General features: G+C 51.0%; 3 protein-coding genes and 1 long non-coding RNA gene across 4 annotated transcripts; all 4 read left to right on the top strand.

Annotated features, from left to right (window-relative positions):
• Window positions 1-80,700: 80,700 nt before the first annotated feature.
• Window positions 80,701-101,698, top strand: LOC122945297. Its single transcript, XM_044304334.1, has 4 exons — window positions 80,701-81,062; window positions 91,329-91,455; window positions 92,021-92,094; window positions 101,020-101,698. The coding sequence occupies exons 1-4, from the start codon at window positions 80,738-80,740 to the stop codon at window positions 101,448-101,450; spliced, it is 957 nt and encodes a 318-aa protein (XP_044160269.1). The 5' UTR covers window positions 80,701-80,737; the 3' UTR covers window positions 101,451-101,698.
• Window positions 101,699-134,193: 32,495 nt separating this feature from the next.
• LOC122944372 (ATP-binding cassette sub-family B member 10, mitochondrial-like) lies at window positions 134,194-136,975 on the top strand. The gene is made up of 4 exons (XM_044302567.1): window positions 134,194-134,383; window positions 134,815-134,858; window positions 135,063-135,097; window positions 136,538-136,975. The coding sequence occupies exons 2-4, from the start codon at window positions 134,853-134,855 to the stop codon at window positions 136,794-136,796; spliced, it is 300 nt and encodes a 99-aa protein (XP_044158502.1). The 5' UTR covers window positions 134,194-134,383; window positions 134,815-134,852; the 3' UTR covers window positions 136,797-136,975.
• Window positions 136,976-138,188: 1,213 nt separating this feature from the next.
• Window positions 138,189-140,571, top strand: LOC122944373. The gene is made up of 3 exons (XR_006391008.1): window positions 138,189-138,565; window positions 139,106-139,179; window positions 140,483-140,571. It is a non-coding gene; the product is annotated as an uncharacterized LOC122944373 (long non-coding RNA).
• A 3,551-nt stretch (window positions 140,572-144,122) lies between these two features.
• Window positions 144,123-261,612, top strand: LOC122944370 (eukaryotic translation initiation factor 3 subunit A-like). Its single transcript, XM_044302566.1, has 5 exons — window positions 144,123-144,186; window positions 172,893-173,315; window positions 202,944-203,070; window positions 206,191-206,264; window positions 260,864-261,612. Exons 2-5 carry the CDS (start codon window positions 172,991-172,993, stop codon window positions 261,319-261,321), a joined length of 984 nt encoding a protein of 327 aa, XP_044158501.1. The 5' UTR covers window positions 144,123-144,186; window positions 172,893-172,990; the 3' UTR covers window positions 261,322-261,612.
• The last annotated feature ends 6,171 nt before the right edge of the window (window positions 261,613-267,783 follow it).

Here is a 267,783-nt window from a genome sequence, read left to right as displayed (position 1 = left end):
AACCACTGATTCTTCAGACCACCAGTCAATCATTTAATAGTTCATTGTCCTGTGGAAATGCAGCATTCCCTTACGTCCTACCAGCAGCACAGATGGGGTTAACTGCCCCCCCGTGGACTGGTAGGACCGGCGGAATGTTTAATGAGCCCAAAGAATAAACCAATAAAAGAACTCCAGCTCCCTTAAAGGGAGGGGTTCATCCCCCAGCCCACCGTGTTTTTTTCTGTCCTTTGGACAGGTGGACTGGCGAGTTTTACTCTCTCCTTGTTGAGAATTGGGGACGTTTTTTTTTTTACTCTTAGAGCCATGAGTGTCCCCCTTTTTTTCCAGTTGTTAGTGCGCTTATATTTGCGCCTCATTTTCTGCAAGTGGATTAGTCTACTTGCCTCGGTCTCCCCCTGTGAGTCGGCAGCGCTCCGCTGCATGGCTGGTATGGGCGCCGCCATGACCGGAAGTGACGCGGGCCTAGCCGCGGCGTCACTTCCGGTCCCTCGGCCGGCCGTTCGATCCTGACTGCAGAAATTCAGGATAAAGAGTACCGGCCGGTTTTTTTTCTTTCTCTAGGGGGGATGGAGGTGTGGTGGGGATCACCACTTATTCATTAACCTTCTCTTTTAGGGAAGGCTACAGCTGATGAATGGCAGTATCGTTAGGGGGAGGATTATTTTAACAAAGACCACTCCCCTGGGCGGAGCTATTCTATTTAAGCTCCCTGCTTCCATTCAGTCGGTCTCTGGCTGCGCTGCTCTTACAAGCAAGCTCCAGAGTCTCCTGCATTTCTGTGATATTTCTCTATCCAGACGGGATTTTTTTGCCTTTCAGAGCTTATTACTGACTCCTCTGGTTCGTGCTCCTAAAAATCATGGAGGGTTTTTCCCTTATTTCTTTTAGGATGTTTTGATGTTTTAATTGTTTTCCCTTTCTATTTTCAGCTATGGCCTCTCCCCAAGAGCCCAATCAGCTACGGAAAACAGCTACCAAGAGGAAACACCTGGCTTGCTATGACTGCAATACGCCTCTTGATGAGAGCTGCCCTTTCTCCAGGTGTGACAGTTGTCGTTCCACCACTGCTACTGAGCCTTCGATGCAGGACATGTACCAGTGGGCCAAGACTTATGTTGACGATTCCATTCAAGGGGTCGTACGTCTCCTTAATGAGAGGCTACCTGTTCCCTCCCAAGCTCCTATGGAGGTGAGCGGGGGCCCCGATAGGCCTTACCCCTTTCTGTGGGGTCATCTTCTTCTGAGGAAGAAGAATCGACTTCTGGCTTTTTTCCACCGGAAAAGACTCAGAAGCTTCTGAGGTCCATCAGGTCGGGGGACCATGATGTTGACGTAGGGGAGTCTTCCGATCCCGCCTACCGGACCCAGCGGGTCTTTAGGGCAGATGAGACCCTTCTCTCTGTGATGCGCACAGAGTGGAAAAAGCCGGAAAAAGGCCCAGTCCTTACCAGGAAATTCAAACAAATGTTCCCAATGGCTAAACCCTTAGTGGAATCGTGGGGTTCCATTCCTAAGGTGGACATGGCAATTGCCAAGTTGTCCAGGCGCACTCTGGTTCCTGCAGACGATGGGTCTAGCCTGCAGGACCCTCTAGATAGAAGGACAGAGTGCACCCTTAGACGAGGTTACTCGGCTGCCGCCGCTTCCGCCTCGACTTCCATTGCTGCCACAGAGGTCTCGTCCTTCCTCAGAGCCAGGTTGAATCAGATCCAGACGGATGTCGACCAGAGTGTCTCTCGCGATGATATCCTCGCTGCCTTCAAGTCCGTCAATTTGGCCATGGACTTCCTATGTGACACAGCCCAACTTCAGTTAAAGTTGGCAGCCAAAACAATGGCTTTAGTATCTGCCGCTAGGAGACCTCTGTGGCTGAAACCTTGGAACGCAGATAATGCGTCCAAGTATAACCTCTGTGGGCTCCCCTTTGAACCTGGCCGTCTATTCGGATCTGAATTAGACACCATTATGGAGGGTCTTTCAGATAAAAAGGGGAAGAGTCTCCCCCAACAATCCTTTCGAGGCAGGGGTAGACAAGCCCGCGGGGGCCGGCCAGGACAGCAGGTTGGACGCAGAGATTGGGGGGGGCCGCCTAGAAAATTTTCTAGGCGCTCCCGTAAACCCACCAGGGAGGCAAAACAAACCTCCTGACTATGGGCCTCTCTGAGGCTCTTGGATAAGCCCTGCTATCCCTGTCGTTACACTTCTGGTTTTTCCCGTACCCCTTCTCCACCTCCCTCTAAGGGGGCGTCTTTTATCCAGACTCTTATGGGCCCAAGAAATCCCGCATCCTTGGGTCCAAAATATCGTTGCCATAGGCAATCTAATAGACCTTGTTTTTCTCCCCCCAGGAAGACTCATTGCTACTCGCAGTTTTTTGCCGGCCAGGCAAAGAATCTTGGAGGTCTATGTTCAAGACTACCTTTCCAAGGGAACCCTGGAGGAGGTACCGGCAGGGGAGAAGGGTCTAGGGATTTATTCTCCAGTATACCTGGTTCCCAAGAAGACGGGAGATCTTCGGACGATCATAGATTGAATACTTCTCAATCCCTTTTTAAGGAGGACCAGATTCCACACGGAAACTATAAGGTCGGTCAGCCACCTCCTCAGCTCTGGGGAGGTGATGGCCATTCTGGACCTCAAGGCTGGGAAATTTTTCAGGATCACGGTCCAGATACTAGGAGTAGGCAGACATCTCCAGTTTGCCGCCCCTCCCTTCGGAATCTCGTCTGCCCCCCTGACCTTCACCAAGGTCATAGTATCGGTAGTGGCAGCATTGAGACTCCAAGATCTGACCATTGTCCCTTACTTGGACATCTGGCCTCTACTTTCCCATCTTCTTCATGTCGCATTTTTTCTTCTGCTCCACCTAGGTTGGATTGTCAACTGGCTGAAGTCGAACGTGAGCCCTTCGACTTCTATCCGTCATCTAGGATTCTTAGTCGACTCTCTGGAGATGTCCCTCCAGTTGACACCAGAAAGAAGAATGCGGATACAGGACCTAGCAAGGTTCCCTTATGTACCACAACGAGTCTCCATATGGACCCTCATGAAGATGGTGGGGCTCGTGTCAGCGACTGTGGATGCAGTCCCTTGAGCTTTATAGCACCTCCGGCCCCTTTAGTCGGAGGTCTTAAACAAACGGAACGGCAGCCCCCTGGGGCTAGATTCCCTGTGCCCCCTATTCAACCAGTCCCAACTTTCCCCCACAGGGTGGTTTTATCTACCACAGGGGAAGTCTATGACCCAACCAGCTTGGCTCATATTGACCATGGACGCGTCCCTAGTAGGCTGGGACGCTCATATAGACGGGTCCCCAGTTCGGGGATCCTGGTCTCCCCAGGAGTGGCATCTTTTTTCAAATCTCCACGAGATGTGTGCTATCCGGCTAGCCCTCCTTCACTTCGCCCCTCAGATTCGGGGCAAAGCAGTGAAAGTCCCGTCAGACAACAGGACTGTCGTGCTTTATATAGACAAGCAGGGAGGCACAAGATTCTTACCCCTTCCGTCTGTGATCGGGGTAATTCTGCGGTGGCCAGAGCTGAACTTATCCCATCTATCCGCCACTCACATCTGAGGCTCCTTCAACGTCATCACGCACCGCCTAAATTGCGGCCTATCGACCATGGAATGGTCACTACATCCGGAGATCTTCAAATAGTTAGTCCTCAGATGGGGGATGCCATAGGAGTATCTCATGGCAACCGAGTTCAACGCCAAGGTACAGAGGTTTTGTTCCCTAGACAGGGAGGACAACCCCCTGGCGATAGGCGCTCTGACAACACCGTGGAGGTTCAGGCTGGCGTACATCTTCCCTCCCCTTTCCATGATTCCGAGGGTATTGATGAAAATCCGTCAGGATCAGGCCTCGGTAATAGCCATCATACCATTTTGGCCCAAGAGATCCTGGTTTTCCCAGCTCATTCAGATGAGTCGGGGACAATATTGGAGACTCCCCCCGGAGCAGACCCTGGTGTCATGGGACACGCATCTCTGCCCAGATCTGCACAGACTCAACCTGACAGCCTGGAGGTTGATCAGTCCCTTCCCAGAGTGGATGGGCTCTCTGAGTCGGTCCTGAGAACTTTATCGCATTCCAGAGCAGAGTCTACTAAAAAGGCCTACTCCCGGATCATGAGGATCTTCACCTCTTGGTGTAGCTCCAACCAGGTGGCGTTTGCAGATCCGCCCCTCGCAGCGATCTTACAGTTCCTTCAGGATGGGATGGACAGAGGTCTCGTCCCATCTACCCTAAAGGTCCAAGTGTTTGCCATCTCGGCCTGTCTTAACAGACCATATTCTCGGGACCCTCTCATCAAGCGCTTCCTTAAAGGAGCGGAAAGATTGAAGCCTACAATACTGAAACCCGTCCCTCAATGGGATTTGTCAGTTGTTCTCAGGGGGCTAGCATCCCCCCCCTTTGAACCCTTGGAGGAGGCAAGTTTTAAATTTTTAACACTTAAGATGGTCTTTCTTCTGGCCATAACTTCGGCCAAAAGAATTTCGGAGCTACAAGCTTTCTCCGCGTTATACCCATATACCATGTTTCTACAGGATAGGGTCCTTTTAAAATTTCTACCTTACTTTAGACCTAAGGTTTCAACCTTTCAGAATATTAATCAGGTAGTCTCTCTACCTGTATTACTCTCTGCCTCCTCCTCTGATGTCCCAGTGCGACATCCACTGGATATATCTAGATGCCTTCAGATCTATGTGGATAGATCCAAAGAATTCAGGTTGGATGAAAATCTCTTTATCCTGTTTGCCGGTAAGTCTAAAGGCCGTAAGGCGTCTAAAACGACTATTAGTCGCTGGGTCAAGGAAGCTATCAGGGAAGCTTTCACCTCTCAATCCTTAGATCCTCCGGAGTTTGTGAGGGCCCATTCTACAAGGGCCGTAGCTACCTCTGTTGCGGAGAGAAGTCTTCTCCCCCTAGAGTTGATCTGTAAGGCAGCTTCCTGGAGCTCTGAATCAACCTTCATCTCCCATTATAGGATTGATGCTAGGGTATCAGAGTTTTCGGCCTTTGGGCAGACAGTTCTTGCTTCTGCCGAGCATGAGGACCCTCCCTAGGGGATTCTTCTTGCTATCTCCCCATCTGTGCTGCTGGTAGGACGTAAGGGAATCGTTAATTTCTAACGATAATTTGTTTTCCCTTAGTTCTAACAGCAGCACACAAATTTCCCGCCCTAAAGCATTTTTTTCTTGTGATATACACGGTGGGCTGGGGGATGAACCCCTCCCTTTAAGGGAGCTGGAGTTCTTTTATTGGTTTATTCTTTGGGCTCATTAAACATTCCGCCGGTCCTACCAGTCCACGGGGGGGCAGTTAACCCCATCTGTGCTGCTGTTAGGACTAAGGGAAAACAAATTATCGTTAGAAATTAACGATTAGCAAATGATGGGTGTGGTATTCCAGGAAAGTTATTACTTCTCAGCCACACAGTGCTCATAAAATTTTATTTCACCCCCCCCCTCCTTTTTATAAAGTGATAAGTGAAATAAAAAGTCAAGGAAGTCAGAATTACAGAAACCTTGCAGACATGGGTCAGACGCAGTCAAGAGATTTCATCCATGACTTCAGCCTGGACGAAGCCCCTCAAAGAATCTATGGCTATGTCTGGCAGCTTCTGAGGCAGTTCATGCGTCATGGTGGTAATGAGGACTACTCCCGGATTCTCCTGCAGCTCTTTGGTTTCACTGGTCATGGGAAATCCTCCTTCATCAACTCCTGTAAGTACGTCATCAACAAGGGGAGAACAGTTTATAGAATATGCTAAAGCTGGAGAAAGAGAAGACGGAGGAGCCATGACTATGATAAGGAAAGCCTACGACCTGACCCAGGTCATCACCATTGTGGACAACAGAGGGTTCTCCACCATGAACAGCTTTGAGAGAGCTGAAATTTATGCCCAACTGGGTGAGTGAGAACTTCAGGTGTTGCCCTGCGTGAAAATACTCCAGCTACTGATATTATTGTGTAAGGGTGGACTAGATTGTAAGCTCCTGGGAATGAGGATGATGAAAGAACTCTGTTGTGTGAGATAGGGTGAGGTAACCTTCTGAATACAGGCATGGTGGGGGTAATACATTGTGTTGCTAGACTTTGTATTTTCCTAGGGACAGGGATGATGGGGGTTATACTGTGGTCCCTGCTGACAATGAGATATAGTAGTAGATTTCTGACGGCCCTGCTTCGGTGTCTCCAGAGCTGGGGCTTCTCTGAAATGTCCTGTGTCTGGTTATTTCCAGGAAACTTCATCCCCATCGGTGAGAAGGTGAAGTGGATGGATAACTACACAGATATGATGAGGAGGCTGCAAGATGCTGAACTGAACCCCAACTACTCTGACTTTATCGTCCCCGTCTTCATATATGGGTGATCAGGGGTGCGCACAGATCTCATGGGGCCCCATAGAAAAACACATTGTATTTACACTAGAGACCTGACAAATGTCGCTCATACAGTGCATACACCACTAGGGGGAGCTCCATGCATAGGAATTTATACAGTTACCATTGACTGCATAGGAAGCTGTGATAATTGCACTGAGCTCCCCTTAGAAGCGGCTGTATGGTCATGCCATGTTTTCATATTGGGAAGAGGAGTTCAGCTCCGGATACCCCTCCCTCCAGACCCAGCAGCAGTCATGTGGCCTGCCTTCATTGAAGGTATGCTACTGTGTATGATGGGGCCACCAAATTGTTGAGGGTATCTTAAAATGAGGGCCAGAAGACATGGAATAGGTACCTTTTCTGCACACATCAGGGTCCTGGGGAGGCTGGTGTCCCCCAGATGTGGAGCCCCCACCTGATATGGAGCCCCCACCTGATATGGAGCCCCCACCTGATATGGAGCCAGCCTGACTGTTGGCTAGATCTAACAGCCCTGCAGAGCGGACCCCCGGGCATCGTGCAGAGCATTAGAGATGAGGTCCAGTAATTACAATCTCTTCTCTCTTCAGCGTCTCGCATACATTCTCAATAGAAGCAATGGACGAAATAAAACTATTTATGAAGAACTGTGTGAAGATGACAGGTAACATCACCAAAAAACGGGTTTAGTGGGTGAGGGGCATCTGTGGCCCCTCTAAATACTGAGGCAGCTGAAGGTACCCTCAATGACCGTGGGTAGACTGGCCATAGTGGGCCCATGCCCAGGGGGGCTGCCCAAGCCCTTCACATGGCTCATTTATTAATGCTAGAAACATCAGGTCCTTATGCACCTGATCGGCAGACACAGGTCCCCCCAACTGTAGCTCCATCCTCAGTGAGACAGTGGAATACTGCAGCGGGGGCAGCGCTGCTTTGTGCTGCACTGTGGTATTTCTGGTGGGGGGGGGGGGTATTTTGGGCTGCACTAGTGTATTGCTGACCACGCCTACTTCTGTTGCCCCACCTTCTGTCAATTAGGAGCCGCCTACAGCATGGAGCCACTTTTAGATTTTATTCCAGGGCCACTTTAAATTCCCAATCTGCCCCTGTTCAATGGCCGCGTCCACAAGGTGCAGTTATCAGGCATCTTTTTGTAGTGCAAACCAGGGGCAGATACAGAAACATAGGGCACCCAACGTATAACCACAGATCATGAAACTGCGCTGTGTGAACCTGCTCCAGTGCTCGGTCATCTAGAAATGAATGTCGTGAAAAGCCCTGCAACTCTCTAATACGCCTTGAAATTAAATTCCTCGTTGTCATTGATGCCCATCATCCATGATCTACAGCCATAAAGGGAATCTGTCAGCTCCCCCCCCCCCAAGTAGCGCAAGCAGTCTATAGTGTGACGCTCAGTCTGAGGAAGTATTTTGTATCTTCATACTTACCTGCATTCTGGGGCTGTGCTCTCACAAACCAGCAGTAAAACGCATCAAGGGGACTCCACTCCATTATGTGCAGAGCTTGGGAGTCCCCGCAATACATTTTACTGCTGGTTTGTGGCAGCATGTCGTAGAAGATAAAAATACATAATCGGACTCGGCGGGGGGTCGGAGCTGACAGATCCCATTTAAAGGAGATCGTAAAGATAATAGATGTGAGGTCAACATGAAGAACTGTCCCATGAATTATAACCACAGCTGTACATCGGACCAGAGGACGCTGTATACATGAGACTGAAGAATAAAGGGGAGGATTCTTTACAGTAAGAGTACATAGAAACATATAGAAACATAGAAACATATAGAAACATAGAATGTGTCGGCAGATAAGAACCATTTGGCCCATCTAGTCTGCCCAATATATCTGAATACTATGGATAGCCCCGGCCCTATCTTATATGAAGGATAGCCTTATGCCTATCCCATGCATGCTTAACCTCCTCCACTGTATTTGCAGCTACCACTTCTGCAGGAAGGCTATTCCATGCATCCACTACCCTCTCAGTAAAGTAATACTTCCTTATATTACTTTTAAACCTTTGCCCCGCTAATGTAACACTATGTCCTCTTGTGGTAGTTTTTCTTCTTTTAAATCTTCTCTCCTCCTTTACCGAGTTGATTCCCTTTATGTATTTAGCAGTTTCTATCATATCCCCTCGGTCTCTTCTTTCTTCCAAGCTATACATATTAAGGTCCTTTAACCTTTCCTGGTAAGTTTTATCCTGCAATCCATGTACTAGTTTAGTAGCTCTTCTCTGAACTCTCTCTAGAGTATCTATATCCTTCTGGAGATATGGCCTCCAGTACTGCGCACAATACTCCAAGTGAGGTCTCACCAGTGTTCTGTACAGCGGCATAAGCACTTCACTCTTTCTACTGCTTATACCTCTCCCTATACACCCCAGCATTCTGCTGGCATTTCGTGCTGCTTTATTACATTGTCTTCCCACCTTTAAGTCTTCTGAAATAATTACTCCTAAATCCCTTTCCTCAGATACTGAGGTCAGGACTGTGTCAAATATTCTATATTCTGCCCTTGGGTTTTTACGCCCCAGGTGCATTATCTTGCACTTATCCACATTAAATTTCAGTTGCCAGAGTTCTGACCATTCCTCTAGTTTTCCTAAATCCTTTTCCATTTGGCGTTTCCCTCCAGGAACATCAACCCTGTTACATATCTTTGTGTCATCAGCAAAAAGACAAACCTTACCATCGAGGCCTTTTGCAATATCACTTATGAAGATATTAAACAAAATTGGTCCCAGTACAGATCCCTGTGGAATCCCACTGGTAACATGACCTTGTTTTGAATGTTCTCCATTGACTACAACCCTCTGTTGTCTGTCACTCAGCCACGGCCTAATCCACTCAACAATATGGGAGTCCATGCTCAATGACTGCAGTTTATTGATAAGTCTTCTATGTGGGACAGTGTCAAAAGCCTTACTAAAATCTAGAGTAGTCCGACTACTACATGGCTGAGACTTCTATCCCATGAGTAATGGCGAGCAATGAGAGGTCTAATCATTAGAGAGCAGTATTTGCTGGATCTCCTATGGAGGAGCTCTCTTTTGTGTAAACTATGGGGTTGTCAGGGTTGAGCTTGAATGTTTTTCTCAGAAGTACTTTGTCTCTTACAGGAGTCGTCCCCATCATTGTCCTCCCCAAAAAGACAGGTGGAGATTTCATTGAGACTGAAAAAGTATTCAGACTCATGGGAGCCGAAACTGTTATAGCGATAGAGAACTACACCGAGGAAGACAACGTGAAGACTCGGAAGAGGACCAAAGATATCCGGAAGGTTATTGAAAGTGCGTTAATGGATGTGAAATTCCAACTGAGACAAGAAAGAAACCCTCGGGAAGATTGGGTGAGACGGAAGACCTTCCTGCTGGATTATATACACAAGGCTGATCTGGCAAAGAAAGAAAATGAAAGGATAAAAGAGGAACTAGAGAAGACAAAGTAAAAGAAGAAAGGAAGAGAAGGAGATGGGAAGAGAGGAGGAGGAGGAGGGAATGGGAGGAAGGAAGGGAGGAGGGGGAGGAGGGAATGGGAGGAAGGAAGAGAGAAGGAGGAGGAGGAGGGAATGGGAGGAAGGAAGAGAGGAGGGGGAGGAGGGAATGGGAGGAAGGAAGAGAGAAGGAGGAGGAGGAGGGAATGGGAGGAAGGAAGAGAGGTGGAGGAGGAGGGAATGGGAGGAAGGAAGGGAGGAGGGGGAGGAGGGAATGGGAGGAAGGAAGAGAGAAGGAGGAGGAGGAGGGAATGGGAGGAAGGAAGAGAGGAGGAGGAGGAGGGAATGGGAGGAAGGAAGGGAGGAGGAGGAGGGAATGGGAGGAAGGAAGGAAAAGAGGAGAGGGAAGGAAGGAATGGGGGGGGAAGGAAGAGAGAAGGAGGAGGGAATGGGAGGAAGAAAGGAGGAGACCGGAAGAGAGGAGGAGGAGGAGGGAATGGGAGGAAGGAAGGGAGGAGGAGGAGGAGGGAATGGGAGGAAGGAAGGGAGGAGGAGGGGGAGGAAGGAAGGGAGGAGGAGGAGGGAATGGGAGGAAGGAAGAGAGGAGGAGGAGGGAATGGGAGGAAGGAAGAGAGGAGGAGGGAATGGGAGGAAGGAAGAGAGGAGGAGGAGGGAATGGGAGGAAGGAAGGGAGGAGGAGGAGGGAATGGGAGGAAGGAAGAGAGAAGGAGGAGGGAATGGGAGGAAGGAAGAGAGGAGGAGGAGGAGGAAATGGGAGGAAGGAAGGAAGGGAGGAGGAGGAGGACATGGGAGGAAGGAAGGGAGGAGGAGGAGGAGGGAATGGGAGGAAGGAAGGGAGGAGGAGGAGGAGGGAATGGGAGGAAGGAAGGGAGGAGGAGGAGGAGGGAATGGGAGGAAGGAAGGGAGGAGGAGGAGGAGGGAATGGGAGGAAGGAAGAGAGGAGGAGGAGGGAATGGGAGGAAGGAAGAGAGGAGGAGGGAATGGGAGGAAAGGAAGAGAGGAGGAGGAGGAGGAGGAGGGAATGGGAGGAAGGAAGAGAGAAGGAGGAGGGAATGGGAGGAAGGAAGAGAGGAGGAGGAGGAGGAGGAAATGGGAGGAAGGAAGGGAGGGAGGAGGAAATGGGAGGAAGGAAGGGAGGAGGAGGAGGGAATGGGAGGAAGGAAGGGAGGAGGAGGAGGGAATGGGAGGAAGGAAGAGAGAAGGAGGAGGAGGAGGGAATGGGAGGAAGGAAGAGAGAAGGAGGAGGAGGAGGGAATGGGAGGAAGGAAGAGAGGAGGAGGAGGAGGGAATGGGAGGAAGGAAGGGAGGAGGAGGAGGGAATGGGAGGAAGGAAGGAAAAGAGGAGAGGGAAGGAAGGAATGGGGGGGAAGGAAGAGAGAAGGAGGAGGGAATGGGAGGAAGAAAGGAGGAGACCGGAAGAGAGGAGGAGGAGGAGGGAATGGGAGGAAGGAAGGGAGGAGGAGGAGGAGGGAATGGGAGGAAGGAAGGGAGGAGGAGGGGGAGGAGGAGGGGGAGGAAGGAAGGGAGGAGGAGGAGGGAATGGGAGGAAGGAAGAGAGGAGGAGGAGGGAATGGGAGGAAGGAAGAGAGGAGGAGGAGGGAGGAGGAGGGAATGGGAGGAAGGAAGAGAGGAGGAGGGAATGGGAGGAAGGAAGAGAGGAGGAGGGAATGGGAGGAAGGAAGGGAGGAGGAGGAGGAGGAGGGAATGGGAGGAAGGAAGAGAGAAGGAGGAGGGAATGGGAGGAAGGAAGAGAGAAGGAGGAGGGAATGGGAGGAAGGAAGAGAGGAGGAGGAGGAGGAGGAAATGGGAGGAAGGAAGGAAGGGAGGAGGAGGAGGAAATGGAAGGAAGGAAGGGAGGAGGAGGAGGAAATGGGAGGAAGGAAGGGAGGAGGAGGAGGAAATGGGAGGAAGGAAGGGAGGAGGAGGAGGAGGGAATGGGAGGAAGGAAGGGAGGAGGAGGAGGAGGGAATGGGAGGAAGGAAGGGAGGAGGAGGGAATGGGAGGAAGGAAGAGAGGAGGAGGAGGGAATGGGAGGAAGGAAGAGAGGAGGAGGAGGAGGAGGAGGGAATGGGAGGAAGGAAGAGAGAAGGAGGAGGGAATGGGAGGAAGGAAGAGAGGAGGAGGAGGAGGAAATGGGAGGAAGGAAGGGAGGGAGGAGGAAATGGGAGGAAGGAAGGGAGGAGGAGGAGGAAATGGGAGGAAGGAAGGGAGGAGGAGGAGGAATGGGAGGAAGGAAGGGAGGAGGAGGAGGGAATGGGAGGAAGGAAGGGAGGAGGAGGAGGGAATGGGAGGAAGGAAGAGAGGAGGAGGAGGAGGAGGGAATGGGAGGAAGGAAGGAAAAGAGGAGAGGGAAGGAAGGGAGGAGGAGGGAATGGGAGGAAGAAAGGAGAAGACCGGAAGAAAAGAAAGGCAGGAAGGGAGAGGAGGAGGTGGAAGGAAGACAGGATGAGAAGGGGAAAAAGTGAGGATTAAGAATTTGTTTCTTATTAAGTTACTGAAATAAAAAATAATAATACTCGTCTGCAGCCACATTGGCCTCTTTCCATGAAGATTATCCAACTACAATAGAAGGACAGATGTGGGGACATCATATTCCTCAGAGTTGTTAGCAGAATGAAGATGAAGTTTACCCTCTTGTGACACCAAGTAAGAGTAGAAATTCCTTCTGCCATTTTACATTACAAGCTGATAAAAGTTAAGAGGCTCAAATACCTCGGGTATTTCAGGGGATTCACCCACCAGATCAGAGTAAGCATCTTCTCAAATCACCCCACCAGCCAAAATATGGCAACCAAAGTGGGCAGTGCTAAAACCCCTCTTTATGCCCCCATACCTCTGTACACAGGAGGAGCAGACCCCTCTCTATGCCCCCATATCTATACACAGGAGGAGCAGACCCCTCTCTATGCCCCCATATCTGTACACAGGGGGAGCAGACCCCTCTCTATGCCCCCATATCTGTACACAGGAGGAGCAGACCCCTCTCTATGCCCCCATATCTGTACACAGGAGGAGCAGACCCCTCTCTATGCCCCCATACCTCTGTACACAGGAGGAGCAGACCCCTCTCTATTCCCCCATATCTGTACACAGGAGGAGCAGACCCCTCTCTATGCCCCCATATCTGTACACAGGAGGAGCAGGCCCCTATACCTCTGTACTCAGGAGGAGCAGACCCCTCTCTATGCCCCCATATCTATACACAGGAGGAGCAGACCCCTCTCTATGCCCCCATATCTGTACACAGGGGGAGCAGACCCCTCTCTATGCCCCCATATCTGTACACAGGAGGAGCAGACCCCTCTCTATGCCCCCCATATCTGTACACAGGAGGAGCAGACCCCTCTCTAAGCCCCCATATCTGTACACTGGAGGAGCAGACCCCTCTCTAAGCCCCCATATCTGTACACTGGAGGAGCAGACCCCTCTCTATGCCCCTATGTCTGTACACTGGAAGAGCAGACCCCTCTCTATGCCCCCATACCTCTGTACACAGGAGGAGCAGACCCCTCTCTATGCCCCCCATATCTGTACACAGGAGGAGCAGACCCCTCTCTATGCCCCCATATCTGTACACAGGGGGAGCAGACCCCTCTCTATGCCCCCATATCTGTACACAGGAGGAGCAGACCCCTCTCTATGCCCCCCATATCTGTACACAGGAGGAGCAGACCCCTCTCTATGCCCCCATATCTGTACACAGGAGGAGCAGACCCCTCTATATGCCCCTATATCTGTACACAGGAGGAGCAGACCCCTCTCTAAGCCCCCATATCTGTACACTGGAGGAGCAGACCCCTCTCTAAGCCCCCATATCTGTACACTGGAGGAGCAGACCCCTCTCTATGCCCCTATGTCTGTACACTGGAAGAGCAGACCCCTCTCTAAGCCCCCCATATCTGTACACAGGAGGAGCAGACCCCTCTCTATGCCCCTATGTCTGTACACAGGAGGAGCAGACCCCTCTCTATGCCCCCATATCTGTACACAGGAGGAGCAGACCCCTCTCTAAGCCCCCATATCTGTACACAGGAGGAGCAGACCCCTCTCTAAGCCCCCATACCTCTGTACACAGGAGGAGCAGACCCCTCTCTATGCCCCCATATCTGTACACAGGAGGAGCAGACCCCTCTCTATGCCCCCATATCTGTACACAGGAGGAGCAGACCCCTCTCTATGCCCCCATATCTGTACACAGGAGGAGCAGACCCCACTCTATGCCCCTATGTCTGTACACTAGAAGAGCAGACCCCTCTCTATGCCCCCATATCTGTACACAGAAGGAGCAGACCCCTCTCTAAGCCCCCCATATCTGTACACAGGAGGAGCAGATCCCTCTCTATGCCCCCATATCTATACACAGGAGGAGCAGACCCCTCTCTATGCCCTCATATCTGTACACAGGAGGAGCAGACCCCACTCTATGCCCCTATGTCTGTACACAGGAGAAGCAGACCCCTCTCTATGCCCCTATGTCTGTACACAGGAGGAGCAGACCCCTCTCTATGCCCCCCATATCTGTACACAGGAGGAGCAGACCCCTCTCTATGCCCCCATATTTGTACACAGGAGGAGCAGACCCCTCTCTATGCCCTATGTCTGTACACAGGGGGAGCAGACCCCTCTCTATGCCCCCATATCTGTACACAGGAGGAGCAGACCCCTCTCTATGCCCCCATATCTGTACACAGGAGGAGCAGACCCCTCTCTATGCCCCCATACCTCTGTACACAGGAGGAGCAGACCCCTCTCTATTCCCCCATATCTGTACACAGGAGGAGCAGACCCCTCTCTATGCCCCCATATCTGTACACAGGAGGAGCAGGCCCCTATACCTCTGTACACAGGAGGAGCAGACCCCTCTCTATGCCCCCATATCTATACACAGGAGGAGCAGACCCCTCTCTATGCCCCCATATCTGTACACAGGGGGAGCAGACCCCTCTCTATGCCCCCATATCTGTACACAGGAGGAGCAGACCCCTCTCTATGCCCCCCATATCTGTACACAGGAGGAGCAGACCCCTCTCTAAGCCCCCATATCTGTACACTGGAGGAGCAGACCCCTCTCTAAGCCCCCATATCTGTACACTGGAGGAGCAGACCCCTCTCTATGCCCCTATGTCTGTACACTGGAAGAGCAGACCCCTCTCTATGCCCCCATACCTCTGTACACAGGAGGAGCAGACCCCTCTCTATGCCCCCATATCTGTACACAGGAGGAGCAGACCCCTCTCTATGCCCCCATATCTGTACACAGGGGGAGCAGACCCCTCTCTATGCCCCCATATCTGTACACAGGAGGAGCAGACCCCTCTCTATGCCCCCCATATCTGTACACAGGAGGAGCAGACCCCTCTCTATGCCCCCATATCTGTACACAGGAGGAGCAGACCCCTCTATATGCCCCTATATCTGTACACAGGAGGAGCAGACCCCTCTCTATGCCCCCCATATCTGTACACAGGAGGAGCAGACCCCTCTCTAAGCCCCCATATCTGTACACTGGAGGAGCAGACCCCTCTCTAAGCCCCCATATCTGTACACTGGAGGAGCAGACCCCTCTCTATGCCCCTATGTCTGTACACTGGAAGAGCAGACCCCTCTCTAAGCCCCCATATCTGTACACAGGAGGAGCAGACCCCTCTCTATGCCCCTATGTCTGTACACAGGAGGAGCAGACCCCTCTCTATGCCCCCATATCTGTACACAGGAGGAGCAGACCCCTCTCTAAGCCCCCATATCTGTACACAGGAGGAGCAGACCCCTCTCTAAGCCCCCATACCTCTGTACACAGGAGGAGCAGACCCCTCTCTATGCCCCCATATCTGTACACAGGAGGAGCAGACCCCTCTCTATGCCCCCATATCTGTACACAGGAGGAGCAGACCCCTCTCTATGCCCCCATATCTGTACATAGGAGGAGCAGACCCCTCTCTATGCCCCCATATCTGTACACAGGAGGAGCAGACCCCTCTCTATGCCCCCATATCTATACACAGGAGGAGCAGACCCCTCTCTATGCCCCCATATCTGTACACAGGAGGAGCAGACCCCACTCTATGCCCCTATGTCTGTACACTAGAAGAGCAGACCCCTCTCTATGCCCCCATATCTGTACACAGAAGGAGCAGACCCCTCTCTAAGCCCCCCATATCTGTACACAGGAGGAGCAGATCCCTCTCTATGCCCCCATATCTATACACAGGAGGAGCAGACCCCTCTCTATGCCCTCATATCTGTACACAGGAGGAGCAGACCCCACTCTATGCCCCTATGTCTGTACACAGGAGAAGCAGACCCCTCTCTATGCCCCTATGTCTGTACACAGGAGGAGCAGACCCCTCTCTATGCCCCCCATATCTGTACACAGGAGGAGCAGACCCCTCTCTATGCCCCCATATTTGTACACAGGAGGAGCAGACCCCTCTCTATGCCCTATGTCTGTACACAGGAGGAGCAGACCCCTCTCTATGCCCCCATGTCTGTACACAGGAGGAGCAGACCCCTCTCTATGCCCCCATATCTGTACACAGGGGGAGCAGACCCTTCTCTATGCCCCCATATCTGTACACAGGAGGAGCAGACCCCTCTCTATGCCCCCATATCTGTACACAGGAGGAGCAGACCCCTCTCTATGCCCCCATATCTGTACACAGGGGGAGCAGACCCTTCTCTATGCCCCCATATCTGTACACAGGAGGAGCAGACCCCTCTCTATGCCCCCATATCTGTACACAGGAGGAGCAGACCCCTCTCTATGCCCCCATATCTGTACACAGGAGGAGCAGACCCCTCTCTATGCCCCCATATCTGTACACAGGAGGAGCAGACCCCTCTCTATGCCCCCATATCTGTACACAGGAGGAGCAGACCCCTCTCTATGCCCCCATGTCTGTACACAGGAGGAGCAGACCCCTCTCTATGCCCCCATATCTGTACACAGGAGGAGCAGACCCCTCTCTATGCCCCCATATCTATACACAGGAGGAGCAGACCCCTCTCTATGCCCCCATATCTGTACACAGGAGGAGCAGACCCCTCTCTATGCCCCCATATCTGTACACAGGGGGAGCAGACCCTTCTCTATGCCCCCATATCTGTACACTGGAAGAGCAGACTCCTCTCTATGCCCCCATATCTGTACACTAGAAGAGCAGACCCCTCTCTATGCCCCCATATCTGTACACAGGAGGAGCAGACCCCTCTCTATGCCCCCATATCTGTACACAGAAGGAGCAGACCCCTCTCTATGACCCCATATCTGTACACAGGAGGAGCAGACCCCTCTCTATGCCCCCATATCTGTACACAGGAGGAGCAGACCCCTCTCTATGCCCCCATATCTGTACACAGAAGGAGCAGACCCCTCTCTATGACCCCATATCTGTACACAGGAGGAGCAGACCCCTCTCTATGCCCCCATATCTGTACACAGGAGGAGCAGACCCCTCTCTATGCCCCCATATCTGTACACAGGAGGATCAGACCCCTCTATATGACCCCATATCTGTACACAGGAGGAGCAGACCCCTCTCTATACCCCCATATCTCTGTATACAGGGGGAGCAGACCCCTCTCTATGCCCCTATACCTCTGTACACAGGAGGAGCAGACCCCTCTCTAAGCTCCCATACCTCTGTAAACAGGAGGAGCAGACCCCTCTCTATTCCCCCATATTGGCAAGTGCCCGACGGATTGGGGAGGGTGCTTAGGGACTGGTGGTCCCCCTTCCCAAGCCCCATGGTCATGTGGGTCATCTGGCCCCTATAATGGCGCTGGTCAGCAAGGTGTTAATGTTAAAAATGTTCCTTGTTAATGGTGTTATGCTCTAGGGGTGGGGACGGGCTGTTAACCCCTCCCTCTCAGGAGGTTATATAGTTCTTCCCGCAGCCTCAGTGCTTATGTGAGTTATTTCCTGTAATAGGCGTTTGGAGTAGCCAGGTTTGGTAGGTACTGACTGGCTCTGTCCTCTCCAAGATGACCGCAAGGGACGCTTCCCTTAGGAATGCCCTTCTGGCAAGATACTCTGAGGGGGGCGAGGGCTGGCTGTATTAGTTTTTGAGCAGCCTCAGATCCCCTCAGCCCGCCTTCTCTGCTCCTGATGTTTTGAGCAAGACGTTGCTGCCGCAGCCTACGGCCAGCTCTGTTGCTTCAAAAGGGGGCCGGCGGTCCGCACGGCGTACCCGCTTTCCCATCCGTTAAGGTCACAGCCCGCCGGCAATGCCCACTGTTCGTTTCCGGGCCGGCCGCACTCACCTCAGCTCCCCAGTCGGCGCATGCGCCGCTTCGTTTGGCTGGCATGTTCGGGATGCGCTTGTGTGCGCTTTAGCCCCGCTCCTTCAGCCTTCATCTTCTCCCGGCGCTCCGGAACTAGGCAGCGCATGGCAGGCGAGTTTTGTTAATGAAATGGGTGCGTGTAAGCCGTGTACCGGGGTGGGCTCCCCAGAATACAGCGAAGTCACAGACAAGGAAAGCGACACTGACACCAGCTTAATATGCAAGAACACAAAACTTTACTTAAACAAGTAATAACATAAGCATCACCAAAGCAATACAAACATGCATAGAAACGCTATATCCCGGACCCACAGTCAATGTCCCTGCCTACTGGACAGGCCTAGCTGATGGCGGACACAGCAGAGCCTGCAAGTCGTGCTGTGCCGCTACAGAGGACACCCCTAGCCGGTGGCAAACGCAGCAGAGCCTGCAAGTCAATAACTGCGCTGCAGTCCAGTACAGTACAGCCTAGCAAAACAATATCAATCCTAACTGACTGACTAATGCTAGGCCTAGGCTAGTCTCTGTAATTTCAGGCGCCACACAATATATTGCAATCAGTAACCAGGTGTACTGACCTGTGTCCGTTCTGGGCCCGAGGATACAGCCTACCAGAGATGGCCACCAACTTCTCAGCAACCGTGCGGCCTTGCTTGATTATGAGGCCTTCTGTCCATACGCTGAACTGGTCTTCCTAGGACAACCTCTGCAGCCAGCCAGTAGTGCAGGGGCAACATGTGAGGTGTACGGTGGACAGATGAGGGGCCAAATAATAACACACAGTTCATCAGTTTGGTCACGGTTAGCAGAAAGCCCCCCTGGGCTGGAGCATAGTGTTGAGGTGGACAGCACGAAATCCTCTGGGGCACGCTCTGTGGTAGGGAAGCATCAGCCAAGATGGTGGTTGAGGTGCCCTTGATGTTAGGGGTGCTTAGGGTGCTTGTTGCGGCTGAGTCCCTTGATGTTATTTGTCGTGACGCCAGTACCGTTAATGGTGGTGCAACCAATAGTAGTAATAATGAGGTAGACAGTGGTAAGATGCAACTCACAACTTTTACTGAGGTTGACTTTGGCTGCAGCAGTACAGAATACAGTCTCTTGTTGGTATTAGAGTTAATCTGTAGATCCACTGTTTCTAGGCTTTCTTAGGCTGGATTTAAGCTTAGCCGGAATTTTCTGTGTCAGTGTAATTTGGTGAGGTTGCAGGAGGCTATTGTATCCTTCACCTAAATATCCAAAGGTCCTGGATGCCGGACTTATGGCTTTTATCCTTTGGTTGTTTGAGTCTTTTCTTTTGTCCCTTTCTGGGCTAGACTTTAACTTAGCAGAAGTGCTAGATCTGCACTCTCTCCAAACTCAGCAGAGTAACTTGAGATCAATGGATGACCCTGTCTGATCTCCACACACTGACTCTCTCTTCCTCCCCACTAACTAGACCTGAACTAGGTATTTATAGAACCTAAGTTTTATCCCCATCTAGTAGTGGGATGTATAAATTACACCTAATCTGCCTGGTAGCAGGGATTTTGCAGATAAGTTAGTACAATGTCACATAATACAGCATAATACAACTTTTAGGGTAAAAAGTCCTTTTAAGCAGTGTCCACACACACGTAGTGGGACGCTACACCTCTCTTTCAAAAGAGCTGGATACAGAAAGGGTATTACAGCTACTTTCCTTCTTCTGAGTGTCCATTAACTGCCTGACATCTGCAAGCCAGGATGGAATCGGATTTAGTCCCTCACAGCACAATCCTTCCACCATGCCAGATCAACACACTTCCTGGTTCACTCACAGGCAGCAGCATAAGTCATCATCTGTTTTGCATATTCAAATCTCAGAGTGTGCTGGCTGTAGCTGCAGAACAGTGGCCTCTAGTGCCCAAAATGCCAAATGACAGTTTAAATACAGACATTATGCAGAAATAGATGTTTTACAATCTCACATGCGCATGGCAGTTCAGCGGCCCATGATTTCCCCCCAACCCCCCCCCATTCCCAGCCCACAGCGCCGGCAGTTGTTTTAGGCGATAGCCAAAAGGGCTAAATGTTGCCCCCATTTCTATAGATGGTGGCCAAGGCCAGGTTGGAACAGCTGGTATACAGCTGGAGTCCCCTATTGTAGTAACCCCCCCCCCCCCCCCCCCGCCATCTCCCCCGCTTCCATTGCTAGGTCGCACAGGCGCAGGGAGATTTATGTGTCTTCTACCTCCTCCTGGGAAAGCAGGAGGTGCTATCGTCGTAATTCCCGCAGGCGCCGTTCCCGTCACCATTCCAGAGTTTCCGGGAGAAGTAGGTGTTCCAGGTCCTCTGTATGGTGCTCTCCGTCACCTTCGGCTTGATCAAGAGGCGCATCTGAGGAGTCTGGCTGGACGTTATGTTCAAAGCGCAAGAGGCAGGTATTGATATTTGGTCATTGATATCGGTGGACCAGCATACAATAGACAAGGAGAGGCGTTTTTCTGATAAGCCATTTGAACGTAAACCAAGGGTCGCCAAGACCATGAATAACTGGTTACAAGCTTTCTTGGTCTTAGGTTGTATCATGGGTCAGCGCCACCCTAACCGTTGCTCGGAATTGTTCATCTATCTGGACACGATTTATAGTGCTTACGGAGCCCATGGCAGTAGCGCTTGGTGGAGATATGATGAGGAATTCCGTCGGTGCTTAGCGTTACACCCTGAAATGGGTTTGGGGTTAAGGCCACTGATGTTTGACCACTTCTCCAAATTTGCAGTAGTCTCCCCGACTCGGGATCAGACGGCTGAGTCCGCAGCACGCGCTATCTGTCAGGATTTCATCCGGGTCTACGGGTGTCCAAAGCGTATCCACTCAGATCAAGGGGCGTGGTTTCAAGGGAAAGCAATGGAGGAGCTACACCGACTGTACGGTATTGAAAAATCCAGGATGACCCCCTATCATCCCCAAGGGAATGGGGCCTGTGAGCGCTTCAACCGGACACTGCTACAAATGCTGAGAACGCTAGAGGAAGACAAGAGGGCACACTGGCCTGATTACCTGCCAAACTAGTCTGGGCCTACAATAATCGGGTCCATACCACCACTGGTTATACCCCGTATATGTTTCTATTTAGGAGAGCTGGTAGAGAAATCGTTGAATTGAACCTGGAACAGCCAGAAGACCTAATGGAGCGATCAACCACCTCATGGGTGAAAGAACACCGTCAGCGACTCCAGACCACCAGCGGTTACAGTAGAGAACTCATACGGTCCGTTCTCCAGTCCAGAAGGTGCCACTGAAGCCTGGAGACCAGGTCCTGATACGAAAGAAATGCCCCAGAGGCAAATTGAGTGAGCGTTGGGAAGTACAGCCATACAAAGTGTACCCTAATGGTCTGGGTTACGAAGTGCAAGTTGAAAATGAGGAGTTTGCATCACGGACTTTACATAGGAATATGCTGCGGCCATGCCAGTCCGCAGATCCTGCACCTATTCAGAGGACACCTTCTCCTCCTGCCCCATACCCAGAATGTGTTAACTCAGATGGAAACGAATGTGAAGACTAGTGGACCGTTTTTTTTCCATGGACTATCTAGTGAGGTCGAGGACTGCCACCTTTAAGTGGGAAGGCATGTAAGAGGCAGCCCTGAATCAACCAGCAGCATTTCCAGCACTTATATCTATGCAGACTGTCATGTTTCCCTCCGGCCACCAGAGGCCACTGTGACTGAACAGGAACCTAAGTTGTGCTGGCCAGAGGCTAAGAAAGAGATAAGAAGTTTTTCCCGGGCTGTTCCAGAAGTTGCTGGGACCTTGCTGAGATAACAGGGAGAGATGGACTGCTGAGAGATAACAGTAAAAGACTGGAGCAGCAGGAGGCTATATTAGCTGAGTTTTCCCTGACAGCTGTAGAGCTGCACACAGAGGACTGCACCATGTGTTACAGAGGAGTGGGACCGTGTGTAGAGACCAGTACAAGCCGGATCCTTCCTGCCAGAGCTGAAACTAGGTGGAGATCTGCATCTGTTGTGACCAGAGAGAGAAAGACAGAAAAGCAAGCGACCGGACCTGGAGCCAGACTGCATATAATTGTACCCAGGAGAATCTGCAGAACTGTGAGTGGCACCGATGCTTTCCTGTGATAGGTTATAGAGTCAGGGACTTAGTCAGTGCGCTGTAGAAGCGTCCCCTGGGTAGCAGGGCTAGATAGGAAATTGGTAGTGAGAGTAGCCTACAAGCTGACTGCTTACTGTTTAGCTTATTCTGTGTATATGCAAAACTCCATTGCCATTGTTGATGATTTACACTCACCTAAAGAATTATTAGGAACGCCATACTAATACGGTGTTGGACCCCCTTTTGCCTTCAGAACTGCCCTTATTCTACGTGGCATTGATTCCACAAGGTGCTGATAGCATCTTTAGAAATGTTGGCCCATATTGATAGGATAGCATCTTGCAGTTGATGGAGATTTGAGGGATGGACATCCAGGGCACGAAGCTCCCGTTCCACCACATCCCAAAGATGCTCTATTAGTGACTGTGGGCGCCATTTTAGTACAGTGAACTCATTGTCATGTTCAAGAAACCAATTTGAAATGATTCGAGCTCTGTGACATGGTGCATTATCCTGCTGGAAGTAGCCATCAGAGGATGGGTACATGGTGGTCATGAAGGGATGGACATGGTCAGAAACAATGCTCAGGTAGCCCGTGGCATTTAAAACGATGGCCAATTGGCACTAAGGGGCCTAAAGTGTGCCCAGAAAACATCCCCCACACCATTACACCACCACCACCAGCCTGCACAGTGGTAACAAGGCACGATGGATACATGTTCTCATTCTGTTTACGCCAAATTCGGACTCTACCATTTGAATGTCTCAACAGAAATCGAGACTAATCAGACCAGGCAACATTTTTCCAGTCTTCAACAGTCCAATTTTGGTGAGCTCGTGCAAATTGTAGCCTCTTTTTCCTATTTGTAGTGGAGATGAGTGGTACCCGGTGAGGTCTTCTGCTGTTGCAGCCCACCTTTCTTTCCCATTCTGACATTCAGTTTGGAGTTCAGGAGATTGTCTTGACCAGGACCACAACCCTACATGCATCGAAGCAACTGCCATGTGATTGGTTGACTAGATAATCGCAGTAATGAGAAATAGAACAGGTGTTCCTAATAATTCTTTAGGTGAGTGTATGTTCACCTGTTAATACCATTCCTGTCTTTGACCCATTGTGCCTCTGGTGCGGTGCTACTGTATTGTTACTCAGGTTTTCCGGCAGTTTCATTTTGCTCCTTAATAAAGCTGGCTTTTGCTTCAGTCTCCTTGTCCGCTGTACTGTACTTGAATCCTGCTTTGCGGTCTCTCCCTCCTCTGACCGCTACAAAGTCATCATCTTAATGGTTGCACTCAGAATTTCTTCTTACTTTTGTGACATGATGACTATTACTAGCAGCTATAAGAGACCTCGATGGGGCCCTTTTTGGCTCCAAATTTAGTTTTATATTTTCATAAATGCATTTGAATAAAATGATGTGATTGATCAGCACTCGACTATGATATTTCAGTGACTTGTGAACAACATATTTACAATGTGGAATGAAGATGGAACGTGGCTCCAGGAATGTGTGCTGTATCTGACTGCCGAGAATTATAACCCTTTACCCCACCTTTAAATGCTTGCAGCTAATGAATAAACACAAGGACACCTTCTTTGTTGGGTGAGAGTCGGTCACAGCTTTATTCATGATTTACTCCAACCACCAACTTTGCAATATCAAAAATTATGGAACAAAACTTGGAGTATCAAGAAGCAGTATGCCCCACGGAATCCCCCGTGGGCAAGTCCGCCTTCTTTTCCATCTTGATTAACTCATCGACCTCCACTGAGGAGCCCGTGTACGCCTACACTGCGCTCCAACCCCCACCCAACAAAAACAAAGCCTGCTCCACACTGGGTGCTGCAATCCTGACAAGAAGATGTCTAACCCAATGTCGGTAAGGTGAACCCCATCAGGCCGCATAAGCCGCATAATGTCACCTTCCAGTTGGCGGTGACTCACTACCACCCCTGCCCGTGAATGAACAAATCGGGCAATCCGGGCATTGACCGTTCTGGCCCTCTCTATGGCCTGGGAATTCTGAGCACCTTGCCACGTGACCCTGGGAATGATCTGAGACCAGACTATCACAACCTCACGAAAGAAGAAAGGAAGGCGTTCCAAGTCTGCTCTAATCAGGGTAATCAGCTCTGCGATTTTTAACAGGCAGAAGTCATTACGTGCGTGAATGACCATAAACACCAGCAAGCGAACTGATCTGATGAGGTCTACTGAACGGCTTCTGGAAGGACCTCGCCACATAACCTAAATACTGTGAAAGCCGAGACTGCGGCCACCCGGACGGTATTCTGCCCGCTGGCTGGCTAAAAACATGTAGGAATGTCCAATGAAGTAGATGGTGGGCTGCATCGCATCTGAAAATAGAAATTAAACCAATAAATGTGGACGGACATAGGAAGCAAAACACACAGACCTCCATCTGCCAATCCATTGGACATCGGACTCCGGCAAGCCCGCCCTGGCCACCTCTTAGCTGCGCCAATGCGGAAAGAATGGGTACCAAAATCCGCAACAGGAAGGTTTAATGCAGGGGTGGCCAACCTTACAGACACAAAGACCCCCCCGCCAAAAAGTATGACTACTAGGAGCCACAAGCTCTACATTTACACACAAGTCACCATATTTTTCGCCCTACAAGATGCACCTAGGTTTTATCAAAGAAAAATAAGAGAAAAGAAATATATTTTTCATCTGATCTGAGGTCTGATAAAAAAAAATAATCTTATTTTTCATTATCAGAGAAAAAAAGGAAAAAAATATATTTTTCATCAGACCTCAGATCAGACTCCTAAATCAGATCCCCAATCCTCATCTGACCTAAAATAAGATCCCCAAACCTCATCAGACCTCCAAATCAGACCCCCAATGCTCGGATCAGACAACACAAATCAGACTCCCACTGTCAGATCTCCCCCCTTCTCAGATTTGCCACCCAATGTTCAGATTTGACCCCCCAAGCTCAGATCTGACCCCCATTGCTCAGATCAGATCCCCATTGATTAGACCAGGACCCCCCCATGTTCAGATCAGAACCTCCCATGCCTAGATCAGACACCCATGCCCAGTTCTTTGATTTAAAAAAATCTCTTCCCTCTCCTGATCAGGCACTGGGCTCCTGCTTGGGCACCTGCTACTTTGCAGGTCTGACACCCTCTCCACTGTGACCCGATGAGCACAACGTCAGGTCATAGTGCGTGTCCCCCGGTACTACGTTCTCACACTGTGTGCATCAGGATGTACTGGAGAGTGAGCTGGAGCTGCCAAGCAGCAACAGTGCCCGGTCAGGAAAAGAGATGAGCATGGGGTGGAGAGTGAGCCGCCCTGACTGCTTCTCAGCTCCACAGCTAGAGCCGCATGCGGCTCAAGAGCCACAGCTTGGCCACCCCTGGTCTAATGCAAAAAGGCAACTGAAAACGCGTGAGAGGGCTACAGTCAGCATGTAGGAGAACAGGAGAGACCTGAGAGCGTGTATTCAATAACTGCGACACCACCGCATGAGGGCATACAGGGTCATCTACCTTATGAAGGGGGAGCGCAAAGACATCTGTTTTGGAGCGACAAATGAAAACCCAGATTGAGGAGTCACTGAGGAGAACGTCGCCACCACATAAACCGCCCAACCGGGAATGCGATTGAGACACCAGCTCCCTAATCCTAAGGGTGGAAAAAAATGCCAAACAAAAGGCTGCCTTAAACAGCATGACTTCATAGGGTGAGGAGCAAACCACGGGCAGGACATTGCATAAGAGCATTAATAGAGAATATGATACGGGGCGCCTGCGCTCGCGGCGACGTGTTCTTTTCCCCAGCCCTTAATGTTTGGTAACATCATCTGGCCAACCGCCCAACTTAAAGTAAAAACTAACTCCAGACAGGCAACGCTGCGCAACCACAGCAGAAACCCTTTGCTCTCTTAGGCTTAATAAGTATGAAATTATCACTTCCAAGCAAGCAGACAAAAAGTCCGCAACCGCTACATCCCCTACCTGCGCCCACCATTCAGCCCAGCACTTAGCATGTCCGGACCAAGTTGCTGGCATCACCGACGCCCTCACCAGAGACATCATGCGCTGCTCGGCTAATCCCATAGCTGCTTCGGCACGGTAGGCCTTCCATGGTAGCACCCGGTAAGCTGTTTCTGAATTCCTGCCAATGAAAACAGGAAAGATTATCAGCCGCCGAGTTATGGACGCCCGGTACATGGCGAGCGTGGAACCAAATGCTGAGTTCTAAACAGCAGAGAACTAAATGTCGGAGCAGTGCTAGTACAGGGGGAGACGAAGAGGTCAACTTATTAATACAGAAAAACACTGCCATGTTGTCCGTCCAGAAGCATACTCGTTGATTTTTAAATTTGTAACGCCATAAATTAGTGGCGACAATAATGGGAAAAAGGGGAATGGCCTGGCAGGCATGGTGTGAGGATGCATTGAAGAAGGCTCTCCATACATCCTGACAATAATCCTGCTCATTCCCATCTCCATCTTACCTGCTACATCCCTGGAAGAGACCTCCTGAAAAGCCTGTGGCGTTTGAGCTGATCGGTGGTGAGGAGGGAACGCGAGGTCCACACCAAATGCACTGCATCTGAGGACACTTTGCCTGCCATTGCAGAAGAAGAGGAGAGAGTGAGACAAGCCGAGGAGGACCAGCGTGGAGGGGTGAGAGGCCACAGTATTCCTACTGTAATAAAAGTAATTGGGACATTACAGAACTGCCGATCCTGCTGTTTGGGGAGAGAGATAGGGTGGAGCAGAGGCTGAGACAGCGGACAGCTCAGCGGCCATCTTATCAGCAGGGTCACCACATCACTCAGAGCTTTGAGCTGCATTAACCTCTATAGTGCGGAGAAACCTGCTGTGCTGAGCCAAATAGTTACTGGGAGATAAAGCTGACAGACATAGGCTATATATGAATGGTGTTCAGTTACTAGTGTCCTTCTGCAAGATTCTTTACTTCACACACGCAGCTGTATACGGGGCGAAAAACAACTACGGCGCCTTCCCATGCTTCTGGCAAACCTCTGATAGACAACATGGGTCAGAGGAGGAGAACACAGCTACAAATCAACCTGATGATATGCCTCAAACTGATAGAATGCCAGGCCGCCCTAACTGCAAAAATAGATCACCTACAAAGTGATGTCAACCTTTTGCGTCATGATATTGAGAAAATGAGAAACCGTACTGCTGAGGTGGAACGCAGGGTTGGAGAAATGGAAGCCACAGTACATGGCACCTCTGAACTGACAAACTCGCTTCAGCAACAAGTAAAAACTCTTCAAGCCAGAGCAGAGGATGCCGAAAACCGCAATAGGCGTAATAATATCCGCATCCTTGGCCTCCCAGAGAGGGCTGAGGGGACACGTAAGATGGAGAAACAGCCACTGATTCTTGAATGCTATTTCTGAAACTGTCATTTGGCATTCCGGGCACTAGAGGCCACTGTTTTGCAGCTACAGTCAGCAGACTCTGGGATTTGAATATGCATGATGACTCATGCTGCTGTGTGCCAGTGAGAGAGGAAATGGTGACCTGAGGAGACATGTTTGTGCAGAGGCTGAAGACAGGATCCAGTGCCATCCTCAGGTCTGTGGGACTTGGAGCGGTCAAAGTCAGAAGTGACTGATGCCTGTCAGCAATGCAGATGTTGTCAAGGAAGAGAGGATCAGTTCCCGGAAGGTCAGTTGGACCGTGGAACGTGGTTACAGACCCTTTGAAGCCTCATGGTGGATGGAAGGACTTGCGAGTTGTTGTAAGTCCCCATCGGATAAAGACCAGGCCAGGGTCAGCGATCCAGAAGGATTCCCAAAGAGAGAGAGGACCGGGTCCCAGAAGGATGTAAGAGCCGTGGAACGGTTGGAGCTACCAGGAGAGGTGGAGTTGCTCAGCTTGGAGAAGAAGCAGTCCGCCATTTTGTGAGCTGCATGAGAGAACCGTGTGGATCCGGATTCTGTTTGCAGGAATGAGTATCGGCGTCAGGAAGCTGATCGGAACAGAGGGTCAGAGTTACAGGCTTTGCAGGGTCACATGTTGTGGCAGGGACTTGCTGTTGGTCTAGAGCAACCAGTGAATACAGGACATACCCAGGCTAGTGACTCAGTGGTACGGTTATTGACTTGTAGGCTCTGCTGTGTTTTCCACCGGTTAGGCGTGTCCTCTGTATCGGCACAGCTCTGCTGTGTGCATCAACGGGCTAGGCCTGTCCCTCGGACAGGGACGGTGACTATGGGCCTGGGGTATTACTTATTCTGTTTATACTTGTGTTATTACTATTTCCAAAGTAAAGTTTCTGTTCTTGCATAAAAGGCTGGTGTCAGTGTTGCTTTTCTTGTCTGTGACTTTGCTGTATCCTGGGGAGCCCACCCCGGTACACGGCTTGCAAACAGAGCCTGAGATATTTGCTGAGAACTTGATAAAGTTGTTGCTGTCGCCATTGCAGCTCTCTCAATGCTTTGTAATCGAGCGGGTGCATAGAATCCCTACTAGACCTCTGCCCCCTGGAACCCCACCTAGACCCTTTATAATAAAGGTCCTCAATTATAGAGCCCGGGACAATATCCTTACCGCAGCCAGAAAGAAGGGAACCATCTCCTATGAGGACAGCAAAATATCCTTTTATCCTGACTTCACTGCTGAGGTGCAAAAGAAAAGAAGACAATTCAAGCAAGTCTGGGTCAGACTGAGGGATCTTGGCATAACATACAGTACAGACCAAAAGTTTGGACACACCTTCTCATTCAAAGAGTTTTCTTTATTTTCATGACTATGAAAATTGTAGATTCACACTGAAGGCATCAAAACTATGAATTATCACATGTGGAATTATATACATAACAAAAAAGTGTGAAACAACTGAAAATATGTCATATTCTAGGTTCTTCAGAGTAGCCACCTTTTGCTTTGATTACTGCTTTGCACACTCTGATAGTCCTACTGAATAGACTGTTAGAATTTGTATTATGGCAAGAAAAAAGCAGCAAGTAAAGAAAAACAAGTGGCCATCATTACTTTAAGAAATGAAGGTCAGTCAGTCCGAAAAATTGGGAAAACTTTGAAAGTGTCCCCAAATGCAGTCACAAAAACCATCAAGCGCTACAAAGAAACTGGCTCACATGCGGACCGCCCCAGGAAAGGAAGACCAAGAGTCACCTCTGCTGCGGAGGAGAAGTTAATCCGAGTCACCAGCCTCAGAAATCGCAGGTTAACAGCAGCTCAGATTAGAGACCAGGTCAATGCCACCCAGAGTTCTAGCAGCAGACACATCTCTAGAACAACTGCTAAGAGGAGACTGTGTGAATCAGGCCTTCATGGTAGAAGATCTGCTAGGAAACCACTGCTAAGGACAGGCAACAAGCAGAAGAGACTTGTTTGGGCTAAAGAACACAAGGAATGGACATTAGACCAGTGGAAATCTGTGCTTTGGTCTGATGAGTCCAAATTTGAGATCTTTGGTTTCAACCACCGTGTCTTTGTGCGACGCAGAAAAGGTGAACGGATGGACTCTACATGCCTGGTTCCCACCGTGAAGCATGGAGGAGGAGGTGTGATGGTGTGGGGGGGGGCTTTGCTGGTGACACTGTTGGGGATTTATTCAGAATTGAAGGCATACTGAACCAGCATGGCTACCACAGCATCTTGCAGCGGCATGCTATTCCATCCGGTTTGCGTTTAGTTGGACCATCATTTATTTTTCAACAGGACAATGACCCCAAACACACCTCCAGGCTGTGTAAGGGCTATTTGACCATGAAGGAGAGTGATGGGGTGCTGCGCCAGATGACCTGGCCTCCACAGTCACCGGACATGAACCCAATCGAGATGGTTTGGGGTGACCTGGACCGCAGAGTGAAGGCAAAAGGGCCAACAAGTGCTAAGCATCTCTGGGAACTCCTTCAAGACTGTTGGAAGACCATTTCAGGTGACTACCTCTTGAAGCTCATCAAGAGAATGCCAAGAGTGTGCAAAACAGTAATCAAAGCAAAAGGTGGCTACTTTGAAGGACCTAGAATATGACATATTTTCAGTTGTTTCACACTTTTTTGTTATGTATATAATTCCACATGTGATAATTCATAGTTTTGATGCCTTCAGTGTGAATCTACAATTTCCATAGTCATGAAAATAAAGAAAACTCTTTGAATGAGAAGGTGTGTCCAAACTTTTGGTCTGTACTGTATGCAATGTTATATCCAACGAGAGTGCGAGTCCAGGTGGATGGAACCACGCGTTTCTTTCAAACACCAGAGGAAGCGTCAGACTGGCTGGTCAATCGTTATCCTGAGGGAAATGATTCATCAGCATAGTTATACAGAGAATACCTCATCTACAAATGTGCATAAAGTCTGATGCTAAATTGACGCAGGTTATTGGGAATGTGGTGATCTGGTTGGGAGAGAGACATACCTCGAGATGGGAACAAGTATAAGGTTTAATGGAGATTTCCTTTTACTCCTTATCCTCGTTCATACCAGTTTGAATAAGTTAGGTTATATAGGGACAAAGTTGGGGTGAATACTTTTGAATGAGGGGCTTTTCTTAATAGTTTTCTCCTTCTCAAACTAGTGGTTGAGGGCCTTACCTCAGTGGGGAGGAAGAAACCGCTGTTGAGGAGAGAACTTGTTCAGAGTCAGGTTTCCGTTCGTACTCTACTTTTGTTTGGGATCTGAGGCTCGGACAGGTTGGGGATGTGTGGGCAGGGTGTGGGATGGGGAAGTGATAAGATAGGTCTGAAATGGTATGAATAGATGTGTGAATGGTTCCGTGGCGCCGTTGGACTCTACATCAAAAGATATATATGTCAGTCTTCATTATGGCAACACTTAAGATAATCTCATGGAACGTGAGGGGCTTGAACTGTAAAATCAAAATAGCTTTGGTTTTTAATTATCTTAAACCCTATAATCCTGATATGATTATTTTACAGGAAAATCATGTGTGGAACCGTAAGGTAATGGCTCTCCGTCGAATTTGGGTGGGACAAACCTATCACGCGACATACACGAATAACGCAAGGGCAGTGTCCATTCTTGTCAGCAAGAAATCTCCACTGCAGCTACAGGCGGTTCTGACCGACTCCCATGGTAGATATGTAATCTTAAATTGCTTGATCCGGGGGAGCCCACTGTAGCGGGAGTATACATCCCACCTCCTTACTGCAGGGCCCTTCTAGATGAGATTATGACTAAGATATCACAACTACCGCAATCCCTTTTTATAATACTAGGAGATTTTAATGCAGTATTAAATAATCAGCTGGATAGACTCAAACCCCCAATTAGACATAACCCATCTTTGAGTGATTGGGCAATAGCACATAATTTAGAGGAGTTGTGGAGGTGGAAATATCCTACTGTCGGGCAGTTTTCCTGTCACTCAGTATCTAATAATACCATGTCACGTATAGACTTAGCATTTGGTAGCCCGGACTCATTACTTATGGTGAGGGATGCGAGCTATTTACCAACGGGCATCTCAGACCATGCACCGATGCAGGTGATCCTCTCTCAGCCATTAGAGGGCCCAGCTAAAATTTGGAGACTTAATCCTATGTGGTTACAGGTGTTACCAGTAGAAGTTGGCTGTAGACAGGAGCTAGAGGAATATTGGAAGGAGAATGAGGGATCGTCTAATCCACTCACTGAATGGGAGGCATGTAAAGCGGTGATGAGGGGAGTCTGTATCTCAGCCAATGCCACCCATAGAGCCGAACTGAGGATTACAAGAAATAGACTAGAGGCTGATCTGATGGAGCCAGAAAAGGCTTATTTTGTAGACTCAAATGAGGATTCCAATAAAAAAGTAAACTCTCTGTGTAGGAAATTAGTCCCCTCTAGCGCTGCAAATCCTAGGACAATGTGGGTAAACAGTCCGCTACATATATTGGTAAGAAAAAAGGATTGCGCTGCAGGAGAAGATTCTTTTATGTGTTCTTCTTTTCTCTTTCTTATATTCGTAAAAACTTCAGTTAAACGGACCTCATTCAATCAATAATTCTCAACAGTGGCATGGAAACCTGAAATGCAGTAACAAAACGCACTTGGTGTAGTATGCTCTGAACACCGGGTGAATGCGATATACTCACAAGATTCCACTTGTAACGCGCATAGAATGAGACCTTGTATAGCTCTATATCACCCGTCCCATGTTTCCTGCGCCCTCCTTCCTTTTGAGATCAATGGAAATGTGAGACAGGTGATATCTTAAAGTGACACTCTGCCAGTGGGATCGTGATTTGGATAAAGATCTACTGAATCGACGGCTCCTGGTTTATGCCTTTTCTACAACTAGAGCTATACAAGGTCTTATTCTATGCACGTTACAAGTGGAATCTTGTGAGTATATCGCATTCACCCGATGCGACAGGTGCTCAGAGCATGCTACACCAAGTGCGTTTTGTTACTGCATTTCAGGTTTCCATGCCACTGTTGAGAATTATTGATCAAATGAGGATTGTCAGGAGAAATGGCTAACCCTTCAGAGAAATTATAGGCTACATCTCACTGAATATACCCAGAGGCGCCTTCTGGCACAACGGCAGAATATCTTTTCGGATGTAGACAAAAATGGGAAAGCCCTAGCCTATTTGGCAAGGACAGAAACTCCCCAAACGATAGTGGCAGCAATTAAACTAGATTCTGGGGTGCAGGTGTCTAAGCCGGGGGAGGTCTGTGCCCAATTTGCATCTTATTACACTAAACTCTACGCATCAAGACATGCCCCCATGACTGACAGTTTGAGGACATACCTAGATCAGATTAAATTCACAAGACTATCTAGGGAAGATAGAGAGATACTAGATTCCCCAATATCGCCTGCAGAGATTCAGATAGCAATAGGAGATATGGCCCTACATAAGACCCCAGGTCCGGACGGCTTTCCTGCCGAGTGTTACAAACTATACGCCGAGAATATAGGTGCACAATTAAGTAGGCTGTTTACATATGACCTGCAGAATTCAGAATTATCCCCTTATTTTTCTGAAGCTACAATAGTGGTGATTCACAAGGCGGGGAAGCCACCGGGTCAATGTAGTTCATACCGGCCCATCTCACTTATAAATTTAGATGATAAAATCTTGGCCAAGGTGTTGGTCATGCGATTGACGAGGGTTATCCTATCTATCACGGGGACAGACCAATCTGGCTTTATGCTGGGGAAATCTATGGATATTAATCTTAGACGCCTTTACACCAATTTACAGATTGAGCATGACAATATAGGCAATAGAGCCATAGCCTCGTTAGATAATGAATAGGCCTTTGACTCAGTAGAATGGACCTTTCTCTGGGAAATCTTGGAAAGATTTGGGTTCCCAGGGAACTTTGTGCCATGATTAAGACTCCTGTATCGGAAACCCACAGTTTGTGTCAGAGTTAATGGATATTTGTCAGAACCGTTCCCCATGCATAGAGGCACACAACAGGGATGTCCTTTATCCCTTTTGATATTTGCATTGTAGTCTGTCATGTCTCTTAAATAGTTGTAGTCGTATAGAGGGCTGGAACATCGCGGGGATAACTGAGAAGTTATCCTTATACATGGATGATATGCTGGTATATTTGGAAGACACAAGTGGGTCGCTGGAGGCGCTTCTGGAAGTAGTGAATGAATATGGTGGATTTTCTGGTCTGAGTATTAACTAGGCTAAATCAGTGCTGTATCTAGTAGACGGAGGGGAGGGTACTCCGGTCTCTTCCAGATCCAAGTTGTTCGTGGTGGATCAATTTAAATATCTGTGAAGTATCATACATAAGGATATACAGCAATTTATCCCAATTAATATTTCACAGACCATGGAATACATCAACTGAAAACTGAAGGCATGGGAAACCCTCCCTCTGTCACTGGTGGGACGTATCAACATTTTAAAAATGATATTCTACCCAAATTACTATATGTATATAGCGCAGCGCCAGTTGTCCTACAGAAACCTCATTTTGTGGCAATTGACAAACTACTAACTCCATTCCTCTGGACTAACACAAAACCTAGATTAGCTAGGGAAACTCTAAAAGCGCCATGGCTTGGCTCTACCAGACATGTATAGATATTACTGTGCTGTCCAGTTGACGTATGCAAGCTGGTGGGGAAGGGCGGATGCTAACAATCCGGCAGTGGTGCTGGAAGCGGCACTCCTTGGATCATATGAGGATCTGACACATTTTCTGTACAGAATGGGTAAATATCCAGTTGAACACCTCACCTCCAACATGACTGCCGTAATAAAAATATGGAAAGAACATGTGTGGGTTTGGGGTAATAGGGGAGGTGGAGAGGGATGGTCCCCTGTGTTGCCATTGTGGAGGAATGTAAAATTACCGGAACTAGATTCACTTCCCGATTCTGAGTTTTGGCCAAAACATAGAATTTAATTTTTGACTCCGTTGTTCTCTGAATGAGCTTTTAAAACCTTTGCTGAGTTAAAAGAGGAGTTCGGCCTACCAAGGAATAGCCTGTTTACATATTTACAATTGAGACATGCCTGTGCAGAGCAATTTGGTAGTGGTAGGATCTAGATAGAATATGGAGAGATTGAAAAAAATGCTAGACACACAAATCTATGTAAACCAGTATCGTCCTTTTACTCAGTACTCATGTCCCAATTGGCCTCTCCGCTGACAAAAGCATTGGCAAAGTGGCAGAAGGATATCCCTAGACTAGAAGACAGGCATGAAAGAGAGCTCAAGTATAACAGGAGGAGTACAGTCATAAGTGCTAGGGATCAGTGATACAGGTGAAGTCTATTTGGCTCCAGTCAGGCTGGAACGAAAGCTTCAACTTAATAGTTCTGTATGTTCTAGGTGTAATAGAGCGACTGGCACTCTAATGCACATGATCTGGGAATGTCCCAAAATTGCGGAATTCTGGTTAGCAATTCATGAGTTTTTGAACTTGAAACTGGGATTGCCGGCGGTATGCTCCCCTGAAGATAGCTTGTTAGGACTTGTGGATGATCTGTTGCAAACCAAATACTCTAAAAAACTATATCGACTTCTAATGTTCTATGCTAGGAAGTCTATCCTATTAAATTGGAAGCCCCCCCCCCAATCCAACATTGGATGCAACTTATAGATGAAGCCTTACCAATGTATAAAATGACATATTTGGCTAGAAATAATCCGGAGAGATTTGACAAAATATGGGGACTGTGGTTGACAGAACGTCGGTGGTCTAAAGGAATGCGGGAGCCCGGCGGCGCTGTGGGGGGGTGTATGAGAGAGTGAATGATATTAAAATGTATAAGAGAGTTATTATGAAGCGAAAAGGCAGCCCTGAAGGAATCGCACTGCCAGACCTTTATGACATCTGTTTAATGTGCCAAACCGTTGCCAACATGTTTCACTGAATTGTGTGAATCTGGTTCTTTGAACTGTTCTAAATGTTTATTTCTTAAAATGACAAAAACAAAACGAAAAAAAATAAAATGGAAAAAAAGCTCAAGTAAGGTAATATTGGAGCAGAGGCCGGCCTCACACGACTTTTCTGGCCATGGGGAAGCACACCACTCACAGCCAAATATAGCACCAAAACCAGTAGATCCCACTGCATCAGTGAATAGGGACAACTCTTCTGTCGATATTTCGGGTCCCTGGCAACAAGTGTGGAATGCATGAAATCACTCCACACTTGTAAGTCTAGCTTAAGCTGCTTAGTCAAACGGATGTGATGTTCCGGTTTTGAAACGCTGCAGGTTGACAGGGACATGCGACGAGAAAAAACGCCTCCCATGGGCATGATTCTGCAAGCAAATACCAGGAGGCCAAGTAGGGCCTCTATTTGCCGTAACGTGACCGATTTGACGGAACGGAAACCATCAATCAAACCTAACAATTTGTCTAATTTAGTCTGGGGAAGATGAAAAACCATCAGGACAGTATCAATTTTGATACCTAAAAATGTGATAGTCGTCGAGGGGCCCAATATTTTGTCTTCTGACAGGGGAACACCGAAACGGGACGTGAAAAAACTGACTGTATTGAGAAGGAATTGACATTGATGGGAATCACCCGGAGCCACGAAGAGGAAATCATCCAATTAATGGATGATGGGAAAAATTGCAGGAGATGGAACAGCCTATCGGCAGGCACGTGTCATAATAATACCAGTCATCCACCCTACAACCCAGTAGGTGGTAACAATCTGGGTGCACCGGAAGCGAGCGAAAATGTCCGCTTCGAAGTCCGACTTGGCTAGCAAAGCACCTGGGCTTGTTGTCCTGACCAGAACCACTGCCCTGTCGAAAGGCACATAGGACACAGAGGTGTCATACTTGGAAATACCATCATTAACAGATGTGCCTTTGGGAAAGGACAAGTGGTGGATCAGACGATACTTGCCCGGTTCACTTTTGGGAACGAGACCTAGTGGGGAAATACGGATGTTAGCAAAGGGAGGGGATGAAAATGGTCCCACTATCCTACATAATGCAACCTCTTTAGAAAATTTTTCCCGCAACAGGCTGGGTTTGTCCTTAGCAGACTTTAAATTGCTATAAAACGTAGGTGAAGGAGAAAAATTGAAGGGTATAAAAAAAAACTAAAGTAAACCCGAAACTAATCTGGGCATCAGCTACTTTATTGGGGTACAGGTCTAGCCACAGGGACATCGCGGACACGTTCACTGGAGTCTTTCCCAGCAGCGGAGTTTGGATATTTGTGCAAGAGGGGGTTACTGGGCAATGGACAGCAGCGTGAGATCCTCCGCAAAAGGAACACTCATGCTTGTACTTGCACAAGGTGAAAAATTTGCAATGTCTTTCGTTGAAAAGCCAGCATGCTCCAGGTCTGCATAGGGCCACTGGCCCCTGCATGTTTGCTGATGAGCCAGCGGCCGCAGAAGGAAAGGGGTATGCTTTCTGTGCCATCATGAAGCAGAGCCATAGGTCAGTAGTAGAGTTGAGCGAACACCTGGATGTTCGGGTTCGAGAAGTTCGGCCGAACTTCCCGGAAATGTTCGGGTTCGGGATCCGAACCCGATCCGAACCTCGTCCCGAACCCGAACCCCATTGAAGTCAATGGGGACCAGAACTTTTCGGCACTAAAACGGCTGTAAAACAGCCCAGGAAAGGGCTAGAGGGCTGCAAAAGGCAGCAACATGTAGGTAAATCCCCTGCAAACAAATGTGGATAGGGAAATGAATTAAAATAAAAATTAAATAAATAAAAATTAACCAAAATCAATTGGAGAGAGGTCCCATAGCAGAGAATCTGGCTTCACGTCACCCACCACTGGAACAGTCCATTCTCAGATATTTAGGCCCCGGCACCCAGGCAGAGGAGAGAGGTCCCGTAACAGACAATCTGGCTTCATGTCAGCAGAGAATTAGTCTGCATGTCATAGCAGAGAATCAGGCTTCATGTCACCCACCACTGCAACAGTCCATTTTCATAAATTTAGGCCCAGCACCCAGGCAGAGGAGAGAGGTCCCGTAACAGAGAATCTGGCTTCATGTCAGCAGAGAATCAGTCTGCATGTCATAGCAGAGAATCAGGCTTCACGTCAGCCACCACTGCAACAGTCCATTGGCATATATTTAGGCCCAGCACCCAGGCAGAGGAGAGAGGTCCCGTAACAGACAATCTGGCTTCATGTCAGCAGAGAATCAGTCTTCATATCATAGCAGAGAATCAGGCTTCACGTCAGCCACCACTGTAACAGTCCATTGTCATAAATTTAGGCCCAGCACCCAGGCAGAGGAGAGAGGTCCCGTAACAGAGGATCTGGCTTCATGTCAGCAGAGAATCAGTCTGCATGTCATAGCAGAGAATCAGGCTTCACGTCACCCAACACTGCAACAGTCCATTGTCATATATTTAGGCCCCGGCACCCAGGCAGAGGAGAGAGGTCCCGTAACAGAGGATCTGGCTTCATGTCAGCAGAGAATCAGTCTTCATGTCATAGCAGAGAATCAGGCTTCACGTCACCCAACATTGGAACAGTCCATTGGCATATATTTAGGCCCCGGCACCCAGACAGAGGAGAGGTTCATTCAACTTTGGGTAGCCTCGCAATATAATGGTAAAATGAAAATAAAAATAGGATTGAATGAGGAAGTGCCCTGGAGTCCAATAATATATGGTTAAGGGGAGGTAGTTAATGTCTAATCTGGACAAGGGACGGACAGGTCCTGTGGGATCCATGCCTGGTTCATTTTTATGAACGTCAGCTTGTCCACATTGGCTGTAGACAGGCGGCTGCGTTTGTCTGTAATGACGCCCCCTGCCGTGCTGAATACACGTTCAGACAAAACGCTGGCCGCCGGGCAGGCCAGCACCTCCAAGGCATAAAAGGCTAGCTCTGGCCACGTGGACAATTTAGAGACCCAGAAGTTGAATGGGGCCGAACCATCAGTCAGTACGTGGAGGGGTGTGCACACGTACTGTTCCACCATGTTAGTGAAATGTTGCCTCCTGCTAACACGTTGCGTATCAGGTGGTGGTGCAGTTAGCTGTGGCGTGTTGACAAAAGTTTTCCACATCTCTGCCATGCTAACCCTGCCCTCAGAGGAGCTGGCCGTGACACAGCTGCCTTGGCGACCTCTTGCTCCTCCTCTGCCTTGGCCTTGGGCTTCCACTTGTTCCCCTGTGACATTTGGGAATGCTCTCAGTAGCGCGTCTACCAACGTGCGCTTGTACTCGCGCATCTTCCTATCACGCTCCAGTGCAGGAAGTAAGGTGGGCACATTGTCTTTGTAGCGTGGATCCAGCAGGGTGGCAACCCAGTAGTCCGCACAGGTTAAAATGTGGGCAACTCTGCTGTCGTTGCGCGGGCACTGCAGCATGTAGTCGCTCATGTGTGCCAGGCTGCCCAGGGGTAAGGACAAGCTGTCCTCTGTGGGAGGCGTATCGTCATTGTCCTGCCTTTCCCCCCAGCCACGCACCAGTGATGGACCCGAGCTGCGTTGGGTGCCACCCCGCTGTGACCATGCTTCATCCTCATCCTCCTCCACCTCCTCCTCATCCTCGTCCTCCTCGTCCTCCAGTAGTGGGCCCTGGCTGGCCACATTTGTACCTGGCCTCTGCTGTTGCCAAAAACCTCCCTCTGAGTCACTTCGAAGAGACTGGCCTGAAAGTGCTAAAAATGACCCCTCTTCCTCCTCCTCCTCCTCCTCCTCCTCCTCCTGGGCCACCTCCTCTTCCATCATCGCCCTAAGTGTTTTCTCAAGGAGACATAGAAGTGGTATTGTAACGCTGATAACGGCGTCATCGCCACTGGCCATGTTGGTGGAGTACTCGAAACAGCGCAACAGGGCACACAGGTCTCGCATGGAGGCCCAGTCATTGGTGGTGAAGTGGTGCTGTTCTGTAGTGCGACTGACCCGTGATTGCTGCAGCTGAAACTCCACTATAGCCTGCTGCTGCTCGCACAGTCTGTCCAGCATGTGCAAGGTGGAGTTCCACCTGGTGGGCACGTCGCATATGAGGCGGTGAGCGGGAAGGCTGAAGTTATGCTGTAGCGCAGACAGGCGAGCAGCAGCAGGATGTGAACGCCGGAAGCGCGAACAGACGGCCCGCACTTTATGCAGCAGCTCTGACATGTCGGGGTAGTTGTGAATGAACTTCTGCACCACCAAATTCAGCACATGCGCCAAGCAAGGGATGTGCGTCAAATTGGCTAGTCCCAGAGCTGCAACGAGATTTCGCCCATTATCACACACCACCAGGCCGGGCTTGAGGCTCACCGGCAGCAACCACTCGTCGGTCTGTTGTTCTATACCCCGCCACAACTCCTGTGCGGTGTGGGGCCTGTCCCCCAAACATATGAGTTTCAGAATGGCCTGCTGACGTTTACCCCGGGCTGTGCTGAAGTTGGTGGTGAAGGTGTGTGGCTGACTGGATGAGCAGGTGGAAGAAGAGGAGGAGGAAGCCGAGAAGGAGGAGGTGGCAAAAGGAGGCAAAGAATGTTGCCCTGCGATCCTTGGCGGCGGAAGGACGTGCGCCAAACAGCTCTCCGCCTGGGGCCCAGCGGCCACTACATTTACCCAGTGTGCAGTTAGGGAGATATAGCGTCCCTGGCCGTGCTTACTGGTCCACGTATCTGTGGTTAGGTGGACCTTGCCACAGATGGCGTTGCGCAGTGCACACTTGATTTTATCGGATACTTGGTTGTGCAGGGAAGGCACGGCTCTCTTGGAGAAGTAGTGGCGGCTGGGAACAACATACTGTGGGACAGCAAGCGACATGAGCTGTTTGAAGCTGTCTGTGTCCACCAGCCTAAATGACAGCATTTCATGGGCCAGTAGTTTAGAAATGCTGGCATTCAGGGCCAGGGATCGAGGGTGGCTAGGTGGGAATTTACGCTTTCTCTCAAATGTTTGTGAGATGGAGAGCTGAACGCTGCCGTGTGACATGGTTGAGATGCTTGGTGACGGAGGTGGTGGTGGTGTTGGTGGTACATCCCCTGTTTGCTGGTCGGCAGGTGCCAACGTTCCTCCAGAGGCGGAGGAAGAGGCCGAGGCGGCAGCAGCAGAAGAGGCCGAGGCGGCAGCAGCAGAAGAGGCCGAGGCGGCAGCAGCAGCAGAAGAGGCCGAGGCGGCAGCAGCAGCAGAAGAGGTAGCAGGGGGAGCCTGAGTGACTTCCTTGGTTTTAAGGTGTTTACTCCACTGCAGTTCATGCTTTGCATGCAGGTGCCTGGTCATGCAGGTTGTGCTCAGGTTCAGAACGTTAATGCCTTGCTTCAGGCTCTGATGGCACAGCGTGCAAACCACTCGGGTCTTGTTGTCAGCACATTGTTTGAAGAAGTGCCATGCCAGGGAACTCCTTGAAGCTGCCTTTGGGGTGCTCGGTCCCAGATGGCGGCGGTCAGTAGCAGGCGGAGTCTCTTGACGGCGGGTGTTCTGCTTTTGCCCACTGCTCCCTCTTTTGCTACGCTGTTGGCTCGGTCTCACCACTGCCTCTTCCTCCGAACTGTGAAAGTCAGTGGCACGACCTTCATTCCATGTGGGGTCTAGGACCTCATCGTCCCCTGCATCGTCTTCCACCCAGTCTTGATCCCTGACCTCCTGTTCAGTCTGCACACTGCAGAAAGACGCAGCAGTTGGCACCTGTGTTTCGTCATCATCAGAGACATGCTGAGGTGGTATTCCCATGTCCTCATCATCAGGAAACATAAGTGGTTGTGCGTCAGTGCATTCTATGTCTTTCACCGCTGGGGAAGGGCTGGGTGGATGCCCTTGGGAAACCCTGCCAGCGGAGTCTTCAAACAGCATAAGAGACTGCTGCATAACTTGAGGCTGAGACAGTTTCCCTGGTATGCATGGGGGTGATGTGACAGACTGATGGGGTTGGTTTTCAGGCGCCATCTGTGCGCTTTCTGCAGAAGACTGGGTGGGAGATAATGTGAACGTGCTGGATCCACTGTCGGCCACCCAATTGACTAATGCCTGTACCTGCTCAGGCCTTACCATCCTTAGAACGGCATTGGGCCCCACCAAATATCGCTGTAAATTATGGCGGCTACTGGGACCTGAGGTAGTTGGTACACTAGGACGTGTGGCTGTGGCAGAACGGCCACATCCTCTCCCAGCACCAGAGGGTCCACTAACACCACCACGACCATGTCCACGTCCGCGTCCCTTACTAGATGTTTTCCTCATTGTTATCGTTCACCACAACAACAAAAATATTATTTGGCCCAATGTATTGTATTCAAATTCAGCGGGATATAAATTTGAGGCCTAGTATTTAGGCGCTGGGTGACCGGTATGGATTTACTGACAGAATTAGACTTGGAAATGCACAGTAGCGTGTGTGTGAAGTTATTCTGAATGACCCTATGTGCACCTTGAATATTATATACCCTTTTAGGGATAGATTTCAAATAGCTCTGATATAGCAGAAACCACTAAATTATGAAATTGCTAAATTGGGAATTGTATTTCAACCCAGAACAAAAAATGTGCTTTGACGGACACTAAATAACTTGCGCAGCCACAACAGGACAGCGGTAACGACAGATTTAGCGGGATATAAATTTGAGGCCTAGTATTTAGGCGCTGGGTGACCGGTATGGATTTACTGACAGAATTAGACTGGGATATGGCCAAAAAATAACCACACTATTGCTGGTTAAATGCACTTGGTGTCACAGCTTGACCAACCACACTACTGAGGGTTAAATGCACTTGGTGTCACAGCTTGACCAACCACACTACTGAGGGTTAAATGCACTTGGTGACGGGCGCCGCTTGCCCCTGATGTAGTATATATATGGCCAAAAAATTAACAGACAATTGCTGGTTAAATGCACTTGGTGTGACAGCTTCACCCTGATGTAGGCTTTAGCCAAAAAACAACCACACCATTGAGGGTTAAATGCACTTGGTCGCAGCTTGGATGCACTTGGTCGCAGCACCGCACAAGACACAAAATGGCCGCCGATCACCCCAGAAAAATGTGACTGACAAACGGTCTGGGCAGCCTAAAAACAGTGAGCAATTGAGTATCAGCAGCTCAATGATCCACAGCTGCAGATCGATCAATAATCAAGTCCTTTGGAGGAGTTAATCACTGCCTAATCTCGCCCTACTGTCGCAGCCGCAACCTCTCCCTACGCTAATCAGAGCAGAGTGACGGGCGGCGCTATGTGACTCCAGCTTAAATAGAGGCGGGGTCACATGGTGCTCTGGCCAATCACAGCCATGCCAATAGTAGGCATGGCTGTGACGGCCTCTTGGGGCAAGTAGTATGACGCTTGTTGATTGGCTGCTTTGCAGCCTTTCAAAAAGCACCAAGAAAGCGTCACAAAAGCGCCAAGAAAGCGACGAACACCGAACCCGAACCCGGACTTTTACGAAAATGTCCGGGTTCGGGTCCGTGTCACGGACACCCCAAAATTCGGTACGAACCCGAACTATACAGTTCGAGTTCGCTCATCCCTAGTCAGTAGCTTTAACCCCCCCCAACCTATTTCCGGATGTAGAGATCAATGTCGACGGAACTCTTCGTCATAACGCCACCATGCCGCCCCACCATGAAACTTATATGCGCAATATATGGAATCCATATATACGAAGAGCTCTGCCGACCGTTCAGGGTGGCAAAGAGCAATTGTGTAACCTAACACGGAAAAGGCTTGTAACCAATTCCCTATTGTATGGGCGACCTTAGGTCTACGGTCCACGAATCTATTGGAATTAGGTCTTCACTCTTTATCTACTGTGTGCTGGTCAACTGAAACCAAAGACCAGATATCTACATACTGGTTTGCCCATGGATCCGCAGGAGCTCAACTCCGACAACGAAGGCACCAGCCACCTAGAAGATCTTGAACGGGTAGATCTACCGCTCCGTCTGGAAGATCTGGCACCATAGCAGGAGCTGCGGCTGTGATGCGATTCCCACATGCGCCTTTCTCAGCGGTCGGGAACATCATCAGGTGACTGGGATCTGGTATTGGAGAGGCGGGTAGGAGGCGGGTAGGAGCCTGAACCAAGGGGGGCGCTGAGAGCCTGACCTGCTATAGTGGGCGGGGGGGTGTCAAATGTATCCTGCAACTCCATGGTGGGTGGGTGGGGGGGGGATAAGGGGGTAGGTACAGGCAGGGGTAAATCATTGTGGGGGGCAGAAGGCAGACCCTGTACTGTAGGGGGGATCGGAAGTGGAGCCTCCTCAAAATAGGAGTGCTCACTGACAGCATTGCCCATATTAGCTGCAGGGAGCAAGTGGGAGACAGTGCCGGCAGAGCGCTGCTTGAGAGCGCCAGCGCCAGATGCAGGAGTGGGGGCGTGGCTACATGAGCAAATTATTGGTGACCCTTCAGGGCCCTATCCACTATTCTTCCCCTGTAATACCCCCGTCCTTTTTCCTTTACCTTCCCCCTTACCAATAAGACACAGAGACTTGAGTCGGATTTAAATCGGCCACAGCAGCCGTTATTTATTAAACAAAAAATACAAATAAGTTAACAATGAATTACCCCAGACGAGGGAGGTCCTAGAAGCCCCAACAACCTGTATACATCCAGAACAACCACCAACTGGACAATCCACCTTGCATCCAGCCGAAAACACCCAGCTCGGAGCCACCAACTGATGGATGTCCTCACCGATTTAACTGAGTGCCCAATCCTGAGAGTCCAGCCCCACCATTGAGGCCCTCTCATTCTCAAGCACCAACCCATTCCACCAGCTCCGAGGACCTCCCCCGCCAACAACGCGCAACTTGACCATTCCAACCTCATGATTGCGCATTCCTCCACGTCTCCAGAGCCCTCTCGATTCCACCCTGTGTACCCAGGGACCACAGATCAATCCCAACCGCATTAAGGTGAACGCCATCTGCTCTCCAAAACCCCCCAAGACCCGACTCAAGATCCACACGCCTAACCGCCACCGCCCCACTCTTAGCCACAAACCGCCCAATCGCCCTGTTTACCTTAATGTGAGCCCTGTTCACCGCTTTAACAGACCGCGCCTCCCGCCACGTTTTTCTAGGCAAAATATCCGACCACACTGTTATCATTTTAGGGAACATTGACCAAAGCCGTAAGAGATCAAACTTGATATCCCTGATCAATTCTCTTGCCAGTCTAACCCACAAATCATTGCCCCCAACATGGAGCACTAAAATCTCTGGGGCTCTGTCTAACCTCACAAAACGATGAACCTTCCTCAGCACACTGCCCCACAACATATCTCTAGAGCCTAGCCACTTCACCACCGCGACATCCCTGCCAAACCCTAATTGACGTCCGTTCTCCCGAACATCCGCCCTCAACGCCCCCAGAAAACGAACGAGTGTCCAATAATCATAACTAGTGCCGGACTGGAGCCTGCAATACAAATGCAAACAAAAGAAACACATTACTATCCCGGTCACCAACACTCCTCACAAACCACCCAAACTCACATATGACCGGAACCTGATAGATTCCAAACGCCCTATCCTTTTAATAACTTCGTCACTTAACCCCAACCTAGCCGCCTCAGTTGCTGCCCCAATCCTGAAGGAGTGACCTGTGAAATCTGCTGGGTCCACCCCCGCCCCTACCAGACACCTTTTAAACACTGCCACAAATTGAAATCTGGAAAGAAATGATCCATTGCCGTGCCTAAGCAGCGGGGCATCATCAAAAAACACCCCTTCCTTATACACCCGCAAACATCTAACTGGGCACAACAAGCACTCCTGGACTGAAAAAAGAGTAACATACCGCCCCTTACCCTCCACATCTGTTTTTGACGACCGCAGCCGTACCACCACCCTGTCCTGGAGCAAATCAACATCCTCCCCACACAAACCCCCCGTGACCCTGACGCTCCTAGACACCAATTCCCCCAAACGGAAAGCCCCCAAAAAAGCTAAAGAAAAAGCCAGCCGAAACAAGCTAACCTCCACCGCGGAATTACAAACCAACTCGACCTGTCCACCAATCCTCAACAGCAAAGAGAACGACACCGGCCTTCTCCGATCCTCCGTCCGCCGCCCCCTCCTCCAACCCTTCAATACCGGCCTCACCAAAAAGTTCTTCGTAACATCAGCAATGCCCCGCAACTTGAAACCAAATGCCAGACCCGCAACACACTTATTCAACTGAGCCACCAACCAACCCTGCTCCTTTCCATGCCCCAGGAACAACAATAAAGGTATCTCCCCCTCATCTACCCCCATCCCCAAAACTGAACACCACTGCTCCCACTCTCTCCAAGCCTTCCCATATGCAGCCCAAGAACCCTCGCTCAATGACACCCGCAACAATCCCGCTACAGTACCTCCAAAAGTCCCCACAGCGACCCCGGGCACTCCAGGCCTTCCGCTTCCGCCTCCGGAGCCAACTGCCGAAATTGCTCCAAGTGCAAATGAGAAAGAGCATGCGCAATGTTGTTAGAAGCCCCGGGCACATGAACTGCTACCACCCATGCATTACACGACAAACAAAGCAACACAAGATGCTGCAACAAGCGAACCACGGGTGAAGACGAAGCCGTCAAACCATTGATAGCCTGTACCACCCCCATGTTATCGCAATGAAACCTCACCTTCTTGTCCCTAAATCTATCCGCCCACAACACCACTGCAAGAACTATGGGAAAAAGCTCAAGGAGACACAAATTCCTGACCCACCCCCGCTCAACCCAAGACTCCGGCCAACGAGCCGCACACCACTGGCCATGACAATAAGCCCCAAACCCCACCCCGCCAGCCGCATCCGTAAATAATTCAAAGTCAAAACTATCCACCACCTCGCCCATCATTAACGACATACCATTAAAATCCCTAAAAAAAATGGACCAAACCTCCAAATCCCTTATTAACTCCCGCCCAACCTAATAAAATGATGCAGTGCGACCACCCTGCCGTAGCTGACGACAAAACACTCGGCCCATAGGCATGATCCTACACGCAAAGTTCAATTTTCCCAACAGAGACTGCAGGTCCCGCAAACGAACCTTCGCCGACTGTCTCACCCTCTCGACTCCCGCCCGCAAATCCACCCCTTTCTCCTCCGGAAGCCGACATTCCATCCTTACCGTATCAATTACAATGCCCAAAAACCGTAATTCCGTCACTGGGCCGACAGTATTCTCCACAGCTAACGGCACCCCAAACTTCGCAAGACAAGTGATGTATAAGCCGAAACTTGTTCGGCTCTTTTTTGGGCACCAGCCCCAGCGGCGACACCCTCAAGCCAGCTAACGGCACTCCCTCAGACGGCCCATCCATTCTGCCCAAGGCAACCTCCTTTGCCAACTTTTCGGAGACCACCTCCGGAAACTCCAAAGCCGATCGCAAATTTCTTTGCGGTACGACCACAGGCAATGGGTTCGACGGAATACGGAACCCCTCCGAAAAACCATGTTAACAATTCCGCCGCCTCGCGCTTGGGATACCTACTTAGGTACCACTCCATCCCTTCCACCCGAACTGGCGTCCGACCCTTTTGTAGCCGAGTCTGACCCCCTGTGTTTACCGCCCCTGAAGCATCGGTTATCCCCGTGGGTACCCCCGCAAGTTGTGCACTCATGCTTGAACTTGCATTTTGCTCCAAACCTGCAGTTCCCCTCATTAAAGAGGAAACACAAACCCCTTGCTGACGCCGCAGACACCGTAGACTGACCCGGCGCCCCTCCCGCCTCCCCCCGAAAGGACTGTGTAGCGGAGAGCTGATATTCCACAGCTAATCTCCACTTAAGATCCCAGTCAGGCTCAGGAACAAGTATCATAAATCCATAGAGTAGTAATTCCAGCAGGCAAAATAGTCCAATAATATCCCAACAGCAATCCCAATGACTGGACGACACACAGCATCAGGAGCAGAACTCACTTTATTTAGTACTGATGTCCGGATCATGAACGAATCGTTCTTTTGAACCGATTCAGTTCACTGATCCGGAAGAGTCGGTTCCTCTGACTGAGCCGATCCGAATGAAACGGCTCAGTCAGATCAGCATAGAGGCAGCAGCAGGCAGTGAAATAGGAGCCGGCAGTGGACGCTAGCCCCGCCCCTCCCCGCCCTCCAACCAATCAGAGGCCGCAGCACAGGGGGAGTCGCAGGGACTCAGAGAATCGGCTGAATCTATTAGTTAAAAGAATCGAATGAGTCAGAGACTCATTTGATTCTTTTGAGTTAAAAGAACCGTGAGTCACCGAGTCCCTGCCAGGCTCCCTGCTCTGCGGCTCTCTGTAAGTCCGTAAGTCAGTCAGTCCGTCAGTCCGGGCGGGGGGGGGGGGGGGGGGCCAGGCATTAATCTAGCATGTAGCAGAGCTGTGTGTGTACAGGGTGCATGCAGCAGTGTAGCATCATGCTACATGCACCCTGTACACACACAGCTCTGCTACATGCTGTAGCAGAGCAGGAAGTCTGGTAGGGACTCGGTGACACGATTCTTTTAACACTCTCAGACAATTATCACAGTCTGCTCCACTGCAGCAGAGCTGTGTTTGCCAGGAGCCAGTCCCTCCTGACCTTCGGTTCACTTGAGAGCCGACTCAGCAAGTGAACCGAAGATTCGATGAGCTGAGCATGCGCGCATTAATCTTCAGTTCACTTGCCTCTGCCGGCTCATGAAGTGAACCGAAGATCCGATTCATGAATCGGTTCATTTGAATGAGCTGATTCAAATGAACCGATTCAGCTCAAAGATCCACTTCCCATCACTATTATTTGGACATAGCACACACTTTAAACCCCCAACAGCCTTATTTACATACAATAAGGCACATAGATGACCATGGTACAAGGAAGGGTGGGGACAGACAATAGCAAGGGCTGATGGGAGATGGAGGAGGGACAGAACAGCTAGATTACTGGTCTCCCAGTGTCCTTGAGACAACACCTTGCTGGGGAAACAATGGGGCAGGAAAAAAAGGGGGAGGGGAGGAGGCACAGAAAAGCAATGCATCCAACACAGTAAACATCACAGTTTACAATACATAGCCATACAATCAACCGAATGTCATCCTACATGATCCAAACAGGCCAGGCTCAATACAATCCGCTACAGACTGCCCCAGCCGCCCCGGTGCAGTCACCCGCAACCATAAACTGATATCTTTATGGTCCCACCGAATATCAGGCCGCACCGCCTTCCTCTGCCTGAATTGCTCGTCATACCTGAGCCACCCAGTACCACCATATACCCGGTACGCCTCCCCAATCGCATCCAGATAGCAAAACAAGGCCGAGCAACATTCAGGCGACTTTTCCCCAATGGCCCTTGCCAAGATCGCAAGCGCTTGCAACCAATTGGCAAACGTACGCGGTATGAGTCTATGCCGGCGCTTCTCCTTGTCCTCCTTTTTTCCCTCACCCCCTAGTTTCCTATCCAGATTAAACCTCTCCAGGGGCAGAAGCAAAAAAATTTCAACATACTGCCCCCGCCATATCCGCTCCCGAACATCCTGTTTTAAGTGCGCCCCCAACGGCCCCTCAAAACACACATACATCTCACCCTTCGCCGCGTTGCTAACCTTAGGCCTCTCTTCCTCGCCCCCCGCCTGCGTCTAAACCGACACCGATCCCACCCCCCGAGACTGCCCGTCCCCAGGCGCCCCCCCTAAACCCCCACCGACCCCCCATGCCGGTAACGGAGATAAACCTGCCACCCCCAAACCTGAAACCCAACCCGCCAAACTCATCAAAAACTGCCCCAAACCCCCCACTATTTCCCCGTGACCTCCCCCAGCCCCCATACCCCCCGGGCTACTAATCAAATTCTGCAAAACACCCCACATGTTCTCACCTGGCTGCCTGGGCGCTGTGAACCCATCAGCCGCTGATCCTGACTCCAGACGAATTGACCTCACCGCCGACTCCACAGATGTTCCCGCTATGCTGGATACGCACGATGTCTGCACCCCAGCAGGGGCCATGCTGGGTGCGCTCTGAAACTCTTCTTCCATCACAGACTCTTCCTGCAGCCCCAGGCCAGAAGACACCTGCCCGTCATCCCTTGGAGCCCTGCGCCCTCTAGTGGCCACTACTGGAACAGGCTCCGTCCTCCTGCTACACACTGTCCCACGACGAGCGGACGTTCCTGCCACTAGGGGGAGCAAGGAACCCGCCGACCCAGCTCCGGATCCCACGCTGGCTGCAGGTGAAGGCAGGGAAGATGCGGCCCTGCCTCCTTCTGGGCTCCGCTGCGCTCTCGGATTCCTCCCACGTCTAGAGGCTGGGGACAAGATGCTCCCTACCATCCCCTGCATGTGGAGGGTCCCTAGAGGGGCTCCTGTGCTTAGCCCTGGGGGTATCACTGGGGCCAAGGCACGTCGGCGGCCGGACCCGCCGCGGCCGTTGTGCAGATGGCGACGGGCCAGCTATACCCGCCGCCTCCCCCTGAAGTACACCAGCCAGCTGCTCCCTCAGCCACACTGGTCCACGGGCCTCCCCTGCCGCCCGCAACCGCTCCACCATCTCCTCAACTGCCTGCATGGTAGGTGCGCTTTCTCCACTCGCTTTTTTCACTAACTCTAAAATGGCCCCCCGGCTACACCCCCTTAAATAATCTACCCCCTAACTCCACCTTCACCATCCCGCCCCTCCGCTCCCCGCCACACATTAACCCTACCTCTACCTGGCCCCTGGCACCAAATTCCTCATGAAGGCCTACCCTTATGGTAAACCTATAGTCCGGCCTTACTGGACACGCGGCCGGAAGCGCTGAGGCTTGCCTGGCCGGCGAGCTGGTTAATGCGCTCCCCCCGCCTGCTTCTCCTGTCTGTGGAACGAATAGGTAAGAGAGGAGGGGAAGGGCTAAGGCGAGCGAGTGGGCGGATCTTACGGGCAGTCCGCCGGCCACCTGCTCATACATCAGACTGAGCAGAGGGCGCAGCGGGAGGAAGTGAGGGGGGGCAGGGGCTTAGAATCGCGCCAGCAGGCGAGATAGAAAAGCCGGCCCTTCTCTTGTTCAGTGGCCATCCTGCTTAAGGTGCCGGAGACAAAAGAAGCCGGGCACACGCCTACTACAGCCTTTAAAGCCATGGCCCTAACCGCTACCCCCTGGCCAATCAGACCCGAGGGGAGGGAGGAGACACCATGATAGCCGGCTGCAGCCCCATAAACATGAAACTAGATAAAAAAACACCCTCGCGGGCTGAACCATTAACACCTAGCTGCCAGCCCAGTTTTATTAACCCTTCTCTTGCCCTTACCCTCTATGCAGTCAAGGACGCCTTCATATATATTCTTCGGCGTCCAGTAGAATAGCGGCCATAGAACCATCAAATCTTCATTGAATTGTGATAAGGATACTACAAAAAAAATACAGCCCTCATGTAGAACCATTGGTGAATGAAAAAACAGAAAAATCTTGCATCCTCAAGGCTTGAGATCATTGTGTCCTAAATGGGTTAAAAATTTTAATATATGAGCATGGCCAAACAGTGGTCACCTTTCTGTATAGAGATGGCCTTGCGGTTCGCCCGGCGGTCGTTTTGCGGGGGGAACTTGCGCATTCGCGATTTGCTGAACATGTGAACATATGGCGATCTCCGCCAGTGCCATATTCTTTTGCATTGCGCCGAACTTTGACCCATGACACATCCATCAGGTGGTACAGGACAGCCAATCGAGACGTTTCAGCACATGGACACCCCCTACCCTATAAATAAACCCGGATCTGGCCGCCATTTTACATTCAGTGTTTAGCCAGTGTAGGGAGAGGTTGCTGTGTGGAGCAGGGACAGGCTGTTAGGGACACCAAACGCTGGCTAATAGGGCCACAAAAGTCCTTGTAAGGACTGGTATAGATGTGCTATCGATAGGTGTGATACACTGCGGGGTGCGATATACTTATAATATACTTTCTAACATAGAGAACATATTATAGTGAATTTGTATTGTGCAGAAGTTGAGTGCGGTTCTGCTGCGATACTGCAGCTACACAGAGGGGCAAACACTATTGGAATAACTAATAGCAGCGGGTGTGATATACCTGTTGCCCACAAAACAACTGATTGAGGGGTTCTACAGGTCCTTCTCCAAAAATTAGCATATTGTGATAAAGTTCATTATTTTCTGTAATGTGCTGATAAACATTAGACTTTCATATATTTTAGATTCATTACACACAACTGAAGTAGTTCAAGCCTTTTATTGTTTTAATATTGATGATTTTGGCCACAGCTCATGAAAACCCAAATTTCCTATCTCAAAAAATTAGCATATTTCATCCGACCAATAAAAGAAAAGTGTTTTTAATACAAAAAAAGTCAACCTTCAAATAATTATGTTCAGTTCTGCCCTCAATACTTGGTCGGGAATCCTTTTGCAGAAATGACTGCTTCAATGCGGCGTGGCATGGAGGCAATCAGCCTGTGGCCCTGCTGAGGTGTTATGGAGGCCCAGGATGCTTCACTGCGGCGTGGCATGGAGGCAATCAGCCTGTGGCACTGCTGAGGTGTTATGGAGGCCCAGGATGCTTCAATGCGGCGTGGCATGGAGGCAATCAGCCTGTGGCACTGCTGAGGTGTTATGGAGGCCCAGGATGCTTAGATAGCGGCGTGGCATGGAGACAATCAGCCTGTGGCACTGCTGAGGTGTTATGGAGGCCCAGGAGGCTTCACTGCGGCGTGGCATGGAGGCAATCAGTCTGTGGCACTGCTGAGGTGTTATGGAGGCCCAGGATGCTTCAATGCGGCGTGGCATGGAGGCAATCAGCCTGTGGCACTGCTGAGGTGTTATGGAGGCCCAGGAGGCTTCACTGCGGCGTGGCATGGAGGCAATCAGCCTGTGGCACTGCTGAGGTGTTATGGAGGCCCAGGATGCTTCACTGCGGCGTGGCATGGAGTCAATCAGCCTGTGGCACTGCTGAGGTGTTATGGAGGCCCAGGATGCTTCACTGTGGCGTGGCATGGAGGCAATCAGCCTGTGGCACTGCTGAGGTGTTATGGAGGCCCAGGAGGCTTCACTGCGGCGTGGCATGGAGGCAATCAGCCTGTGGCACTGCTGAGGTGTTATGGAGGCCCAGGATGCTTCGATAGCGGCCTTAAGCTCATCCAGAGTGTTGGATCTTGCGTCTCTCAACTTTCTCTATCCAATATCCCACAGATTCTCTATGGGGTTCAGGTCAGGAGAGTCGGCAGGCCAGTTGAGCCCAGTAATACCATGGTCAGTAAACCAGTTACCAGTGGTGTTGGCGCTGTGAGCAGGTGCCAGGTCGTGCTGAAAAATGACATCTTCATCTCCATAAAGCTTTTCAGCAGATGGAAGCATGAAGTGCTCCACAATCTCCTGATAGCGGCTGCATTGCCCCTGCCCTTGATAAAACACAGTGGACCAACACCAGCAGCTGACATGGCCCCCAGACCATCACTGACTGTGGGGACTTGACACTGGACTTCAGGCATTTTGGCATTTCCCTCTCCCCAGTCTTCCTCCAGACTCTGGCACCGTGATTTCCGAATGACATGCAACAGTCCAGTGCTGCTTCTCTGTAGCCCAGGTCAGGCGCTTCTGCCGCTGTTTCTGGGGAATGCGGCACCTGTAGCCCATTTCCTGCACACGCCTGTACACGGGGGCTCTGGATGTTTCTACTCCAGACTCAGTCCACTGCTTCCGCAGGTCCCCCAAGGTCTGGAATCGGTCCTTCTCCATAATCTTCCTCAGGGTCCGGTCACCTCTTCTCGTTGTGCAGCGTTTTCTGCCACACTTTTTCCTTCCCACCGAGGGGCCTTGATACAGCGCTCTGGGAACAGCCTATTCGTTCAGAAATTTCTTTCTGTGTCTTACCCTCTTGCTTGAGGGGTCAATGATGGCCTTCTGGACAGCAGTCAGGTCGGCAGTCTTACCCATGATTGCGGTTTTGAGTAATGAACCCGGCTGGGAGTTTTTAAAAGCCTCAGGAATATTTTGCAGGTGTTTAGAGGTAATTAGTTGATTCAGATGATTAGGTTAATAGCTCGTTTAGAGAACCTTTTCATGATATGCTAATTTTTTTAGATAGGAATTTGGGGTTTTCATGAGCTGTAGCCAAAATCATCAATATTAAAACAATAAACGGCTTGAACTACTTCAGTTGGTGTGTAATGAATCTAAAATATATGAAAGTCTAATGTTTATCAGTACATTACAGAAAATAATGAACTTTATCACAATATGCTAATTTTTTTAGAAGGACCTGTATATACCTTCTTCCACAAATGCTGCTCTTCTCTAGGGACTTTGTCACAGGGTCATTGTGAAAATGACGGGCAGAGGAAGATGCAGGCCGTTCCTCAGGGGTGGTAGGGGTCGGGAAGTTTCTAGTGAATTTTACCAATAAGGCGAACATTAAAAAACATCAAATAACACTGACTTAAACAATGTTGCGCAGCATCCACAGCTCAGTCGTCACCACTATGAAGAGTGTTCTATGAAAGCAGCAGTTGTCTAGGAATAGAAATAACCTTGTGCTTTGTTACCAGAAAGGCTTTGTCCTCGGGCTGTGCCTGGTATTTCAGCTTAGCTCACTTCTGTACAACGCAGCTGTGTGAGGGCTCGATTTTTGTGTGACGCCTTGTGGTTTTTATTTTGGGGAACATAGCCCTTTTTGATAGCTTTTTTAATTCCCTTTTTTTGGTGGCGAAAAAACAAAAAGCAGCAATTCTGGCTATTTCTGGAAGCCATTGTTCACTGTGGCAGTGACGCAGCCAGCTGCTCCGATATGAATGCTTGCCGTTGGCCAGGCTAAAAATGCTGCAGCGTGCATTTTTTATCCGGATGAACGTCAACATTTCTGCCAGAACTTACTGTGAGTGTATATGCCCCCGGCTCGCACTGGCTAGCATTAGGCTACCTGCATACAATGTGGGTAGCATTCGGTTTTTCTCCATGGATTGTTGTGTGGAAAAAACGCAGCTTAAGGGCTTAGTCACACGAACGTGTGCAGGCTGCAAACAGCGGGTCCACAGTATACGGGCCCCCACAGATTGGGCACCGCATCACGAATGAAAGGCGTAGTGCAGAACGGAGGCACGGAACCCCACAGAAGCCTGTGCTTCCGCACCACAAAAAAAGACAGAACATGAGGTGTCGATGGATCAGCGGAAACCGCACACAAACTGCGGTCCGAATGAATGGACCATTGTGCAGGCGGTGTGCCCGGGGCCCCTGCTGTGCTGTCCTCCAGGCCTGCAATGCCTGTGTAGTGTAGCTGACATTGTGCAGGCGGTGTGCCCGGGGCCCCTGCTGTGCTGTCCTCCAGGCCTGCAATGTCTGTGTAGTGTAGCTGACATTGTGCAGGCGGTGTGCCCGGGGCCCCTGCTGTGTTGTCCTCCAGGCCTGCAATGTCTGTGTAGTGTAGCTGACATTGTGCAGGCGGTGTGCCCGGGGGCCCCTGCTGTGCTGTCCTCCAGGCCTGCAATGTCTGTGTAGTGTAGCTGACACTGTGCAGGCGGTGTGCCCGGGGCCCTACTGTGCTGTCCTCCTAGGCCTGCAATGCTGTGTAGTGTAGCTGACATTGTGCAGGCGGTGTGCCCGGGGCCCCTGCTGTGCTGTCCTCCAGGCCTGCAATGTCTGTGTAGTGTAGCTGACACTGTGCAGGCGGTGTGCCCGGGGGCCCTGCTGTGCTGTCCTCCAGGCCTGCAATGTCTGTGTAGTGTAGCTGACACTGTGCAGGCGGTGTGCCCGGGGCCCTGCTGTGCTGTCCTCCAGGCCTGCAATGTCTGTGTAGTGTAGCTGACACTGTGCAGGCGGTGTGCCCGGGGGCCCCTGCTGTGCTGTCCTCCAGGCCTGCAATGTCTGTGTAGTGTAGCTGACATTTGTGCAGGCGGTGTGCCCGGGGCCCCTGCTGTGCTGTCCTCCAGGCCTGCAATGTCTGTGTAGTGTAGCTGACACTGTGCAGGCGGTGTGCCCGGGGGCCCCTGCTGTGCTGTCCTCCAGGCCTGCAATGTCTGTGTAGTGTAGCTGACACTGTGCAGGCGGTGTGCTCGGGGCCCCTGCTGTGCTGTCCTCCAGGCCTGCAATGTCTGTGTAGTGTAGCTGACACTGTGCAGGCGGTGTGCACGGGGCCCCTGCTGTGCTGTCCTCCAGGCCTGCAATGTCTGTGTAGTGTAGCTGACACTGTGCAGGCGGTGTGCCCGGGGCCCTGCTGTGCTGTCCTCCAGGCCTGCAATGTCTGTGTAGTGTAGCTGACATTGTGCAGGCGGTGTGCCCGGGGCCCCTGCTGTGCTGTCCTCCAGGCCTGCAATGTCTGTGTAGTGTAGCTGACACTGTGCAGGCGGTGTGCCCGGGGCCCCTGCTGTGCTGTCCTCCAGGCCGGCAATGTCTGTGTAGTGTAGCTGACACTGTGCAGGCGGTGTGCCCGGGGCCCCTGCTCTGCTGTCCTCCAGGCCTGCAATGTCTGTGTAGTGTAGCTGACACTGTTCAGGCGGTGTGCCACGGGGCCCCTGCTGTGCTGTCCTCCAGGCCTGCAATGTCTGTGTAGTGTAGCTGACACTGTGCAGGCGGTGTGCCCGGGGCCCCTGCTGTGCTGTCCTCCAGGCCTGCAATGTCTGTGTAGTGTAGATGACATTGTGCAGGCGGTGTGCCCTGGGCCCCTGCTGTGCTGTCCTCCAGGCCTGCAATGTCTGTGTAGTGTAGCTTACACTGTGCAGGCAGTGTGCCCGGGGCCCCTGCTGTGCAGTCCTCCAGGCCTGCAATGTCTGTGTAGTGTAGCTGACATTGTGCAGGCGGTGTGCCCGGGGCCCCTGCTGTGCTGTCCTCCAGGCCTGCAATGTCTGTGTAGTGTAGCTGACACTGTGCAGGCGGTGTGCCCGGGGCCCCTGCTGTGCTGTCCTCCAGGCCTGCAATGTCTGTGTAGTGTAGCTGACACTGTGCAGGCGGTGTGCCCGGGGCCCCTGCTGTGCTGTCCTCCAGGCCTGCAATGTCTGTGTAGTGTAGCTGACATTGTGCAGGCGGTGTGCCCTGGGCCCCTGCTGTGCTGTCCTCCAGGCCTGCAATGTCTGTGTAGTGTAGCTGACACTGTGCAGGCGGTGTGCCCGGGGCCCCTGCTGTGCTGTCCTCCAGGCCTGCAATGTCTGTGTAGTGTAGCTGACACTGTGCAGGCGGTGTGCCCTGGGCCCCTGCTGTGCTGTCCTCCAGGCCTGCAATGTCTGTGCAGTGTAGCTGACACTGTGCAGGCGGTGTGCCCGGGGCCCCTGCTGTGCTGTCCTCCAGGCCTGCAAAGTCTGTGTAGTGTAGCTGACATTGTGCAGGCGGTGTGCCCGGGGCCCCTGCTGTGCTGTCCTCCAGGCCTGCAATGTCTGTGTAGTGTAGCTGACACTGTGCAGGCGGTGTGCCCGGGGCCCCTGCTGTGCTGTCCTCCAGGCCTGCAATGTCTGTGAAGGGTAGCTGACACTGTGCAGGCGGTGTGCCCGGGGCCCCTGCTGTGCTGTCCTCCAGGCCTGTAATGTCTGTGTAGTGTAGCTGACATTGTGCAGACGGTGTGCCCGGGGCCCCTGCTGTGCAGTCCTCCAGGCCTGCAATGTCTGTGTAGTGTAGCTGACATTGTGCAGGCGGTGTGCCCTGGGCCCCTGCTGTGCTGTCCTCCAGGCCTGCAATGTCTGTGTAGTGTAGCTGACACTGTGCAGGCGGTGTGCCCGGGGCCCCTGCTGTGCTGTCCTCCAGGCCTGCAATGTCTGTGTAGTGTAGCTGACATTGTGCAGGCGGTGTGCCCTGGGCCCCTGCTGTGCTGTCCTCCAGGCCTGCAATGTCTATGTAGTGTAACTGACACTGTGCAGGCGGTGTGCCCGGGGCCCCTGCTGTGCTGTCCTCCAGGCCTGCAAAGTCTGTGTAGTGTAGCTGACAATGTGCAGGCGGTGTGCCCGGGGCCCCTGCTGTGCTGTCCTCCAGGCCTGCAATGTCTGTGTAGTGTAACTGACATTGTGCAGGCGGTGTGCCCGGGGCCCCTGCTGTGCTGTCCTCCAGGCCTGCAATGTCTGTGAAGGGTAGCTGACACTGTGCAGGCGGTGTGCCCGGGGCCCCTGCTGTGCTGTGCTCCAGGCCTGTAATGTCTGTGTAGTGTAGCTGACATTGTACAGGTGGTGTGCCCGGGGCCCCTGCTGTGCTGTCCTCCAGGCCTGCAATGCCTGTGTAGTGTAGCTGACACTGTGCAGGCGGTGTGCCCGGGGCCCTGCTGTGCTGTCTGTAGTGTAGCTGACACTGTGCAGGCGCTGTGCCCGGGGCCCCTGCTGTGCTGTCCTCCAGGCCTGCAATGTCTGTGTAGTGTAGCTGACATTGTGCAGGCGGTGTGCCCGGGGGCCCTGCTGTGCTGTCCTCCAGGCCTGCAATGCTTGTGTAGTGTAGCTGACATTGTGCAGGCGGTGTGCCCGGGGGCCCTGCTGTGCTGTCCTCCAGGCCTGCAATGCTTGTGTAGTGTAGCTGACATTGTGCAGGCGGTGTGCCCGGGGCCCTGCTGTGCTGTCCTCCAGGCCTGCAATGTCTGTGTAGTGTAGCTGACACTGTGCAGGCGGTGTGCCCGGGGCCCCTGCTGTGCTGTCCTCCAGGCCTGCAATGTCTGTGTAGTGTAGCTGACACTGTGCAGGCGGTGTGCCCGGGGCCCCTGCTGTGCTGTCCTCCAGGCCTGCAATGCTTGTGTAGTGTAGCTGACACTGTGCAGGCGGTGTGCCCGGGGGCCCTGCTGTGCTGTTCTCCAGGCCTGCAATGTCTGTGTAGTGTAGCTGACACTGTGCAGGCGGTGTGCCCGGGGCCCCTGCTGTGCTGTCCTCCAGGCCTGCAATGTCTGTGTAGTGTAGCTGACACTGTGCAGGCGGTGTGCCCGGGGCCCCTGCTGTGCTGTCCTTCAGGCCTGCAATGTCTGTGTAGTGTAGCTGACACTGTGCAGGCGGTGTGCCCGGGGCCCCTGCTGTGCTGTCCTCCAGGCCTGCAATGTCTGTGTAGTGTAGCTGACACTGTGCAGGTGGTGTGCCCGGGGCCTTTGCTGTGCTGTCCTCCAGGCCTGCAATGTCTGTGTAGTGTAGCTGACACTGTGCAGGCGGTGTACCCGGGGCCCCTGCTGTGCTGTCCTCCAGGCCTGCAATGCCTGTGTAGTGTAGCTGACACTGTGCAGGCGGTGTGCCCGGGGGCCCTGCTGTGCTGTCCTCCAGGCCTGCAATGTCTGTGTAGTGTAGCTGACACTGTGCAGGCGGTGTGCCCGGGGCCCTGCTGTGCTGTCCTCCAGGCCTGCAATGTCTGTGTAGTGTAGCTGACACTGTGCAGGCGGTGTGCCCGGGGCCCTGCTGTGCTGTCCTCCAGGCCTGCAATGTCTGTGTAGTGTAGCTGACACTGTGCAGGCGGTGTGCCCGGGGCCCTGCTGTGCTGTCCTCCAGGCCTGCAATGTCTGTGTAGTGTAGCTGACATTGTGCAGGCGGTGTGCCCGGGGCCCTGCTGTGCTGTCCTCCAGGCCTGCAATGTCTGTGTAGTGTAGCTGACACTGTGCAGGCGGTGTGCCCGGGGCCCCTGCTGTGCTGTCCTCCAGGCCTGCAATGTCTGTGTAGTGTAGCTGACAATGTGCAGGCGGTGTGCCCGGGGCCCCTGCTGTGCTGTCCTCCAGGCCTGCAATGTCTGTGTAGTGTAGCTGACACTTGTGCAGGCGGTGTGCCCGGGGGCCCTGCTGTGCTGTCCTCCAGGCCTGCAATGTCTGTGTAGTGTAGCTGACATTGTGCAGGCGGTGTGCCCGGGGGCCCTGCTGTGCTGTCCTCCAGGCCTGCAATGTCTGTGTAGTGTAGCTGACACTGTGCAGGCGGTGTGCCCGGGGCCCCTGCTGTGCTGTCCTCCAGGCCTGCAATGTCTGTGTAGTGTAGCTGACACTGTGCAGGCGGTGTGCCCGGGGCCCCTGCTGTGCTGTCCTTCCAGGCCTGCAATGTCTGTGTAGTGTAGCTGACACTGTGCAGGCGGTGTGCCCGGGGCCCCTGCTGTGCTGTCCTCCAGGCCTGCAATGTCTGTGTAGTGTAGCTGACACTGTGCAGGCTGGTGTGCCCGGGGCCCTTGCTGTGCTGTCCTCCAGGCCTGCAATGTCTGTGTAGTGTAGCTGACACTGTGCAGGCGGTGTACCCGGGGCCCCTGCTGTGCTGTCCTCCAGGCCTGCAATGTCCTGTGTAGTGTAGCTGACACTGTGCAGGCGGTGTGCCCAGGGGCCCTGCTGTGCTGTCCTCCAGGCCTGCAATGTCTGTGTAGTGTAGCTGACACTGTGCAGGCGGTGTGCCCGGGGCCCTGCTGTGCTGTCCTCCAGGCCTGCAATGTCTGTGTAGTGTAGCTGACACTGTGCAGGCGGTGTGCCCGGGGGCCCTGCTGTGCTGTCCTCCAGGCCTGCAATGTCTGTGTAGTGTAGCTGACACTGTGCAGGCGGTGTGCCCGGGGCCCGGCTGTGCTGTCCTCCAGGCCTGCAATGTCTGTGTAGTGTAGCTGACATTGTGCAGGCGGTGTGCCCGGGGGCCCTGCTGTGCTGTCCTCCAGGCCTGCAATGTCTGTGTAGTGTAGCTGACACTGTGCAGGCGGTGTGCCCGGGGCCCCTGCTGTGCTGTCCTCCAGGCCTGCAATGTCTGTGTAGTGTAGCTGACATTGTGCAGGCGGTGTGCCCGGGGCCCCTGCTGTGCTGTCCTCCAGGCCTGCAATGTCTGTGTAGTGTAGCTGACACTGTGCAGGCGGTGTGCCCGGGGCCCCTGCTGTGCTGTCCTCCAGGCCTGCAATGTCTGTGTAGTGTAGCTGACACTGTGCAGGCGGTGTGCCCGGGGCCCTGCTGTGCTGTCCTCCAGGCCTGCAATGCCTGTGTAGTGTAGCTGACACTGTGCAGGCGGTGTGCCCGGGGCCCTGCTGTGCTGTCCTCCAGGCCTGCAATGTCTGTGTAGTGTAGCTGACACTGTGCAGGCGGTGTGCCCGGGGCCCTGCTGTGCTGTCCTCCAGGCCTGCAATGTCTGTGTAGTGTAGCTGACACTGTGCAGGCGGTGTGCCCGGGGCCCCTGCTGTGCTGTCCTCCAGGCCTGCAATGTCTGTGTAGTGTAGCTGACATTGTGCAGGCGGTGTGCCCGGGGCCCCTGCTGTGCTGTCCTCCAGGCCTGCAATGTCTGTGTAGTGTAGCTGACATTGTGCAGGCGGTGTGCCCGGGGGCCCTGCTGTGCTGTCCTCCAGGCCTGCAATGTCTGTGTAGTGTAGCTGACATTGTACAGGCGGTGTGCCCGGGGGCCCTGCTGTGCTGTCCTCCAGGCCTGCAATGTCTGTGTAGTGTAGCTGACATTGTACAGGCAGTGTGCCCGGGGGCCCTGCTGTGCTGTCCTCCAGGCCTGCAATGTCTGTGTAGTGTAGCTGACACTGAGCAGGCGGTGTGCCCGGGGCCCCTGCTGTGCTGTCCTCCAGGCCTGCAATGTCTGTGTAGTGTAGCTGACATTATACAGGCGGTGTGCCCGGGGCCCCTGCTGTGCTGTCCTCCAGGCCTGCAATGTCTGTGTAGTGTAGATGACATTGTGCAGGCGGTGTGCCCGGGGGCCCTGCTGTGCTGTCCTCCAGGCCTGCAATGTCTGTGTAGTGTAGCTGACATTGTGCAGGCGGTGTGCCCGGGGGCCCTGCTGTGCTGTCCTCCAGGCCTGCAATGTCTGTGTAGTGTAGCTGACACTGTGCAGGCGGTGCGCCCGGGGCCCCTGCTGTGCTGTCCTCCAGGCCTGCAATGTCTGTGTAGTGTAGCTGACATTGTGCAGGCGGTGCGCCCGGGGCCCCTGCTGTGCTGTCCTCCAGGCTTGCAATGCCTGTGTAGTGTAGCTGACACTGTGCAGGCGGTGTACCCGGGGGCCCTGCTGTGCTGTCCTCCAGGCCTGCAATGTCTGTGTAGTGTAGCTGACACTGTGCAGGCGTTGTGCCCGGGGCCCCTGCTGTGCTGTCCTCCAGGCCTGCAATGTCTGTGTAGTGTAGCTGACACTGTGCAGGCGGTGTGCCCGGGGGCCCTGCTGTGCTGTCCTCCAGGCCTGCAATGTCTGTGTAGTGTAGCTGACACTGTGCAGGCGGTGTGCCCGGGGCCCCTGCTGTGCTGTCCTCCAGGCCTGCAATGTCTGTGTAGTGTAGCTGACATTGTGAAGGCGGTGTGCCCGGGGGCCCTGCTGTGCTGTCCTCCAGGCCTGCAACGTCTGTGTAGTGTAGATGACATTGTGCAGGCGGTGTGCCCGGGGGCCCTGCTGTGCTGTCCTCCAGGCCTGCAACGTCTGTGTAGTGTAGCTGACATTGTGCAGGCGGAGTGCCCGGGGACCCTGCTGTGCTGTCCTCCAGGCCTGCAATGTCTGTGTAGTGTAGCTGACATTGTGCAGGCGGTGTGCCCGGGGGCCCTGCTGTGCTGTCCTCCAGGCCTGCAATGTCTGTGTAGTGTAGCTGACATTGTGCAGGCGGTGTGCCCGGGGCCCCTGCTGTGCTGTCCTCCAGGCCTGCAATGTCTGTGTAGTGTAGCTGACATTATGCAGGCGGTGTGCCCGGGGGCCCTGCTGTGCTGTCCTCCAGGCCTGCAATGTCTGTGTAGTGTAGCTGACACTGTGCAGGCGGTGTGCCCGGGGGCCCTGCTGTGCTGTCCTCCAGGCCTGCAATGTCTGTGTAGTGTAGCTGACATTATGCAGGCGGTGTGCCCGGGGGCCCTGCTGTGCTGTCCTCCAGGCCTGCAATGTCTGTGTAGTGTAGCTGACACTGTGCAGGCGGTGTGCCCGGGGCCCCTGCTGTGCTGTCCTCCAGGCCTGCAATGTCTGTGTAGTGTAGCTGACACTGTGCAGGCGGTGTGCCCGGGGGCCCTGCTGTGCTGTCCTCCAGGCCTGCAATGTCTGTGTAGTGTAGCTGACACTGTGCAGGCGGTGTGCCCGGGGGCCCTGCTGTGCTGTCCTCCAGGCCTGCAATGTCTGTGTAGTGTAGCTGACACTGCAGGCGGTGTGCCTGGGGCCCCTGCTGTGCTGTCCTCCAGGCCTGCAATGTCTGTGTAGTGTAGCTGACACTGTGCAGGCGGTGTGCCCGGGGCCCCTGCTGTGCTGTCCTCCAGGCCTGCAATGCCTGTTTAGTGTAGCTGACATTGTGCAGGCGGTGTGCCCGGGGCCCCTGCTTTGCTGTCCTCCAGGCCTGCAATGTCTGTGTAGTGTAGCTGACATTGTGCAGGCGGTTTGCCCGGGGGCCCTGCTGTGCTGTCCTCCAGGCCTGCAATGTCTGTGTAGTGTAGCTGACATTGTGCAGGCGGTGTGCCCGGGGCCCTGCTGTGCTGTCCTCCAGGCCTGCAATGTCTGTGTAGTGTAGCTGACACTGTGCAGGCGGTGTGCCCGGGGCCCCTGCTGTGCTGTCCTCCAGGCCTGCAATGTCTGTGTAGTGTAGCTGACACTGTGCAGGCGGTGTGCCCGGGGTCCCTGCTGTGCTGTCCTCCAGGCCTGCAATGCCTGTGTAGTGTAGCTGACATTGTGCAGGCGGTGTGTCCGGGGCCCATGCTTTGCTGTCCTCCAGGCCTGCAATGTCTGTGTAGTGTAGCTGACATTGTGCAGGCGGTTTGCCCGGGGCCCCTGCTGTGCTGTCCTCCAGGCCTGCAATGCCTGTGTAGTGTAGCTGACATTGTGCGGGCGGTGTGCCCGGGGCCCCTGCTGTGCTGTCCTCCAGGCCTGCAATGTCTGTGTAGTGTAGCTGACATTGTGCAGGCGGTGTGCCCGGGGCCCTGCTGTGCTGTCCTCCAGGCCTGCAATGTCTGTGTAGTGTAGCTGACACTGTGCAGGTGGTGTGCCCGGGGCCCCTGCTGTGCTGTCCTCCAGGCCTGCAATGTCTGTGTAGTGTAGCTGACACTGTGCAGGCGGTGTGCCCGGGGCCCCTGCTGTGCTGTCCTCCAGGCCTGCAATGTCTGTGTAGTGTAGCTGACACTGTGCAGGCGGTGTGCCCGGGGCCCCTGCTGTGCTGTCCTCCAGGCCTGCAATGTCTGTGTAGTGTAGCTGACATTGTGCAGGCGGTGTGCCCGGGGCCCCTGCTGTGCTGTCCTCCAGGCCTGCAATGTCTGTGTAGTGTAGCTGACATTGTGCAGGCGGTTTGCCCGGGGCCCTGCTGTGCTGTCCTCCAGGCCTGCAATGTCTGTGTAGTGTGGCTGACACTGTGCAGGCGGTGTGCCCGGGGCCCCTGCTGTGCTGTCCTCCAGGCCTGCAATGTCTGTGTAGTGTAGCTGACATTGTGCAGGCGGTGTGCCCGGGGCCCTACTGTGCTGTCCTCCAGGCCTGCAATGTCTGTGTAGTGTAGCTGACACTGTGCAGGTGATGTGCCCGGGGCCCCTGCTGTGCTGTCCTCTAGGCCTGCAATGTCTGTGTCGTGTAGCTGACATTGTGCAGGCGGTGTGCCCGGGGCCCCTGCTGTGCTGTACTCCAGGCCTGCAATGTCTGTGTAGTGTAGCTGACATTGTGCAGGCGGTTTGCCCGGGGCCCTGCTGTGCTGTCCTCCAGGCCTGCAATGTCTGTGTAGTGTAGCTGACATTGTGCAGGCGGTGTGCCCGGGGCCCTGCTGTGCTGTCCTCCAGGCCTGCAATGTCTGTGTAGTGTAGCTGACACTGTGCAGGTGGTGTGCCCGGGGCCCCTGCTGTGCTGTCCTCCAGGCCTGCAATGTCTGTGTAGTGTAGCTGACACTGTGCAGGCGGTGTGCCCGGGGCCCCTGCTGTGCTGTCCTCCAGGCCTGCAATGTCTGTGTAGTGTAGGCTGACACTGTGCAGGCGGTGTGCCCGGGGCCCCTGCTGTGCTGTCCTCCAGGCCTGCAATGTCTGTGTAGTGTAGCTGACACTGTGCAGGCGGTGTGCCCGGGGCCCCTGCTGTGCTGTCCTCCAGGCCTGCAATGTCTGTGTAGTGTAGCTGACATTGTGCAGGCGGTGTGCCCGGGGCCCCTGCTGTGCTGTCCTCCAGGCCTACAATGTCTGTGTAGTGTAGCTGACACTGTGCAGGCGGTGTGCCCGGGGGCCCTGCTGTGCTGTCTTCCAGGCCTGCAATGTCTGTGTAGTGTAGCTGACATTGTGCAGGCGGTGTGCCCGGGGCCCCTGCTGTGCTGTCCTCCAGGCCTGCAATGTCTGTGTAGTGTAGATGACACTGTGCAGGCGGTGTGCCCGGGGGCCCTGCTGTGCTGTCCTCCAGGCCTGAAATGTCTGTGTAGTGTAGCTGACATTGTGCAGGCGGTGTGCCCGGGGCCCTGCTGTGCTGTCCTCCAGGCCTGCAATGTCTGTGTAGTGTAGCTGACACTGTGAAGGTGATGTGCCCGGGGCCCCTGCTGTGCTGTCCTCTAGGCCTGCAATGTCTGTGTCGTGTAGCTGACACTGTGCAGGCGGTGTGCCCGAAGCCCCTGCTGTGCTGTCCTCCAGGCCTGCAATGTCTGTGTAGTGTAGCTGACATTGTGCAGGCGGTGTGCCCGGGGCCCTGCTGTGCTGTCCTCCAGGCCTGCAATGTCTGTGTAGTGTAGCTGACACTGTGCAGGCGGTGTGCCCGGGGCCCCTGCTGTGCTGTCCTCCAGGCCTGCAATGTCTGTGTAGTGTAGCTGACATTATGCAGGCGGTGTGCCTGGGGCCCTGCTGTGCTGTCCTCCAGGCCTGCAATGTCTGTGTAGTGTAGCTGACATTATGCAGGCGGTGTGCCCGGGGCCCCTGCTGTGCTGTCCTCCAGGCCTGCAATGTCTGTGTAGTGTAGCTGACATTGTGCAGGCGGTGTGCCCGGGGCCCTGCTGTGCTGTCCTCCAGGCCTGCAATGTCTGTGTAGTGTAGCTGACATTGTGCAGGCGGTGTGCCCGGGGCCCTGCTGTGCTGTCCTCCAGGCCTGCAATGTCTGTGTAGTGTAGCTGACACTGTGCAGGCGGTGTGCCCGGGGCCCCTGCTGTGCTGTCCTCTAGGCCTGCAATGTCTGTGTAGTGTAGCTGACACTTGTGCAGGCGGTGTGCCCGGGGCCCCTGCTGTGCTGTCCTCTAGGCCTGCAATGTCTGTGTAGTGTAGCTGACACTTGTGCAGGCGGTGTGCCCGGGGCCCCTGCTGTGCTGTCCTCCAGGCCTGCAATGTCTGTGTAGTGTAGCTGACACTGTGCAGGCGGTGTGCCCGGGGCCCCTACTGTGCTGTCCTCCAGGCCTGCAATGTCTGTGTAGTGTAGCTGACACTGTGCAGGCGGTGTGCCCGGGGCCCCTGCTGTGCTGTCCTCTAGGCCTGCAATGTCTGTGTAGTGTAGCTGACATTGTGCAGCGGCCCCAGTGTTGGACCCAGGCTGCCCATGGGGGAGCGGCAGCGATGTGACAGATCTGCAGCGTTCCCATCCACAGTAATAGTCCAGACTTTCCAGTCAGTGGAGCTCTGACGCTGCGCACACCACACCGCCTGAACCCCCCTCCGCACATACAGCCGGGGCAGCCTGCAGCCAGGAATTAGCGCCGTCCGAGTGGAGCTCATAAGCACTTTTAGCTAATTACATTGTGTGTCAGGACGGATCCGTTTGGCTCAGTTTCATCAGATGGACACCAAAACGCTGCGGGCAGTCTCCAGAGCGGAACGGAGGCAAACTGATGCATTCTGAGCGGATGCTTTTTCATTCAGAATGCATTAGGGCAAAACTGATCTGTTTTGGACCGCTGAGCCCTGAACGGAAAGCCAAAACGCCAGTGTGAAAGTAGCCTAACCCTGCCAGCCTGTAAATAGATGCCGACGGCGCCCCCCTCTTCTTGCTGGAGACACGCGCCCCGTGCGGTCGCACCCCTCGCCGGCTGTAGAAACGGCCCTGGTGGTAGGGGTTGGGCAGGTGCTCCAGGCCGGAGCCTAATGTACCTCCAGCCACATAATCACAAGATATTTTCTGTCCAGTAAGGCCGGACTATAGGTTTACCATAAGGGTAGGCCTTCATGACGAATTTGGTGCCAGGGGCCTGGTAGAGGTAGGGTCAATGTGTGGCGGGAAGCGTAGGGGCGGGATAGTGAAGGTGGAGTTAGTGGGGAGATTATTTAAGGGGCTGTAGCCGGGGGGCCATTTTAGAGTTAGTGAAAAAAGCGAGTGGAGAAAGCGCATTTACCATGCAGGCAGTTGAAGAGATGCTGGAGCCGTTGCGGGCGGCAGGGGAGGCCCGTGGACCGGAGTGGTTGAAGGAGCAGCTGGCTGGTGTATTTCAAGGGGAGGCGGCGGGTATAGCTGGCCCGTCGCCATCTGCATAACGGCCGCGGCGGGTCCGGCCGCCGGCGTGCCTTAGCCCTAGTGAGACCCCCAGGGCTCGGCGCAGGCGCAGGAGCCCCTCTAGGGACCCTCCACATGCAGGGGATGGTAGGGAGCATCTTGTCCCCAGCCTCTAAAAGTGGGAGGAATCCGAGAGCGCAGCGGAGCCCAGAAGGAGGCAGGGCAGCATCTTCCCTGCCTTCACCTGCAGCCAGCGTGGGATCCGGAGCTGGGTCGGCGGGTTCCTTGCTCCCCCTGGTGGCAGGAACGTCCGCTCGTCGTGGGACAGTGTGTAGCAGGAGGACGAAGCCTGTTCCAGTAGTGGCCACTAGAGGGCGCAGGGCTCCAAGGGATGACGGGCAGGTGTCTTCTGGCCTGGGGCTGCAGGAAGAGTCTGTGAGGGAGGAAGAGTTCAGAGCGCACCCAGAATGGCCCCTGCTGGGGTGCAGACATCGTGCGGATCCAGCACAGCGGGAACATCTGTGGAGTCGTCGGTGAGGTCCGTTCGTCTGGAGTCAGGATCAGCGGCTGATGGGTTCACAGCGCCCAGGCAGCCAGGTGAGAACATGTGGGGTGTTTTGCAGAATTTGATTAGTAGCCCAGGGGGTATGAGGGCTGGGGGAGGTCACGGGGAAATAGTGGGGGGTTTGGGGCAGTTTTTAACGAGTTTGGCGGGTTGGGTTTCAGGTTTGGGAGTGGCAGGTTCGTCTCAGTTATCGGCATGGGGGGTCGGTGGGGGTTTAGGGGGGGCGCCTGGGGACGTGCAGTCTCGGGGGGTGGGATCGGTGTCGGTTCAGACCAGGCGGTGGCGAGGAAGAGAGGCCTAAGGTTAGCGACGCGGCGAAGGGTGAGATGTATGTGTGTTTTGAGGGGCCGTTGGGGGCGCACTTGAAACAGGATGTTTGTGAGCGGATATGGCGGGGGCAGTATGTTGAAATTTTTTCGCTTCTGCCCCTGGAGCGGTTTAATCTGGATAGGGAACGAGGGGGTGAGGGAAAAAAGGAGGACGATGAGAAGCGCCGGCATAGACTCATACCGCGTACGTTTGCCAATTGGTTGCAAGCGTTTGCGATCTTGGCAAGTGTAACAGAACTATGCCGCAGGTCTGGACTATTAATATGACCGAACGCAGTTGGAATATGCTGGGTGGGTTTTTCTATTGTCCCATTGTGCCATTGTGTGTATAAATGGTGATGTCTGTCCTGTTGTCTCCACATGTGTATTGGCGATCTCCCTTTGTCCTGAGAGATAATTGGATTGCTTCTCGGTTGTCTCTAGGGCAGAGAGGAGGAAACCATGATGCATTGTGGGGATGTGTTGTATCTGTCCTGTGTCGCAGTCTCCCTTCCGGGCCCCTAGGGGCGTGAACAATTGGTTCCTGTGTATGTGTTGTAATATACTGATTGGTTGTATTTCAAAACCCTGTGGGCAGTACTATGTTTTCTTGTTTTTGAATAAAAGAGGCTGTACGTAAAGTACAGTCAGTTCTGCTTGACCCTTTAAACGGAGCCTCGTCTCATTCTTGGAAAGGGAAATCTATGGGATCGTTACGCCGCTCTTTTTACCGCTGAACCTGACTCTACCTCTGGAACTCGTGGATGGGATTATACCAGCCGTACTTGTACCCAGCAGCTTGCCAGGAAAGAGGACGTCCCCAACGGCTGATACCCTCTCATTCAAAGGGTAGCCGTTACATTGGTGGCAGCAGTGGAATTGGTCCTTTTATCCAACGAGCAAGTGCTGCATGGAGTCTCAGTACGCCCGGCTGAAAAGGCCCACACTAAAAGATTTATTGGAGAGTCGTGGTAGGAGTGCCAGTAACAGACCACGGAGGGAGCTGATCGCTGACCTGCTGGAGCTGGACGAAATGGATACATCCATGGAAGGAACGGAGCCCCTGGCACCTGTCAGCGAGGAAGATGCAATTACGGGTATTGTACAGCGGAGATTATCCTTGTATTCAGAAACGTCCGCGGAACTAATAAACCAACTGTTCAAGGAAGCAAGGGAAGAGATACAGACTAAGAGGAGACAAGAACTGGAACTGGTAAGAGCTAGACAGCCCATTACACATGCAGTTCCTACTCCCACACCCCCTGCTACAGGAAAGAAAATACCGTTCGCTGCATTTAAAGCTTTTGTAGAAAGTGAGGAGGAAATCGATGGATATTTGGCGGACTTTGAGAGGCAGTGCTCACTACACCAGGTACCGCCAGACCAATGGGTCCCTATTTTGTCTGGGAAATTGTCGGGCAAAGCCAATGAAGCCTTTCGGGCTCTTACTCCAGAGGATGTTTTACAATATCAGCAAGTTAAAAAGGCGCTGCTCACCCGATATGCCGTAACCCCAGAAGCCTACCGCCGTCGCTTCCGGGAGTCCAAAAAGAAGGCTGGGGACTCCCACATGGAATGGGCAAACAGGATACAAAGAGTGGCGTCACATTGGGTGCGAGGGTGCAACGCCAACACCGGAGAGGAGGTGTTACAGTTGTTCCTGATGGAACATTTCTTCCAAGATCTGGCTGCGGAAATACAGGACTGGGTGAGAGATCGCCGCCCTGCCGACTTAACTGAGGCAGTGCGACTAGCCGATGAATATGCGGAAACAAGGAAGGTGAGCCAAGCTACCACACGACCAGCACCTAGAACAGAGGCACGCACCCCAACCTACGCTGCACGCACAGAATTTTGAGCTCCAGTACCCCCAGGGCCTCCACGTCCCCAGGGGTCTAACAACCAGCCCCGGGAACCTTACAAAGTGACATGTCATCGCTGCGGCAACCCAGGGCATATTGCCCGTTATTGCCCTTTGGGATCAGCCAATAATAACTGGAGGCCCCCAAATCCCTAACACAGAGACCCCGCCATCACTCCCCTCGGCTGCTCACTGCCTGGAAATTGAAGGGAGCCCTGAGGAGTGTCTGGGAATCTTGTATGAGGCCAACCCCATAAAAGCTGCCTCCCCAGATAACCGCCAGCATCACCGCCAGGAGGTGCGAGTGAATGGACAGATAGCACAAGGCCTAAGGGACACGGGTGCTACCATCACTTTGGTACAGAAACATCTGGTAAAACCCGAACATGTATCTAATTGTACCGTTGCTGTTTGTGTCGCAGGGGGGGGCTGTTTTTCGCTTACCCACCGCCCGGATACACTTGGACTGGGGAGTCGGGTCGGGAAAGACCACAGTTGGCATCATGGACAATTTACCTGCTGAGGTCGAGCTGGGCAACGACATTGGCCCTCTAGCCTCAGCCTTTTTACCCACGACTGCTGCTGCTTGTCCCGTGACCACCCGCTCACAGATCCGTACCGAGGATGATTCGACAACAGGTCGGGAGACCCAGGTAAGCCACCAGCAGGCACTTAGTACTAACACCCCAGAGTGTCACGAAAGGTGTACAGGAAACAAGACAATGCAAAATGAATATATGACTCACTGGATCCAAAACTAAGGAACAAAAAGGGAGACCCCTGCGAACATCCCAATGGTAGATGATCGCATATCCTCGTACCTCGACTGTATAACACCTGAATACCCTATAATAGTGAGGGGACACGACCACCGGTTCCCTACACTAGACACGGAGGGAATCAGGGTCACCTGAGATCCAGCAAACAGAAAATCACAAATGAATGTACAACACTTATCTTGTAGAAGACTGGGAAATAGGATCAGCATGCACACACACTCCAGGAAGTTGTATAAACCGCACACTAATGCATTATGGGTAGGAATTTAAAGGGATGCAATCAGTCCAACTACAAGACAGCTGAGAGAGGCTAACGAGATGAGGAACTGAAAACCAAAACAAAGGAAGCTCAAGGAGGAGGTTCTGAAAGGCATCTGTCAGAGCTTCTCAGATGTCTGGTGGTGACACAGAGGGGCCCATAGCTTGGGACACCCCAGAAGAGTTTGGGAGGGAAACCAGACAGGACCCCACCCTCCAAAGGTACCGAGAATTAGCCGACAGTAGAGGGGATGAGCGGGAACGTTTTATATGGGAGGGCGACAGGTTATATAGACTAACCGAAGGCAGAAAGAGAGGCTGTGTCCCTTCGCAGAAGCGCCAACTAGTAGTACCCAGAAAGTACCGGTTGGAGCTTCTCCGAATTGGCCACGACATTCCATTGGCAGGGCATCTAGGGGGTAACCGCACCACCTACCGGATCACCCAGACCTTCTTCTGGCTGGGGATCTCGAGGGATGTGCGACGTTACTGCAGCACTTGTGACGTATGCCAATGGGTAGTGCAACACGCCAGACCTGCAGGGTATAGCGAAGTGAGGTCACGGTTATGGGCACACGAGGGTTACTCACTGTATTGGAGAACCCTGGGCAGGCGCGTGGCAGTGAAGGAGAGGTAGACACTGTTCCTCTGGAGCACACTCTGTATGTAGGGACCAGGCCTGATGGTGGATGAGGTGCCCTGGATGTTACTGGTATTTTGTGTGCCTGGGGCAAGGTCCCTTTAAGGTTCGTGACGCCAGTGCCTTTGACAGTGGCACACCGGTTTAGAGTTGGAATAAGTGAGGTACACAGGTGGTATAGTGAACCAAACGTTGCTTTACTTAACAGTCCAACTTTGTACATACAGATGGTAACACAGTCCTTCAAATCACAGTTTCACAAGCAGGCTTACTCCACAAGATGGCAGGTATTGATTATGCAAGATACTCAGAGGGTAAATCCACAATGCACTCAGAATCAGGTTGTACCTTTCCTCAGAAATAGCGTACACTGTCCTTTCTAGAACTCCTGTCTGGCTTTCTATCCCAAGGCCCGGATGCCTAAATGGTGGCTTAAATCCTTGGTAACACTATATCTTCCTCTGGTATTAGATCCTTGCTTTACTTTCTAAAGCATCTGCCCATCAGGGCTACTTATCTTTGCCTGTGATATCCTGGCTTGTCTGGTGAAGGACTGTGGGTTTCTCCCAGGAGGTGCTGTCCTGCTACTGGGGTATCTCAACTGAGCCAAGCTTAGCCTCAGGAGCTTCAGGCTGACGAGGTAACTCCTCTAGTCCCCTGGGATGAACTAACCCTCTCCTGTCTGGGCCTTCCTATATTTAACTAGGGCTCTCTAGCGCCCTCTAACGTCTGGGAGGCTAAACTACACCCTGACAGGCCTGACACCCAGATAACACAGGGAAAAACATGCACATGACATTCAATGCAATGAAACACATTAACCTGTGTAGTGCCCACCTTTACCTAGTGGGACACTACAGTAGGAAAGAGAGGGGGATCATCCTAAAGCCCGACTGTCACCTATGCCGACCTAGGGCGTAAGTTTACCATGCATAATAGCAGCATCACTGCATACAGTATTTTGCATCATTTTACAAGTTTCAGCAAAATGTGGCAGTATAAAGCATGGTGCACCGAAAATTAACCATGTTCTTTTTCCACCTTTTTTTTCTCAATCATTTAGCCTCAGCATCTAGCATTCAGTATATTATATCATACCTCTATAATATCATGATTCATAGCACGTAGCACTGCTAAACATGGTGCCCTGTGAAGCAATTATTGTTATCTGTTCATCCACTTGTTTCATTATCAGTTCGGCACTGTTGTGTCCATTGTTTACAATGTTGTTATGGCAACCTGACGTCATATCCGGCTCTATCGCAGGCTATTTAAATTGTTTGATACTTGTACACACTATGTTTGACAAAGGCTTCTAATAGCCGAAACGCGTCACATTTACCACTTGTATGTGACCATTAAACCCATTTGATATCACAACTATAGCGAGTGCTGGTCCTTACTATACAATTATCTGTGGATCTTCTTCCCGGGACGCGCGCACCGCACCGCTGCAAGCAGAAGTGCCGCTCGTATCTTCTTTTGGATTTGTCACCTATGCCCGTGATCGACGAACCATTTAGCAGGGTGGCAGTCGACCTAGTGGGTCCCCTACCTAACCCCAGCCCCTCGGGCAAAAAGTACATTCTGACCGTAGTGGACTATGCTACCCGCTACCCAGAAGCCAGTGCCCTAGTCGGGATATTCACCAGGGTGGGATTTCCTCGGGAAATCCTATCTGACTGAGGAACCCAGTTCACCGCAGACCTAACTCAACATCTATGGAAAGTCTGCGGTGTCAAAACCCTGCTTAGTTCACCGTACCACCCTCAAACTAACGGTCTCTGTGAACGCTTTAATGGTACTCTAAAGCAATTGCTGCGGACCTTTACGGCGGAATACAGAGACTGGGAGCGATTCTTGCCACATCTCTTGTTCGCATATCGAGAGGTGCCGCAGGAATCCACAGGGTTCTCCCCCTTCGAGTTGCTCTATGGACGGCGGGTACGAGGCCTCCTCGACCTCGTCCGGGAGCACTGGGAGGGAGAGATAGAACATGAGGGGGTCCCTATCGTACCTTATGTGCTGGAGATGCGGGACCGCATTGGGCACCTAGCCAGGATGGCCCGAGAACACCTCCAGACGGCCCAGGACCGTCAGAAACACTGGTACGATCGGGACGCTAGACTGAGAATGTTCCAGGTAGGGCAGAAAGTCCTAGTACTTAGACCAGTTAAAGGGAACAAATTACAGACCTCCTGGCAAGGCCCTTACAAGGTAGTGGCCCAGGTCTGTGACACCACCTATGTGATTGCCAGTAGCAAGGACGAAAGGATACAGAAGTCCTTTCATCTAAACTTACCAAGAAAGACCCGAAGATATAGCGGCCATATGTATCCCGGCCACTGAAGACCCAGACAGCATCCCCATCCCAGATCTGTTAGCCGAATCCGAGCCTAAAACTCTGCTTAATACAGTGCAGCTAGGGGAGCGATTAACTTCCACAGAAAGGGAGCAACTGCAACAATTACTAGCTGAGAAAGGATTGACGTTTTCCCAGGAGCCCGGTTACACACCATTAGCGACACATTATGTCGAAACCCCGGAACAAAACCCGCTCCGACAGACTCCCTACAGAATCCCCGAAGCCGTAAAAGAAGAGATGAGAAAGGAGATTCAGGAGATGTTAAAACTAGGAGTTATCGAGCCATCCGACAGCCCCTGGGCATCCCCAGTCGTTCTAGTCCCCAAAAAGGACGGAACGACTCGGTTCTGTGTCGATTATGGACACCTCAATGACCGAACCGTGACAGACGCATACCCCATGCCCCGAGTGGACGAACTATTAGATCGTATTGCCAGGGGACGCTATCTGACCACCATCGATCTGTGCAAAGGGTACTGGCAGATTCCCCTGGCCAAGGACGCTATCCCTAAGTCGGCGTTTGTCACCCCGTTTAGCTTGTACCAGTTTAAGGTCATGCCCTTCGGGATGAAAAACGCCCCAGCGCTTAGTGGATCGCCTCCTTGATGGCTTCCAGGATTTCGCTTGCGCATACCTGGATGACATTGCGATCTATAGTGAGACATGGGGGGAGCACCTGAGACACATAGAGGCTGTGCTGGATCAGATTAGGGCCGCCGGCCTAACCCTGAGACCAGAGAAATGTAATTTCGGTATGGCTGAGGTCCAGTACCTAGGACACAGAGTGGGGTGTGGGAAACAACGACCAGAACCCGCTAAGGTAGAGGCCGTAGCCAATTGGCCCACCCCCCACACTAAGACTCAAGTGTTAGCATTCTTAGGGACAGCGGGGTACTACAGGAAATTTGTCCCTGCCTACAGTGCCATCGCCAAACCCCTGACCGATTTAACAAAGAAGAATTTACCTAGGGTAGTCCTGTGGTCTCCCGCCTGTGAAGCAGCGTTCCAAACCCTGAAGCAAGTCTTGATCAACGCACCTGTTTTGTCTGCCCCCGTCCCTAACAAAAGATTTGTCGTCCACACAGATGCTTCCATGTATGGACTGGGGGCAGTACTAAGCCAGGTCGGAGAAGATGGGGGGAACACCCTGTCGCATACCTGATTAGAAAGCTATTACCCAGGGAAGTGAGCTATGCGGCAGTGGAAAAAGAGTGCCTATCCCTGGTGTGGGCTGTAAAGAAGCTCACACCGTACCTTTACGGTCAGGAATTCACCCTGATCACAGACCACAACCCCCTGGTATGGCTGAACCGAGTGGCTGGGGACAACGGACGATTGCTGAGATGGAGCTTGGCCCTACAACCGTATAACTTTTCCATTCAATATCGTCCTGGCCGGTTCAATGGGAACGCAGACGGACTGTCCAGACAAACGGAACTTTTACCTTAACAGCCGACCGGACAGCCCCAAGTTGACCCGAAAAGGATCAATCCGGGTCTGCCGGAGTGTTCCACAAAATGGGAGCAGTGCAACAGAACTATGCCGCAGGTCTGGACTATTAATATGACCGAACGCAGTTGGAATATGCTGGGTGTGGTTCTATTGTCCCATTGTTCTATTGTGTGTTTAAATGGTGATGTCTGTCCTGTTGTCTCCACATGTGTATTGGCGATTTCCCTTTGTCCTGAGAGATAATTGGATTACTTCTCGGTTGTCTCTAGGGCAGAGAGGAGGAAACCATGATGCATTGTGGGGATGTGTTGTATCTGTCCTGTGTCGCAGTCTCCCTTCCGGGCCCCTAGGGGCGTGAACGATTGGTTGCTGTGTATGTGTTGTAATATACTGATTGGTTGTATTTCAAAACCCTGTGGGCAGTACTATGTTTTCTTGTTTTTGAATAATAGAGGCTGTACGTAAAGTACAGTCAGTTCTGCTTGACCCTTTAAACGGAGCCTCGTCTCGTTCTTGGAAAGGGAAATCTATGGGATTGTTACGCCACTCTTTTTACCGATGAACCTGACTCTACCTCTGGAACTCGTGGATGGGATTATACCAGCCGTACTTGTACCCAGCAGCTTGCCAGGAAAGAGGACGTCCCCAACGGCTGATACCCTCTCATTCAAAGGGTAGCCGTTACAGCAAGTGTCATTGGGGAAAAGTCGCCTGAGTGTTGCTCGGCCTTGTTTTGCTATCTGGATGCGATTGGGGAGGCATACAGGGTATATGGCTAAGGTACGACAAGCAATTCAGACAGAGGAAGGCAGTTAGGCCTAATATTCGGTGGGACCATAAAGATATAAGTTTATGGTTGCGGGTGACTGCACCGGGGCAGCAGGGGCAGTCCTTTCGGGGGGATGCGGGAGGGGCACCAGGTCAGTCTACGGTGTCTGCGGCGTCAGCAAGGGGTTTGTGTTTCCTCTTTAATGAGGGGAGCTGCAGGTTTGGCGCAAAATGCAAGTTCAAGCATGAGTGCACAACTTGCGGGGGTACCCACGGGGCTAACCGGTGCTTTAGGGGCGGAAAACACAGGGGGTCAGACTCCAGTTCGGGTGGAAGGGATGGAGTGGTACCTAAATAGGTATCCCAAGCGCGAAGCGGCAGAATTGTTAATACGGGGGTTTTCGGAGGGGTTCCGTATTCCGTCAAACCCATTGCCTGTGGTCGTACCGCAAAGAAATTTGCGATCGGCTTTGGAGTTTCTGGAGGTGGTCTCCGAAAAGTTGCCAAAAGAGGTTGCCTTGGGCAGGATGGATGGGCCGTTTAAGGGAGTGCCGTTAGCTGGCTTGAGGGTGTCACTGCTGGGCCTGGCACCCAAAAAAGAGCCGAACAAGTTTAGGCTTATACACCACTTGTCTTTCCCGAAGGGAGCGTCGGTCAATGATGGTATCGATCCTGACATTTGTTCGGTGGTCTATACGTCATTTCATACGGCTGTGGCATGGGTTAAGAAGCTGGGGCCTAGGACCTTGTTGGCTAAGGCAGACATTGAGGCAGCTTTTCGGTTACTCCCGGTCCACCCGGATAGTTTACATTTGTTGGGTTGCTTTTGGGATGGGGGGTATTTTGTGGACAGATTTCTGCCTATGGGTTGTTCCGTCTCATGTGCGTACTTTGAGGCATTTAGTTCATTCTTGGAATGGGTGGTGGTGGATGTGGCCTGGTGTTCATCCATTATCCATTACTTGGATGATTTTTTGTGTTTGGGACCGGCGGGCTTGCGGGTTTGTTCTCTTTTGTTGGCTATGTTGCAGTCGGTTTTTGCGAAGTTTGGGGTGCCGTTAGCTGTGGAGAAGACTGTCGGCCCGGCGACGGAATTACGTTTTTTGGGCATTGTAATTGATACGGTAAGGATGGAATGTCGTCTTCCGGAGAATAAAGTGGTGGATTTGCAAGCGGGAGTCGAGAGGGTGAGACAGTCGGCGAAATTTCGTTTGCCGGATCTGCAGTCTCTCTTAGGAAAATTGAACTTTGCGTGTCACACCGCATCATTTTATTAGGTTGGGGCGGGAGTTAATAAGGGATTTGGAGGTTTGGTCTGTTTTTTTTAGGGATTATAATCGTAGATCGTTAATGATGGGCGAGGTGGTGGATAGTTTTGACTTTGAATTGTTTACGGATGCGGCTGGCGGGGTGGGCGTTTGGGGCTTATTGTCATGGCCAGTGGTGTGCGGCTTGTTGGCCGGAGTCTTGGGTTGAGCGGGGGTGGGTCAGGAATTTGTGTCTCCTTGAGCTTTTTCCCATAGTTCTTGCAGTGGTGTTGTGGGTGGATAGATTTAGAGAAAGGAAGGTGAGGTTTCATTGCGATAACATGGGGGTGGTACAGGCCATCAATGGTTTGACGGCTTCGTCTTCACCCGTGGTTCGCTTGTTGCAGCATCTTGTGTTGCTTTGTTTATCGTGTAATGCATGGGTGGTAGCAGTTCATGTGCCCGGGGCTTCTATCAACATTGCGGATGCTCTTTCTTGTTTGCAGTGGGAGCGATTTTGGCATTTGGCTCCGGAGGCGGAAGCGGAAGGCCTGGAGTGCCCGGGGTCGCTGTGGGGACTATTGGATGTACTGTAGCGGGATTATTGCGGGCGCCGTTGAGCGAGGGTTCTTGGGCTGCATATGGGAAGGCTTGGAGAGAGTGGGAGCAGTGGTGTTCAGTTTTGGGGATGGGGTTAGATGAGGGGGAGATACCTTTATTGTTGTTCCTGGGGCAGGGTAAGGAGCAGGTTTGGTCGGTGGCGCAGTTGAACAAGTGTGTAGCTGGTCTGGCATTTGGTTTGAAGTTACGGGGCATGGCTGATGTTACAAAGACCTTTTTGGTGAGGCAGGTATAGAAGGGTTAAAGGAGGGGGCAGCAGACGGAGGATCGGAGAAGGCCGGTGTCGTTCTCTTTGCTGTTGAGGATTGGTGGACAGGTCGAGTTGGTTTGTAATTCCGCGGTGGAGGTTAGCTTGTTTCGGCTGGCTTTTTCTTTAGCCTTTTTTGGGGCTTTCCGTTTGGGGGAATTGGTGTCTAGGAGCGTCAGGGTCGCGGGGGTTTGTGTGGGGAGGATGTTGATTTGCTCCAGGACAGGGGGTGGTCCGGCTGCGGTCGTCCAAAACGGATATGGAAGGTAAGGGGCGGTATGTTACTCTTTTTTTCAGTCCCGGAGTGCTTGTTGTGCCCAGTTAGATGTTTGCGGGTGTATAAGGAAGGGGTGCTTTTTGATGATGGCCCGCTGCTTAGGCACGGCAATGGATCATTTCTTTTCAGATTTCAATTTGTGGCGGTGTTTAAAAAGTGTCTGGTAGGGGCGGAGGTGGACCCAGCAGATTTCACGGGTCACTCCTTCAGGATTGGGGCAGCAACTGAGGCGGCTAGGTTGGGGTTAAGTGACAAAGTTATTAAAAGGATAGGGCGTTGGGAATCTATCAGTTTCCGGTCATATGTGCGTTTGGGTGGTTTGTGAGGAGTGTTGGTGACCGGGATAGTAATGTGTTTCTTTGTTTGCATTTGTATTGCAGGCTCCAGTCCGGCACTAGTTTGGATTATTGGACACTTGTTCGTTTTCTGGGGGGCGTTGAGGGCGGATGTTCGGGAGAACGAACATCAATTGGGGTTTGGCTGGGATGTCGCGGTTGTGAAGTGGCTAGGCTCTAGAGGTATGTTGTGGGGCAGTGTGCTGAGGAAGGTTCATCGTTTTGTTAGGTTAGACAGAGATCCAGAAATTTTAGTGCTCCATGTTGGGGGCAATGATTTGTGGGTTAGACTGGCAAGAGAATTGATCAGGGATATCAAGTTTGATCTCTTACGGCTTTGGTCATTGTTCCCTAAAATGATAACTGTGTGGTCGGATATTGTGCCTAGGAAAACGTGGCGGGAGGCGCGGTCTGTTGAAGGGGTGAACAGGGCTCGCATTAAGGTAAACAGGGCGATTGGACGGTTTGTGGCTAAGAGTGGGGTGGTGGCAGTTAGGCGTGTGGATCTTGAGTCGGGCCATGGGGGGTTTTGGAGAGCGGATGGCGTTCACCTGAAAGGGTTTCTACCACTTGGTTTGCACACATTTAGCTTTTAGACACTAGCAATCCGCTAGTGTCTGCTGTACAATACAATCTTAGTCTGATCTTATTCTGTTCGGCCGTTTTGCTAAAAAAAGCACTTTTATATATATGCTAATGAGCCTCTAGGTGCTATGGGGGGCGTCTTTTCAGCACCTAGAGGCTCCTTCTACCTTCATAAAATGCCACCCAGCGCGTCCCTCCAGCCCGCGCATCTCCGAATGAATGTGATCCTCCCTCGGCTTTAGCCGTCTGAAATCTCGCGCCTGCGCCATCCGTCTCGGCATTCGGCGCAGGCGCAGTGAATGTCTGACCGCTCAGACATTCACTGCGCCTGCGACGAATGCCTCCGAATGCCGAGACGAACGGCGCAGGCGCGAGATTTCAGACGGCTAAAGCAGAGGGAGGATCGCATTCATTCGGAGATGGGCGGGCTGGAGGGAAGTGCTGGGCGGCATTTTATGAAGGTAGAAGGAGCCTCTAGGTGCTGAAAAGACGCCCCCCATAGCACCTAGAGGCTCATTAGCATATATATAAAAGTGCTTTTTTTTTTTAGCAAAATGGCCGAACAGAATAAGATCAGACTAAGATTGTATTGTACAGCAGACACTAGCGGATCGCTAGTGTCTGAAAGCTAAATGTGTGCAAACGAAGTGGTAGAAACCCTTTAATGCGGTTGGGATTGATCTGTGGTCCCTGGGTACACAGGGTGGAATCGAGAGGGCTCTGGAGATGTGGAGGAAAGCGCAATCATGAGGTTGGAATGGTCAAGTTGCGCGTTGTTGGCGGGGGAGGTCCTCGGAGCTGGTGGAATGGGTTGGTGCTTGAGAATGAGAGGGCCTCAATGGTGGGGCTGGACTCTCAGGATTGGGCACTCGGTTAATCGGTGAGGGCATCCATCAGTTGGTGGCTCCGAGCTGGGTGTTTACGGCTGGAGGCAAGGTGGATTGTCCAGTTGGTGGTTGTTCTGGATGTATACATGTTGGGGCTTCTAGGACCTCCCTCGTCTGGGGTAATTCATTGTTAACTTATTTGTATTTTTTGTTTAATAAATAACGGCTGCTGTGGCCGATTTAAATCCGACTCAAGTCTCTGTGTCTTATTGGTAAGGGGGAAGATAAAGGAAAAAGGACGGGAGTATTACAGGGGAAGAATAGTGGATAGGGCCCTGAAGGGTCACCAATAATTTCGCTCAGGTGAATGCCTAATGTCTGGGGCCTGTACTCCCGTGGCCTAAAATAAAATGTTTCTAGGCCCCGTCAGGGCACATTTTTGAGAGTTTCCCTTTAAGACACATAAAAATGGCCCCTGATTAAAATACATATTTTTTGTGGGAATCTTTGCCAATTATCTCCCTCTGGTCACTGTCCATGTTGTGGGACGACTTGTGCACTCATAGTTTGTATTTGGTGGCTGCAAATATGAGCTGAAGGATTTTCAGGTTCACCTGCCATTAAAGTCAATGGGGCCCGCCGCAAACGCGCAGTTTGTAAACATTTGATTGCGAGCACGCGGTTCAAGAACATGTGCTGGCCAATGTTCACCCATCACTAATTCTGTATTATCACTCATGCAGAAAAGCCACCTTCTGCTGTCCTGTCACTCCCTGCTTCTATTTCTCAGAAATCATAGCTTAGTTTCCTGTAATTCATCTGCGAAAGTGAAAGCGTGCTGAGGTATAAATTCCAGACCCCCATAGTTCTCAGATACAGAGAAGAAGGAACCTTAGAGATGACTCCTGCCCAGCTCAAAGAACGTGTCCTCAGCTTCAGGCTGGATGATGGACCTCGTGGTAATCAGGGCTACTCCCGGGTTCTCCTGCAGCTCTTCGGTTACCTGGGTCATGGCAAGTCCTCCTTCATCAACTCCTGTAAGTACGTGCTGGAAGACAGTGAGACATACACACCATACGCTGTTGCTGGAGAAAGATCAGACGGAGGAGCCATGACAATGGAGAGAAAATCCTACGAGCTGACCGAGAACATCACCATAGTGGACAACAGAGGGTATGGCATGAATAACAGCCTTGAGAAAGCAGAGATCTACGGCCAACTGGGTGAGTGAAAGTCTCAAATACTAGACTTATAATGGGGTTGGATTAGGGATGTATTGGGGTAAATATCCTGGAATTGTTTTATCCTTTTTATATATGATATTTTCTAAATAAATTTAAGTAAATACTGGATTTGCAGGGTTGAGCCTTTCAACATGTTATTCCTGCCACACCCCGTTCTATGGGGTCACCTATGACAGTGAATGGTCAGTAACAGTGGCCACCATCGTAATCAGTGGAAAAGACAACAAACTCCCCCAATCAGTCATGGTCGACAGCAGGAAGCGGCCATTTATCTATCTGCACTGCGGTGCGGCAGTCAGAATATGGCCGCACTGATACTGTACTGATTAATGAGCAGAACATGACTCAGGACTAGAAGAATACTCGATGGCGTCACGAGGGGCAGGGTGGGAGGTGAGCGGCGCACATATCCTGAATGCATCGCCAGTGTTTCCCTATGTGAAACCAAGTATGAAATGATCTTCTAACACTGTGACATAACCTTGATTTCTCCCCATATTGTGTGTGTGACTTTGTGTCTCTGAGAAGCCTTACCCAACAAGTCTCCGAACTGAGGGCTGCGTTAAGTGCAGCTCTGTGCTCCGGAGCAGGGCAGACGGGGATCATTCCATTGTATATTATGCACTCATTTACACACATTACTTTCAAGGAGGAATAGATTGTGGCCTAGCACCTACAGTATCACCAGCTGAGGGAACTACAGATGTAGCAATCTTCATCTCGAAGTTCAGAGCTTTTCTATGTGTAGATGGAGCATACCCTAGAGCAGTGATGGCGAACCTTTTAGAGTGCCCAAAGTGCAACCCAAAATCCACCTATTTATCGCATGGACCGGACTCTCGGCGGATCCCCTGCATTTGTGCCAACACTGCAATTTAACTCGAATACTACAGTCCAATATAGTATATTTTCTATGTACTTTATAATTTAGCTATAATAGCCGCTTACATTTAGTGCGCCGCCTGTGCTGTTCATAGTGCGCCCCCTGCGCTGATGAATGGCAGGAAAAGTCTAAGGCATATTGGTACATCATAGACTTTTTCCAGGGCGTGCCTGCCCACAGATAGGATTTTGAGTGCCACCTCTGGCACCCGTGCCATAGGTTCGCCACCACTGCCCTAGAGTCATTACTCTCACTATACCTACTGCATGGTCCAGTCCTGCCTCCATGTAACCAGCTGGACATTGTAGAAAAACGTAAACACCAGGAGGGACAAATAACCAGAAGAAGATTACAGCATTTAATGTCATTGTCCCTTTTTATCTTTGTTATTTTCTGTGTATTAATATAAATATAGACCTTCTAGTACATGTGCACAATTCTATATGTTTCCTATATCAGTGCAGCCAGAATGGTATAGATCACAGAGCAGTCCTGTATAAAGTACAGGCCGGACCTAGGGCTGCAAGACTGGGGGGAGGCCTGGCATGACAGAGGCCTGGAGGGAGGAGAGCTGTTAGGGAGGGGTTAATTGGTAGGTTTTTAGGTGGGCGTTGCATTAGGGGAGGGGGTAAGGTGTTAAAATGGGTGGGAGGAGCAGGAAGAGGGGACATTTTGCATGGAACAACTCAATCTGCAGCAGCCCGCATAGTCTGAGCTGCTGCCTTACTTCTTTAGTGTTTTTGTTGGGTACCTGCGACGATGTCTGCTATTGACGTGCTGCTGGCGCAACTCCGGGCGGCAGCGGAGAGTAGGGGTCAGGAGTGGCTGCGGGCTTCTTTTGCGGGCCTGTTGCCGGGTCGGGGGATCCGGCCTCTGGCGCGCCTTAGTCCGGAGGAGACCCCGAGGGTCCGGTGCCGGGTTAGGAGCCCCTCCGGCACGCACCGCAGGTAAAAGCACCAGTGTCAGGCGGTCGCATGCTGGGAGGAATCCTTAATGACGGCGGGACCCTGGGTGGGGGTGGCAAGAGGTTCCCTCATCCGATTCAGCTGGCGGGGATGCAGGACCAGGTTCGGCAGGTGGGTCAGGTCGGACTCACCTTGCCCGGTAAGGGAGAGATGCCCATTCTTCTACGTGTCAGCGGGGTCAAGATGGTGGCCCTGTGCTTCCTTCCCTGATCGGGCAGCGTGTGGCTGGCTCAGAGACGGCTCCAGCTTGCATAACTGCGGCCTCTAGTGGCGGAGCTGCAGAAGCGCAGGCTCCTGGGCTATCTTCAGTGATCGTGTAAGATGGTGAAACAGCCACTAATTCTTGAATGCTGTTTCTGAAAACTGTCAATTGGCATTCCAGGGCACTAGAGGCCACTGTTTTGCAGCTACAGCCAGCAGACTCTGGGATTTGAATATGCAGAACAGATGATGACTCATGCTGTTGTGTGTGCAAGAGAGAGAGGAAATGGTGACCTGAGGAGACATGTTTGTGCAGAGGCTGAAGACAGGATCCAGTGCCATCCTCAGGTCTGTGGGACTTGGAGCGGTCAAAGTGACTGTCAGAAGTGACTGATGCCTGTCAGCAATGCAGATGTTGTCAAGGAAGAAAGGATCGGTTTCCAGAAGGTCAGTTGGACCGTGGAACGTGGTTACAGACCCTGTGAGGCCTCATGGTGGATGGAAGGACCTGCGAGTTGGTGTAAGTCCCCATCGGATAAGGACCAGGCCAGGGTCAGCGATCCAGAAGGCTTCCCAGAGAGATAGAGGACTGGGTCCCGGAAGGCCGGAAGAGCCATGGAACGGTTGGAGCTACCAGGAGAGGTGGAGTTGCTCAGCTTGGAGAAGAAGTAGTCCGCCATTTTGTGAGCTGCATGAGAGAACCGTGTGGATCCGGATTCTGTTCGCAGGAATGAGTATCGGCGTCAGGAAGCTGATCGGAACAGAGGGTCAGAGTTAAAGGTTCTGCAGGGCATGTTGTGGCAGGGACTTGCTGTCTGTTTGGGAGCAACCAGTAAACACAGGACATACCCAGGTCAGTGACTCAGCGACACGGTTATCGACTTGTAGGCTCTGCCGTGTGCGCCAGCGGTCAGGTCCGTTACCCTGCGGCACAGTATCGACTTGCGGGCTCTGCTGTTTACGCCACCTTGAGTACAGGTTGTTGGGCTGGTACCGTGACTCTGAGCCTGGGGTATAGGGTATTTTGGACACTCCATTGTTGCTACACTACAATGCCACTCCAGCGTCCAGGCTGGGAGTATTCAGGGTACGTGAACAGTGTCAGTTGGGGGCAAGATAAGGGAATGTAAGGGAATGTGACGTTTTGTTGTTCCGTAGCTGGGCTGGGGGATTTATTACTGGGTTTGTGGGAGCTAGTACAAGGACTGGCGGGACCTGGGATGGGGTCACCGCTGGCGGCTTGGGGCTTGCAGGGGTCAGGAGTACCGGGTATTGCAGAACGGACAGGAGTTAATAGGGCTAGGGAAGCAGGGGCCAGCGGGGCGTTGGCGGCATCGTTACAGGAGTCGAATTATACGGATGGGGTTAGGGAGAATGAGGGTAGTAAGGATAAGGACGGGGGGAGCCGCGTTTAGACGACGCTGCGCGAGGGGAGGTTTATGTTTGCTTTGAGGGGCCTCTGGGGGCGCACTTGAGGATGGAGGTAAAAGAAAAAATTTGGAAAGGGGAATATGTGGACATTTTCTCATTGCTCCCCCTTGAGAGGTTTAATTTGGATAGGGAAAGGAAGAATGATAAAAAGAAAGAAGATGAGGATAGGCAGCGGTATTGTGTGATTCCTCTGACTTTTTCCAACTGGATGCAGGCGTTTGTGATCCTGGGGAGAAGGCGCCGGAGAATTGTTCTGCCCTTTTCTGTTATCTGGACGCGATAGGGGAGGCATATAGGGTATATGGGGGGTTCAGGTATGATGAGCAATTTCGGCAACGAAAAGCGGCTCGGCCTTGCATCCGGTGGGATCATAAAGATATAGGTTTGTGGATGCGGGTGATGGCCCCAGTTAGGGCAGGGCAGTCCTTTCCAGGGGGCGCCGGGGGTTCTGGGCAATCAGAGCGCTCGGCGGCCTTACAAAAGGGGTTATGTTTCCAGTTTAATGAGGGTGGATGCAGGTATGGGGATAAGTGTAAATTTAAGCACGAGTGTTCCTCATGTGGGGGGAATCATGGAGCGCAGCGGTGTTTTAAAGGTCGTAGAGGAAAAGGGGGAAGCGAGGGGTATGGAAAAGGGGCGGACGGCAATTCGGGTAACAGAGATGGTACCCTTTCTAAATAAGTACCCTAATGTGGAGGCGGTGGCGGTTTTGTTTGGAGGTTATAGGGAGGGTTTTCGGATTCCATTCGTTGGGGGTGATTTTTGGCAAGGGAGAAAAAGTTTGGGGTCGGCGATGGAGCGTCCAGGGGTGGTGACCGAGAAATTGCGAAAAGAGGTGGAGTAAGGTCGCATGGCAGGGCCCTTTCGGGACCTGCCGATGCAGGATTTGTGGGTGTCACCATTGGGGGTTGTGCCAAAGATGGAGCCTAACAAATTTCGCCTTATCCACCACCTTTCTTTTCTAAAAGGGGGTTTGGTTAACGACGGGATTGCGCCAGAGTTGTGTTCAGTGGTGTATACCTCGTTCGATGAGGCGGTTCGTTGGGTTCGGTCTTATGGGCAGGGAGCGTTGTTGGCTAAGGTGGATATTGAGGCTGCCTTTCGTCTGTTACCAATACACCTGGATTGTCAGAACTTGCTGGGTTGTTTTTGGGACTTTTTTTTTGTTGATCAGTGTTTGCCTATGGGTTGTTCGATGTCGTGCGCTTATTTTGAGACATTCAGCACCTTTTTAGAATGGGTAGTGCGTGAGTGGTCGGGTTGGGGTTCTATTATCCACTATTTGGATGACTTTTTGTTTATTGGGCTGCAAGGTTCGAATGGATGCTCCGTGATGTTGCCATGTCGGAACTTTTTGGGGTTCCCTTGGCGCGGGAAAAAATGGAAGTTTTTGGGGTATCATCAACTCTGTGACGATGGAGTGCAGATTGCCTGAGGACAAGTTAGATGATCTTCGACGTGAGGTGTCAGTTGTGTGTAGGCGTCAAAAGATGTGGCTACGTGAGTTGCAGTCTTTGTTGGGGAAGCTAAATTTTGCGTGTCGTATTATGCCAATGGGGCAGATTTTTTGTAGGAAATTGGCTAGGTCGACTGCGGGGGTTTGCGCTCCTCATCATTTTGTGCGGCTTAATCTGGAGCTGCGGGATGATTTAAAGGCGTAGGCTTCCTTTTTGGAAAGATATAATGGGCGGTCTTTATGGATGGCGGATGGGGTGTTGGCGGCAGAGCTGGACTTGTTTAGTGATGCAGCGGGTGGGCACGGTTTTGGGGCGGGGTCAGTGGTGTGTAGGCGAGTGGCCGCTGAGATGGAAGGAAGAAGGCTCGGTAAAGAATTTAGTGTTGCTAGAGCTTTTTCCCATTGTGGTGGCGGTGTCCATTTGGGGGGAATTTTTCCGAAATAGGAAGTTGCGGTTCTATTGTGACAACTTAGGGGTGGTGGAGGCTATTAATCGTATTTCGGCTTCATCTCCGCCGGTTGTGTGCTTGCTTCAGCATTTGGTTTTGGGTTGTCTATCACTGAATGCTTGGATAGTAGCGACTCATGTGCCTGTGGTAAATAACTCAATTGCAGATGCCTTGTCTCGTTTTCAGTCGGATCGGTTTCTGGTGTTGGCACCGGAGGCGGAAGAGCAAGGAGCGATCTTAGGAGTTGTGGAATCTGCCATTTAGTCGGTTGGAGAGTTGGTGAGGGGATCCTTGTCGGGGGAGACCTGGGCGGCATATGATAAGGCATGGGGGTGTTGGGAGGAATGGTGTCAGCATTTTCAGGGGCACGGTCTGGAAGATGGGGTTCTGTTGTTGCTTGTCGGACATTGAAGAGAGGAGCAGTTGGGTCAGGTTTGTGTGTTGGTTGGGGAGGTATGGTTGTTTCAGTTAGCTTTTTCTTTGGCCTTTTTTGGGGCATTGCGGATTGGGGAATTGGTCAGTCCGAGTAAGAGCCGTGGGGGTGGGCTTCAGAGAGAGGATGTGGAGTTATTTGCTGACAGGGTGGAATTTTGTATTTGGGGGAACATGGTTGAGGGTGATGGGCCACTGTTGGTGCATGAGTATGGGTATTTTCTTTCACGTTTCCAGTTTTTAGCTGTGTTACGGGCTTGTTTGGCCAGGTTGGATAGGGACCCCTCGCTGTTTGGGGGTCACTTTTTCCGGATTGGCACGGCCACGGAGGGGGTTGGGGGATGACGCTATTCACCGCATTGGGCGGTGGGAGTCTATCCGGTTCCGGTCCTATGTTAGGCCAGCGTTATTATAAGAGGGGGAATGGTGTTTGTCTGGGTTGGGGGGCATGTGAAGAACGTTTTTGTTGATATGTTGTATTTTGTGTTTCCTGCAGGTGGTTCGGCTTTCCTGGTGTGGATCATGGGGCACTCGTACGTGTTCTGGGGAGCGTTGCGGGCAGCAGTTAGGCCGGATGGAAGGCAACTGGGTTTTCCAAGAGAGGAGGCAGTGATTCGCTGGTTGGGGATGAGAGGAATGCTGTGGAGTCGTGTTCTTCTAGAATTCCATAGATTTGCAAAGTTAGATGTTGCCCCGGGGGTATTGGTGTTACATGTGGGGGGGAATGATTTGGGAATGCGTCCTTTTAGGGAGCTCACCAAAGACATTAAATTTGATTTATTATGTTTGTGGGCTCAGTTTCCAGGTTTGGTGACAGTCTGGTCGGATATGGTGCCACGGAAGCAGTGGAGGAACGCTAGGTCGGTGGAGAAAGTCAATAAAGCCAGGATGAAATTTAATAGGGCGGTAGGGCGTTTTGTGGTGAGGAATGGCGGTTTTGCGGTGCGTCATAGGGATTTGGAAGCTGCTGTGGGGGAGTTTTGGAGGGGGGATGGAGTACACCTGAATGGGGTGGGGATTGATTTATGGTGTTCGGGTTTGCAGGATGGGATTGAGTTGGCTTTGCGGGTGTGGCGGGACGCAAGGAGGTGAGGTGTCACCACCTTGTGTCGTGGGCGGTGGTGGGTCCTTGGAGTTGGTGGTTATGGTGGATCTGGTGTGGTGGGGAGGGAGCCAAGTGGGCTCTGGACTCCCCAGGTACTGGAATTTGGGGCGTGATATGGCGGGTATCTGCCTACGTTTGTCGCCCATGGTTACCGGTTTCTGCCTCTGAGCTGGTGCTTATCGGCTAGAGGAAATTTTATTCAATTAAGGGGCAGGGCAGATACCCGTCGGGTTTACAGGGCTCCAAGGACCCCCCCCCGTGTTTCAGGTTCTTCTTGGGCAGGCCTTCATGTGGGAAGGCCTTTTGGGAGGGTTGGTTAATTATATTATTTATTTTATGTTTTGTTATTTAATAAATGGCTGCTGTGGCCAATTAAATCCACCTGTGGTGTGGCCTCTTTATTTGGTTGGGAATTGGGGGACATAGGGGGGAACGACTCGACAGTACGCTTGTCAAGTACAGGCCGGACCTAGGGCTGCAAGACTGGTGGGAGGTCTGGCATGACAGAGGCCTGGAGGGAGGAGAGCTGTTAGGGAGATAAGGGGTTAATTGGTAGGTTTTTAGGTGGGCGTTGCATTAGGGGAGGGGGTAAGTTGTTAAAAGGGGTGGGAGGAGCGGGAAGAGGGGCCATTTTGCAGGGAACAACTGAATCTGCAGCAGCCCCCACTCACCCACCCTTTGGGCTGCATTTTCCAGCAGTGGTTGAGTTTCCTGGAGTGACGGCGGTTCTTGGTTAAGGACAGAGTGGTTATGGGTGGATTTTTTGGTTTGGTCAAGCAGGGACTGTTTTCTAATGTCATAGCGGCCGGGGCGGTGGTGGGTCCTTGGAGTTGGTGGTTATGGTGGATCTGGTGTAGTGGGGAGGGAGCAAATTGGGCTCTGGACTCCCCAGGTACTGGAATTTGGGGAGTGATATGGCGGGTACCTGCCTATGTTTGTCGCCCATGGTTACCGTTTTCTGCCTCTGAGCTGGCGTTTATCGGCTAGAGGTAATTTAATTCAATTAAGGGGCGGGGCAGATACCCGTCGGGTTTACAGGGCTTCAAGGACCCTCCCCGTGTTTCAGGCTCTCCTTGGGCGGGCCTTCATGTGGGAAGGCCTTTTGGGATGGTTGGTTATTTATATTATTTATTGTATGTTTTGTTATTTAATAAATGGCTTCTGTGGCCAAGAAAATCCACCTGTGGTTTGGCGTCTATATTTGGTTGGGAATTGGGGGACATAGGGGGGAACGACTCGACAGTATGCTTGTCATGCATCCATGGACCATCCAAACAGGGCCAAACAGAACTTCTGCCGTGTTATATACATCACCTAGAGACAGGCAGCCATGTTATATACATCACCTATAGACAGCCAGCCATGTTATATACATCACCTATAGACAGGCAGCCATGTTATATACAACACCTATAGACAGGCAGCCATGTTATATACATCACCTATAGACAGGCAGCCATGTTATATACATCACCTATAGACAGGCAGCCATGTTATATACATCACCTATAGACAGGCAGCCATGTTATGTACATCACCTATAGACAGGCAGCCATGTTATACACATCACCTAGAGACAGGCAGCCATGTTATATACATCACCTAGAGACAGGCAGCCATGTTATATACATCACATACAGACAGCCATGTTATATACATCACCTAGAGACAGGCAGCCATGTTATGTACATCACCTAGAGACAGGCAGCCATGTTATACACATCACATACAGACAGCCATGTTATACACATCACCTAGAGACAGGCATCCATGTTATACACATCACATACAGACAGCCATGTTATACACATCACCTAGAGACAGGCATCCATGTTATACACATCACATACAGACAGACATGTTATACACATCACCTAGAGACAGGCAGCCATGTTATATACATCACCTATAGACAGGCATCCATGTTATACACATCACCTATAGACAGGCATCCATGTTATACACATCACCTAGAGACAAGCAGCCATGTTATACACATCACCTAGAGACAGGCAGCCATGTTATATACATCACCTATAGACAGGCATCCATGTTATACACATCACCTAGAGACAGGCAGCCATGTTATGTACATCACCTAGAGACAGGCAGCCATGTTATATACATCACCTATAGACAGGCAGAATGTTATGTACATCACCTATAGACAAGCAGCCATGTTATATACATCACCTATAGACAGGCAGCCATGTTATGTACATCACATACAGACAGACAGCCATGTTATATACATCACCTAGAGCAGTGATGGTGAGCCATTTACAGACCGAGTGCCCAAACTGCAACCCAAAACCCACTTATTTATTGCAAAGTGCCAAAAGGCAATTTAACCTAAATACCAATTTAGTATATCTTCCACATACTTTATAATTTAGCTATAATAGCCTACATTCAGTGTTCTGCCTGTGCTGTTCATAGTGCGCCCTGCGCTGATGAATGGCAGGAAAAGTCTAAGGCGTATCGGTACACCATAGACTTTTTCCAGGGTGCGGGTGCCCACAGAGAGGGTTCTGAGTGCCGCCTCTGGCACCCGTGCCATAGGTTCACCACCACTGACCTAGAGACAGGCAGCCATGTTATGTACATCACCTGGATATGGACATCTAGGCACATAAATATGAACAGAGAAAAGTACAGTCGAAATATCATTATTCCACAATCATCTGTATTGATTTATCACATATAGGTGTCCCGTGTGTTGGGTCATATCACCTTCCTGCTAACTGAATTCTGGGGGAGTGTCAGATTACATGCGCAGCATACCCCGCTGTCATCTTCTCTCCACCATTCATTTGTAAACCCACTTTAGGCCTCTCTGCTCTGAACCCTCCTCAGAAGAATTATCCAGCTGATGTTTAATGCAGGACCCGGAGGACCAGCTCCTTGGGCCTAGTAAGTCCCTCTCCTGCCTCCACCACAGCTGTTAGACAGAGCTGAGAGAGGCAGGGGTTAAATGTGCCCCGTACTGGAGGCAATGTGATAGTGGTCCTGCTCCTGCCATCTGACGGGGGAACTCTACTGCTCTGGACCCAGTCACAGTTACAACCCCTGTGGCCACGATTGTCACGCCCATGACACAAACATATTTAACATCACAGAAGAATAAGGAGTTAATGAATGTACATTATACAAAGATACCAGAAATGAGAAGCTCGGGAAAGTAGACAAGCTGGCCAATATAAAACTCCCCTCACACCACATCAGAGGACTATATTCCTCTAATGCATCTTACTCCAGGAGAGCAAACTTGTCTCCTCATGGTGACCCTCATCAATACATAATGTAAATGTGATTATCTCCAGGAAACTTTATCCCCATCGGTGAGAAGGTGGAGTGGATGGAGAACTACACAGATATGATGAACCGGCTGCAAGATGCTGATCTGAACCCCAACTACAACGACTTCATCGTCCCCATCCTAGTACACAGGTGAGGGGCTGCAGATAATTTCTCTAGTTATGTAAGTACCAATGTTATCACAGAACAAACCTGACAAGACCCGTAGGCTCATTCCCATCCTAGCTTAGATCCATGTGGACATGTCCCACCAACTGCTGGTCAATGCTGAGGCCATAACAAGGGCAGAAATCAAGAGAGAGGCAGATTATAGGACTGCCCGGCAGCTGACAGAATCCCTCATAATGGCGTCTACTGCAACGAGGCTGTCCCAGAAATGTGATAATACAGGCAGAGAAGCTACAGCTAAAAACCAACAAAGAAACATCAGATATAGAGAACATCAGACATCTTCTGCCAGGATTTATGTCCTTCATCTTCATGAACACCATCATCACCACAACCTTCATCATGACCATCAACATCACTATCACCAGCATAATCATCATCTCAACTCTCACCATCATGGTGGTTACCATCATCATACAGTAGCTCCATCTTCACATTCACCACCATCATGGTCACTATCATCATTAGCACACTGATCATCATTCACACCACTGTCACCACCATCATCATCTATCTTTTATTTCTACAGCGCTGCATTTAATTTTTCTGACAGTGAAAGAAATGACGTGCAAACATTTATGGACAACTGTGTGAAGATGACAGGTACGTGGTGTGCTGTGTGTGGAGGACTCTCGCGTAGAGCTCCTAGAACTTGCTTCCCTCTTGCTCTGAGGCTGCTATCCTCCTCCTAATCTGATCCAGTGCAGGAATGACTAATATGAAGATGTCAGTGCTATTTTATTTCCCAGTAAAGCATTGGGTGGCAGACTGCAGCTGCATCCCCCTCTTGCCCCGTCTTCCATGTCCTCTATTAATGTAGATGTATTTCCTGGTGACTTATGAGGTTCATGAACATGGCCAGAGAGGCGGCAGAGTCCTCTCACTCTGGTGACCTCAGAGTCCCTGTGTTATCAGATTCCTCTGGGGCTTCATGTACGGCAGCCTGATAAACTGTGCAATCCATTAAGGACAATGTTCTAGAAGGTTTCTACTTAAAATTAGGGATGAGCGAACTCGAACTGTATAGTTCGGGTTCGTACCGAATTTTGGGGTGTCCGTGACACGGACCCGAACCCGGACATTTTCGTAAAAGTCCGGGTTCGGGTTCGGTGTTCGTCGCTTTCTTCGCGCTTTTGTGACGCTTTCTTGGCGCTTTTTGAAAGGCTGCAAAGCAGCCAATCAACAAGCGTCATACTACTTGCCCCAAGAGGCCATCACAGCCATGCCTACTATTGGCATGGCTGTGATTGGCCAGAGCACCATGTGACCCAGCCTCTATTTAAGCTGGAGTCACATAGCGCCGCCCGTCACTCTGCTCTGATTAGCGTAGGGAGAGGTTGCGGCTGCGACAGTAGGGCGAGATTAGGCAGATTAACTCCTCCAAAGGACTTGATTAACTGATCGATCTGCAGCTGTGGATCATTGAGCTGCTGATCCTCAATTGCTCACTGTTTTTAGGCTGCACAGACCGTTTGTCAGTCTCATTTTTCTGGGGTGATCGGCGGCCATTTTGTGTCTTGTGGTGCGCCAGCACAAGCTGCGACCAAGTGCATTTAACCCTCAATGGTGTGGTTGTTTTTTGGCTAAAGCCTACATCAGGGTGAAGCTGTCACACCAAGTGCATTTAACCAGCAATAGTCTGTTCATTTTTTGGCCATATACAAAATCAGGGGCAAGCTGCGCCTGTCACCAAGTGCATTTAACCCTCAATGGTGTGGTTGTTTTTTGGCTAAAGCCTACATCAGGGTGAAGCTGTCACACCAAGTGCATTTAACCAGCAATAGTCTGTTTATTTTTTGGCCATATCCCAGTCTAATTCTGTCACTAAATCCATACCGGTCACCCAGCGCCTAAATACTAGGCCTCAAATTTATATCCAGCTAAATCTGTCCCTAGTGCTGTAGCTGGGCGAGTTATTTAGTGTCCGTTCAAGCACATTTCTTGTTCTGGGTTGAAATACAATTCCCAATTTAGCAATTTCATAATTTAGTGGTTTCTGCTATATCAGAGCTATTTGAAATCTATCCCAAAAAGGGTATATAATATTGAAGGTGCACATTGGGTCATTCAGAATAACTTCACACACACGCTACTGTGTATTTCCAAGTCTAATTCTGTCACTAAACCCATACCTGTCACCCAGCGCCTAAATACTAGGCCTCAAATTTAAATCCCTCTAAATCTCTCGTTACCCACCGCTGTACTGTTGTTGCTGGGCAAGATATTTAGTGTCCGTCAAAGCACATTTTTTGTTCTGGGTTGAAGTACAATTCCCAATTTAGCAATTTCATAATTTAGTGGTTTCTGCTATATCAGAGCTATTTGAAATCTATCCCTAAAAGGGTATATAATATTGAAGGTGCACATAGGGTCATTCAGAATAACTTCACACACACCCGCTACTGTGCATTTCCAAGTCTAATTCTGTCACTAAATCCATACCGGTGACCCAGCGCCTAAATACTAGGCCTCAAATTTAAATCCCTCTAAATCTCTCGTTACCCACCGCTGTACTGTTGTTGCTGGGCAAGATATTTAGTGTCCGTCAAAGCACATTTTTTGTTCTGGGTTGAAGTACAATTCCCAATTTAGCAATTTCATAATTTAGTGGTTTCTGCTATATCAGAGCTATTTGAAATCTATCCATAAAAGGGTATATAATATTGAAGGTGCACATAGGGTCATTCAGAATAACTTCACACACACGCTACTGTGTATTTCCAAGTCTAATTCTGTCACTAAATCCATACCGGTGACCCAGCGCCTAAATACTAGGCCTCAAATTTAAATCCCTCTAAATCTCTCGTTACCCACCGCTGTACTGTTGTTGCTGGGCAAGATATTTAGTGTCCGTCAAAGCACATTTTTTGTTCTGGGTTGAAGTACAATTCTCAATTTAGCAATTTCATAATTTAGTGGTTTCTGCTATATCAGAGCTATTTGAAATCTATCCCTAAAAGGGTATATAATATTGAAGGTGCACATAGGGTCATTCAGAATAACTTCACACACACGCTTCTGTGTATTTCCAAGTCTAATTCTGTCACTAAATCCATACCGGTGACCCAGCGCCTAAATACTAGGCCTCAAATTTAATTCCCTCTAAATCTCTCGTTACCCACCGCTGTACTGTTGTTGCTGGGCAAGATATTTAGTGTCCGTCAAAGCACATTTTTTGTTCTGGGTTGAAGTACAATTCCCAATTTAGCAATTTCATAATTTAGTGGTTTCTGCTATATCAGAGCTATTTGAAATCTATCCATAAAAGGGTATATAATATTCAAGGTGCACATTGGGTCATTCAGAATAACTTCACACACCCGCTACTGTGTATTTCCAAGTCTAATTCTGTCACTAAATCCATACCGGTGACCCAGCGCCTAAATACTAGGCCTCAAATTTAAATCCCTCTAAATCTCTCGTTACCGTTGTCCTGTTGTAGCTGGGAAAGTTATTTAGTGCCCGTCAAAGCACATTTTTTGTTCTGGGTTGAAGTACAATTCCCAATTTAGCAATTTCATAATTTAGTGGTTCCTGCTATATCAGAGCTATTTGAAATCTATCCCAAAAAGGGTATATAATATTCAAGGTGCACATTGGGTCATTCAGAATAACTTCACACACACCCGCTACTGTGTATTTCCAAGTCTAATTCTGTCACTAAATCCATACCGGTGACCCAGCGCCTAAATACTAGGCCTCAAATTTATATCCCGCTGAATTTGAATACAATACATTGGGCCAAATAATATATTTGTTGTTGTGGTGAACCATAACAATGAGAAAAACATCTAGTAAGGGACGCGGACGTGGACATGGTCGTGGTGGTGTTAGTGGACCCTCTGGTGCTGGGAGAGGACGTGGCCGTTCTGCCACATCCACACGTCCTAGTGTACCAACTACCTCAGGTCCCAGTAGCCGCCAGAATTTACAGCGATATTTGGTGGGGCCCAATGCCGTTCTAAGGATGGTAAGGCCTGAGCAGGTACAGGCATTAGTCAATTGGGTGGCCGACAGTGGATCCAGCACGTTCACATTATCTCCCACCCAGTCTTCTGCAGAAAGCGCACAGATGGCGCCTGAAAACCAAGCCCATCAGTCTGTCACATCACCCCCATGCATACCAGGGAAACTGTCTCAGCCTCAAGTTATGCAGCAGTCTCTTATGCTGTTTGAAGACTCCGCTGGCAGGGTTTCCCAAGGGCATCCACCTAGCCCTTCCCCAGCGGTGAAAGACATAGAATGCACTGACGCACAACCACTTATGTTTCCTGATGATGAGGACATGGGAATACCACCTCAGCATGTCTCTGATGATGACGAAACACAGGTGCCAACTGCTGCGTCTTTCTGCAGTGTGCAGACTGAACAGGAGGTCAGGGATCAAGACTGGGTGGAAGACGATGCAGGGGACGATGAGGTCCTAGACCCCACATGGAATGAAGGTCGTGCCACTGACTTTCACAGTTCGGAGGAAGAGGCAGTGGTGAGACCGAGCCAACAGCGTAGCAAAAGAGGGAGCAGTGGGCAAAAGCAGAACACCCGCCGCCAAGAGACTCCGCCTGCTACTGACCGCCGCCATCTGGGACCGAGCACCCCAAAGGCAGCTTCAAGGAGTTCCCTGGCATGGCACTTCTTCAAACAATGTGCTGACGACAAGACCCGAGTGGTTTGCACGCTGTGCCATCAGAGCCTGAAGCGAGGCATTAACGTTCTGAACCTGAGCACAACCTGCATGACCAGGCACCTGCATGCAAAGCATGAACTGCAGTGGAGTAAACACCTTAAAACCAAGGAAGTCACTCAGGCTCCCCCTGCTACCTCTTCTGCTGCTGCCGCCTCAGCCTCTTCCTCCGCCTCTGGAGGAACGTTGGCACCTGCCGCCCAGCAAACAGGGGATGTACCACCAACACCACCACCACCACCTCCGTCACCAAGCGTCTCAACCATGTCACACGCCAGCGTTCAGCTCTCCATCTCACAAACATTTGATAGAAAGCGTAAATTCCCACCTAGCCACCCTCGATCCCTGGCCCTGAATGCCAGCATTTCTAAACTACTGGCCTATGAAATGCTGTCATTTAGGCTGGTGGACACAGACAGCTTCAAACAGCTCATGTCGCTTGCTGTCCCACAGTATGTTGTTCCCAGCCGGCACTACTTCTCCAAGAGAGCCGTGCCTTCCCTGCACAACCAAGTATCCGATAAAATCAAGTGTGCACTGCGCAACGCCATCTGTAGCAAGGTCCACCTAACCACAGATACGTGGACCAGTAAGCACGGCCAGGGACGCTATATCTCCCTAACTGCACACTGGGTAAATGTAGTGGCAGCTGGGCCCCAGGCGGAGAGCTGTTTGGCGCACGTCCTGCCGCCGCCAAGGATCGCAGGGCAACATTCTTTGCCTCCTGTTGCCACCTCCTCCTTCTCGGCTTCCTCCTCCTCTTCTTCCACCTGCTCATCCAGTCAGCCACACACCTTCACCACCAACTTCAGCACAGCCCGGGGTAAACGTCAGCAGGCCATTCTGAAACTCATATGTTTGGGGGACAGGCCCCACACCGCACAGGAGTTGTGGCGGGGTATAGAACAGCAGACCGACGAGTGGTTGCTGCCGGTGAGCCTCAAGCCCGGCCTGGTGGTGTGTGATAATGGGCGAAATCTCGTTGCAGCTCTGGGACTAGCCGGTTTGACGCACATCCCTTGCTTGGCGCATGTGCTGAATTTGGTGGTGCAGAAGTTCATTCACAACTACCCCGACATGTCAGAGCTGCTGCATAAAGTGCGGGCCGTCTGTTCGCGCTTCCGGCGTTCACATCCTGCCGCTGCTCGCCTGTCTGCGCTACAGCGTAACTTCGGCCTTCCCGCTCACCGCCTCATATGCGACGTGCCCACCAGGTGGAACTCCACCTTGCACATGCTGGACAGACTGTGCGAGCAGCAGCAGGCCATAGTGGAGTTTCAGCTGCAGCACGCACGGGTCAGTCGCACTACAGAACAGCACCACTTCACCACCAATGACTGGGCCTCCATGCGAGACCTGTGTGCCCTGTTGCGCTGTTTCGAGTACTCCACCAACATGGCCAGTGGCGATGACACCGTTATCAGCGTTACAATACCACTTCTATGTCTCCTTGAGAAAACACTTAGGGCGATGATGGAACAGGAGGTGGCCCAGGAGGAGGAGGAGGAGGATGAGGAAGAGGGGTCATTTTTAGCACTTTCAGGCCAGTCTCTTCGAAGTGACTCAGAGGGAGGTTTTTTGCAACAGCAGAGGCCAGGTACAAATGTGGCCAGCCAGGGCCCACTACTGGAGGACGAGGAGGACGAGGATGAGGAGGAGGTGGAGGAGGATGAGGATGAAGCATGGTCACAGCGGGGTGGCACCCAACGCAGCTCGGGTCCATCACTGGTGCGTGGCTGGGGGGAAAGGCAGGACGATGACGATACGCCTCCCACAGAGGACAGCTTGTCCTTACCCCTGGGCAGCCTGGCACACATGAGCGACTACATGCTGCAGTGCCTGCGCAACGACAGCAGAGTTGCCCACATTTTAACCTGTGCGGACTACTGGGTTGCCACCCTGCTGGATCCACGCTACAAAGACAATGTGCCCACCTTACTTCCTGCACTGGAGCGTGATAGGAAGATGCGCGAGTACAAGCGCACGTTGGTAGACGCGCTACTGAGAGCATTCCCAAATGTCACAGGGGAACAAGTGGAAGCCCAAGGCCAAGGCAGAGGAGGAGCAAGAGGTCGCCAAGGCAGCTGTGTCAATGCCAGCTCCTCTGAGGGCAGGGTTAGCATGGCAGAGATGTGGAAAACTTTTGTCAACACGCCACAGCTAACTGCACCACCACCTGATACGCAACGTGTTAGCAGGAGGCAACATTTCACTAACATGGTGGAACAGTACGTGTGCACACCCCTCCACGTACTGACTGATGGTTCGGCCCCATTCAACTTCTGGGTCTCTAAATTGTCCACGTGGCCAGAGCTAGCCTTTTATGCCTTGGAGGTGCTGGCCTGCCCGGCAGCCAGCGTTTTGTCTGAACGTGTATTCAGCACGGCAGGGGGCGTCATTACAGACAAACGCAGCCGCCTGTCTACAGCCAATGTGGACAAGCTGACGTTCATAAAAATGAACCAGGCATGGATCCCACAGGACCTGTCCGTCCCTTGTCCAGATTAGACATTAACTACCTCCCCATAACCATATATTATTGGACTCCAGGGCACTTCCTCATTCAATCCTATTTTTATTTTCATTTTACCATTATATTGCGATGCTACCCAAAGTTGAATGAACCTCTCCTCTGCCTGTGTGCTAGGCCTAAATATATGCCAATGGACTGTTGCAGTGGTGGCTGACATGAAGCCTGATTCTCTGCTATGATATGCAGACTAATTCTCTGCTGACATGAAGACAGATTCTCTGTTACGGGACCTCTCTCCTCTGCCTGGGTGCTGGGCCTAAATTTATGACAATGGACTGTTGCAGTGGTGGCTGACGTGAAGCCTGATTCTCTGCTATGACATGCAGACTAATTCTCTGCTGACATGAAGCCAGATTGTCTGTTACGGGAGCTCTCTCCTCTGCCTGGGTGCTAGGCCTAAATATATGCCAATGGACTGTTGCAGTGGTGGGTGACGTGAAGCCTGATTCTCTGCTATGATATGAAGACTGATTCTCTGCTGACATGAAGCCAGATTGTCTGTTACGGGACCTTTCTCCTCTGCCTGGGTTCTGGGCCTAAATTTATGAAAATTGACTCTTACAGTGGTGGGTGACGTGAAGCCTGATTCTCTGCTATGATATGAAGACTGATTCTCTGCTGACATGAAGCCAGATTGTCTGTTACGGGACCTCTCTCCTCTGCCTGGGTGCTGGGCCTAAATATATGCCAATGGACTGTTGCAGTGGTGGCTGACGTGAAGCCTCATTCTCTGCTATGACATGCAGACTAATTCTCTGCTGACATGAAGACAGATTCTCTGTTACGGGACCTCTCTCCTCTGCCTGGGTGCTGGGCCTAAATTTATGACAATGGACTGTTGCAGTGGTGGCTGACGTGAAGCCTCATTCTCTGCTATGACATGCAGACTAATTCTCTGCTGACATGAAGACAGATTCTCTGTTACGGGACCTCCCTCCTCTGCCTGGGTGCTGGGCCTAAATATATGCCAATGGACTGTTGCAGTGGTGGCTGACGTGAAGCCTCATTCTCTGCTATGACATGCAGACTGATTCTCTGCTGACATGAAGACAGATTCTCTGTTACGGGACCTCTCTCCTCTGCCTGGGTGCCGGGGCCTAAATATCTGAGAATGGACTGTTCCAGTGGTGGGTGACGGGAAGCCAGATTCTCTGCTATGGAACCTCTCTCCAATTGATTTTGGTTAATTTTTATTTATTTAATTTTTATTTTAATTCATTTCCCTATCCACATTTGTTTGCAGGGGATTTACCTACATGTTGCTGCCTTTTGCAGCCCTCTAGCTCTTTCCTGGGCTGTTTTACAGCCTTTTTAGTGCCGAAAAGTTCGGGTCCCCATTGACTTCAATGGGGTTCGGGTTCGGGACGAAGTTCGGATCGGGTTCGGATCCCGAACCCGAACATTTCCGGGATGTTCGGCCGAACTTCTCGAACCCGAACATCCAGGTGTTCGCTCAACTCTATTTAAAATCCCTGGGAGAAGACCGGGCTGCCCCTGACCCAATAACGTGCAACCCAATAATGTAGTACAGAGGCCCCATAGATCTTCAATGGCTCTCCTTCTAACAGGGTATTGGATGCTGGATCTGAATTGCTATATCAGGTTACAGTTACCACCTTGCGATTGATATTTATGTCTTCTTCATGTGACTGATTGCAGGTAGAAGGGTCCCTGGAAACACGGTTGGTTCTGGGTTGAGTTTAGGGTCACTCCTGGGCTGATTTAAGTTAAGGCCGGAGAACAATGATGAATTTATTTTGAATTTCAAAAAAGCTCTGAGGACAATTCGCCTCGACTGAGATTATTACACCAAACAATTACTGGGTTATTACAGTGCAGAGTAACGTTACACCGAGCATCTCTGTAGTAATACTAATAAGTCAACACTTTACGACAGATGACATGAATGTCTCCCCCACATCTGAAAGAACATGGAAAAAATCCAGAATTCAGATAAAAATGGGCAGCAGGAAACTAAGATACCGATAACAAAGAAACACATATGTGGAGCACAAGGTCCAACACCTACTACAATCTACGGGGCAACTGATAACATTTCCAGAAACCGTTATCAGGAAAGAGGTCCACCTGACCGGAGACCTGACCGCGGCTAATAAAACCCCATTTATCTTGTAGGAAGCTTCTAAAATAAATCCAGTAAATATACAGTATATACAGTATAGAGGTCTGAGTAACCAGACAGGGCGGCCGTATCGGGGAGAGTCTTCAGTTGTGGAATCTGTGGCACTGGTTATGGTAGTTGTCAGGTTGTCACACACACAACACCTGGTCACCTCTGTGTCTCTTGCAGGACTCGTCCCCATCGTTGTCATCACTAAAAAAAGGAGCGGAGATTTCATTGAACTTGACAAGAAGTTCAGGAGGATGGGAGCCGAGCAGATTATAGCGATAGAGAACTACACCGAGAAAGACCATATCAGAACCCTGGGAAGAACCAACGACATCCTGACCATCCTTCACAAAGCCCTGGACGGAGTCAGATACCGTCTGGGACAAGGAAGAGACGCCCGGAAAGAATGGGTGGAAAGGAAGAGGTTCCTGCTGGAGTTCATACATAAAGCTGACCTGGAGAAGAGAAGAGAGGATGAAAAGAGAAGAGAGGAAGAAAAGAGAAGAGAGGAAGAAAAGAGAAGAGAGGAAGAACTGAAAAACTCTTGGTTGCCATGGAACTGGTTCAAATATCTATGGCATAAGTGGAGCGCACAGGGCCCGACACCTTAGAAGCAGCGCTATCTTCATACGACTACATGAATGGCGGCTGCAGTAGGCGTCACCTCCACGTCATTTTCTTCTGCTTCTGGTGAATTGTAGATTGGATGTTGGGGGTTGTAGTTACCCGCCACCACTGCTATATCTATATATATAATAGTAGAGAAGCCACCGACTCCCTGACTGGCGGCTCCTGTCTCCACTGATCTGTTCTATTCTGTATCACTGAGATCTCTGATTAAAAGGCTTCTGACAACTGACAACATTGTGAGCACTGGATTCAGTCTGACTAATTATAACCTTATAACAGATAATTAAAATACACTGGTGAAGAGTGTACTGATGCTGGAGGATGGCGGCATACACTGGGGGTGAGTGTACTGATGCTGGAGGATGGCGGCATACACTGGTGGTGAGTGTACTGATGCTGGAGGATGGCGGCATACACTGGGGGTGAGTGTACTGATGCTGGAGGATGGCGGCATACACTGGTGGTGAGTGTACTGATGCTGGAGGATGGCGGCATACACTGGTGGTGAGTGTACTGATGCTGGGGGATGGCGGCATACACTGGTGATGAGTGTACTGATGCTGGAGGATGGCGGCATACACTGGTGGTGAGTGTACTGATGCTGGAGGATGGCGGCATACACTAGTGGTGAGTGTACTGATGCTGGAGGATGGCGGCATACACTGGGGGTGAGTGTACTGATGCTGGAGGATGGCGGCATACACTGGTGGTGAGTGTACTGATGCTGGAGGATGGCGGCATACACTGGTGGTGAGTGTACTGATGCTGGAGGATAGAGGCATACACTGGTGGTGAGTGTACTGATGCTGGAGGATGGCGGCATACACTGGAGGTGAGTGTACTGATGCTAGAGGATGGCGGCATACACTGGTGGTGAGTGTACTGATGCTGGAGGATGGCGGCATACACTGGTGGAGAGTGTACTGATGCTGGAAGATGGAGGCATACACTGGTGGTGAGTGTACTGATGCTGGAGGATGGAGGCATACACTGGTGGAGAGTGTACTGATGCTGGAGGATGGCGGCATACACTGGTGGTGAGTGTACTGATGCTGGAGGATGGCGGCATACACTGGGGGTGAGTGTACTGATGCTGGAGGATGGCGGCATACACTGGTGGTGAGTGTACTGATGCTGGAGGATGGCGGCATACACTGGTGGTGAGTGTACTGATGCTGGAGGATGGCGGCATACACTGGAGGTGAGTGTACTGATACTGGAGGATGGCGGCATACACTGGTGGTGAGTGTACTGATGCTGGAGGATGGCGGCATACACTGGTGGTGAGTACTGATGCTGGAGGATGGCGGCATACACTGGTGCTGAGTGTACTGATGCTGGAGGATGGCGGCATACACTGGTGGTGAGTGTACTGATACTGGAGGATGGCGGCATACACTGGTGCTGAGTGTACTGATGCTGGAGGATGGCGGCATACACTGGTGGTGAGTGTACTGATGCTGGAGGATGGCGGCATACACTGGTGGTGAGTGTACTGATGCAGGAGGATGGCCGCATACACTGGTGGTGAGTGTACTGATGCTGGAGGATGGCGGCATACACTGGTGGTGAGTGTACTGATGCTGGAGGATGGCGGCATACACTGGGGGTGAGTGTACTGATGCTGGAGGATGGCGGCATACACTGGTGGTGAGCGTACTGATGCAGGTGGATGGCGGCATACACTGGTGGTCAGTGTACTGATGCTGGAGGATGGCGGCATACACTGGTGGTGAGTGTACTGATGCTGGAGGATGGCGGCATACACTGGTGGTGAGTGTACTGATGCTGGAGGATGGCGGCATACACTGGTGGTGAGTGTACTGATGCTGGAGGATGGCGGCATACACTGGTGGTGAGTGTACTGATGCTGGAGGATGGCGGCATACACTGGTGGTGAGTGTACTGATGCTGGAGGATGGCGGCATACACTGGTGGTGAGTGTACTGATGCTGGAGGATGGCGGCATACACTGGTGGTGAGTGTACTGATGCTGGAGGATGGCGGCATACACTGGTGGTGAGTGTACTGATGCTGGAGGATGGCGGCATACACTGGTGGTGAGTGTACTGATGCTGGAGGATGGCGGCATACACTGGTGGTGAGTGTACTGATGCTGGAGGATGGCGGCATACACTGGTGGTGAGTGTACTGATGCTGGAGGATGGCGGCATACACTGGTGGTGAGTGTACTGATGCTGGAGGATGGCGGCATACACTGGTGGTGAGTGTACTGATGCTGGAGGATGGCGGCATACACTGGTGGTGAGTGTACTGATGCTGGAGGATGGCGGCATACACTGGTGGTGAGTGTACTGATGCTGGAGGATGGCGGCATACACTGGTGGTGAGTGTACTGATGCTGGAGGATGGCGGCATACACTGGTGGTGAGTGTACTGATGCTGGAGGATGGCGGCATACACTGGTGGTGAGTGTACTGATGCTGGAGGATGGCGGCATACACTGGTGGTGAGTGTACTGATGCTGGAGGATGGCGGCATACACTGGTGGTGAGTGTACTGATGCTGGAGGATGGCGGCATACACTGGTGGTGAGTGTACTGATGCTGGAGGATGGCGGCATACACTGGTGGTGAGTGTACTGATGCTGGAGGATGGCGGCATACACTGGTGGTGAGTGTACTGATGCTGGAGGATGGCGGCATACACTGGTGGTGAGTGTACTGATGCTGGAGGATGGCGGCATACACTGGTGGTGAGTGTACTGATGCTGGAGGATGGCGGCATACACTGGTGGTGAGTGTACTGATGCTGGAGGATGGCGGCATACACTGGTGGTGAGTGTACTGATGCTGGAGGATGGCGGCATACACTGGTGGTGAGTGTACTGATGCTGGAGGATGGCGGCATACACTGGTGGTGAGTGTACTGATGCTGGAGGATGGCGGCATACACTGGTGGTGAGTGTACTGATGCTGGAGGATGGCGGCATACACTGGTGGTGAGTGTACTGATGCTGGAGGATGGCGGCATACACTGGTGGTGAGTGTACTGATGCTGGAGGATGGCGGCATACACTGGTGGTGAGTGTACTGATGCTGGAGGATGGCGGCATACACTGGTGGTGAGTGTACTGATGCTGGATGGATGGCGGCATACACTGGTGGTGAGTGTACTGATGCTGGTGGATGGCGGCATACACTGGTGGTGAGTGTACTGATGCTGGAGGATGGCGGCATACACTGGTGGTGAGTGTACTGATGCTGGAGGATGGCGGCATACACTGGTGGTGAGTGTACTGATGCTGGAGGATGGCGGCATACACTGGTGGTGAGTGTACTGATGCTGGAGGATGGCGGCATACACTGGTGGTGAGTGTACTGATGCTGGAGGATGGCGGCATACACTGGTGGTGAGTGTACTGATGCTGGAGGATGGCGGCATACACTGGTGGTGAGTGTACTGATGCTGGAGGATGGCGGCATACACTGGTGGTGAGTGTACTGATGCTGGAGGATGGCGGCATACACTGGTGGTGAGTGTACTGATGCTGGAGGATGGCGGCATACACTGGTGGTGAGTGTACTGATGCTGGAGGATGGCGGCATACACTGGTGGTGAGTGTACTGATGCTGGAGGATGGCGGCATACACTGGTGGTGAGTGTACTGATGCTGGAGGATGGCGGCATACACTGGTGGTGAGTGTACTGATGCTGGAGGATGGCGGCATACACTGGTGGTGAGTGTACTGATGCTGGAGGATGGCGGCATACACTGGTGGTGAGTGTACTGATGCTGGAGGATGGCGGCATACACTGGTGGTGAGTGTACTGATGCTGGAGGATGGCGGCATACACTGGTGGTGAGTGTACTGATGCTGGAGGATGGCGGCATACACTGGTGGTGAGTGTACTGATGCTGGAGGATGGCGGCATACACTGGTGGTGAGTGTACTGATGCTGGAGGATGGCGGCATACACTGGTGGTGAGTGTACTGATGCTGGAGGATGGCGGCATACACTGGTGGTGAGTGTACTGATGCTGGAGGATGGCGGCATACACTGGTGGTGAGTGTACTGATGCTGGAGGATGGCGGCATACACTGGTGGTGAGTGTACTGATGCTGGAGGATGGCGGCATACACTGGTGGTGAGTGTACTGATGCTGGAGGATGGCGGCATACACTGGTGGTGAGTGTACTGATGCTGGAGGATGGCGGCATACACTGGTGGTGAGTGTACTGATGCTGGAGGATGGCGGCATACACTGGTGGTGAGTGTACTGATGCTGGAGGATGGCGGCATACACTGGTGGTGAGTGTACTGATGCTGGAGGATGGCGGCATACACTGGTGGTGAGTGTACTAATGCTGGAGGATGGCGGCATACACTGGTGGTGAGTGTACTGATGCAGGTGGATGGCGGCATACACTGGTGGTGAGTGTACTGATGCTGGAGGATGGCGGCTGTAACAGATCTCCTGACACCCCGACTGTGTACCTCCGTTAATGGATGCTCCCAGTGCCTCCCAAGGACTCCAAGCACTCCGGTCTACACCAATACCTCCACAGGAACCTGGAACAGCTCTTACAAGAGCTAGAAGTAATAGCCAGGGGAGTATACTTGTATAGCAATCCCCACACACATGAGATGAGGCTCTATGTTGAGTGTAAAACAACCAATCAACACATACAATATAAGTACAGCAACCAATCGTTCACGCCCCTAGGCGACCAGAAGGGAGACTGCAACACAGAACAGATACAACACATCCCCACAATGCATCATGGTTTCCTCCTTTCTGCCCTAGAGACAACCAAAGGCAATCCAATTATCTCTCAGGACAAAGGGAGATCGCCAATACACATGTGGAGACAACAGGACGGACATCACCATTAAACACACAATGTCACACCCCCACAGCAAACACAGACATTTAACATATCCCCAGATAGCTCAAGTCTGAGTGCATATCATTAGGCGAATGGCACTCAGAATACACGAATACAATTAAACTAGCCATCTGGGTGCCTCACATAACAAAATACAATTCCAAAGACAGATTTAAGCTGTGCAGCCGGCCTGTCTTCTTTAAAGTTACTATGGGCCATAATCCTGAGGCAAGAGGCTTTTAAACAGCCCCCTCCAAAACCCAGTGGCGAGGTTGGTTTCGCCACAGCGGCATACACTGGTGGTGAGTGTACTGATGCTGGAGGATGGCGGCATACACTGGTGGTGAGTGTACTGATACTGGAGGATGGCGGCATACACTGGTGGTGAGTGTACTCTTCTGGCGCTAGAAGCCGGAACCGATCCCACTGTGAACGAGAAAGAGAACACAACACAACCTCCATGACATGATGGGAAACAACTCTAACAATGCAATATTCTTCACCCAACCCCGTACCACTCCACCACTCCGGCCACCCGCCTGCACACCATTGCCACTGACATTACGCGCCAAAACCTACTCCCCCGGAACGCGTCCGTATACAACTCAAAATCCACAGTATCACAAACCCCCATAACCAATGTCCGCCCATTATATTGACCCAAAAACTCCGCCCAAACCCTCAAATCTCCCTTTTAACTCCTTCCGCAACCTAATGAAATGGTAAGGCGCAGACACTCCAGATGTAGCGGCGGCCAACCTTCTACAGAAAATCCTACCCATCGGCATAATCTGACATGCAAAATTAAGCTTCCCTAACAACGACTGTAGATCCCTCAACCTAATCTTATCCCGCCTTATGGCCCTATCAATTTCCTGCCGCAAATTCAGTAACTTGTCCTCCGGAAGCCTACACTCCATCCTCTCCGTGTCTATCACGATCCCCAGGAAACATAATTCCGTCACCGGACCTACCGTCTTCTCCCTCGCTAACGGCACCCCAAAACACGCAAAAACCGACTGCACCGTGTGCAACAACAAAGAACAGACCCGAGAATTCACCGGCCCCAGACACAAAAAATCATCTAAGTAATGAATAACCGAAGAACAACCCGAAACCTCCCTCACTACCCACTCCAAAAAAGAGCTAAAAGTCTCAAAGTACGCACACGAGAGAGAACACCCCATTGGTAAACACCTATCCACAAAATACTCCCCCTCCCAACAACAACCCAACAAACCCATGCTCTCCACATGAACCGGAAGCAGCCGAAAAGCCGCCTCAACATCAACTTTTGCCAACAACGCCCCCCGCCCACACCGTCGCACCCAGCGCACAGCCGCATCAAATGACGTATACACCACCGAACAAAGTTCGGGATATTTACCATCATTGACCGACGCCCCTTTTGGGTAAGACAAATGATGAATGAGCCGAAACTTGTTCGGCTCTTTCTTTGGCACCACCCCCAGCGGAGACACTTTAAGGTCCGGAAGCGGTGGCACCCTGAATGGGCCCGCCATCCGCCCCAATTCTACCTCCTTCATTAACTTTTCAGTCACCACCACCGCATGATCAAGCGCAGACCTAAGATTTTTATGAACCATAGGCCCCGCCGTTACCACTGAACGAATGCGAAAACCAAACCGAAAACCATCCCCCAACAACCTGGCCGCCACCCTGTCCGGGTACCTATCTAGAAACTCCTGCATCTCTTCCACCCGCACCGGTGTCCGACCCTTTTCCAACGCCATCACCGCCCCTCTGTCTTCCCCCCTTAAAGCACCGGCTAGCTCCATGGGACCCCCCACACACTGTACATTCGTGCTTGAATTTGCACTTAGCACCGAATCTGCAGCTTCCCTCATTAAAGAGGAAACACAACCCCTTTGCCGATGCTGCCAGCCAATGCTCCCGGAGACGACCCCCTGGGCTCACCCCGAAAGGACTGCCCCGCCCTAGGCGGTGCCATCACCTTCAACCACAACCCAATGTCCTTGTGGTCTTCCAGCCATTGGGCTTCAAGCAACAGAGGCGGATGGCCGGCAGATACTCAAAGCTACACCATTCTCTACAGGTGATTGCAACCAAATTAAAAGTAGTTCTGCAAATGAAAGCAAAAACACCATAGCATCCGGTTACAGTGGAAAACAATGTATTAACTGGAGTTTGTAAACCCAAAACACAACCCAAAAGGTAGAAATTTAAAAATACACAAATTAGAAAAAAAAAAAATGGAGCATAAAGGACTATCTTCAACAACCCAACAGTAATGCCATACACACACAGACTAGATGAAACCGCAGGTATAATCCATATATAGCTGATAGTCCTGAATACAAATGAAGCACTGGCTACAAAAAATGTAAAGAATACGTTAGCAAAGCCCACTAGCAAATTTTTGTACGTGGGTAATTTTTCTTCTCATTGCAGTATATTTAATTGGAGTCATGTTTGGAAGTAGTTAAAGGGGTTGTCTCTCTCAGCAAGTGGCATTTTTCACGTAGAGAAAGTTAATACAAGGCACTTAATATATTATTATCCATATTGCCTCCTTTGCTTTATTCATTTTTCCCATACTTATGAGTCCCACCGGCAATCCATCAGTGGTGGCCGTGCTTGAGCAATATCGGAAAACACATAGACCTCCCCAGTGTCCAGGACCGTGGGACATAGGCTAGGGATTTTTCCTATAGTGTGTAGGCGCAGGCCGCAGCCACTGACTTTTATTGATCAAGGTGGTTGACTCGTAACAATGGAAATGAGCAGTCAATACTGTGATGGGAAAAAATGTATCCAGCCAGTATGGGAAGCAATATGGACAATCCCAAGACATTAGCTAGTGGCTTGTATTGACTCTCTCTGCATAATAAATGATATTTGCTGAAGTGAGACAACCCCCTTAACATTAAAGGTCGGTTGAATCTCACATATTAAGATCTCTGTGCATTAAAGGCTACTGTACAAGACGACTTGTGTTATACAAGACTGTAGAGCTGACACCGATAAAACTGTCTAATAAATAGAGGACATATCAGTCACACTCACCTATGGGCGCCCCGCCACACCCGAAGGGCCGTCTCCGGACCCTCCTGAATCCCTAAGACCCACATATCAATTCCCACCTCGTTCAGGTGAACACCATCAGACCTAAGGAACTGAGGCGATGCCGCCTCCAGCTCCCGATGCCTCACCACAATTCCACCATGGCGTCTCACAAAACGCCCAACCTCCCTATTAAGCTTAGCCCGGTCCCTGTTAATACGGTCCACCGACCTCGCAAAACGCCACACCCTCCGAGCCACCACCTCGAACCAATCCACTAATATACCCGGGACATCAGACCATAAACGCAGCAGGTCCAATTTGATATCCCAAATTACCTCCCTAGTACTATGAACACCCAGATCATTTCCTCCAACATGCAATACAACAATATCAGATGACCTATCCAAAGAGACTGAAGAATGAAATTCCGGAAGCACCCTACCCCACAAAAGACCCTGTATGCCAATCCAGCGCACTTGCATGTCAGCTGGGTCGAACCCCAATTGCCGTCTGTTCCTCCTCACGTCCAAGCCGACCCTGTGAACACATAAAATCAAAACCTAACAAAATTCTGTAAAAACAACAAAACTTTTACCCCCGGCACTCACAACATATGGGGACGAACATAAGATCGATAACATCTAGATTCCCACCGACCAATCCGCTTAATGGCCTCCTCCCCCAGGCCCCCCCTGGCCGCCTCCGTTGCCGCCCCAATCCTAAAGGAATGAGACGCAAATTCCTGTGCCGGATAACCTGCTGCAACCAAACACTTCCGAAAAACCGCAACAAATTGATACCGCGACAATGCCGACCCATCCACATGCATCAACAACGAACCCACCACATCCAGCCTAACCGCCAACAACTCCTCTACACACCTCACCGGACACAAAACCGACCCAAGCAACGGGCGCAGTATAATAACCACCCCTTTGCCCTCCTGATCCGTTTTAGACCTGCGCAAGACACAACGTAAACCTTCCCCAGAAAAACACACATCCTGCCTCAACAAACCGCCCCCACACAACCGACTTCCCGACACCAGTTCAGACACCCTGAAGGCCCCAAAAAAAGCCAGGGAAAAAGCAGCCCTAAACAAACAAACCTCATAAGGCGTCAAACACACCACACCAACCGTCTCCCACAACGACTGCAACACTGCCCACGAAACCGGCCTACGAGTGTCTAGACGAGCCGCACTCAGCCTATAACCCTTCAAAGCCTGCCGTACCAGAAAACATTTAGACACATCCACAAGACCCCGCAACTGTAACCAAAAGATAACAGCCGCCACCCTCTTGGAAACCACCGAAACAGACACCCCCGAACTATAAGACAAACCGATAAAATATACTAACAACATCTGAAAATCCTCCACTACCTCACAACCCCCCACCTGATCCAGCAACTGCTCCCACTGGGACCACACCGAAGAATACGCCAACCACGTACTCCTACTCACGGACTGGCGAATCAACTCAGAGGAGACCCCAAGGCCACGTTCCAGAGCCACTGAGGACATGGTAGACCCAACTCGTCCGCATCCGGCACCAGCCCGCGAAAACGATCCCACTAAAAACGAGAGAGTGAATCAGCAATGTCGTTATCAACTCCCGGGACATGCACAGCCACAAAACAAGCATTCAACCGCAAACCGCTAAGAACTAAATGGCGAAGTAAGCGCAACACCGGGGGCGAATTAGCAGACTGACTGTTAATTGCCTGAACCACCCCCATGTTGTCACAGCAAAATCTCACTCTTTTATTCCTGAGCACATCCCCCCACAACTCAACAAACAAAACAATCGGAAACAATTCCAACAAAACCAAATTCCTCAAAAAACCCGCATCCACCCAAACATCCGGCCAGGCACCTGGGCTCCACTGCCCCCCACAAAAGGCCCCGCAACCACAAGACCCCGACGCATCCGTAAACAGCTCCAAATCAACACTGGCAACAGGCGCCCCCATCCACACTGAACGCCCATTAAATTCCCCACACAAGCAAGTCATCCCGAACCTCAGACGATAATCTCAAAAAATGGAAAGGCCTCTGCACCCCTGCTGTCGCCATGGCCAAGCGCCTGCAGAAAACCCGGCCCATAATTCAACTTCCCTAGAACAGACTGCACACGCCGCAACTGCACCTTTTTCGCCTTCCTCAAGAAATTAATCTCATCGCGCAAATCCGCCACCTTCTCATCCGGAAACCGACACTCCATGGCCACACTATCAATCACTATACCCAAAAATTTCACAGAAGTCGCTGGACCTTCTGTTTTTTTCCGGCGCCAACGGGACACCCAAACAACCAGCTATGCTCTCCATCGTGTGCAATAATACCGAACAAACTCACGACCCAGCAGGTCCCATAAACAAAAAATCGTCAAGATAATGTAAAACGGTAGTCCAACCCGCCTCCTGCTTCACCACCCACTCCAAGAAAGAAGCAAACTTTTCAAACAAAGAACATAAAATTGCACAACCCATCGGCAAACAACAATCTACATAAAACTGCCCCCCTCCCACTTAAACCCCAACAAATGACAACTATCCGGATGAATGGGTAATGACCTCCTTGCCAATCTTCTCCGCTACCACGTCTGGCCTACGCAAAGCCGACGCCAAGTTACGGGGAGCCACCACCGGACCAACCGAAAAACACAGGATCCTAAAACCATCCCTGAAACCAACTAAGAATCCCTTCCACCTTCACCGGTGTCACCCCTCCTCTGCGCCCCATCTGCTCCTTTACCTCGCCCACGCTTGAAGCACCTTGACAGACTGTGAGCCCCACCACATTCGCAACATTCATGCTTGAACCGGCAGTGAGCAAGGTATCTGCAATAACCCTCATTGAACTGCCAGCAGCAACCCTTTTTTTGCCCGCTACCAGGCTCGGACGCCGAGGAAGCCCCGGCCGCCCCACGAAAGGACTGATGACCAACCTTTGGAGCGGCCATAAGCCGCATCCAAAGACCAATATCTTTATGATCCCAACGAATACTCGCCCGGACCGCCTTTCGCTGACTAAATTGTTCGTCATACCTTAGCCATGCCACACCCCCATAAGTCCTGTATGCCTCACCAATGGCATCCATATAACAGAAAAGAGCGAAACAGTGTTCCAGCATTTTTTCACCCACAACACTCGCCAGAATGGCAAATGCCTGCAGCCAATTCAAATAGGTCCGCGGTATCAACCTATAACGACGCTTCTCCTCTTCCTCTTTCTTGGTCTCATCTGGCTTAACCCTATCCAAATTAAACTTTTCCAACTGGAGCAACGAGAATATCTCCACGTACTCGTCCCTCCAAATCTTTTCTTTAACCTCTGCCTTTAAATGAGCCCCCAGCGGCCCCTCAAAGCAGACGTAAACCTATCCCTTAGCCGCGTCCGCCAACCGCACTTCGCCCCCAACCTTACCTTTTCCACCCACACCGACCGACACTTCCCCAGCCACCGGAACCACCACATCCGCCCCAGCGCTACTCGAGCCGGCCCCGCCAGCCTGACCCCCCACACCGCCTGACGCTACCGGAGCCCATACCACCGTCGGCGACTCCCGAACACCCGACCCCAATCTAGACAAAAGCGAAACCATCCCGCCAGCAACTCCTGTGCCAACCCCGCAGACCCCTGGCCTTGCAAAACACCACCCCCCACCACTTGCTCAACAGCAGCTCGTTGCTGACCCGAAGGTCCCTCACCTGACCGGCCCTGAGGTATCCGCCCAGCAGCCGTGGTCCGCCCAGATGCTCCTTCCAATGATGGTCCGCTCAGTGATGCCACTGCCGGACTGGCACCATCCTCGTCCAGTCGCCTGTCGTCCTCTTCCCAGTCGTCTTGACTGACTTTGCCGTCCTCCACATCCGCCAGCCGTCCAGGCCCACCGCTAGGTGGCCACCGCCCATCGTTGCCCCTGGCAACTGACACCATCCGGCTCCTTCCAGGCTCAACGGCTGGAGAACCGGCAGCCGCCATACAAATAGGCTCCCCCCTGCAGTTGTCCTGCGCTGCAGCGCCTCCGGATCCAGCCCCCACAGCCACAACAGCCTCCTGCGCCGACCCGCCTGCAGTACCAGGAACAGCCACCGGTGTTGCTGCTGTGCGCCGCCCGCTCCCATGCCGTCTTGCTGAAGAACACCCCCGGCCCTGTGACAGGGGCCGCGGCGCTACCCGCTCCACCGCTGAAGCCAGTCCACGAACCAGGCCCCCACCACCAGCCTGTGGGGCCGTACGCGCATCCACCATCCTCGGCTGACTCTCCGCCCACTCCACAGGTAAGGGACGTCTTTCGGCTCGCTCCCCCTCTGACAAGGCCTCCAGGGGAGGCGCCGCTCCGCCATAGCTCCCCCCACGGCGTGAATAAGACAAGGCAATGAGGGATACCCGGTCCTCTCCCGCTGGTGCCCGGCGCCAACCAGGATTCCTCCCGCTGCGGCGGCAGGGCGCAGGACTCACCGCCCTCACCGCCTGCACCGGAGGGTCCCTGCTGGGGCTCCTTAAGCGCTGCTGCACCCGTAGGTTGGCCTCAGGGCTCAGTCTCTCAGGGGGAGCAGACCTCCTAGCCCTGGGCCTCACAACAGGGGCAGCACGTGTTGGAACCGGACCCGCCAAAACAGCCTGCAGACTCTGCTGCAACCAGTCAGCACCATGCCTCTCAGCCACCGCCATCACTGTCCCTAATAAATCCTCCAAGGACGCCATTTCACTCACAGTGCTTGACCAGACACGAGGGAAAACTTTCTCCTTCTTCCCCACGAGCACCGTCTGCCAAAACTCCGCCCGTACTCCACCTCATATACTGCCCGGGAATACATGCCCCCAACATTAACCTTAACCCTCAACTGCCTTAACTTCCCCCCAAGTCACACAGCACTATGCTAAGGCTGCGCCTAGCTCTGTTGCTCCCCGTCTTGTAAGCCTCCAACACGGAAGAAAAAGACTGACTGTTCACAGTGTTCATCCAGAGCCGGTACTCTGATAATACTACACTTTCATCTGTAGAGAGATTGCTATTGGACCGTGCATACATATTGGATAGCTGCAGGAAAGCCTCTTCACTCTGGTCTTCTTTACAAGCCATTAAACATGAAAACTTGTTGAATATATCAGAATGCTTGGTAAATCTTAATTTAATGTGTGATCTCATACTTGCCAAGAAGGGAAGAAAATTGGATCTTCTGTAATACTCTTCAGGGTTTTCAGCAGGAATGTGACCTTTTATGGGAAGAACATCTTGGAATTTTTATTTCTCCGCCGAGCTCAGACACCTTCTTAGAAACTTGTCTTAAATAGCTTTACATTCACTATCTGCAGAAAGACTGTCGTCTGGAAGAACTTGTAGAACACTCTCCACATAGTTTAGAGCCTTCTGTAAACTCATATTTGCACTCTGTAGATACTCACTTAAATTTTTTGTTCCCCCAAAAAGATGATTTACAACATGAATTGTAATGAGGAAGCTTGGGCTGCATACTTTAGTATGTAGAATGTCCGCTTTAGACGAGGCATCTTTATCAGACCACAACGAGATTTCTTCAAGAGATGGTGTAACCGCATCCATCAACTCAACAAGAACATTTACAGAGTCGCGTCTTCCTGCCCATCTGGTGGCGCACATCTGCAGTAGCCTTGTGTGTTTTTGCTTTCAGAGCAATGCACTTCAATGTTGTTTACCATAACGTGATGTCCTTTCGGGGTGTTTAAAAAATCATGCAGCTTTCCAACCACTGATAGACAATCTCTCACTTCTGGTACATCACGGGAGTCAGAAATTGCCAGATTGAGACCGTGAGAACCACAGTGGATGCTGGTGATTAATATATGCCTGTGCACCTTGGAATTTTCCTGCCATGCTGCTAGCGCCATCATGTCCTTGACCTCGAAGGTATTTTATCTCAATGCCACATTCAGAAAGGCTATGTAGAACGGTTTCTGCCAAGTGTCTTCCACTTGTATTTACAACAGGAACAACTTGAAGGAACTCTTCTACAACGTCACTGCCAAAGAGAACTGCTCTGTCCCACTGATGTTTCATCTGCCAGAAGCCAAAAACATTTTGCTGCATTTACCCTGTCTACTATTTTTTTTAAAGCACTGTAATTGCAAGCAGACAACATTTCATTTTTCCACATGACATCAGATGCTCAGTTAGAGCCGAATCACCTGCCCGGTTACGGAAGCGTAGTGATGCCCTAAAATTTCCCTCATTCTGAGGGGGAGTTTCACTTCGCTCGAATGATCCAAAATCCCTATGACCACGTAAAGCCAATCCTTGACGACCACAAAAGATAATGGTCTCTATAATTGGCATAATTCTTTCTATATTTTTCTTAGCTTGTTCCTTCAGGGACCTGTCAAGCTGGACACTGACTGGATCACCTTTACCCCGACGTAAGAGCCTTAAATGGCTGTAAGAGGATATTGCATCGAGATTATATTTGGTACCTTCATGTTTTCTGAAAGCCTCTATAGCAGGCATCTCAAACTCCGGCCCTCCAGCTGTTGCAAAACTACAACTCCCAGCATGCCCGGACAGCCTAAAGGTATCAGCCTACAGCAGGGCATTGTGGGAGTTGTAGTTTTACAACAGCTGGAGGGCCGCAGTTTGAGATGCCTGCTCTATAGCATGTTTCCAGTTCTTTACCCAATCTTCCAGTAGATATTGCATTGTGTAGACCGACTTCCTCTGGAGCAAACCTCACACAGTATTTGCAGAAGGCACCATTCTCCACTTCAGAGTAAGCCAGCACATTCCCACTTATGGCACCAAGAATGCTGAAACCGGAGCTTCTTTCCTGAATTTTTAGATGGAAAATTATATGTTAACTCAGGAATCCATATTTCATTTAGAAAGTCTAGTTTTTTATCAGCGGTGAGTCGGTTTAGAGTGTCACAATGGCCAATATCCTTCACATTTGATATGACAGCCACGCTAGTGATAGGGATCACCTCTTCCACCTCTGACTCCTGTGAAAGGCTACAAGATTTTGACTCACCAATTACCTCGTCTTGATCTGTCTCAGAAACATATCCTTCGCCACTGAAGTCTGTGTTATTAGTTGTCTTGCTGTTACTATCCTCCGAATAGCAATGGAGCGAGGCGCAGACATAGCGGAGTGCGCTTTGACTTGGGTGGAAGTCTTCAGGCTAGGAAAGGGTTAAGGTTGGAAGCTGGTTGAAGGGGAGGAGAGAGGTTTTCGCGGGCAGTATATAGGCTGTGGGGGAGTGGTTTGGGTAAGCAGGGTCAGTGCAAGGCAGAGTGTTTGAGCAGCAGGATGTCGTCTCTGGAGGATCTGTTGGCTGCGGTCAGGGCTGCAGTGCAAGAACATGGTGCGGAGCGCCTGCATGAGACCATTCAGGCGGCTCTTGCCCCTTCTACTGTGGCGGTGGCGTCGGAGCGGCCTTCCAGGGCTAGGAGGTCGGTTCCCCCGGAGCGGCTGAGCCCGGAATCTACCCCACGTGTGCGCCGGCGTCTCCGGAGTCCCCCTGTGAACCCTCCGCTGCAGCCTGCGGTGTCTGTTCCCAGCAGTGCTCCCAGGCGCAGCGGGAGGACTGCTTCTGTGCGTGGTGGAGCGGCGGGAGAGGGACGGGTTAACCCTGGTCCCGTCTCCCAGGCGACGAGAGGCAGGGAGCGCGGGCGAGCGGGCGTCTCAACGGAGGCGGTCCGGAGTGGTGAGCGTACCCGGGCGGCTTTACCTGTGGTCCGGAGGGATAGTGCGGTCGGGCGGTCTGGTGGCCTGGGCCTTCCTGGAAGCGGGTCTGCGAGGTCTTCTGCGCCGCGGCCGGCGGCTTCCGGTCGGCGGCTGGAGCGCGGGAGGACTGACATGCGCAGAAGAGGGGAGCGCATTGTGAGAGCGTCGCGGCCCCTGGCGGTGGGTCGGCGACATGGCAGTTTGGCTGTGGATAGGGAGGTTTCCTGGTCCCCTGATCGGTCGTTTCAGGATGCGGCTTCCAGCAGTCCGGCTGGAGTGCAGGTGCTGAGGGGGAGGATGGAGGATGGAAACGTGCGGCCATGTGTTGCGGCCGGTCCGGCGTGTGAATTCCAGGACGACGGTCTCTTGCAGGAGCAGGGAGATGAGGATATGTCGCCATTGGAGGACGGAGAGGTGGAGCCGGGTGAAGATTTGGCGGCAGGCGCCGTGGAGGTCCCTCAGAGGGAGTTGGCGGTGCCGTGCTGTTCATCTACGCCGCTGAGGACGTCTGTGATGGGTTCTGCGGCTGCCGGTGAGGATGTCCGGGGACGGCCAGGTGAGAGACCGGCGGGTCAAAGTCATGTTGGGGGGGATGTGGGTTCTGTTGGTGTTACTGTGGGGGGGTCTGATGCTTTAGTGCGGGAGGTACTGTCGGGGGGGGTGTCTTTATTATCTCGGTTGGGTTCCGGGCCTGCGGGGTCTCCGGTACCTGTGTGGGCTCCGGTGCAGGCTGTTGAGCGGGAGCAGAGTGCGGCGCTGGTGCCTGTTGGGGCAGGTGGTGGTATTGGAGGGGGTGCTCCGGCATCTGGGTCGGGAGCGGTGGAAAAGGATGTGGGTGATGGTGTTCGCTTGGCGGATGCGGCGAAGGGGGAGATTTATGTATGTTTCGAGGGGCCGCTGGGGTCTCACTTGAAGCAGGAGATTAAGGATAAGATATGGCGGGATGAGTATGTGGAGATTTTTGCGTTGCTTCCTTTGGAGAAATTTAATTTGGATAGGGGGAGGCCGGATGAGAGCAAGAAGGAGGAGGAAGAGAGGAGGCGGTACAGGCTGATTCCGCGTACTTTTCAGAATTGGCTTCAGGCCTTTGCGATTTTGGCTAGTGTGGTTGGGGAGAAGGCGCCTGAGCAATGCTCGGCTCTCTTCTGTTACATGGATGCTATAGGTGAGGCACATCGGACTTATGGGGGTGTGTCATGGCTTAGGTATGACGAGCAGTTCCGGCAGCGGAAGGCGGTCAGGCCTAGCATTCGTTGGGACCATAAGGATATTGGTCTGTGGATGCGATTGATGGCGGCACCGAAAGGGGGTCCTCAGCCCTTTCGTGGTGGGGCCGGGGGTGGCTCGGCCTCGGAGTCTTCTGGGGGTAGCAGGAGGGGTTGTTGTTGGCAGTACAATGAGGGGCATTGCCGGTTCTTGTCCGACTGCCGGTACAAACATGAGTGTTCCGGGTGTGGCGGTGCCCACAGCTTGTCCCGATGCTTTAAGCGGGGTAAGGGTAAGGGATCCGAGGTTGTGCAGAAGAGGGGTGACGCCGGTGAAGGTGGACGAGATGGAGCCGTATTTAAGGATGTATCCAAATAGGGAGGCGGCTCAGTTGCTGTTGAAAGGTTTTACTGATGGTTTTGTTATTCCATGCGGTTTGGCTGGTGTCAGTCGGGCTTTGCGGAATCTGTCTTCGGCATTGCGCTATCCGGCGGTGGTGAGGGACAAGATTGCCGGGGAGATTGCTGCTGGCAGGGTTGTTGGACCCTTTGCTGAGTGTCCGTTGCCGGATTTGTGGGTTTCTCCTTTGGGTTTGGTGCCTAAGAAGGAGCCGAATAAGTTTCGGCTAATTCATCATTTGTCCTATCCGCTTGGGGCTTCGGTGAATGATGGTATAGCGGATGAGTTGTGCTCAGTGTCGTACACTTCTTTTGATGAAGCAGTGCGGTGGGTTCGACGTTTCGGGCAGGGCGCTCTGCTAGCGAAGACGGACATTGAGGCCGCCTTTCGGTTGTTGCCTATCCACCCTGATAGCTTGCATTTATTGGGTTTTCAGTGGGATGGCTGTTATTACGTTGATTGTTGTTTGCCGATGGGTTGTGCGATTTCGTGCTCCTTGTTTGAGGCGTTTAGTTCATTTTTGGAATGGGTGGTGAAGAGGGAAGCGGGTTGGAGTTCGGTTTTGCACTACTTAGATGATTTTCTGTTTTTGGGTCCAGCTGGATCGAGGGTGTGTTCGGTTTTGTTACATACTATGGAGAGGGTGGCGGCTCGTTTTGGTATTCCGTTGGCGGCGGATAAGACGGAGGGCCCTTCCACGGTTATAAAGTTTCTGGGGATTGAGATTGACAGTGTGGCCATGGAGTGCCGGTTGCCTGTTGATAAGGTGTCGGATCTGTTGAATGAGGTGCAGTTCTTGCGGAGGGCTAAGAAGGTACAGCTCAAGCGGGTTCAGTCGGTTCTAGGTAAATTGAACTTCGCTTGTCGGATCTTGCCGATGGGGCGGGTGTTTTGTCGTCGCTTGGCCCTGGCGACTGCGGGCGTTGCGGCACCTTTTCACTATTTGCGTTTGCCTGCTGCGGTGAAGGAGGATTTGGTGGTGTGGGAGAATTTTTTGTCAGAATATAATGGCCGGTCTGTGTGGATGGGTGAGGTGGTTGATAGTGCTGTTCTGGAATTGTTTTCTGATGCGTCGGGTTCCTTTGGCTATGGTGTTTTTTGTGCGGGTCAGTGGAGTGCGGGTGCTTGGCCGGTGGAATGGAGGCAGGCCGGTTTCCTTACTAATTTGGTATTGCTGGAACTTTTTCCGATTGTTTTGGCTGCTGAGTTGTGGGGGGACTTGCTTAGGAATAGGCGGGTTCGCTTCTATTGTGATAACATGGGTGTGGTTCAGGCGATTAACAGCCAGACGGCGAATTCGCCCCCGGTTTTGAACTTGCTGCGGCACTTGGTTTTACGTGGTTTGCAGTTGAATGCATGTTTTGTTGCGGTGCATGTGCCGGGAGTGGATAACTCACTTGCTGATTCCCTTTCTCGCTTTCAGTGGGATCGTTTCCGCGGCCTGGCGCCGGGTGCCGAGGTCAGAGGGTTGCCCTGTCCCCAGTGGCTCTGGAGCGTGGCCTTGGGGTGTCGGCAGGCCTGATTAGGCAGTCTCTGAGCAGAGGTACGTGGTTGGCTTATTCTTCGGTTTGGGCGTTGTGGGAGGACTTGATTGGACTGTCGGGTGGTTGTAGTTCTTTTGATGATTTTAGGTTGTTGTTGATATTTTGGGTGGGTCGGTCTTATGCGGAAGGTTTGTCGTTTTCGGTGGTGTCTAAGAGGGTAGCGGCTGTTGCTTTCTGGTTGCGCCTGAGGGGCTTGGCTGATGTGTCTAAGTGTTTCATGGTGCGGCAGGCCTTGAAGGGTTACCGTCGTAGTGTAGTGAGGAGGGATACTAGAAGGCCTGTTTCTTTTGGGATATTACAGATGCTGTGGAAGGCAGCGGGGTTGGTTTGTAAATCTGTGTATGAAGTGTGTCTATTTAGGGCGGCGTTTGTATTGGCCTTTTTTGGGGCTTTTTCGGATCTCTGAGCTGGTGGCGGCAAGTCGCACGGGTGGGGGCGGTTTGTTGTGGGAGGACGTTGTGCTGGTGGATGGTGCTGTGAGATGTTTGCTGCGCAGGTCAAAAACAGATCAGGTTGGTAAGGGTGTGGTGGTATGGCTTAGGCCGCTTGCTGAGTCGGTCGTGTGCCCAGTGCGTTGTGTCAGGGAATTTCTGGCATGGCGGCCGGGCGGCGCGGGTGTGCTGCTGGTTCATGTGGACGGTTCGTGTTTATCTCGGTTCCAGTTTGTGGCTGTTTTTAGGAAGTGTTTGTCGGCTGCGGGTTTTCCGGCGAAGGAGTTTGCATCGCACTCTTTTCGGATTGGGGCTGCGACTGAGGCTTCCAGGTGGGGGCTTGGAGAGGAGGTCATAAAACGTATTGGGCGGTGGGAGTCTGATTGTTTTCGATCATATGTTAGGCCTCATCTCTTGTAGTTTGTGGGAATGTATTGTTTTTTCGTGATTGATGTGCGGGGATTGGCATGAGCAGTGATGGTTGTTTATTTGATTTTGTTTGTTTTACAGGGGCGGCGCCTTGTCTTGCGTGGATTTTTGGGCATTCATATGTCTACTGGGGGGCTTTGCGAGCGGATGTGCGGCGGAACGGCCGTCAATTGGGTTTTCCGATGGAGGAGCTGCAAGTCCGGTGGATTGGTGTGCGGGGGCTTCTCTGGGGGCGGGTCCTGCCGGAAATACATACGAATGTCTTGTTGGATCGCTCGCCAGACATTTTGGTTCTGCATGCGGGGGGCAATGATTTGGGGGTACGTCGGTCGCGAGATGTGATTCGGGACATTAAGTTGGACGTATTGCGTTTGGTGTCGGATTTCCCGGGCTTGCTGTTGGTTTGGTCGGAGGTGGTTGCGAGGAGCAGTTGGCGTCTTGCGAGGTCGGTGGAACGAATCAACAAGGCCCGGGCAAAGTTAAATAAGGAGGTGGGGCGTTTTGTACGCAGACAAGGTGGTGTGGTCGTTCGTCATCGGGAATTGGAGGCGGCGTCGCCTCAATTCTTGAGATCTGATGGCGTGCATTTGAATGATGTAGGTATTGATATGTGGGCTTTAGGTATCCAGGAGGGGCTGGAGACGGCTCTTCGTGTGTGGCAGGACGCCCACAGGTGAGGTGTCACCAGTGGTCTTCTGGTGGCTGATGGATATGAGATCCTGGGGGAGCAATACAATGGTTTAAGAGATGCAGGACATGTTGGAGCCTGTATCTCATGTGGTTTGTGAATGCCGAGGATGGGGCTCCTGTTTGGGCTAAAAGGTCTACAGGAGGAGATACTTGGATACTTCAAGGATTTGGTGCCCTTGGGTCGGTGAGTGCGGCCAAGGGTAATCTTGAAGTATAAGGAGAGATGGTTACGGAAGATACCGCTTGTTTGGGTTGCCCTCCAGGATCATTGTTACGGCACTGTGGTTCATGATGTTGAAGGATGTATTTAAAGTGATTACTGTTATTATGTTATTTGTATGTACAATAAAGTTGGCCTAAGGGTCATTTTACCAAGCAAGAAGGTGTCAGAGTGGTTATTGGTAAGGAAGGGGTTTAGTGTATAGCCTGAGGAGAAATCTTCCATCCTTGAAGTCATGCACTTTTTGGTGCAATAACTTTAAAGCTTGTAATTGTTCTCTTACTCATCCTAAAAGTGCGCCGGCCTGCTCTGAAGGAATGGGGTTGCCTGTGTAACATACAGAAAAATAGTATTTTAGATATTTTTTTTATGAATTTGACAAATACACTATAAGGCTAGGGTCACACCGGTGGTATTCACAGCGGAAATCTCTTACGTTTTCCCCTGGCATCTATTCAGTGCTGCGATAATCGCAGATATCAAGCTTTGCATTGCAACCACAGAAAGCAACAAGCCTTTCTTCAACAACTAGTGACAGTTTTAAGAATAAAAATCTTCGGCACAAGTAACGTGTGATATTTATATGTGGGGTATATTAGCATAACCTTCTCCTGTATATTGCAGTAGGTCACTGGCTAACCAGACTGCAAACCCACCCATCTGGCCCTGACCTTACATTACTGCCTAGGACTCTCCTGTCACAGCTTCTCACTTAAGGGGAACTGTATAGCTGAGAAAGACGTTCTGATGTCGGGGTCAAGGTGATTCAGCTCCGTCGGGAATCTTCCCAAAAATACGTTTAATATCTGTGGAAAGGCATATAGCCCAAGCTGTAAAAGGCTATCCTAGTGCCCGACCTAGGCATTGAGAGGGGGGGTTATAGGGGTTGTATACAACCCCTTTAATGTCACCATAAAGGGGCACTTTGTCCTATAGATGCCACAGTTACAATGTGAATGTCCCTCAGAGGATTTTTATGATATAATGTGGGACATTTTACATATACAAAGGTATAAAGGGGCACTCCAGGTACTTCTGGTGCTGCTTATCTTAGTGAAAAGAATACCCATATAGATCGCTATGGACACAAGATGGTAGGTGGTCACAAAACTCCCATGGCCTGTACCCAGCTTACCTCACTTTGTATTGATAAAGCCCTTAAACAGGTTCTGTCCCCAAGAATAAAACTTTACAAAAACAGTACACAAAGAGATGTCCCAAGTTACTGACTACATGGCCTAGACCAGTGACGGCGAACCATTTACAGACCGAGCGCCTAAACTATAACCCAAAATCCACTTATTTATCGCAAAGTGCCAACACGGCAATTTACCCTGAATACTACAGTCCAGTATATTATATCTTCCATGTACTTTATCGTGTAGCTGTAATAGCCGCCTACATTCAGTGCGCTGCCTGCGCCGTTCATAGTGCGCCTGCGCTGATGAATGACAGGAAAAGTCTAGGACTAGGGATGAGCGAACCCAAGCTGTATAGTTTTTTTCGTAAAAGTCCGGGTTCGGTGTTCGTCGCTTTCTTGGCGCTTTTGTGACGCTTTCTTGGCGCTTTTTGAAAGGCTGCAAAGCAGCCAATCAACAAGCGTCATACTACTTGCCCCAAGAGGCCGTCACAGCCATGCCTACTATTGGCATGGCTGTGATTGGCCAGAGCACCATGTGACCCAGCCTCTATTTAAGCTGGAGTCACATAGCGCCGCCCGTCACTCTGCTCTGATCAGTGTAGGGAGAGGTTGCGGCTGCGACAGTAGGGCGAGATTAGGCAGATTAACTCCTCCAAAGGACTCCATCCAGTGATCGATCTGCAGCTGTGGATGATTGAACTGCTGCTATTCAATTGCTCACTGTTTTTAGGCTGCCCAGAGCGTTTGTCAGTCACTTTTTTCTGGTGTGATCGGCGGCCATTTTGTGTCTTGTGGTGCGCCAGCAGAAGCTGCCACCAAGTACATTTAACCCTCAATGGTGTGGTTGTTTTTTGGCCATATACTACATCAGGGGCTTGGCTGTGCTTGCTATTTTATTGAGGGGTGAAATACAATTGCCAAAATAGCAGTACCCTAAATCTGGTGTTTCAGCTGTGGCTAGCCAATTGTAATACTGTCTGCTGTCTGGCAAAGGATAGATTTTTGTTCTGGGTTGAAATACAATTCCCAACTTAGCAATTCCCTAAATCAGTGGTTTCTGCTGTATCAGGTCTACTTTAAATCTATCCCTAAAAGGGTATATTAGATTCAAGGTGCGGATAGGGTCATTCTGAATAACGTCACACACGCTACTGTGCATATCCCAGTCTAATTCTGTCAGTAAACCTATACCTGTCACCCAGCGCCTAAATACTAGGCCTCAAATTTATAGTCAGCTGAAATCGGTGGTTACTGCTGTGCCTGTATTAGTGTAATACGGTACCTAAATAGATGCCAGATAGTGTTAGGTGTCTGTAAAAAAAGGCCTGAATTTGAATACAATACATTGGGCCAAATAATATTTTTGTTGTTGTGGTGAACGATAACAATGAGGAAAACATCTAGTAAGGGACGCGGACGTGGACATGGTCGTGGTGGTGTTAGTGGACCCTCTGGTGCTGGGAGAGGACGTGGCCGTTCTGCCACATCCACACGTCCTAGTGTACCAACTACCTCAGGTCCCAGTAGCCGCCAGAATTTACAGCGATATATGGTGGGGCCCAATGCCGTTCTAAGGATGGTAAGGCCTGAGCAGGTACAGGCGCTAGTCAATTGGGTGGCCGACAGTGGATCCAGCACGTTCACATTATCTCCCACCCAGTCTTCTGCAGAAAGCGCACAGATGGCGCCTGAAAACCAACCCCATCAGTCTGTCACATCACCCCCATGCATACCAGGGAAACTGTCTCAGCCTCAAGTTTTGCAGCAGTCTCTTATGCTGTTTGAAGACTCCGCTGGCAGGGTTTCCCAAGGGCATCCACCTAGCCCTTCCCCAGCGGTGGAAGACATAGACTGCACTGACGCACAACCACTTATGTTTCCTGATGATGAGGACATGGGAATACCACCTCAGCATGTCTCTGATGATGACGAAACACAGGTGCCAACTGCTGCGTCTTTCTGCAGTGTGCAGACTGAACAGGAGGTCAGGGATCAAGACTGGGTGGAAGACGATGCAGGGGACGATGAGGTCCTAGACCCCACATGGAATGAAGGTCGCTGCCACTGACTTTCACAGTTCGGAGGAAGAGGCAGTGGTGAGACCGAGCCAACAGCGTAGCAAAAGAGGGAGCAGTGGGCAAAAGCAGAACACCCGCCGCCAAGAGACTCCGCCTGCTACTGACCGCCGCCATCTGGGGCCGAGCACCCCAAAGGCAGCTTCAAGGAGTTCCCTGGCATGGCACTTCTTCAAACAATGTGCTGACGACAAGACCCGAGTGGTTTGCACGCTGTGCCATCAGAGCCTGAAGCGAGGCATTAACGTTCTGAACCTGAGCACAACCTGCATGACCAGGCACCTGCATGCAAAGCATGAACTGCAGTGGAGTAAACACCTTAAAACCAAGGAAGTCGCTCAGGCTCCCCCTGCTACCTCTTCTGCTGCTGCCGCCTCGGCCTCTTCTGCTGCTGCCGCCTCGGCCTCTTCTGCTGCTGCCGCCTCGGTCTCTTCTGCTGCTGCCTCCTCGGCCTCTTCTGCTGCTGCCGCCTCGGCCTCTTCTGCTGCTGCCGCCTCGGCCTCTTCCTCCGCCTCTGGAGGAACTTTGGCACCTGCCGCCCAGCAAACAGGGGATGTACCACCAACACCACCACCACCACCTCCGTCACCAAGCATCTCAACCATGTCACACGCCAGCGTTCAGCTCTCCATCTCACAAACATTTGAGAGAAAGCGTAAATTCCCACCTAGCCACCCTCGATCCCTGGCCCTGAATGCCAACATTTCTAAACTACTGGCCTATGAAATGCTGTCATTCAGGCTGGTGGACACAGACAGCTTCAAACAGCTCATGTCGCTTGCTGTCCCACAGTATGTTGTTCCCAGCCGCCACTACTTCTCCAAGAGAGCCGTGCCTTCCCTGCACAACCAAGTATCCGATAAAATCAAGTGTGCACTGCGCAACGCCATCTGTGGCAAGGTCCACCTAACCACAGATACGTGGACCAGTAAGCACGGCCAGGGACGCTATATCTCCCTAACTGCACACTGGGTAAATGTAGTGGCAGCTGGGCCCCAGGCGGAGAGCTGTTTGGCGCACGTCCTTCCGCCGCCAAGGATCGCAGGGCAACATTCTTTGCCTCCTGTTGCCACCTCCTCCTTCTCGGCTTCCTCCTCCTCTTCTTCCACCTGCTCATCCAGTCAGCCACACACCTTCACCACCAACTTCAGCACAGCCCGGGGTAAACGTCAGCAGGCCATTCTGAAACTCATATGTTTGGGGGACAGGCCCCACACCGCACAGGAGTTGTGGCGGGGTATAGAACAACAGACCGACGAGTGGTTGCTGCCGGTGAGCCTCAAGCCCGGCCTGGTGGTGTGTGATAATGGGCGAAATCTCGTTGCAGCTCTGGGACTAGCCAGTTTGACGCACATCCCTTGCCTGGCGCATGTGCTGAATTTGGTGGTGCAGAAGTTCATTCACAACTACCCCGACATGTCAGAGCTGCTGCATAAAGTGCGGGCCGTCTGTTCGCGCTTCCGGCGTTCACATCCTGCCGCTGCTCGTCTGTCTGCGCTACAGCGTAACTTCGGCCTTCCCGCTCACCGCCTCATATGCTGGACAGACTGTGCGAACAGCAGCAGGCCATAGTGGCGTTTCAGCTGCAGCACGCACGGGTCAGTCGCACTGCGGAACAGCACCACTTCACCACCAATGACTGGGCCTCCATGCGAGACCTGTGTGCCCTGTTGCGCTGTTTCGAGTACTCCACCAACATGGCCAGTGGCGATGACGCCGCTATCAGCGTTACAATACCACTTCTATGTCTCCTTGAGAAAACACTTAGGGCGATGATGGAAGAGGAGGTGGCCCAGGAGGAGGAGGAGGAGGAGGAGGAAGAGGGGTCATTTTTAGCACTTTCAGGCCAGTCTCTTCGAAGTGACTCAGAGGGAGGTTTTTTTGCAACAGCAGAGGCCAGGTACAAATGTGGCCAGCCAGGGCCCACTACTGGAGGACGAGGAGGACGAGGATGAAGAGGAGGTGGAGGAGGATGAGGATGAAGCATGGTCACAGCGGGGTGGCACCCAACTCAGCTCGGGCCCATCACTGGTGCGTGGCTGGGGGGAAACGCAGGACGATGACGATACGCCTCCCACAGAGGACAGCTTGTCCTTACCCCTGGGCAGCCTAGCACACATGAGCGACTACATGCTGCAGTGCCGGCGCAACGACAGCAGAGTTGCCCACATTTTAACGTGTGCGGACTACTGGGTTGCCACCCTGCTGGATCCACGCTACAAAGACAATGTGCCCACCTTACTTCCTGCACTGGAGCGTGATAGGAAGATGCGCGAGTACAAGCGCACGTTGGTAGACGCGCTACTGAGAGCATTCCCAAATGTCACAGGGGAACAAGTGGAAGCCCAAGGCCAAGGCAGAGGAGGAGCAAGAGGTCGCCAAGGCAGCTGTGTCACGGCCAGCTCCTCTGAGGGCAGGGTTAGCATGGCAGAGATGTGGAAAAGTTTTGTCAACACGCCACAGCTAACTGCACCACCACCTGATACGCAACGTGTTAGCAGGAGGCAACATTTCACTAACATGGTGGAACAGTACGTGTGCACACCCCTCCACGTACTGACTGATGGTTCGGCCCCATTCAACATCTGGGTCTCTAAATTGTCCACGTGGCCAGAGCTAGCCTTTTATGCCTTGGAGGTGCTGGCCTGCCCGGCGGCCAGCGTTTTGTCTGAACGTGTATTCAGCACGGCAGGGGGCGTCATTACAGACAAACGCAGCCGCCTGTCTACAGCCAATGTGGACAAGCTGACGTTCATAAAAATGAACCAGGCATGGATCCCACAGGACCTGTCCATCCCTTGTCCAGATTAGACATTAACTACCTCCCCTTAACCATATATTATTGGACTCCAGGGCACTTCCTCATTCAATCCTATTTTTATTTTACCATTATATTGCAGGGCAACCCAAAGTTGAATGAACCTCTTCTCTGCCTGGGTGCCGGGGCCTAAATATCTGACAGTGGCCTGTTCCAATGTTGGGTGACGTGAAGCCTGATTCTCTGCTATGACATGCAGACTAATTCTCTGCTGACATGAAGCCAGATCCTCTGTTACGGGACCTCTCTCCTCTGTCTGGGTGCCGGGGCCTAAATATCTGACAATGGACTGTTGCAGTGGTGGCTGACGTGAAGCCTGATTCTCTGCTATGACATGCAGACTGATTCTCTGCTGACATGAAGCCAGATTGTCTGTTACGGGACCTCTCTGCTCTGCCTGTGTGCTAGGCCTAAATATATGCCAATGGACTGTTGCAGTGGTGGGTGACGTGAAGCCTCATTCTCTGCTATGACATGCAGACTAATTCTCTGCTGACATGAAGCCAGATTCTCTGTTACGGGACCTCTCTCCTCTGCCTGGGTGCTGGGCCTAAATATATGCCAATGGACTGTTCCAGTGGTGGGTGACGTGAAGCCTGATTCTCTGCTATGGGACCTCTCTCCAATTGATATTGGTTAATTTTTTTTATTTTATTTTTTTAAATTCATTTCCCTATCCACATTTGTTTGCAGGGGATTTAACTACATTTTGCTGCCTTTTGCAGCCCTCTAGCCCTTTCCTGGCCTGTTTTACAGCCTTTTTAGTGCCGAAAAGTCCGGGTCCCCATTGACTTCAATGGGGTTCGGGTTCGGGACGAAGTTCGGGTCGGGTTCGGATCCCGAACCCGAACATTTCCGGGAAGTTCGGCCGAACTTCTCGAACCCGAACATCCAGGTGTTCGCTCAACTCTAGTCACTGATTTTTTATTTTTTTTATTTTTTTAGTGGGGACACCTTACAGGTAGGTGTCCAGCTCCTCATCACTACTGGAGCTGCTGAAATGCATCATAGGATGTTCCTGGCTCTGGTGGTAGCACAGGGTGGCACTTGTAGTGGTGCGCCAGCGCCCTCTAGTGCTAGCTACAGGAACTGGCTGTACAGACAGCCAGGAGAGTGCTGCAGTGGCTTGCTGCAACCCGGAATCCACAGCCGGTGCAGGAAGGGGCAGAACTTCTGGCTGCATGGGTGCAGGGAGAGCTGGAACAGCTTGCTGGGGCTGCTTCCAGGGCAGCATGTAGGGCGGCATGAAGCATGGCTGCACCTTTGGATTAAAGGTTAATACGCTATTGTTAATCTGTCCCACTCTCAGGGTTGGCGGTGGCGACAGGTCTGGGATGAGTGGCGTAGGTGCAGGCGGTGACCTTTCCCTAAATTGTAGACAGCCATCCTGGGTTTCTTGGAGACATCTGGTCCTGCCCACAGAGCCTGGATCCTCCTGCCAGGTCTCTGGGGTGACGGCAGGGGAGAGTGGCTTCTGCAGTAGGGTGACTCCAGCTGCAAAGAGTCCTTGCAGGGACCGCATGAGGGTGAATTCCACCTGGTCCCCCACATATAAATTATGCCTTTCTTGGGGCAGATAGTGTCGCTTTACTGAGCGGCGTCCCACAAACACTTCAGTGCCAGAGTAGCTGTCCTGTAAGAATCCCACACCCCTCTCCACAGAGAACCACAGAACAATTCCAGTCCTCCTAGTCAGCTTGGGGTCTGCTGGCTGGGGGTTGTCAATCACCTGTTTGACCCACTCTTCAACAGCTGACTTGTACTCCCATGCAGTCTGGGAGAACGCTGTAATTTCGTGGGGCACTTCGGGATTAAGGCTGCGGAGCTTGGCATAGCTGGGCGGCGGAGTGGAATCACTGGCCGCCTCTGCCACACCAGGATGCACAGACAGTGGTGCAGGCTGGGGTCCGGCAACATTGGCTGGGGTCGCGGGACGCGGTGCAGGCCTGGGCCTGACGGCAGGTATGGGGGTTTCGGGACGTGGCGGAAGGACGGACTCGGACCGGGCCTGGGCCTCAGGGAGCAGGGTAGCTCCTACCTGGTGTCGCGGCCGGTTCCGGTGTCCTCTGGGTGCCATCTGGAGAGGTCATCTTCCTCTGTGCTGCAGACTGGTTGCTGACTGGAGTGGTGACGTCCTCCGCGGGGGCAGGCACGAAGTCCACTTCCATTTTCATAGGCGCGTCGCCTTCCGCTGGAGCATTTGATAGGGCGGAGGGATCCACGGCCTCCGGGAACTCGATTAGATCGGAGTTCTTGACAGCAGGAGGCGGGACTTCAGCAGCGGCCTCCTCTGGAATGCTGGGCAAGGTGAGCGGTACATCTGTCTTGGCCAGGGAGGAATCCACAGCCTCCGACATGGTAGCGAATACCGAGGGCCCACTCTTGCGCACGATCTGGGAGACATGGATCTCCAGTGGACGCTCCTCATAAACGGCTTCTCCACAGATAGCCATCTGGTTCCACCGAGGTTGGGGAAACGCCATCTTGGTGACTTCTTCCTTCTGGCAAAAAGCAGGTTCTAAGGGCGCAGCCCAGGGGGTGGAGACTTCATCACTTCGGTCCACAATAGAAAGTTCATGGTGGGCCGCCTCGATTTTTCCCGCTCCTGAAGGGGCGTATTCGACATCTTCGTGCCTTTCTGTATTGGGTGTTACTAGATTTTCCTGCTTTTGGGGGGCGTATTCCTCATTTTCGCGCTCTTGGGAGGGCGTTTCTTTGTTCCTTTGTTCTTTGGCATGAAGACGCAGCGCCATTTTAAAACTAATATGGCGAATTTCCAAACTATCGAATTAACTCTTGCATACTGTAGCGCACGTTTAGCGCTTTCTGGGGCACAACAATACAAGTAAGAAAGTCAGTCTTTCCAGCGATTTTTGCACAATCTTCAGCCCTTGCGATTATATTGTGAAACATGCGATTTTATATCCGATTTTTCTCACAATTAAATTTGATTCTGTTGTTAGGGATGGACACGCAATTCAATCCGATCCTGTTCGTGACGCCACTTTAATGCAATGAGCAGGACACTGGGTCAATGGGGTTGCTATGAGGTGGGTCAGTATATATATGTAATAGTTTGTGACGTCAATTGCAGCTTGTGCAGGTCCCTTTAAGATGTTATAGCACATATATACCAGGTGAGGAATGCCAGAGGAGGATAATGTCTCTATGTAGTGTCAACGGTGTCTCCTACCTTAGTACGGCTGGACTCCTGAATCCTGGCTCACTTGCAATCAAATTTGAGTGTGGTTAATAGGAGTTATTGAGGAATAATTGAGATCCAAACAGGTGATAAAGTCCAACTTGAGTTTACTTGGTGATATGCAGCTTTGATCCATACAGGTACAGCAATAGTCTAGAATCCCAGCAGGTTTTGGCAATATGTGGCAGGAATTTATCTATTCTGCTTCTGGTACATACGCCTAGTAGATCTGGCAGGTATCTGTCTTCTGCTCTGTCTGGAGTCTGCTTGGTTTGGGCCTGACTAGCTGAGGAGGTATCTATCTTCTCCTGGTCTTGGGATCTGTACTCACAGCTTGGCTCAAAGGGTATGCTTCTTCCTGGAGGCTGTAGATGGCTGCTTCTCTGGTCGTCCAGCTGAGGTAGATGACTCAGGCTGCGAAGATGGTCCTGAACCTCAGCCGAGGTTGGATCCAGAGTTGGGATCCCTGTAACTGGGAGCTCCTACCAACACAACCTACCCCAACAGGGGGTGGCTGGTGCACTCTGACTACACTTCCTTTCCTCCCCATGAGGTAGGAGGTGGGAACATTCCACTCCTCCTCAGAAAGGGGGGAGCTAACCTGGAATGGATTATTCCAGGCTAGATATGCTAACTATGACCTGTTACATACTGCTGCCACCTACTGGTGTACATGAAAATCACAGCAATGATCTAAAACAGGCACAGAAAATGCATATAATACAAATGTAATGCCAGGTTACACAGGATGATAACATATTTACATTTAACATTATGTAGCAGGGTGACAGTAGTTTTGGTGACATACTTCAGGATGTTACAGAAGGATAAGTTACTAAACTTTGAGACTGAGTAGTGACGGAAGAAGACTAGATCAAGTATATTGCCCTGTTCATGTGTGGCAGAGGAAGCAAGTTGTGATAGGCCAAGAGGGTAGGTTAAAGAAAGAAAGTGAGCGGCTGATGGGGAGGTAGGATCATCAATGGGGATATTAAAATCGGCCATAATAAGAGTTGATGATTCAGAAGAGAGGAAGTGAGGAAGCCAAGCTGCAAAGTGATCGTGAAATTGGTGGGGGGAGCCTGGGGGACAATAGACAACTGCAACTCTCAGGGGGAATGAATGGAAGAGTCTAATGGTGTGAACCTCAAAAGAGGAGAATGTGAGAGGGTACAGGGGGAATGACCTGAAATGTGCACTGTGGAGAAAGTAGTATGCCTACTCCTCCACCATGCCTGTCTTCAGGTCTGGGGGTATGGGAGAAGTGAACTCCGCCAGAAGATTGGGCAGCAGGGGAAGCAGTGTCAGAGGGTTGAAGCCAGGTTTCTGTAAGGGCTAGCAAGTTCAGAGAGCATGAGAGGAAGAGATCATGGATTGTGAGGAGTTTATTACGGACCGACTGTGCGTTCCAGAGTGCGCAGTTAAGAGACTGGAGAGGATGTGCAGTGAACATTAATCAGATTGTTGGGGTTTCTGTGTGTGGCAGAGGAGAAGTTAGCAACAGAGGGAGGGCCAGGATTTGGTGAAATATCCCCTGCAGCTAGTAGCAGGAGAACAGAAAGAGACAGCAAGTGGGTGAGAGATTTATATTGGTGTTTTTTATGCTGCACTGTAGACGAAGATGGGTCAGTGTAATGTATGAGGGTGTAAGTGTATGGGAACTGAAAAAGGGTGAGGGAAGGACGAAGGGACTGATGTGGAGAGAAGGGACAGAGTGGGAAGGTGTGGTTGAATGTGAAAGTAGATCGCCATAGTGATGAGAACAGCAGCCAGAGCCTGAGTGAGACGAGATCGTAGCATACCTGTGCTGGAGTAGTACACACAGCATCTCCGTCTCCTGCCCTGTCCAACTGCCATGATTAACTGCCAAGCGCTTAGGCAGAAAGGTGCTTTGGCAGAGATAGGGCTTTTGGCTCGTGCTGACCCCTGAGAGTGCTTCCTCTTAGACTGGGTCTATATTTATAGGACGTGTGATCATCATCACAGAACTAGGGGAATTTAGCTAATCAATTAATCACTGAAGTAAGGCACATGAGAAGAGATTCTATATGTAGATAAACAATCAAAGCTAAGGATCTGGATGGGCCATAAAATCACTGCAGATCACAAGCAGAACAACAGTCACATAAATCACAGGTCAATTGGAAGAGCATCTCTAGGACTAATCACAAGGATATCACCCTTGGCCTCTCTGGTGGCCGGGACCATGGCTGGTGCTTTTTCCTATATTGTACAGGCACGACCACCACTGATGGATTGCAGGGTGGTCTGTAACCATGGAAACAAAGTGTATGATGTGGTGGAAAAATGAATACAGCCAGCAAAGGAAGCAATATGGATAATCACAATACATTAGTAAGTGGCTTGTATGAACTTCCTCTACATGATAAATGCCACTTACTGAAGTGAGACAAACCCCTTTTAAAGGTTTCCATTTTGCATTCCATCTACAAATTTTGTTATAAATCCATAACGTAATTCCTTCACCACCCGAACACCAAACCTGAACCTGTAAAGTTCGGGTTCGCTCATCCCTACACACAACGAAAGCTGAATTACCTTGCACCCTCTGTAAATGATATTTACCATGGTGGTCAAGAAGCAAATTATGGTTATAGGGAGTGGCACTATGTCTATGGTTCCACTGGTGAAGCAGGATAAACTCTCTGCACTCCAGCATTAGAATGTCCACCATCTACCCTGAGCCCTTTAGGAACCTCTTGCCCGGCAGACTCCACTATAGCCCCCACAATCAAATCAACCCTCAAAATTCCCACAAATGCAGCAGCCGCATCTTTAGCTCCGTGCCCTGATGAGTATGTGGACTTGGGTCTTGTTGATGGACAAGCTGGATATATCCTCCTGTCATCTGCTCTATGATCATCACTATGTGAGTCTTTCCCCAGTTGTTAATAATGTTATGGGAGATCGTGCAGAGTATTTTTATCATTTCTGCATTTTTCTTTGTTGCAGGAACCAGTCTTGTTTTCCTGCTCAATATCTGAGAATATTGCCTACGGGGCAGAGGACCCTTCTTCAGTCACACAAGAGCAGATCCATAGAGTGGCAGACATAGCCAATGCTTTGGGGTTCATTGAAAATTTTCCAAAAGGATTTAACACTGTGGTCGGGGAGAAAGGCGTCCTTCTGTCAGGTATGGCCGCCTCAACGTCTGCTAAGAACCAACCACTATGGATCTGACATAAGGGGAAGATGGGTAACTAGTTCAGTGAGGGCATCACATCCTGGTCCAGAAGGTGCCCCAATTGTTGAAAGTATTTTGTGGCCATTTTTCACACACATGGTCCTTCTGATGGTCTACTGGGCCAAGTATGACCCCTTCATCTACCGGATCCATTCTGTAGGTGCACAGGGAAAACTTCAGCAAGAAAAAGCATAAAAAACTTTGCAAAATGAAAACTTCTGCTAGGAGATTTTGTGATGGTTATGGAGAGCCTTTATCTGCTTCAGTCTCCTCAGTCAACATTTCTTTTATCTGAAAATCTGAGCAAAAAGTTCAGTGAATTGTTATTTTTTTTCACATCATCCATTGAAATACTCGTCCACCGTTTTGTATATTTTCAGGTGGCCAGAAACAAAGAATTGCGATTGCCAGAGCATTAATGAAGGTAGGTACATGATGGTCACTGGACAGGATCACAATCTGGTTAGACGTGGATGATGATGAGGATTGTAGTGATAAGTGATTTGTATTTATCAGATGTGATTACGTTGCATATAACGTGTTTTTACAAAGCACGGACCAAGAGTAATCTCTTGTCTATAGGTAATCTTGCGTGTACAGGTGATCTAATTTTTTTCTTCTTTTGTAGAATCCAAGGATTCTTCTTCTGGATGAAGCCACCAGGTAAGGAGTCAGTCATCGCTAGAATCATGCAGGAGCTGGCCTCGCCCCTTGTTCCATTCCTATGGGTATTCTAACTACTAAGGGTTAACATTGCAGACAGACCGTGTCATGTCCAGACCTCGCTGGGATCTCTGGACTGTCTTCTCTCGGCTGAGATCCCATCCTGGTATTAGAATAGGTTACTGGAGAATGAAGCCGAAACCGACCCGGAAATAAGACGGAAAATCGAAAATAGTCAATGACTGGGTCCTGCAGCTTCACCTCCTCTCACCTTTTGAGTGTCTCCCCCCCCCCCCCCCCAGTGCAGCGCTCGGCCTCTCCTTTCAGATGGGGGACACAGAGCCCCTGATCTCGCATTTGGTGGAGGTCCCAGTACTGGATCCCTCAGTGATCAGGACACTTCCTGTGTATTGTAGGGGCCTCCTTGTTGATGACCCGGCATGTTTGGGCCGGTGGTTTAAATTAGGCTTGAGCGAGTCGATTGGTTCAAACACTTTGGTTTTAATGCTGTCTGAGACCTGTCTCCGTACAGCACTAAAATGTATGGCCTCCGTGGAGGCAACATTAGTTTCACCCGAAGTCGTGCGAGACTTCAGTGAATTTATTCTGTAGTCATTTCTGCATCTTTAAGTCCGAAGTCGGGTTTGGTACCGGCTGCTACTTCGGATTCCTAATTTTGAATGTTTTTAAAGGTGCAGAAATGAATACTGAATTAATTCACCGAAGTCTCGCGCGGCTTCAGGTAAAACAAGCCAATACATTATAGTGCTGTACGGAGAGAGGTCTCAGACATCAAGTGTTTGACCGAATCAACTTTGGATGGATGGTCCAAATTCGCTAACCACTAGTCTTGGTAGGCACCACAACATTATCTTTCCATCTCTTTCTCGTGACACGTCGGGCAGTTTTTAATCTTTTACAGACTTTTTTCCCCCTTTTTACAATTCATACAATAGTACAAGGAGAATAACATCCCCTCCCCCAATGAGGTGGCCATGTGCCTCCTTCTGGTGGTCACAAGGTCTTCCCGCCATGCAGTCTGATCTCCTTAAGCATGTAATGATTTCGTTTTTTATCATCCACAGTCTTAACCGTATGAGGCTTATTTTTAAGGATCAGCTGCATTTTTCTACAGCTGGCCATAGTGGGGTGAACATTATCTGTATTAACCCTTTGCTGGGGGCAAAACAACAATTCTGCTTCTTTTACAATTTAAAATCCACACCATTCACTGCGCGTCTTTATGATGTTATTTATTCCTCGGGCCGGAAACGGCAGCATAAAAATGCAACTAAGGAAGCGCTGATCGATCAGCTATATTGCCGATCCATGCTGGTTATGAGCTGGCGGTCTGAGGTCTTTTCACACTGTTAAACCAGGCAGGGTGTTCTGTGTTCTTGCTTTTTCCTTGCATCTCTTTTTGCTTGTGTTTCCGACCAGTGCGCTGGATGCAGAAAATGAATACCTCGTTCAGGAAGCTCTGGATCGCCTGATGGAGGGGCGGACGGTTCTCATTATCGCCCACCGTTTGTCAACAATCCAAAATGCAGACGCGGTGGCCGTACTGGACCAGGGCCGAGTGGTGGAGTGCGGGAAACACGAACAGCTTCTGCAGAACAGGAACGGACTGTTCACTAAACTGATGGAGAAACAGTCCAACCCCCTGCGCAGTAGAGATGCCGCGATGAGCACCCCCTGATGAGCACCCTGTCATGAGCTCCCCCGATGAGCACCCTGTGAAGTGTGCCCCGTGACAAACGCACCATGCTGTATTTTATTATAATTTTTATTTATACATGAGATGTATTTTTCAGGAGTTTTTGGAATCAGTTTTCATAATTTTTACTTTTTTAGCATTTTTTTTTTTTTTAGCACTGGTGATGTGTGACCTCCCGGGTGCTCTCCGGGCCCTCCCTTGCTGCTGCTTTGGATGTTCCAGCCATTATTGTGGATAAATGTATCTCCGCACATGGTAACGAGATAAGTAATATGTTATTACATAAAACAGAAAAATAAAAAGCTATTTTTGAGAACATCTCCTGGGTTGTAGCTTCTGATTTGGTGGCATGTGTAATGGCGTCCTGAAGCCTCAAGTAACATTCACCTAGCTGGGACCATTAATGGTGGATAGCTGTCCAGCAATATTTCTGTTGTCATCAGAAGATGGTTCATAACAATATCTAATGAGACAAATATCATCTCATGTGTTGTCTGCTGGGCTGTAGTCGTGCCGCGACCATCCTACAAATCCAGCTGTGACACTGACAGATGCAGGGGTCCCTCAGATTCCAGTGTCCTCGGGATGCAGCGTGCTCTTTCGGGTGACATTTTGGAGCTTGATGACAATGTTGTTACCTTTTATAAATACCATCCTACAACCAGTTTATATTGTACCTTGTGCAACCTACTGATTCTTCAGACCACCAGTCAATCATTTAATAGTTCATTGTCCTGTGGAAATGCAGCATTAGCAAATGATGGGTGTGGTATTCCAGGAAAGTTATTACTTCTCAGCCACACAGGGCTCATAAAATTTTATTTCACCCCCCCCCCCTTCCTTTTTATAAAGTGATAAGTGAAATAAAAAGTCAAGCAAGTCAGAATTACAGAAACCTTTGCAGACATGGGTCAGACGCAGTCAAGAGATTTCATCCATGACTTCAGCCTGGACGAAGCCCCTCAAAGAATCTATGGCTATGTCTGGCAGCTTCTGAGGCAGTTCATGCGTCATGGTGGTAATGAGGACTACTCCCGGATTCTCCTGCAGCTCTTTGGTTTCACTGGTCATGGGAAATCCTCCTTCATCAACTCCTGTAAGTACGTCATCAACGAGGGAGAACAGTTTATAGAATATGCTAAAGCTGGAGAAAGAGAAGACGGAGGAGCCATGACTATGATGAGGAAAGCCTACGACCTGACCCAGGTCATCACCATTGTGGACAACAGAGGGTTCTCCACCTTGAACAGCTTTGAGAGAGCTGAAATTTATGCCCAACTGGGTGAGTGAGAACTTCAGGTGTTGCCCTGCGTGAAAATACTCCAGCTACTGATATTATTGAGTAAGGGTGGACTAGATTGTAAGCTCCTGGGAATGAGGATGAGGAAAGAACTCTCTTGTGTGAGATAAGGTGAGGTAACCTCCTGAATACAGGCATGGTGGGGGTAATACATTGTGTTGCTGGACTTTGTATTTTCCTAGGGACAGGGATGATGGGGGTTATACTGTGGTCCCTGCTGACAATGAGATATAGTAGTAGATTTCTGACGGCCCTGCTTCGGTGTCTCCAGAGCTGGGGCTTCTCTGAAATGTCCTGTCTCTGGTTATTTCCAGGAAACTTCATCCCCATCGGTGAGAAGGTGAAGTGGATGGATAACTACACAGATATGATGAGGAGGCTGCAAGATGCTGAACTGAACCCCAACTACTCTGACTTTATCGTCCCCGTCTTCATATATGGGTGATCAGGGGTGCGCATAGATCTCATGGGGCCCCATAGAAAAACTCATTGTATTTACACTAGAGACCTGACAAATGTCGCTCATACAGTGCATACACCACTAGGGGGAGCTCCATGCATAGGAATTTATACAGTTACCATTGACTGCATAGGAAGCTGTGATAATTGCACTGAGCTCCCCTTAGAAGCGGCTGTATGGTCATGCCATGTTTTCATATTGGGAAGAGGAGTTCAGCTCTGGATACCCCTCCCTCCAGACCCAGCAGCAGTCATGTGGTCTGCCTTCATTGAAGGTATGCTACTGTGTATGATGGGGCCACCAAATTGTTGAGGGTATCTTAAAATGAGGTGCAGAAGACATGGAATAGGTACCTTTTCTGCACACATCAGGGTCCTGGGGAGGCTGGTGTCCCCCAGATGTGGAGCCCCCACCTGATAGGGAGCCAGCCTGACTGTTGGCTAGATGTAACAGCCCTGCAGAGCGGACCCCCGGGCATCGTGCAGAGCATTAGAGATGAGGTCCAGTAATTACAATCTCTTCTCTCTTCAGCGTCTCGCATACATTCTCAATAGAAGCAATGGACGAAATAAAACTATTTATGAAGAACTGTGTGAAGATGACAGGTAACATCACCAAAAAATGGGTTTAGTGGGTGAGGGGCATCTGTGGCCCCTCTAAATACTGAGGCACCTGAAGGTACCCTCAATGACTGTGGGTAGACTGGCCATAGTGGGCCCATGCCCAGGGGGGCTGCCCAAGCCCTTCACATGGCTCATTAATTAATGCTAGAAACATCAGGTCCTTATGCACCTGACCGGCAGACACAGGTCCCCCCAACTGTAGCTCCATCCTCAGTGAGACAGTGGAATACTGCAGCGGGGGCAGCGCTGCTTTGTGCTGCACTGTGGTATTTCTGGTGGGGGGGTGTTTTGGGCCGCACTAGTGTATTGCTGACAACGCCTTCTGTCAATTAGGAGCCACCTACAGCATGGAGCCACTTTTAGATTTTATTCCAGGGCCACTTTAAATTCCCAATCCGCCCCTGTTCAATGGCCGCGTCCACAAGGTGCAGTTATCAGGCATCTTTTTGTAGTGCAAACCAGGGACAGATACAGAAACATAGGGCACCCAACGTATAACCACAGATCATGAAACTGCGCTGTGTGAACCTGCTCCAGTGCTCGGTCATCTAGAAATGAAGGTCGTGAAAAGCCCTGCAACTCTCTAATACGCCTTGAAATTAAATTCCTCGTTGTCATTGATGCCCATCATCCGGGATCTACACCCTAAAGGGAATCTGTCAGCCCCCCAAAGTAGGGCAAGCAGTCTATAGTGTGACGCTCAGTCTGAGGAAGTATTTTGTATCTTCATACTTACCTGCATTCTGGGGCTGTGCTCTCACAAACCAGCAGTAAAGCGCATTGAGGGGACTCCACTCCATTATGTGCAGAGCTTGGGAGTCCCCGCAATACACTTTACTGCTGGTTTGTGGCAGCATGTCATAGAAGATAAAAATACATAATCGGACTCGGCGTCATTGACGCTGTACACCACGTGCTCTAGTTTGGGGGGGGTGGGGGGGGTCGGAGCTGACAGATCCCATTTAAAGGAGATCGTAAAGATGATAGATGTGAGGTCAACATGAAGAGATGTCCCATGAATTATTACCAGAGCTGTACATCGGACCAGAGATCGCTGTATACATGAGACTGAAGAATAAAGGGGAGGATTCTTTACAGTAAGAGTAGTCAGACGACTACATGACTGAGACTTCTATCCCATGAGTAATGACCAGCGATGAGAGGTCTAATCATTAGGGAGCAGTATTTGCTGGATCTCCTATGGAGGAGCTCTCTGCTGTGTAAACTGTGGGGTTGTGAGGGTTGAGCTTGAATGTTTTTCTCAGAAGTACTTTGTCTCTTACAGGAGTCGTCCCCATCATTGTCCTCACCAAAAAGACAGGTGGAGATTTCATTGAGACTGAAAAAGTATTCAGACTCATGGGAGCCTAAACTGTTATAGGGATAGAGAACTACACGGAGGAAGACAACGTGAAGACTCGGAAGAGGACCAAAGATATCCGGAAGGTTATTGAAAGTGCGTTAATGGATGTGAAATTCCGACTGAGACAAGAAAGAAACCCTCGGGAAGATTGGGTGAGATGGAAGACCTTCCTGCTGGATTATATACACAAGGCTGATCTGGAAAAGAAAGAAAATGAAAGGATAAAAGAGGAACTAGAGAAGACAAAGTGAAAGAAGAAAGGAAGAGGAGGAGACAGGAAGAGAGGAGGAGGAGGAGGGAATGGGAGGAAGGAAGGGAGGACGAGGAGGGAATGGGAGGAAGGAAGAGAGGAGGAGGAGGGAATGGGAGGAAGGAAGAGAGGAGGAGGAGGGAATGGGAGGAAGGAAGAGAGGAGGAGGAGGAGGGAATGGGAGGAAGGAAGAGAGGAGGAGGAGGAGGGAATGGGAGGAAGGAAGGGAGGAGGAGGAGGAGGAGGGAATGGGAGGAAGGAAGGGAGGAGGAGGAGGAGGAGGAGGAGGAGGAGGGAATGGGAGGAAGGAAGGGGGGAGGAGGAGGAGGAGGAGGGAATTGGAGGAAGGAAGAGAGGAGGAGGGGGGAATGGAAGAGAGGAAGAGAGGAGGAGGAGGAGGAGGAAATGGGAGGAAGGAAAAGAGGAGAGGGAAGGACGGAATAGAGGAGAGGGAAGGAAGGAATGGGGGGAAGGAAGAGAGAAGGAGGAGGGAATAGGAGGAAGAAAGGAGGAGACCGGAAGAAAAGAAGGGCAGGAAGGGAGAGGAGGAGGTGGAAGGAAGACAGGATGAGAAGGGGAAAAAGTGAGGATTAAGAATTTGTTTTTTATTAAGTTACTGAAATAAAAGATAATAATACTCGTCTGCAGCCACATTGGCCTCTTTCCATGAAGATTATCCAACTACAATAGAAGGACAGATGTGGGGACATCATATTCCTCAGAGTTGTTAGCAGAATGAAGATGAAGTTTACCCTCTTGTGACACCAAGTAAGAGTAGAAATTCCTTCTGCCATTTTACATTACAAGCTGATAAAAGTTAAGAGGCTCAAATACCTTGGGAATTTCAGGGGATTCACCCACCACATCAGAGTAAGCATCTTCTCAAATCACCCCACCAGCCAAAATATGGCAACCAAAGTGGGCAGTGCTAAAACCCCTCTCTATGCCCCCATATCTGTACACAGGAGGAGCAGACCCCTCTCTATGCCCCTATGTCTGTACACAGGAGGAGCAGACCCCTCTCTATGCCCCTATGTCTGTACACAGGAGGAGCAGACCCCTCTCTATGCCCCCATATCTGTACACAGGAGGAGCAGACCCCTCTCTATGCCCCTATATCTGTACACAGGAGGAGCAGACCCCTCTCTATGCCCCTATGTCTGTACACAGGAGGAGCAGACCCCTCTCTATTCCCCCATATCTGTACACAGGAGGAGCAGACCCCTCTCTATGCCCACCAATGCGGAAAGAATGGGTACCAAAATCCGCAACAGGAAGGTCTAATGCAGGGGTGGCAAACCTTACAGACACAAAGACCCCCCCCCCAAAAAAAGTATGACTACCAGGAGCCACAAGCTATACATTTACACACAAGTCACCATATTTTTCGCCCTACAAGATGCTCCTAGGTTTTATCAAAGAAAAATAAGAGAAAATAAATATATTTTTCATCTGATCTGAGGTCTGATAAATAAAAATAATCTTATTTTTCATTATCAGAGAAAAAAAGGAAAAAAATATATTTTTCATCAGACCTACGATCAGACTCCTAAATCAGATCCCCAATCCTCATCTGACCTAAAATTAGATCCCCAAACCTCATCAGACCTCCAAATCAGACCAGACAACACAAATCAGACTCCCACTGTCAGATCTCCCCCCTTCTCAGATCTGCCACCCCATGTTCAGATTTGACCCCCCAAGCTCAGATCTGATCCCCCATGCTCAGATCTGACCCCCATTGCTCAGATCAGATCCCCATTGATTAGACCAGGACCCCCCATGTTCAGATCAGAACCTCCCATGTCTAGATCAGACACCCATGCTCAGTTCTTTGATTTTAAAAAATCTCTTCCCTCTCCTGATCAGGCACTGGGCTCCTGCTTGGGCACCTGCTACTTTGCAGGTCTGACACCCTCTCCACTGTGACCCGATGAGCACAACGTCAGGTCATAGTGCATGAGCATGGGGTGGAGAGTGAGCCGGCCTGACTGCTTCCCAGCTCCACAGCTAGAGCCGCATGCGGCTCAAGAGCCACAGGTTGGCCACCCCTGGTCTAATGCAAAAAGGCAATGGTGAAAAATGGATTTAAACTGAAAACGCGTGAGAGGGCTACAGTCAGCATGTAGGAGAACAGGAGAGACCTGAGAGCGTGTATTCAATAACTGCGACACCACCGCATGAGGGCATACAGGGTCATCTACCTTATGAAGGGGGAGCACAAAGACATCTGTTTTGGAGCGACAAATGAAAACCCAGATTGAGGAGTCACTGAGGAGAACGTCGCCACCACATAAACCGCCCAACCGGGAATGCGATTGGGACACCAGCTCCCTAATCCTAAGGGCGGCAAAAAATGACAAACAAAAGGCTGCCTTAAACAGCATGACTTCATAGGGTGAGGAGCAAACCACGGGCAGGACATTGCATAAGAGCATTAATAGAGAATATGATACGGGGCGCCTGCGCTCGCGGCGGACCTGTTCTTTTCCCCAGCCCTTAATGGCTTGGTCAATTAGAAAATGTTTGGTAACCTCATCTGGCCAACTGCCCAACTTAAAGTAAAAACTAACTCCAGGACAGGCAACGCTGCGCAACCACAGCAGAAACCCTTTGCTCTCTTAGGCTTAATAAGTATGAAATTATCACTTCCAAGCAAGCAGACAAAAAGTCTGCAACCGCTACATCCCCTACCTGCACCCAGCATTCAGCCCAGGCCTTAGCATGTCCGGACCAAGTTGCTGGTGTCACCGACGCCCTCACCAGAGACATCATGCGCTGCTCGGCTAATCCCATAGCTGCTTCGGCACGGTAGGCCTTCCATGGTAGCACCCGGTAAGCTGTCTCTGAATTCCTGCCAATGAAAACAGGAAAGATTATCAGCCGCCGAGTTATGGACGCCCGGTACATGGCGAGCGTGGAACCAAATGCTGAGTTCTAAACAGCAGAGAACTAAATGTCGGAGCAGTGCTAGTACAGGGGGAGACGAAGAGGTCAACTTATTAATACAGAAAAACACTGCCATGTTGTCCGTCCAGAAGCATACTCGTTGATTTTTAAATTTGTAACGCCATAAATTAGTGGCGACAATAATGGGAAAAAGGGAGTGGCCTGCAGGCATGGTGTGAGGATGCATTGAAGAAGGCTCTCCATACATTCTGACAATAATCCTGCTCATTCCCATCTCCATCTTACCTGCTATGTGTGCTACATCCCTGGAAGAGACCTCCTGAAAAGCCTGTGGCATTTGAGCTGATCGGTGGTGAGGAGGCAACGCGAGATCCACACCAAATGCACTGCATCTGAGGACACTGTGCCTGCCATTGCAGAAGAAGAGGAGAGAGCGAGACAAGAAGAGGAGGACCAGCGTGGAGGGGTGAGAGGCCACAGTATTCCTACTGTAATAAAAGTAATTGGGACATTACAGAACTGCCGTTCCTGCTGTTTGGGGAGAGAGATAATCACTCTCTGGAGATGGGGTGGAGCAGAGGCTGAGACAGCGGACAGCTCAGCGGCCATCTTATCAGCAGGGTCACCACATCACTCAGAGCTTTGAGCTGCATTAACCCCTATAGTGCGGAGAAACCTGCTGTGCTGAGCCAAATAGTTACTGGGAGATAAAGCTGACAGACACAGGCTATATATGAATGGTGTTCAGTTACTAGTGTCCTTCTGCAAGATTCTTTACCTCACACACGCAGCTGTATACGGGGCAAAAAACAACTACGGCGCCTTCCCATGCTTCTGGCAAACTTCTGATAGACAACATGGGTCAGAGGAGGAGAACACAGCTACAAATCAACCTGATGATATGCCTCAAACTGATAGAATGCCAGGCCGCCCTAACTGCAAAAATAGATCACCTACAAAGTGATGTCAACCTTTTATACCTGATATTGAGAAAATGAGAAACCGTACTGCTGAGGTGGAACGCAGGGTTGGAGAAATGGAAGCCACAGTACATGGCACCTCTGAACTGACAAACTCACTTCAGCAACAAGTAAAAACTCTTCAAGCCAGAGCAGAGGATGCCGAAAACTGCAATAGGCGTAATAATATCCGCATCGTTGGCCTCCTAGAGAGGGCTGAGGGGACACGTAAGATGGAGAAACAGCCACTGATTCTTGAATGCTATTTCTGAAACTGTCATTTGGCATTCCGGGCACTAGAGGCCACTGTTTTGCAGCTACAGCCAGCAGACTCTGGGATTTTAGTATGCGTGATGACTCATGCTGCTAGTGTGCCAGTGAGAGAGGAAATGGTGACCTGAGGAGACATGTTTGTGCAGAGGCTGAAGACAGGATCCAGTGCCATCCTCAGGTCTGTGGGACTTGGAGCGGTCAAAGTCAGAAGTGACTGATGCCTGTCAGCAATGCAGATGTTGTCAAGGAAGAGAGGATCAGTTCCCGGAAGGTCAGTTGGACCGTGGAACGTGGTTACAGACCCTTTGAGGCCTCATGGTGGATGGAAGGACTTGCGAGTCCCCATCGGATAAAGACCAGGCCAGGGTCAGGGATCCAGAAGGATTCCCAAAGAGAGAGAGGACCGGGTCCCAGAAGGCTGTAACAGCCGTGGAACGGTTGGAGCTACCAGGAGGGGTGGAGTTGCTCAGCTTGGAGAAGAAGCAGTCCACCATTTTGTGAGCTGCATGAGAGAACCGCGTGGATCCGGATTCTGTTCGCAGGAATGAGTATCAGCGTAAGGAAGCTGATCGGAACAGAGGGTCAGAGTTACAGGCTCTGCAGGGTCACATGTTGTGGCAGGGACTTGCTGTTAGTCTAGAGCAGGGGTGCACAACCTGCGGCCCTGGGGCCACATGCGGCCCTTGATACTATTCTGTGCGGCCCCCAACCATCTGGTAACTGACATGTATGCCTATGTCTTGTGGCTGCTCACATGTATTTTTCATGTATTTCTGCCATTAGATGGAAGTCCTGGAAGTGTAACTAGAGATTAATAGTATATAATGTGTGTTCAATATTCCATAAGTACAATATTTCAGTTGTTAATACACCTTCAAATTTTAATTTCGACCCTCCTAATTGGTTCAGTCTGGCAATGTGGCCCCCAACCAGGAAACGTTGTGCACCCCTAGTCTAGGACAACCAGTGAATACAGGACATACCCAGGTCAGTGACTCTGCGGCACGGTTATTGACTTGTAGGCTCTGCTGTAAGCTTTGCTGTGCCTGCCACCGGTTAGGTGTGTCCTCTGTAGCGGCACAGCTCTGCTGTGTGCATCAACGGGCTAGGCCTGTCCCTTGGACAGGGACGGTGACTATGGGCTTATTCTGTTTATACTTGTGTTATTACTATTTCCAAAGTAATGTTTCTGTCCTTGCATAAAAGACTGGTGTCAGTGTTGCTCTTCTTGTCTGTGACTTTGCTGTATCCTGGGGAGCCTACCCCAGTACACGGCTTACAAACAGCCTGAGATCTTTGCTGAGAACTTGATAAAGTTGTTGCTGTCGCCATTGCAGCTCTCTCAATGCTTTGTAATCGAGTGGGCGCATAGAATCCCTACTAGGCCTCTGCCCCCTGGAACCCCGCCTAGACCCTTTATAATGAAGGTACCGCAGCCAGAAAGAAGGGAACCATTTCCTATGAGGACAGCAAAATATCCTTTTATCCTGACTTCACTGCTGAGGTGCAAAAGAAAAGAAGACAATTCAAGCAAGTCTGGGTCAGACTGAGGGAACATGGCATAACATACAGTACAGAACAAAAGTTTGGACACACCTTCTCATTCAAAGAGTTTTCTTTATTTTCATGACTATGAAAATTGTAGATTCACACTGAAGGCATCAAAACTACGAATTAACACTTGTGGAATTATATACATAACAAAAAAGTGTGAAACAACTGAAAATATGTCATATTCTAGGTTCTTCACAGTAGCCACCTTTTGCTTTGATTACTGCTTTGCACACTCTTGGCATTCTCTTGATGAGCTTCCAGAGGTAGTCACCTGAAATGGTCTTCACTTCACAGATGTGCCCTGTCAGGTGTAATAAGTGGGATTTCTTGCCTTATAAATGGGGTTGGGACCATCAGTTGCGTTGTGGAGAAGTCAGGTGGATACACAGCTGATAGTCCTACTGAATAGACTGTTAGAATTTGTATTATGGCAAGAAAAAAGCAGCTAAGTAAAAAAAAACGAGTGGCCATCATTACTGTAAGAAATGAAGGTCAGTCAGTCCTAAAAATTGGGAAAACTTTGAAAGTGTCCCCAAGTACAGTCGCAAAAACTATCAAGCGCTACAAAGAAACTGGCTCACATGCGGACCGCCCCAGGAAAGGAAGACCAAGAGTCACCTCTGCTGCGGAGGAGAAGTTCATCCGAGTCACCAGCCTCAGAAATCGCAGGTTAACAGCAGCTCAGATTAGAGACCAGGTCAATGCCACCCAGAGTTCTAGCAGCAGACACATCTCTAGAACAACTGTTAGGAGGAGACTGTGTGAATCAGGCCTTCATGGTAGAAGATCTGCTAGGAAACCACTGCTAAGGACAGGCAACAAGCAGAAGAGACTTGTTTGGGCTAAAGAACACAAGGAATGGACATTAGACCAGTGGAAATCTGTGCTTTGGTCTGATGAGTCTAAATTTGAGATCTTTGGTTCCAATCACCGTGTCTTTGTGCGACGCAGAAAAGGTGAATGGATGGACTCTACATGCCTGGTTCCCACCGTGAAGCATGGAGGAGGAGGTGTGATGGTGTGGGGGTGCTTTGCTGGTGACACTGTTGGGGATTTATTCAAAATTGAAGGCCTACTGAACCAGCATGGCTACCACAGCATCTTGCAGCGGCATGCTATTCCATCCGGTTTGCGTTTAGTTGGACCATCATTTATTTTTCAACAGGACAATGACCCCAAACACACCTCCAGGCTGTGTAAGGGCTATTTGACCATGAAGGAGAGTGATGGGGTGCTGCGCCAGATAACCTGGCCTCCACAGTCACCGGACCTGAACCCAATCGAGATGGTTTGGGGTGAGCTGGACCGCAGAGTGAAGGCAAAAGGGCCAACAAGTGCTGAGCATCTCTGGGAACTCCTTCAAGACTGTTGGAAGACCATTTCAGGTGACTACCTCTTAAAGCTCATCAAGAGAATGCCAAGAGTGTGCAAAGCAGTAATCAAAGCAAAAGGTGGCTACTGTGAAGAACCTAGAATATGACATATTTTCAGTTGTTTCACACTTGTTTGTTATGTATATAATTCCACATGTGATAATTCATAGTTTTGATGCCTTCAGTGGGAATCTACAATTGTCATAGTCATGAAAGTAAAGAAAACTCTTTGAATGAGAAGGTGTCCAAACTTTTGGTCTATACTGTATGCAATGTTATATCCAAGGAGCCAGAGGAAGCGTCAGACTGGCTGGTCAATTGTTATCCTGAGGGAAATGATTCATCAGCATAGTTATACAGAGAATACTCTATCTACAAATGTGCATAAAGTCTGACGCTAAATTGACGCAGGTTATTGGGAATGTGGTGATCTGGTTGGGAGAGAGACATACCTCGAGATGGGAACAAGTATAAGGTTTAATGGAGATTTTCTTTTACTCCTTATCCTCAATCATACCAGTTTGAATAAGTTAGGTTATATAGGGACGAAGTTGGGGTGAATACTTTTCAGTGAGGGGCTTTTCTTAATAGTTTTCTCCTTCTCAAACTAGTGGTTGAGTGCCTTACCTCAGTGGGGAGGAAGAAACTGCTGTTGATGAGAGAACTTGTTCAGAGTCAGGTTTTCGTTCGTACTCTATTTTTGTTTGGGATCTGAGGTTCGGACAGGTTGGGGATGTGTGGGCAGGGTGTGGGATGGGGAAGTGATAAGATAGGTCTGAAATGGTATGAACGGATGTGTGAATGGTTCCGTGGCGCCGTTGGACTCTACATCAAAAGATATATATGTCAGTCTTCATTATGGCAACACTTAAGATAATCTCATGGAACGTGAGGGGCTTGAACTGTAAAATCAAAAGAGCTTTGGTTTTTAATTATCTTAAACCCTATAATCCTGATATAATTATTTTACAGGAAACTCATGTGTGGGACTGTAAGGTAATGACTCTCTGTTGACCTTGGGTGGGACAAACCTATCACGCGACATACACGAATAATGCAATGGGCAGTGTCCATTCTTGTCAGCGAGAAATCTCCACTGCAGCTACAGGCAGGTTCTGACCGACTCCCATGGTAGATATGTAATCTTAAATTGCTTGATCAGGTGGAGCCCACCTGACTGGTAGTAGGGACTATACATCCCACCTCCTTACTGCAGGGCCCTTCTAGATGAGATTACTGACTAAGATATCACAACTACCGCAATCCCCTTACTAGGAGATTTTAATGCAGTATTAAATAATCAGCTGGATAAACTCAAACCCCCAATTAGACATAACCCATCTTTGAGTGATTGGGCAATAGCACATAATTTAGGGGAGTTGTGGAGGTGGAAATATCCTACTGTCGGGCAGTTTTCCTGTCACTCAGTATCTAATAATACCATGTCACGTATAGACTTAGCATTTGGTAGCCCGGACTCATTACTTATGGTGAGGGATGCAAGCTATTTACCAACGGGCATCTCAGACCATGCACCGATGCAGGTGATCCTCTCTCAGCCATTAGAGGGCCCAGCTAAAATTTGGAGACTTAATCCTATGTGGTTACAGGTGTTACCAGTAGAAGTTGGCTGTAGACAGGAGCTAGAGGAATATTGGAAGGTGAATGAGGGATCGTCCATCGTAATCCACTCACTGAATGGGAGGCATGTAAAGCGGTGATGAGGGGAGTCTGTATCTCAGCCAATGCCACCCATAGAGCCGAACTGAGGATTACAAGAAATAGACTAGAGGCTGATCTGATGGAGCCAGAAAAGGCTTATATTGTAGACTCAAATGAGGATTGTCAGGAGAAATGGCTAACCCTTCAGATTAAAGGTTACATCTCACTGAATATACCCAGAGGTGCCTTCTGGCACAACGGCAGAATATCTTTTCAGATGGAGACAAAAATGGGAAAGCTCTAGCCTATTTGGCGAGGACAGAAAGTCCCCAAACGATAGTGGCAGCAATTAAACTAGATTCTGGGGTGGAGGTGTCTAAGCCGGAGGAGGTCTGTGCCCAATTTGCATCTTATTACACTAAACTCTATGCATCAAGACATGCCCCCATGACTGACAGTTTGAGGACATTCCTAGATCAGATTAAATTCACAAGACTATCTAGGGAAGATAGAGAGATACTAGATTCCCCAATATCGGCTACAGAGATTCAGATCGCAATAGGAGGTATGGCCCTACAGGAGGTATGGCCCTTGACTCAGTAGAATCTACCTTTCTTTGGGAAATCTTGGAAAGACTTGGGTTCCCAGGGAACTTTGTGCAGTGGTTAAGACTCCTGTATCTGAAACCCAGAGCTCGTCTCAGAGTTAATGGATATTTGTCAGAACCGTTCCCCATACATAGCGGTACACGACAGGGATGTCCTTTATCCCCCTTGATATTTGCATTGGTGATGGACCCTTTGTCGTGTCTCTTAAATAGTTGTAGTTGTATAGAGGGCTCGAACATCGCGGGGATGACTGAGAAGTTATCCTTATATGCAGATGATATGCTGGTGTATTTGGGAGACACAAGTGGGTCGCTGGAGGCGCTTCTGGAAGTAGTGAATTAATATGGTGGATTTTCTGGTCTGAGTGTTAACTAGGCTAAATCAGTGCTCTATCTAGTAGACGGAGGGGGGTGGGGAGGGGGGGGACACCAGTCTCTTCCAGATCCAAGTTGTTGGTGGTGGATCAATTTAAATATCTGGGAATTATCATACATAAAGATATGCAGCAATTTATCCCACTTAATATTTCATCGACCATGGAATACATCAACCAAAAACTGAAGGCATGGGAAACCCTTCCTTTGGCACTGGTGGGACGTATCAACATTTTTTAAATAATAATTCTACCCAAATTACTATATGTAGATAGAGCAGCGCCAGTTGTCCTACAGAAACCTCATTTTGTGGCAATTGACAAACTACTAACTCCATTCCTCTGGACTAACACGAAACCTAGATTGGCTAGGGAAACTCTAAGAGCTCCATACACTCGGGGTGGCTTGGCTCTACCGGACATGTATAGATATTACTGTGCTGTCCAGTTGACGTATGCAAGCTGGTGGGGAAGGGCGGATGCTAACAATCCGGCAGTGGTGCTAGAAGCGGCACTCCTTGGATCATATGAGGCTCTGACAAATTTTCTGTACAGAATGGGTAAATATCCAGTTGAACACCTCACCTCTAACATGACTGCCGTAATAAAAATATGGAAAGAACATGTGTGGGTTTGGGGTAATAGGGGAGGTGGAGAGGGATGGTCCCCTGTGTTGCCATTGTGGAGGAATGTAAAATTACCGGAACTAGATTCACTTCCCGATTCTGAGTTTTGGCCAAACATAGAATTACATTTTTGACTCAGTTGTTCTCCGAAGGAGCTTTTAAAACCTTTGCTGAGTTAAAAGAGGAGTTCGGCCTACCAAGGAATAGCCTGTTTAGACATTTTCAATTGAGACATGCCTGTGCAGAGCAATTTGGTAGTGGTAGGATCAAGATAGAATATGGAGAGATTGAAAATAATTGCTAGACACACAAATCTATGTAAACCAGTATCGTCCTTCTACTCAGTACTCATGTCCCAATTGGCCTCTCCGCTGACAAAAGCATTGGCAAAGTGGCAGAAGGCTATCCCTAGATTAGAAGACAGGCATGAAAGAGAGCCCAAGTATAACTGGAGGAGTACAGTCATAAGTGCTAGGGATCAGTTGATACAGGTGAAATGGTTGCACAGAGTCTATTTGACTCCAGTCAGGCTGGAACGAACGCGTCAACTTAATAGTTCAATAAGAGAGCGACTGGCACTCTAATGCACATGATCTGGGAATGTCCCAAAATTGCGGAATTCTGGTTAGCAAGTGTGGCCGTTATAACGATGCAAGAAATCACTCCACACTTGTAAGTCTAGCTTACGCTGCTTAGTCAGACAGATGTGATGTTCCGGTTTTGAAATGCCGCATATTGACAGGGACATGCAACGAGAAAAAACGCGTCCCATGGGAATAATTCTGCAAGAAAATACCAGGAGGCCAAGTAGGGCCTCTATTTGCCGTAACGTGACCGATTTGACAGAACTGAAACCGTCAATCAAACCTAACAAGTTGTCTAATTTAGTCTGGGGAAGACGGACAACCATCAGGACAGTATCAATTTTGACACCTAAAAATGTGATAGTCGTCGAGGGGCCCAAACTTTTGTCTTCTGACAGGGGAACACGGAAACGGGACATGAAAAAACGGACTGTATTGAGAAGGAATTGACATTGATGGGAATCACCCGGAGCCACGAAGAGGAAATCATCCAATTAATGGATGATGGAATGGGGACCTGTCTCATAACGAATAACCCATTCTAGAAAAGTGCTAAAGAGTTCGAAAAAATTGCAGGAGATGGAGCAGCCCATCAGCAGGCACATGTCATAATAATACCAGTCGTCCACCCTACAACCCAGTAGGTGGTAACAATCTGGGTGCACCGGAAGCGAGCGAAAATGTCCGCTTCAAAGTCCGACTTAGCTAGCAAAGCACCTGGGCCTGTTGTCCTGACCAGAACCACTGCCCTGTCGAAAGGCACATAGGACACAGAGGCGTCATACTTGGAAATACCATCATTAACAGATGTGCCTTTGGGAAAGGACAAGTGGTGGATCAGACGATACTTGCCCGGTTCACTTTTGGGAATGGGGAAATACGGATGTTAGCAAAGGGACGGGATAAAAATAGTTCCACTATCCTACCTAATGCAACCTCTTTAGAAATTTTTTCTATTGTCCTCCTTTGTCTTCATATAAAACAAAATCTTTCACTGGGCACCCCGGAAGGGTAAACTGTAGAAGAAAGGTCCCACCTTTTTGCCTATTTCCTTGGCCTTGATAACTGAGAGAGGTCTGTCCTACTCTGGGCCGTGGAGCTCCAGAGTGCTGAGAGGAGGGGGGTCCTCTCCATCCCTCTGCTCCTCACTACTCCTTCTACTGCATCTCACCAACTCTCAACTCCCTAACTAGGCCTGAACTGTGCTATACATACTGTGGTGCTACCCCCATCTAGTGGTGGAATGTGTGTAAGTGCACCTGACAGCCTGGTAACAGGGATTCTACACAAGAATGAAATACAGCACGATACAACATATGACATAATAAGCTTTTGCAGTGCCCACGTACACTAGTGGGCCGCTGCATATTATACTGCCCATGGCAGCCTTCCGACTCTGCATATATTATGCAAAGGTTGCCATACACATTATATAAATATTTATATCCGCTATGCAGCATAAATATACACATATAATCAGAGTATGCATGCTGCAGAGCTGATGTGTATATATGTAAAATATGTGTACGGCAGCCTTTGTATTATACATAGAAAGTTGGAAGGTTGCCTTGGGCATTATCAAAAAAATTATATATATATACAGTATATATTACACACAGTATAAGCCTTCCATACACACTATATATATCATTAAAGCACACAGCAGCTCTCACCTTCCCCTTCACAAGCCGAGCACGGATGACGCACCTGGATGCGTAGCAGGAGATCAAGAAAAATAGGAAAATCCAGGCTCAGAGATGGGGGAAAAAATTGTAGCTTTATTGCGGCATAAAATCTTCGACAAACAGGAACAGTTCAGTTACGCGTTTCAGACCATAAATAAATAGCGGTCCTTCCTCATGACACATGGAACTTCTAATGAATCAGCACCTTATAAGCTGCTCACGCCGCCGGCCATAGCAGTCAATCGGTCACGTGATCGTGAGGAGCAGCACACATGGCGCCATCACATATGTCTAATCAACTTGAGAACAATCTACAAAAGTAAAGTCACAAATGCTGACAGACAAACCTCTACAGGTGTACAGTCAGCACAGAGAAATATAAAACAACGGCAAATCTATACGTGCACTATATAAAGGTAGAGACCTTGAGGTTGTCTTGAACCCAGCGGGAAGATCCCGTTTGCCTCCCGATTCAGTCATTTCCTCCTATGATCCCCCCTCTAGTGGGAAGGAAAACTCTCTCTATTCCTTCAGCCACTAGATTGGAAGTATCGCCTCCATGTAAAGTCACAAAGTGTGTACTGACAGCAGACACGTTGCGGTTTTTGTAGTATGGAACATCTGAAATGTGCTTGCGAATTCGAGTTTTGATTTCATTTGTGGCACACCCCCACTGGCGTAGCTATAGGGGTCGCAGCGGTCGCAATTGCAACCGGGCCCCTAAGTGTAATGCTGGGGCTCCGATCGGTTACCATGGCAGCCAGGACGCTACTGAAGTCCTGGCTGCCATGGTCAGTTAGTCAGCAGCATACTTACATGCGATGTGGCCACCGGGCACTCCTTCTTGTAACTCGTCTCAGGTCTGTGCGGCGCATTGCTATAAGCATAACTGATCGGAGCCCCAGCATTACACTGCCCACGCAATGATTTTAATACTGGGAATGGGGGGGGGGGGGGGCGCACTGTTAGCTGAGGTCTGATTAACATTGGGAGTCTGATTGGTGGTCTGACCTGAGATATAATAAAAAAAAAAAATTTCCAGAGCAGCTTGGAGAAAAAAGGCCTCACAGTCTCCCACACTCCATCTGCCCAGCAAAGCCACCCAGCACCCCTGAGGCTAAGCCAGACAGCACCCCTGAGGCCAAGCCAGACAGCACCCCTGAGGCCAAGCCTGCCAGCACGCCTGAGGCCAAGCCTGCCAGCACCTGTGAGGCCAAGCCTGCCAGCACGCCTGAGGCCAAGCCTGCCAGCACGCCTGAGGCCAAGCCTGCCAGCACCCCTGAGGCCAAGCCTGCCAGCACCTGTGAGGCCAAGCCTGCCAGCACGCCTGAGTCTTCAGAACTGTAAGTAAATTATATATAAGGGGAGCTTATAATATGAAAGAGACAAATTATGTCTGAACAGACATATAGCGCAAATTCCATTTTTTGTTTATTTTTTATGTTGCACTGAATTTTCTGCAAAAAATACATATATATTTATTTTTTGGGTGGGGGTTCAGGGTGGCAGTGGATCTTGGGTGAGTTCCCACACTTTTTTTCCCAGGACTTAACCCCTGGAGTGGTCCCGCAGTCTGGGTGGCAGTTCTGACTAGTCCTACTTTAATACACAGACATTTAGATTCATACATTTCCTACACTGGCACAAATGCGTTGCCAGTGACCAACTGTCTATGCTCAGTCCTACACGTAACCCTCGCAAGTGCATGAGGAGCTGCGGATGTGGCGGCGAGGTCCGAGAGGTAATGTGGGGGTGGGAGATCCAGGAGGGGGGCCCCATAAAATTTTTTGCTATGGGGCCCAGTCATTTGTAGCTACGCCTCTGTACACCCCACATATTGCAGTTGACAATGTTTGCATGTTATCAAATAAACTGCGAACTTTGTATTGCAATTTAGACCCTTCTGGTGGTCTGGTGCAGCGGTATGGCCGCTACATGGATGACCTGCTGATTGTATGGTCTGGTGCAGTGGTATGGCCGCTACATGGATGACCTGCTGATTGTATGGTCTGGTGCAGTGGTATGGCCGCTACGTGGATGACCTGCTGATTGTATGGTCTGGTGCAGTGGTATGGCCGCTACGTGGATGACCTGCTGATTGTATGGTCTGGTGCAGCGGTATGGCCGCTACATCGATGACCTGCTGATTGTATGGTCTGGTGCAGCGGTATGGCCGCTACATGGATGACCTGCTGATTGTATGGTCTGGTGCAGTGGTATGGTCACTACATGGATGACCTGCTGATTGTATGGTCTGGTGCAGTGGTATGGCCGCTACATGGATGACCTGCTGATTGTATGGTCTGGTGCAGTGGTATGGCCGCTACATGGATGACCTGCTGATTGTATGGTCTGGTGCAGCGGTATGGCCGCTACATGGATGACCTGCTGATTGTATGGTCTGGTGCAGCGGTATGGCCGCTACATGGATGACCTGCTGATTGTATGGTCTGGTGCAGTGGTATGGTCACTACATGGATGACCTGCTGATTGTATGGTCTGGTGCAGTGGTATGGCCGCTACATGGATGACCTGCTGATTGTATGGTCTGGTGCAGTGGTATGGCCGCTACATGGATGACCTGCTGATTGTATGGTCTGGTGCAGTGGTATGGCCGCTACGTGGATGACCTGCTGATTGTATGGTCTGGTGCAGTGGTATGGTCGCTACATCGATGACCTGCTGATTGTATGGTCTGGTGCAGCGGTATGGTCGCTACATCGATGACCTGCTGATTGTATGGTCTGGTGCAGCGGTATGGCCGCTACATGGATGACCTGCTGATTGTATGGTCTGGTGAGGTGGCGGCCATACCACTGCTCCTTGACTACATCAGTTCATGTGTGGAGTCCATTTCCTTCAGCCTCCAACATCATAGTTCACGTATATGTTTCCTAGATCTGTGTTTGGAGGGGACTGCACCACTTCCCAAGTTATCACCACCACATATAGAAAGGAACTAGCAGGTAACAGGATCTTGCACGCCTCCTCGTGTCACCCACCTCATACAATACGTAACATCCCTAAGGGTGAATTAATTGGAGCCGCCGCAACTGTTCAAACACTTATTTGTTCGCACAAGAAGCGACAAACATTACAGACGGTGACTGGCAGGGCCGACTCTCATACATGTGTTGCCTCCTCTGTCGCTGAAGTTCCAGCCATGGATAGGGTTTCCCTGGGTTTCCCGTAAGAAAAATCACTGCCCCAGGCGGATGCCACATCCAAACGCAGACGCGGTCTCGCCTCCTTTGTGACACAATACAGCTTGGAATATGATCGCATATGTAAAATCATCAAGAAATATCGTTCACTGTTATCATGCGATACTCAGCGGATGGATATTGTCACGGAGGGAGTGAAATGTGTAGCGAGAAGGGCCCCAACTTTGGGAAATTTTCTGAGTCCCAGTTTGTTCTCTGAAAAAATCCTGCAGAGATCAACCTGGCTCAACAACAAGGGCAGGCTACAAGATGTGGCCGCGCTAAGTGCATTTGTTGCGATCACACCCGACCCACTGAGAATTTCAGATCTGCTGATAATAACAAGGAATTCACTGAACAGTCTTATCTGAATTACAATACAAAGTTCACCGTTTATGTGATAACATGTGAACTTTGTCCATTGCAATATGTGGGGTGCGCCACAAGTGAAATCAAAACTCGAATTCGCAAGCAGATTTCAGATGTTCCATACTACAAAAACCGCCACGTGTCTGCTGTCAGTACACACTTTGTGACTTTACATGGAGGCGATACTTCCAATCTAGTGGCTGAAGGAATAGAGAGAGTTTTCCTTCCCACTAGAGGGGGGAACATAGGAGGAAATGACTGAATCGGGAGGCATCCGGGATCTTCCCGCTGGGGTCAAGACAACCTCAAGGTCTCAACAAAAGGCAGGATTTAACTCTACACTATTAGGGGAGTTATTCCTGTGCCTCGGTGCTTTTTCATCTACCTTTATATAGTGTACGTATAGTTTTGCCGTTGTTTTTATATTTCTCTGTGTTGACCGTACACCTGTAGAGGTTTGTCTGTCAGCATTTGTGACTTTACTTTTGTAGATTGTTCTCAAGTTGATTAGACATATGTGATGGCGCCATGTGTGCTGCTCCTCACGATCACGTGACCGATTGACTGCATGGCCGGCGGCGTGAGCAGCTCATAAGGTGCCGATTCATTAGAAGTTCCATATGTCATGAGGAAGGACCGCTATTTATTTATCGTCTGAAACGCGTAACCGAACTGTTCCACCTGGTGGGCACGTCGCATATGAGGCGGTGAGCGGGAAGGCCGAAGTTACGCTGCAGCGCTGACAGGCGAGCAGCAGCAGGGTGAGAACGCCGAAAAGCACGCACAGACGGCCCGCACTTTATGCAGCAGCTCTGACATAGTGTGGTAATTGTGAATGAACTTCTGCACCACCAAATTCAGCACATGCGCCAGGCAAGGGATGTGCGTCAAACCGGCTAGTCCCAGAGCTGCAACGAGATTTCGCCCATTATCTCACACCACCAGGCCGGGCTTGAGGCTCACCGGCAGCAACCACTCGTCGGTCTGTTGTTCAAGGCCCGTCCACAGCTCCTGCGCGGTGTGGGGTTTGTCCCCCAAACAGATAAGTTTTAAAACAGCCTGCTGTTGTTTACCCCGGGCTGTGCTGAAGTTGGTGGAGAAGGTGTTACGCTGACCGGATGAGGAGCTGGTAGAGGATGAGGAAGCGGAATAGTAGGAAGAGGAAGCAACAGGAGGCAAACTAAGGTGCCCTGCAATTCTCGATAGTGGAAGGACATGCGCCAAACTGCTATCCACCTCAGGCCCAGCCACCACTGCATTTACCCAGTGTGCTGTTATGGAGATATAACGTCTCTGACCGTGCTTACTGGTCCACGTATCCGTAGTCAGGTGCACCTTGCCACAGATGGCGTTGCACAGTGCATATCTGATTTTGTCCCCTACTTGGTTGTGCAGGGAAGGGATGGCTCGCCTGGAAAAGTAGTGGCGGCTTGGCACGACGTACTGTGGGACAGCCACCGCCATAAGGCCTTTAAAACTATCCGTCTTCACCAGACGGAATGACAGCATTTCAAAGGCCAGTAATTTAGAAATGCTGGCATTCAGGGCTAGGGATCGTGGGTGGGTAGGGGGGTACTTCCTCTCCCTCTCCCTCTCCAGTGTTTGGGAGATGGAGAGCTGAACGCTTCCTTGGGACATTGTGGAGATGCTTGGTGACCCAGGTGTTGGTGTTGCTGGCAGATCCTCTGTTTGATGGGTGGCAGGTGGCACTGTCACTCCAGAGGGGGATGAAGAGGCCGAGACTGCAGCAGATAAGGAAGCAGGAGAAGCCAGAGACCTTTCTTGGTTTTTGAGGTGTCTACTCCACTGCAGCTTGTGCTTTGCATGCAGGTGCCTGGTCATGCAGGTTATGCTCAGGTTGAGAACGTTTATGCCTCGCTTCAGGCTCTGATTGCACAGTGTGCAAACCACTCGTGTCTTGTCGTCAGCACTTTGTCTGAAGAACTGCCACGCCAGGGAACTCCTTGGAGCTGGCTTTGGTGTGCTCGGTCCCTTGCTGCGGTATTCAGTAGAGGACGGAAGCTCCGCTTTTGCACCCTGCTCCCTCTTCTGCTGTGCTGGTGGCTCTGTGCGACCACCGCCTCTTCCTCCGAACTACATAGGTCACTCGCATGACCTTGATTCCATGTGGGGTCAAAGACCTCATCGTCCTCCACATCATCTTCCACCCAGTCTTCACCCCTGCCCTCCTTGTCAGTCTGCACACTTTAGAAAGCCCCAGCTGTTGGCACCTGTGTTTCGTCATCATCCGAGACGTGCTGCGATGGTCCTCCCATGTCCTCATCCTGAAAGATAAGTGGTTGGGCATCGGTGCACTCAATCTCTTCCACTTCTGGGGCAGGGCTAGGTGGATGGCCCTGGTAAACCCTGCTAGCAGAGTCATCAAAAAGCAGAAGAGACTGCTGCATGACTTGGGGCTCAGACTGCTTGGCTGATTTGCAAGGGGGTGAGGTGAAAGACTGATGGACATCGGCTGCATGGTGCCAACTGTGGTCTTTCAGCAGGAGACTGGGTGGGAGACAATGTGAAGGAACTGGAGCCACTGTCAGCAACCCAATCTACTATCGCCTGTACTTGTTCAGGCCTCACCATTCGTAGAGCCGCATTAGGCCCGACCAAATACCGCTGCAGGTTCTGTCGCCTACTCGCACCTGAGGAAGGGGTGTCACCTGTGCGCGTAGCTGGTCCAGATCGACCACGTCCTCTCCCTGCAACAGGAGCTCCACCAGCAGCACCACGACCTGGGCCACGTCCCTTATTTGACGCTCTCCTCATATTTTTTTTTGGAGGGGGGAAGCTGGCACTATGGGGGCATCTGACAATTCTTACAGACCCATTTTTTTTGGGAGTGGCACTCTGGGGGCATTTCTTACTGGCACATTATTGGGGGGCACCATGGGAGAGAGGAGCACTATGGGGGCATCTGGGGCTCTAAAGGGGCTTTGTTTATTGACACATTATGGGGGGCACTATAGGGGAGAACGACACTATGGGGCATCTGGTGGCACTATAGGGGCATTATTTGGGGGCACTATGGGTAAGTGGGGGTTCTAAAGGGGCCTTTTTTCTTATTGGCACATTATGGGGGCATTATGGCATCTGGTGGCACTAAGGGAGCATTTTTTACTGGCACATTATGGGAGACACTATAGGGGAGAGGGGCACTATGGGGGAGTGGAGCACTATTGGGGCATATGGTGGCACTTAGAAGGGGCATTTTTTACTGGCACATTATGGGGGGGGGGCATTTATTTTCATAATCAATAAAATGACAGCATGAACATGACACCAACAGTGGTGTGAATCGGTACAAGATACATCCTTATGAGAATACATCCTTTTAAAGACATAATAGTGATGAACAGCAGCAAGATATTTATATATGATAAACAAAAGTACATTTTGAGTATGCCAGGTCCCACGGGGAACAGAAGGGAGACAATATAGTGGTCATGACCTTCATATCAAGCCTACGCATCATTAACAGAAGCTTACGAGATATCAGAGAATCGCTAGTATGCCTCTCAGCATATTCATCTGAGCCATTTGTAAGCGATAGTTGACCTCTACTCTGGCCAGTAGTGGGGTATAGGGAGTGAGAGTCATGGAGGACCAGCTGAGGGCAATTAGAAATTGTTATTAGGTCTTGAGGAACCTGTAATTTGTCCACGGTGCCCAACGTTTAATAAAGGCCGGATTGGTTCTAGATTCCCATGAGGCAAGTTCCTCAAACCGGTATAGCTGAGCTACCTTGAGCCTCCACTGCTCAACCGAGGGAAGGTGGGTCTGTAGCCAAAATTTAGGAATCAGAAGACGCGCTGCAATCAGAAGTTGCTTAAAAAGAAAAGATGGAGGTGGGACTATACCCTCGTCAAAGTAGGAAAGCAAACCTCCGTAGGGGGACACTTTAACAGAGGAAGAACAGATTTGATTACAGAGCCTAATAATGTCCTCCCACCACTTACTGATAGGGGGGCATTGCCACCAGATATGGAGGAAAGTACCTTTATTAATTAATTATTTCACAACTGGCTTCAAAAATGTCAGTTTGGACCCATTCAGATGACAATATCCGATTTGCGCACATTCCGCCCCATGTTAGAAACGCCTATTCTTGTCCACAAAACGGACAAGAATGGGGCATGTTCGATGTTTTTTGCAGGACGCATAGCGGACATACGTATGTGGACAGCACACTGTGCACTCCATTAAAATGAATAGGTCCGTATCTAATCTGCAAATGATGTGGACCAAATACACAGTCCTGTGAATGGAGTCTTATACATTGTGTGGTTTTCGTATAACACCATCTTTTTTCACTTTAATAAAAATGTTATTTTATTCTTACTTTTACCCCCTTCCCATCTATCTGTCTGATGGCGATGCAAGCTGATGGCCCTAGCCTGTCCGTGTCATGAAAAGAGAGGCCTTGCAGGTGGTGTGCCCGGGGCCCCTGCTGTGCTGTCCTCCAGGCCTGCAATGTCTGTGTAGTGTAGCTGACATTGTGCAGGCGGTGTGCCCGGGGCCCCTGCTGTGCTGTCCTCCAGGCCTGCAATGTCTGTGTAGTGTAGCTGACACTGTGCAGGCAGTGTGCCCGGGGCCCCTGCTGTGCTGTCCTCCAGGCCTGCAATGTCTGTGTAGTGTAGCTGACACTGTGCAGGCGGTGTGCCCGGGGCCCCTGCTGTGCTGTCCTCCAGGCCTGCAATGTCTGTGTAGTGTAGCTGACACTGTGCAGTCGGTGTGCCCGGGGCCCCTGCTGTGCTGTCCTCCAGGCCTGCAATGTCTGTGTAGTGTAGCTGACACTGTGCAGTCGGTGTGCCCGGGGCCCCTGCTGTGCAGTCCTCAAGGCCTGCAATGTCTGTGTAGTGTAGCTGACATTGTGCAGGCGGTGTGCCCGGGGCCCCTGCTGTGCTGTCCTCCAGGCCTGCAATGTCTGTGTAGTGTAGCTGACACTGTGCAGGCGGTGTGCCCGGGGCCCCTGCTGTGCTGTCCTCCAGGCCTGCAATGTCTGTGTAGTGTAGCTGACACTGTGCAGGCGGTGTGCCCGGGGCCCCTGCTGTGCTGTCCTCCAGGCCTGCAATGTCTGTGTAGTGTAGCTGACATTGTGCAGGCGGTGTGCCCGGGGACCCCTGCTGTGCTGTCCTCCAGGCCTGCAATGTCTGTGTAGTGTAGCTGACACTGTGCAGGCGGTGTGCCCGGGGCCCCTGCTGTGCTGTCCTCCAGGCCTGCAATGTCTGTGTTGTGTAGCTGACATTGTGCAGACGGTGTGCCCGGGGCCCCTGCTGTGCTGTCCTCCAGGCCTGCAATGTCTGTGTAGTGTAGCTGACATTGTGCAGGCGGTGTGCCCGGGGCCCCTGCTGTGCTGTCCTCCAGGCCTGCAATGTCTGTGTAGTGTAGCTGACACTGTGCAGGCGGTGTGCCCGGGGCCCCTGCTGTGCTGTCCTCCAGGCCTGCAATGTCTGTGTAGTGTAGCTGACATTGTGCAGGCGGTGTGCCCGGGGCCCCTGCTGTGCTGTCCTCCAGGCCTGCAATGTCTGTGTAGTGTAGCTGACATTGTGCAGGCGGTGTGCCCGGGGCCCCTGCTGTGCTGTCCTCCAGGCCTGCAATGTCTGTGTAGTGTAGCTGACACTGTGCAGTGCGTGTGCCCGGGGCCCCTGCTGTGCTGTCCTCCAGGCCTGCAATGTCTGTGTAGTGTAGCTGACACTGTGCAGGCGGTGTGCCCGGGGCCCCTGCTGTGCTGTCCTCCAGGCCTGCAATGTCTGTGTAGTGTAGCTGACACTGTGCAGGCGGTGTGCCCGGGGCCCCTGCTGTGCTGTCCTCCAGGCCTGCAATGTCTGTGTAGTGTAGCTGACACTGTGCAGGTCGGTGTGCCCGGGGCCCCTGCTGTGCTGTCCTCCAGGCCTGCAATGTCTGTGTAGTGTAGCTGACACTGTGCAGGCGGTGTGCCCGGGGCCCCTGCTGTGCTGTCCTCCAGGCCTGCAATGTCTGTGTAGTGTAGCTGACACTGTGCAGGCGGTGTGCCCGGGGCCCCTGCTGTGCTGTCCTCCAGGCCTGCAATGTCTGTGTAGTGTAGCTGACACTGTGCAGGCGGTGTGCCCGGGGCCCCTGCTGTGCTGTCCTCCAGGCCTGCAATGTCTGTGTAGTGTAGCTGACACTGTGCAGGCGGTGTGCCCGGGGCCCCTGCTGTGCTGTCCTCCAGGCCTGCAATGTCTGTGTAGTGTAGCTGACACTGTGCAGGCGGTGTGCCCGGGGCCCCTGCTGTGCTGTCCTCCAGGCCTGCAATGTCTGTGTAGTGTAGCTGACACTGTGCAGGCGGTGTGCCCGGGGCCCCTGCTGTGCTGTCCTCCAGGCCTGCAATGTCTGTGTAGTGTAGCTGACACTGTGCAGGCGGTGTGCCCGGGGCCCCTGCTGTGCTGTCCTCCAGGCCTGCAATGTCTGTGTAGTGTAGCTGACACTGTGCAGGCGGTGTGCCCGGGGCCCCTGCTGTGCTGTCCTCCAGGCCTGCAATGTCTGTGTAGTGTAGCTGACACTGTGCAGGCGGTGTGCCCGGGGCCCCTGCTGTGCTGTCCTCCAGGCCTGCAATGTCTGTGTAGTGTAGCTGACACTGTGCAGGCGGTGTGCCCGGGGCCCCTGCTGTGCTGTCCTCCAGGCCTGCAATGTCTGTGTAGTGTAGCTGACACTGTGCAGGCGGTGTGCCCGGGGCCCCTGCTGTGCTGTCCTCCAGGCCTGCAATGTCTGTGTAGTGTAGCTGACACTGTGCAGGCGGTGTGCCCGGGGCCCCTGCTGTGCTGTCCTCCAGGCCTGCAATGTCTGTGTAGTGTAGCTGACACTGTGCAGGCGGTGTGCCCGGGGCCCCTGCTGTGCTGTCCTCCAGGCCTGCAATGTCTGTGTAGTGTAGCTGACACTGTGCAGGCGGTGTGCCCGGGGCCCCTGCTGTGCTGTCCTCCAGGCCTGCAATGTCTGTGTAGTGTAGCTGACACTGTGCAGGCGGTGTGCCCGGGGCCCCTGCTGTGCTGTCCTCCAGGCCTGCAATGTCTGTGTAGTGTAGCTGACACTGTGCAGGCGGTGTGCCCGGGGCCCCTGCTGTGCTGTCCTCCAGGCCTGCAATGTCTGTGTAGTGTAGCTGACACTGTGCAGGCGGTGTGCCCGGGGCCCCTGCTGTGCTGTCCTCCAGGCCTGCAATGTCTGTGTAGTGTAGCTGACACTGTGCAGGCGGTGTGCCCGGGGCCCCTGCTGTGCTGTCCTCCAGGCCTGCAATGTCTGTGTAGTGTAGCTGACACTGTGCAGGCGGTGTGCCCGGGGCCCCTGCTGTGCTGTCCTCCAGGCCTGCAATGTCTGTGTAGTGTAGCTGACACTGTGCAGGCGGTGTGCCCGGGGCCCCTGCTGTGCTGTCCTCCAGGCCTGCAATGTCTGTGTAGTGTAGCTGACACTGTGCAGGCGGTGTGCCCGGGGCCCCTGCTGTGCTGTCCTCCAGGCCTGCAATGTCTGTGTAGTGTAGCTGACACTTGTGCAGGCGGTGTGCCCGGGGCCCCTGCTGTGCTGTCCTCCAGGCCTGCAATGTCTGTGTAGTGTAGCTGACACTGTGCAGGCGGTGTGCCCGGGGCCCCTGCTGTGCTGTCCTCCAGGCCTGCAATGTCTGTGTAGTGTAGCTGACACTGTGCAGGCGGTGTGCCCGGGGCCCCTGCTGTGCTGTCCTCCAGGCCTGCAATGTCTGTGTAGTGTAGCTGACACTGTGCAGGCGGTGTGCCCGGGGCCCCTGCTGTGCTGTCCTCCAGGCCTGCAATGTCTGTGTAGTGTAGCTGACACTGTGCAGGCGGTGTGCCCGGGGCCCCTGCTGTGCTGTCCTCCAGGCCTGCAATGTCTGTGTAGTGTAGCTGACACTGTGCAGGCGGTGTGCCCGGGGCCCCTGCTGTGCTGTCCTCCAGGCCTGCAATGTCTGTGTAGTGTAGCTGACACTGTGCAGGCGGTGTGCCCGGGGCCCCTGCTGTGCTGTCCTCCAGGCCTGCAATGTCTGTGTAGTGTAGCTGACACTGTGCAGGCGGTGTGCCCGGGGCCCTACTGTGCTGTCCTCCAGGCCTGCAATGTCTGTGTTGTGTAGCTGACACTGTGCAGGCGGTGTGCCCGGGGCCCTGCTGTGCTGTCCTCCAGGCCTGCAATGTCTGTGTAGTGTAGCTGACACTTGTGCAGGCGGTGTGCCCGGGGCCCCTGCTGTGCTGTCCTCCAGGCCTGCAATGTCTGTGTAGTGTAGCTGACACTGTGCAGGCGGTGTGCCCGGGGCCCCTGCTGTGCTGTCCTCCAGGCCTGCAATGTCTGTGTAGTGTAGCTGACACTGTGCAGGCGGTGTGCCCGGGGCCCTACTGTGCTGTCCTCCAGGCCTGCAATGTCTGTGTTAGTGTAGCTGACACTGTGCAGGCGGTGTGCCCGGGGCCCCTGCTGTGCTGTCCTCCAGGCCTGCAATGTCTGTGTAGTGTAGCTGACACTGTGCAGGCGGTGTGCCCGGGGCCCCTGCTGTGCTGTCCTCCAGGCCTGCAATGTCTGTGTAGTGTAGCTGACACTGTGCAGGCGGTGTGCCCGGGGCCCCTGCTGTGCTGTCCTCCAGGCCTGCAATGTCTGTGTAGTGTAGCTGACACTGTGCAGGCGGTGTGCCCGGGGCCCTGCTGTGCTGTCCTCCAGGCCTGCAATGTCTGTGTAGTGTAGCTGACACTGTGCAGGCGGTGTGCCGGGGCCCTGCTGTGCTGTCCTCCAGGCCTGCAATGTCTGTGTAGTGTAGCTGACACTTGTGCAGGCGGTGTGCCCGGGGCCCCTGCTGTGCTGTCCTCCAGGCCTGCAATGTCTGTGTAGTGTAGCTGACATGTGCAGGCGGTGTGCCCGGGGCCCTGCTGTGCTGTCCTCCAGGCCTGCAATGTCTGTGTAGTGTAGCTGACATTGTGCAGGCGGTGTGCCCGGGGCCCTGCTGTGCTGTCCTCCAGGCCTGCAATGTCTGTGTAGTGTAGCTGACACTTGTGCAGGCGGTGTGCCCGGGGCCCCTGCTGTGCTGTCCTCCAGGCCTGCAATGTCTGTGTAGTGTAGCTGACACTGTGCAGGCGGTGTGCCCGGGGCCCCTGCTGTGCTGTCCTCCAGGCCTGCAATGTCTGTGTAGTGTAGCTGACACTGTGCAGGCGGTGTGCCCGGGGCCCCTGCTGTGCTGTCCTCCAGGCCTGCAATGTCTGTGTAGTGTAGCTGACATTGTGCAGGCGGTGTGCCCGGGGCCCCTGCTGTGCTGTCCTCCAGGCCTGCAATGTCTGTGTAGTGTAGCTGACACTGTGCAGGCGGTGTGCCCGGGGCCCTGCTGTGCTGTCCTCCAGGCCTGCAATGTCTGTGTAGTGTAGCTGACACTGTGCAGGCGGTGTGCCCGGGGCCCCTGCTGTGCTGTCCTCCAGGCCTGCAATGTCTGTGTAGTGTAGCTGACATTGTGCAGGCGGTGTGCCCGGGGCCCTGCTGTGCTGTCCTCCAGGCCTGCAATGTCTGTGTAGTGTAGCTGACACTGTGCAGGCGGTGTGCCCGGGGCCCCTGCTGTGCTGTCCTCCAGGCCTGCAATGTCTGTGTAGTGTAGCTGACACTGTGCAGGCGGTGTGCCCGGGGCCCCTGCTGTGCTGTCCTCCAGGCCTGCAATGTCTGTGTAGTGTAGCTGACACTGTGCAGGCGGTGTGCCCGGGGCCCCTGCTGTGCTGTCCTCCAGGCCTGCAATGTCTGTGTAGTGTAGCTGACACTGTGCAGGCGGTGTGCCCGGGGCCCTGCTGTGCTGTCCTCCAGGCCTGCAATGTCTGTGTAGTGTAGCTGACACTGTGCAGGCGGTGTGCCCGGGGCCCTGCTGTGCTGTCCTCCAGGCCTGCAATGTCTGTGTAGTGTAGCTGACACTGTGCAGGCGGTGTGCCCGGGGCCCTGCTGTGCTGTCCTCCAGGCCTGCAATGTCTGTGTAGTGTAGCTGACACTGTGCAGGCGGTGTGCCCTGGGCCCCTGCTGTGCTGTCCTCCAGGCCTGCAATGTCTGTGTAGTGTAGCTGACACTGTGCAGGCGGTGTGCCCGGGGCCCCTGCTGTGCTGTCCTCCAGGCCTGCAATGTCTGTGTAGTGTAGCTGACACTGTGCAGTCGGTGTGCCCGGGGCCCCTGCTGTGCAGTCCTCAAGGCCTGCAATGCCTGTGTAGTGTAGCTGACATTGTGCAGGCGGTGTGCCCGGGGCCCCTGCTGTGCTGTCCTCCGGGCCTGCAATGTCTGTGTAGTGTAGCTGACACTGTGCAGGCGGTGTGCCCGGGGCCCCTGCTGTGCTGTCCTCCAGGCCTGCAATGTCTGTGTAGTGTAGCTGACACTGTGCAGGCGGTGTGCCCGGGGCCCCTGCTGTGCTGTCCTCCGGGCCTGCAATGTCTGTGTAGTGTAGCTGACACTGTGCAGGCGGTGTGCCCGGGGCCCTACTGTGCTGTCCTCCAGGCCTGCAATGTCTGTGTTGTGTAGCTGACACTGTGCAGGCGGTGTGCCCGGGGCCCCTGCTGTGCTGTCCTCCAGGCCTGCAATGTCTGTGTAGTGTAGATGACACTGTGCAGGCGGTGTGCCCGGGGCCCCTGCTGTGCTGTCCTCCAGGCCTGCAATGTCTGTGTTGTGTAGCTGACACTGTGCAGGCGGTGTGCTCGGGGCCCCTGCTGTGCTGTCCTCCAGGCCTGCAATGTCTGTGTAGTGTAGCTGACACTGTGCAGGTGGTGTGCCCGGGGTCCCTGCTGTGCTGTCCTCCAGGCCTGCAATGTCTGTGTAGTGTAGCTGACACTGTGCAGGCGGTGTGCCCGGGACCCCTGCTGTGCTGTCCTCCAGGCCTGCAATGTCTGTGTAGTGTAGCTGACACTGTGCAGGCGGTGTGCCCGGGGCCCTACTGTGCTGTCCTCCAGGCCTGCAATGTCTGTGTTGTGTAGCTGACACTGTGCAGGCGGTGTGCCCGGGGCCCCTGCTGTGCTGTCCTCCAGGCCTGCAATGTCTGTGTAGTGTAGGTGACACTGTGCAGGCGGTGTGCCCGGGGCCCCTGCTGTGCTGTCCTCCAGGCCTGCAATGTCTGTGTAGTGTAGGTGACACTGTGCAGACGGTGTGCCCGGGGCCCCTGCTGTGCTGTCCTCCAGGCCTGCAATGTCTGTGTAGTGTAGCTGACATTGTGCAGGCGGTGTGCCCGGTTCCCCTGCTGTGCTGTCCTCCAGGCCTGCAATGTCTGTGCAGTGTAGCTGACACTGAGCAGGCGGTGTGCCCGGGGCCCCTGCTGTGCTGTCCTCCAGGCCTGCAATGTCTGTGTAGTGCAGCTGACACTGTGCAGGCGGTGTGCCCGGGGCCCCTACTGTGCTGTCCTCCAGGCCTGCAATGTCTGTGTTGTGTAGCTGACACTGTGCAGGCGGTGTGCTCGAGGCCCCTGCTGTGCTGTCCTCCAGGCCTGCAATGTCTGTGTAGTGTAGGTGACACTGTGCAGGTGGTGTGCCCGGGGCCCCTGCTGTGCTGTCCTCCAGGCCTGCAATGTCTGTGTGGTGTAGCTGACACTGTGCAGGCGGTGTGCCCGGGGCCCCTACTGTGCTGTCCTCCAGGCCTGCAATGTCTGTGTTGTGTAGCTGACACTGTGCAGGCGGTGTGCTCGAGGCCCCTGCTGTGCTGTCCTCCAGGCCTGCAATGTCTGTGTAGTGTAGGTGACACTGTGCAGGTGGTGTGCCCGGGGCCCCTGCTGTGCTGTCCTCCAGGCCTGCAATGTCTGTGTTGTGTAGCTGACACTGTGCAGGCGGTGTGCTCGGGGCCCCTGATGTGCTGTCCTCCAGGCCTGCAATGTCTGTGTTGTGTAGCTAACATTGTGCAGACGGTGTGCCCGGGGCCCCTGCTGTGCTGTCCTCCAGGCCTGCAATGTCTGTGTAGTGTAGCTGACATTGTGCAGGCGGTGTGCCCGGGGCCCTGCTGTGCTGTCCTCCAGGCCTGCAATGTCTGTGTTGTGTAGTTGACACTGTGCAGGCGGTGTGCCCGGGGCCCCTGCTGTGCTGTCCTCCAGGCCTGCAATGTCTGTGTAGTGTAGCTGACATTGTGCAGGCGGTGTGCCCGGGGGCCCCTGCTGTGCTGTCCTCCAGGCCTGCAATGTCTGTGTAGTGTAGCTGACACTGTGCAGGCGGTGTGCCCGGGGTCCCTGCTGTGCTGTCCTCCAGGCCTGCAATGTCTGTGTTGTGTAGCTGACATTGTGCAGGCGGTGTGCCCCGGGGCCCCTGCTGTGCTGTCCTCCAGGTCTGCAATGTCTGTGTAGTGTAGCTGACACTGTGCAGGCTGTGTGCCCGGGGCCCCTGCTGTGCTGTCCTCCAGGCCTGCAATGTCTGTGTTGTGTAGCTGACATTGTGCAGGCGGTGTGCCCGGGGCCCCTGCTGTGCTGTCCTCCAGGCCTGCAATGTCTGTTTAGTGTAGCTGACATTGTGCAGGCGGTGTGCCCGGGGCCCCTGCTGTGCTGTCCTCCAGGCCTGCAATGTCTGTGTAGTGTAGCTGACACTGTGCAGGCGGTGTGCTCGGGGCCCCTGCTGTGCTGTCCTCCAGGCCTGCAATGTCTGTGTAGTGTAGCTGACACTGTGCAGGCGGTGTGCCCGGGGCCCCTGCTGTGCTGTCCTCCAGGCCTGCAATGTCTGTGTAGTGTAGCTGACACTGTGCAGGCAGCCCGGGGGGGGGGGGGGGGGGGGGGGGGGCGGCAGTGATGTGACAGATCTGCAGCGGCCCCATCCACAGTAATAGTCCAGACCGTGCAGTCAGTGGAGCGCAGCAGCAGGGATGTCAGGCAGTGAGGCCCTGACGCTGCGCACACCACACCGCCTGAACCCCCCTCCGCACATACAGCCGGGGCAGCCTGCAGCCAGGAATTAGCGCCGTTCGAGTCGAGCGCAGCAGCACTTTTAGCTAATTACATTGTGTGTCAGGACGGATCCGTTTGGCTCAGTTTCATCAGACGGACACCAAACCGCTGCGTCCGCCTCCGGAGCGGAATGGAGACGGATCGGAGGCAAACTGACGCATTCTGAGCGGATCCTTCTCCATTCAGAATGCATTAGGGCAAAACTGATCTGTATTGGACCCCTGAACGGATCTCAGGAACAGAAAGCCAAAACGCCAGTGTGAGAGTAGCCTAACCCTGCCAGCCTGTAAATAGATGCCGACGGCGCCCCCCTCTTCTTGCTGGAGACTCGCGCCCCGTGCGGTCGCACCCCTCGCCGGCTGTAGAAACGGCCCTGGTGGTAGGGGTTGGGCAGGTGCACCAGGCCGGAGCCTAATATACCTCCAGCCACATAACCACAAGATATTTTCTGTCCGGTGAATGCCTAATGTCTGGGGCCTGTGCTCCCGGGGCCTAAAATAAAACACTTCTAGGCTCCAGCAGGCACATTTCAGAGAATTTCCCTTTAAGAAAAATGGCCCCTGATTAAAATATAATTTTTGCCAATGAGCCCCCTCTGGTCACAGTCCATGTTGTGGGACTATTTGGGTACTTCCAGTAAGTGTTTGCTGGCTGCAACTATGACCTGAAGGTTTTTCAGGTTCGCCTGCCATTAAAGGGCTTCTGTCACCCCACTAAACCTTTTGTTTTTTTCCTTACTTATGATCCCTACACTGCGATTTATGGCTACATGATCTAATTAATCATTTTGGTCCAGTAGATTTTGTTTAAAACGTGCTTTTAAAATATGCAAATTACCTTGCTACCAGCAAGTAGGGCGGCCGCATCCTCCGATCCTAAAGACGCCCCCTCCGCGTGTTGATTGACAGGGCCAGGGAACGGGATCGTTCTCTGCTGGCCCTGCCTGTTTGCATTCAAAATCTGGCGCCTGCGCCGCGGCCGTACCTGTCTTCAATCGGCGCAGGCGCACTGAGAGGCGGACGCTCGCTAGGGCGCTCCATCCTCAATGCGCCTGCGCCGATGTCACATCTACACCTGGCGCAGGCGCATTGAGGATGGAGTGGCCGAGCGAGCGTCCGCCTCTCAGTGCGCCTGCGCCGATTGAAGACAGGTATGGCCGCGGCGCAGGCGCCAGATTTTGAATGCAAACAGGCAGGGCCAGCAGAGAACGATCCCGTTCCCTGGCCCTGTCAATCAACACGCGGAGGGGGCGTCTTTAGGATCGGAGGATGCGGCCGCCCTACTTGCTGGTAGCAAGGTAATTTGCATATTTTAAAAGCACGTTTTAAACAAAATCTACTGGACCAAAATTATTAATTAGATCATGTAGCCATAAATCGCAGTGTAGGGATCATAAGTAAACAAGAAAAAAAAAAAAAGTTTTGTGGGGTGACAGAAGCCCTTTAACCGCCTCCGGACCGCTTAACGCAGGATCGCGGTCCGGAGGCGGCAGCTCTGCGCAGAGTCACGCATATACACGTCATCTCGCGAGACGCGAGATGACGCGATTAGCCGGCCCGCGGGGGGGTCGGGTCACCAGCCTGCCAGCCAATGATCGCGGCTGGCAAGCTGGCGATTTTTAAAATCACAAATCACAAGCCATCTAACACCTTATATTAGTAAATATGATCTGTTATATGGCTTCCTGCTCCTCTGCTGGTCCTTCTCATCGGTTGGTCTCAGCAGAGGAGCACAGTTCACAGTGAGTACACCAAACACTACACTTAGCCCCAGATCACCCCCAGCACCCCAATTAACCCTTTGATCACCCCTTTGATCGCCCCTGTCAATCACTAGTGAAAGTGAAAAAAGTGATCAGTGTAAACTGTCACTTTTTTTTTTCACTGTTATTGACCGTTAGGTTTCAGTATAGTTTAGGTCCCTTGGTTAGGTAGTTAGCAATCAGTTAGCGCCCAGCCCACCGCACCGCAGTCTGTTATTCGCTGATTAGCGTATCGCTAATCAGCATTTGTACTTTTATAGTATCTGTAAGTGATCAGAACTGATCACGGTCAGATCTATAATTGTATTAGTGTCACCTTAGTTCGCCTTCCACCCAAAACGCAGTGTTTGCCCGATCAGGCCTGATCGGTCGCCCACACGTGCGTTCGCCCACACCCGCCCCACCGCAGTGACAAAAAATATATATTTTTTGATCGCTGCACATTCACTTTACACGCACTGTGGCGATAAAAAAATCAGTTTTGATATTTTTTATCAACCGCAGCGGCCTCCGGTACTTCGCTAGCCTCCCCTTTGTAAGACAGGCTTGCTTTTTTTCTTGGGTAGTCTCAGGGAATACCCCGAAATTTAGTTGACCACATGTCTAACAGGGGGTATTCCTCTGAAGAGGCCTCCAGGCTTCTGACCCAGTCGGATGAGGAGTGGGAACCCTCATCTGATGAATCTAGCGGGTCAGAATATGAACCTGTAGAAAGCAGTGGCTCTCTGACCCAAAGTTCGGACGAGGAGGTTGAGGTCCCTGATAGCACCAGGCGTACCCAGCCCCGTGTCGCTAGACCGCAGGTTGCGCAGGATCCGCTTCAAGAGCAGCAGAGTGGGGCTGGTGCTGTCGGATTACGTGGTGAGGCATACACCAGCAGCGCAGCCCTCCCTGGACCTAGTACCAGCACTGCCGTACAACATGGTGACGTGGCGAGCACCAGAAGGGCAGTTGAAGCTGGTACGGTGGCACGTGCATTAGTTACCCCGTCGCAGCCACCGCATAGACAGGCCCGTAGACCCCCTGTGACAAAAAATAAAAAATTCTAGGAACTCGCCATGCCCCTCACGGAATACCTTGGGGTGTCTTCTTTCCAAAATGTGTTTCAGCTAGGGGGGCTGAAGTGGTTAAAGTCAATGGGGCCCGCCGCGAACGCGCGGTTCGTGAACTGTCCCGGCAGATGTTGGTCCATCACTAATTCTGTATTATCACGCATGCAGGAAAGCAACCTTCTGCTGTCCTTTCACTTTCTGTTTCTATTTCTCAGAAATCATAGCTGTAATTCACCTCGAAAGTGAAAGCGTGCTGAGGTATAAATTCCAGACACCCATAGTTCTCAGATACAGAGAAGAAGGAACGTTAGAGATGGATCCTGTCCAGCTCAAAGAAGCTATCCTCAGCTACAGCCTGGATAATGGGCCTCATGGTAATCAGGGCTACTCCCGGGTTCTCCTGCAGCTCTTTGGTTTCACCGGTCACGGGAAGTCCTCCTTCATCAACTCCTGTAAGTACGTGCTGGATGACAGTGATACATACACAAAATACGCTGTGGCTGGAGAAAGATCAGACGGAGGAGCCATGACAATGGAGAGAAAATCCTACGAGCTGACCGAGAACATCTCCATAGTGGACAACAGAGGGTATTCCAGGAATAACAGCCTTGAGAGAGCAGAGATCTACGCCCAACTGGGTGAGTGAAAGTCTCAAATACTAGACTTATAATGGGGTTGGATTAGGGACGTATTGGGGTAAATATCCTGGAATTGTTTTATCCTTTTTATATATGATATTTTCTAAATAAAGTTAAGTAAATACTTGATTTGTAGGGTTGAGCCTTTCAACATGTTATTCCTGCCACACCCCGTTCTATGGGGTCACCTATGACAGTGAATGGTCAGTAACAGTGGCCACCATCGTAATCAGTGGAAAAGACTTGACAACGAACTCCCCCAATCAGTCATGGCCGACAGCAGGAAGCGACCATTTATGTACGGATGTAGAAGGGTTAACACACATGCTTTATGAGACATGTTAACTTAACTAAATGCAACTAAATGCATTAAGCAATTGCTTTTCAATGGCTTTTGTTTCAAGATAACGCGATAAGTTAAGAAATTTGAGTTAAGAGTTTGTGTTCCCCCTGCTACATCTGTATCTGCACTGCACTGCGGCGGTCAGAACTGCCACTGATGTGATATGGCCGGGTGGGAGGTGGCTTCACGAGGGGCAGGGTGGGAGGTGAGCGGTGCACATGACGGTGGTATTGGTTATTTGCCGTCCGACCCCTAACAACCTCCCTTTTTCCCCCCAATCCCTGTAAGCTACCTCCACCCATATCTCATCTCCAACCTGCCCCAAAATGACACACAGACACCGGGCTTGGAATAAATCAGCCACAGCAGCCGTCTTTTATTAACATATAAACAGAACATATATTAAATAACAATTCCCCCCCCCCCGAGGGGAGGTCCTTAAAGCCCCCAAACAACTGCAAATGCTCCACTGGGTGAGCCATCTTGCCTCCAGCCGTTGCCCCCCAGCTCAGAATTTTTTTTTAGACATTTATATTCCAGACTTCTTCTCACGCTTTAGGGCCCCTAAAATGCCAGGGCAGTATAAATACCCCACATGTGACCCCATTTTGCAAAGAAGACACCCCAAGGTATTTTGTGAGGGGCATGGCGAGTTCATGTAAAATTTTATTTTTTATCACAAGTTAGTGGACTATGAGACTTTGTAAGAGAAAGAAAAAAAAACATTTTCCGCTAACGTGTGCCAAAAAAAAATATATTCTAGGAACTCGCCATGCCCCTCACGGAGTACCTTGGGGTGTCTTATTTCCAAAATGGGGTCACTTGTGGGGTATTTATACTGCCCTGGCATTTTAGGGGCCCTAAAGCGTGAGAAGAAATCTGGAATCCAAATGTCTAAAAATGCCCTCCTAAAATGAATTTGGGTCCCATGGCGCACCTAGGCTGCAAAAAAGTGTCACACATGTGGTATTGCCGTACTCAGGAGAAGTAGGGCAATGTGTTTTGGGGTGTATTTTTACATATACCTATGCTAGGTGAGAAAAATATCCCTGTAAAAGACAACTTTTCCCATTTTTTTATACAAAGTTGTCATTTTACAGAGATATTTCTCTCACCCAGCATGGGTATATGTAAAAATACACCCCAAAACACATTGCCCTACTTCTCCTGAGTACGGTGATGCCACATGTGTGACACTTTTTTGCAGCCTAGGTGCGTAAAGGGGCCGAAAGTCCAACAAGTACCTTTAGGCTTTACAGGGTTGCTCACAATTTAGCTCCGCCCAAAATGCCAGAACAGTAAACACACCCCACAAATGAGCCCATTTTGGAAAGTAGACACCCCAAGGTAATCGCTGAGGGGCATATTGAGTCCAGGAAAGATTTTACTTTTTGTCACAAGTTAGCGGAAAGGGAGACTTTGTAAGAAAAAACTAAAAAAAATCAATTTCCGCTAACTTGTGCCCAAAAAAAAAACTTCTATGAACTCGCCATGAACTTCACGGAATACCTTGGGGTGTCTTCTTTACAAAATGGTGTCAAATGTGGGGTATTTATACTGCCCTGGCATTTTAGGGGCCCTAAAACGTGACAAGAAGTCTGGAATCCAAATGCCAAAAAATGCCCTCCTAAAAGGTACTCATTGGAATTTGGGCCCCTTTGCGCACCTAGGCTGCAAAAAAGTGTCACACATGTGGTATCGCCGTACTCAGGATAAGTAGGGCAATGTGTTTTGGGGTGTATTTTCACATATACCCATGCTGGGTGAGAGAAATATCTCTGTCCAATGACAACTTTGTATAAAAAAATGGGAAAAGTTGTCTTTTACAGAGATATTTATCTCACACAGTATGGGTATATGTAAAAATACACATGCACTTTTTTGCAGCCTAGGTGCGCAAAGGGGCCCAAATTCCAATGAGTATCTTTACGATTTCACAGGGCATTTTTTACGCATTTGGATTCCAAACTACTTCTCACGCTTTAGGTCCCCTAAAATGCCAGGGCAGTATAAATACCCCATAAGTGACCCCATTTTGGAAAGAAGACACCCCAAGGTATTCCGTGAGGGGTATGCTGAGTTCATTTAAAATTTCATTTTTTGTCACAAGTTTCTTTGTAAGAAAAAAATAAAAATAATAAAATAATTTTCCGCTAACTTGTGACAAAAAATAAAAACTTCCATGAACTCACTATGCCCATCAGCGAATACCTTAGAGTGTGTATACTTTCCGAAATGGGGTAATTTGTGGGGTGTTTCTACTGTCTGGGCATTGTAGAACCTCAGGAAACATGACAGCTGCTCAGAAAGTCAAAAGTGCGTAAATTCACATTTTTGCACCATAGTTTGTAAACGCTATAACTTTTACCCAAACCAATAAATATACACTATTGCATTTTTTTTTTAATCAAAGACATGTAGAACAATAAATTTAGAGAAAAATTTATATAGAAATATATTTTTATTTGAAAAATTTTACAACAGAAAGTGAAAAATGTCATTTTTTTGCAAAAAGTTTGGTCAATTTCGATTAATATATAAAAAAAAAAATGTCAGCAGCAATGGCATACCACCAAATGAAAGCTTTATTAGTGAGAAGAAAAGGAGGTAAAATTCATTTGGGTGGTAAGTTGCATGACCAAGCAATAAACCGTGAAAGTAGTGTAGTGCAGAAGTGTAAAAAGTGGTCTGGTCATTAATGGGGTTTAAGCTAGGGGAGCTGAGCTGGTTAAATAACAATCCCCCCCCCACCGAGTGGAGGTCCTTGAAGCCCCCAAACAACTGCAAATACCCCACTGGGTGAGCCATCTTGCCTCCAGCCGTTGCCCACCAGCTCAGAAGCACCACTGAATGGCCACTTTTAAATCCGTCACCACTGGGAGTCCAGCCCCAACCATGGAGCCCTCCCAGCATCCTCCTCTGTGAATATGACCAACTTCAAGGACCTCCCCCCGCCACCGACGCGAAGACTTAACCGCCTTAAGTCTGTGAGTTCCTCCACAAGCGCAAGGTCACCTCAATCCCCTCCTGGATTGCTAAGCTCCACATGTCCAGACTAACTGCATTTAAGTGCACACCGTCAGCCCGCCAAATCCCCCACACACCCTTCTCAAGCTCCATGTGCCTCACTGCCATCGCCCCATTCCTGGCCGTGAACCGATCCATTGCCCGATTCACCTTAACTCGGGCCCTGTTCACACCGTCCACTGAAACACCAACCTAGGAACTATATCAGACCAGACCGTCACCATCCGCTGGAACAACGCCCTTATCCTCAGCAAATCGAATTTAATGCCCTGCAACAACTCGCGGAACGGCCGCGCCGCCAGGTCATTACCGCCCACATGCAGAACCAACACCTCGGGCGCCCTATCCTGCCTCACAAACCTGTGAATCTCCGGCAACGCCCCCGCCCAAACCATACCTCTCCGCCCTAGCCATCTCACCACCGCCACGGACCTCGAGAACCCCAACTGCTGACCATCCGGCCGAACCGCTGCCCGGGCAGCCCCCCAAAAGACATGAATGACAAGGATCCAAACTAGGGCCGGCACCGCATCTGCAAAGAAAAACAAACCAAGAACAACCAGTAATGACATTGCATACAAAAAACTGTCCTCTTACCAGCCCCCCGGCCGTTCCCCTAAAAACTGTGCAAGCAAATGTACAATCTAAACGTATAGATTCCCACCGCCCAATTCTTTTTATAATCGTCGCCCAACCCCCACCTCGCCGCTTCCGTTGCCGCCCCGATTCTAAAAGAATGACTCGAGTACACGTCAGGCCCCAAACCCAACCGAACCAGACATTTAGTAGTCACGTAAACTCAGCACCGGGCACATAGCGCAATCCGGGACACCAAACAACACTACTCTCCGCCCACGTCCTTCCGCATCTGTCTTAGAACAGCGAATAACGAATTCCAGCCTGTCAACGGGACCCCAAAAACCTCAAACAACGACTCTAATGTATGTAACAACAACGCGCGCACCCTAGAACCCGACGGACCAATACACAGGAAATCGTCCAGGTAATGAATGATGGACTCACAACCCGACGAATCTGCCACCGCCTATTCTAAAAATGAGCTAAACGCCTCAAAGTACGCGCAGGACAGGGAACAGCCCATAGGCAGACACCTATCCACAAAAAACTCCCCCCCCCAAAAAAACACCCCAACAAGTGCAAACAATCCGGGTGTACTGGCAGCAACCTAAACGCAGCCTTGTTGTCAGTCTTCGCTAACAGCGCCCCCCTCCCAAACTTCTTAACCCACTGCACTGCCGCGTCAAATGAGGTATAAGCCACCGAACATAAGGCGGGGTCTATACCGTCATTGACCGACGAGCCCTTCGGAAAAGACAGATTATGAATAAGCCGAAACGTATTCCTCTCCTTCTTCGGAACCACCCCCAATGGTGACACCCGTAAATTCGGCAATGGTGGGTCCAAAAATGGGCCCGCCATCCTGCCTAGACTGACCTCCTTGCTAAGTTTCTCAGCCACCACCTCCGGATGCTCCAACGCCGACCTCAAATTTTTCTTAACCAACACCGCTTCACACTGAACAAACAGGATCCTAAACCCAACCGAAAACCCTTCCCTCAATAAAGCTGCCGCTTCCCTATCCGGATACCTGTCTAGAAACGTGCCCATCCTTCCCAGACGTACCGGTGTCTCCCCCTTTGCTATTGAAATTCCCCCCTCTGTCTGTTGCCCCTAAAGCACCGCGAGATCCTCCGCACACCAAGCACTCGTGCTTAAATTTACACTTTGCTCCGAATTTACAGGTTCCATCATTAAATGTGAAACAAAGCCCCTTTGCTGAGGCTGACGCAACATTGGCCTCCTGCATCCCCCCGAAAGGACTAGCCTTGCCTCAGCGGCGCGGTAACCTTCAACCACAAGGCTATATCCTTGTGATCCCACTTTATTTCGGGACGCACCGCCTTCCGCTGCCTGAACTGTTCGTCATACTGCAGCCACGCTATCCCCCCATACACCCTGTACGCCTCACCAACAGCATCCAAATAACAAAACAACGCCGAACAGCACCCCGGTGCCTTCTCCCCAATCACGCTCGCTAATATCGCGAACGCCTGCAGCCAATTCGCAAACGTCCGCGGTATCAGGCGGTACCTTCGCTTCTCTTCCTCCTCCTTCATACCCTCATCCCGTCTCACCATATCCAGGTTAAATTAATCTAAAGGGAGCAAAGAAAAAATCTCAACATACTCTCCCCTCCAAACCTTTTCCCTCACCTCCTGCTTCAAATGCGCCCCCAATGGGCCCTCAAAGCAAACAAATACCTCCCCTCTCGCCCTATCGTCCATCCAAACCATCTCCTCCTCAGCCGCGCCCTCCGCCTGCGTCTGCACCGATGCCACCGCAGACCCTACACCCGAACTGACCCCCCCAACCACACTCGTTCCCCCAGAGAGACACCCCACGCCGGTAATGGAGACGCAGCCCCCATACCCCACCCCGTAAGCAAACCCGCCAACCCCCCTAACAATTGCCCCAAACCCCTGCTAAGATCTACTGGGGACCCCCCCAATACCCCCAGCCCCCCCAACAATCTGCGCTAACGTTCCCCAAGAGGCCTCATCTGGCTGCCTGGGTGCTGTGTCCCCACCAGCCGCAGATCCGGACTCCAGCAGATCGATCCTCCGCGTCGCCGCCTCTTCTTCCAGTCCCCTAGCCAGGCCCAGGCTAGAGACGTTAGGACGTCCATCTTCCCAGGCTGTAACAGAGTGGGCGGAGCTTCCTCTTCCTTGCACCACGACCACTGAAGACAGGGGCCTGCTGCCGGACACCGTTGAGACTGCAGCAGCCCCGCTCCTCTCGACGTCCTGCACACGCTGGGGGGTCTCAGCCTCCGATCCTGGGCTGGAGACCCCCGCACCTGGTCCCTCTCCCACGCCGTGCGTCACAGAAGACAGAGGTGACCGGGCCCGGCCACCTCGCAGGCTCCGCCTACTAGTCGGATTCCTCCCACGCAGAAGCGGTCCCCGCCGACCCCCGGAGTGGAGGGTCCCTTGAGGGGCTCCGTTTGTGGCGCTGAGCCTTGGTGGGGGGCTGAGATGACTGAGAAGCCTGCGGGCTGTAGCCGGAGCCTCCGCCGCCCCTTGGAGTATCTGCCGCACATGTTCTTGGATCCAGTCGGCGCCGCAGACCTGCGTTGCTGCCCTCAACCGTGTGATATTCTCCTCCAGCTGTTCCATGACCAGCTCTCTTCAACAGGTACCAGTTCTTTTCAAGATCGCACAAAATAGCCCCCGTTCTCCTCTCAACCCAAATTCCTTCTCCCACCCCCTCTAAACTCCTCCTAACCCACTACCTGGGGTCTCCCTAAACCAAATCCCCGTCATGTTGTCCTCCAAATAAGGCTACGCCCCTCAGTCCGGCCATAACTTATCCTGAATGCATCTCCAGTGTTTCCTATGTGAAACCAAGTATGAAATGACCTTCTAACACTGTGACATAACCTCGATTTCTCCCCATATTGTGTGTGACTTACCCTACAAGTCTCAGAACTGAGGGCTGCGTTAAGTGCAGCTCTGTGCTCTGGAGCAGGGCAGACAGGGATCTTTCCATTGTATATTATGCACTCATTTACACACATTACTTTCAAGGAGGAATAGATTGTGGCTTAGCACCTACAGTATCACCAGCTGAGGGAACTACAGATGCAGCAATCTTCATCTCAAAGTTCAGAGCTTTTCTATGTGTAGCTGGAGCACGCCCTAGAGCAGGCATCCACAAACTGCGGCCCTCCAGCTGTTGCAAAACTACAACTCCCAGCATGCCCTAACAGCCTACAGGTATCAGCCTACAGCAGGGCATTGTGGGAGTCGTAGTTTTACCACAGGGAGGGCTGCAGTTTGAGGATGCCTGCCCTAGAGTCATTACTCTCACTATACTACTGTATGGTCCAGTCCTGCCTCCATGTAACCAGCTGGACATTGTAGGAAAACGTAAACACCAGGAGGGACAAATAACCAGAAGAAGATTACAGCATTTAATCTCATTGTCCCTTTTTATCTTTGTTATTTTCTGTGTATTAATATAAATATAGACCTTCTAGTACATGTGCACAATTCTATATGTTTCCTATAACAGTGCAGCCAGAATGGTATAGATCACAGAGCAGTCCTGTATAATGCATCCATGGACCATCCAAACATAACATCTGCTGTGTTATATACATCACCTAGAGACAGGCAGCCATGTTATACACATCACCTAGAGACAGGCAGCCATGTTATATACATCACCTAGAGACAGGCATGTTATATACATCACCTAGAGACAGGCAGCCATGTTGTATACATCACCTAGAGACAGGCAGCCACATTATATACATCACCTAGAGACAGGCAGCCATGTTATATACATCACCTAGAGACAGCCAGCCATGTTATACACATCACATACAGACAGACACATTATATACATCACCTAGAGACAGCCATGTTGTATACATCACCTAGGGACAGACAGCCACATTATATACATCACCTAGAGACAGGCAGCCACATTATATACATCACCTAGGGACAGACAGCCACATTATATACATCACCTAGAGACAGGCAGCCACATTATATACATCACCTAGGGACAGGCAGCCATGTTATACACATCACCTAGAGACAGGCAGCCATGTTATATACATCACCTAGAGACAGGCAGCCATGGTATATACATCACCTAGAGACAGGCAGCCACATTATATACATCACCTAGAGACAGGCAGCCACATTATATACATCACCTAGAGACAGGCAGCCATGTTATATACATCACCTAGGGACAGGCATGTTATATACATCACCTAGAGACAGGCATGTTATATACATCACCTAGAGACAGGCAGCCATGTTGTATACATCACCTAGAGACAGGCAGCCATGTTATATACATCACCTAGAGACAGGCATGTTATATACATCACCTAGAGACAGGCAGCCATGTTGTATACATCACCTAGAGACAGGCAGCCATGTTGTATACATCACCTAGAGACAGGCAGCCATGTTATATACATCACCTAGAGACAGGCATGTTGTATACATCACCTAGAGACAGGCAGCCATGTTGTATACATCACCTAGAGACAGGCAGCCATGTTTGTATACATCACCTAGAGACAGGCAGCCATGTTGTATACATCACCTAGAGACAGGCAGCCATGTTATATACATCACCTAGAGACAGGCAGCCATGTTATATACATCACCCAGAGACAAGCAGCCATGTTATATACATCACCTAGAGACAGGCAGCCATGTTATATACATCACCTAGAGACAAGCAGCCATGTTATATACATCACCTAAAGACAGCCAGCCATGTTATACACATCACATACAGACAGCCATGTTATATACATCACCTAGAGACAGCCAGCCATGTTATACACATCACCTAGAGACAGGCAGCCATGTTATATACATCACCTAGAGACAAGCAGCCATGTTATATACATCACCTAGAGACAAGCAGCCATGTTATATACATCACCTAAAGACAGCCAGCCATGTTATACACATCACATACAGACAGCCATGTTATATACATCACCTAGAGACAGCCAGCCATGTTATACACATCACCTAGAGACAGGCAGCCATGTTATACACATCACATACAGACAGCCATGTTATATACATCACCTAGAGACAGGCAGTAATGTTATATACATTACCTAGAGACAGGCACCCATGTTATATACATCACCTAGAGACAGGCACCCATGTTATATACATCACCTAGAGACAGGCACCCATGTTATACACATCACCTAGAGACAGCCAGCCATGTTATACACATCACCTAGAGACAGGCAGCCATGTTATACACATCACCTAGAGACAGGCAGCCATGTTATATACATCACCTAGAGACAGGCAGCCATGTTATATACATCACCTAGAGACAGGCAGCCATGTTATGTACATCACCTGGATATGGACATCTAGGCACATAAAGGCACAGGCAGAAAATGGCTGCAAAAGCGCCCTGAGGTGATTCAGTTCGCATGTTAGTGCTATGCAAGTTATTCATTCATAAATATGAACAGAGAAAAGTGCAGTTGAAATATCATTATTCCACAATCATCTGTATAGATTTATCACATATAGGTGTCCAGTGTGTTGGGTCATATCACCTTCCTGCTAACTGAATTGTGGGGAAGTGTCAGATTACTGACGCCATTTAGATTCCATTTGTCCATGAATGCCTTACACCAGACCGATCCATGTGCAGCATACCCCGCTGTCATCTTCTCTCCACCATTCATTTGTAAACCCACTTTAGGCCTCTCTGCTCTGAACCCTCCTAAGAAGAATTATCCAGCTGATGTTTAATGCAGGACCCGGAGGACAAGCTCCTTAGGCCTAGTAAGTCCCTCTCCTGCCTCCACCACAGCTGTTAGACAGAGCTGAGAGAGGCAGGGGTTAAATGTGCCCCGTACTGGAGGCAATGTGATAGTGGTCCTGCTCCTGCCATCTGACGGGGGAACTCTACGGCTCTGGACAATGGTATTAGGCACTTGTTCGGGTTTTCTCCTTTTTTTAACTATACGACAACCCCCTTTTTTACCACTACCGACTTTCCCAATCCCATACCAATAACCACAGACCACAGTTGGGATTATAATCGGCCACAGCAGCTGTTTATTTAAATAAGCCCCAAATAACCAGAGAACTGAAACCAAAGCGGCGACTCCATCTTACCCCCAGCCATTCAACCCAGCTCGGAGGCACCAACTGATGGCCGCCTTTAATTCCTCAATTCCAGATCCTCCATGAGAGTCCAGCCCCTCCCGCGGGGTCCTCCCATCATCAAGTACCACAATATTTTTCAACTTCGAGGACCTCCCCGCCTCCATGAACGCGCAGCTTGACCTACTTAAAGGGATTCTGTCAGCACATTTACCCCTTTTTAACAGTTCCCATAGCGCTGTAGCCGCAACACAGATGATTAAAATGGTACCTTTATTTGCCTTTGTGGACTTGTAAAACTGCCAAAATGAACTTTGATGCATATGTAAATGAGGGCTCATAAGTGCCCAGGGCGGCGTCCACCTCGTTGGTGCCCAGGCAGCTCTGCCTCTTCGGCTCTTATCCCCGCCCAGCCTCTTCCACTGCAAATCCCATTGCTGGCACGGCATCGCAGTAGCTTATGCGCATGCGCCGTCTGACGGCGCGAAAACTGCAGAAAGGATGCGGTCCATTGGCGCAGAAGAAGAGGAGGAAAGCCGAGTGAGCAGCTGTCACTGCAGACACAGAGAGCCAAGAGAGGTAAATTTATCTGTTTGATCCGTTAGCCGGCGCATAAGCTACTGCGATGCCGTGCCAGTTTTACAAGTCCACAAAAGCATATAAAGGTACAGTTTTAATCATCTGTGTTGCGTCTACAGCGCTCTGGGAACTGTTAAAAAGGGGTAAATGTGCTGACAGACTCCCTTTAAGCCTGCGCATCCCTCCACATCCGTAAAGCTGTCCTAATCCCCCCTGAATCCCCAAGGACCATAAGTTGACCCTGGAGAGCCCATGACCGTATAGGGAGGGGGATGAGGGACTGATGGTTTCCCCCACCCCCCCTTTTTGTTCCCCCCCCCCTTTTTCTCTTATGGGGTAGTTGAGGGCCCCCCCCCTCCCTTTTTTCCGGGTTTCCGTGTTGCAGGAGGGGTTAATGTGGCAGCAGGTAGAAAGTGGGAGCGGAAGGGTTAATTGTGCAGGCAATGGGAGACAGAAGAGAGGCAGTGGAGGGAGGGCTGAGGGACAGGAAGGGGAGGGGGGAGGAGTGGATATAACCCCCTTTCTTCCCTCAGTACTTCCTCTTGACGGCGTGGGAAGTGCTGGTCCCGCCCGCCCTCCTTTTGTACAACGGAATTGTGGTTGTTGGACTTTGTTGTTCATGTTCTCTTTATTTTATTGAGGTTCGAGGACTTCAGGCGGTTTTGAAGTCCCAGCTGGCGGCAAGGTTATAACAAAACGGATCGGAACAAGTGATATTGGGCGTACGTGCACTCTGGGAGCAGAGGTTGGCACACCGCAGCGGAGAAATGATTGGTGGGGGAGGATGGTATGACGATTATTCCCGTGTAATCTGTAGCTGTGGCCGATCATCACCCAGTAAAGAGTTGATTAAGTTAAAGCTGGTCCGTGTGGTTATTTGACGAGTTGATGAGCAGAGGGCCTGAGGGTCTGGTTCTCCCCCCTTTCCTTCCCCAGTCCTGGGTTTCCCCCGGGTACCAGCAGTCCCACAGCATTGAAGTGTACACCGTCCGACCTCCAAAAATTCCCGAACCCTTTCTCCAACTCCTCATGTCGAACCGCAATCTCCCCGGTTTTTTGCCATAAACCTACCGACAGCCCTATTCACTTTTATACGGGCCCTGTTAATTCCATCAACCGACCTAGTCCTCCTCCAGGACTGCCTCAGAACAATGTCCGACCACACTGTGACCAGACCTGGAAATAAGGCCCAAAGCCTGAGCAGGTTAAACTTCACATCCCTGATGAGCTGTCTGAAGGGCCGACTACCCAAATCGTTCCCCCCGACATGTAAAACTAAAATGTCAGGGGGACGATCCAGGCGAACAAAACGGTGAACTTCTCGCATCACCCCTCCCCACAACATACCTCTAACCCCTATCCACCGGACAGCCACCACCTCAGCCCCAAAACCAAGCTATCGCCCGTTTTTTCTGACCTCAGCCCTAAGCGCCCCCCAAAAAACATAGGAGTGCCTCAAAATCCACACCAGGGCTGCTGATGAGCCTGAAAATGAGACGATAGAGGTATTAAAACTGCAACATCATTAGCAACATGTTAATCACAAAACCCTAGCCTAATATACGACCGGAACCGCGCCGACTCCCACCTCCCAATCCTCTTTATGACATCCTCGCTTAAACCCAACCTGGCCGCCTCTGTCGCTGCTCCTATCCGAAAGGATTGGCTCGAATACCCCTTCTCAACTATACCCAGGGCCTGCAAGCATTTTTTAAACACCGCCAAAAACTGGAACCGGGATAGGAATGACCCGTCCTCATGCCGTAGAAAAGGAGAAGTGATGCCCCCTCCCGCCCTATTGTACCCTACCACATCTGAATACAAATCCACATCTTCACCCTAATCTCACCAGCTCTAGACACACTGCCCTAACCTAAAAGCCCCAAAGAACGCTAATGCAAACGCCGCCCTGAACAAACCCACTTCCCACACTGAACTACATATGAAACCCACCTTCTCACCCAAACCCAGAAGCAATCGAAAAGACACTGGCCTCCTCTGATCCTCAACCTTTTTTCCCCTGCGCCATCCCTTTAAAACCTGTCGAACTAGAGACGTCTTAATAATATCGACGGAACCGCGTAACCTGAAACCAAACGCCAAACTAGCCATGAAACGGTTCAACCGCGAAACTGACCACCCTTCCTCCTTCATATGCCCTAGCAACAGCAATAACACCATCTCACCATCATCAACTTCCATGCCAAGCCGACTACCCCACTGCTCCCATCGCTCCCACGCCTTAATATATGCAGACAAAGTACCCGGGCTCAACAAATCCCTCAAAAGCCCCATTAGCGCTCCTCTAGGATCCCCCAAAGCCAATCCGGACACTCCAGACCCTTGTCCTCCGCTTCCGGTGCCAGAAGCCGGAATCGCTCCAACTGTGAATGAGAAAGAGCATCCGCCACAGAATTCTACACACCGGCCACATGTACCGCAGCTACCCAAGCATTAATCGACAAGCAGCGCAAAACCAAAAATTGCACCACTGGTGGGGAAGATGCTGATAAACTATTGATAGCCTGTACTACCCCTAGATTATCACAGTAGATCCGCACCTTCCTATTCCCAAATCTATCCCCCCACAACACCACTGCCACGACAATGGGAAACAATTCCAAAAGAACCAAATTCCTAACGCACCCTTGCATCACCCAGGATTCTGGCCACCGCTCCAGAACACCACTGTCCCTGACAGAAAGCACCAAAACCAACCCCCCAGCCGCGTCCGTGTATAAATCAAAATCCGCATTGTCTCGTGAATCCCCCATCACCACCGACCTACTGTTATAACGCTCTAAAAACTCCTCCCACACCCTCAGATCCCCTTTTAACTCTTTCCCCAAGCATATAAAATGGTGAGGCGCCGTCACCCCCGCCGTAGCCGCCTGGAAAAAATTTGCCCCATCGGCAGTATCCAGTGGCGTTGCTAGGGCTGGTGTCACCTGGTGCGGTAGAGAATGGTGTCACCACCCCCTCCACCCCCGAAGCAATCATTTTTTTTGCCATATATGGGGGCTATGGAGGTGCTACTGCCGTAGGGGGCATCCGTTAGCTCAGCAGACCCCCCCTAGCAGTCAGAGCCTGGTCTCTCGAGGGGCACTTCCAGATTATTTTCTGTCCGCCGCCACAAAACAATGGTGATTATAGAACACACTAAACAGTGTAGAGGTATACTGTATATTGTGTGGCACAGTGTAGAGGTATACTGTATATTGTGGGGCACAGCGTAGAGGTATACTGTATATTGGGGGGCACAGTGTAGCGGTTATACTGTATATTGTGGGGCACAGTGTAGAGGTATACTGTATATGTGGGGCACAGTGTGAGGTATACTGTATATTGTGGGGCACAGTGTAGAGGTATACTGTATATTGTGGGCACAGTGTAGAGGTATACTGTATATTGTGTGGCACAGTGTAGAGGTATACTGTATATTGTGTGGCACAGTGTAGATACTGTTATTGTGTGGCACAGTGTAGAGGTATACTGTATATTGTGCACAGTGTAGAGGTATACTGTATATTGTGGCACAGTGTAGAGGTATACTGTATATTGTGGGCACAGTGTAGAGGTATACTGTATATTGTGGGGCACAGTGTAGAGGTATACTGTATATTGTGTGGCACAGTGTAGAGTATACTGTATATTGTGGCACAGTGTAGAGGTATACTGTATATTGTGTGGCACAGTGTAGAGGTATACTGTATATTGTGGGGCACAGTGTAGAGGTATACTGTATATTGTGGGCACAGTGTAGAGGTATACTGTATATGTGGGCACAGTGTAGAGCGGTATACTGTATATTGTGGGCACAGTGTAGAGGTATACTGTATATTGTGTGGCACAGTGTAGGTATACTGTATATGTGTGGCACAGTGTAGAGGTATACTGTATATTGTGGCACAGTGTAGCGGTATACTGTATATTGTGGGCACAGTGTAGAGGTATACTGTATATTGTGTGGCACAGTGTAGAGGTATACTGTATATTGTGTGGCACAGTGTAGAGGTATACTGTATATTGTGGGCACAGTGTAGAGGTATACTGTATATTGTGTGGCACAGTGTAGAGGTATACTGTATATTGTGGCACAGTGTAGATACTGTATATTGTGGGCACAGTGTAGAGGTATACTGTATATTGTGGCACAGTGTAGAGGTATACTGTATTGTGTGGCACAGTGTAGAGGTATACTGTATATTGTGGCACAGTGTAGAGGTATACTGTATATTGTGTGGCACAGTGTAGAGGTATACTGTATATTGTGGGGCACAGTGTAGAGGTATACTGTATATTGTGGGGCACAGTGTAGAGGTATACTGTATATTGTGGGGCACAGTGTAAGAGGTATACTGTATATTGTGGGGCACAGTGTAGCGGTATACGTATGTGTGGACAGTGTAGGTATACTGTATATTGTGTGGCACAGTGTAGAGGTTATACTGTATATTGTGTGGCACAGTGTAGAGGTATACTGTATATTGTGTGGCACAGTGTAGAGGTATACTGTATATTGTGTGGCACAGTGTAGAGGTATAATGTATATTGTGTGGCCACAGTGTAGAGGTATACTGTATATTGTGTGCACAGTGTAGAGGTATACTGTATATTGTGTGGCACAGTGTAGAGGTATACTGTATATTTGGGGTGGCACAGTGTAGAGGTATAATGTATATTGTGTGGCACAGTGTAGAGGTATAATGTATATTGTGTGGACAGTGTAGAGGTATAATGTATATTGTGTGGCACAGTGTAGAGGTATACTGTATATTGTGTGGCACAGTGTAGAGTATACTGTATATTGTGGGGCACAGTGTAGAGGTATACTGTATATTGTGGCACAGTGTAGCGGTATACTGTATATTGTGTGGCACAGTGTAGAGGTATACTGTATATTGTGTGGCACAGTGTAGAGGTATACTGTATATTGTGGGGCACAGTGTAGAGGTATACTGTATATTGTGTGGCACAGTGTAGAGGTATACTGTATATTGTGGGCAACAGTGTAGAGGTATACTGTATATTGTGTGGCACAGTGTAGAGGTATACTGTATATTGTGGGGCACAGTGTAGAGGTATACTGTATATTGTGTGGCACAGTGTAGAGGTATACTGTATATTGTGGGGCACAGTGTAGTATACTGTATATGTGTGGCACAGTGTAGAGGTATACTGTATATTGTGTGGCACAGTGTAGAGGTATACTGTATATTGTGGGGCACAGTGTAGAGGTATACTGTATATTGTGTGGCACAGTGTAGAGGTATACTGTATATTGTGGGCACAGTGTAGAGGTATACTGTATATTGTGTGGCACAGTGTAGAGGTATACTGTATATTGTGGGGCACAGTGTAGAGGTATACTGTATATTGTGGGGCACAGTGTAGAGGTATACTGTATATTGTGGGGCACAGTGTAGAGGTATACTGTATATTGTGTGGCACAGTGTAGAGGTATACTGTATATTGTGTGGCACAGGTGTAGAGGTATACTGTATATTGTGGGCACAGTGTAGAGGTATACTGTATATTGTTTGTGGGCACAGTGTAGAGGTATACTGTATATTGTGGTGGCACAGTGTAGAGGTATACTGATATTGTGTGGGCACAGTGTAGAGGTATACTGTATATTGTGTGGACACAGTGTAGAGTATACTGTATATTGTGGGGCACAGGTAGAGGTATACTGTATATTGTGTGGCACAGTGTAGAGGTATACCTGTGATATTGTGGGGCACAGTGTAGAGGTATACTGTATATTGTGGTGGCACAGTGTAGAGGTATACTGTATATTGTGTGGCACAGTGTAGAGGATACTGTATATTGTGGGGCACAGTGTAGAGGTATGGGCACAGGTAGAGTACTATATATTGTGTGGCACAGTGTAGAGGTTCGTATATTGTGTGGCACAGTTGTAGCTGTATACTGTATAATTGTGTGGCACAGTGTAGAGGTATACAGTATATTGTGGGGCACAGTGTAGCGGTATACTGTATATTGTGGGGCACAGTTGTAGAGGTATACTGTATATTGTGGGGCACAGTGTAGAGGTATACTGTATATTGTGTGGGCACAGTGTAGAGGTATACTGTATATTGTGGGGCACAGTGTAGCGGTATACTGTATATGTGGGGCACAGTGTAGAGGTATACTGTATATTGTGGGGCCCAGTGTAGAGGTATACTGTATATTGTGTGGGGCACAGTGTAGAGGTATACTGTATATTGTGTGGCACAGTGTAGAGGTATACTGTATATTGTGGGGCACAGTGTAGAGGTATACTGTATATTGTGTGGCACAGTGTAGAGGTATACTGTATATTGTGTGGGCACAGTGTAGAGGTATACTGTATATTGTGTGGCACAGTGTAGAGGTATAATGTATATTGTGTGGCACAGTGTAGCGGTATACTGTATATTGTGTGGCACAGTGTAGAGGTATACTGTATATTGTGTGGCACAGTGTAGCGGTATACTGTATATTGTGTGGCACAGTGTAGAGGTATACTGTATATTGTGGGGCACAGTGTAGCGGTATACTGTATATTGTGGGGCACAGTGTAGAGGTATACTGTATATTGTGGGGCACAGTGTAGAGGTATACTGTATATTGTGTGGGCACAGTGTAGAGGTATACTGTATATTGTGGGGCACAGTGTAGAGGTATACTGTATATTGTGGGGCACAGTGTAGAGGTATACTGTATATTGTGGGGCACAGTGTAGAGGTATACTGTATATTGTGGGGCACAGTGTAGAGGTATACTGTATATTGTGTGGCACAGTGTAGAGGTATACTGTATATTGTGGGGCACAGTGTAGAGGTATACTGTATAGTGTGGGGCACAGTGTAGAGGTATACTGTATAGTGTGTGGCACAGGGTAGAGGTATACTGTAATTGTGGTGCACAGTGTAGAGGTATACCTGTATATTGTGTGGCACAGTGTAGGAGGTATACTGTATATAGTGGGGGCACAGTGTAGAGGATACCTGTATAGTGTGTGGGGACACAGTGTAGAGGTATACTGTATATTGTGTGGCACAGTGTAGAGGTATACTGTATATTGTGGGGCACAGTGTAGCGGTATACTATATATGTGGGGCACAGTGTAGAGGTATACTGTATATTGTGGGGCACAGTGTAGAGGTATACTGTATATTGTGTGGCACAGTGTAGAGGTATACTGTATATTGTGTGGCACAGTGTAGCGGTATACTGTATATTGTGGGGTCTACAGTGTAGCGGTATACTACGTATATTGTGGGGCACAGTGTAGAGGTTACTGTATATTGTGTGGCACAGTGTAGAGGTATACTGTATATTGTGGGGAACAGTGTAGAGGTATACTGTATATTGTGTGGCACAGTGTAGAGGTATACTGTATATTGTGTGGGTCACAGTGTAGAGGTATACTGTATATTGTGGGGGGCACAGGGTGGTAGCGGTATACTGTATATTGTGGGGCACAGTATAGAGGTATACTGATATATAAGTTGGCAACAGTGTAGACGGTATACTGTATATTGTGTGGCACAGTGTAGAGGTATACTGTATATTGTGGGGCACAGTGTAGCGGTATACTGTATATTGTGGGGCACAGTGTAGCGGTATACTGTATATTGTGGGGCACAGTGTAGAGGTATACTGTATATTGTGGGGCACAGTGTAGAGGTATACTGTATAAAGTGTGGCACAGTGTAGAGGTATACTGTATATTGTGTGGCACAGTTGTAGGGTATACTGTATATTGTGTGGCACAGTGTAGAGGTATACTGTATATTGTGGGGCACAGTGTAGCGGTTATACTGTATATTGTGGGGCACAGTGTAGAGGTATACTGTATATTGTGGGGCACAGTGTAGAGGTATACTGTATATTGTGGGGCACAGTGTAGAGGGTATACTGTATAGTGTGGGGCACAGTGTAGAGGTATACTGTATATTGTGTGGCACAGTGTAGAGGTATACTGTATATTGTGGCACAGTGTAGCGGTATACTGTATATTGTGGGCACAGTGTAGAGGATACTGTATATTGTGGGCACAGTGTAGAGGTATACTGTATATTGTGTGGCACAGTGTAGAGGTATACTGTATATTGTGTGGCACAGTGTAGAGGTATACTGTATATGTGTGGCACAGTGTAGAGGTATACTGTATATGTGTGGCACAGTGTAGAGGTATACTGTATATTGTGGGCACAGTGTAGAGGTATACTGTATATTGTGTGGCACAGTGTAGAGGTATACTGTATATTGTGTGGCACAGTGTAGGTATACTGTATATTGTGGGCACAGTGTAGGTATACTGTATATTGTGGGCACAGTGTAGAGGTATACTGTATATTGTGTGGCACAGTGTAGAGGTATACTGTATATTGTGTGGTGCACAGTGTAGAGGTATACTGTATATTGTGGGCACAGTGTAGAGGTATACTGTATATTGTGGCACAGTGTAGAGGTATACTGTATATTGTGTGGCACAGTGTAGCGGTATACTGTATATTGCTGTGGCACAGTGTAGAGGTATACTGTATATTGTGTGGCACAGTGTAGAGGTATACTGTATATTGTGGGGCACAGTGTAGCGGTATACTGTATATTGTGGGCACAGTGTAGAGGTATACTGTATATTGTGGGGCACAGTGTAGAGGTATACTGTATATTGTGGGGCACAGTGTAGCGGTATACTGTATATTGTGTGGCACAGTGTAGAGGTATACTGTATATTGTGTGGCACAGTGTAGCAGTATACTGTATATTGTGTGGCACAGTGTAGCGGTATACTGTATATTGTGTGGCACAGTGTAGAGGTATACTGTATATTGTGTGGCACAGTGTAGCGGTATACTGTATATTGTGTGGCACAGTGTAGAGGTATACTGTATATAGTGTGGCACAGTGTAGAGGTATACTGTATATTGTGGGGCACAGTGTAGAGGTATACTGTATATTGTGTGGCACAGTGTAGCGGTATACTGTATATTGTGTGGCACAGTGTAGAGGTATACTGTATATAGTGTGGCACAGTGTAGAGGTATACTGTATATTGTGGGGCACAGTGTAGAGGTATACTGTATATTGCGGGGCACAGTGTAGCGGTATACTGTATATTGCAGGGCACAGTGTAGCGGTATACTGTATATTGTCTGGCACAGTGTAGCGGTATACTGTATATTGTGTGGCACAGTGTAGAGGTATACTGTATATTGTGGGGCACAGTGTAGCGGTATACTGTATATTGTGGGGCACAGTGTAGAGGTATACTGTATATTGTGGGGCACAGTGTAGCGGTATACTGTATATTGTGGGGCACAGTGTAGAGGTATACTGTATATTGTGTGGCACAGTGTAGCGGTATACTATATATTGTGTGGCACAGTGTAGAGGTATACTGTATATTGTGGGGCACAGTGTATCCTATATGTGTTTAACAAACATATTTCACATGAACACTTACAGTCACTTGGCCCTTGGGGATCTCGGACGCCACTTCCACACTTTGGCCGGGGACTCGGCGGAGCTGATGTTGTTTTTTATCCTAATGAGAAAGATTTCATAATAAGGATTTGGAGAAGGGGCAGAGGGATAGCGGAGCAGGGAGAGGCCGGTGCTCCCACTAGGGGGTCATACCATGGGGGAGTAATAAAGCCCACAATAATGCCCCCCCCCCAGTAGAAATTATTCTCCTTATAATGTGACAGAGCAAAAAATACCCCCTTGTAATGCCCCCAGTTGAGCTAATGTCCCCATAGTGCCCCCATAATGTGCTAGTATAAAATACCCCTATATAGTGCCCCCAGTAAATTCCCCCATAGTGCTCCTCTCCCCCCTTCCTGCTAGTGCCCTCCATAATGTACCAGTATAAAATGCCCCATATATAGTGCCCCAGTAGATGTCCTCAGTGTTCGGCCTCTGATAGGCTGCCGGCCTAGTGTCCCCCATAATGCCCCCCAATAATGTGCCAGTAAGCGTCCCCATAGATGCCTCCCTATCATGTGCCAGTATCAAGTGCCTCTCTCCTCCCCCCCACATGTACCAGTATCATAGTGCCATCTCCCCCCCCCCCATGTGCCAGTATCAAGTGCCTCTCTCCTTCCCACCCACCTTGTACCAGTATCATAGTGCCAAACCCCCCATGTGCCAGTATAAAGTGCCTCTCTCCTCCCTAAAAAAGTTCCAGTATCAAGTGCCTCCCTCCCCCCCTTGTGCCAGTATCATAGTGCCATCTCCCCCCCCAATGTGCCAGTATTAAGTGCCTCTCTCCCCCCATGTGCCAGTATCATAGTGCCATCTCTCCCCCAAAAGTGCCAGTATTAAGTGCCTCTCTCCTTCCCACCCCCCCCCCAATGTGCCAGTATCAAGTGCCTCTCTCCTCCCTCCCCATGTCCCAGTATTATAGTGCCATCTCCCCCCCCCCCCCAATGTGCCAGTATCAAGTGCCTCTCTCCTTCCCACCCCCCTTGTGCCAGTATCATAGTGCCAAACCCCCCATGTGCCAGTATCAAGTGCCTCTCTCCCCCCATGTGCCAGTATCATAGTGCCATCTCCCCCCCAATGTGCCAGTATTAAGTGCCTCTCTCCTTCCCCCATGTGCCAGGATCATAGTGCCATCTCCCCCCCCCAAAAAAAAGTGCCAGTATCAAGTGCCTCTCTCCTTCCCACCCCCCAATGTGCCAGTATCATAGTGACACCCCCTCAATGTGCCAGTATCAAGTGCCTCTCTCCTTCCCACCCCCCAATGTGCCAGTATCATAGTGACACCCCCCCAATGTGCCAGTATCAAGTGCCTCTCTCCTCCCCCATGTGCCAGTATCAAGTGCCTCTCTCCTCCCTCCCCATGTCCCAGTATCATAGTGCCACCCCCCCCAAAGGTGCCAGTATCAAGTGCCTCTCTCCTCCCTCCCCATGTCCCAGTATCATAGTGCCATCTCCCACCCCAAAGGTGCCAGTATCAAGTGCATCTCTCCTCCCCCATGTGCCAATATCAAGAGTCTCTCTCCTTCCCCCCATGTGCCAGTATCATAGTGACAACCCCCCCCCATGTGCCAGTATCAGGTGCCTCTCTCCTTCCCCCCCATGTGCCAGTATCATAGTGCTAACCTCCCCTGCATGTGTCAGTATCATAGTGCCAATCCCCCCATGTGCCAGTATCAGGTGCCTCTCTCCTTCCCCCCATGTGCCAGTATCATAATGCCAACCTCCCCCCCATGTGCCAGTATCAGGTGCCAACCCCCCTCCCCGCATGTGCCAGTATCAAGTGCCTCTCGCTCCCCCATGGCAATAACAGTCGTGTATTAAAAAAAACACTTATACTTACCGCCATGTCAGCGATGCGATGCAGCCTCTTCCTGTGTCCCGCCCTGCATGTCCATATTTGGAGTCAGTGCTTGTGTATTCTAATTTAGCCTGTATTTCAGAAAAGTTTCTGCTGGGATTTGAACCCACGACTTTCTGTATCAGAGGTAAAGCACTTACCCACACAGCCATAAGAGCTGCAGTGCCACTGACTGAAAAAATATGATACTTCTACTGTTATAGCTGGCTAAGTGTACATTTATACACATGACAGCTGCCCTAACACACCCAGCACTGCTATATCTCTATATGACAGCTGTCCCAGCACACTCAGCTCTGCTATATCTCTATATATGATAGCTGCCCCAGCACACCCAGCTCTGCTACATCTAATACAAATGACAGTTGCACCAGCACACTCAGCTCTACTATATCTCTATATGGGGCAGCTATCATATATAGAAATATAGCAGAGCTGAGTGTGCTGGGACAGCTGTCATATAGAGATATAGCAGTGCTGGGTGTGTTAGGGCAGCTGTCATGTGTATAGATGTACACTTAGCCAGCTATAACAGTAGAAGTCTCATATTTTTTCAGTCAGTGGCACTGCAGCTCTTATGGCTGTGTGGGTAAGTGCTTTGCCTCTGATACCGAACCATACCTGTTACACCATACCTGTTACATCCAGTGACATCTCCTGTGATGTAGACTTTCCTCAGCGTCTTCATTCAGAGATAAGACCGCCATGACACTTTCTTTCAGCCGCTTCTCGTCTCTGCAGAGTTAAACAGAATTTTTTTTAGGTTCCTCACTTTACTATCATCCTCTCCTTCCGGGGGTCTCAACAACTCCTCCTGCTGCTGCCCCCCAATACTGTGCTAGAGCCAGACAGATAGTCCCCCATTCCCCATAATATTATTCCCCCTGTATATTATAATGGCCCCTCTTTATTATTAATATATTATTAATGTAAATTGCCCTCTGAGTTCGAATCCCAGACACATCTCTCCCTCTCCTGAGGGCGGCAATACAGATGACTATGCCTGGGATTCGTAAATGAGAAGTGTGCAAGTTGTGACACAGGCAAGTGTGCTGTTGGCCGGTCCTGCTGGTGTCACCTCATGCGGTCCGCACCCCCTTGCAGCACCACTGGCAGTATCCTGCAGGCAAAGTTCAGCAAGGACTGCAGATCCCTCAACATAATCTTTTCCCTTCTTTTTGCCGACTAACCTCCCCTCTTAAATTCTCAAGCTTGTCCTCCGGTAGCCTACATTCCATTATGACCGTGTCAATGACAATGCCTAAAAATCACAACACAAAAGACGACCGCAACGTCTGCAACAACAAAGAACAAACGCAAGAACCGGACGGCCGGAGGCATAAAAAATCATCCAAATAATGGATGACCGATGAACAACCAGACACCTCAACCACGACCCATTCTAAAAAGGAACTAAACGTCTCGAAGTACGCACAAGAAACCAAACAACCCATGGGCAGACATCTGTCCACAAAATAACCCCTGTACCAAAAACAACCTAGCAAATGCATGCTATCTGCATGACCCGGTAACAAATGAAACGCTGCCTCGATGTCAATTTTTGCCAACAACGTTCCCTGGACCAAACACCAAACCCAACGGACAGCCGCATCAAATGACAAACACCATTGAACATAAATCAGGATCTATACCATTATTGACCGACGCACCCTTCGGAACCTTCTTCGGCACCACCCCCAGCGGAGAAACCCTGAAGTCAGCCAACGGTGGCCCACTGAACGGGCCGGCCATCTGCCCCAACTCCACCTCCCTCCTCAACTTCTCCGAAACTACCCCCGGGTGATCAAGTGAGGACCTCAGGTTCTTGTGAACCAGCGGCCCCGCCGGTGTAACAGATGGGATACAGAAACCAAACTGAAAACCATTTTTCAACAAAAACGCTGCTTCCCAATTTGGGTACCTATCTAGAAACTCCCGCATCTTTTCCACCCACACTAGTGTCCGCAGTGGCGTAGCATGGTTTGCCACCACCCGGGGCAAGGAATAAATTGCGCCCCCCCCAGCCTGTGGGCACGCCCTTTTAACAGATAATGTAGTGGATCACCTGCAGTCCTATGTAACACCACAGATAACAGTGTTAACTCTCTGAGTACAGATAATGTAGTAGATGTCACCTGCAGTCCTATGTAACACCACAGATAACAGTGTTAACTCTCTGAGTACAGATAATGTAGTAGATGGGTGTGAGCCCCCAGAATTCAGAACACACACAGTGTGACTTGTAGTCTGGGGCCAGGATGCAGCAGGGTCGGCCATATTCTCAATCTCCTCCCCCAACCCTACCATAAAACAGATATGTCGATGGACATTATTATTACAGTAGAATACCGCACATACCTGTTACATCCAGTGACGTCTCCTGTGATGTAGACTTTCCTCAGCGTCTTCATTCAGGATAAGACCGCCATGACACCTTCTTTCAGCCGCTTCTCGTCTCGGCAGAGTTTCACAGAATTTTTTTTAGGTTCCTCACTTTACTATCATCCTCTCCTTCCTGGTGTCTCAACACTGTCATCCTGCTGCCCCCCAATACTGTGCTAGAGCCAGACAGATAGTCCCCCGTTCCCCATAATATTATTCCCCCTGTATATTATAATGGCCCCTCTTTATTATTCATATATTATTAAAGTAAGCTGCCCTCTGAGGTTCTCAGTGAGGCCTGGCTGGGGCATGGGGCCTAATGAGGAGTAACAATGTATTAATACAAAGGATTATTACTGTGGGGGCCTAAGTGGAATCTGCTGCACAATAGGCCTATGGGAAAGAATATTACTAGTACTACTCCCTGTGCATATTCCACCTAGGCCCCCACAGTAATAATCCTCCATTATTAATACTGGTCCAGTATGACTCCTCCTGAGGCTCATCCTGAGACACATTTTCCCCACAAAAATTACCTCTCTGGGCAGCGAGCAATCGTTAACCTGAAGAAACAACTACTGCTGCCCTGACCCCCTGACTGGTCTGAGTGGTGCAGCAGATGAGGCACTGTTTAGTTGTGCCTCAGCTCAGTATCTAAGGCTACTTTCACACTAGCGGCAGGACGGATCCGACAGGCTGTTCACTCTGTCGGATCCATCCTGCTGCTATTTTGCCGGACTGCCGCTCCATCCCCATTGACTATAATGGGGACGGGGGCGGAGCTCCGGCGCAGCACTAAAAAGTCGGACATGCAGTACTTTCAGTCCGGCGGCCTTTCGCCGTGTTGTGCTGGAGCTCCGCCCCGGTCCCCATTATAGTCAAAGGGGACGGAGCTGCGGTCCGGGAAATAGCGGCAGGACAGATCCGACAGGGTGAACAACCTGTCGGATCCGTCCTGCCGCTAGTGTGAAAGTAGCCTCACCAATTAATTGTGCACGACAAGCATGGTAGTATGAAAATAAGTACCTCCTTTATTAATACATATAATAACATAGACATAGGCGATAAAATACACAGGACAAAAATAGGGACCCAATATTCAAAGGAAATATTGATAAGACTGCTATCCTCCTACAAGCATGTTCAAGCAAGTACTTATACCACCCCATAAGCGACAGCTTCACAGTGCTAGGGTATAACATCAGCAGCATGCTATATGAAGCGCCAAGTGCATATCCAACATGTGGAGGCAAGAGGATAAAAGCAGGTTGTAGTGAACTAACCGACGCACGTTTCGCCTTAGCTTCCTCAAGGGGATAAGCAGTGTCAAAGTAGCCTTAGGGTCCATTCACACGTCCGCAATTTCGTTCAGCATTTTGCGGGAATGGAATTGCGGACCCTTTAATTTCTATGGGGCAGCACAATGTGCTGCCCAGATACGGAGTTGCGGACCCACACTTCCGGGTCCGCAATTCCGTTCCCGATAAAAAAAGAACATGTCCTATTCCGCAATTACAGACAAGAACAGGCATTTTCTATTAGTGCCGACAATGTGCGGTCCGCAAAATGCGGAACGCACATTGCCACAGTCCATGTTTTGCGGATCCTCGGATCCGTGGATCCGCAAAACACGTTGCAGATGTGTGAATGGACCCTTAGGCTGAGCCTCAGAGGGACTTAAACTTGGTCCGTGACTGTCTGGACTCTGCAGAGATACTTGTCTGGACCTGAGACTGAGAGGAGGGCAGACCTGGCTGCAGCCCTGAAGCTCCCAGGGACCCAGATCAAAACCTGGTTCCAAAGTGCAGTACGCAGACCTGCAGGGTATTGCGATGTGAGGTCACGGTTAATGGGCAAACGAGGGTTACTCACAATTTGTAGGGAGACCCTGGGCAGGCGTACAGCAGTGATGGAGAGGCTGGCACAGGGGTCCTCTGGGGCACTCTCTGTATTCAGGGACCAGGCCTGATGGTGGATGAGGTGCCCTGGATGTTACAGATGTTTAATGTGCCTGGGGCAAGGTCCCTTTAAGATTCGTGACACCAGTGCCTGTAACGGTGGCACACCGATTTATAGTAGTAATAAGTGAGGAACACGATGTTGTGGTGAACCAAACTTTCTTTACTGAAAACAGTTAACTTTATACAATCTTTTGCAAGTTCCAGGTGATGCATCAGTAATAAGCAGGCTTTCACATCAATGGCAGGTACAATGTTCTTTGCAAGATACTCAGAGGGTAAAAACAACACTTACAGACCAGGCTGCACTCTTCCTCAGAAATCCTGTGCACTATTCCTCAGAACTCCTGGCTGTCTGTATCCCAAGGCCCGTATGCCCTAATGCTGGCTTTTATCCTTGGTAGCAATCTTCCTCAGGTATATATCCTTGCTTTGAGTTAATAATCCTTCTGCCCTTCAGCTTACTTGTCTGGCTGGAATACTGGCTCTGCTCTGGTTAGTAGAACTTGGTTTCTACCAGGAGGCAAACCCTTCTCCTTGGGTAAATCTTCTGAGCTAACTCTGGCTCAAGAACTTCAGGCAGGCTAGACTGCTCTTACTAGCCTCCTGGACTACACTACCCTTCCCTGTCTGGGCCTAACTATATATACTAGGGGTTCCCTAGCTCCCTCTACTGGCTAGGAGGAGGAACTACACCCTAACAGGCCTGATACTCAGATAACACAGGGAAATAAACATAAAACATCATATCACTACAATAGTCATATTAACCCTTGTGTAGTGCCCACATTTACCTAGTGGGACACTACAAAAGCAGGATATAAAAGACCAAGCAGCAGGCATTGAAGTGCCATAAGAGCCAGTCCAAGCAGGACCGTGGCAGTCAGGCGGTGCTGGTGAAGGATGACCTGAGACAGTACTGCCTCTGGGATGCCATCTGCCCATCTCTGCTGTCCACCCATATACCAGGGTAGGCCTGGTATATGGACAGCAGAGATTGGCAGAAACTGCAGATGGCATCCCCGAGAGGCATACTGTCTCTCTCAGTAAGCGTCCCTGGGCTGGTCATCCTTCACCAGCACCCTGACTGCCATGATGCCATCTACTTGGCAGCCTTGGCCTGGCTCTCATGGCACTGGCACAGTGGCACTTCACTAGTTCACTCATATATTACCCCTAACGCCTACCCTCAGCCCATGCCAACATACACACTGTGACTGACCTAATTCACTCAGGGTGGGACTGGGAATGACTACTGTGTCACTTACTCGGTCAGGGTCGCTTTCAGGCTGCCTGTCTGGATAAACTCTCTGACCGTTACAAGTACTGAAGCAGGGACAGTGCGGCAGCCATCTTCTGCTTCTATCTTCTTGCTCTGGCTCTGCACTGTCTTTCCTGCCTGGAAGGTGGGCGGGGCCTATCAGTGTCATCGTACTGCGCCCCGCCTCCTCGCTCTGCAGCGCTGTGTGAAGAAAAAAAACACAGCATCAGCGATTTAAGATTTTGGTGTTGCAGTGGACAGCGCCCCCCCCTGCAGTGTGGCGCCCGGGGAAACGCTCCCCCGCCCCCCCCACGCTACGCCCCTGGGCGTCCGGCCCTTTTCCAACGGAATCTCCCCCTCTTTGCCTACCGCCCTTAAAACACCTGTTGGCCCCGTGTAATCCCCCACACAAAGTGCATTCATGTTTGAACTTGCACTTACCCCCGAATGTACAGTTTCCTTAATTGAAAAGGAAACATTATCCTTTTGCCGAGGCCGCCCCGATAGCCCCTGAAGGAACCCCCCCGGACTTTCCTCAAAAGAGCTGCACTAGCCGGGTCGGAGTCGTAACTTTTAACCACAGGCCAATATCCTTGTGATCCCACCGGCCTCACCGCCTTACGCTGACGAAACTGTACACTTCTCCACGCGCCCTTATCATCCAATCTAGGCCTATCCTCCCCCCCCTGCTTGAGTCTCCACAGAAACCGACGATACCGCACCCCCTACAGGCCCAACCACCATAACTGGCCCCTGAACGCTCCCCCCAGGCTGGTAACGGAGACTCTCCACTCGCCTCCAAGCTAGTCAACCAACCCGCCACTCCCCCCCAAAACTGACCTAACCCCTGATTCTCATTGAGCATACCACCCCCCAGGGGAGCTAAGCTGAGATAATATGGGACCCCATGGAATCTCACCAGGCACCACGGGCACAGTGACTCCCGCTGCCGCAGGTCCTGCATCCTAAAGATCCCTGGATGCCGATGTCCAGCTCCTGGATGTAGAAGGCCTCTCCTCTCGGATGGAGCTCCCTGATGTGGCAGGCATCTCTTCTTGGACAGCCAGGGATGCAGTCTGGACTACACTGGACACCCTTGCGACTTGAGAACACATGGCTCCTGCCACGTGGTGACGGCTACCTCCTCACTCTGCGCTGTTGAGGGCCTGCACAGGCTTTCTCTTCCCCTCTGTGCAGCCTGACCGACCTGTTGAGCACGCCAATACTGGTCCCAATCCAGTTGAAAGGGGTGTCCCACTCTGCTCGGGGTCCCGCCGCATCTCTGGATTCCTACGGCGGCGAGAGCGCATACCGACAGGCTGTGCGGCGCTCCCCGCCACGGAGGGTCCCTTGAGGCGCCGAACCCTGGGGGTGCTCTTGGCCGGGTAGCCCGCACATTAGGGGGAGACTTAGCTGCTGCGGGTTCCTCCATGAATTCCCCCACTTGCTCACGCAGCCAGCCCCACACACCTCAGCCTCCCGGCATAGTCGCACCAACAGCTCCTCCACTAACAGATCCAAGGCAGACATCTCTCACGCAGGTGCTCGTTTTCTGCCTGAACCCCAAAATGGCGATTTCCCCACACCTCCTCACCAATTTAAAACCTTACCCCACCCACCTCCGTTACTATAGCTACCACTCCTCCCACGAACCACTGCCTTCTTTATAATTAACCCTATCTAACCTCCTCCCTCACTGCTTAACCATCGTCATGATGGCCTACCCCTAACGCTGTGCTCCTGGTCCGGCCCCACTGGACCCAGTCACAGTTACAACCCCTGTGGCCACGATTGTCACGCTCATGACACAAACATATTTAACGTCACATAAGAATAAGGAGTGAATGAATGTACATTATACAAAGAGACCAGAAATGAGAAGCTCTGGAAAGTAAACAAGCTGGCCAATATAAAACGTCTCCCCTCACACCACATCAGAGGACTATTTCCTCAAATGCATCTTACTCCAGGAGAGCACAACTTGTCCACTCATGGTGACCCTCATTAATACATAATGTAAATGTTATTATCTCCAGGAAACTTCATCCCCATCGGTGAGAAGGTGGAGTGGATGGATAACTACACAGATATGATGAACCGGCTGCAAGATGCTGAACTGAACCCCAACTACTCCGACTTCATCGTCCCCATCCTAGTACACAGGTGAGGGGCTGCAGATATTTCTCTAGTTATGTAAGTACCAATGTTATCACAGAACAAACCTGACAAGACCGTAGGCTCATTCCCATCCTAGCTTAGATCCATGTGGACATGTCAGACCAACTGCTGGTCAATGCTGAGGCCATAATGAGGGTGCAGCAGGTAGAGCCGGCACTGGCAAGGGGTCCCTTAAGGTGTTATAATAAAGTTTGTTTTGACGCCAGTTGCATTTCAGCAACAAAGGCACAAGGCCCCCTTTTGTGTAGATGGTGGCTGGTGATGGGTACCCAGGATAGGAATACCAGAGTGGTGTAGGGTGTCCTAATGTCCCTTAGTGGTGTTGCACTTTTCACGGTGCTCCCACCTGTACACACCGGAAGCCCAAGCGTGGCAGTCTGCTGCAGAAAAATGGGTAGTTGAATGGTAAGATGATGAAATAAATTGAGTCCAGACCTTGTGATGAACTTGATAACAGCTTTACTTGAATAAACTTTCATCAGAGAACAATCTTCCAACTTTATCTTAGTCACCAGCAAGCGTTGGCATAAATTCTGGCAGGCAAACACACTCAGCCCTGCTACATCTGTTGCTCTCTAGCCCTGCTGTGCTGTTAGGATTATATAGGAAGTTTTCCTTTGCTGTATGCTGTAACTTAACTTTGTCATCTGGTCCGTCTCTGTCTTGCTTTATCCAGAGGAGCTTTCTCTCCCTGGCTCCTGAGGCTTGTAGCTTGGGCCTCCAGGTCCAACAGAGCTGATGGTTCTCTGCTGACTAAGGCAGGGCTCGCCCAACCGGGACGAGCTCGCTGCTCCACAACCTCCCTGGGACAGGGGGTAGGCCAGACTCTGACCTTCACTAACTAAACTCCTCCCTAGAGGGAGAGAAGAGGATGGAAAGAAGGTTCCATCCGCTGTCCCTGTAGCTCTGCCATTGTTGCCACCAGACACATTACATTTAACATAACAGTTGCACAGAAAAGAATATGCACATTTTGCAGGATATGGAAATTAATATAGATACCACCCCTCGTGCCCAATTGACATCAACTATGTCGAGCTCACGAGACACAGTATAGTCCCTCGTTACCAAGACGTGATGTTACGCCTTCCTGGAGGAGCAGGTAAGGTCAGCTTGGTACAGTTTACACAGACACCACCTGTCCATGCGGGCACAGAGAGGCAACAAGCTGAGAGCCTTTTTACTGCCGGAGTGCAAACAGCGCATTCTCAGCCCGGGTATCTGCCACCAGCTTCTCGTTTGATATAAGCCCGGTCCGCTAAAAGGACTATATAGGGTGAGAAACCAACCCGCGGTAACTTATAACTAGGCCAAAACACGGACATGGGGATTCGTGATCGAGATGTAAGACAGCGCACAAGATTAAATTATAGATTTATTCGCCTTAAGCAAAAATTTATCAGAGCTCTGAATCAATTCAGGCTATGCAAACACTCCAAAGTAGCAAACAGACAGTGGCCCCTACACAGGGGAAGGGGGAGTAAACTTATTTAAAATATAACTTTTAATATGGTCTAGAATATGCATAATAATAAGACTCACTACACAGTATAGACATACATACACAACTTAATGGTACCTTGCTGGTATAGACAAAAAAACAGCTCCGTCCGTGAAAGACGTGAACAGTCTCACCAGACCCTTTGTAGATGATGGGGTAGGTCCTTGGTGACAGGAGCCAGGAGACACTGGGTGTATGCCGTGCGGGAGCTAGTGCATCTGCTGTATAGCAGTGTAGATGGAGCAGTAGGACTGGTCCTGTATAACCCTATTAAGGTGAAGGGGGCTATTATGCTTTTACCTATTTACATGGAGCACTCGCCCTGGAAAGGGCGACCCCGTCCGGTAGCCAGTCCCTATCTTGGACCTGAACCCTAGAACTACAAACAAATTGCCAGTGCAGAAAATGATAAAATTGCTTCCAATGGTCTCCCGACGTGGCACGTTTCTGTCCGTGACTCTTCAGGGGAAGGACTGCAGGAAGATGACAAATAGATAGAAACAGGTGTCTGACCTGAGGCTAAGGAAACACTGGGGAAAGGAACAAGCAGTGAAGGCTTGTACTCTGCTATCCCAGGGTGGTGGGGTGCAGTATTGCACAGGAGGGGTAGTCCTGTGCTGGACGGTCCGGGGGATATAATGATCCCTATCAGATGAGACCCTTCTGGTTGGGGGAAGCAACGAAATAAATCTCCTTAAGGGCACACTGGATATAACACTATACACACAGAGAATATATACAGTGGTCTGAGGTTACAAATACAGGTACCCACAGGATTACACAGAGTACAAGTCAGTTACCGGGTAGATGAATGCTCCTATATGTAATGTCGGTGCCAACATGTCTGTGGGAAAGTGATGGATCTGGTCCAGGGCTGAGACCTCCTGCCGGGAGTTTTCCTCCTACATCCTCCTGGTGCTGGTCAGCTGGAAGAGGTGTGACTTTATCCACCTGGGGCCTCCTCGAAGCCTGGACCCCTGGGGGGGTTTCTCCCTTGCTATCTGACAGCAGATGGCTGGGGGGTGAGAACATATTTTGAATGTACACTGACTGTGTACATGCAAAAGGTGAATCAAATGAAAATCAGGGCTGCCAGTAATGATAATCCATATTCCTCACAATGACATTATATTAACCATAGAAGATAGTGAAGAGGTGTGAAAGGTGGTAATGCACCTCTGGGGCATTATAAGGGCAGAAACCAAGAGAGAGGAAGATTATAGGACTGCCCGGCAGCTGACAGAATCCCTCATAACGATGCCTACTGCAACGAGGCTGTACCAGAAATGTGATAATACAGGCAGAGAAGATACAGCTAGAAACCAACAGAGAAACCTCAGATATAGAGAACATCAGACATCTTCTGCCAGGATTTATGTCCTTCATCTTCATGAACACAGTCATCACCACAACCTTCATCATGACCATCAACATCACTATCACCAGCATAATCATCATCTCAACCCTCACCATCATGGTGGTTACCATCATACAGTAGCTCCATCTTCACATTCACCACCACCATGGTCACTATCATCATTAGCACACTGATCATCATTCACACCACTGTCACCACCATCATCATCTATCTTTTATTTCTACAGCGCTTCATCTATGTTTACTGACAGTGAAAGAAAAGAAGTGCAAACATTTATGAAAAACTGTGTGCAGATGACAGGTACGTGGTGTGCTGTGTGTGGAGGACTCTCACGTAGAGCTCCTAGAACTTGCTTCTCTCTTACTCTGAGGCTGCTATCCTCCTCCTGACCTGATCCAGTGCAGGAATGACTAATATGAAGATGTCAGTGCTATTTTATTTCCCAGTAAAGCATTGGGTGGCAGACTGCAGCTGCATCCCCCTCTTGCCCCGTCTTCCATGTCCTGTATTAATGTAGATGTATTTCCTTGTGACTTATGAGGTTCATGAACATGGCCAGAGAGGCGGCAGAGTCCTCTCACTCTGGTGACCTCGGAGTCCCTGTGTTATCAGATTCCTCTGGGGCTTCATGTCTGGCAGACTGATAAACTGTGCAATCCATTAAAGACAATGTTCTAGAACAGGCATGCTCAACCTGCGGCCCTCCATCTGTTGTAAAACTACAACTCCCACAATGCCCTGCTGTAGGCTGTTTGGACATGCTGGGAGTTGTAGTTTTGCAACAGCTGGAGGACCGCAGGTTGAGCATGCTGTTCTAGAAGGTTTCCATTTAAAAGCCCCGGGAGAAGACCATGCTGCCCCTGACCCAATAATGTAATACAGAGGCCCCATAGATGTTATTACAATGGCTCTCCTTCTAATAGGGTATTGGATGCTGGATAGTGTTGGGTGAGCATCTTCAGCCAAACATCCCTTTCTGAAAGGTTTGTGCTGGGATTTGAACTCCCAACACCTGGTACATTAGAGACAAGGACCTTATCCACCCAGCTATAAAGCTGAATGTGAAACTGTGTCAGAAAAACCTCATAGTAGTTTCTGATGTAGTGAGTATTCCTATTCAGCAGAAAATTATTTTACATTTCTGTGCAGGTTAACATGTACCTCTATAGTGTAGTGGCTAACATCCTTGCCTCTAATGTACAAGGTTGGGAGTTCAAATCTTGGCAGAACCATTTATAATATACATACAGTACAGACCAAAAGTTTGGACGCACCTCATTCAAAGAGTTTTCTTTATTTTCATGACTATGGAAATTGTAGATTCACACTGAAGGCATCAAAACTATGAATTATCACATGTGGAATTATATACATAACAAAAAGTGTGAAAGAACTGAAAATATGTCATATTCTAGGTTCTTCAAAGTAGCCACCTTTTGCTTTGATTACTGCTTTGCACACTCTTGGCATTCTCTTGATGAGCTCCAAGAGGTAGTCACCTGAAATGGTCTTCCAACAGTCTTGAAGGATTTCCCAGAGATGCTTAGCACTTGTTGGCCCTTTTGCCTTCACTCTGGGGTCCAGCTCACCCCAAACCATCTCGATTGGGTTCAGGTCCGGTGACTGTGGAGGCCAGGTCATCTGGCGCAGCACCCAATCAATCTCCTTCATGGTCAAATAGCCCTTACACAGCCTGGAGGTGCGTTTGGGGTCATTGTCCTGTTGAAAAATAAATGATGGTCCAACTAAACGCAAACCGGATGGAATAGCATGCCGCTGCAAGATGCTGTGGTAGCCATGCTGGTTCAGTACGCCTTCAATTTTGAATAAATCCCCAACAGTGTCACCAGCAAAGCCCCCCCACACCATCACACCTCCTCCTCCATGCTTCACGGTGGGAACCAGGCATGTAGAGTCCATCCGTTCACCTTTTCTGCGTCGCACAAAGACACGGTGGTTGGAGCCAAAGATCTCAAATTTGGACTCATTAGACCAAAGCACAGATTTCCACTGGTCTAATGTCCATTCCTTGTGTTCTTTAGCCCAAACAAGTCTCTTCTGCTTGTTGCCTGTCCTTAGCAGTGGTTTCCTAGCAGATCTTCTACCATGAAGGCCTGATTCACACAGTCTCCTCTTAACAGTTGTTCTAGAGATGTGTCTGCTGCTAGAACTCTGTGTGGCATTGACCTGGTCTCTGATCTGAACTGCTGTTAACCTGCGATTTCTGAGGCTGGTGACTCGGATGAACTTATCCTCCGCAGCAGAGGTGACTCTTGGTCTTACTTTCCTGGGGCGGTCCGCATGTGAGCCAGTTTCTTTGTAGCGCTTGATGGTTTTTGTGACTGCACTTGGGGACACTTTCAAAGTTTTCCCAATTTTTCAGACTGACTGACCTTCATTTCTTAAAGTAATGATGGCCACTCGTTTTTCTTTACTTAGTTGCTTTTTTCTTGCCATAATACAAATTCTAACGGTCTATTCAGTAGGACTATCAGCTGTGTATCCACCTGACTTCTCCACAACGCAACTGATGGTCCCAACCCCATTTATAAGGCAAGAAATCCCACTTATTAAACCTGACAGGGCACACCTGTGAAGTGAAGACCATTTCAGGTGACTACCTCTTGAAGCTCATCAAGAGAATGCCAAGAGTGTGCAAAGCAGTAATCAAAGCAGAAGGAGGCTACTGAAGAACCTAGAATATGACATATTTTCAGTTGTTTCACAATTTTTGTTATGTATATAATTCCACATGTGATAATTCATAGTTTTGATTCCTTCAGTGTGAATCTACAATTTTCATAGTCATGAAAATAAAGAAAACTCTTTGAATGAGAAGGTGTGTCCAAACTTTTGGTCTGTACTGTATATATATATATAATTTTATTTTTATTTATATTTTTTAGTAATTCCACATTTATTTTGTGCCATAAATTTTTTACAATTACTAAAAAAATATCAAATAGATAAATGTAATCTCTATTTCCGAAATGTTTCTGCCAGGATTCAAACTCCCAACCTTGTACATTAGAGGCAAGGATGTTAACCACTACACTATAGATCTATATGTTAACAGGCACAGAAATATAAAAAAAAAAATCTTCTGCTGAATAGGAATAGTCACTAAATCAGAAACTACTATGAGGTTTTTCGGACACAGTTTAGCATTCAGATTTATAGCTGAGTGGGTAAGGTCCTTTCTTCTGATGTACAAGGGTTTGTGAGTTCAAATCCTGGCAGAAGATTTTCAGAAATTAGATTTAAATACACTGGGGTGTCCCCAAGCACTGACTCCATATATAGATATATATGGAGTCAGAGCAGGGACTCCTAAGCTAAATTAGAGTCCTGACACCCTCCCCTCTTCAGAGCAGGGGGTGCCTGGGGTTCTCCCATTGACATCTATTGTGCTCGAGTGTTCTACACTAATGCTGGATCTGAATTGCTATATCAGGTTACAGTTACCTCCTCGCGATTGATATTTGTGTCTTCTTCATGTGACTGTTTGGAGGTAGAAGGGGCCCTGGAAACATGGTTGGTTCTGGGTTGAGCTCAGGGTCACTCCTGGGCTGATTTAAGTTAAGGCTGGAGAACAATGATAAATTCATTTTGAATTTTAAAAAAGTTTTGAGGACAATTCGCCTCGACTGAGATTATTACACCAAACAATTACTGGGTTATTACAGTGCAGAGTAACGTTACACCGAGCATCTCTGTAGTAATACTAATAAGTCAACACTTTACGACAGATGACATGTGTAAAGGGGGGAATATTAATGACCAATATTTATGCAAATATCAATAATTATATTCATAAATAGGAGGAGCTGTCTACCGATGACTCCACCCATTTATACCTTTATAATAATAATACACTATTCCTTTGCGTCACACTACCCGCTAAACTAGCTGCAAGCGCCTAACTGAGCTAGCTACCGCCAATAATCACACGTTGCACAGTAGGTATAATACAAATAATACAAGATATTTATCACCTACAGTACACAATACAGCACTAAATACACTGTTCAATCCCAAGTTCCACCCACAAACTAACTAATACACATACACACAATAGCAGCCCACCCTACCTGGCTCTAAAACTATGCCTAAGGGAATGAAGGGTTAATGGTGGCACTGCAAGGGTAAATGCAGGCCACAGCCACAGGGTTACAGAGGTACAGCAGGGGTAAAAGGGGTAAAGGGGAGCAGGGATGCTCCTACAAAGATAGGACAGGGGATTGGTGGTTCAGGGGGGATGTGGGATAGTGGGTGGAGAATATGGGCAGGTAGTGGGTTGAGGTAGGGGAGAATATGGGCAGGTAGAGGTTAATAGAGTGGGTTTGAGGTAGGGGAGCGTGGGTGATAAGGGTTCGTTGGTGGGATAGTGGTATGGCAAAAATAAGGGTTAAATAGGATCGTTGGTGGGATAGTGGTATGGGAACAATAAGGGTTAAATAGGATCATTCTGACTTTACTTGTTCCATCTTGATTGAAGGATGGGTGCGGTTCTCCCATGAACAGATAAGTAGGTCTTTACAAGGCAGGTTAGACTTTTCATTAAGTGAGGTGATGTCATGGTACCTAAATTCTATAGGGGGAAATACCTCCGTCACACTACACCTCCAGTCCTTCCCTTAGGAACGTCACCGTTCCAGGGTTCAAAGTGGCAAATGGCACCTGTCCCTATCATGCCCTAATCTTATCCAAATTCATTCAAAACACATCATATTATGTACAGTTCCCCTCCCTCTCCCCCAACCCACCTAAACCCAAGGACATTTATAAAAGTTCAATATCCATTACATGGGGTCTCAGGATAAATTTGAGATTCTCCATCCTGAATTCCCCCCCCCCCCCCCCCCCACACACACACACACAAATTGTCCTGTCCTTTGGATATTTTTAGGCTTCAGGACTTTGGTGAAATCAAGTCCCGAACCTCCGGCGGTTGAGTTTGTGAAGTGCGGTCTGGTTCTGGCTTAGTTGGTCCGCTAGTCTCTTGACCCTCTGGTACATCCACCACTGTCCTAAGTACATGAGTCCAACCAGAACCAGAAGCACTATCACCGGGTGTATCAGCAAATTGAAGAACAAGGTTGCCTTAGGACTGTATCCAAAAAGACTCTCCCACCATGAAATCTTTGAGTCCTTGTCCAATGCTGTGGCAACCACGGTAATTTTCGTCCGGTCATGGGTAAGTCGGATGGTGGCCTGTTTCTCCGTCTCCCGAAGATGTTGTATAATTTCTTCCTCTTGGCTGAAGTCCAGCAGGAGCTGTTTAAGTTCTTTGCCGAAGCCAAGAGGAATCTTCTGGAGTCTTAAAGGAACATCGGGGCGAATGTCGAGTCTTCTTTCCGGGATAATCAGGGTTCTTCCTTGCTGCTCTGCGACGTCCAGACCTAGAATGGGACTAAGGGTACAGTACGCTCCGGGGAGGAGTACTCCTCGCTCGGTACAATTAAGTCCATAAATTGTATACAATCTGTTACTCCCTTGGTACCAACACCAATACCCCTGTCCCAAGTATTTTAAAGAGGACGAGGGTATTGGGTTGGCCTTCATCTCACAGGTCTCCTCGGTGTTCCAACACTGATGCCTAAGCACCCGATCCCGACTACCCTAACAGAGGATGGCATCCTCTCTCAACCAACATCCCTCAGTGTCAAACAAAGAAGGATGGCCTTCTTCATAGGTTAGAACGCTCTAGGGGAGCTGGGGATGAAGTACCGTTCGGTTGTTCATCACCGTTCCTAGATTGATGGCACTGTATCCCTGTCTGAGGGGACCGGACACGGGTGCCAAGGACGAAGCAGTGCAGGTTAAATTTTGACATCCATGCCACTGAACCACCCACCAGTTGGTATGATTGATGGCAAAAGGAGAGATCAGTGGACTTATTCGCTGACTTAGGTTGAATGAGAAGTGGCCGCTGTGTAACGCTGAGACAATATGTTTAAGGTTGTCCGAGAGTTCACTTTGGCCCTGCGTACACGCCAGAGCAAGTTGAGCCTGATCCTGCTCCTCCAAGAGACCCACAACTAACCTCCTAAACTTCTCACGTATAGCAGAAGATAGAGAGGTACTGGCATATATGTGCGAATGCTGTAAACCCTCTAAGACATGGTTCACATCAAGCTGGGTCTTGAATCCTTCCCCAGCGTGTCGTACAACCTCCCCAAGCTTACTTCTCAGGACTTCCATATCCATAGTGTTCAGGGCACCCACTGCCAAAGCACCTCCGCCAAGTCCCATAGCCACTAGATCTCTCCTCCCCTGTTCTTCCTATGTCGGGAGTCGTCTTTCCTCACCTCTTGCCCCGCCTCTATCCAACCTCTACAAACTCCTCACACCTGTGATCCCATTGGTCAACTCGGAAGTCATCTACGGAAATTCTCCAGGATGAATTTGGCACCCGTGATGATCTTCTAGGGGATGACAGTTGAGGAGCTATAGGATCTGCCAACTGATAGGGGCGGTGCAAGAGTCCGAATGCGGTTTTACTGGTTGGAGATCTTCTGTTTCGTAGGGGACCCTCACCACTGTTACACAGATCTGCCCCCTTCCTTTGAACGGATACCACTGTTCGTTTTCTCCAGCCTGTAACACTAGTTTCCCTACAGGTCTGGTTTGGGACAGATAGACCCACTGAGTAAAGGTCCAGCATCCTTTGTCTACTGCCTCGCAAAAAGGCCACTTAAACAAACCATCTATATTGATTTCAAAGTTAATCTCCCTGCCCCTGGGGTCTTTCCAATCAGAAGACACATACCTACCCCGGTATTCTTCAGTCATAGGGGTACCATCCATCCATACATCCACCGTAGGGGTATCTACCCCGTTGCATACCAAATCCCTTGTCCAGGGATTAGTGTCCAACATCATCTGGGTTTCCTGCTTCTAGTGGGCATAGGTGACGAAATAGTATCCTGTCACCTCAGGAACACAGTTGTCTCTCATGATCATGAAAGACCGTATGGATGGAGATCCCTTTAACTGAACATACCTAGGGTCCTTGGCGTCAGTCCGTACCTTTAAAAAACTGTGGCTCGGTATAAGCCTTCCAGTTTTACCGAACCACTCTGGTCATTCCAAATGGCCTGACCAGAGTCACTGCAGTTTAACTTTAACATCATTATACTGGTTCGCAAGTAATCTGTGGACACATGTCCCTGAACATAACTGGATTCCCTGGTGATAATCATCTGGGAATCCCTCAACATGCAATAAGCCTTCAGGGTGCCTTTTACTGGAATGGGCCTATCAAAATACGTCCTAACCCTTAACCTGTCCTGGCTATCCTTCCCCAGGAAGGTAGCCTTCAGGATGTACCAACCGCTGTACTCTGCCCCAGTGACCCTTTCAGGACTCAGCATTCCCTCCTTGGTACACTACACCGTAGTGGTGTTGGCTCTCACTTGCTGGTAGGGGTGCAAGTGTGGGTCCCTAGACACCCATCTTAAGGATTTGATAGGTGTAGGGTCCAGGTCCTGAAAATGTCTGAATTCCTTGAGACAGAGGGTGTGTAAGTCATGTTGTATGGCAGACACATTCTCCACCGGGGTATAATGCTGAATCACACCATTGGCAAAACCCTCTCTCTGGAAACCATACAGATACCACTGTCCCGATGTAAAGGTAAAGTTCTCGTATGGTTTTCGGATTTTGCCACCCAAATATTCCACCATTAAAAGGCCGGGTCCATTAAGTGATATGTTGGCCATACCAATGTTAGTTCCCAGGCCCTCCCCTGAAGAGGCCGATCCTGCCATCATTATGCTTACCACCAGTGTCACAAGCTGGAGACGCATCCCGTTCAGAGGACGCCTAGCTCTTCCCTGGCCACGTGGTCCCATGGCGTATCTCCCTCTTGTGTTCTGTAATTAGATGGAGTGTGATAAGTGTAATGGATTCGCCATCGACCCACCAAGCCCTCTCCCCCCCCCCCCCCACCCAAGTTGGAACGGTATGCGTTATGGAGTTGGGGAGGCTCGGGTCGATGTGAATCCACAAGACTTCCTGCCGTCTACGGGATTTCTTTTTGTTTGTGATTGGCCTTTGTACTTTCAACATGGTGTCTCCCATTACTTCAAGGACCTTGTAGGGTCCTTCCCAGTTTGCGTCCCATGGGCCAGCCCGACGGAAGACTTTCACCATCACCATTTCTCCTACAGCGGGCATTGGTGTTTTCCCCTGTATATACGGTTTGTGCAACCGTATCGCTGCATGACGCAGTAACTCCTTCAGGTTCTGCTGAACCTGTTGGAGAAACATGTCTCTGGAGATGGCGTTCTTTGTGGGCTCCGACATTTGGGGTTCGTTAGGCATACATAGGGGCTTCTTACGTCCGGTCATAAGTTAAAACGAGCAGATACCGGTACCCATTAGTATGGCTGGAAGATAGGTTACCCAAGAGGAACCCTTCTTCAGCAGTGCCTTGGAAAGCCGGGTTTTGATGGTCCGGTTCATCAGCTCCACGATGCCCGCTGACTGAGGGCGATAAGGCATATGGAACCTTTGTTTTATGTCTAAGAGACCACAAAGTGCTTTCATTACCTTACCCGTGAAATGGGTTCCTCTGTCTGATTCTATCACTCTGGGGATACCCCATCGTGACAGTACCTGTTCCCAGAGAACACGGGCAGTGGTGGTACCCGTATCGTTGACCATGGGGATGGCTTGTACCCATTTTGAGAAGACATCCACTATCACCAGTGCGTAACGGCAGTTACGACTTCCGGTCGGCAATGGTCCGATAAAATCAATTTGTATTGCGGACCACGGACCATCAGCAGGAGGAACTCACTGCAACACCGGCTTCAGGGCTGACGCCTTGGGTTGACTTGAGCACACACCAGGCACTGTTGAGTAACCTCCTCTACTGAATTGGACATTCCTGGCCAGTATAATTTGTCCCTCAGGAGAGGCAAGAATTTATTCCGGCTGAGGTGTCCAAGTTGTTGGTGGTTTAATAGCGTCAGCTCTGCTTGCAGATGCTGCGGAACCACCGGAAGAGGAATTTGTTGAGTACCGGTATCGTAACACAGGATCCCTTGCTATACAGACCAGGGATACTGTGGTGATTTGATATGTGTCATTAGAAGAGGATCTTTGGCTTGTTCCTCTTCAAATGACACCGGGCCGTCACTCAGATGGGTACGCACTGCAATCCGGTGTGTTGGTAGTGGACCAGTGCATGGTTCCCGGAGGGTACCAGACACTGCCGCTAGTTTTGCCAGCTGGTCTGCCTTGTTGTTACCCATTATCAAAGGTTCGGCCCCTTTTTGATGCGCCGGGATTTTGATAATGGCTGCTTCCATCATGTGTGCCATGCCCCACTCCCACAGCTCCTTCAGGACCGACACATGAGCCAGAGGTTTGTTTTGACTGTCCACAAATCCTCTCCTCTTCCATATGTCAAGATGCAGGGTGAGGGAGCGAAATACATATGAACTGTCGCTATATATAGTTTGTTTCCCTGGGGGCTGAAGAAGCAGAGCTTCTTTGACAGCCTCTAGCTCTGCCCGCTGCGCCGACATGTGACCCGGTAACTTGACAAGACTCTGGGTACCAGTGGTCTCATCCAGCACAGCAAAACCTGTGACATATTCCCCATTCAGATAGAATCGAGAGTCATCGACAAAGATGACTCTGTCTTCTGGACGCCTGTCAGTCCTGAACATCTGTGGTGAGTCGTCCAGTTCTGGTTGGCCACAGTCATGTTCGGGTTCCAGTCAGGTTTAGCAACTGGGACAGAACATACTTGGCCTTGTGGTCCACCTGCAGATTCCGGCCACTGAGATCCATGATCCATCTCCCGAATCTCTGTTGGGAGACTCCAGGGAGAGTATCATGGAGCAAAAGGGCTAAAGGAGAGTGTGGAGTCTGCAGGGTGAGATTGTCGGAAGCCTACAATATGCTCGGTGGTCTTGACAGCATAGTGTATGGCTGCCAGGCATTGCTTGGCACATTTATCGAGCCCTCGTTTGACGGGCGAAAGTAGCCTGGAGAAATATCCCAGAGGTCTGGTCTCAAACCCTACTTTCTGTAGAAGGACCGCTGAGATAGACTCCATACCTGCATGTGCCTGTTTGGCCATTTCCCCATCTGGATGTGGAGTGGCCAACACAGGCGCCGAGGAGCGATCCCTTTTCAACGTTGAAAAGGCCACCTCTTGTGCATCGGACCAACCTTTGATTGAGGGTTCTTCTCCTCGAAGGAGCTCATAGAGAGGTTTCGCTTTGGAAGCAAAATCCTCTATGAATTCCCTCATGAAGTTGGCCACCCCCAGGAATTTCCTTAAATCCTGAAGAGTTCTGGGCCTGGGTAACTTCACCATGGATTCCACATGGGCTGTCATGATTCCTTTGGTTCCAAAGGAAATTTAGACCCCAAGGAAGGTTACCTCCGTTTTGGCCAAATTTGCCTTATGGGGACTCAGCTTGAGTCCTGACTTTGTCAGGAGTCCCAGCAGCTCTCTCAACAGAACCAAATGTTCCTCCATGGTTTCTGTATGCAAGAGCAGGTCATCCACGTATTGTAGAAGGCATTCCGGCTGTGAGAACACACTCAGTACGGCCACCAATGCCTGATGAAAATACGTGGGGCTGCTGTGTAACCCCTTGGGCAGTACAGCAAACATGTACTGTTTGTCCCCCACCATAAAGGCAAATTTGTACTGGCATGACTCTGAGTTCGATGGAGAATAACCCGTTAGCAACATCTACGGTCGAGAATACGCGGCTTTTGCCGCTTATACTGGCCATGATGTCGGGAATCTGGGCCACCACTGGAGTGGACATTGGGGTGTATTTATTGAGGACCCGGAGGTCTATGGTAAGCCTTCATGCACTAGTGTCCTTTTTCTTGACTGGCCAGAGGGCATTGTTGAATTTTGAATTACACTCAATGACCACACCCCTAGTCTTCAATTCCTGGACCGTGTCCATAATTTAATGGGTGGCCTCTGGTGGAAATTGGTATTCACGTTGAGGTGGAGGGTCAGGACCCTGTATGTCCATCTGAACGTCAATCAGTCTGCCACAGTCATTTTTGCTCTGGGCCCACAGCTCAGAATGCTCGTACACAATAGGCTCCAGGTCTAGATTGTGTGAGACCTCAGGCCACTTGTGTTCGAGCATATCAGTAGAATTCTCTACTCCTTCCACACAATACAATTTGCCAGATCCAGGATCCACCCATTTTGTGTCATTACATTGGTTCCAATAATGTTATCAGAACCGGGGTAATACCACATGGGTATCCTGAGGGTCGTGCACCTGGTAATCTGGACGATTACCTCTTCAATTCTGTGGGTCATCACCCCCCCCCCCTTGTTGGTGATCAAATACGATCACCACACATTGGGGGCTGTTGGGGTGTAAATCGTGTTTGACATTAGTGATGGATATTTCCGCACACGTGTCAAGCATGATTTTAGTTTCCTGTTCTTTTATTGTGGCTTTTATGTGGGGTCTCCCTGAAGAGTCCAGTATGATGGGACATACTGGTGCCAATTCTTGAGGGACCCCTAACCCTCAGTCGATGTCCACCAGACTCCCAGTAGGTACCTGTGAGGTACATACTGCCACTTATGCACCTTCATCCTGAGTATTTGGTGTGGAATCTTTTGATTCCACACCCCCTGGGACATTCAGGACAGCCAAGCGTTTTGGTGATTGGCCTGGTGAATGTCCCAGATTCTTATCAACGCGTTCCCCCACTGACTTGGCAAAATTAGGTTTCATTCTGAAACCATTATTATTGCCAGTCTTTTCCAGGTTTGTCCAGTTACTTTGTGGACAATTCCTTCTAATGTGCCCGTATTGTAAACACAGGAAACAACAAATGTTTCCTGACTTTTCCCATGGCGGGGCCGTGGGGCGAACAGTTGATGCAGACCTTGTGTGCTGTACCCAGGGCTGCCATCAGAAATTTTGGCCCGGCCCTTTAGAATATGTCCTGACTCCGCCTCCCGGCCCCCCTCCACCCCCAAGGACCCACCCCCAAATTCATTATTTTTTTACAACTACAGGTAACGAGTGACGTCATAGCGCAGCAGACGTACATCCCGGCGGCTACTGCTGTTTTAAAGTGGCAGTGGCCGCTGGACCCAGAGGTATGACCGGGTGCTGGATGAAAGTGTATGATGTCAGTGTGAGTGAGTGACTGATCGACTGACTGCACTAAGTACAAATTGCAATCAGTCAGTCAGGTCAGTAGCGACTCTAGGAACAATATATAGGGGGGCACAAAAGATACCACAGTCAAAAATGTGGGGGGCACTAATAATTTTCACCGCTTAATCATACTACTGAAAAAAAACTAAATAGGTATATATAAATAAGATATCAAAATACGAGAGTATTGCAGTATGCAGGAATGCCACATTATAGCACCACTACATTTACATTTATTTATTATCAAAAAGCATCATACATAACTAAAAAAAAACTTTTTTACTGTCCCTTTCGGCAAAAGCCATAATATAATAAAAGACAAAAAGAGACATTAAACTGCATTTATAATAAAGCAATTTACTTACAAAAGAAGCTATTCAGTCATTTGCTGTGCCGTCCTCTGCTTGCTTTTGCGGATTCTTTCCCCTCATTTCTCTCTCTTCCTCAGTGCGCAGGCGCACTGTTATGGGGGCTCTGTGGGTGACACACTGTTATGGGGGGATCTGTGGGTGACACACTGTTATGGGGGGATCTGTGGGTGACACACTGTTATGGGGGGATCTGTGGGTGACACACTGTTATGGGGGCTCTGTGGGTGACACACTGTTATGGGGGATCTGTGGGTGACACACTGTTATGGGGGCTCTGTGGGTGACACACTGTTATGGGGGGATCTGTGGGTGACACTGTTATGGGGGCTCTGTGGGTGACACACTGTCATGGGGGGATCTGTGGGTGACACACTGTCATGGGGGGATCTGTGGGTGACACACTGTTATGGGGGCTCTGTGGGTGACACACTGTTATGGGGGATCTGTGGGTGACACACTGTTATGGGGGCTCTGTGGGTGACACACTGTTATGGGGGGATCTGTGGGTGACACTGTTATGGGGGCTCTGTGGGTGACACACTGTTATGGGGGGATCTGCGGGTGACACACTGTTATGGGGGGATCTGCGGGTGACACACTGTTATGGGGGCTCTGTGGGTGACACACTGTTATGGGGGATCTGTGGGTGACACACTGTTATGGGGGCTCTGTGGGTGACACACTGTTATGGGGGATCTGTGGGTGACACACTGTTATGGGGGATCTGTGGATGACACACTGTTATGGGGGATCTGTGGGTGACACACTGTTATGGGGGCTCTGTGGGTGACACACTGTTATGGGGGATCTGTGGGTGACACACTGTTATGGGGGGGATCTGTGGGTGACACACTGTTATGGGGGGGATCTGTGGGTGACACACTGTTATGGGGGCTCTGTGGGTGACACACTGTTATGGGGGGATCTGTGGGTGACACACTGTTATGGGGGATCTGTGGGTGACACACTGTTATGGGGGGATATGTGGGTGACACACTGTTATGGGGGGATCTGTGGGTGACACACTGTTATGGGGGATCTGTGGATGACACACTGTTATGGGGGATCTGTGGGTGACACACTGTTATGGGGGCTCTGTGGGTGACACACTGTTATGGGGGATCTGTGGGTGACACACTGTTATGGGGGGGATCTGTGGGTGACACACTGTTATGGGGGCTCTGTGGGTGACACACTGTTATGGGGGGATCTGTGGGTGACACACTGTTATGGGGGATCTGTGGGTGACACACTGTTATGGGGGGATCTGTGGGTGACACAGTTATGGGGGGATCTGTGGGTGACACACTGTTATGGGGGCTCTGTGGATGACACACTGTTATGGGGGATCTGTGGGTGACACACTGTTATGGGGGCTCTGTGGGTGACGCACTGTTATAGGGGGATCTGTGGGTGACACACTGTTATGGGGGGATCTGTGGGTGACACACTGTTATGGGGGCTCTGTGGGTGACACACTGTTATAGGGGCTCTGTGGGTGACACACTGTTATGGGGGATCTGTGGGTGACACACTGTTATGGGGGCTCTGTGGGTGACACACTGTTATGGGGGGATCTGTGGGTGACACTGTTATGGGGGCTCTGTGGGTGACACACTGTTATGGGGGGATCTGTGGGTGACACACTGTCATGGGGGGATCTGTGGGTGACACACTGTCATGGGGGGATCTGTGGGTGACACACTGTTATGGGGGCTCTGTGGGTGACACACTGTTATGGGGGATCTGTGGGTGACACACTGTTATGGGGGATCTGTGGGTGACACACTGTTATGGGGGATCTGTGGGTGACACACTGTTATGGGGGATCTGTGGGTGACACACTGTTATGGGGGCTCTGTGGGTGACACACTGTTATGGGGGGATCTGTGGGTGACACACTGTTATGGGGGCTCTGTGGGTGATGCACTGTTATGGGGGATCTGTGGGTGACACACTGTTATGGGGGATCTGTGGGTGACACACTGTTATGGGGGGGATCTGTGGGTGACACACTGTTATGGGGGATCTGTGGGTGACACACTGTCATGGGGGGATCTGTGGGTGACACACTGTCATGGGGGGATCTGTGGGTGACACACTGTTATGGGGGGATCTGTGGGTGACACACTGTTATGGGGGGATCTGTGGATGACACACTGTTATGGGGGACCTGTGGGTGACACACTGTTATGGGGGATCTGTGGGTGACACTGTTATGGGGGATCTGTGGGTGACACACTTATGGGTGATCTGTGGGTGACACACTGTTATGGGGGGGATCTGTGGGTGACACACTTATGGGGGGATCTGTGGGTGACACACTGTTATGGGGGGGATCTGTGGGTGACACTGTTATGGGGGGATCTGTGGGTGACACACTGTTATGGGGGATCTGTGGGTGACACACTGTTATGGGGGACCTTTGGGTGACACACTGTTATGGGGGATCTGTGGGTGAAACACTGTTATGGGGGACCTTTGGGTGACACACTGTTATGGGGGACCTTTGGGTGACACACTGTTATGGGGGATCTGTGGATGACACACTGTTATGGGGGATCTGTGGATGACACACTGTTATGGGGGACCTTTGGGTGACACACTGTTATGGGGGGATCTGTGGGTGACACACTGTTATGGGGGATCTGTGGATGACACACTGTTATGGGGGATCTGTGGATGACACATTTTTATGGGGTATTTTCTTCTCACTAATAGAGCTTTTATTTGGTGGTATTTCATTGCTGCTGACATTTTTTTGTTGTTGTTATTAATCGAAATTTAACGAAATTTTTGCACCTTCAGTTGTAATTTTTTTTTTTTTTAAAACGACATCCATATCTAAATTTTTCGCTAAATTTATTGTTCTACATGTCTTTGATTTAAAAAAAAATGTTTGGGTAAAAAAAAAAATGGTTTGGGTAAAAGTTATAGCGTTTACAAACTATGGTACAAAAATGTGAATTTCCGCATTTTGAAGCAGATCTGACTTTCTGAGCACCTGTCATGTTTCCTGAGGTTCTACAATGCCCAGACAGTAGAAAAAACCCACAAATGACCCTATTTCGGAAAGTAGACACCGTAAGGTATTCGGTGATGGGCATAGTGAGTTCATAGAACTTTTTATTTTTTGTCACAAGTTAGCGGAAAATTATGAATTTTTTTTTTTTTTTTCTTTCCTTACAAAGTCTCATATTCCACTAACTTGTGACAAAAAATAAAACTTCCATGAACTCACTATGCCCCTCATGGAATACCTTGGGGTGTCTTCTTTCCAAAATGGGGTCACTTGTGGGGTAGTTATACTGCCCTGGCATTTTAGGGGCCCAGATGCGTGAGAGGTAGTTTGAAATCAAAATCTGTAATAAATGCCCTGTGAAATCTGAAAGGTGCTCTTTGGAATGTGGGCCCCTTTGCCCACCTAGGCTGCAAAAAAGTGTCACACATGTGGTATCGCCGTACTCAGGAGAAGTTGGGGAATGTGTTTTGGGGTGTCATTTTACATATACCCATGCTGGGTGAGATAAATATCTCGGCAAAAGATAACTTTTCCCATTTTGATATACAAACCGGATTCCAAAAAAGTTGGGACACTATACAAATCGTGAATAAAAACTGAATGCAATGATGTGGAGATGACAAATGTCAGTATTTTATTTGTAATAGAACGTAGATGACGGATCAAACGTTTAATCCGAGTAAATGTATCATTTTAAAGGAAAAATAAGTTGATTAAAAATTTCACGGTGTCAACAAATCCCCAAAAAGTTGGGACAAGTAGCAATAAGAGGCTGGAAAAAGTAAATTTGAGCATAACGAAGAGCTGGAAGACCAATTAACACTAATTAGGCCAATTGGCAACATGATTGGGTATAAAAAGAGCTTCTCAGAGTGGCAGTGTCTCTCAGAAGCCAAGATGGGTAGAGGATCACCAATTCCCACAATGTTGCGCAGAAAGATAGTGGAGCAATATCAGAAAGGTGTTACCCAGCGAAACATTGCAAAGACTTTGCATCTATAATCAGGGGCGTAGCTAGAAATGCATGGGCCCCATAGCAAAAAAAAATGTATGGGCCCCCCACATATCTATCGGGCCTCCCACCACCCCTTCCAGAGCTCCCACCCAAACACCCATCCTAGATCTCCCACCGCCATGAGCAGTTTCACACTTGCGGCAGGACGGATCCGACAGGCTGTTCACCATGTCGGATCCGTCCTGCGGCTATTTCGCCGTGCCCGCGGACCGCCGCTCCGTCCCCATTGACTATAATGGGGACGGGGCGGAGCTCCGGCGCAGCACGGTGGTGCATGGAGAAAGGCCGCCGGACTAAAATTACTGCATGTCAGGCTTTTTAGTCCGGCGGCTTTCTCCGTGCACCGCCGTGCTGTGCCGGAGCTCCGCCCTGTCCCCATTATAGTCAATGGGGACGGAGCGGCGGTCCGCGGGCACGGTGAAATAGCCGCAGGACGGATCAGACATGGTGAACAACCTGTTGGATCCGTCCTGCCGCAAGTGTGAAAGTAGCCTTAAGAATTTAGATTATCTCAGAAATCATAAATTCTCAATAATCTCACTTCACTTCACAATGAATCACATATTCACATCACTTACTTGTAGTCACACAGTCAGCAGGTGCCAGCCAGGCACAGACTGGAGTGGCACGACCGACGGCGTCACGGCGGGACTGAGTCTGTCACTGGACTGGAGAGTGGAGACCAGGCAGTGAGGCAGGCACTGACTCCACTGAGACTGAGGACTGGAGTGACTGAGGTCACGGGTGGGTTCCCCTCTCTCTCACTTTCTCTGAGTGTCTGAGGCTCTGAGCTGCGCTGCCGCCTGCTCTGCCAGACTGGTTTCGGGCAGTCAGATTAGCATATCAGCCGCCAGCCGCATAGCGCCTAATCTGACTGGCGCCAGTGCGGCTGGTGGGACCCTCCACTCTCCACAACAGCCAACAGGAACCCCCCCGGCCCCGCCCCCTCCTGAGTCCGCCTCCTGAGTCCTCCCTCTAGTTACTAGGACTCTAGGAGGCGGAGCCGGAGGAAATCTTTCCTGCACGCACTACGCTGGTGCCAGCCTTGCTCCGCCTCTGCTACGCCCCCGTTCCGGCCCCCTCCACCGCCTACCTCATGTTCTCCTTCCTTGTGCGTGCGGCAGACAGTGCGGCCCGCCCCGGGCCCGCCTGCTCCTACTACAGCTCCTCCTTCCTGTTGGCTTCCTTCCCCCCAGCCAGGCCCGAGCCGCGGACCGCCCGATCCCCGCCCAGTGGGCGGGCGGGCGGTCGGGCCTGGCTGGCTGTGCCTGCCTGTGTGTGTCGTGTTTGTATTAATAAATAAAAATAATAATAATAAAATTATGCGGTCCGGACGGGCCCCCAGTGGCGTAGGGCCCCATAGCCACTGCTATGGTTGCTATGGCGATCCCTACGCCACTGTCTATCATCATCAACTGTGCCGAACATCATCCGAAGATTCAGAGAATCTGGAACAATCTCTGTGCGTAAGGGTCAAGGCCGTAAAACCATACTGGATGCCCATGATCTCCGGGCCCTTAAACAACACTGCACCACAAACAGGAATGCTACTGTAAAGGAAATCCCAGAATGGGCTCAGGAATACTTCCAGAAACCATTGTCAGTGACCACAATCCATAGAAACATAGAATGTGTCGGCAGATAAGAACCATTTGGACCATCTAGTCTGCCCAATATACTGAATACTATGGATAGCCCCTGGCTCTATCTTATATGAAGGATGGCCTTATGCCTATCCCATGCATGCTTAACCTCCTCCACTGTATTTGCAGCTACCACTTCTGCAGGAAGGCTATTCCATGCATCCACTTCTCTCTCAGTAAAGTAATACTTCCTTATATTACTTTTAAACCTTTGCCCCGCTAATGTAACACTATGTCCTCTTGTGGTAGTTTTTCTTCTTTTAAATCTTCTCTCCTCCGTTACCGAGTTGATTCCCTTTATGTATTTAGCCGTCTCTCTCATCTCCCCTCGGTCTCTTCTTTCTTCCAAGCTCTACATATTAAGGTCTTTTAACCTTTCCTGGTAAGTTTTATCCTGCAATCCATGGACCAGTTTAGTAGCTCTTCTCTGAACTCTCTCTAGAGTATCTATATCCTTCTGGAGATATGGCCTCCAGTACTGCGCACAATACTCCAAGTGAGGTCTCACCAGTGTTCTGTACAGCGGCATAAGCACTTCACTCTTTCTACTGCTTATACCTCTCCCTATACATCCAAGCATTCTGCTGGCATTTCGTGCTGCTTTATTACATTGTCTTCCCACCTTTAAGTCTTCTGAAATAATTACTCCTAAATCCCTTTCCTCAGATACTGAGGTCAGGACTGTGTCGAATATTCTATATTCTGCCCTTGGGTTTTTACGCCCCAAGTGCATTATCTCGCACTTATCCACATTAAATTTCAGTTGCCAGAGTTCTGACCATTCCTCTAGTTTTCCTAAATCCTTTTCCATTTGGCGTTTCCCTCCAGGAACATCAACCCTGTTACATATCTTTGTGTCATCAGCAAAAAGACAAACCTTACCATCGAGGCCTTTTGCAATATCACTTATGAAGATATTAAACAAAATTGGTCCCAGTACAGATCCCTGTGGAATCCCACTGGTAACATGACCTTGTTTTGAATGTTCTCCATTGACTACAACCCTCTGTTGTCTGTCACTCAGCCACTGCCTAATCCACTCAACAATATGGGAGTCCATGCTCAATGACTGCAGTTTATTGATAAGCCTTCTATGTGGGACAGTGTCAAAAGCCTTACTAAAATCTAGATATGCGATGTCTACTGCACCTCCACCGTCTATTATTTTAGTCACCCAGTCAAAAAATCTATAAGATTAGTTTGACATGATCTCCCTGAAGTAAACCCATGTTGTTTTTCATCTTGCAATCCATGGGATTTTAGATGTTCCACAATCCTATCCTTTAATAGGGTTTCCATTAATTTGCCTACTATTGATGTCAGACTCACTGGTCTATAGTTGCTCGATTCCTCCCTACTACCTTTCTTGTGAATGGGCACGACATTTGCCAATTTCCAATCTTCCGGGACGACTCCTGTTACTAATGATTGGTTAAATAAATCTGTTAACGGTTTTGCCAGCTCACCACTAAGCTCTTTTAATAATTTTGGGTGTATCTCATCAGGCCCCTGTGACTTATTTGTCTTCACTTTAGACAGCAAACTTAGAACATCTTCCTCTGTAAAGACACATGCATCAAACGGTTTATTAGTCATCCTTTCTACTGGAGGTCCTTCTTCTTTTTCTTTTGTAAAAACTGAACTGAAGTATTCATTAAGGCAGTCGGCTAGCCCTTTATTCTCTTCTACATACCTTCCGTCCTTTGTTTTTAATTTAGTTATTCCTTGTTTTAATTTCCTTTTTTCATTTATATATCTGAAGAATGTCTTATCCCCTTTTTTCATAGACTGAGCTAGTTTTTCTTCTGCCTGAGCTTTAGAAGTTCTTATAACTTGCTTGGCTTCTTTCTGCCTAATCTACCGTGCCATCCGCCGTTGCCAGCTGAAACTCTACAGTGCAAAGAAGAAGCCATTTCTAAGCAAGATCCACAAGCTCAGGCGTTTTCACTGGGCCAGGGATCATTTAAAATGGAGTGTGGCAAAATGGAAGACTGTTCTGTGGTCAGACGAGTCACGATTCAAAGTTCTTTTTGGAAATCTGGGACGCTGTTGAGGAAGGGTTGAGCCGTATGCATATATATCCATGCATGCCTGCAAACACGTGCGGGCATGTATGGTATATATGCATACATTATCCACCGCATCATGGGATGATGTGCGCAGATGTGCCCAATATCTGCGCACGTCTGCCCATGGGGATCCCCAGGGGCTCATGGTGGCCCCTGTGGGATATATGTGCTGGACCCCCTTATAATGTAGGGGCTTGTGCCCCCTTATAATATTCCTTATAATGTAAGGGCTCGTGCCCCCTTTAGATATGTCTATTGTAACGGATCTCCTAGCACCCCGACCGGGTACCTCCGTCGCTAGATGCTCCTAGTGCTTTCCAAGGACTCCAAGCACTCCACTTGACACCGTACGCACTGCAGACCACACGAACCGCCGCAGCTTGGTTGGGGTCTCACCGTTCTCCACCCACGCTGGACCTACGACAAGGCTCCAGGCTCCAGTGGGTGAACCTCTCCTACAGCCAGAGAGCAGGAACAGCTCTTACAAGAGCTAGTAGTTATGCCAGGGGAGTATAGCAAATCTTCAGCGTATAGCAATCCCCCAGTTTGATCAGTTATCCAAACACCAGTCTCAACATGATGAAGGATAAAACAGGAACACTTTATTGAGGGCTACCCGCCCGTATTTATGCAGGTCCCCATCTGGTAGACACGCCCCCAGGGGACCAGAATGGAGACTGCGACACACCGAACAGATACAACACGTCCCCACAATGCATCATGGTTTCCTCCTCTCTGCCCCAGAGACAACCGAGGGATAATCCAATTATCTCTCAGGACAAAGGGGAGATCGCCAATACACATGTTGGGACAACAGGACAGAAATCACCAGTTAAACACACAATGTCACACCCTCCCAGCAACCACAGATATTTAACATATTCCCAGATAGCTCAAGTCTGAGTGCATATCATTAGGTGAATGGCACTCAGACCACACGAATACAATTAAACTAGCCATCTGGGTACCCTCACATAATAAAATACAATTCCAAAGACAGATTTAAGCTGTGCGGCCGGCCTGTGTTCTTTAAAGTTAGTATGGGCCATAATCCTGAGGCAAGAGGCTAGCAACCAGCCCCCTCCAAAACACCGTGGCGAGGTTGGTTTTGTCACACATCTCCCCCTTCCAGGGAAGACTAACCAGATACCTGACCTCACGGTCAGTACCTGAGTTAGTCTGGCAGTCCAACCACAACCCCATACTGGACCTGTTGAATTTTGGGGCCTGGCTCTGTTCCGTATGTCCCCAGCTGTTGAGTGGGCATCTGCGACTCCTTGCTGCCTTGTGGTTCTCCAGCTTGGAGCTGTAGGTACTTGGTGGGCAGAGGCCGACTGCGCTCTGCCCAGATGCCAGCTCTTCCGCTGGGGTAGCCTGTGGGAAGTCCGGCTGTGGAGAAGAGGATAGGGGAGGGCAGAGGCCGACTGCGCTCTGCCCAGAGGCCAGCTCTTCCGCTGGGGTAGCCAGTGGGAAGTCCGGCTCTGGAGTAGAGGATAGGGGAGGGCAGAGGCCGACTGCGCTCTGCCCAGATGCCAGCTCTTCCGCTGGGATGGGATCATGAAATCCTATCCCCAGGACCTTGTTGCAGATCGGCTGTGGAGAGGAGGAATCGCTTACCTCCTCCTCCAGGCATTCCTGCAGGGTTGGTGGGGGATCTGAACCGGCCGTCCAGTATCCTGGTAGGCCTGGTGCAGAGACCGCGGTCCCATCTGCACCATCGAAGTTAGGGGTGCTGTCCCCCTGTGGTTGGGGATAGAGACCGGTTGTCTCTTCTCTCTTTAACGCTGCCTGGTGCTGGGTAGTGGGTGCGACCATCTCCACTCCTAGTAATGCTGGTTGCTGCAGGGACGGGGGACTGACAATCTCCTCTCCCTGTGATCCTGTCTGCCGCTGGGGAGAGAGACCGGTTGTCATCTCTCCCTGTAAGTTAAGCTGTCGATGGGAAGTCAGACCGACTGTCTGGACTCCAGGTAATGCTGGCTGTAGTTGGGGATCTGGGCCGGCTACTCAGCATCCCTGTAGGGCCGGTGGAGAGACTTCGGTCCCATCTCTACCTGCCGTCAGGACGTCTTCCCAGAACTAGTCAATGAAGTTCCCTACTTTGGGAGTTGGTAGGGAAGCAGGGGGTATTGCCGGCAAGTCTTCCCAGTTGTAGGAGGGCAGATCTGGCTCTACTTGTCGAGTAGGTTGGGGATAAACAGAGCTGAGCAGGTGTTGGTAGGTCTGCTCCAGCTCCCACTCCCTTGTTACCAGGTGGATCATGTCTTTGCTCACCTCCCTTCCGTCAGCATAATCATGCATGCCCATCCGGTAGTCGTAGATGTCCCAAAACCTAGACTCCTCCGTGCTGCCAAGATCAATGTCCTCCTCCAAGGCATCCCATAGTAACCCAGGTCCATCATAATCCTCACCCTCGGGTCTGTCGTGCTCAGCCATCCAGGGGGAATGTTGAATGACATGCCACCTTAGGGCCTGGTAAGCGTCCTCTAGCCAAAGCTCCTTACATACCAGGTTCTGGAGCTCTGTTACCCAGTCATCCAGGGGCTGCTCTCCCAAGAGACCCATCCGCATCGCCACACGCTTTTGTAGCCGCTGCTCATAACTGGGGAGACTCTCACCTCGCCGCCGCTGGGCATCTTCCAGGGCATCATACAGACTTCCTTTCTGTCTGCATCCCTCCAGTCCGGGTCATCATCCTCCTCGTAGTGGAACGCTGTTCGAAGACTAGCCGATTCCATCCTGCTGTAGCCAGGGGCGCTGTACGGATACTAGCGTTGCCCTCAATATACTCCACGAACGGTGTCTCCGAGCTGCTTCTCCTCACACTAGGACGCCATCCCACCGCTGCCACCAATGTAACGGATCTCCTAGCACCCCGACCGGGTACCTCCGTCGATAGATGCTCCTAGTGCTTTCCGAGGACTCCAAGCACTCCACTTGACACCGTACGCACTGCAGACCACACGAACCGCCGCAGCTTGGTTGGGGTCTCACCGTCCTCCACCCACGCTGGACCTACGACAAGGCTCCAGGCTCCAGTGGGTGAACCTCTCCTACAGCCAGAGAGCAGGAACAGCTCTTACAAGAGCTAGTAGTTATGCCAGGGGAGTATAGCAAATCTTCAGCGTATAGCAATCCCCCAGTTTGATCAGTTATCCAAACACCAGTCTCAGCATGATGAAGGATAAAACAGGAACACTTTATTGAGGGCTACCCGCCCGTATTTATGCAGGTCCCCATCTGGTGGCCACGCCCCCAGGGGACCAGAAGGGAGACTGCGACACACCGAACAGATACAACACGTCCCCACAATGCATCATGGTTTCCTCCTCTCTGCCCCAGAGACAACCGAGGGATAATCCAATTATCTCTCAGGACAAAGGTGAGATCGCCAATACACATGTGGAGACAACAGGACAGACATCACCAGTTAAACACACAATGTCACACCCCCACAGCAAACACAGACATTTAACATATTCCCAGATAGCTCAAGTCTGAGTGCATATCATTAGGTGAATGGCACTCAGAATACACGAATACAATAATATTAGCTATCTGGGTGCCCTCACATAACAAAATACAATTCCAAAGACAGATTTAAGCTGTGCGGCCGCCTGTCTTCTTTAAAGTTAGTATGGGCCATAATCCTGAGGCAAGAGGCTTTTAAACAGCCCTCTCCAAAACACCGTGGCGAGTTTGGTTTCGTCACATCTATGTCCTAATATTAATGTATACATGTGTATGGATGTGCCCCAAGCATCCATACGCATGTATATTATATATATTCCCCCCTCCTACACCTGAAACCAGGTGCATCAGTGTGAATGTGCCCCAAGCATTCACGCCGATGCAATCTGGCTAATTACATCAGAATGGCCGGACGAGGGTCCGGTCATTCTGATGGATACAAAGAGCTCAGATTCAACAGAATCTGAGCCCTTTGTTGTAATTACCTCCAGCGCTGGAGATAATTACGCTTGATAGAAGAAGGGGAGAAGCCTCCCCTCCTTCTATTATGCGCATTCCGGCAGCAAAATTTACATCTCGCTGGCCGGAATGCAGAGCGCCACAGGCGGGAGATCAAAGGCTTCTCCCGCCTGCAGCGTGTCCCCGATGTGCGGGCCAGCGCAGTGACGTCATATCACTGCGCCAGCCCACGTGGATGATGGGTGCGCGGCGCGGGAGTGCGGGCCGCCGGGGATAAATATCCGGTGGCCCCTGCACTCAAGCAAGTGAGGATCAGGACCCCCCACCTTGAAGAGGAGCGCATCCTGCGCTCAGGAGAGGCCCCCGACCGGACCCCCCACCTGGAAGGCGAGCGCATCCTGCGCTCAGAAGGAGAGCACGATCCGGCGCTCAAGACGGAGCGCCCCCCCCTCTGGAAGATTACCCATGGAGGGCTGAGTACTGCTACCCCACTAACGATTCCCCTGAACCAAACCCCTATTAACCCCTGACCCCCCACCACCTAACCCTTCTCCTACACCCCTGATCCCCCTGACCCCCTGCTCCCACCAATGATCCCTACCACTATCCCACCAACGCTAATCCCTATCCCACCATCCTACTTGCCTTAACCCCTTCCCTGCCAGAACCCCAGCACCCCTGCTGGTATTCTATAACCCTTTACTCCAATACCCTTGCCTACCCCATAACCCCTGATTTACCCTGGTGGTCCTGATTAACCCCTGGTGGTTACCCCAGTCCCTGTCTTGGTTCACCCCTGCATTCCTCTGGGTTACCCCTGTATCCCCTGGTTAACCCTTGCCCCTGATTACATGATCCCTGATTAACCCCTGGTGGCAACCCCTGCTTCCCCTGGTTACTACATTTGCAGGGTATTAACCCTTGCATTACTGTGTAGCCTTGCAATTGAGTCGGTGGCCTGCATACACCCCTGCAGTGCCACCATTAACCCTCGTTGTACCTTAGGGATAGAATTAGTCAGGTGGGGTGGGTTGTTATATACTTGTATGTGTGAACTGTATAGATAGTTTATGGGTGGAATGTGGGAACGTGTAGTTTAGGATTGTATATTTAGTGCTGTATTGTTAGTATATTGTGTGCGTCAGGTGTTAATAAATACCGTTATATTTGTACCCTTTGTGTAGCGTGTACTTGTTAGCGGTAGTGAGTTAGTTAGGCGCATGCAGCTAGCATAGTGATTAGTGTAAAGCATAGCGAAAGTATGGTTTTATTATTATATAAAGACATAAATAGGCGGAGTCATCAATAGACGGCTCCTCCTATTTATGAATATTAATTATCGATATTTGCATAAATATTGGTGATTAATATTCCCCCTTTACAGACGCCATGTCATCCGGACCAAAGAGGACAAGGACAACCCAAGTTGTTATCAGCGCTCAGTTCAGAAGTCTGCATCTCTGATGGTATGGGGTTGCATGAGTGCGTGTGGCATGGGCAGCTTGCATGTCTGGAAAGGCACCATCAATGCAGAAAAATATATTCAGGTTCTAGAACAACATCTGCTCCCATCCAGACGTCATCTCTTTCAGGGAAGACCCTGCATTTTTCAACAAGATAATGCCAGACCACATTCTGCATCAATCACAACATCATGGCTGCGTAGGAGAAGGATCCGGGGACTGAAATGGCCGGTCTGAAGTCCAGATCTTTCACCTATAGAGAACATTTGGCGCATCATAAAGAGGAAGGTGCAACAAAGAAGGCCCAAGACGCTGGAACAGTTAGAGGCCTGTATTAGACAAGAATGGGAGAGCATTCCTATTTCTAACCCTGAGAAACTGGTCTCCTCGGTCCCCAGACGTCTGAGTGTTGTAAGAAGGGGAGATGTCACACAGCGGGGAAAATGGCCTTGTCCCAACTTTTTGGGGATTTGTTGACACCATGAAATTCTGATTCAACATATTTTTCCCTTAAAATTGTACATTTTCTCAGTTTAAACTTTTGTTCCGTGATTTATGTTCTATTCTGAATAAAGTATTAGAAGTTGGCGCCTCCACATCATTGCATTCAGTTTTTATTCACGATTTGTATAGTGTCCCAACTTTTTGGAATCCGGTTTGGACAAAGTTGGCATTTGACCAAGATATTTATCTCACACAGTATGGGTATATGTAAAATGACACCCCAAAACACATTGCCCAACTTCTCCTGAGTACGGCGATACCACATGTGTGACACTTTTTTGCAGCCTAGATGCGCAAAGGGGCCCAAATTCCTTTTAGGAGGGCATTTTTAGACATTTGGATACCAGACTTCTCACGCTTTAGGGCCCCTAAAATGCCAGGGCAGTATAAATACCCCACATGTGACCCCATTTTGGAAAGAAGACACCCCAAGGTATCCAATGAGGGGCCTAACGAGTTCATTGAATTTATTTTTTTTGGCACAAGTTAGCGGAAATTGATTATTATTTTATTTTTTTCTCACAAAGTCTCACTTTCCGCTAACTTGGGACAAAAATTTCAATCTTTCATGGACTCAATATGCCCCTCAGCGAATACCTTGGGGTGTCTTCTTTCCAAAATGGGGTCATTTGTGGGGTGTTTGTACTGCCCTGGCATTTGAGGGTCTCCGCAATCATTACATGTATGGCCAGCATTAGGAGTTTCTGCTATTCTCCTTATATTGAGCATACAGGTAATGAGATTTTTTTTTCCGTTCAGCCTCTGGGCTGAAAGAAAACATGAACGGCACAGATTTCTTCATTCGCATCGATCAATGTGGATGAAAAAATCTCTGGCAAAAAAAAAAAAAAAAAAGAGGGGAAAGGCGTCTGCCAGGACATAGGAGCTCCGCCCTACATCCATACCCACTTAGCTCGTATGCCCTGGCAAACCAGATTTCTCCATTCACATCAATCGATGTGGATGAATAAATCATTGCCGGGATTTTTTATTTATTTTTTATATTCAAAGTGTTTGCCAAAGCATATGAACACTGCCGCCCCCTCAGCTCATAAGCCTCGGCAAACGTATCTGTTACTGCAGAGGAGAAATCTCGTCTTGCAGCGCCGCATACACCGACTTGTGTGTAATCTGACAGCAGCGCAATGCTTCTGTCAGAATGCACATCAGTGCTGCAGCTAATCGATCGGTTGGTCCACCTGGAAGGTAAAAAAAAAAAATAAGAAAAAACCAGGCCGCAACGCAATAATTTTTATTAACTTTATAATAACATTTTAACAGAACATATAAACTTTATTTAGCTTTTTGAACTGAACGTTAACTTTTTTGCTTACTGGTGATTTTTTGGGGGGGATTTTTTATTTTTTTCCCTCCTTCCCCATGGGACAATGTGCAAAGCGCAAATCGCCCAAAGATGTGGCGAAGTACATTATGCACTTTGTCCCAGGTGAAAGGAGAGGTTTGCAGCAGCTGTGTGTGAATGGGCCCTAATAGCCCTGTGTGCCTGTCCTGGTGAGATGATCCCTATGCTAGGTGTACCTGTGTGTGGTACTTCCGGAAACACTCCCCTAAGCATAGGGCAGGGTGGTCAGGACAGTCAGGACAGAAATAGCGGGTGTCACGCCTTATTCCACTCCTGCTACAGACACGACATCTTTTTCGGGGTGACGGTTGGGTTGAGGTACCAGCAACGACACTGGGGAAATGTCGCTCGTGTAGACGGCTAACTACACTGGTGGATGGGGCCACGGAACCTCCTGGATACAGGAGGTTCTCGATGATCTCTTCCTGAAATTTGAGGAAGGATCCAGTTCTCCCAGCCTTACTGTAGAGAACAAAACTATTATACAGAGCCAATTGAATTAAATATACAGACACCTTCTTATACCAGCGTCTGGTCCTGCGGGACACTAAATAAGGAGCCAACATCTGGTCATTGAAGTCCACCCCTCCCATGAGTGAATTATAGTCATGGACACAGAGGGGCTTTTCAATGACACTGGTTGCTCGTTCAATTTGGATAGTCGTGTCTGCGTGAATGGAGGAGAGCATGTAAACGTCACGCTTGTCTCTCCATTTCACCGCAAGCAGTTCTTGGTTACACAAGGCAGCCCTCTCCCCCCTTGCAAGACGGGTGGTAACGAGCCGTTGGGGGAAGCCCCGGCGACTAGTTCGTGCGGTGCCACAGCAGCCAATCCGTTCTAGGAACAAAATGCCTAAAGAGGGCCACACTTGTGTAGAAATTGTCCACATAAAGATGGTATCCCTTGCCAAATAAGGGTGACACCAAGTCCCAGACTGTCTTCCCACTGCTCCCCAGGTAGTCAGGGCAACCGACTGGCTCCAGGGTCTGATCTTTACCCTCATAGATCCGAAATTTGTGGGTATAGCCTGTGGCCCTTTCACAGAGCTTATACAATTTGACCCCATACCGGGCGCGCTTGCTTGGGATGTATTGTTTGAAGCCAAGGCGCCCGGTAAAATGTATAAGGGACTCGTCTACGCAGATGTTTTGCTCAGGGGTATAAATATCTGCAAATTTCAGGTTGAAATGGTCTATGAGGGGCCGAGTTTTGTGAAGGCGGTCAAAAGCTGTTTGGCCTCTGGGACGGGAGGTGGTGTTATCGCTAAAGTGCAGGAAACGCAGGATGGTCTCAAATCGTGTCCTGGACATAGCAGCAGAGAACATGGGCATGTGATGAATTGGGTTCGTGGACCAATATGACCGCAATTCATGCTTTTTGGTTAGACCCATGTTGAGGAGAAGGCCCAGAAAAATTTTAAATTCGGAAACTTGGACTGGTTTCCACCGGAAAGACTGGGCATAATAGCTTCCCGGGTTGGCGGATATAAATTGAGTGGCATATCTATTTGTTTCAGCCACAACTAAGTCCAAGAGCTCCTCAGTCAAGAACAGCTCAAAAAACCCCAGGGCCGAACCGATCTGAGCTGTCTCAACCCGAACTCCAGACTGGGCGGTGAAAGGGGGAACTACTGGTGCGGCTGAAGTTGGGGACTGCCAATCAGGGTTTGCCAGCACCTCAGGGACTCTAGGGGCTCTACGGGCCTGTCTGTGCGGTGGGGTAACTACTGCACGTGCCACCGTACCAGCTATAACTGCCCTTCTGGTGCTCGCTACTTCACCAGGTTGTACGGCAGTGCTGGTACTAGGTCCAGGGAGGGCTGGGCTGCTGGTGTATGCCTCACCACGTAATCCGACAGCGCCAGCCCCACTCTGCTGCCCTTGAAGTGGATCCTGCACAACCTGTGGTCTAGCGACACGGGGCCGGGTACGCCTGGTGCTATCAGGGACCTCAGCCTCCTCGTCCGAACTTTGAGTCAGAGAGCCACTGCTTTCTACAGGTTCATATTCTGACCCGCTGGATTCATCAGATGAGGGTTCCCACTCCTCATCCGACTGGGTCAGAAGCCTGTAGGCCTCTTCAGAAGAATACCCCCTGTTAGACATGTGGGCAACTAAATTTAGGAGTATTCCCTGAGACTACCCAAGAAAAAAAGCAAGCCTGTCTTACAAAGGGGAGGCTAGCGAAGTACCGGAGGCCGCTGCGGTTGATAAAAAATAACAAAACTGATTTTTTTTTTTATCGCTGCAGCGCTTGTAAAGTGATTGTGCAGTGATCAAAAAAAAAAATAATACATTTTTGTCACTGCGGCGGGGCGGGCGTGGGCGAACGCACGTGTGGGCGACCGATCAGGCCTGATCGGGCAAACACTGCGTTTTGGGTGGAGGGCGAACTAAGGTGACACTAATACTATTATAGATCTGTGATCAGTTCTGATCACTTACAGATACTATAAAAGTACAAAATGCTGATTAGCGAATAACGGACTGCGGTGCGGTGGGCTGGGCGCTAAACGCTAACTACCTAACCAAGGGGCCTAAACTATCCTAAAACCTACAGGTCAATACCAGTGGAAAAAAAAAAAAGTGACAGTTTACACTGATCACTTTTTTCCCTTTCACTAGGTGACTGACAGGGGTGATCAAGGGGTTAATTGAGGTGCTGGGGGGTGATCTGGGGCTAGGTGTGGTGTTTGGTGCTACTCACTGTGAACTGTGCTCCTCTGCTGAGACCAACCGACCAAAAGGACCAGCAGAGGAGCAGGGCAGCCATTTAACACCTTATATTTATAAATATAAAGTGTTAACTGGCTTCTGATTTGATTTTTTTAAAATCGCCAACCTGCCAGCGATGATCATTGGCTGGCAGGCTGATGACAAAATACAACTCTAACTTTGACCGCCGCCGCCTCCAGGAGGAATTACAGGGCCGCCGCCAGGACGCGATCCTGCGTCCGGCGGTCCTGTAGAGGTTAATTAACCCCATCATGACCTAAACTTTTTTTTCAAAGCAGAACACACAGCTAAATGGGGCTGGGTGGGCTGGCAAGGGAGGGGTTAATAACAATAAGCGATGGAGGATCATGGCCCTGTGGGATAATCCAGAAAACAGCTTTGCATTTTACCCCCGAGCAACGCCAACATTATCCAGGGCCATGATGATCCTCCTTTGCGTCACACTACCCGCTAAACTAGCTGCAAGCGCCTAACTGAGCTAGCTACCGCCAATAATCACACGTTGCACAGTAGGTATAATACAAATAATACAAGATATTTATCACCTACAGTACACAATACAGCACTAAATACACTGTTCAATCCCAAGTTCCACCCACAAACTAACTAATACACATACACAATAGCAGCCCACCCTACCTGGCTCTAAAACTATGCCTAAGGGAATGAAGGGTTAACGGTGGCACTGCAAGGGTAAATGCAGGCCACAGCCACAGGGGTACAGCAGGGGTAAAAGGGGTAAAGGGGAGCAGGGATGCTCCTACAAAGATAGGACAGGGGATTGGTGGTTCAGGGGGAATGTGGGATAGTGGGTGGAGAATATGGGCAGGAAGTGGGTTGAGGTAGGGGAGAATATGGGCAGGTAGAGGTTAATAGAGTGGGTTTGAGGTAGGGGAGCGTGGGTGATAAGGGTTCGTTGGTGGGATAGTGGTATGGGAACAATAAGGGTTAAATAGGATCGTTGGTGGGATAGTGGTATAGGAGCAATAAGGGTTAAATAGGATCGTTGGTGGGATAGTGGTACTCAGCCCTCCAGGTGTCCAGGGGGGGATGCTTTTGAGGGGGGCGGCTTGGCTCTTCTGCCCTAGTGCAGGGCCCGCCCGTCAGAGACACGTGGGCCGGCACAGTGAGATGACGTCATACGCACAAGCGCATCAGGGCCGCGCCACTTGCTGACAGACGGGAGAAGCCTTTGATCTCCTGCCTGTAGCACTTTGCATTCCGGGCAGCGGGATGGTAATCGTGCTGCCGGAATGCACATAATAGAAGGAGGGGAGGTTTCTCCCTTCCTTCTATCATGCAGCGCTGGAGATAATTACTACAAAGGAGTTCTATTCTATGGAATCAGAGTCCTTTGAAGCCTGCAGGATGACGGACTCTTGTCCAGTCATTCTGATGCAATTAACCAGATGAATGCTTGGGGCACATTCACACTGATACCTCTGGTTTCAGGTGAATCAGGGGGCATCAATGCGGCCTATGGATATAAGGGGTATACTATAAGGGGACTCTAATACTAACTATAAGGGGACACATTTAAGGGGGCACACATATATATAGAAAAGGGACATATAAGGGGGCACACATATATATATATATATATATATATATATATATATATAGAAAAGGGACATATAAGGGGGCACATATATATATAGAAAAGGGACATATAAGGGGGCACATATATATATATAGAAAAGGGACATATAAGGGGGCACATATATATATATAGAAAAGGGACATATAAGGGGGCACATATATATATATATATATATATATAGAAAAGGGACATATAAGGGGGCACATATATATATATATATATATATAGAAAAGGGACATATAAGGGGGCACATATATATATATAGAAAAGGGACATATAAGGGGGCACATATATATATATATATATAGAAAAGGGACATATAAGGGGGCACATATATATATATAGAAAAGGGACATATAAGGGGGCACATATATATATATAGAAAAGGGACATATAAGGGGGCATATATATATATATATAGAAAAGGGACATATAAGGGGGCACATATATATATATAGAAAAGGGACATATAAGGGGGCACATATATATATATATAGAAAAGGGACATATAAGGGGGCACATATATATATATATATAGAAAAGGGACATATAAGGGGGCACATATATATATATATAGAAAAAGGGAAGGGGCACATATATATATAGAAAAGGGACATATAAGGGGGCACATATATATATATATATATATATAGAAAAGGGACATATAAGGGGGCACATATATATATATATATAGAAAAGGGACATATAAGGGGGCACATATATATATATAGAAAAGGGACATATTATGAGCCACATATATATAGATAGAAAAGGGACATATAAGGGGGCACATATATATATATAGAAAAGGGACATATAAGGGGGCACATATATATATATATATATATATAGAAAAGGGACATATAAGGGGGCACATATATATATATATATATATATATATATATATATCTATAGAAAAGGGACATATAAGGGGGCACATATATATATAGAAAAGGGACATATAAGGGGGCACATATATATATAGAAAAGGGACATATAAGGGGGCACATATATATATAGAAAAGGGACATATAAGGGGGCACATATATATATATATATATATATATATATATAGAAAAGGGACATATAAGGGGGCACTATATATATATATATATATATATATATATATATAGAAAAGGGACATATAAGGGGGCACATATATATATAGAAAAGGGACATATAAGGGGGCACATATATATATAGAAAAGGGACATATAAGGGGGCACATATTCCCCACAGGGGTCACAATGAGCCCCCATGGAATACTAAGGGCAGATGTGCGCAGATGTTAGGCACATCTGTGCCCCTCATCCTATAATGTGCCCATTATGTATACACATATATATACATGCACTGTTAAAGGGGATATTAATTATTGATATTTATGCAAATTTCAATATTTAATATTCATAAATAGGCGCAAGTCGTCTAGTGATGACGCCGTCTATTTATGCCTAAATAAACAACAAACACTACTGATTGCCTGTGATTGCATATACACTACACTACGTGCGACTTACTACCTCTATACTAGGGCGGCGACTACTAAAACCACCAGACACTGTATTATGAACAATAAGGAATATTTATTACACAATACAATTATCCAAGTCTAACAATACGCTATATCTATAGATCAATGGATATGAAGATATACACATATAGACGTACACACCGCAGTATAGAACCAGTACTACAATAAACACAATACAAACCTAACTACACTACACACAATTACCATTCCACCCCGCACACTATCTATACATTACAATAATACATTCACATACACACATATCCATAACCCACCCGCCTGGCTACTTACTGTCCCTACCGGGTACAAGATGTTAAACACAATTGTGGCACTGCAGGAGAAAATGCATGCAGGCCAAGGTACACAGGTTATCAGGGCAGCAGTTTCAGGGATCAGGCATTGAAGGGGTTAATGGTCAGGGCTCTGCAGGGACAGGGCAATGCAGAGGTTAATGCTCTGCAGGGACTTGCAGGGCTGACTGCAGGGGTGTCAGGGCAGAGCAGGGATAATGATCTGCAGAGACTTGCAGAGCAGGGGAACAGAGCATTGAAGGGGTTAATGCTCTGCAGAGACTTGCAGAGCAGATGCAGGGCAGGGGTTAAGGGCAGCAGCAATGCTGCTGGGATTACAGGGTCCACAGGGGGCTGCTGGGCACTGAAGGGGTTAATGGCAGTGGGCAGTGAGAATGCAGGGAAGGATTAGGGGTTCAGGGCAGCAGGGGTTAAGGAGGAGGCAGGACAGGGAAAAATACTTAGTCAGCTGCTCAACTTCTGCTCCGTCCTTCTGCTCTCCTCCTCTGGGCTGCTCTGGGCTCAACTACTCAGCCCTCTCCAACTCTCTTCTGAGCTCTTGCTCCGGGTCAGGTATGTGCAGGGCTCAGTGCTGCCTGCGCTCTCTCTCCTCTCTGTGGGGGGCACCGGTCATCTCTTCAGAGCGCAGCACATCGCTGCCTGCGCTCTCTCTCCTCTCTGTGGGGGGCACCGGTCATCTCTTCAGAGCGCAGCACATCGCTGCCTGCGCTCTCTCTCCTCTCTGTGGGGGGCACCGGTCATCTCTTCAGAGCGCAGCACATCGCTGCCTGCACTCTCTCTCCTCTCTGTGGGGGGCACCGTCATCTCTTCAGAGCGCAGCACATCGCTGCCTGCGCTCTCTCTCCTCTCTGTGGGGGTGGCCAGTCATCTCTTCAGAGCGCAGCACATCGCTGCCTGCGCTCTCTCTCCTCTCTGTGGGGGTGGCCGGTCATCTCTTCAGAGTGCAGCACATCGCTGCCTGCGCTCTCTCTCCTCTCTGTGGGGGTGGCCGGTCATCTCTTCAGAGTGCAGCACATCGCTGCCTGCGCTCTCTCTCCTCTCTGTGGGGGTGGCCAGTCATCTCTTCAGAGCGCAGCGCATCGCTGCCTGCGCTCTCTCTCCTCTCTGTGGGGGTGGCCGCTCATCTCTTCAGAGTGCAGCACATCGCTGCCTGCGCTCTCTCTCCTCTCTGTGGGGGTGGCCGGTCATCTCTTCAGAGTGCAGCACATCGCTGCCTGCGCTCTCTCTCCTCTCTGTGGGGGGCACCGGTCATCTCTTCAGAGCACAGCACATCACTGCCTGCGCTCTCTCTCTTCTCTGTGGGGGTGGCCGGTCATCTCTTCAGAGCGCAGCACATCGCTGCCTGCGCTCTCTCTCCTCTCTGTGGGGGCACCGGTCATCTCTTCAGAGTGCAGCACATCGCTGCCTGCGCTCTCTCTCCTCTCTGTGGGGGTGGCCGGTCATCTCTTCAGAGTGCAGCACATCACTGCCTGCGCTCTCTCTCCTCTCTGTGGGGGTGGCCGCTCATCTCTTCAGAGCGCAGCACATCGCTGCCTGCGCTCTCTCTCCTCTCTGTGGGGGCACCGGTCATCTCTTCAGAGTGCAGCACATCGCTGCCTGCGCTCTCTCTCCTCTCTGTGGGGGTGGCCGGTCATCTCTTCAGAGTGCAGCACATCACTGCCTGCGCTCTCTCTCCTCTCTGTGGGGGTGGCCGCTCATCTCTTCAGAGCGCAGCACATCGCTGCCTGCGCTCTCTCTCCTCTCTGTGGGGGCACCGGTCATCTCTTCAGAGTGCAGCACATCGCTGCCTGCGCTCTCTCTCCTCTCTGTGGGGGTGGCCGGTCATCTCTTCAGAGTGCAGCACATCACTGCCTGCGCTCTCTCTCCTCTCTGTGGGGGTGGCCGCTCATTTCTTCAGAGCGCAGCGCATCGCTGCCTGCGCTCTCTCTCTCTTCTCTGTGTGGGTGGCCGGTCATCTCTTCAGAGCGCAGCACATCGCTGCCTGCGCTCTCTCTCCTCTCTGCGGGGGTGGCCGCTCATCTCTTCAGAGCGCAGCACATCGCTGCCTGCGCTCTCTCTCCTCTCTGTGGGGGGCACCGGTCATCTCTTAAGAGCGCAGCACATCGCTGCCTGCGCTCTCTCTCCTCTCTGTGGGGGTGGCCGGTCATCTCTTCAGAGCGCAGCACATCGCTGCCTGCGCTCTCTCTCCTCTCTGTGGGGGTGGCCGCTCATCTCTTCAGAGCGCAGCACATCGCTGCCTGCGCTCTCTCTCCTCTCTGTGGGGGGCACCGGTCATCTCTTCAGAGTGCAGCACATCACTGCCTGCGCTCTCTCTCCTCTCTGTGGGGGTGGCCGGTCATCTCTTCAGAGTGCAGCACATCACTGCCTGCGCTCTCTCTCCTCTCTGTGGGGGTGGCCGCTCATTTCTTCAGAGCGCAGCGCATCGCTGCCTGCGCTCTCTCTCTCTTCTCTGTGTGGGTGGCCGGTCATCTCTTCAGAGCGCAGCACATCGCTGCCTGCGCTCTCTCTCCTCTCTGCGGGGGTGGCCGCTCATCTCTTCAGAGCGCAGCACATCGCTGCCTGCGCTCTCTCTCCTCTCTGTGGGGGGCACCGGTCATCTCTTAAGAGCGCAGCACATCGCTGCCTGCGCTCTCTCTCCTCTCTGTGGGGGTGGCCGGTCATCTCTTCAGAGCGCAGCACATCGCTGCCTGCGCTCTCTCTCCTCTCTGTGGGGGTGGCCGCTCATCTCTTCAGAGCGCAGCACATCGCTGCCTGCGCTCTCTCTCCTCTCTGTGGGGGGCACCGGTCATCTCTTCAGAGTGCAGCACATCGCTGCCTGCGCTCTCTCTCCTCTCTGTGGGGGGCACCGGTCATCTCTTCAGAGTGCAGCACATCGCTGCCTGCGCTCTCTCTCCTCTCTGTGGGGGGCACCGGTCATCTCTTCAGAGTGCAGCACATCGCTGCCTGCGCTCTCTCTCCTCTCTGTGGGGGCACCGGTCATCTCTTCAGAGTGCAGCACATCGCTGCCTGCGCTCTCTCTCCTCTCTGTGGGGGGCACCGGTCATCTCTTCAGAGCGCAGCACATCGCTGCCTGCGCTCTCCTGTCTGGAGGGGTCCCGTTCTGAGCGCCGGATGCGCTCTCCTTCAGGAGGGGGGGTATTTAAACCCTGCGGCGTTCGCTCCCGTTTTCCCGCCCCAGCACGCGCTCCCAGGCAGGGGTATCCTTTGATCCTCCCGCCTGTGGAGATATCGCACATCTCTGGTGTTGTAATTACAGTGTCGGAGGTGAGCGGCACACAGGGGCAGGGGAACTTCTGGGCACATCCATAAGTATATATATATATATATATATATATATATATATATATATATATATATATGTACAGGTCCTTCTAAAAAAATTAGCATATTGTGATCAAGTTCATGACGCGGGTATTGGTTATTCCCCGTTCGCCATCTCCATTAACCCTGCTAACCCGCTTCTACACACCCCCTTTCTCCACCATTACACTTCCCCACCAATTAGCCCCATCCCCAATAAAACACGGACCACCAGCTGGAATGTAATGGCCACAGCAGCCGTTTATTAAATAACATTACAACATAACATACATAACACTGTAAACCCCCCAATGGGGGGAGGTCCTTGAAGCCCCAAACATTGAGCTGCCGAACCAGGGTGAGCCATTCTTGCCTCCAGCCGTAACGCCCAGCTCAAAGGCACCACCGAATGACCCCCCCTCGATTCACCACAACCTCTCGGTCCACCTGGGAGTCCAGCCCCCCGTGGGGCCCCCCCAATTGTCCTCAGATTCCACCATGACCAACTCCAAGGACCCCCCCCCCACCGCCACCAACGCCCGGGCTTGACCCCTCAACTCCGGGCGTTCCTCCACAACCTCAGGGCCACCTCAATGCCCTCCTGCAGCGCCAAACTCCACATATCCAAGCCCACAGCATTCAAATGCACTCCATCCGACCTCCAAAAAGCCCCCACTCCCGCCTCCAAATCCCTATGCCTCACTACTACCGCCCCATTCCTAGCCATAAAACGCCCTATCGCCCTATTCACTTTCACCCTCGCCTTATTCACCGCATCCACCGACCGCGCCTCCCGCCACACCTGCCGAGGAACAATGTCCGACCATACCGTCACCATACCCGGAAACAACGACCATAACCTCAAGAAATCCCATTTTACCTCCTTAATCAGCTCCCGGATAGGCCTCGCCGCCAAATCATTACCCCCGCATGGACCACCAACACGTCCGGCGCCCTATCCATCCGTACAAACCTGTGAACCTCCGGCAACACACCCTTCCAAACCATACCCCGCCTGCCGATCCACCTTACCACCGCACACTCTCTGTCAAAACCAAGTTGTTGACCATCCGGCCGAACCGCTGCCCGGACAGCCCCCCAGAAGACATAGGAATGCCCCAGAATCCACACCAGAGCGGGCGCCGCACCTGAAAAGAAAGAAAAACAAAAGAACAACACCACAACCTTATACTGACATGCCAACAAACCCACCACCCGATTATAACCGATCCAAACGAACATAGGACTTAAACCTAGCCGACTCCCACCGCCCAATCCGCCTAATAACCTCCTCACCCAGACCCCATCTAGCAGCTTCCGTCGCCGCCCCAATCCTAAAAGAGTGGCTAGAATACCCCTCCCCATCCAACCCAACCCGGCTCAAACAGCGCGAAAAAACCGCAGAGAACTGAAAACGAGACAAAAATGAGCCATCCGCATGAACCAACAAAGGGGACCCCAGCCCGCTAACCCCCAACCCGTACTCCCGCAAACAACGGACCGGGCACATATCACAATCGTCAATCCGGAAAAGCACCACCTTCCGACCCCTCCCCAATGTATCAGTCTTTGACCGCCGGATAAGAAACTCCACTCTGTCCCCAAACAACTCCACATCCCCCCGTAACAGACCCCCCACTCGACTCACTGAAGGACAAACTAACTCCCCCACCCGCAGCGCCCCAAAGAACGCGAGCGAGAACGCCACCCTAAACAACCGCGCTTCCCCTTCCGACCGGCAGACTACCCTCAACTGACCCCCTAACTGCAGCAACAACTGAAATGAAACCGGCCGCCTCCCATCCACCCCAGTGCCCATCCTCCGCCACCCCTTCAGCGCCTGCACCACCAGAAAAGCTTTCGTCACATCCACCATCCTCCGCGCCTTAAACCCGAAAGCCAACCCAGCCATGTACCCATTAACCTTGCTGACCGACCACCCCTGCTCCCTGCCATGACCCAAAAACATCAACAAAGCCAACTCCGGCTCCCCCATCCCCTCGCCCAACCCCGAGCACCACTCCTCCCAAGCCCTCCAAGCCCGCATGTACATATCCCACGTACCCGGGGCCAAGGACGCCCGAATCAGCCCCATCAACGTTCCTCCAACAGCTCCCACAGGCAAGCCGGACACTCCAGCCCCACCGCGTCCGCTTCCGGAACCAACTGCCGAAAACGAGTCCACTGCAAACGAGAAAGGGCGTCAGCAATACAATTATCCACCCCAGGCACATGCACCGCTACAACCCAGGCATTAAGCGACAAACACTCCAACACCAACCGCTGCAGCAGCCGCACCACCAACGGCGACGATGCCGACAGGCCATTGATCGCCTGAACCACCCCCAAATTGTCGCAGTGAAAACGAACCTTCCGGTCCCGGAATCGCTCCCCCCACAACAAAACCGCCAACACTATGGGGAACAATTCTAGCAGAGCCAAATTGCGCACCCAACCCCGCTCAACCCAAGCCGCCGGCCACACTCCAGCACACCACTGCCCGCCACAAAAAGCCCCAAAACCTGAACCCCCAGCAGCATCCGTGAACAACTCGAAATCAAAAGCCTCCACAACACCCCCCATAAACAGCGAGCGACCGTTGTACTGGTCCAGAAAAGAATTCCAAACCAGTAGGTCCGCCCTCAACTCCTTCCCCAACCGAATAAAATGATGCGGAACCACCACCCCCGCAGTTGCTTGCGCCAGCCGCCTGCAGAACACCCGACCCATGGGCATAATCCTACAAGCGAAATTAAGTTTCCCCAAAAGCGATTGAATCTCCCTCAACGGCAACTTCTTTACCCGAATCGCCCTCGCCACCAAGCCCTTCAGATCCGCCAGCTTATCCTCCGGCAACCGACACTCCATCCGCACCGAATCAATCACAATGCCAAGGAAACTCAGCTCCGTCACCGGCCCCACCGTCTTGCCTTCCGCCAATGGAACCCCAAACCTCCCAAAAACCGAGCCCAGCGTCTCCAACAACAAAGCGCAAACCCGCGATCCAGGGGGGCCAATACACAAAAAATCGTCCAGGTAATGAATCAGCGAATCACAACCTGACGAGTCCACAACCGCCCACTCCAGGAACGAGCTAAACGTTTCGAAGTAAGCACACGACAGCGAACACCCCATGGGCAAACAACGATCCACGAAAAACCCCCCATCCCAAAAACACCCCAACAAATGCTGACACTCCGGGTGAACCGGCAACAACCGAATGTCAGTCTTCGCCATCAACGCCCCTGACCCAAACCGCCGCACCCAACCCACTGCCGCGTCAAATGACGTGTACACAACAGAACAAACTGCCGGGTCAATCCCGTCGTTAACCGAGGAGCCCCTCGGAAACGACAAATGATGAATGAGGCGAAACTTATTCGCCTCCTTCTTAGGAACAACCCCCAACGGTGACACCCTCAAATTGCTCACAGGCGGCTCCAAAAACGGACCCGCCATCCGCCCCAGCAGCACCTCTTTCCCCAACTTCTCCCCCACCACCTCCGGATGCTCCCTAGCCGACCGCAAATTCTTCCTGAGCAACACCGCCTCCCCCGGCACAAACGGAATTTTAAACCCATCCGCAAAACCAGAACCCAACAAACTCGCGGCCTCCCTATTGGGGTACCTATCTAAGAACGGCTGCATCTCTGCCAGCCGCACCGGCGTCACCCCCTTTTCCAGAACCATCTCCCCCTCTAAACCCCGTTCCGCCCTGCCGGCCCCCCTTAAAACACCGCGCTGCCCCATGATTTCCGCCGCAACCGGAACACTCGTGCTTAAACTTACATTTTGCACCGAACCTACAGTTGCCCTCATTGAAGGCAAAACACAGTCCCTTTGCCGCGGCGACCGCTGTACCCCCCGTCCCCCCACTGCCCCCGTCCCCCCGAAAGGGCTGCACCGCACGCACCGGGGCTGTAACCTTCAACCACAAGGCGATGTCCTTATGATCCCACCGCATCTCCGGGCGCACTGCCTGCCGCTGCCGGAATTGCTCATCATAGCGCAACCATGCCACCCCTCCGTACACCCTATACGCCTCCCCAATCGCATCCAGATAACAAAATAACCCCGAACATGCCTCCGGCGCCTTCTCCCCAATCACACTCGCCAATATCGCGAACGCCTGCAACCAGTTTGTAAACGTCCGCGGTATCAGCCTATAACGTCGTTTCTCCTCCTCCTCCCGCTTACCCTCCTCCCTACGCACCCTATCCAAATTGAAGCGCTCCAACGGAAGCAAAGAGAATATCTCCACATATTCCCCCTTCCAAATCCTCTCCCTCACCTCAGACTTCAAATGCGCCCCCAACGGGCCCTCAAAGCAAACGTACACCTCCCCTTTCGCCTTATCATCAACCCGCACGACATCATCCTCCCCCTCCGTTCCCGCCTGCGTCTGCACTGACACCCCCACACTCGGCAACCTCCGCTGCTGCTCCCCGGACGACCCCGCACTCGCAGCCACCCCGTGCACCCCCCAGGCCTGCAGCGGCGTCCCCCCACTCAACCCCCAACTCGCAACCAAACCCGCCAAACCCCCCAACAATTGCCCCAGCCCCTTACTCAAATCTGACTGGGAGACACCCCCCACCCCAGCACCCCCGCTCTGCACTACCTGCGCAAGTGATCCCCCTGCAATCTCACCTGGCTGCCTGGGCGCTGTGTCCCCATCAGCCGCAAGTCCTGACTCCAGAAGACCGCTCCTCTGCATCACGCCGTCGCCGTCACGCAGTCCCCTGGACCCGCTGGGACCAGGGACGTCTTCTCCCGGATATACCGCGACCGACGGATCTTCATCCACACCCTGCCTCCTGGCAGGGCAGGAACACGCAGAGCAGCAGGATCCCTCCACCGCACGGACCTCCGGACATCTTCTGGGACCAGCCGCCTCCTGTCCCCTGGCCCCACACAGACCAGGGACGCCGGGGTTAATGGCCGGGACCGGACTGCTCCTGGGGGCGGAGCCTGCCGAGCTGCTTGTCGCCTGAGGCCTGCTGCCACCTCCGGATCCACCAGCAGCAGCCCCGCTCTGGACGCCAGACCTCCCACGCCGAGGGGCCGCCCCTGTGCCAGGGGTTACAGAGGCGCCCGCAGTGCCTGGTCCCGCTCCCACGCCGACTCCGCTTGCTGGAGTGGATGGCCGGGCCCGACCACCCACCAGGCTCCGCCTACACTGAGGATTCCTCCCACGTCGGGGCCTGGAGGTAGCTGGAGTCGGCGGCACCCGACGTGGAGGGTCCCTAGAGGGGCTCCTAATCCGGCGCTGAGCCCGAGGGGGGGAAGCCGCTGGAGAAAAGCGCGCCGGCGGCCTGGCCCGCCGCGGCCGTAAACAAGAAGAGGGAGGCGAAACGGACACCTCCCTCGGCCCCCTCAGCAGCCGCTGAATCTGCTCCTGAGCCCACGCTGGGCCCCTCACCTCAGCCGCCGCCCGCAACTCGCCTAACATGGCTTCCAGACCCTGCATCGTGGTAAGCTAGCTTCTCCTGTCCTCCTAAAATGGCGCCCTGTCTCTCTCCTCCTACCCTATTTAACCCCTTAACCCCACCCCCCCAGCTCAAACTGACCTATCCTACCCGCTACCCTAATTCTAGCCATCCCCTTGCCCCTAAGCTGACCCTCCCTCCCCCCTGGCTCACTAACCAAACCCCCGTCATGGAGGCCTCCCCTAAAGGTGGCTCCGCCCCCCCCTCAGTCCGGCCATTGCTTTATTTTCTGTAATGTGCTGATAAACATTAGACTTTCATATATTGTAGATTCATTACACACAACTGAAGTAGTTCAAGCCTTTTATTGTTGTAATATTGATGATTTTGGCCACAGCTCATGAAAACCCAAAATTCCTATCTCAAAAAATTAGCATATCATGAAAAGGTTCTCTAAACGAGCCATTAACCTAATCATCTGAATCAGCTAATTACCTCTAAACACCTGCAAAAGATTCCTGAGGCTTTTACAAACTCCCAGCCGGGTTCATTACTCCAAACGGCAATCATGGGTCAGACTGCCGACCTGACTGCTGTCCAGAAGGCCATCATTGACCCCCTCAAGCAGGAGGGTAAGACACAGAAAGACATGTCTGAAGGAATAGGCTGTTCCCAGAGCGCTGTATCAAGGCCCCTCAGTGGGAAGTCTGTGGGAAGGAAAAAGTGTGGCAGAAAACGCTGCACAACGAGAAGAGGTGACCGGACCCTGAGGAAGATTGTGGAGAAGGAGCGATTCCAGACCTTGGGGACCTGCGGAAGCAGTGGACTGAGTCTGGAGTAGAGACATCCAGAGCCCCCGTGTACAGGCGTGTGCAGGAAATGGGCTACAGGTGCCGCATGCCCCAGAAACAGCGGCAGAAGCGCCTGACCTGGGCCACAGAGAAGCAGCACTGGACTGTTGCATGTCATTCGGAAATCAAGGTGCCAGAGTCTGGAGGAAGACTGGGGAGAGGGAAATGCCAAAATGCCTGAAGTCCAGTGTCAAGTCCCCACAGTCAGTGATGGTCTGGGGGCCACGTCAGCTGCTGGTGTTGGTCCACTGTGTTTTATCAAGGGCAGGAGCAATGCAGCCGCTATCAGGAGATTTTGGAGCACTTCATGCTTCCATCTGCTGAAAAGCTTTATGGAGATGAAGATGTCATGTTTCAGCACGACCTGGCACCTGCTCACAGCGCCAAAACCACTGGTAACTGGTTTACTGACCATGGCATTACTGGGCTCAACTGGCCTGCCAACTCTCCTGACCTGAACCCCATAGAGAATCTGTGGGATATTGGGAAGAGAAAGTTGAGAGACGCAAGACCCAACACTCTGGATGAGCTTAAGGCCGCTATCGAAGCCTCCTGGGCCTCCATAACACCTCAGCAGTGCCACAGGCTGATTGCCTCCATGCCACGCCGCATTGAAGCATCCTGGGCCTCCATAACACCTCAGCAGGGCCACAGGCTGATTGCCTCCATGCCACGCTGCTATCGAAGCATCCTGGGCCTCCACAACACCTCAGCAGTGCCACAGGCTGATTGCCTCCATGCCACACCGCATTGAAGCCTCCTGGGCCTCCATAACACCTCAGCAGTGCCACAGGCTGATTGCCTTCATGCCACGCCGCATTGAAGCCTCCTGGGCCTCCATAACACCTCAGCAGTGCCACAGGCTGATTGCCTTCATGCCACGCCGCATTGAAGCATCCTGGGCCTCCATAACACCTCAGCAGTGCCACAGGCTGATTGCCTCCATGCCACGCCGCATTGAAGCCTCCTGGGCCTCCATAACACCTCAGCAGTGCCACAGGCTGATTGCCTCCATGCCACGCCGCAGTGAAGCCTCCTGGGCCTCCATAATACCTCAGCAGGGCCACAGGCTGATGCCTCCATGCCACACCGCATTGCAGCCTCTTGGGCCTCCATAACACCTCAGCAGTGCCACCGGCTGATTGCCTCCATGCCACACCGCATTGCAGCCTCCTGGGCCTCCATAATACCTCAGCAGTGCCACAGGCTGATTGCCTCCATGCCACGCCGCATTGAAGCTCCTGGGCCTCCATAACACCTCAGCAGGGCCACAGGCTGATGCCTCCATGCCACACCGCATTGCAGCCTCCTTGGGCCTCCATAACACCTCAGCAGGGCAACAGGCTGATTGCCTCCATGCCACACCGCATTGCAGCCTCTTGGGCCTCCATAACACCTCAGCAGGGCAACAGGCTGATTGCCTCCATGCCACGCCGCATTGAAGCCTCCTGGGCCTCCATAACACCTCAGCAGTGCCACAGGCTGATTGCCTCCATGCCACGCCGCAGTGAAGCCTCCTGGGCCTCCATAACACCTCAGCAGTGCCACAGGCTGATTGCCTCCATGCCACGCCGCATTGAAGCCTCCTGGGCCTCCATAACACCTCAGCAGTGCCACAGGCTGATGCCTCCATGCCACACCGCATTGCAGCCTCCTGGGCCTCCATAACACCTCAGCAGTGCCACCGGCTGATTGCCTCCATGCCACGCCGCAGTGAAGCATCCTGGGCCTCCATAACACCTCAGCAGGGCCACAGGCTGATGCCTCCATGCCACGCCGCATTGAAGCCTCCTGGGCCTCCATAACACCTCAGCAGTGCCACAGGCTGATGCCTCCATGCCACACCGCATTGCAGCCTCTTGGGCCTCCATAACACCTCAGCAGTGCCACCGGCTGATTGCCTCCATGCCACGCCGCAGTGAAGCATCCTGGGCCTCCATAACACCTCAGCAGGGCCACAGGCTGATGCCTCCATGCCACGCCGCATCGAAGCATCCTGGGCCTCCATAACACCTCAGCAGTGCCTCAATTTTTTTAGATAGGAATTTGGGGTTTTCATGAGCTGTGGCCAAAATCATCAATATTAAAACAATAAAAGGCTTGAACTACTTCAGTTGTGTGTAATGAATCTACAATATATGAAAGTCTAATGTTTATCAGCACATTACAGAAAATAATGAACTTTATCACAATATGCTAATTTTTTTTAGAAGGACCTGTATATATATATAAAACAGGGGGTCTGAACGGGCAGCTATAAGCCCACCTATACATATATTATATACATAGAGATGTATGCTGACAAGGGGTATACATACACCTCTAAATATACACCTACCACCTGGACCGACCCATGCAAAAGGGCCAATATACATGCATATATATTTAAATCCAACACTTCCCTCCACATGCACACACGTGTTCGCATGCATATATCTAAAGCCTTCCTCAACAACATGAATGTCTCCCCCACATCTGAAAGAACATGGAAAACATCCAGAATTCAGATAAAAATCAGGAAACTAAGATACCGATAACAAAGAAACACATATGTGGAGCACAAGGTCCAACACCTGCTACAATCTACGGGGCAACTGATAACATTTCCAAAAACCGTTATCAGGAAAGAGGTCCACCTGACCGGAGACCTGACCGCGGCGAATAAAACCCCAGTTATCTTGTAGGAAGCTTCTAAAATAAATCCAGTAAATATACAGTATGTATGACAGCGGAGCGAGGCGCAGACGTAGCGCAGTGGAAATTGACTGGAAGGGGGAAGTGTCCAGGCAGGTACGCGGCGGTCCTGTGGTTCGGCGCGATGTGCGGTAGGGCGGCCGGGCTGATAGTGGGTCCGGCAGCGATGGAGGAGGCCGGCCTGATGCGGCTGCGCTGGTGTCTGGTGCGGGCCTGGCGGTCGGCGGATCCGACATGGCACAGCGGGCGGCGCAGCGGTCTGTAAGTGTGACCGGCGGCAGCAGCAGGGATGGGAGACATGCGGATGCGGCCTCACTTACCTCCGGTGGTGGCCAGGCAGCTGGGGATGATTCCAGGAGGCGGCGAGCGGCATCAAGGTCCGGGTCTGAGGGACGGCGGCAGGCTTCTGAAGTGCGGTCTCGTCGGGAGGGTGCTGGAACATCGCCACCTGCTGGTAGGTATGCGGTACCAGGCAGCAGTGAGGGGAATGAGGAGGTGCTGCCACCTGCTGGTCAGTCCTCGGCACCAGGCAGAGGGCTGAGGAGGTCTTCTATGTCGCCACCTGCTGGTCGATCCTTGGTATCAGGCAGTGGTCTAAGGAGTGATGCCATGCTGCCACCTGCTGGTCGGTCCTCTGTACCAGGCAGAAGTTTGCTGAGTGATGCGCTGGCTGGAGGACTGGACTTCGTTCCACCCACGGTGCAGCACGTTAACGTTTTTTCTGCAGGATTGCAAGTTGCGGCTCGCAGTGGACAGGCTGTGGTGCTGGGGCGGGATGTCCTTGGATCGGGAGTTTCGCAGCGGCCACTTGACGGTGGGTCGGCGTGCAGGGAGTTGGCGCCAGCGCAACCACGCCACGTGGATTCTGGCGGGGGTTTCTCGGCCGATCGGTCATTGGAGGAAGGAGAAGTCAGCCAGGAGGCGTGGGAGTTCGGTGGTCGGATGGATGATGCGGACGGCGCGTGTCCCTCGACGTCCAGGTCCTCGGCTGGGTCGACGCAGAGAGGAACATCGGTGAGGTCGGCGGCTGCTGGGAGGATGCCCCAGGGACAGCCAGGTGAGGGGACGTCGTGTCCGGTTCCTGTTGGGGGGGTGGGACTTCGGTGCCAGGGGAGGAGGGGTTGGCTCACGAATTGTTGACGGGTATGTGGTCGTTATTGTCGCGGTGGAAGACTGGGGCGGGGTCGTCTCCGGCCGCCGTTTGGGCTGCTGCGCCGGCGGTTGGGGAGGGGGTGCGTTTAAGTGGGGAGGGAGTTGGTGACACCCCTGTCATGGGGGCAGGGTCTGCGGTGGTTGAGGCTGCCGGGAGTGGAGGCGGTAAAGGGGCTGCCGTGGACGAGGTTCGGTTGGCGGATGCTGCGAAAGGGGAGGTATATGTGTGCTTCGAGGGGCCGTTGGGGGCTCATTTGAAGAGTGAAGTCAGGGAGAAGATTTGGAAGGACGAGTATGTCGAGATATTCTCGTTACTTCCTTTGGACAAATTTAATTTGGATAGGGGAAAGCCAGATGAGAGTAAAAAGGAGGAGGAGGAGAAGCGGAGGTACAGGTTGATTCCGCGTACGTTTTTTAATTGGCTGCAGGCTTTTGCTATTTTTGCCAGTGTGGTGGGGGAAAAGGTGCCTGAGCACTGTTCGGCCCTTTTTTGCTATATGGATGCCATAGGGGAAGCGTATCGGACATATGGTGGGGTGGCGTGGCTCAGGTACGATGAGCAGTTTCGCCAGAGGAAGGCGGTTAGGCCTAGTATTCGTTGGGATCATAAGGACATTGGTCTGTGGATGCGGTTGATGGCGGCGCCAAAAGGGGCTAGCCAGCCCTTTCGTGGGGCGGCCGGGGGTCCCTCGGCGTCCGAAGCGGCTGGAGGGAGCAAAAGGGGATGTTGCTGGCAGTTCAATGAGGGACACTGCAAGTATCTTTCGGAGTGCCGTTTCAAGCATGAGTGTTCCGGTTGTGGGGGCGCCCATAGTTTTGCGCGGTGTTTCAAGCGCGGTAGAGGGAGGGGATTGGAGGTCACGCAGAAGAGGGGTGACCCCGGTGAGGGTGGAAGTGATGGAGCCGTTTCTAGAGAGCTATCCAAATAGGGAGGCGGCGGCAGTGTTGTTGGCCGGTTTTCGGATTCCGTGCACAGCGGTGGGTTTGGTGGTTGCGGCGCGTAATTTGGCTTCCGCGTTGCAGCGTCCTGAGGTTGTGTCTGATAAGATTGCGAAGGAGGTGGCTGCCGGTAGGGTGGTGGGCCCCTTTGTGGAATGTCCTTTGCCGGATTTGTGGGTTTCGCCTTTGGGCGTAGTCCCTAAGAAGGAACCTAACAAATTTCGGCTCATTCACAACTTGTCTTACCCGGCTGGGGGTTCCGTGAATGACGGAATTGATGAGGTTTTGTGCTCCGTGTCGTACACGTCATTTGACGAGGCGATTAGGTGGGTGCGGCGTTTTGGGCAAGGGACTTTGTTGGCTAAGACTGATATTGAGGCGGCGTTTCGCCTGTTGCCGATTCATCCAGATAGTTTTCGTTTGCTTGGTTTTAAGTGGGAGGGGCGGTTTTTTGTGGATTGTTGCTTACCCATGGGGTGTGCGATTTCGTGTTCGTTGTTTGAAATGTTTAGTTCTTTTTTGGAGTGGGTGGTGCGGCGAGAGGCGGGATGGAGTTCAGTGTTGCATTACCTGGACGACTTTTTGTTTTTAGGCCCGGCGGGGTCAAGGGTGTGCTCAGTGTTGTTGCATACCATGGAGTGGGTGGCGGAGAGATTTGGGGTTCCGTTAGCGAGGGAGAAGACGGAGGGTCCATCTACAACTGTGAAGTTTTTGGGGATCGTGATTGATAGTGTGGCTATGGAGTGTAGGCTGCCCGAGGATAAGGTGGTTGATTTGTGTAGTGAGGTGGGTTTTTTGCGTAAGGCGAGGAAGGTGCGGCTCAGACGTGTGCAGTCAGTTTTGGGCAAATTGAACTTTGCTTGTAGGATTTTGCCCATGGGGCGGGTTTTTTGTAGGCGTTTGTCCAGGGCCACGGCGGGTGTGAAGGCTCCCTTTCATTTTGTGCGGTTGGGGGGTGAGGTGTGTGCGGATTTGGAAGTGTGGGAGCGTTTTTTGAAGGAATTTAATGGTCGTTCTGTTTGGATGGAGGCGCCCATTTCTAATGTTGATTTGGAATTGTTCACGGACGCGTCGGGGTCATGTGGTTATGGTGCCTTTTGCTGGTTCATGTGGACGGTTCGGCTTTGTCTCGTTATCAATTTATTGCGGTTTTCCGGAAATGTTTGACAGCGGCGGGTTATGAGGCGAGTGGGTTTGCGTCTCATTCATTTCGTATTGGGGCGGCGACTGAAGCCGCTAGATGGGGTTTGGGGGACGAGGCCATTAGGAGGATTGGCAGGGGGGAGTCCGCTTGCTTTCGTTCCTATATTCGTCCACATATGTTATAAGGTCGGTGGGTGGGGGTGTGTTGATTGCATGTAATTTGTTATTGTTGGTTTGGGTGCTAATTTCTTTTGTTTGTTTTCAGGTTCGCCTTCTTGTTTGGCCTGGATTTTGGGCCATTCTTATGTGTATTGGGGAGCGTTGAGAGCGGACGTGCGGAGGAACGGGCGGCAGTTGGGGTTCCGGCCGGAGGACTTGCAGGTCCGGTGGATTGGCGTGCGGGGTATGCTGTGGGGGCGTGTGTTGCCGGTATTCCATGAATATGCTTCCCTGGACAGGTGCCCTGACATTGTGGTTCTGCATGTGGGCGGGAACGATTTGGGTGTTCGCCGCTCGAGGGATGTCATACGTGATGTGAAGTTGGGTTTGCTGCGTTTGGCTGAGGAGTTCCCGGATTTGCTGGTCGTGTGGTCTGATGTGGTGGCAAGGAGTTCATGGCGTTTTGCGAGGTCCGTGGATCGCATTAACAAGGCGCGTGCGAAGGTGAACAAGGAGGTGGGGCGCTTTGTGCGGCGGCAGGGCGGTTTGGTGGTGCGTCACCGGGAATTGGAGGTTGCGTCACCTCAATTCCTCAGGGCTGATGGGGTTCATCTTAACGAGATTGGGATGGACTTGTGGGCGCTGGGGCTTCAGGAGGGTTTGGAGTCCGCGTTCAGGGTTTGGCGGGACGTCCATAGGTGAGGTGTCTCCTATGTGCGTCGATGGCAGGTTAACGGGGGGTCCTGGAAGGCAATTCTACGTTTTATTAGGTGCATGACACGTTGGAGCGTGCATCTTATGTGGTTTGGTAAGCTGAAAGCTGGGGGGCTCCTGTTGGGCTAAAAGGCCACCAGGGGTAGAGGAAGATATGGATTCTGGAGGATTCGGTGCCCTTGGGTCGGAGAGTGCGGCCGAGGGTAAAAGGATAAGATGTGAGGAGTGAAGATAGCAGCTTGCTTGGGTTGCCTTCTAGGATCCTTCCGCAAAGGGACTGTTGGGACATTGTACTGTTGATGTTTGCATACATAGGCGTGCGCACGGGGTGTGCCGGGTGTGCCTGGGCACACCCTAATCACACCTCCGTGCTCAGCCTCCTGCACTGCCGCTTGAGCCCCGGCTGTCCCGCACAGCGACAATGATCTCTTCAGACTGCTCCCATGCTCCGTGTCCCAGCGGCTGGCTGCGTAACGTCACTCACTCCGACGCCACGCGCCTGCTCCGCCTGCTTCATTAATAAAGTGGGAGGAGCAGGCGCGTGCGGCGTGACGGAGTGATGTCATGTTACGCTGCCGCCTGCCCAATGATTGTGGATTACTAGCTGGAGTCTCCCAGTAAGTAGTTTATTACAACACTTTGCTTGCATAAGACCCCGGCGGCCTCCACCCCTGGGGGGTCACTGTCAGGGACACTGTTATGGGGGGGGGGGGATCTGTGGATGATGACACATATATAGCACAAGATGCTGCTATATATGTGTCATCCACAGATCCCCCTGGCCCCACATAACAGTGTCATCCACAGACCACAGACCCCCCCTACATCTGTGTCAGATTCCTCATAGATACCCCCATAACAGTGCCTTCCACAAATATCTTCTTAATAGACTGTTAAGGGGATATCTGTGGTCTGTGGATGACACTGTTATGGGGGCATCTGTGTGGAATATGACACTGTTACGGGGGGATTTGTGGATGACACTGTTATGGGGGGATCTGTGGATGATGCACTGTTGATAAAAGTGCGTCATCCACAGATGCCCCCATGACAGTGCCATCCATCGATATCCTCTTAATAGTGCGTCATCCGCAGATGCCGCCATAACAGTGTGTCATCCACAGATCCCTCATAACAGTGTGTCACCCACAGATCCCCCATAACAGTGCGTCATCCACAGGTCCCCCATAACAGTGCGTCATCCACAGATCCCCCCATAACAGTGCGTCATCCACAGATCCCCCCATAACAGTGCGTCATCCACAGATTCCCCCCATAACAGTGCGTCATCCACAGGTCCCCATAACAGTGCGTCATCCACAGATCCCTCATAACAGTGCGTCATCCACAGATCCCCCATAACAGTGTGTCATCCACAGATCTCCCATAACAGTGTGTCACTCACAGAGCCCCCATAACAGTGTGTCACCCACAGAGCCCCCATAACAGTGTGTCACCCACAGAGCCCCCATAACAGTGCGTCATCCACAGATCTCCCATAACAGTGTGTCACCCACAGATCCCCCATAACAGTGTGTCACCCACAGATCCCCCATAAGTGTGTCACCCACAGAGCCCCCATAACAGTGTGTCACCCACAGAGCCCCCATAACAGTGTGTCACCCACAGAGCCCCCATAACAGTGTGTCACCCACAGATCCCCCATAACAGTGTGTCACCCACAGATCCCCCATAACAGTGTGTCACCCACAGATCCCCCATAACAGTGTGTCATCCACAGATCCCCCCATAACAGTGTGTCACCCACAGATCCCCCATAACAGTGTGTCACCCACAGATTCCCCATAACAGTGTGTCATCCACAGATCCCCCATAACAGTGTGTCATCCACAGAGCCCCCATAACAGTGTGTCACCCACAGAGCCCCCATAACAGTGTGTCACCCACAGAGCCCCCATAACAGTGTGTCACCCACAGATCCCCCATAACAGTGTGTCACCCACAGATCCCCCATAACAGTGTGTCACCCACAGATCCCCCATAACAGTGTGTCACCCACAGATCCCCCATAACAGTGTGTCATCCACAGATCCCCCCATAACAGTGTGTCACCCACAGATCCCCCATAACAGTGTGTCACCCACAGATCCCCCATAACAGTGTGTCACCCACAGATCCCCCATAACAGTGTGTCATCCACAGATCCCCCATAACAGTGTGTCATCCACAGAGCCCCCATAACAGTGCGTCATCCACAGATTCCCCCCATAACAGTGCGTCATCCACAGGTCCCCATAACAGTGCGTCATCCACAGATCCCTCATAACAGTGCGTCATCCACAGATCCCCCATAACAGTGTGTCATCCACAGATCCCCCATAACAGTGTGTCACCCACAGAGCCCCCATAACAGTGTGTCACCCACAGATCCCCCATAACAGTGTGTCACCCACAGAGCCCCCATAACAGTGTGTCATCCACAGAGCCCCCATAACAGTGTGTCATCCACAGATCCCCCATAACAGTGCGTCACCCACAGATCCCCCATAACAGTGTGTCACCCACAGAGCCCCCATAACAGTGCATCATCCACAGATCCCCCATAACAGTGCGTCATACACAGATCCCCCATAACAGTGTGTCACCCACAGAGCCCCCATAACAGTGTGTCACCCACAGATCCCCCATAACAGTGTGTCACCCACAGATCCCCCATAACAGTGTGTCACCCACAGAGCCCCCATAACAGTGTGTCATCCACAGATCCCCCATAACAGTGCGTCATACACAGATCCCCCATAACAGTGTGTCACCCACAGATCCCCCATAACAGTGCGTCATACACAGAGCCCCCATAACAGTGCGTCATACACAGATCCCCCATAACAGTGTGTCATCCACAGATCCCCCATAACACTGTGTCACCCACAGAGCCCCCATAACAGTGTGTCATCCACAGAGCCCCCATAACAGTGTGTCACCCACAGAGCCCCCATAACAGTGTGTCACCCACAGATCCCCCATAACAGTGTGTCACCCACAGATCCCCCATAACAGTGCGTCACCCACAGAGCCCCCATAACAGTGTGTCACCCACAGAGCCCCCATAACAGTGTGTCACCCACAGAGCCCCCATAACAGTGCGTCATACACAGATCCCCCATAACAGTGCGTCACCCACAGATCCCCCATAACAGTGTGTCACCCACAGATCCCCCATAACAGTGTGTCACCCACAGATCCCCCATAACAGTGCGTCACCCACAGAGCCCCCATAACAGTGTGTCACCCACAGAGCCCCCATAACAGTGTGTCACCCACAGATCCCCCATAACAGTGCGTCATACACAGATCCCCCATAACAGTGTGTCATCCACAGATCCCCCATAACAGTGTGTCACCCACAGATCCCCCATAACAGTGTGTCACCCACAGATCCCCCATAACAGTGTGTCACCCACAGATCCCCCATAACAGTGCGTCACCCACAGAGCCCCCATAACAGTGTGTCATCCACAGATCCCCCCATAACAGTGTGTCACCCACAGATCCCCCATAACAGTGCGTCACCCACAGAGCCCCCATAACAGTGCGCCTGCGCACTGAGGAGAGACAGAAAGGAGGGGAAAGAATCTGCGGAAGCAAGCGGAGGACGGCACAGCAGACGACTGAATAGCTTCTTTTGTAAGTAAATTGTTTTTTTTTTGTCTTTTATTTATATTCTGGCTTTTGTTTAAAGGGACAGTAAAAAAAATGTTTTTTTGTTTTGTTTTTAGCTATGTATGATGCTTTTTGATAAATAAATGTAGTGGTGCTGTAATGTGGCCCCCAGGCCCCTCTGATGTCCTGCAGGCTGGCGCTGTAATGTGGCCCCCAGGCCTCTCTGATGTCCTGCAGGCTGGGCTGGCGCTGTGGCAGCATACGGTCGGTCAGGCAGCAGAAAGGCTCTGGGGCGGTCATTGTGCTCTGCAACTATTCCCTTCACAGCCACTATAGCAGTCTCTCTCGTACAGTGCAGACTCTGCAGGAGGCATCCCATTTGCTCTCCGTCCTAATAGAAGTCTATGGGAATCAAAACGGATCCGTCCGGTTCCCGTTATGCAAGACGGAAAACAAAGTCCTGTCGACAGGATAACAGCATAACGGGACCCAGACGGATCGGTTATGCTTTCTCATAAACTTCTATTAGGACAGAGCAAAACGGAATGCCTCTTAAAGGTTTCCGTTTTGCATTCCATCTGGCCATTCCATTATATATTCCGTTTGGAACGGACCTATAACGGAATGGCATAACGCAGATGTAAGCCCACCCTTAGGAATAGATTATTTCTCAATACTCAAGCGTACCGAGGAAGAAAGGAAAACTCTTGAAAGCTTGTCTTTTAAGTACCAGTAGTAGGTTAGTACAATAAAAATTGACACACTGTTATGGAGGATCTGTGGATATAACATATATATATACACATACATACATACAGGGTGTATGTAATAGGCTGCGCACGCCTATGTCTGCATATATGTATATCTCATGTCTGCATTATAATAATGTTGGATACAATATTGTTATTTAATAAACGGCTGCTATGGCCTCTCCACCAAGGATTCAGGTTTTGTGTGCTTACTGGGGGTAGGGGGGAGTGGTTGGTGGGAAGGGTCTGGAATGATCTTACCTCCTTAAGTCAATACAGTGTACAGGTCTGAGTAACCAGACAGGGCGGCCGTATCGGGAGAGTCTTCAGTTGTGGAATCTGTGGCACTGGTTATGGTAGTTGTCAGGTTGTCACACACACAACATCTGGTCACCTCTGTGTCTCTTGCAGGAGTCGCCCCCATCGTTGTCATCACCAAAAAGGAGAGCGGAAATTTCATTGAACTTGAGAATAAGTTCAGGCAGATGACAGCCGATGATGTTATAGCGATAGAGAACTACACCGAGAAAGACCAGATCAAAACCCTGCGGAGAACCAAGGACATCCTGACCATCCTTAAGATAGCCCTGGACGGAGTCAGATACCGGCTGACAAAAGGAAGAGACGCCCGGAAAGAATGGGTGGAAAGAAAGAAGTTCATGCTGGACTTCATACATAACGCTGACCAGGAGAAGAGAGAGGCAGAACGGAGAAGAGAGGAAGAACGGGAAAGAGAGGCAGAACGGAAAAGAGAGGCAGAACGGGAAAGAGAGGCAGAACGGAGAAGAGCGGAAGAATGGAGAAGAGAGGAAGAACGGATAAGAGCGGAAGAACGGAAAAAACGTTCGTTTTGGCCATGGAACCGGTAGAAATATTTCTGGCAAAAGTGGAGCGCACAGGGCCCGACGCCTTAGAAGCAGCGCTATCTTCATACGACTACATGAATGGCGGCTGCAGTAGGCGTCACCTCCACGTCATTTTCTTCTGCTTCTGGTGAATTGTAGATTGGATGTTGGGGGTTGTAGTTATCCGCCACCACTGCTATATCTATATATAATAGTAGAGAAGCCACCGACTCCCTGACTGGCGGCTCCGGTCTCCACTGATCTGTTCTATTCTGTATCACTGAGATCTCTGATTAAAAGGCTTCTGACAACTGACAACATTGTGAGCACTGGATTCAGTCTGACTAATTATAACCTTATAACAGATTCTTAAAATACACTGGGGGTGAGTGTACTGATGCTGGGGGATGGCGGCATACACTGGTGGTGAGTGTACTGATGCTGGGGGATGGCGACATACACTGGTGGTGAGTGTACTGATACTGGAGGATGGCGGCATACACTGGTGGTGAGTGTACTGATGCTGGAGGATGGCGGCATACACTGGGGGTGAGTGTACTGATGCTGGAGGATGGCGGCATACACTGGGGGTGAGTGTACTGATACTGGAGGATGGCGGCATACACTGGTGGTGAGTGTACTGATGCTGGAGGAATGGCGGCATACACTGGGGGTGAGTGTACTGATGCAGGTGGATGGCGGCATACACTGGGGGTGAGTGTACTGATGCTGGGGGATGGCGACATACACTGGTGGTGAGTGTACTGATGACTGGAGGATGGCGGCATACACTGGTGGTGAGTGTACTGATGCTGGAGGAATGGCGGCATACACTGGGGGTGAGTGTACTGATCTGGAGGATGGCGGCATACACTGTGGTGAGTGTACTGATACTGGAGGATGGCGCATACACTGGTGGTGAGTGTACTGATGCTGGAGGATGGCGGCATACACTGGTGGTGAGTGTACTGATGCTGGAGGATGGCGGCATACACTGGTGGTGAGTGTACTGATGCGGAGGATGGCGGCATACACTGGTGGTGAGTGTACTGATGCTGGAGGATGGCGGCATACACTGGTGGTGAGTGTACTGATGCAGGAGGATGGCGGCATACACTGGTGGTGAGTGTACTGATGCTGGAGAATGGCGGCATACACTGGTGGTGAGTGTACTGATGCAGGAGGATGGCGGACATACACTGGTGGTGAGTGTACTGATGCTGGAGGATGGCGGACATACACTGGTGGTGAGTGTACTGATGCTGGAGGATGGCGGCATACACTGGTGGTGAGTGTACTGATGCTGGAGGATGGCGGCATACACTGGTGGTGAGTGTACTGATGCTGGAGGATGGCGGCATACACTGGTGGTGAGTGTACTGATGCTGGAGGATGGCGGCATACACTGGTGTGAGTGACTGATACTGGAGGAGGATGGCGGCATACACTGGTGGTGAGTGTACTGATGCTGGAGGATGGCGGCATACACTGGTGGTGAGTGTACTGATGCTGGAGGATGGCGGCATACACTGGTGGTGAGTGTACTGATGCTGGAGGATGGCGGCATACACTGGTGGTGAGTGTACTGATGCTGGAGGATGGCGGCATACACTGGGGTGAGTGTACTGATGCTGGAGGATGGCGGCATACACTGGTGGTGAGTGTACTGTGCAGGAGGATGGCGGCATACACTGGTGGTGAGTGTACTGATGCTGGAGGATGGCGGCATACACTGGTGGTGAGTGTACTGATGCTGGAGGATGGCGGCATACACTGGTGGTGAGTGTACTGATGCTGGAGGATGGCGGCATACACTGGTGGTGAGTGTACTGCTGCTGGAGGATGGCGGCATACACTGGTGGTGAGTGTACTGATGCTGGAGGATGGCGGCATACACTGGTGGTGAGTGTACTGATGCTGAGGACTGGCGGCATACACTGGTGGGGGGGGGGGGGGGGAGAGTGTACTGATGCTGGAGGATGGCGGCATACACTGGTGGTGAGTGTACTGATGCTGGAGGATGGCGGCCTACACTGGTGGTGAGTGTACTGATGCTGGAGGATTGGCGGCATACACTGGTGGTGAGTGTATGATGCTGGAGATGGCGCATACACTGGTAGGTGAGTGTACTGAGTGAGGGATGGCGGCATACACTGGTTTGTGAGTGTACTGATGCGGAGGATGGCGGCATACACTGGTGGTGAGTGTACTGGTGCAGGAGGACGGCGGCATACACTGGTGGTGAGTGTACTGATGCTGGAGGATGGCGGCATACACTGGTGGTGAGTGTACTGATGCTGGAGGATGGCGGCATACACTGGTGGTGAGTGTACTGATGCTGGAGGATGGCGGCATACACTGGTGGTGAGTGTACTGATGCTGGAGGATGGCGGCATACACTGGTGGTGGGTACTGATGCTGGAGGATGGCGGCATACACTGGTGGTGAGTGTACTGATGCTGGAGGATGGCGGCATACACTGGTGGTGAGTGTACTGATGCTGGAGGATGGCGGCATACACTGGTGGTGAGTGTACTGATGCTGGAGGATGGCGGCATACACTGGTGGTGAGTGTACTGATGCTGGAGGATGGCGGCATACACTGGTGGTGAGTGTACTGATGCTGGAGGATGGCGGCATACACTGGTGGTGAGTGTACTGATGCTGGAGGATGGCGGCATACACTGGTGGTGAGTGTACTGATGCTGGAGGATGGCGGCATACACTGGTGGTGAGTGTACTGATGCTGGAATGGCGGCATACACTGGTGGTGAGTGTACTGATGCTGGAGGATGGCGGCATACACTGGTGGTGAGTGTACTGATGCTGGAGGATGGCGGCATACACTGGTGGTGAGTGTACTGATGCTGGAGGATGGCGGCATACACTGGTGGTGAGTGTACTGATGCTGGAGGATGGCGGCATACACTGGTGGTGAGTGTACTGATGCTGGAGGATGGCGGCATACACTGGTGGTGAGTGTACGATGCTGGAGGATGGCGGCATACACTGTGTGGTGAGTGTACTGATGCTGGAGGATGGCGGCATACACTGGTGGTGAGTGTACTGATGCTGGAGGATGGCGGCATACACTGGTGGTGAGTGTTACTGATGCTGGAGGATGGCGGCATACACTGGTGGTGAGTGTACTGATGCTGGAGGATGGCGGCATACACTGGTGGTGAGTGTACTGATAATGGAGGATGGCGGCATACACTGGTGGTGAGTGTACTGATGCTGGAGGATGGCGGCATACACTGGTGGTGAGTGTACTGATGCTGGAGGATGGAGGCATACACTGGTGGTGAGTGTACTGATGCTGGAGGATGGCGGCATACACTGGTGGTGAGTGTACTGATGCTGGAGGATGGCGGCATACACTGGTGGTGAGTGTACTGATGCTGGAGGATGGCGGCATACACTGGTGGTGAGTGTACTGATCATGGAGGATGGCGGCATACACTGGTGGTGAGTGTACTGATGCTGGAGGATGGCGGCATACACTGGTGGTGAGTGTACTGATGCTGGAGGATGGCGGCATACACTGGTGGTGATTGTACTGATGCTGGAGGATGTACGGCATACACCTGGTGCGGAGTGTATGATGCTGGAGGCATGGCAGGCATACACTGGGGTGAGTGCTACTGATGCTGGAGGATGGCGGCATACACTGGTGGGAGTGTACTGATGCTGGAGGATGGCGGCATACAATGGTGTGAGTGTACTGATGCTGGAGGATGGCGGCATACACTGGTGGTGAGTTGTACTGATGCTGGAGGATGGCGGCATACACTGGTGGTGAGTGTACTGATGCTGGAGGATGGCGGCATACACTGGTGGTGAGTGTACTGATGCTGGAGGATGGCGGCATACACTGGTGGTGAGTGTACTGATGCTGTGAGGATGGCGGCATACCACTGGGTGGTGAGTGTACTGATGCTGGAGGATGGCGGCATACACTGGATGGTGAGTTTACTGATGCTGGAGGAATGGCGGCATACAATGGTGGTGAGTTGTACTGATGCTGGAGGATGGCGGCATACACTGGTGGTGAGTGTACTGAGCTGGAGGATGGCGGCATACACTGGTGGTGAGTGTACTGATTGCTGGAGGATGGCGGCATACACTGGTGGTGACGTGTACTGATGCTGGAGGATGGCGGCATACACTGGGTGGTGAGTGTACTGATGCTGGAGGATGGCGGCATACACTGGTGGTGAGTGTACTGATGCTGGAGGATGGCGGCATACACTGTGGGGAGTGTACTGATGCTGGAGTGATGGCGGCATACACTGGTGGTGAGTGTACTGATGCTGGGGAATGGCGGCATACACTGGTGGTGATGTACTGATGCTGGAGGATGGCGGCATACACTGGTGGTGAGTGTACTGGTGCTGGAGGATGGCGGCATACACTGGTGGTGAGTGTATGATGCTGGAGGATGGCGGCATACACTGGTGGTGAGTGTACTGATGCTGGAGGATGGCGGCCATACACTGGTGGGAGTGTACTGATGCTGGAGGATGGCGGCATACACTGGTGTGAGTGTACTGATGCTGGAGGATGCGGGCATACACTGGTGGTGAGTGTACTTGATGCTGGAGGATGCGGCATACACTGGTGGTGAGTGTACTGATGCTGGAGGATGGCGGCATACACTGGTGGTGAGTGTACTGATGCTGGAGGATGGCGGCATACACTGGTGGTGAGTGTACTGATGGCTGGAGGAATGGCGGCATACACTGGTTGTGAGTAGTACTGATGCTGGAGGATGGCGGCATACACTGGTGGTGAGTGTACTGATGCTGGAGGATGGCGGCATACACTGGTGGTGAGTGTACTGATGCTGGAGGATGGCGGCATACACTGGTGGTGAGTGTACTGATGCTGGAGGATGGCGGCATCACTGGTGGTGAGTGTACTGATGCTGGAGGATGGCGGCATACACTGGTGGTGAGTGTACTGATGCTGGAGGATGGCGGCATACACTGGTGTGAGTGTACTGGATGCGGAGGATGGCGGCTACACTGGGGTGAGTGCTACTGAGTGCTGGAGGATGGCGGCATACACTGGTGGTGAGTGTACTGATGCTGGAGGATGGCGGCATACACTGGTGGTGAGTGTACTGATGCTGGAGGATGGCGGCATACACTGGTGGTGAGTGTACTGATGCTGGAGGATGGCGGCATACACTGGTGGTGAGTGTACTGATGCTGGAGGATGGCGGCATACACTGGTGGTGAGTGTACTGATGCTGGAGGATGGCGGCATACACTGGTGGTGAGTGTACTGATGCTGGAGGATGGCGGCATACACTGGTGGTGAGTGTACTGATGCTGGAGGATGGCGGCATACACTGGTGGTGAGTGTACTGATGCTGGAGGATGGCGGCATACACTGGTGGTGAGTGTACTGATGCTGGAGGATGGCGGCATACACTGGTGGTGAGTGTACTGATGCTGGAGGATGGCGGCATACACTGGTGGTGAGTGTACTGATGCTGGAGGATGGCGGCATACACTGGTGGTGAGTGTACTGACTGGAGGATGGCGGCATACACTGGTGGTGAGTGTACTGATGCTGGAGGATGGCGGCATACACTGGTGGTGAGTGTACTGATAGCTGGAGGATGGCGGCATACACTGGTGGTGAGTGTACTGATGCAGGAGGATGGCGGCATACACTGGGGTGAGTGTATGATACTGGTAGGTGGCGGCGCTACCATGGTGGTGAGGTACTGATGCTGGAGGATGGCGACATACACATGGTGGTGGAGTGTACTGATGCTGGAGGATGGCGGCATACACTGTGGGTGAGTGTACTGATGCTGGAGGATGGCGGCATACATGGTGGTGAGTGTACTGATGCTGGAGGATGGCGGCATACACTGGGGGTGAGTGTATGATGCTAGGAGGATGGCGGCATACACTGGTGGTGAGTGTACTGATGCTGGAGGATGGCGGCATACACTGGTGGTGAGTGTACTGATGCTGGAGGATGGCGGCATTACACTGGTGGTGAGTGTACTGATGTGGATGATGGCGGCATACACTGGTGGTGAGTGTACTGATGCTGGAGGAGGCGGCATACACTGGGGGTGAGTGTACTGATGCTGGAGATGGCGGCATACACTGGTGGTGAGTGTACTGATGCATGGAGGATGGCGGCATACATGGTGGTGAGTGTACTGATGCTGGAGGATGGCGGAATACATGGTGGTGAGTGTAATGATGCTGGAGGATGGCGGCATACACTGGTGGTGAGTGTACTGATGCTGGAGGATGGCGGCATACACTGGTGGTGAGTGTACTGATGCTGGAGGATGGCGGCATACACTGGTGGTGAGTGTACTGATGCTGGAGGATGGCGGCATACACTGGTGGTGAGTGTACTGATGCTGGAGGATGGCGGCATACACTGGTGGTGAGTGTACTGATGCTGGAGGATGGCGGCATACACTGGTGGTGAGTGTACTGATGCTGGAGG

This window comes from Bufo gargarizans, chromosome 8, assembly GCF_014858855.1.
Source record: "Bufo gargarizans isolate SCDJY-AF-19 chromosome 8, ASM1485885v1, whole genome shotgun sequence".
Classification (NCBI taxonomy): Eukaryota; Metazoa; Chordata; class Amphibia; order Anura; family Bufonidae; genus Bufo; species Bufo gargarizans.
Note: the sequence above shows the minus strand (reverse complement) of the source record. Positions and strands in the feature narration are given on the sequence as shown.

Excerpts from the sequence above, each read along its gene's own strand:
- LOC122944372 (XM_044302567.1), top strand. Across the intron at positions 135,098-136,537 it reads CTTCTGGATGAAGCCACCAG|TGCGCTGGATGCAGAAAATG; the intron begins GTAAGGAGTCAG and ends GTTTCCGACCAG.
- LOC122945297 (XM_044304334.1), top strand. The coding sequence starts at position 80,738 with ATGACTCCTGCCCAGCTCAAAGAACGTGTCCTCAGCTTCAGGCTGGAT. Across the intron at positions 91,456-92,020 it reads GTCCCCATCCTAGTACACAG|CGCTGCATTTAATTTTTCTG; the intron begins GTGAGGGGCTGC and ends TTATTTCTACAG. Across the intron at positions 92,095-101,019 it reads CAACTGTGTGAAGATGACAG|GACTCGTCCCCATCGTTGTC; the intron begins GTACGTGGTGTG and ends TGTCTCTTGCAG.
- LOC122944370 (XM_044302566.1), top strand. The coding sequence starts at position 172,991 with ATGGATCCTGTCCAGCTCAAAGAAGCTATCCTCAGCTACAGCCTGGAT. Across the intron at positions 173,316-202,943 it reads AGAGATCTACGCCCAACTGG|GAAACTTCATCCCCATCGGT; the intron begins GTGAGTGAAAGT and ends TATTATCTCCAG. Across the intron at positions 206,265-260,863 it reads AAACTGTGTGCAGATGACAG|GAGTCGCCCCCATCGTTGTC; the intron begins GTACGTGGTGTG and ends TGTCTCTTGCAG.